The sequence below is a fragment of the Phalacrocorax carbo genome, chromosome 8, assembly GCF_963921805.1.
Source record: "Phalacrocorax carbo chromosome 8, bPhaCar2.1, whole genome shotgun sequence".
Lineage (NCBI taxonomy): Eukaryota > Metazoa > Chordata > Aves > Suliformes > Phalacrocoracidae > Phalacrocorax > Phalacrocorax carbo.
Window position 1 is genome coordinate 45,947,366 of NC_087520.1, and position 242,493 is coordinate 46,189,858.

The following is a 242,493-nucleotide window of genomic DNA, read 5'->3' on the forward strand; positions in this document are numbered from 1 at the left end:
AAAGTCAGTCCGTCAGTGCAGCGTGGGTCAGCTCGTCCCAGCACGGGCGTGCTCGCTTGGGCGGGCACAGGCGCCGGCGTGCGCCCGCAGCCGCTGTACCCCCGTCTCCTGCCCGCGCGCAGGCGCCCCCCTCGCCCCCCTCTCCCGCTCGGGGGCCGGCGGCTGTGCGCGGGTCGCTGCCTGCTGGCCCCCGGTGCTCTGCAGCGCGTGCAAGTGACAGTTCTTCTCTTGCTTATTCAAACTGTCTTCGTGTTCGCACCCTCCCAAAGTGCCGACTTCTTCGAGCCAAACCCAGGAAGGTTTGGCGATACTCCCTAAACCGGCCCAAAAGGCTCATCGGGTGGTCCTGAGGGACAGGGCTGGACCCGTCCTGGCTGCTGGCGCGAGCGCGGCTGCCCGGCGAGTGCAGTTTGGTACGGTGTCACCCCAGAATAGTGTTTTCCTTGTCCGAAGCTAACGGAGAGGCTCCGGGAGCAGCCGGGGCTGGGCTGGCGGCGCCCGCTCTGTGGGGCTGGGCTGGCGGCACAGCAGCAGCTCTCCCCGAGGGCTGTTCCCTGGCCCGGGAGGTTCGTTTGCGTCACGCTCCGGTGCGGCTGTGCCCGGGGGAGACCGCCCTGGGGCTCACGGGGCCGAGCCGCAGTGGACGGCTCTGGCTGTTGAGATGGAATTACGGCCCCTGCAGTGTTTGCAGCGGGTGAGGGACCGGTGTTCCGTAGGGAAGGTCAGTGCTGAAGGTCGGGGGCGGGCAGCGCGGGGGTCGCAGCAAATGGAGGAGATGAGGCCTCTGAGCAGGATCCTCCTGCGCTAATCACTGTGCCGCAGAGCGGGAGCACAGCTTTGCCCAGAGGCCCGAGCGCTTCCCGAATGGAAGACAGGCCGGATTTGGTTTGATTTGTGCGTAGGAATAGGTGTCGTGAGCGGCACGGTGTTGTGCTGCGGTTAGCGTACGTACAGGAACAGCCCGTGTCCCCCTGGGAAGCTCTACTCATGAGCCGTATGGTTTCCATCAGAGCGTTCCTCTGTCTGTTTCTGATTTAAAGTGGAGCTTTGACTAAACCTGATCAATATTTTGCATGCCATGCGTGAAGAACCAGATGTTGGAAGTTTCCTATCGTTGAGAAGGGAGGGGGCGAGCACCCCCCATGACTTGCGGAGATCAATGTTCTCTGACAGAACTTGGTTAGTTTTCCTAGGAACAATATATTCCTTTGATTTTCAACTTGATTTGTCTTCTAACGAGGCTCTGGTTTAATACTTTGAATTTGTTTTCTGTGATACGGATAAATTCTCACAAGGGGAAAACTTAACAGTATGATGGACAATAACTACACTTGTCCAGTGTTTCATCACTTCCAGCAACTCACAGCTAGTACTTGCTCGTCCGTGATGTTGTCTTATTCTGGCCGGCTCCTTTCCTCCGTTGGAAGACTGACATGAATGAGAGGTAGGCGTGCGGTGTCGCGCCGTGTCCGGGGTGGACTTGGTGGTGTTGACACCCTCAGGCCTTGACTCCTCCAGCACGACACGCAGGAGGAGCTGACCCAAGCACAAGGGATGTTTGAACACGCATGGAGCGGAAGCAAAAGAGGAGCAGAAAATAAGACGTGTTTATTAAACTGTTCAAAACAAATGTTTTCCTAAAATCCCCGTTTAAATGAGAGCAGTACAGGCTGCGCCTCTGGTTCCCACAGAGACCATGCCCTTAATATTTCCTTGAACCCGTGACCAGATTTTTCTCTAATTGCTCACTAGGGGTTTCCTCTGCCGTCTCGCAGAAGCTGCTGCTGAGCCTGTTGGCACTTTCTGAGCTTGAACCCGGTGTTTGCAGGACGGGGGCTTCCCCGGTGCGCCTCTCGCCCGACAGGAGAAGGGGCTCACCGAGCGCCTCCTGGAGCCAGGCCCCCCGCCTGCAGACGGGGCGGCAGGGAGGCTTTATCGCGGGGCTCACACCTGAGCAGGGCAGAGCAAGGCTGGCTAAGCCGGGCCGTGCGAGCCAGGCGCGTGGCGCTTGAGACTGGCTTGCTAACCTTAGCTTTTTATGTCTTAAGCCATTTCTCTTTTTCTGGCTCAGGAAGAGGGTAATGCTTTTAAACAATAGAAATGAGAGTAAGAAGTTCTTATGAGGGAAAACAGCAAAAAAATCTTTTGAGGGCACCAGTGGGATTAGTGCCCTAGTGGATTCTTCAAATATTACAGTGAATTTAATTAAATACATTGTGATCCCAAAAGAGGCTAGTCTAATTAGCCAGATCTAGAATACATTTATTCTCTTCCCTCGCCCTTCCAATCAGAAGCCTCAGCATCAGCTCCTATCCTATTTTTAATCATTCCTAGACTCAGAGGGCTCTCCTTCCTCCGTGTTAGCGAAGCACACAGCACCGGGTAATATGTGTCTTTAATCTTATCTTAGCTGTAACTGAGATAATACACGTCAGAATTTTTACCAGAAAGACCTGGCTGCACGTAGGCAATATTTTTGATTGACAAACCTTGAGATCGCATCCAAATCACCTTAGTTTTGTTATGTGCCTTGGGTGTGGCGTGGCGAGGAAGGACTTTCCTGAGAGGACCCAGAAGACAAAAAGAGGTCTTGAGGTTGGGTGGTAGGAGCTGGCACGGATTATCGCTTAGCTGAAATGTAGGTGGGTGGTGGAAACGTCAAATGTCCTTCACTGAGGAGTTTTCCGTGTCATTGGACTTCGGTATTCATTTTTGCTCTACCTGTGATAAGCCCCTGCTGTGGGGACTGGGGAGGTTACTGTGAGCTCTCAGCCCTGCCGCTGCCCAGGCTGAACGGAGAGCGGCCGTGCCGTGGCAGCTGACGTGGCTCTAAGCAGTGAATTCTCCCCTCTGGTTTTATGAACTAATTGTCGCATCTTTGGGATCCATGACATAAAATAGCTCTTCGTTTCCCTAGCGGCATGGACCTCTGTGCCAGACGATTGATAGATTTTGTCAAATAATCAAGGTATAATACTCTCAAATTAGCTATATTGGTGCCGATAGCACAGCTTCAGAGGGCGACAAGATTTTTTTTTTCCAAGTGCTAACCTCTTGCGGTGATACCCAGCTGCATGTTCACCGTTGGCTTTTCAGTCTGGATCGCTGTCAGGGCCGTCTTCCAGGCCAGGCTGCTGCTCTCCTCCAGGTCCGAGGCAGTCAAACCTAGATGCCAGGGAACAGAGCGCTGGATGATGAATAGGATGGCGCACGCTCCGCGCTCCGCTTCCATACGCCGTTTCCAGGACCTCTCGATCTAATGGGTTCATTGTGTTCTCGGATTGCTTTGGTTTTATTCTTCTTAGTTTTCAATAAGAATTTATCAAATTTAATTTTATCTGTTTGACATGAAGTTGGATCCCCTCCCAGGATAAGCTTTAAATACGAAAGAATTAGCCATGCACAGGTCGTGAATAGTTGTTGATGTTGGATCTGCTGTTTTCTTTCGCTGAAGGAGATGATTTTGCCCATCTCGATTTTTGCTTCTGTGCTCATTTCAGTGTGTTATGTTTTCCTTGCGTCTAAGCAGGAGAGTGCACGGTGCCTTGAGAATAAACAGGCTTGATCTTACCGTGTCTTTGTCAAAATGTGGTTTCTTACTTAACTCCCGGGCGGCTTTTAGCAATTTACAGTGGACTAACCCAGGGAGACTGGAGACGATACAGGAAATTCACATCTCTCTACTTTGTTCTTCACAGCACCTTCAGCATCACGAGAGCGGGGTTGAGGGTGAAAGCTGCTATTATCACTGTGTCCTCTGCACCTACTCCACCAAGGCCAAGCTGAACCTCATCCAGCACGTGCGCTCCATGAAGCACCAGCGGAGTGAAAGCCTCCGTAAGCTGCAGCGCCTCCAGAAAGGGCTCCCTGAAGAAGAGGAAGACCTGGGACAGATCTTCACCATCCGCAAGTGTCCAGCTGCCGAGGCCGGTGAGTGCTGCCTCCCTTGCATGAACAGGGTCGGGCTCTTGGCTCCTCTGCGTCACAGGATCTGACTAGCGGCGTCAGACCCTCCGTGCAGTTTTGCGTCCAGTTTCGTGACTTGCTTCTTTCTCTTCCCTGCTGTGGGGATGCCGCTTATCGCTTAACCACTAGTACGTTCTGGGAGCGCCGGCTGCCCCGAGGTAGGACAAGACCTCTGTTGTACCTGCAGCGTCCAGCATAGCTCTGCCTCACGGGGCTCGTGGGTGCTGGCTCTGGAGCAGCAAATGCTTACGCGCGTGCTTCGTTTTGTACTTGTAAGTGGCCCTCTCTGTGCCAGTGGGGCTGAACGCAAGTTTGACGCTCAGAAGTGTGTATGTTTGTTCCAGGTAGTGCCTTAAACTGTGGAATACTGTGTGAGCGTCTAACGATGCCATCACATTTGGAGTGTACTCTGCTTTTTGTAGATATTTTGCAATGCGTCAAGTGATGTCCTGAGTGCCAGTGCAAACCGGTCCCTGCTTCTTCATTGATTTCCAGTATTTCGGCCTCGTCAGATCGTGAGGAGGAGCTGGTTGAGAGGGGTGGGCAGGAGAAGGGGCAAGTCTTTGTCTGCTTTCCATGTCTCCTCTTGACAAGGTGGATAAAGCGAAGGGCTCGCATGGAGCATTTGCTCATACAGAAAGGCCAGATAATAGGAAAGGGATTGAAGCTGTGAGTCTAGCGAGAGAAAACATGCATCAAAGGGGACAGTTAGGCTGGGTGAAACAAAAATTGCATTTTGGTTAATCATTTAAAGGGTTAAGAAGTTTTTTCTGTTAGGAAAAAACAAGATCTCATTAAGTCCTCTTCGAGAGGAGGAGAGCCTGCCCACGTCATCTGGTACATGTGCTGTCAGGGATGTGAGGATGCTGGAGCTGGGGGATGCCAGCGAGAGCCTTCACAACCCTCATCTTGGCTTCAGCCAGGACGTTCCTCCATGGCTGCTGTTGAAAAGACTAAATCGTACAGAAAAGTGCTCAGAGGAACTGGCATTCTGCAATTAATGCACATAGAGACAAGGAAAGTGATCTTAGCTTAAGAGCGTTGAGAAAGGAAAAGCAGCACCAGCTGGAGGATACATGTGGGTCTTAGAAATGTCCCTTGAATTAAGACCGGGTTTGTGTTGCTGTTAGGCATGTTAGCAGCAAGGATCTGAAATACTGGCGGAACACCCGAAAAGTAAAAGAGGAGATTTATTCATTAAGAGTTAAATTCAGTCTCGTGGAAAAAAGTGACCGCTCTGTGAACTTGGCAGCCCAGTGGAGTCGAGGGCATGGAATATGCTTTCCCAAAGGTCACGGTGACAGTGAAAGCGTGCTGTAGCTGCCGCACCATCCCGCAGGGGACAGCAGCTCTTACAGCCGTTCCGCTTCTCTGCGATGCTGTGCTGGAGAAAAACATTCAGGTTTCCAAAGGATGTGTTGACCAGCTGGCTTCTGAGTTTCCGTAAAAGCAAAAAGAACAGAGAGGAGAAACCATCTGTGCCCTTTTGTGATATATAGAACAATCTCAGAAATCTTTGTTTACTTTAGAAATTTTTGTTTACTTTGTCTTTTATTTTAGAAGAAGCCATCTTTCCTTGTACGTCCGCCAGGATTATGATGGTGCAGGTACTGAGAGTGCAGAAGTTGACTAGCTGAGAGGGAAAAGGATTTGTTGACCATTTTAAAAAATGTAATTTTTTTTAACTAAAAGACTTGACAAGTCACCAAAAGGAAATCTCCGTTTTAAAGTATTTTACTTTTTCAAATGGCTGGAAATCATTTCCTTTCAGCTTGTTGGCCCCTCAACAAAAACTGACAGCAAACAAAGCACCAAGAATTTATCATATTTTATTTCAAAGATTAAAAATACAAGTAAGAATAAGACTCTAGAATGAAAAGGAGGGGAACTTCTGATCTGTTTTGCAGGTTGCTTTGACCTGAGATGCTTCATGTCAAACACTCCCCCAGCCCATCGCTGAGCGAGGCTGCCAGGGACGCCTCGCCGGTGCGCTGGCGGCCACAGGCACGAGGCACTGGTCCGGTCTCCCCGCGGTGACGGGAGCTGGATTTGGGTGGGAAGCTGCCGTACCCCCGTGCGGGAGAACGGGGGCTTTCGTCTCCCGTTTATTCTGATGCCGTTACGGTATCAGGATGTCAGCTGGCGTGTAAGCGGGGCGGCCCCTGGCCCCAGGCCAGCGCCTGCGCTGAGCTCCGGGCTGGGCTCAGGACGTATCCTGAGGGACGGCGAGTTGGGATGCCGCGAGCCGGAGCTGGGCAGCCCCGGCGGATGCCGGGGGGTGCCCGGGCTGGTGCCCCCGCTCCCGGGCGTCAGGGCGGGCTGGGGCACCAGCCGGCATGCAGGGCTGTCCTCGTGGCGGGCAAGGGCAGCCCCTCGCAGGGCGCCACGGTCATTCGTTTCCCAGCTTTGGTTTATTCAGTGTAATTTCTTCATGTGTAAAAAGATCTGCCTTGAACAGGCAGGTCCTTCCCTTTTTCTGTGACGTTTAAACTTCCAGTGTTATCAAATGTTGCTGTTATTTATTATTTAGCTGGCTGTTGTTATTCCTCTGTAGTTTTGGGTGTCAGACGTGTAGCAGGGATACGCACGTACCTAGGCTTAAGTTCATGCTTCTGATGCGTATGTTTTTTCTTGGTTTTGAACTTTGCTGCTGTGTGTGGCTGCCAGAGCGGGTCAGGAGAGCCGTGCGCGCTGCTCGGTGAGGTTTCGCCGACGGTCCCTGCCAGCACGGTGCTGCCAGCCCGGGCAGCGCTCTTCCTCCGTGGCAGGCCTGCGCGTGGGGTTTGCAGAGCACTCTCTGCATTTCTTCCTCCTGTATAATACGACGTCTTCTCTGCTGTAACCCCGTTTGGTTTTTACTGTATTTTTCTGAGGGCGAGGTGGCCTTTCCTCACTGCCTTTTGCTGAGGGCCTCTGGTGACAACGGATAACACAAGAAAGTCTTCCCTGTGCTTCAAACACCTTGAGCAGAAAGTGCTTTTCTGATCTGTGACATGTCTCTGTCAGGGGGCCCGAAGGGATAGTGACTTCTCTGCTGTTTGTTCTGATGCTGCTGTTACTCCCTGGTAATCATCGCTGTGATTCCCTCTCCCCTTCTAGTTAATTTCATTTGTTTTGCATTTGGTTTCCCTACAAATACACCCTCGGCTTGCATTTTTTTCCAAAGTGAGTCCCCTTTTGTCATCACTGCTCTTTCTGAGGACTCTTAAAACATTTCAGTCCTCGCAGCTTTTTCTACCTTCTGCAAAACTCCTCCCTAGGAGGGTGGCCCAGCCCTGGCTGCGCAGGGAGGGTGTGGGGTCCCTGTCCTGGGAGATGCTCGAAACCTGATGGGCAAGGGCAAGGATGAGGCCCTGAGCGGGACCTTGACTAGCGCCTGTCTTGTCTCCCTGTAGAACTGCACGTGCTCAGGGCAGGGCTGAGCTGGCAGAAAACCATTCCCTTCTTGTGCTGGTCTGTTTTCTTGCTGGTCTGGCTGGCCAGCTGCTGGTTTGCCTCAGCAGGAGGGTGAAACATCATACCTCTCCTTGCTCTTTGGTCTGGTGTGCTGTGGCCAAGAGCAAACTGGCATGAGGGATCACATTGTAAGGGGTCCCGAGTTTCCAGGGGATGGTGGGGTCCAGCCGGCTGCTGCTGCTTCCAGAGCAGACCCCTGGGCCAGCCGTGACCCAAGGTGACGGGCCAGCACACGGCAGCCACGGTTGCTTCTGCTGCTGCTGGAGACCTTCGTGGCTCTGCTAGAAATGCTGAAAGATCCTTTGTCACCTTTTTCTTTCCCTAACTTCATCCAGTTTGTGCCAATCTCCTCACCCACAGCTTTATATAAAACTGCTGCTTGCAGTTTTATGTTACAGAAAGGTAGCTCAGCCCTCATACCGTAGCCTGGCGTTGAGCGGGACCGCGCAGACCGGGTGAGCGGAGGTGCCCTGTTCCCCTTCCCGCGCCGTCCTGTTTGCTCTGCGGCAGAGAGCAGGTGCCGGGGTTAAACGCCGTGCCTGCCTGTGTACGTGCACTCGCTGCTGTGTGCAAGCATGTGGCGAAAAGCATTGCTGTCTCTGGGGCAGCGCGTAGATATTTGCTTGTGTAGATGCATCTCAATCTGTTGGAAGAGAGTGTCTGATCATACCTTAATTAGTCCTCTAACAATCTACAAAGGTCAGTGCCAATTGCCTGTTCATTTACATTTGTAATCGTGACGGTTCTTGATTGCACATTAGTTGCAACTCATTCCCTCCCGCCCCGCAGAAAACACATGCCGCAGCCTAAGCAACAGCCTTGTAGACACAAGGACCTTTGTCTCTGCTTGTGCCAGCAGCACAGCCTTCACTGAAACTTTTGTGTCTTTTATGGAAGAGAGTTTTAGAAGCTGCACTCCACTTCCAGTAAAGGGATGATGAAGTCGTTGGCAGAGAAATTATATGGACATCAGGCAAGAAATCCAATCCTCCTTGAACTGGATAATTAAAGACAATTAAACTTTTCTGCTTGCTCTGAGAAGTGTGCTAATTATGCAGGAGACAGGGAAGTGGGCCCAGGCTGGACGTTTGGCTGTTTTGTTGATAAGAAAGAATAGAGCTTTGGGGGTGGGGGTTTATCTTCCTCTGTGGGGTATTTTTGGACACCTATTGCTGTCCTATCTGGGCTGCTGCTGCTGCAGATGTCAGCCCCTTGCTGCAGAAGCATCTGTATAGCGTTATCCATAAGCTAATTGATTTTTAATGATGGGGGTTTAGAGGTGAAAAAAAACCAAACCCATAATAAAAACCAAAACGTTCTCAAGATGTAGGGATGGATGCACTTATGACTCATTAGATAATTATAGAAATAAGAGTGAAACAAACTGCACCAAATTTTCATCCTGGCTTTGAAAGCGTTTCCTTCTAGAGGGGATCGAGTACAGGCAGCCCGTTTTATAACTCCGTCAGCGTGCATGGAGTCGCGGCTCCGGAGCGGGACTGCTGCTTTGCCCCAGCGCGTGTTGCACAGGGACCTGCGCAGCCCCTGCTCGCCCTGTTGCATCGCTCTTCGCACGCCATCCGCACGGGTGTGGATGTGTTACGGCCCCAGCTGCTGAGCCTGTTTCTCTTCAGGCAAGTGGTGTTCATAATTAATCTGTTTCCAACCTTACCTGTTTCTCCTGACTCCTCCTGTTTTCCATCTCCGCCTGCTCTCCCGTTCTGCAGCCGTCCTCCCATGGGAGGAGCAGAGGGGTTTCCCCCACCCTTCCCACTGTGTAGGACAGAAGTCCATCAGGTGTCCATCAGGTGTCCGCGTTCCTCACCTGCACCAGAGTCCTGGGCGTCCCTGGCTTGGGGCTGCTGCTTCGCGCAGCTGCGTGGGTCAGGGGCTGCTGCACTCCTCGCGTCAGAAAGTCCTGTTGCTTGCGCTAAGCTTGGCCCGCGCCGCGGTCCCTCAGGCAGAAGCACTTCGTGCTTGGGCTCCGCAGGAGAATGACTAGATCCAGAAGGGTCAGGTGGAGCTGAGGCAAAAGACCACCTAGAGCTTTATGATGCCCAGGAGCTTTATTTTGATCATCCTCTCCAGGAGTCCTGAATTCGTTGACATCCTTGAAGGGAGACAGAGGTTTTAGCAGACGTAAACGCACGGCCAGTTTGCGTGGCCAAGGAGTTGTGTCGGTACGAGCAAGCTGCGCGGTGCCCCGTGGCTGGAGCGGAGGTTCTGGCCCTCGGGCACAAGAGCTGAGCCTGAGACCACCCCGCGTTGTCCAAGGAGGGAGCAGAGCAAGGAAAAGGTGTGCGCCTTTCTCCTCCTTTTCCAAGGCAGTTTGAGTACTGCAGTCTGGAGATAATCTGTGGGGCTGTTGAGAATGCTTTTGAAAAAAAAACAAGAGCAAAAAATGTGGCAAGTGAGCCCAAAAAAGTCAAATGTGTTGATCTTTAGAGTTGTGCTGGAGGCCATTACAGAGCTTTGTGGGATGAATAAGATGACTTGTGGAAAAGTCATGTAATATTTAGTGGGAAATGCTGACCATTTCTCAACTCTGTGAGTCATACTATAGACTATTTTACAAAGCTTTGTATCCTGACTGTGAAAATCTGTAGGAAGGTTAAAAATAAAGTAAAATAATATCTTCTATCCAGTGCGGCTCTAGAATGTTTTTCTTAGCACCATGTACTTCTGGAGAACCTCTTTGTCCTTCTGGAGATGGGAGTGTACCCCTGAGACCAGGCTAAGCCAGCCAGAGATACCGCTCGTAGTTTTTGAAGCATTATTTTGCTGGACACGTACCGCAAGGGGATGCCACGGTCTCCCCGCTGCACCGCAGAGAACCCGTCCCCTGTGGTGGACATACTCTTTCAGCAATGCCGCTAACCTCTGCCAGATCCTTAGCAGCCATCTTCCGCCAGCACACAAAGTCATTGTTGGGGCCCTCGCGTGTGAGGAGTGAGGGCAGGCTCTCTGGAAGCCGTTGCTAAACTCGGTCAAGCGCAGTCAAAAGCCCTTTTGTTTGGGCAGGAAAGGGGCTGGAGCGGGTGTCAGCAGGAGGACCGCTGCCTGCCCGCCTTCCTGTGCCCGGCCTTGCTGGAGCATCCGTGCTGCTCACTCTGCCAGCAAACGGTGAGGGACCACCCGCTCTCCCCGCTCCAGACAGGTTGATTGTAATTACTCAGAGGAATGCTTTTACTGTAAAGCTCTGTTCTGGGAACCCCTTGAAAGCTGCCGGCTCCCCGTGCTCCCTGGGAGGAGGGCATACCCTGCGGCTCCCGCTTTTCCCCTCTCTCTGTCCCCCGGGCAGAGGCGGATGCACTGTCTATCCACATCTTGTGTTTCGGTATTCGACCTGTTGAAGGGTTGCAAACCATAGACTGAAACCAGGATGTGAATTTTTAATGAAACCAAGTATGTAAACAGAACTGAGGTATAGCTGGAGCGGTTGCCAGATGAGAAAACCCCATGTGGTTCAAAAATAGTAGTTACCAAGCTCCGCTTGGCTCTGCCTGTGGTGCTTGCAGACAGCTGGATGCACATATGGTGCTCGCACCTCTGTTTTCACTCTGAGTCATATGAAACACTTTGCTAATGTTCCTCTTTCTTAAAAGCAGTTTTGTAGCCGCACCAGGGATGCGAAGGCATCGCCGTCAGGAGAGGTGATGGTAAATGGGAACGGAAGCAAGTTCCCACGTGATGGGGAGCAGATTTGTTCATGAAACACTCCGGATGTGGTTTGCAGTGCGAAAAGGTTTCTCTTGAGCAGAAGGGAGGCTTGCTGTCAGCCACGTTTGTCAGTTTAAATTTGTGACTTGGAAGTCCCGCAGTGTGCATTATCTTCTCCCCAGAGGTGGAGGCGTTGCTTTCTGAATGCCCCTCTCTCCAGCCCAGGCTCTCCAGTTCCTCCCTTCCCTTGGTGGCCGTGCCCTAGACCTAGGCACTGTGATCAGGCCGACTGTAAAATGAAGTGAAACGACTGGTGGAGAAAGGGGAAGGGGGTCTTCCACAGAGATCTCCTGTGAGGGGATCCGTCCGGTTGTTTTCCCACCTTGAAGAGTGGGTAGCCATGCAAGGCATTTCTCATGCACAGTCATCAAGCATGGACTAATTATTAGTACAATCTGTTACAACTGGGGCATGAGACCCGCCTTTGGAGTGGGTTTTTCGTCATGGCAGGCTCTGTACTTCCAGTGGAACTTTGAGACTTTTGAAATGAAAACGGGTAATGCCAAATGGTATTTCTCCCTGCTCGAAATAACTCAAATTTATTAAGACCTGATGTCCTCCACTTGTCTCAATTAAAGAAAATGTGGTCATTGCTAATGCTGGAGAAACATGCATGTTGCTGTCCTACATCTGATAGAGGTAATGGAGGGTTTCAGAAAGGAATAATTAGTTTGCTTTTGTAAGCCTCTCTCCACTTTTCCAAGGGACTTAATTGCACACAACAATTAAAAACTTCCCAAAGCAGATTATTTGTACAGTGTCTGCAGGAGCACAGCGTACAGAGTTTGTACTGCAGCGTCTACCAAGCAGCCACCGCTCTGGCTCTGCGGGCAGCGCACAGGTTTATCTGGCTGGAACATGTGGCCCTTGCAGAGGGCTAGGGCAGAGCAGCGTGTGAGGTGCACGCTGAGGGATTTGGTGTAAAATTCCCACCTGGTGCAAGCAAGAGTTCCACCGCGATATTCTTGCATGCCATGTCCTCCCATTGCCCCTGCCTCTCGTGGCTGGGGAAGCTCCTCCGGCCTTGCGCTGCTGCCAGTCACCCTCTCCTCCTCAAAACGAGATTCCTTCCTCTGGTGTTCAGCAGCTAACCTCGTTTCACATGCTTCCCTTTGCCATTTCCAGGCTTGTCCTTGATTGACACATTTAATAATCTGCCAACCCAAATGACAATCTGAGCTCCTGTGTGCAAACATCAAATGCTGCCCAGCTTCATTAGTTTCTTGCAGGCTTTTTACCTCTCTCTCGCTCCCTGCAACCCAATATTGTCTTTTCCCAATATGTTATCTGTAGCCCCCTGAAGGCAGCAGCCTGCTCGGTCTTTGTTTCCGAAGTGTTGCATGTAAATCCAGCCAAATCATCGGTAGGTGAATCGCCAAAGAGGTGCCCGGGGCAGGCTGGAGCCGCCCAGCCGCAGCAGGTACCTGAGCAGGGGCTGGGGGCCTGGTCGCACGCACCCAGCCCTGCCGGGGGCTGTTTCCTACAGCCGGGGGTGTGCAGCAGCTTTGCTGGCTGAAGGGGAAATCCGTTTCTGTCGTCTCATCCTCAGACATAGGGAGCAAGACAAGCTATTGTCCTGTTCTGAGAAAACATTCACCCACGGTGCAATAACATACGTGAAATAGCAACAAAGGGGAAAACAGCTCTTGGCGATATGTATGTTAAGCCGATTAAACTTGCAGTTCCCCTTCACTGCAGCATTTCTGATCTCTCTGCCAACCCCACCAAATACCCCCACATGCAGGATTATTGTCTTGTTCTCCAGGATCTCACGTCATGTGTGTTCATTTAAAGCAGGACAGCTTGTTGCTCGTCCCTTTGTTGTTCTGCTGAACCTTGGAATTTTTTCATCTTTTTGTGGACTTGAACAGCTTACGGACCTTTTACCTTTCCAGCCAGCTCCTGATGGGGGCCGTGGTATTTCTGCGCAGGGTCTGCTCTGGAGGGTGTCCAGAGGTTGGGTGCGGAGCCAGCTCTGTCCTTCGTGGCTGGACAGAGAGACAGGTGGAAACTTCTGGTTCTGCTTTAGTTTCATATTGCTTTAATGGTTATCAAAATCCAGCAAACGTCCGTCTCGCAGCCGTGGGTCAGGGTCGCTGTACACAGCTCCTCTGGAAGGCCTGAAGGTGTGAGGAGAGCCACATGCTTTCAGAAACTCAGGGGACTTCTAAGTCCGCCTAAGGGGACTTCTCTGTCCCAGTATGATTCTGTAGCACAGGTTGTGACTGTTCCCTCCTTGCATCCTTTCCCCTGCCCAAATTTTAGAGAACTCTATTCCCGTCCCAGCAGCATCCTTCTGTCTTTGTGCATGTGGGACACCAGGGGACTGTTGAGGTCTGGCCTCACAGAATGCACGGATAAAGTTGGTTCCCCTTTAATATCTGGCAGAGGCATATTTCCTTTGTTATTTATTTTTTGGGGGTTGGTTTTGAGTTGAAAGTAAAAAGCAGTTGTGCCTTAGCTCTGTTTTGACCAACCAGCAGTGAATAGATAATCTCAAAAGGATATGAAAGGTTTAATCATTTTAATTTTGTTTTTATTAATGTTTATCGTGACTTTTTTCATGTGCCCCTGGTAAAGCGGGGGGGTAACAGAAATCTACACAAACCCCCAAGCATTCACTTAATGAAACTCTCTAATGGGAGGCGCCTGGCGGGAAGGAAGTGGTTAGATAGCTGGGCTGGGGAAGGCAGACCAAAGGCATGCTGTAATATCGCTGAAACGTGGCAGGAATCTCATAAACTCCCCATCTAGCTCCAGCAGACACTTGTCACTGGGAGCTCATGGCTTTCATTAAGCAGAAAGAGAGGAAGCTCTGACGGCTGACTTGTTCCAGAATGTTTTTCTTGTTCAGCTGCATCTTAAAGCCCTTTCCACTTAAGAAAAGTGAAGGGGAAAACATCACCAGATGCTGTAGTAAAACACTGGGAAGCTCCTGGTCCCTCTCCTACTCGGCTTTTTTCTCCCCATCAAAACAAACTCCGGAGCCAGACAGAAGCCAGGTTGCCAGCGCGCAGCGCCTCTCCTGAGCTCAAGCAGCTGCTCTTCCCTTTGGGACCGACGAGCTGCATCCCTGTCCCTGCGGCCTCCCCTTGGTGCCGAGTTTGGTCACCAAAAGCTCTGCTGCCGGCGCCAGCTGCGCCTTCTGCTTCTCTTCCCTGTTTCTCTTTTCCCTGCTCTCCCTTCCAGTTTTAGAATAGGGAACTCTTCTCTTGAGGACCTCATCGTGGTTGTGGCAGTGGTGCAGGTTAAATTCAAGGCTGAAGGGCTCTCCCTTTTTGGGGCAAATCAGTAGTCTTGAAGATGTTGCAGGCTGAACAGCAGCAGATACTGCAGCCCTGTCTCAAGATGTGTTGGAGAAGGCTTAGCTGTCCGTGGGAGTGACTCAGGATTCATATTAGCGGCAAATTCAGCTCATGTTTAGAGTCTCATCAGCACAATCGCGCCGCTTACGTCCAAACCTCGCCCTTGCTCAGGTGCTGTGTCTGACGGAGCCCCCGCTTTGACATTCTGGTGCTAATAGGAAAAAGAAACCTTCCAAAAAACTTAGGCATGTGCTCCAGCGACTGTCCCTCCGCTGTCAGTCCTGATTTATGATATTCATCTCCATAGTATTGCATGGTAGCAGCTCTCATCCAGTCTTTCCTACAGGTTTGACTGTTCTAGTGATTGCTGCACTACTGTTTTCTCCCTTTCTACACTACTGGGCTTCAAATGAAATACATCTGGAATGATCATGCCTTCTTCTGCGTTAACAGGTTAATGAATGTAGAGAGCTGCCTTACTTGCATGCTTTTGTTGGTGTATTAGCTCCGAGTCTCTTTCCTGTTCTGCTGTTGACCTGAGCTGAAAGGGGCTGGGGCCCCAGCACGGAGAATTGCCGATACCTCGATACCTTCTGCCTACTAATTGCCCAATAACACATGAGGGGGGCGACAGTGGCAGAAAGAAGAGTTCAGTCCTGTTAAACTGGGCGCAGGCTTTGTGTTCAAATGCAACGAGGATGTTTAACTTGTTTGTAAGTAAACAGTGGAATAGGGTGAGGAGGGGCCGTGAGAGGGAACACTGCCTGCCAGGCTTCATGCTCAAGCGCTTGCCGAGGAGCTGCTGCACGGCAAGGTCCATCACCTGGGCCTGGCAGCTGCTGGTTCCTGGGCGTAGGTACTGGCACAGAACGGGAACTCTGCTTCAAACCGGCTGCCTCGCCGGGCACAACAGAACGAACCTCCAGCCTGGTCCATCAGCGCGGCTCATGCTTCGTGGGTTTTGCCCTGCTCCTCGTGCGGAGGCGCAGCCGTGCCCCGCTGCAGCACCCCGCTGTCCTGCCGGGCACGGCGGCCACGCAGACCTTCCCCAATACGCCACCGGCCCGGCCGTGCGGCCCCAGCCCTGCCAGGAGGAGAGGTGGGAAATGTAAGCAGGACCCCAGCCTGCCGGGTGGTACTTCAGGGTTTGCTGCAGCTGACGGAGCTCCACCCACACTTAATCTTGGTACCCCTGGGGTGGGCAGCCTGGGGTCTCGCCTAACGACTCCTGGAGGGCTTGGGAGTGCGCTGCTCTGCCGGGTCGTCTCCACTTGGTCACAGGGCTCGTCCTTAAGGAGCATCAGACCGTTTCCCTGGGGTGGCGTTTGGCTCGGCCGCGCGCTGGGCCTTGTGTCACGGCAGCACCCCTGGGAGGTGGCGGGGTTTCCAGGGGTCCCTTCCGCGCGGCTCTTTCCTGCCCAACTGCACGTGCCATCAGTAATGAGCCTTGCTGGCCGATTTCTGCCACGGGGGACAAAAATGAAAGTTGTGCCTGAAGCCACGTGCCTTCTCCAGGCTTGTGAGCGTGTTCCTGACTGCTGCTGTTCAGGGTCGGGCGCGGGGCTGACTCTGCCACGCGAACACCAGGAGGGTGATGCGACAGCACCAGTCCTGGCCAAGGACTGCAGTTTCCCTTCTGCAGGAAGCATCAGCAGGGTGCCAGGAGGTGGTGGGCAAGAGCTTGCCAGCTCAGGGGGGCCCAGACCTGCCTCTGAAGGTCTCACCCCGTAGCTGATAACTCATACGGTCCGGTTTGGCTGGATGCTCCTAGGCAGAAATGCCGAGCTTGTTCTCCTTCTACAGTTCCATTGCAGTGTAAGAACAGGGAAAGAGGATGTGGGATGGTTTGTGTTGTCGAGAGGTATATACACAGACTGGATGGAGTCTCCCTCACTGTAGCTGTAATTCCGTATTTTTCCCTTTCTCCTGAAACTGTTTTGCTTTTTATATAAAAAAGTTCTCTTAAAAGGATGCCTGAGCCAGTCTTAACATAGCGCTCTCCCTGGGACTGGCTGAGGCAGTACCAGGCGTCCTAGGCTGTGATAGTGCACCCTGGAGAATCCACACTTTCTGCAAAAGTGGAAACGACGTGGTTTGGATGGATGCAAAGGATGCTTTTATGGAACTGTTTTGTTCCTCACACAGGACATTTACACTGGATTTCTGGTCTCCAGCTCCATCTTTTCATCAGAGAGGAAATTGCAGGACAAGATCCCTTCATACCTCCTCCTGTGGTGTTTTTTCACCGCTGGGTGTAGCAGAATCTGCCTGTGTTTTCTGAGATGGACAGAGTCACACGGGCTTCTTGCTGTCAGGGAGAACTCCTGTCCAGATGTTTAATGCAAATAGTAATGGAAAGGTCACTGCATGAGCCTATGGAGGATGTAAGTCAGGGGCCAGAAGCAACCTCTGGGCCTTCGGTTAGCAAAGACACTAAGAACACATTAGCTTTGTCCTTGATGTTTTAAACATTTTTGACCTACAGATTATAAAAATGTTGCTAATTTGTTTCAGCAGTTCTCAGAGATGTTAAAAAATGGGACTGAAACTCCAGAAATCTGGACAACTTTACAGTTCTGACATGGATCGATAGAACTAAGTTACTTGTCGATTTAGGGTTTCACCCACGGAACAAGAAGAATATCTGCTTACTTTTCAAGGTGGTTGTGAAACTGAATTCCTTGGCACTTGCTATGTGCTTTCCAATCCTTGCAAGAGAGAGGTGGAGTTGCTTCTCATGGTCTTTCTTTCAGGTCTTCAGAGACAGAAAATTGTCCTTCCACGTGCCAAACCGGCAAGGAGAGTACTCTCAGCCATAGCACTTCTGGCTGCAACCAGAGCAGGCTTCTCTCACAACTGGTCAGCCGAATCCGCTCCAAAGAGAGCAAAGCAAGCATGGGAGAGCTTTTCCAGAGCTTACACACTCCGACCTGTAGCATCAGCATGCTAACGTGCCATCCTGTTTGGAAGGTGAATGTGAAGCTGGTTGCTACTGAATGTGCTGATTTTGCGTTGCAGTGTAGGCTTCATTGCCCTGTACAAGAGAACCATTTGTTTATAAAAGCTGATGCAAATCCGCAGGGTCATGTCAGTGCTGGAAGAGAACGTCCTGCACCTTTCCTCCCTTCAGGGAATATCCCTGCAGAGCATCAATTCCTTTCCTGTTTGTTTCTGACTTTTCCCTGTCCTGATTCTCTCATACTTCATTCTGCTGCAGGAGCACATGTCTAATGGTCTTGATCTAACTGGCAGGACTGGAGAAGGAGAGCGTCTGACCTAAACGAAGAAGTGCTTTGAGATCTTTGTTCAGAGGAGGCATTATGAAAACGGGAAGTATTCTCATCCTGCAGCTCATTTGTTCGGATTATAGACTTAATTGCAAGAGATACAGAGCTTGGTTTCTGAAATTGATTTTGTTTTTCTTTAAGAGCCATAGGCAAAATGAGATTGTGTGTGTTATCAGTGGGATGATTTGTGAAACAAGGTTTTACAGCAGCTGGCACAGGGCTAGAAGTAACCTCTGGCCTGACCCACTCCAGCATTTTCACTGCCTTTAAGTGTACTTCGACGTGCACGTCAGGAGAACGCTCTCCTGTGTGCTTGCTAGTGGTCCGGTACTTGCCTGTATTTCTCCAATATACTTGCTTCTTTTTCCTTCCGTAAGGCCTATTGATCCTCTGGTGATGGTGTTAAACTCCTCAGAACTGCCTAAGAAGGAGCTACCACATGCATTTATTTTTTCACTAAAAACTTGAGATTGTTTAATAACTTGTCTGCCAACGCCAATGTCTTGCTCTAGCTGCTTCAGAAGGAAATTTGGGGACCTGTAAACAAATAATAACCTACCTCAAATAAAGGTCTCATCCTTATTCCTACTAAAACTTAGTTCATGCCCTTAAGCAAGAGGGTTTCTATTTTTTCCAAATAGGCAGTTTGCGTTTCTAAGTTGTGCATCTTGATGCCCTTGCCATACATTTTGTTTTGACCTCAATGATTTCTTGAGGCCACGAGTTCCAGAGGTTAATTGGGAGCTGTATGAGAAAGTATTATCCGTATTTGCTTCAAATTTGCATTTTTTTTCCATGTTCATTGACAGTCCTCCAGAGACCGGAGGGCGAGAGGAGCGGTGTTCGTCCAGCTCCCTTGACCCAACCTTCATTTGGATGCTCCTGTCAAAGCCACCTTACTTCTTTTCAGACGAAGCAGCCCTAATCTTCTCCTTTTCTGTGTGGATACCTCTTCCTACCCCTCTTGTCACCCTTTTCATTCATCTGTGGCCGCTTCATTAAATAAATGACAGTGTTTAATTTTTTTGTCCTGTTCCACACGTGTCCTGACGTGTTGTTCCGGTCCCGTACCGGGTGTCGGATGTAGGTTTCCTGGGGCCTGCCTGCAGGGATGTCCTGGCCCTTTCCAAAGCTGGCACGAGGCACCGCGTACATCCCCACGTAACGCCCTCCCTGGTCCTGCGCTGGACCCCAAGCCCTTAAATCTCATCTTTCTTCTGGAATGGTGCGTGCGGGGCCCCCGCGCCGCCCCTGCTATCGCTCACCCCCGGCTCAAAGGGACAGAAAGTGGGGATGGACTGAGCGTGACTTGCAAGCGTTTTTCTTTGCTTTTCTGATTTGCTGGTATTCATGCAGGGCAGACGCTTCTGCTCCTTTTCTGGGAACTACTCTCTCATTTGGTTACCAATTAAGCTGAAGCGTTCTGGCCTTTTCCATCCTCCTTTTTATTGTTATGAAGGGTGAATTAGGGCTTGGTGTTTAGGATTGTTCTCTGGCCTCCGCTGCTACTTTGCTGCCTCCTTTGTGGCAAAACAATGGCATTAATTTTGGCCTTTGCAGGCAGGCAGGCAATCTGGCAGCGCACAGTGCCTGTCCGTTCCACTTCACTTGTGCAGCCACCTCTCCTTTCCACATCACCTACTCACTTTTCTCCTCCTATTCTTTTTTTTTCCTCCCCTTTTGTGCATGCATGTGTGTGTGTGTGGTGTGGAGGATTGCTCGGAGTTTATTTTGTTCCAGTCTGGAAGGGGTTAGAGGTCGCAGCCTGGATGCCGAGCAGAGGGAAGCAGGCATGTGGGCAGCACAGAGTGAGCAGACCTTTCCCTGCTGTGCCTGGTTCCCTGAGCCGGCACCTCGCCAGCCGTCGTGGGTCTGGTTCGGGGAGTGGGAGATGGGTCGTGCACCCCTTACCCTTCACCAGATGGTCGCTATTCCCTGGTCTGAGGCGGCGTGGTGAGAAGGCAGTGGCGTGGGCAGGACGGAGAGCTGCTGGTCAGGGGACGGAGGGATGCCGCAGTGCCCTGTGGCAGCAGGGGCGCAGGTGGGAGCGGCGGAGGGTGCTGGCACAGACCTGTCGTGGACCCCAAGTACATGGCGGGGCTGGAGCGGGGCCGCGGCCGGCGGCAGAGGAGGGAGCCTCCTCTGCTGTGCCCCCAAAAGCAGCAGGAGCCCTGGGCCACCTCAGCTCAGAGAGGTCCCCGCGGGTGGCCGTGGGCTGGGTGCGGGCACCGGGCGCCGTCTGTGCCCTCCCAGCACCCTGCGGGCCCCTGCCCCTGGGCGTCGCTTCCAGCTGGCCTTTGCCTAAAGTCACGAAGGTGGTTGAAGAAGAGGGTGGCTGCCAGGTGTCGGGTGTGCTCGCGCCGGGTCCTGGAGGCACGTGGCCGCTGCTGGCTCTGCTCTTGGATCTCTCTTTTCCCACTGATTGATGGCAAGGGAGGACGTGTGTGCGAGGCCAGGAGCACAGCAGCAGCTCCCCGGGGTCACTGAGCACCTGCTCCCCACCATGCCATCCTCTTCCTCCCAGCTGTGCACTTGGGGAGGACAGGGGACCCCTCGCTTTCCCTGCTTGAGGGGTGGAAGCAATCCCAACCAGCCAGCCCAGACCTCCAGGTGACAACCCCCACCACAAGCGCATGAATAGGTTGTGGTGGTGACTGACTCACCTCCCTGGAGGTTTTTGGTCAGCGTTAAGCCCTCTGTTTACACTTGTGTTACTGTTGTGCCGGCCACTGAGCGTGCCACCCCCTGCCCCACGGCTGCTCAGCGGGTGCAGTCCCCAGGGCTGCGGCGCCAGGGACGGGGCTGGTTTTGGACCATCTTGCCCAAGCAGGCAGCACTGGTGAAAGGGAAGGAAGGAAAAGAGGTTTCACCAGAATCACTAGGATTCTTCTAAAATGGCAGAAATCGGAAAATGCTGAAAAGGCAGGAAACATCCATACATCAAGGATGTGCTATTTGAAAGAAGGCGGTGAGGTTTCGCAGTGTCTGTCGCGGGCATAGAGTGTCAAGCCCTCCAAAACTGGGTACCATTAGAGAGGAAGGATTACGAGGTAGGACAAGGAAGAAAATCTACTTCTAGCCCCAAAAGGTAATGAATACAAAATAACAGGCATGTTAAGCACCCATCAGATGGAAGGCTGCTCCCAAGGGTGCAAGACTCACAAAAGAAAAAGGATGGCCGGATTAAGATCAAATGGAAGAGCACAATGCTTTTCAAAAGTTAAGAAGGATGGTTCTGAAATGAGCAGGGTGATTAGTTCCTGTTTCATTTCTTAAAGCAGGTGGGACGATAGCTCCGTGTGCTCTCAGGGAGCTGCAGTGAGGAGGAGGAGTGCGGTACTGGGGCCAGCGTGCCCACAGGGGAGAAGCTGGGTCTCGCTGGAGAGCTTACGGAGCTGACTAGGGACACGCACAAATCTGACAACGCCTGAGAGTCCGGAATGTGGAGTGGAAGTCCCACGCCCTTAATGCCGGCAGTGCTCCTGTCGAGTTGGGTCACAGCTCACGGGGAAGTGCTGACCCTGTGGCGGTCTGAGGTCTGGATCCCTTTTTTGCTTTCTTTTACATAATGTAAAAAAGACCAGAGGAGTTGGAAGCCGTTGCCCGCAGCCCGTTGTTGTGTCAGGCAGTGCTTTCCCTGGCTCTGCGCAGAGCAGCAGTTCCAGCTCGATACGGCCAGCGAAGTGATGAAAGGAGGGTGTTCTCCACGGCCTGGCCTCCAGCCCCGGCACGCGCCCGAGTGCCTCTCGCTGCCGCTGGGCTCCTGCCGGCGCGCTGGCAGACCTGCTCGCCAGGTCCCGCGGCTGCTTCCAGCCCTTGGGCGAGCTGCTTTGGGCTCAGCCCTTCCTCTCTTCGCTGAGGTGTCTGCACAAGGCGGCTCTGGCGGGCTGGCCCGTGGCCGCCCTTGGACCCCGGCTGAGCCTCCTTCTGGTCTGAAGGAGCGTGGCAGGCGCGGTGGCTGCCTGGCGTCGGGCGAGCCTGCCCGCCGCCGTCCGGGAGGCAGCCGCCGACCGCGCCGACGAAGCGCGCGCACAGTCAACAGTTTCCTTTCTTCTGCACAAATTGGCAAGGACTAACCTTGTCATATCTAGTGCAGCGCTAACGGGCGCCTGCCTCCGAGGGGTAATCATGCAGGCATAAATTCGGAAAGTTGCTAAGCTATGAGCAGTCTTATGAGCATTAAAAGTGTCCTTTTTGCCAGAAAGGTCATTCATAACTTGGCTGCGCCACTGATGTACAGTCAGTGATATTGATTGATTAATGTATAAAAAGCACCAAATCCATTTGCTTCTATGAAAGAGAATAAAGTGCAGTCGACTCTCTCTTTATTTTCACCTCATCCTTTTGTTTGAAGGACGTTTTTTTTTTCTCTTTTTGTTTTGCCAGCTAGGTTTAAGGGGGTTACAAAAAGCCAGTTTCTGCCAAGTAATGCGTTCACAAAGGGAACATTGATTCACATCAGTGTCGCTTGAATTACCCTTAAAGGTTTGCCAAGGAGTTGTTCTTATATTAACCTTCTGTTCATCAAAGACAAAATAAATAAATAAGTCATAAAATCAGCTTCACTGCCCGCGCTGGAGTTGGATGCAAAACAGGAATTTCTTCTCTTAGGAATTTTGTGCACCCAGGTGCACCATCCAGGTGCTGCTGCTCAGCCCCTCTCCCCCATGCTTTAGGCCTTTTCCTTCCCGCAAAGCTGCTTCCCCCTGACCCCCCCCCCCCGGCCAGCCCCGCTTCTCCCCTCTCCCGGTGTGGGTGCTGTCCCTCTTCCCGGGGCAGCGGGACAGGCTCGGGGGCTGCCCCGCGGCACCTCCAGCACCTCTCGGGCGGCACAGGGTGGGAATTCACTCCCGTGCAGAGACCGGTTCTGAGCCGCTCCGCGCGCGCCGCCCGTGAGCCCTGGCCCCGGGCACGGCTGGGCGGGCGCTGGAGCGCTGGTGGGGCCCTGCCGGCACCAGGGCAAGGGTTCAGGCTCGGCGGAGCGTCCCTGTGGCCGCCCGGGTGCCGGGGCCGCGCTCACCCCCAGGACACGGCCTGATGTGCGCGTGCAGTACGTGCTCTGGTCTGGACAAATGTCGATGTTTCCAGGGGAGGGGGATTCCTACAAAGGGGTGGGTGTTTTCTGAAGGATTTTGCATAAATATTCGATTTAATCATTGCAAGCTTAACTGGAACGATTTCTACACAGAAGGATAGCCTTGTGGCAACTCGGGATGTTCTTCCCTGTCTACTTTTGGCATTCTTCTAATTCACCATAAGTCCTAATTGTTTTTCTGGGCTTCTTTGGCCACTGGTAATTAATTATATGTTGTTCTTGTTTCCTTCCGGTTAATTCTGAAGTGGGCGACATGCCTGTGCCCGTGGAGCTTTGTGCGACAGCGTCTCGCCTTCGTATCTCCAGGGTGCGTCTGCACTGTCCGTCCCAAACGCAGTAAGGGTGTTGCAGTTCTCTGTTCCTTTCGGGACGCTGAACGTGAGTCCGAGTGGTTGCTGGTCTCTGCAGCGGGAGCTGTGCTGCTTTTTCTTAGTGGTGTTTAACAAAACTTATGTGTTTTTGCTTGGTCCCTGTTCCAAAACGCATGAAAGACCATTCTGTTTTTCTCCGGATTGGTGTCATTTCTCTCGAGCAGGGAGTTTCCTTGGCTTTGTTCTGCGCGTTGGGCAGCTGTGCACATCACCGTCGTCCATAAACAGAAAGCTCAGCTATCAGCCCCGCTTGGAAACGCCTCTGCGTGAGCTGTCCCCACCTGGCTGTCACGACAGACAGCCTCCCCAGCGTGTGACCGTCGTGACAGCCCCCAGGTTCCGTATGTCGTTTCAGATAACCTGAGCTGCTCGGCCGCGAGCAGCGCAGAAGCCCGTGGCCTCCCTCGACTCCCGGCGCGCCGCTGGAGCAGCGGAGGGACTCAGCTCCCGGGTCCGCAGTCGCGTCAGACCCCGGGTCCTGCCGAGGGCTGTGGAAGCGCAGCGCCGGCGCTGCAGCACGAGGCGCGAGTGCCTGTGCCCACGTGCGGTGGCTGGCGGGGCTGGAGGCGGTGTGGGGTGGTGCTCCGCGCTAGCCCTGGGTAACCGAGGTGCGCCAACCTCCGCCGCGCTGCCCACGTGTTTCAGTTGTGCGCCAACTGCCCGTTGTAAAAGCGATCATCGCTTTTATTTCAGTGTCTCTTGACCGTGGACTAATGACGGTGGTAACCCTGCAAACTCTTGAGGGCGTATGCTTTGGTGGACACCAAAAACGGCAGAGAGAGCCGGAGCGCCATAGGGTGTTCTCCCCACGCACGGATCTCTGTCTCCGTGTTTGCTTGTGTGGTGTAAGTGCTGTGGTGAGCCTCGGACCTTGTGCTGCCGGTGTAACGTCCCCGAGAAGCAAACCCCTCGAACCCCAGCCTGCCGCCCGGCACAGCTGACAGCAGGGGTTGGCACCTTGCATCCCCAGGAAAAGCCTTTTTCCCGTGGCTGCTGCAAAACCCAAAAGGAGAATCATCTTATTTTTTAATCTTTTTCTCAGATTGTGGGAGAACGGCAGAGCGCCGAGGCCCCCTCCCCCTCCGGCGAGGCGGTAGGGATTGGATCAGACGATACAGAGTGAGCATGCTGAGAGTGAATCCATTTTCTCTCCTCCATCTCCCCAGAATAAATTAGAATTTGCCTGATTTAATAAAATGGCTTCATCTCTCTGCCATCTTTTCCATCTCCCATGCGTTTCATCCCCACCCCCACTGCAAAATAATAGATCTCGGCTGTATGGCGTCCTGTTATAGGCTGGCGATTTAACATGTAGGGTACGTATGGAAGCGTCTGCATGCACAGCCTGCGAAAGGGTCCGGCCACTGAAAGTGCACAGAATTTGTCCCTGTATCTCAATTTCCTTATTGTCAACTGTGATAGTTATAATTGCTGTCGAGGTCAGTGTAATTTACTGTCCATCTGTCATTAACGTGACCTCACGGGTGGATGTGACTGCCATGCAGATATTGTTTGGGGACTGGGAGTGGTTAGTGATAGAAATTTTACAGCACAGATTTGCCCCAGCCACTTTTCTCTTTAATTGGCACATATTTGTCTATGCATGGAGTGGAACTGTAGCTCTTTGCCGCAGACTGAGAGGAGGGGTTATTGTTAGAATTTAGATGGTTTCACTACAGCTGAACCTTTTTCTCTCACTTGAATCTGGTGTTTTAATTTCTGTTTCCTAGGTTGATTTTTTCCTTTCCGTTCTGACACTAATTATGCCAGGCGCATTGGGAGCGGTTGCTGCTGAGAGGTACCCAGCTAAGTGTTAAGAAAGGTTTTAAAAACAGACTGAACTCTTTCTTAATGAGGCTCAATCGTGCTCTCCTCCGGGTGGTTTTGTTTTGCTGATCTGTCAGTTTTTCGAGGATTTAATTGCACTTTTTTCATATTAGTCTTTGAAATGGGGCTAAGCAGCTTTCTGTAAAATAAAATATAAAAAAGGAGAGATGTTACTGGCTTCCCTATTTTCTTTCTTTGCTTTCATCACTCTAGGATCATCATCTGCCGCTGACTCCTGGGACCCAACAGTAGTAAAGAACAAAATTTATGAGAGCAGCAAACGAAATGGCAGGCTAGACCACTATGGCGGCTCCAAAATTGTAAACCCTTGCCGGCAATCTTCTTTGCCTCCCTGCTCCTCAGTCTGGCTCCTGTCGTGTCGCTGCTCATGCTAATCCTAGACTTTCCAAACGTTTATTTTGGAGGAAGAAGCAGGAGGCAAAGGAGGGACGAGGAGCGCTGAAGTGGCTTGTCCGGCATAGGTCATTTCCTGCAGAAATGACACAAAAATGATTCAGAACCGAGCACTGCCGTCAAGCTCCGGAACAGTCGGAGGCTCCCAGGGCAGCGGAGGTTGGCAGGGACCTCTGGAGGTCGCCTAGTCCAACCCCCGGCTCAAAGCCGGGCCAGCTACAGCGGTTGGCCAGGACCGGCTCCGCTGGGGTCTGAGTATCTCCCACAGGTGGAGACTCCCAGCCCCGGTGAGCCCGCTCCAGTGCTCAGCCCCTCAAGAGCCGCGAGTCCAGGGGAAGGGGTGCAAAGTAGCTGACGTCAGGACGGGAAGGAGCAGGAGAGAGGAGGCGGATGTATCCGTGATGCTGTTGTCTTTATGGCATACAAAACCATGTTTGAAGCAATCAGCATGGAATTCTTAATTGCTTCACTTACTTCTGCTCTCCTCGTGGGACAGATTGTACAAATGCAGGAGCTGCCAGGACCCTCGCGTTAGCGCGCTGTCCCTGCTGAACGCACTATTTTTAACTAGCGCTTTGTTTTGCAAAGATGCACAAAGCTGCTGCCTTTTTTTTCCCAAGGATGCTAATAAACAGCAGAGGCAGTAAGAGCTTTCTGATCCGCCTGGCAGTGACTCTGCTTTCTTAGCCTGCAATGCATTCTTCCTTCTCTTTGCAGTTACAGTTCCTTGTTTCCACTTTCTCTTCCTTTCTTTTAGCTTTGGTTCTCTCCCTCCGTCTTTCTTTTTTTCATGTTTATCCCTTAAATATTTAAGAGTCTCTTTTCTTTCTTCTAGTCTCAGCCTAACAAAAATCCCATTTTCCTTTCTTCGTTCAGATCTGTGCCTTCCTTCGCCTTTTAGTTTCCAGCACGCCTCTCATGAGGATGTAAAATCCAAGAACCAGATCTTTGAGATTTCAAAATAAAATAAAAGTAAACTCTGCTTTAAAAACACTTTAGCAGGAAAGCCAGGCTAATTGTAAATCAATGAGTCTTAAAATGCAGCATTGATCTCCAGTTAGAAGTTTGAAGGGGAAAGCAGCAATTACTGCACTGAAGGTAGATTTTTTTCTCTTAGTAAGTTCTGGGCAGAAGGAAGGCTCATTAGGGCAGCACTTCGGAATCTGAGTAATTAGTTTAAAAAGTACTTTTGTGGTGTTATTCCCATGGCTAGAAATTATCGGAGTCTTCACAGATTTATAGTTCAGCTCTGATAAGGTTTGATTTATTATTGTGCTTGGCGGGGAAGATCCTTCCGACAAAATCACCTGGGTAAAGATACAGAGCGGGGATTTGTCCGGGAAGGATTGCCGTGGGCACGCAGGGCTACCGCACGCCTGCGGGCCGCGCCGGCGGTGAGCGGAGCTGCCGGCCTGGCAGGCTGCATCGCGCCCCTCGTGCCCCGCCGGCGCTGCCCCCGGCACTGCCGCGGCGGGTGGACAGGCTTCGCGCAGCACAACCGCACCGTGCCCGCAGCAAGCGGCTCCTGCACGTCTCCTGTTCGGGCAGCTGCGGGCGCAGGTTCTGTTTCTTGACTTGCCGCGACTCCTCTGTGGCTGCTCGTCGTCCTCGTGCTTCCCTGCCGCCGTGACCACGTCTCAGGCGGCCCCGTGCCGCTGCGCCCGCAGTCCTGCCCGCCCGGCGTGCAGCCTGCCCGCGGCCCTGCTGCGGGCAGCGCAGGCAGGGTGCTGGGCTGCGCAGGCGGGAGCGTGGGGCGCCGGGGACCCTGCGAGAGATGTGCTGCGGCGCTGTGAGCTGTCGCCCAGCCGTGTCCCCAGAGCCGCAGAGGCTCCGGGACAGCCGGAGCAGGTCAGGGGTGTGTGTGCAGCTGGCCTGAGAGGGGCCGGGAGGTGCAGAACCAGGGAGAGAGGAAAGCCCCCAGCCGGCAGCTACAAGCTCACCGGCTGCCAGGGCGAGTGCCCATGTAAACCCTGGCGGTGAGAAGGCGGTTCGCATGTGCCCTTTTAAAGCTTGTAGGTTTATATTTTTTTCCAAATTCTTTTGTTAGACTTAGCAATTATATCTCTAGATATTCTCATTAACCTTAATTATCTAATCCCTTTTGTGAATATTGCTGAATTCTTGGCCACAGCAACATCCTGTGACAGTGATTTCCACAATCTAATTACCCAGTCTAATTCTATAGAAAAAAGCGTTTGTTTCACCTGCGAGGTCCTGCGGATCCATTAGCCGCTGGGTTTCCTGCCTTTCCAGCTGCACAGGCAGAACCGAGGAGGTCAGCAGCTGGGGAGAGGAACGGAGGTCGGGAGCATTTAGCGGCATGCCGATGTTTCCATCTGGCTGCCGGAACGTTACCAGGCTTACTGCTACAGTGCAAATGCTGCTCCGATGGAAGACAAAACCTACTGCGGCCAGGCAGTTGATGTGGCGGATCTTCGAGCGCCCTGTTATCCTCTCCGGCAGCAAGCTGACATCCAAGTGCATCACCATCCTCCTGGGCTACAGGATCCCATCATGTGGTGGGCACACAGGATATCCCCTGGCCGTCCAGTCGCGTCAGCTGGAAATCAAAGCAGCTGGATGCTGAAATCAGCTACGATCACTACTAGGCATGGCCTCTCACAGGCAGAGAAAAACTAAACCCAAGTACGATGGGGTTTGAGCTTTCCGAACATGTTCTGCTGTTGAAATCTGTTTGGCCAATAGGCCAATGGAAAACAGAGAGTACACAGTCTCTGTACGTCAGAGTAGGGTCTCTTACTCCTTGTGAACATCATTTGCCTCCTCTCCAGTTAACTGGAAGTCCCTTCTTCTTGCTCATAGGAGAAATGGCTCAGAAAATACCTCTGTCATCTTCAGACCACTACCAGTTTTGTGCTCTTTTATCGGGTTGGCCCCTTTGCCACCTTTCTGAGGAAAGCAGGGCTGATCCCTTCAGTTTCCGTCTGGGGGAGGTTTAGGTCCTGCGTTCATCATATGCCTCTCTCCCCCCGCAGACCTGGGCAAGGGGGGGCGTGTTTTCTTACCCCCAGTACTGCGTGTATCATTGCAGCCAAGACTGCCAAACTCATGCAAGAACGTGTAACATCCTCCATCTCTTTCCCAGCGTCAGCTAATTCTGCCCTTGAGCAGCGCAAGTCCTGCTCTCCTTTTCCAGGTTGGGGCTGACAAAACGGACGCAGGCGCCGGCTGGGATGCGGATGCCTGCAGACCCGTGTGACAGGACCGCGTAAAGATGCGGAACGGTCCAGGTTCACTCTGGAAGGTGGGGTAGGGCAGAAATATTAAGGGCTTATTGTTCTCTGACAAAACCGTGCTAATTGTGGGGAACTGACCTTGTAATTTAAATGAATCCATGTGCAGGGAGGCTTTCTGGTGCGGCTCTTGAGCCCCTGTCTGTCCTTCGGGAGCGGGTTCATACTCCTGCCCGTCTTTCTGATGTGTTAAATTGGGGTAGTCGTACAGTCTGACTTCTTAATCTGACACCTCTAGTTGTCCTACTTGCGTAACTCGATAAGTATTTTTACGGAAATGATTTAGTTTGCAGTGACTGTTATAGATCTGATTCTGCAACGGGAGGAAAGGGGAAGGTCTCTGGAGGCAGAAAACCCTTGTGTGGCAGAAAGCCTGCTGGGAAGTCAGCTCAAGAAGAATTAGAAACCCTTTAAATAAATGCTTACTTGACATGACTCTGTCTTCCACAGTCTAACAAGCAGGGAAGCGAATGGCAGCCGCTGGCCAGAAATTGATTGCATTAATTGATATGCCAATAAGAGAGCTTGTTACATCCGCCATTGGTTAGGAGGCCGGCTAACAAGTCCCACTGATCAATGGAACCAATAAAGATTTCATCCATTAATGAGCAACATGGTAATTAATGTTATCCATAAACCAATTAGCCCGGGTAGCTAATGTGCTGGTTAGCACAGTGAGTGGCAGAGCGCGGGTGCGTGCAGACCGGCCATCCGGTGCGAAGAGGGCATCGCCTCTCCGGTGCGACCGTGGCGTTGAGAGACGCAAACTGCTCCCTCTGGGCCTCCGGAGAGGAGGAAAGTTGCGAGGGTGTCTGATGGGATGGGTCCCTTTTCCTGGGAAGGGAACGCATTTGTATAGATTGATGAGGCAATTTCAGTGACTTTCTTTTTGTTTAACCTGTGTGTAGTATGTATGAGGATCTTCCGACATGTTTTCTGGACACGTGCAGGTTTATGCAGCTTGCGTCCAGGTGGCGGAACGCAGCGTGGGGTTCCCTGCTCCGTGCCGCTGGAAAGCTGCTTGCGCGCTCCGCCCAGACCCTGAGCGCTCCCGTCCAGCTTGCGGGAGCCGTTGCGCGCCCGGCTGCCTTACGCTTTCTCCACACCACCTGTATTCATAATTGCGTCAGTGCACAAAACACAGTGCGTATGTTGAAGGCTGTCGTCGAGAACTACTTGCAGCAGGGTTGCCTCGAGCTGCTGACCGCCAGCGGTGTGTCTGCATCGCTGCTGCTGGCGCTGGTGACGTGGCCCCGTCTGCGGCAGCGGAGCGGCGGCGTGAGCGGGGTTCCAGCAGCCGCTGCCAGCAGCTCGGGCGTCCCCTTCGGCGGCCGGGGGGCAGCAGCAGCCTGGGCTGCCTCGTCAGGAAAGGGGCATGACTTGTTATCCGACAAAACTCCTCCGGCCAGGGGTTTTTGAGGGCGGCCCTGCCTGCGGTGCTGCCTTCGGTAGCTCAGAGGTTGCGAGGTGCTGACCTGGGTGCAGGGAAGCACAACACCTGCGACAGGGGGCTGCGGGTGCGAGAGGGGCCTCAGGAGGCTGGGTGGGCGCTGGCCCCTCTCCAGGAGGCAGCGGTGTCCGGGGCGTCCGGAGGGATCTGGGCAGGAGGTGCAGGAGCAGCCTCAGAGGCGCTGGGCAGCATCAGTCCCACTATTCCGCTGTGGAGTTACCTTGCATTGTTAGATATTGACCCTGGGAGACCCCTTGTGGATTCCCTAATTGAAAATTAATACCAGATCAATGCCATGGGCAATTTGCATATTGATCATAAACAACTTCGAAGGCACCAAGTGTGTGTTGGATCAATAGAGCTCTTGAGCAGGCTGCAGTGGGAGAGCATCCCCCCGCGCCGCGCTCTGGGGGAGGTTAATGCTTGGGAAGTTCGGTAACGGCTTTGTGCCGCGGTGGTGGCGGCGGCGGCCACACGGGCGATGCCAGGGCGGGGGCAGCTGGTGCCACACTGGGGTCGTAGCATCACGTTAACAGCCTTTTGCTATGGTTCACTTTGGAAGGGGAACTGGGGGAAAGTGCTTTTGTTTATTTGTTTATTTGAAACCAAACAACCGAAGCCCCAGGGCAGCGGACAGCGGAGCTGCCGTGCCTCGCGGGCACCCGGGCCTGGGGGAGCTCGCAACCGGAGTCGACTCTGTCCCTCCATCCCTCCTCTCCTGTGATGTGCAGCCTGTTGTGCTTATTTTAAATATTGGCTTCCAAAAGCAGGAGTGTTATTTTTCTGGGGACACCAGGAGGAGATCTCATCAGTGATTTTTTTCCCCGGCACCTCTGTCCTATATTTGCTTTTTGAGGGCAATATTTAGATTCCTTCTCTGTCTTCTTGGGACATTCACGGTTATTTCAAAATGGTTTGGGGTTGAAGGGAACAAATATTTCTCATCAACCGCCAATAAAAAAAACCAAAACTTTCATCTGAAAGTACATAAAGCACCCTTGGAAGCCTTTACAGAGGGGCACGCCTGGGCAGCAGAGATGAAGCGCATGGACGGGCGCTGCTTCGTCTGCCCGCTCCTGAGCATGTGTGCCGGTGGTGTAGGGCGGAGGCGATGCCTCAGACCCCGCAGGGAAACGGCGCCTGAATTGGCCATAAACCCGGAGGCGCCCACGGTCCGGGAGCGGAGGGGAGGGCTGGGAACCCGCTTCCCAAAGTTGCCGCTGGCTTTCAGAGCAGCGCCGGCCGCTTGCGCGCAGCCGGCGGCTCCGGGAAGTCGCTGTGCATCTGATTAGCGCATTACGGAGCTTTCATTGACTCGGCTGCGCTGAGCTGATGAACTGAGACTGGGGACAAGCGCTCGTAATTGAGAGAAATAAATTCTTATCACAGGCCTCTGCTGGAGCCGCCACCTGTGCGTGCGCCTTGGTCCAGGTTTCAGGAGCGTTTCGAATCCCAGGAGCACCCGGCACGCCCTCGTTAGCGTTTGAGGAGGCCGAGCACGGAGACTGCAGGCACCGAGGAGCGTCCCAGGGTGACCGAAAGGCTCCATCCTCCCAGCCCACTGGCCATGACCAACCCAGTGCTGCCCAACCGCTTGGCCACAGGCCGGGCAGCTTGTGAGCCAGAGTACCTTCAGCGTCTCCTTAGGGGCTGCTCCGTGCTCTTCCCTTTTCCTTAGTCCTCTGTGTTTGACTCAGGAGTTAAAGCAGCCGTTTAGCATCCCCCATCTTTATCTTAGATTTGATGGCGAGTGAAAGAGCCGTCCCTGATGTGTGACAGGGGACATGGGCATCAGAGGGCAAAGTGTTCTGTCTTGCTGCAAAAAAATTAAGGATTAATATATAGTTTCTTTGAAAAGAAACCCATCTTCTGTTTTAAATGAAAACAAAAGAAAAAGTCCAGGGGTCAGCAGGGCTCTGCAGTTCGGAGGCGGTGTGGGGACATGACGGGTAGCCCTCCCTGCCTGCCACAGAGAAGCCGTGTTCAGCTTTCCTTGGCTGTTAGCAGCCCCCATAATTTTGCCCGTTCCTCTGGGCTCCAGAGCAGGCTGCCTCCGTTAATGCAGCGCCGGTGGTGGGGAGGTGAATGGAAAGGCTTCACTTGACATTCTCTGACCTCCCTGGTACAGCTGAACACCGGAGAGCCAGGGCTGAGATTGCAGTCGCTTTCAATTATTTGAAGGCAAGAGAGGTGGAGAAAAAGGGCCTATTGGCTCCAGGAGGCTGAAATCTTCTGCTGCTGAAAGCTTGTTAGTACAAGGGGAAAAGCAATTACTGACATTCTGCCAGTGCCACTAACCCAAACCCGGGGAAGGGGCAGCTCAGCTCTAGGACGTGGCCATCTCTGCCTTGGTGGGTGTTGTGGGGCTCCTCACGTGTGTCCTCCAGGGCTGTAGAGCTGTGAGTTTTCTGGATCTCTGCTGCCTGTTCCCATCAGCAGGTGCTCGCTGTGCATTCGAGAGCTGGCAGATGTTACCTACTCCCTCTTCTGCTCCAACCCAAACCGTGTGTGGTGTCAGCGCTCTGCCTGTGGCTGAACGGGGGCTGCTGCAGGGGGACAGCAGAGGAGTAAAGGCCTGGAGGGGACGGCTCGCTGGCTGTCGACTGGCAGGGCTGAAAACAAAGCTCTTGCGTTTGAGAGGCGGCCTCGCTGCCGTGGCCTCTGTCCTTCCGCAGAGAGGTGAGACCGCAGCCATCCGCGTCGAGAAGCTTCGGTACGGCAGCTGCCTATCAGGCTGATTTTTATGTCTGGTTAACCCATGGAGGGAGCGCACTTTTGGTGACCAAAGTGTCGAGAACCCCTTAGCTGGCTGGACCAGTGTTGTCTATCTAGGCCTGCTGGGTATATCTGCTCTGTCCTTCTTAGGGGTCCCCGGGGACGCTCCTCAACTCTTTGCTTTAAGCCCCTTGAAAGCCCATGAGGCTCTGCAGAAATGTCTTCGGCAAGCACCAGCTGCATGTCTCCCCTCTGCAGCACAGTTGCACTTTGTCTTCTTCAGCAGAAAGTAGCCCCTTTTGTTGCCTGTTCCCGGTGGCCCGCGCAGCCCTGCTCACTCCCTCCTGCGCTTCCATGACCTGCTCTGCCTCACGGGCAGCAGCACATCCCGGGGTGATACTCTGTTATTTTCTATTATACATATTATTTATGGCCATTTATGATTTCCCACGTTCATACATATTGTTAGTTCCTAGAAATAAGCTCCAGGAGGAGCCCGGCAACACGGCACTGCAGCCGACATTACTGCGATCTAGTCAAGGATGAACTGACCAGACCTCATCCTTCAGACCCGTTTGGACTCGCTCCATGTGTAAACCATCCGCAAAGACGTTTTCTTAGAACAGTTGATCCTTTTTTCCCATTCTTCATAACAAAAATCTTCCCTCACGGGACAAGGAGTGCCAATCTGCCGCGGACCCCCACACCACAGCTGCCAAGCTGCGAGCCGGTCGTGCTCCCCTGCTGCCGCGTCTGCCCCACCAGCCTCCCTTAGCTGTCCTTTGTCTGTGCCGGTACCTTATGGTGCGATGTGTTGCAAGAATATTCTAATTGTCCCTAAACCAGGGCACTATAATTATGGCTTTCCTAAGTTTTTAGCTGTGCTTAAAAGAACTCCAAACATGCTGAGGTTGGGAAATGCTTGGGGAGGGGGAGAAAGAGGGTCAGCAGCACATTAATTAACTTTTCCTTGGAGCAATATCATGGAGAGTGGGAACAGAGTAGGAGTTGTGTATTAAAGAAAAAAACTAACCAGAAAAGGGACATTTTAGTGTTTAAGTATGGTTTATGATGATGTTACAGGGCAGAGTTAAGGTTGTTGGGAGCACTCCTGTGCACATCCAACCCCTAAGGCTAAGCGTGAATTAATTATAGCTCTTTTTTGTTGTAGTTACAGTGTCCTCGAGATGTACCTCGTCCCAGAGTTGCTGAAGTTGGCTCTAACTTCAGCTTGGCTTTAGCGCTGGTTTTGTTTGTGAATCTAAAAAGGTCCTCTGGAGTGAGGTCATTCATACTCAGCACAAAGCACCTCCACTTCGGCCGCCTCGCTCCGCTCACGTTGCCGGCTGAGGGCGTGCGGATGCGTCGCGCCGGCGTGTTTTCTGAAAGGTGACGTTCCTGAAGCGCCTTGGCCCCTCTGGAGGCGCACGCTTGCGCCGGCGCGGTTGCAGCAGGTCACCAAAGGCGCTTCCCCGCGCGGCCGAGCCTGGCCCAGGCGGTGCTGTGCCGCGGAGTTTGCGGGGAGCCTGGGACAGGTCGGCGCCGCTGTCGGCGTCCTGTTGCGCCTCTAAAAACGCACCGTTTTCTGCTTCAGGTGGTTCACTGTGTGTTTTTAGCAGAGGGAAACTGAGCCGGGGCGGGGGCGTCAGCCGGGGAGGAGGTGCAAGGAGGGAGGTGAGCGGGCGGAGAGGAGGCGTGAGGCCATGGAGGACGAGAAGCAGGTGTGGGGCAGGGCTGCCTGTGGGGAGCAGACCACTCCGGAGGGGCGAGCACCCATGAGAACGGCGCAGCGTTGACGTAGCGGCTCTGGGCTGGCTGGGGAGGTGCCAGGGAGAAGCCGTCCCGAGGCTCCCTGGCAGCGCCGGGGGTGTCTGGTCCCAGTAAGGACACCCGCGGGGTGGCCGGTCGTCTGCACCGGGCCAGGGCCCATTCGCAGAACTCGGGCTGGGCGCCCCGACGGCCTTTGCTGCGCTCCTGCCTTGTCCCCTCTGGCACCCCATCTCCTCCAGCCTCTTCCTCCCCGCCGCGCCCCTTGGTCTCCTGACCCGCCTCCTGCGGGGCTCCGCGTCGGAGGCCGCGCTGTCCTCTCCCTGCAGACCTGAAGCTGGAGATGGGTTTTCTTTTGTTTTGCTGTTTGATCTGTGTTTGTGTTTTTGCATGAGTCTCCTTTCCAGCTGATTCCAGTTTGGAGCTAGGTTAAACTGTTCAAAATACTGTTTAAAAGAAAAAAAGAAAGGAACTTGTCAAGATGCATTTGTTAGATCACGTTTAAAATGAAATAGAATTGAAGGTAGTTTTTGTCCAAAGGGGGGGGGGGGGGCTGAAAAGCCGTCAAGCCGCAGGAGAAAGCCCCTCCTTTGTTGTCCTCCTGACATTGAAGTGTAATTTTTCATGGTTATTTGGACTGGAAAATGGGGAGAAAGGGAGAGATGGGCTTGCGATTATTTCCCATAAATGACAACACAATCACATCACGCTCCACTACAAACATGCTCAAGGAATTTGCCTTTTTTTTTACATTTCATGTGTGAAAATAACAGCAACCTTTCTAGTTCTGCTGAAATTCAAGGGGGCAAATCCCCGTTGGGTTCCATTGACTTAAAATTTAGCCCAGTTCACCAAAAAAATGGACAGCCTTGTCACCAGGGACAGGGAGAGGTTGGTGCCGTCTCGGGGAAGAGGTTCTTGGACGCCTGGCTCTTTGCGTGGAGACACCGCATCCTCCCGAGGTGTCTCTAGTGACGGCCTCGGTGCTGCCCAGCCCCTGGGAAGGCGCGTGAGGAGCCGGCACCGTGAGGAGCCCTGGGCACACGTAACGGGCTGCCCGGATCCCCAGCTCCATCTCCCTTTGCCAGATAAGCCCGGCCCTTGGTCAGCAGCTGCGAGGTGGGACCAGCTCGTAGCTGCCTTGCTCGTGCAGAGCCGTTTCCTGAGGATGCTGTTTTCTGTGGGCAAGGCTCTGCCCAGCTTCCCAGGGAGGTGACGGTCTGCAGAGCAGTCGGGGCCTTTCCCGTGCTCGTTCCCTGCACATCTGAGATCCGACCCGCTAAAGCAGATGGGGCTCCTGCGCCCGTAAAGCTGACGGCAGTGTCTGCATGCTGCCGCACAGACAGGCTTCTGCGTTCTGCTTGCTGTCCTACTCCTCTCTTTCTTTAAAAAAAGGCAGTGGCAGGTTTCACCGTCACTGCTTCTACTTTTTTAAGACAGAAGTTGTTTTTTCTTCTAATATCTGGTTTTGATATTGTTAATCTCTTCCCTAGTGCTGCTGCCTTCTTACACCAAAAGCACAAAGCCAAAGGTTTCATGATTTTATCAGTCCTCCCCACCCGCCCCTTGACCGCGGGCACTTCTCAGCCGTGTGGGGCCCAGAAGTTGGGGCCTCTGGCCAGAGCTGGTAAATCAGATAAAGTGACCGGATGCAAAAATAATAACCGTATTAGTAAAAGCATTCATATTTAAGAAGAAAAGATGATAATGCCTGGCAGAGGGTCACCTCATTTCTGCTGAGAAAGAAGCTTGTCTGGGAGATAACCAGAGAAATGGATGCTGTCATAGGATTTTCAGATCTGTTCAGGGAAACGGCAAAAATTCCCAAATTTTTTCTTTGGAGCTGGAGGCAGAAAATAGAAGCTAGAAGCTCACAAACAGTTCTTTTGCTCTTGAATTTCTTGTTTTATTTTTCTGAATGCTTGCCTCTGTAGTTAACTGCACAAAAGCCAGATAAACTTCCCCTGCCTCGAGCAGATAGGCAACTGAGGATGGCTTTATCAGCTGGGGGCACATTCACAGTCAGCATTTTCTTTTTTGTCAATGAAAGCAGCAGCACAGATGTGCTCTGACCACGCTCTGAAACGGGGCCACCTCGGAAATAAGTGTCATTAATCCAAGATACGTGTAAGATTGTTATTGTTTTTCTGCAGCCGTTTGTCAGATGATAGGACTCCCCACCAGCCTTTCCATCAGGGATGGAGCTCCACAGCATTCCTCTTGTAACCTGTGCCTGGTGCTTTCTTTTCACTGCTTGAAGTCCTGCTTTTCTTTCAGGAAAATGATAGGAATAAACAAGTTTACATAGATTAATCCAGTTAGGAGCTAGCACAGAGTGTATTTATGCATGTATATGCATCCTGAATCTGAGCTGCAAGGGCGGCGACTGCCTGGTAGCCAAGGTTACCTTAGGAGACGTGCCCAGATGAGCTGGAGCTGGGCGAGAAATACAAGATGGCAAAAAACCCTCTGAAAATGGATTTACCTACATTTCCATGTGGATGGATTGTCTCATCTTCAAATGCAAATCATCAGCAGGTCAGGGAGAGGTGGAAAACATATTTTTTTTGTTGGGCTGCTCACAAACAAACAGTGGGATTGTTTCCAGGGTGTTGCTCTGCGTCCTGACCCTTGCCAGCTTCTCTTCTTCCACAGAACTGTTCCAAGGCTGTGTTCTCACTCAGGTTTCAGCGAGTTGAAGGGCAGGCAGTGGCGGGGTTTGCCATCGCTCCGTGCCATTGTGGGCCACCGACAGCTTCGGCAGCGCACGTGGCTGCTCACCTGCAGCCGTGTGCGCTAAACACGTCTCCTGGCAGAGCGAGTGTTTACAGATGCGAGCGGGGGAGAAAAAAACAAAAGGCAAGCCGCTGTTTGCTCCTCTGGCTTGGGAAGCTTTGCGTGCCCTGAACAAGAACCGTGCTGCTCGCTGGCTGTGGGACTGGAGCCCAGCAGCACTCGCGACCACCGCCGAGAGTTCAGAGACCCCACAGCCTTTTGAGCCGCCCGGTGGGAGCGGGGATGTAGACGTGCGCTGCTGCTGCAGCAGAGGTTTGGCTGCGGCCGGGGGTAGTGCCCTGCCTCCGGCAGCGGCTTCTGCGGGGCGCCCGGGAAGGGCGCCTGCCCTGCGCCGGGGGGAGGCGCCGCCTCGCGCGTGGAGCTGCAGCAGCCGCAGGTCGGCCAGGCGCCGGGGGAGCGGGCGTCCTCCCGCGCCAGGGCGCCCGCTGCTCTCACACCTCCTTCCCGGGCTCTGCGTTTGCTCCGTCCCCACGGCCGAGCGCGCCCGGCCCATGGGCATGGTGCAAGGTGGGACCACCCTCCCCCTGCCTCTCTCCCGTCGGGGTGCGCAGGGGGTGAGCCACCCTTTCTGAGCCACCATCGTAAACCCATGTGGGTGTAGTTTTGGGGACAACTGAGCAAAAGCCGCTGTTAGGACAAGCAGCACCAGGCCATGCCCAGTGGCCCTGGCACAGCTCGGGGGCAGGTGAGCTCCTCGGGGGCTTGCCGGGCTCCGGGAGGGTGTCGGGCCCCCGTGGAGCACCTGAAGCTCTTCCTGCCTCCGTAAGGACCCAGGCCACAGCACATCTCCTCCCAGGACCCCAGGACCTCGCATTTAAACTAGTTTAAAGCAGTTGAACTTCTGAAACACGCTGGGCGGTGTGACCCCGGCGTCGGCGGGGGAAGCTGCCCCTCGGCAGCTGGCAGCTTGCGGGGAGCCGGCGCGGCGGTGCCGGCACGCGTGTCTGTGCATGTGCAGCCGTGCAGCTGACTGCACCCGGGCCATCGCTGTCACCTCTCCTGACAGTGTCAGCTTGCAGAAGTCAGCCAGGTCTCAATCCTGTCTTTCTACAGCCTTTTTTGGCTACTTATCCTGAAAAGGGGAGCATTAGGGATTCTTTTTGTTTCAAAGGAGAGGCCCTGTGTACAATTAAAACTTGTTTCTGGTAAACCTCATTCCAGGAAAGATGAGCTTTTAACAAAAGGCTTTTGACAGCTGCAGGGTATTTCATTTTTTTAATGCCGAATGAAAAATCAATACATTTTTCTAGGTTATACATATTCAGAACAGGCTTGATATTTCCATTATAATGGAAAATGGGTGTCTGCACATCTCGCCTGTCAGGGCTGCACCACCGCATTTTCCAAGCCACTGCTAAATATTTCAAACCTGATTTGATTGTGGTTCATGACAGCTAATGTTTCTCAGCTCTTGAGCCTGCCGGAGGGTGGGGAGGCAAGCGCACGCTCTTTCTCTCCCATCCGCCACCCTTGAAATGCCCCTTATCCCTTCGGATAAGAGATCTGGGTTCATTAAGGAACCTCCAGCTGAGAGGAGGAGAGGTGAGAGGTCTTGCGCGGTTCACGTGGGCCTGGATCCAGTCGAGGTTTGCCGACTTCTCCAACCCGCAAACTTTCTGGGTTTTGAGAGGGGCAGGAATGCAGCGATGTGGTCCTGTGCGACGGCGTGTGGGCACTCGGGCACGTTTCCAGTGAGTAACTGAGGCGGAGATTCCCTGAAATCTGCAGATGTCAGACACTCATGATTTTCCAGACTCCCCCCCCCACTGCACCCTGTGAATGTTTTAATTTTAAATTAAAAGGAAATGCCAAGGTCTAAAATGATTTATTCATGAAGAAAAGACTCTTCCTAGGATTTTGCGTGGGGCAGATTGCATTCGGTGGAAGAGCAGGCACCTTGGGCTGCAGGTGCCCCGCAGTTACGCTTGCTCACTCTTGGTATTGATCTGAACCCCAGCAGTTGGGAAATTCCTTTAAGAAAATTTATTAATAAAGCATCACGGCCTCGTGGGTGGCTCTCCGGCACAGCGACCCGTGGGCAGGCCGTGTCGTTTGTGTTTCGGTGGGACACGACCCCCTCCATGCGAATCCCACAGCAACAGCTCTTGCACCTGCCCTGGCGAGCTCCCCGCAGAGGGTGAAGCCCACCCGCCCTTCGCGAGCTCATAGACCCTGCGTAGGTGGAGTTTCTGGAAACCAACGGCACCAGTCTAGCACCTCCATCCTCTGGGTGTGGGCTGCAGTAGCCTCTCTGCCCTTCCAGAGCCCATTACTGAGGTTCCCAGGTCGGGAGTCAACCCCCATCGCCCCTTACAGGACATCCTCTGTGGCACATCTCCACGCCTCTGGGTTCAGCGCCCCGCCACGCTCTCCCAAAGCCCTGGGCAGAGTCCTTGGCCCGCAGGGACGCCCAGCATACTGCTGAGATACTGCAGGGACTTCTCGCTGCCCTGACTGGGACGCTTCTGAGGATGTACGGTTTTAAGCTGAGTACCTTTTTAACTACAAAACGACTGGTGGCGTTTTTATCAATCGCCTTAAGGAAACCACAGTAAGCCGAGAGGGGGATGAGTCCTAACAAACGGCGCGTACGGCCTCGGGGAGGTATGGTCAGACAGAAACAAAAGGGTCACGGTGGTTTGGAAATAAATTCCCTACATCTTGCTGACCCTCATCCAGCCTTCGGGAGCTGGTCGCACGAGGTCGTCTTCACACTCAGCTGCGGGTCTGTCCTGCGGGGCTCTGCGGATGTCGAGTGAAAGACAGCGGTCAGCTCCGCCCGAGCGCAGCGTGGGAACAACGTGACGCCAGCCTTCGCAGGCAATTAAAGTGGAAGATCAAGAGCTCCTTGTTGTGTGTGCAGCGGATCGAGGAGAAAAGCAGACCTTTCCCTACCAGAGGTGATGCTGCCCTTGTCCTCTCGGAAGGACGGCCCAAAGAAACGCAGGCGGGTGGATGGTTGGGTGCCATTCGCGCGTGCCTTTGCTACCCAGGCCTGCCGTCACGCCCTGGAGCTGCCACCGCGGCTCAGCAGCCGCAGAGCTGTCACCGGCGAGCTTGGGTGCAGACCTTTCGGGAACAGGAGCTCTGCTGCGTTTTATTTTCAGTGTTGGAGGATCTCATTGTTAGAAGCTGGGTCAGATCACATGCTCGTGCCCTGCGTGCAGCCTGTTGGAGGCTGGTTCCCAGCAGTTCAAAGCCCTCTGCAGTGCATGCAGCAGCTGAGTGGTATGGCTGAGCACGCCCTCCCGACCATCCCTGGGGTCAGCCGGAGCACCGAGGCAAGCTAGGCTGAGCCTAGTGAGCAGAGTCGCATCCGCCCTTCCAAAAAACTCTGCTGGGAGAGGATCGCGAGGAAGCCAGGAGTTAACGCTTCCCCTTCCCCGAGTGTCCGCGCCAGGCGGCTGCGTCCCAAGGTCCGTGGGTGCAGGGAGCTCCCAGGGCGTGCCGGGGAGAGGAGCAGGACCATTGCCCTCGGCAAAGGCCCCGGGAGCGAGGAGCCAAGTAAGGACGGTACCAGGGGCTTTCCCAGCTGATTTGAAGCCTCCTTGGGCAGATGCGTCTTGTTCTCCGCTCCCTTCCCATGCTGCCTTAAAAAAACATTCTTCAGAAAAAAATCAGCCCAGACTAGCGGGGGGAGGAGAGGGTTTGAAGCACGCATATGCTTTTTGCAGCCCGCCTGCCCAGCACAGCGGCGTTTGAGCCAAGGAGGCAGATCTTGGCCTCAGAGAGAAGCCGTTTCCAGGGCCGAGGCTCGGTGGGTGCTTGGTGCAAGGGTCTGCAGGGGCTCTCCCGGGCTGGCGGTGGGACGGGCTGCGCCTGCGAGCAGCTGCAGGCGCGGCGGGGCAGGAGGATTTGCTGTTTGTAGCCTTGTTTTTTAATCATTTTCTACCGTTATTGGTATTCATAGCTCACATTTTTCCGGTTACTGTCAGCCTGGGCTTTCATCCATTTTAAAGAGCTATTTTTTCCCTTGTTGATGATGATGATGGTATAAAGACAGATGGTGTAACTGCTTATGAATGTCCTATTTTATTCCCCTCGAACCAGACAGTGCACTTGAAGACGTGTATTATTTCCACATGCTCAGGTTAGAGCCCAGACAGCGTCTGAGCCGGGCAGCCAGCTCGCCCTTCCTCTTCCTCCCATGCCGATGCTGACACCTCCGGGTAGCCGCCGGGAGTGCCGGCACGCCGGCCACCCTTTGTTGTTCACCCAGCCTGGGCTGGGGGGTCTGGTGGGGTCAGGGGCCAGCGCCTGCTCCCGAGCCCAGCAGCCATGGGGGCTGCCCGTGGGGGGAGGCCATGGGGCTGCCATGGGGGCCATGGGCAGGCCATGGGGGCCATCGGGAGCAGCCGTGGGGGTCCATGGGGGGCAGCCGTGGGGGCTATGGGGGTGGGGCCATGGCGGGGGGGCCACGGCCAGCCCCCCGCCCGCCTCTGCCAGCACAGGCTGGCCAGAGGGCCCGGGCAGTCGGCGCCGAGGCAGAGCGAGCTGGGTGTCCAGAGAGAGGTTAACATGAAGACTTGAAGAAAATAACAGAAACCCCATAATGAAGGGGTTTGATAAAACCGGCTGAAGCCTGCTAGGTGTCTCACCTGCACGGCAGCGTTTTGAAGGCAGCAAGGTGGTTTGAGGGCTGGGGGCGGTTTGTTGGTTTTTCCCCCAGGGTGGGGGAAAAAATCAGAATTTTGATTCTGATTTGATTCTGAAGCGTGGATCCAGCTGGGGAGTTCACAGCCTTTCTCTCCAGCAATCTTGACCGCTCGTCTCACAAGGCAGACTGCTCATCTCACCCCTGCGTCAGTAATTTGTGTCTTCCCACATGTTAGGTGCCCTTGCCTAGCGATACCACCCATCACACCTCTTACTCTGGGGTCCTGTTTTCCCAGGCGAAGACCACTGGGATCCCTGCAGCTCTCAAGGGTTTCCAGCTTTTGAAAGAGTGAGAGATGGGTAGAGAATAAATCACAGTGCTTCCACTTAATATCAGTGCTGATCTCTGGATGCTTTTACAAGTTCCTCCCTGATTTAAGTTGTCACATTCTCAAAGGGCACTGCTGAGTATCTGCAGTCTCCTAATATATATTTTTAATCCTGATTTCTATCCCTGTCTTTGTTAGGGGGAGGATGGGGGGGGTGGTGCTTTAACTGGTTAGGTAGTTCAGATAAAACCTCAGGATAGCCTAGGATTTACCGTGGCCAGATAATGCAAGTTAAAATTATGAACTATCCTGCCTAAAAGAGGATATAATGGCTTAAAAGTATCCTTCCTTCCCAGTGATGTAGCCCCCGTCAATTATACGGGGGCTGTCGAGCTGCACACGCTGTACATAAATACCCAAGATACTAGATGATAACGCAGCTGTTACACCCTGGTGTAAGAGGTCTGGCAGCCGCAGCTGTCTTGCTCCCAGGGTCCCACCTGACGAGGGTGCCCCTGCGTGGAGCCGCACCGCGCCGTGTCGACACGCTCCGTGCCGCCGGCCTCGGCACGCCGGTGCTTTGGTTAACAGGTGGGGCAGTGGCGCTTTGTGTTTTGTTCTGAGCTTTCAGCGCTTCGCTTCACTGAGTATTCTTTATCCTACATGCTTTTGCACCTGTGTGATACTGCCTGTGTGCTCAGGCTCTTCCTGCGACTGGGATGAAAATAAGACACCCAGCAGCTTCCTCCCGTGCCTCGTGTCAGGGCCACGTCCACAGAAGACGGTGTGCTCCTTCCTTTGTCTGAGCAGGAGGGAGTGGCGGTGTCTGTGCGGTGAGCTTGGGGGTCTCGGTGACCAGGGTCAGTACTGCGCGGTGCCATTGAGTCTGAAGAGCTTGAGATGAGGATGAGGAAGAAGGCTGAGGCTGAAGGCACTGGAGGCTCCAGTCAGTCCCTGGCACTTCTCTAATCCATGGCATGGTTGGGTAGAACCTTCTCATACCAGGCAAATGTTTTACTGTACGTTACACTGCAGGGGACATCAGTAGTTGTAAGTGGTAGAAGTAGGTGAGAGTCTTCATTTCATCTTCATCTCTCACTTTTCTCCTCTGTGGTTTCTCTCTTGACCAGCTAGCAGGTAGTCGTTGGGAGAACACCGGGTGATGCTGATGCCTGCCGCTCAACGCTTGTGCTTCGGGGTTGGCTGATGCTCAGTGGCAGTTCCTTGCTCTTCTGTTTTGACTTTCATTTTCATGTTACACTTTCTGCTTCTCTTGTTCCAGAAGAATCCATTGAAGATGCGGAAGGGCCCAATGAAACAGCCGGTGATGCTGAAGAGCCTGCCAAGGAGCAAGAGGGTGGAGGGGACAAGGACCAGAGTAAATGGACAGGTGGGTTTTGGTTCCTCTTTTCCTTTAAATCCAGGACAGGGAAGTGGGAGGTTGCAAAGCAGCGGCCTGCAAAACTCTTTCCTTAAATGACCATGCCATGCAGCACTGTCAGCGTGACCTGTCATCCTCTGTGGAGTCTTCACGCGTGTTTCGTGACACAGTAGTGTATTTTGAGCCGTGGTCGGTCATGCGTCCCCACTCCCAGCCCCAGGCTCGCACTGGGGCAGTGGGTCAGAGCTCCCCTGGGCACATGATGCTGGACCTGACCTGGCAGTGGGAATCAGCAGCTGGGAGGGGAGGAGGGAGAAGGGGACTGCCCCTTCTGGCAGCAGCCAGCACTTAGGGTGGATTAGGCATATCATGAAACCCCACCCTATGTTGTTAAGTCTTGAGAGACTGTTAGCCTGCTTTTTGATCGTGGTCCTGGCTCTGGTAGCAAGATGTTGACACAGAAAGGCAGAGCAGAGAGGCAGACCCTGTGCTTGTGCTCTGTTAACTGCCGGAGCTGTGACATCCTGAAACTGAGACTGCAGATGCGCAACGATACTTACGTTGTTGCAGTGGAATCTGAAAGGTTTCTCTCTGCAAAATCCTTAGATGGATTAATTATGAAGGTATTAGGTTATACTCTGTCTTTCCCAGAAGATGGTTGCTATCTTGCAGAGGTGAGTGGGAGGAATCTTTTAAATATTCCTTGCCTTTGAGCAGAAAACAGCTGCAAGATTGTCCTCCTCTGGAGAGGGCCGCCCTCCTCAGCTGGCACTTGCTGACCACTTCAGTGTACGTGTGGAAACGGAGGTGCTGGGGGTGGTTCTCATTTTCCTTGACCCAGGACGGAGCGGTTCTGACTCCCCGTTTCTTTTCTGCATGGTAGCCCGGTCAGTTTGCAGACTTGGGGTTGCTTGGTACGATGCCTCTCTCCGTCTGCACAGAGACCCTTCTTCCAGACAGCCTTCTCCTGCCGCGTTTGTGGTTGCCTCTTAGTGAGCCACAGCCGAAGAGATATTTTGGCTTACACAGTCTTCAGAAGGGTGAAATGTGGTCTTTCGCCTCAATAGTGAGTTTTAATCTCAGCCATTTGAAGATGTGGCCCAACTGGCGAAGAAAGCAAGCTGTGCTTTAATGCTTGTGGAAGCTCACGTTGTCAGCCTAGACTGCACTCACCGAGGTTGCTCTGTATGTTGTTCCCCATCACAGACCCATTCTTTAACCCAGAGATGCAGATTTTGCTTGGCTGTAGGTGTTTTTTAGTCCCCTGTTGCATGGGACTTTGTGATCCTAAGCAAAAGCACACTACATTAAGTGTCACTGAAAGATGTAAGTACTGTATATTTACTAAATCTCTTAAAGGGTAAGCAGGGCCTTTTGTCCAGACCTGAAGCACTTACAAAAGCTGATCTATGAGAAAAGATTATTTTTATATGTTAAAACATGTAAGGAAAAATTAAGAACCTACTTTTTAAACCCTTTACTAGCCAGAAACTCTAAGTTTGTGTGGCTTTATTTCTTCACCCTGCCGGTGAAATTCCTAACCCGTTTTTGGTGTCTGTCAGTCAAACAGCAGATAAGAAATGGACAGCTTCTTTGAGTCGTCAAAGGGGAACGCAGAGGATGTATGTAAGCCCCCAGAGCTCTGGACAAGCCTTGTCCAGAGCCACTGCAAGGCTGAAAAGTACAGCCTCAGCAAGATGTATACACGTGCTGTTGTTGAATTCAGGTCCTGCTTTCAAACGTGTAACAACAATACCCCTGAACTTTAAAGCAAAAAAAATGTTATCCACTATTTACATACCGTGGACATGCAAAACAGGTACCACGCCTCGGCCTTGTATTGTTCCTGCTTCCAAGCTCCCTTGAGGAACAGGGCTATGTTGCCATGTCCTTCTGGACCTCAGACGTGGAAAGGAACGGAAACTAGGTGAGGTTATTCATGACAACCACAGAAGAGCAGTGTCTGCGTGTACAGGAATATCAAAACTCCACGGTACAAACTGAGGCGTAACCGGGGAGGGGAACGGGCAGTATCAAGAAAACACTTGCTGTTAAGAGAAGACTGCAAGAAGAGAGCTGGTCTGCAGCTCAGCCCAGTGGGGAGGCTATCAACCACGATGTCAAGAAAGCTGAAGAGCATAAAGCCTTCTTTGCGTTCATCTTCACTAAACAGACGGACTGCGTGAGAGCCCGGAGCAGCGTGTGTCAGCGGCGCTGGGGGAGAGCTCGTCCTCCAACTGAGAAGGAACAGGCTGCAAAGTGCCCCGTTCAGCTAAACCTTGGCGCATCCGTGACCTGCTGCTTCATACCCGGGTGTTATGAGAAAGGGACTGACGCACCCTCAGAGCCGTCAGCCGCCGCCTCTTGCGAATTTGCAGAAAACGGGGGAGGTGCCGCGCGGGGACAGCCATGGTGCTTATCTTTGGCTAGAGGAGTCGCTGGGGACCGGCACACCTGCCAGCTCCGTGTGCCCCAGGTTTCCCTGGGAATTGACCAAACAACTGTTTGTCAGTACTGACGGGAATACAATGAGATGAGTAGCAGGCGACACGGATTTGTCAAGAGCAAATCATGGCAACACGACCCAATTTCCTTCTGTGTGAAGAAGGTCTTGTTTGCAGTCGGTGTCTCATATCTTCTCCTTAGGAAGACTTTTGACGCTGCTTTTCAGGACAGTCTCAAAACAAAGCTCAAGCATTATGATGTAGGTGAAAATATTCTGGAACGGGTGCATTTCTGCAGTGCTGGAAAGCTTCCTGTGGAAGATTGTGTCCCTTTCTGAGCTCAAGAAAGTTGAGGAGCAATTTCAGAAAGCCCAAACAGCGCGAACGACCTGGAAGAGAGCATGGTCTGCCTAGTGTCTGCTGTGAGGAGAAAATGGGATGAGTGGACTTAGTTCACCCAAAGAGAGAAGACCAAAGGAGAGGACAAGATAAGTCTTGTTGTGCGTAAAATGCTTCTGAAAGGAAGGAAATAATTTGTTCTCCATGTTCAGGCTATAGACAACAAGAAGTAATGGGCTTAAATTGAAGGGAGGAAGACTGAGGTTAGATAATAAATAAAAAAATCTATCTCCTGGTACAGCCTGTAAAGCAGTGGAGTAGATTTTCTGGGAAGGTTCCTCAGAGATCTTTCCAGAAGATTAGACAAGCTGCTGTCAGGAATGAAGATGGCACAGTTTATCCTGCTTTGGATGGACCATCTGACCTTCGGAGGTGCCTCTGAGCCCTGCCATTCTGTGAAAGCAGGAGATAGGTAAGAAAGAAGTGCAGGCTCAAAGCCAATAAATAGTGTGTTGAAGTAAAGGTTGATAGACCTGTTTTCTGTTCATCATGCTGCAGTCTGATCGTTACGTTCCTTAGCAATTTACTCGTCTTTTGTGCCTCAGTTTCTTAACTGCGCACTGGGTGATTATTTCTTCCACTTTCTTAAAGATTTGTGAGACCTCTAACGAAATGTCGAGTATGTCTGCCGAGCTCCCTCCGCACAGACGCGCGAGTGATGAGTCAGGGTTGTTTGACGGCTCCACGGTACGCGCATCCACGTGGCAGGCTGCACCGGTGCCGGTGTTAGCGCTGAAAGGAAAAACCTCTCCGCTTTCATTGTAAATTTGACAAAATGTCTCAGCTGCAAAGTGAATTTATCGATTTGGGGATTTTATTTATTTTAAAACAGAATAATTTTAAGCAGAAACATTTCTTTAGGTAATACTTTTCATTAAAGTATACATGTGGAAAACGCCATCCCAAAGAAGGATTCGTTTTACCTTGATTTTCTCATACATCTTTGTGGCTCCTAAAAGGTTTCTGGAAAGCGGCAGTGCCGCCTGCTTTCGGCAACGCTTGCGCTGCCTGCGTTCCCTCAGCTCCCAGCCGGCAGCGGTGCTTCGCAGGCACTAACGCTGTTGTGTGACCCCTGAAATACTGCGTGGAGAGAAAAGGGCTGGCGTTCCCTGTCTGGTGATGGGACCTCTTCGCTTCCTCCTCCTCTCCCGGGCAGCGGGACTGAGCAGCTCCCAGGCGCCGTTCGGTGCAGCCCCTCGCACCGCAGCTGCCTCTGCCCTGCCTGCTTCCCTCGTTCTGCTCCAGAGCCTTCCACCTCCGGCCGGAGAAGAGAGATGCTCTTTGCCTGATGGTTGAGCTTTAGAAATTATCTCATCATGACTAACGTGAGATTTATCGCAAGCAAAGCAGCAAGGAGGAAAGAAATCATGGCTATTCACGACTCCATTTTTAAGGCAGAATGTAAATGATTAATATTTGACGCATTGGTTTCCAGCTAAAGCCTGAATCAGACCAGGGTAGATCAGTCCGAGACTTTTGAGTTACGGGGTGGGGCTTATATGCATTTTCTGACTAGAGAGAAGCACTTCGTCTGCAGTGACCCAGCTATGAAAGAGACTTTCTTAATGCACTGTTAGTTGTATAGATATAGAATATCAGATTTTTTTTTCCACAAAAACAAGAAACAAACTCTACTTAAAATATAGATTGAAATGAAATATTTCTAGAGGACTAGCCTGAAGGGCTTTTATTTTTTTTAATGATTTTTTTTTTTTTAAATCCATGATGCTCACCTAACACAGAGCAATTAGTGCAATGGAGCATCCCTGATTCGAATCCGTGGTAGATTGCTATTAAAGGAGGTATTAATGGGCTGCCGAGAGCTGGGAAATTGTTGCAGAAAAGTGTGTTTATGGAGTATGGTGCTGGCAGGCATGATTTCAATCGGATTTGACATGTTTAACATAAATGTATACTGCACAGCTTCTGCAGTTTATGAATAATTCCTACAGGCCCACTGCCTTTCTAATTACTGAAATTGAAAAAAACAGGTCAGGCACATCCTGACGGAAATCTATTACTGCCCCTCCCCCCACTGCCGCTTTTTTCTGGTTTTTTTTTTAATATATGGCATTTGTTGAGCACTTAATGGCTGGGATGTTCTGTGGACCAGAGTAAAGATGAGGGCGAGGGTGGGCTGGAAGGAAGGGCACGGGGGTTGAGACCCAGGCTCTCAACCCCGCTTCTGTGTGAAGGCAGCCTAGGAGAGGGGATGGGAAGGCTTTTCGAAGCACAGAAGGCTCCGGGCGCCAGCTCAAGCCCAGGAAGGGCCGGGCCGGGTGCCTCCGTGCCGCAGCCCGCCAGGGAGGCCGGGCTCAGAGCGGGGCGCCCGCCCGGCTGCCGAGCAGCGTCCGCAGGTGCCGCCTTTCTGGTCTCTGCGGGGCGACGGGGAGGCGATGGCGCGGCGGTGGCTCTGCCAGGGCCCCGAAGGCCCGTCGGCCCTTCCCCGGGACAGGCCGTGGCCTCCTCCCCGGGCTGTGTGCGCTGGCTGGAGCCGGCCGGCCGCGGGCACTGCTGCGAGCCGCGGCCCCGGAGCATCCCCGGCCAGCCCCAGCGCCGCGCCCTGGCCCGGCTCTGCCAGGCTCGCCCGTTCCTGGCCCGCTCTGCTCCAGCAGGGCTGTTGAGCCCAGCCGTGTGCACAGCTTCATCATTTTTCTGACTCTTTCTTGAGCTTTCTTCTCCTGTTTATACATAGTGAAGTATGGCTACTTAAAAAATAAGAAGCAGCAAAATTACCCTGGCCCAAGTGGAACAATTTTTGACTTTGAGCTGGGACAAACGGTCCTGCACGGCCCCAAACCGGAGCCAGCCCTCCCTGCCTGCACGGCTCCATGCCAGCTCTCGGCCGCCTTGCCAGTTGCTGGTCTTGAAAGCACGTGCATGTCATGTTCACCACAGTACAACCAGTCCCTCCCTCCCCGGCAGTGCTAACACACGCTAAACCCGCCCGTGCGGCCGCCGCCGCGTTCCAGGACGCCCGGGCGCGCAGAGGGGCCGTCCCGGCGGCACTGCGGGGTGACGTGCTTCGCTGCTCTCCGAAGCTGCTGTGCGGCAGCAGAGCCTGTCCCCGGCGGCTGCTTTGCTGTTTTCAGATACTTTTCACGCAGTGGTCTTCGGCGAGTGGGTCTCTGCCGACCCCTCCACTCGCTGCGTTTGCCCTTTCCTCACCGGCAGTGTCTGCTCGCCAGGTAGCTGCGTGCTGCCCAGCACTGGTGGTGATCCCTTCTTGCTGGTTTTAAGGAGTTAGCAGAATTACTGGCTTTTAGACCATCTTCCAAGCTCAACACATTGTTTTAATAAATCAGTTGATATGGACTGTCATGGTAGGTTAGTTGAAATATTTATACAATTGAATAGGAGAGCAGTATTCACACAGATTGACAGCTGGCTCAAGAACCATATGAAATAGGTAAATATAGAAGATTGTTGCTTGTTTCTTTTCGCTTTGTAATTAAAAAAACCCTGATTTTCCATGGTTCTAAAGCTATAATCTTAGACACCATTGCTGGAAGAAAAAGTGCAGTGCTTTAGGGTACCACTCTACAAACGTGGGTCGTGCTGGGCACAAGATGGGATGATTTTCTACATACCCCATCGTCCCTTCTGCCCGGCACAGGTCTGCATTTAACTCAGAGGGGCAAAGAGGGAGCTGTTGCCTCCAGGGCATTGAAGCCTAAGCTTCAGTCCAGGCCATTTCTTTCGGGTTCGTTTGCTGGAGTGTTTTGCTGCTCGTGTGCCAAGGTCAGCTACTGCTGCAGTCGCGGCCACGTCCGTGTCCATGAGCACCCGGACCCTCATCCCAGCGTGCCGTCACGGCAGGGCCGCCTGCGGCCGCGCTGCCCACCAGCTCTCCTGCTCCCTGGGTCAGGGTTGGGATTCTCATAACCTTTGGGGCTGATCCGTAACCGCGCCGCTGCTCCGGTACCTCTCGCCCAGCCCGCACGGGTCGTTGTCTCTCCCCCGGCACCTTCGCTCTTGGCTCGGAGCGCGGCACCGCGTTAGGGCGCTGCGCAGGGAGCAGTGCGACTCCCGGCAGCTCCCAGGGCCTCCTCCGGGAGCCGACAGGAGATGCGCTGATCCGCCGAGCCATGGGGGAGATCTGTGGTGCTCGTGACAGCGAGCAAAGCGCTGCCTCCACGTGCTCCTTGTGCTGCCTGGCATCTCTCCGCAACGTTTTCTGGGTGCCCTGTGCTCGTACAGAGCGTGGCTGAAAAGTCTGGTCATGGCTGGGGCTTCTGGGTACTGTAATATGAATATTTAATAGTAATTCAGTTGTTCATACTCACTGCAGGCTGGAAGGTATGACACAGCATTAGAAAAACAAATTATTTTAGTATTTTCAGGGGCACATTGTTGAAAGGCAGCAATAAAGGTCTGGGTAGAAAAGCGTGCTTGCAAATCTCTGTGTATTTACTTCTATCATGCGATCATGTTATTTATCAAATACAGAGTTGAAAAAAATACTATAGAGCAACAGGCGATATACAGGCCTGTTAGTATGGCTACAACGTCCTATTAGAGCAAATGGTACCTTCAGGGAATAAGGAACATAAACAGACGGTGTTTCAGAAGAAAACATTCGACCATATATTATTAAGACACGAGGCAACAAACGGGCAGCGCTGTAGCAGCGTTGCACGCCCAGGTGCCCTTTCGGGGCAGCCTGAGCGGGGCTCTGGCTGCTTTTGTGTCACCGCAGCCTCTCGACGGGGTAACCTTCTCAGTTATTCCGGCTGTTTTTGTACAAACTGTGTGTTTCTGCGGGATAGCAACTGTCTGCCCGGGAGGCTGAGACGGAAACTTTGTGCGCTGTTACTCTGAGCTGCCGTTAACGGAACCGCGCAGGTGGGTCTGGGCCCCAGGGCCTGGCCTTGCCCGTCCCCTGTGGCGAAGGCTATGTGAGCATGAAAACGGATCAAACGGTTCATTCCCATCTCAGGATTTCAGGAGGAAAACTGCCGCCGTTTTAAGGATGCTCTTCTAGGAGACCTGTGCAGGGGTGACAGCAGCCATCGAGGGCTTTCCCAGCCGCAGGGCTGTGCAGGCACGGCAGGCAGGTCGGTCTGGTCCAGGGGCTCGTGATGCTGAGTAATTGCTCCAAGAAAACATCAGGGGAGGTTTGAGGAGGGAGGCACCACCAAATAGGGAATTTTATTTTCCATCAGGCAGTGAAAACACAGTTCCCTGGTCCCACAGAAAACTTTTTCCCAGGCCAGCTGCTGAACTTAGTAGGAAGGGATTTTTTTTCAGTAGGCTGGGGGCAGGGAGGGTGTTGTTTTGAAATCAATGGAGATAGCAGAAACCCCACTGTAAATTTCTAGGGCAAGTGGCAAGCTGGTTTACGGAATGCAGGGAGATGAGAACCTCTGGCTTACGGAAAGCAGCATGAATTAATAATCATTTAATTGGCTTCTCCATTATGTTGCTGGGTTGGGAGATGGAAGTTTAGATGAAGGGGCTGTCAGTGGTACTTTAGCTGAAAGAATCTGATGGCTGGGAGGCGGGGTGGCGACTCCCTCCCCACCAGGATGGAGAGCAGGCAGCTTTGGGGACCCTTGCCCATTTTGCCTCTGGACCTAGCAAAGGAAGGGATCCCCGCTTCCAAGGAAGCGTCCCATCTCACCTCTGAAATAACGCCTGGGAGGATTTCTCCTCCTCCTCTGAAAAGCATAAGCTGCCAAGGAAGAGCGAGAAGACAAGCAGGTCTCCGAGAAGTGCTGTGGCGGGTCAGCACGGCTGCAGCAGCAGCACCGCCCCATTGCACTGGGCTTTCAGGTACATTTGTTGAGAAACGCCCATTTTTCTGTAAGTTTGGCAAATCTGAACTAAATCCATTTAAAGAGTCAAAATAATAAAAATACTAATGGATACACAGTCATGCATCCTAATTTAAACCCAGATTCCTTCTTCATTTCTGCAAGACCCCTACCTCTAGAGTGTGGTCTTGGACGTGGTTAGGGCGCAGGCGTTGTGCTCCGCTTTCGCTGGTGCTGCGGTGCCGGTCGGGGCCGAGGCCCTGTTGACATTTTTGGCCGAGGACATTTTGCCCTATCCACTCTGCGCAGACGTGAAGGTCCTTGCCGGAGAGCTCTGCAGGCAGGCGCCGAGCTGCGCGTCCTCGTTTTCTCCAGGCAGAAGAGAGTTCTTAATTCCTCTGATCTGTGATGTGGACTGAATGTGTCACTTCGTGTGTTTGGCTGTTTATCAACAGTAAACTTGGGTCTTGGTGTTAAATTCCCACTTGAGCTGTCAACGCGAAAAATAATACTTAGAACAAATATTCAGTACGCATTTTTCAAACTCTGCAACAAACCAGTTATTCTGGGGTCTGGACAACCATTAATAATTCTGGGTTTGAAGGATTAAAGTTATGGGTTGGATCACGTGCATTTAATAAAATTGGGCATTTTAGAGCTGGTAAGTAAAAGTGAACTTTAATTACCTTTTACTTTTCCCTAATTCTAAGCAGGCTGCTTTCCAGTAGAAAGGAAATAAGAAAATATGCTGTTTTGACCCCAGAGGTTACAGCTAGCGTTCCGCAGCCACGGGGTAGTTGGCAGGTGGGTTGCTGAATTTAGTCACTGCATCTGAAAACGCCACATGGGTGAGCTGCTAGAAGTGGTGCACAGTGAAGTCGGTGGCGGAGGGTGAGGACCTGGGGCTCCCCGCGCCTCGTGCCTCGCTGTGCCAGTGCAGATCCCACCACCTGCGGGGTTGCCACGGGTTTTGTAAGCATCCAGAGCTCACCTGCGCTTATTAATGCAATTCTGTAGGTATTTCGTGATTCTCACTCTGTTGCCAAAACTGAAAGCCTTGTCATCCTTTATCTGGAAAGGTGACCCATATACGTGAGCAGAGGTTTCTCCAGTCGTCCCTTCTCCTCCCTCGCATCCCCAGCCCCCCTTGCAGGCTGGCAGTGCCGGTATGGCTCTTGGCAGTGCTTGTCGGTAGCTTTGCAGAGCAGATGACATCCAAAGGTTTGAAGCGGCAGTTGTCCGATACAGAGCCCGGAGAGACCCTGCTTGGGCCACGCAGGAGGCCCAGTCGCCGTCCGGGGCAGAGGAGAATAAGGGGACCCGAAGTTGTGGCTGGTGTTGTCGTCCCAGCCCGGTGCAGGGCTGGAGCAGAGCTCGCATGGCTGCGTGACCGTGCTGGCAGACCTGGGGTCTGCGGATGCTGGTCCTGATGTCTGACTGCCTGATTGGGGCTGACACTTCAATGTCCGAGGTCACACTGAGGAGTGGACAGTGTCAACAGCAATTAGTCTCCTTTATTGGGCCACTCACATCACACAAGGCTCGGGCAGGGCACTTTAAGGCAGGGTGGTCCTCCGCCTGCCACGGTGCTGGCTCTTGGTGGTGGTCTCTGCCTCCCCAAACCCACCAGGAGGGACCACAGGTGGGTCCAGGGTGGTACCATGTTTCTCATGCTCCAAGCACATTTTATTACTAGGAAGTAAGAAAGGCCAGCTTTGGTCCTGCAGACATCTTTAATGGCTTTCCAGTTCTGAACCCCAGGGAGAGTCTTGGGTTCAGCCAGGGGATCGGCCGGGGCAGCAGCCCGTCGTTCTGCACAGGGGGCAGAGCAGGATCTGCGTTGGTGCACTCGGCAGACTTGGTTTACACAAAGAAGCTCTAGGTTTGGATGTTTTAATGGGGTTGGCAGCACAGTGGGGTCCTGTGGTTTTGGTTTCAGATAATACTGGACTTACATCCATGCATGGAGGCTGTGTAACCAGCCAGGGCTGGAATAGCAGGCGTGCGGCAGGGCAGTGCTATGGGGAAGGAAATCGCCTCTAAGGCGGCTTTGGTGTGGCCAAGTCTACCAGGAGAAATTTAGTAGCACCAGAGCTCTTCTGATCCCTGCCTCCCTCTGGCAGTGTTGTAATCTGTTTGCAAACACCTGTTTTCCCTCTCTTGGAAGTTATTTTGCCTCTATTTAGCTGAATGCTTAGAGGTGGGGTCTGGCAGGGAAGGCAGTTAGAAATGGGGATTGTATTTCATACTGTGATGTGGTACCTTTCGAAATACCGCTCGTGTCAGTGAATGGAAGGATCTTTGAGAAGGAAGCATTTTACCTGGGTCTTACTCTGGCGGCATCTTCTGAAACAAGGAGCGGATACCAGCAGGTTCACAAAGAGAATAAGAGACAAGGGGAAGAGTATGGGGGCACCGGTCTAAGAATGCTACAGTGCCTTGTTAATCGGCAGCCGATCCATCATATTAAATATCCAGCTGTCATATATTACCTTTCAAGTGAAAATGAATAACTCCCATTAAGGGCGAAATGGGTTTGAAGTCGATTCGAGACAGATTAAAGTACTGTTATGAATGTGTGTTCGGGGAGGAGGAGACGGGGGCTGTGTATAATATACTTGTCCTTACAGTTTTTAAATAATAGATGTCCCACAAATTTATGTACTGCAGGCTGCCAGGGTTCGGGGGAGGGGTAAAGGTCAGGGATGCGCTTCTCGGAGTGCCTCAACTTGCAGCGTGTTTTGCTGTTGACTTCTGGGCGCATTTGCCGCCTTCTGTTTTGCTGAAATAAAGTTGCCTTTCGTCGGCTTGGTACAGCGTGAGATTGCCCGGGTCCCGTCCCAGCACTGGCTGCAGGCTGGTCCTGCTGGTGGCCTGCCACCGTGGCTTTGGTGGGACCATTTGCTGGGAAGTACCCCGGATGCTGTTCCCCGAGGTGCCGTCCTGGCAGCGTGCTGCAGCGTCCAGCACAGCATGCAAGTCAGCTGGGTTGCAGCTTCCAGCGTCTCGAGGCAAGCGTGTTCCAGAGTGTTCGTATGCAGAGTGTGAGTTCTGCTTTGTTGAGTCAGTCCAATGCTCGTGGAGACGAGACACTGGTCTTCATGTCTGACAAAGCATTTGTGTGTCCTACGTACACGGGACAAGACTCTCCTGCACCTAACAGGTTGTAAGCAGCCCTCAGAAATAGCTGAGATTTCTCTGCTTCTAACTATAAACGACACAGTTCCCGTACTGTGGAAGACAATCAAGAATAAACTCTTTTTTTGGCCAGGTGTGCGTTGTAGGACATAAGTTAGTCCAGAAACTCATCATCCTCCAACGTCTTGGTATGTGTTACAAGAAACAGTTGCAAAGTAAATGGGAATACTGACTTTGTCCAACTTAAGCCTCTTTGACCACGTCCTGATACCAGTCTCTTTTTGTTGCAGCACCAGCCAGCCAGGCAGAGAAGGAGCTGACAGAGCCTCCAGCATCCTCTAAACGAATCTCATTTCCCAGCAGCTCTGAGTCGCCTCTCTCCTTTAAATGGTCAAAAACTTCAGAGGAGAACAAATCAGAGCAGGTAAGGAAGAAGAACCCAGCTTTTTGTGCATCTGCAAGCAGGTAATTTGTTTCATATGTGCCAAAAGCAAAGAACAAAATAGGAGAAAGGATGAAAGGCGATAACTGGTGGTAGGAGAAGGCATCAAATTATTAGAGTCTAGCTGTAAGGAAAGAGGAAGGCAGCAGCTGTAACAATTGCATGATTCATTTGTCTTGCTCTGCAGATGTATCAGTGTCCATATTGCAAGTACAGTAACACAGACGTGAATCGGCTGCGGGTGCATGCCATGACCCAGCACTCAGTGCAGCCCATGCTCCGCTGCCCACTCTGCCAGGACATGCTGAACAACAAGATCCATTTGCAGCTGCACCTCACCCATCTGCACAGCGTGTCACCTGACTGCGTCGAGAAACTCATCATGACGGTAAGTGGCTGCGTAGTCAAGCATGTCTGCTGCCGTCCTGGCAAAGACGAAGAGTAAAGGGGTGGCCTGGCCTGCGTGGGCTACCTTTGCTGTGGTGGGCAGCTCCTTCAGCTGTCAGGGCTCTGTCATTTAGGTTTTTCCCACCCCTGCATGCTTTGTCTGCAGAGACTATCTGGTCCGTGCTCGAGCAGTGTGGCCCGTGTTGAGTAATTTCCCTGTGAAGAGATTAGAATAAATACGATTTCCTTTAACCACCGAGGTCATTGCATGGGATCACATTTTGCACAGAAGCTTCTGGGAGATGCAGTAGCTGATGTGCTGTGCTGCTCCTGACGCAGAGAGAAAGTGCTCGTGTGTTGGTGAGCACTTCCCAAGAAGGACAGACAGGGTGATTAAGGTAACATTGCAGGAAATTAGATATCAGGTTTCTGCTTAAAATATGATTTTAAGAACCAGTAGAGTAACTTCCCTTGGCGGTCTCATGTCGTGGAGAGGAGACAGTCCTGTTGTTCTGCCCATGGTCTGCGCTTCGTTCACTTAATGAGGATCATTGTTGTGGTTGTACAAGCTGGGTCTGTTACTTCAGCGAGGAGTTGCTGCATCCAGAATTACAAGGCTTTTGGTGTGCAACAATTCCCTTTTTTCAGAGCAACCTGAACACGCAAGGGATACTGTGCCATTGGCCCGACGGAGGTGGAACCTTATGGGACTGTTGAATACTAGAGCTACTGTTTCACGTGCTGTTTTTAAGATGTTTTGAAATTAAGTATAGGCAGTTAAAATTCTCTGAAGTAGGAAGTTAGCCACTGAGGTGTGGAGTGAAAGTTCGCGAGATAAAGTCAACTCTCTTCACGTAGAGCTCAAAACTTGTAACAACTCCGCTTCTCAAGCCGTTCGTCAAACGTCATCGTGCCTGTGTATGGGTTGTGATTGCTGTTACAATATTCTGATGGGGAGCAGGAACTTCAGATGGCAGACTGTGGTTCAGCACACGCGTGTTTGCACCGGGCTCTTGTTCGGTCCTGCATCCTAGCATGGGAATCCTCCTCCAACACATCTCCAAGGGCTCAAAATTCGTCTAACTCGACAGCTAGTGCTTGGTGAGAAGTAGCAAACTAACAGCGCAGTGTTCAGCTTCTCATTTGTAAGATCTGGGTTTGTGCTCTGGCATGCTTCACCCCAGAGCTGCTGTCCCAGAGTCTCTCTGCTGCCGGTGTGCGCACGGCCGTGTGTGCAGCTGCCAGACCTCTGTGGCAGGACTTGTACGTGCTGCCTCGGCACAGAAATGCTCCTAAAGGCTCACCCCACTCTCCAGCGCTCAGGCTCTTGCTTCACTAAATCACATTTTGAGTCCCAGGATCGTTCCTTCAGAATTCCCTTTTCATAGGTTTCACATGCGTGCGCCTTTCCATTTGCTAGTGTCGGTTTAAGATACAGGGAGAATTAATAAGGCACATATTCAAAAACCCTTCTAAATCACAAATGGGATGTATTGTCAGATTTCTACACTGTTATTTCTTTGCTATAATCTTCAAGGCAAGGTTGTGTCTACATTGAAGAACTTGTCGCCAAGTATTTAAAGTGTTTATTTTGATTCCTGTCAGTTCTTTCTCTTTGTGATCTTTTTTCTTGCACTCCATTTCTGCTTGTTTTCTCCCTTCTTTGCCGATTCCCGACAATGGAGGCGATTAATACTGTGTTTGTCGTAATACTCATGTTCTTTGTCAACTCCCCTCCCGTGACATCATCTGAGCAAGCACATGCAGCCTTGCCCAGCTTTTCCTTTGCAGTTCTCTCGTCTTCTCTTTCTGTCACCCTTCCAGTCCTCTTCTGGCCCCTTCTCCAATGCCTTTATGCTTTTTCTCTTCCCCCGTTGCTTTACCAGCTACCTGTCCTCTCATTTTTCTGCCCTCTCTCTTGGCCCCGTCGGGCTCCGCGGGAGCTGAAGGTGCGTCCTGCGCCCCGGCAGGCTGCAAAGGCTCGCGGTCGCCACTGTTGCAGCCCTGCTCCTGACCACCCGCGAGAACCACATCTGCCCCAAGTAGGCACCGCACTGTTAGACCCATTAAAAATCCAGCCAGGCTGACAGGTCCCAGCACTCTCTGAACAACAAAACATAGAGAGGCAGGGAAGAAAGAGCACCAGCAGGCCGCTAAGGCTGCGAAGCTGGCCATGCCCGCAGGCTCTAGCACGGCGTAGCTCTGCTCTGCCCGACCGCTCGTGCATCTGGGTCAAAGAGCTGTCCCGGCACAAAGTCCTCGGACTCTGCGACCTGCATCCGCCTGATTGATGGTGCTTAAGTGTGTAAATACCTTCTGAGGACTTGAACGAATCTTGTTAGCGGCTAACTGAATTGGTGGAAGACATTTTGACCCTAGAAGAGCAGTGATCAGAAGCTGAGCCCCATTCTTACACCAGCAAGCGTAACCAGTTTGCGAAGGGCATCTGTTGCGCTGATGTGAAATGGTTCATTCCTGAGCTGGGCTCCGGGCAGAGCGCGCAGTCTGGGACAGGCGTGGTTGGGCTGGTCCATCCTCTCGGCCTGAGTGGGTGGACGTCCTCCAAGATACAGGGAGACTGGCACAAGCCGCTCGCCAAGGAGCTCGGGGACACCCCGCAGAGGACGTGGCCAGAGCACCTGCAGTCCTGGGGAGGACAGTGCCCTTAGGCGCGCACAGCCGCTGTGCTGGAGCTGGGGCTCATCCTGCTGCTGCAGAGCGCAGGACGCCTGCTGAGAACCGTGGAGACGGGCTTAGCCATGAACCTCATCCTCTTGCTTCTCTCTGGTTTTTCCAGCTTGCCATTTCCACTGGCGCTGGGCAGCTTTTCCTTTGGTACCCAGAGATGTCTGGGGAGGAAGGTTGGAAGATTGCCTCTTCTGCTTCGAGTCAAGTAGCACACGGGTCAAAAGGTGGTTCTTTTTTTGCTTTCAATGACAGATGTTTTGAGAAACGGTATGACTTATGCATCAAACGTTCCTAATTTTGCTCATTCTAGCTAAGATTCCCGTCTCAGTCTGACGCGTGAATCGGGTCTTGGTGCCACCACGAGGGAATTGCAGTCCAGTAAATGGGAGCCAGGTCCCTTTCGACACAGTGTCTTTGCGCTCGTCGTTTGGAGGAGGCTCCAGTTAATAATACCTTATCAGACGCCTTTCAGGAACCTGCAGTGTCTAATATGTCTGTTGCCATAGTAACGGCTGCTTGCCTGTGCTCAGCATCGCAGCGCTGGCTGTTTCGTGCCCCCTCCTTTCCATATCAGCGAGCAGCCGGGCTGGCTGTCCCATGGGACGCCCGGGGCCTCCCCGCTGGCCCAGGCGCGGGGATGGCGACCGCCGGGGCTGCAGCCACGGGCCGAGGGAGAGGAGCACACGCCGTGTCCCCACGCAGCGTGGGAGCCAGGGGAGCCGCCGTGGGGCAGGGGCTCCCGCCACCCCCAGCCCCTATCGCCTGTGGCTTCGCTTCCATGGGGCTGGTGAACGAATGTGTCCAAGTTCATTTTACGTGGCATTCCAGCCCCTCTAAGCGGGTCTCATCGCCATCTTTCCACATAAGAGCCTCTTTGCTAATCTTGGGCCTGCGCCGCTTCAGCAGAGAGCCCCTTAATGAGGGTGAAGTGCAGTTTGCCTGCACAGTCGATTGACAAGACTGATGGGCTCAAGCCGGGAGAAGGGATGGCTTCCCAAGAGCCTCCAGGAGCGGGGAGCGCTCCCTCCTCCCGCAGCCGGCTTTATCCCTCTGCACATTCCTCTCCCGTCGCTTCTGTTGTCAGTTTTCTCTTCCTCGGTTTAGGGCGTCTTCCCAGTGCTTCTGGCTGTCTTTCCACTTCTTTCTTTTCTCCCTTGCGCTAGGAGTAATTCTTGCCTGTCCCTGCCATCCTCACTTCTCCCTCTTGCTCTCTTTACATTTTTTCCTTCTTTCCTATTGTCTTTTCTTATTGCTCTCTCCCTTCTGCTGTCATTCAATTTTTCTCTCTCCCTCCTTCTCGCCCCCTCTCACTCCCCCCTTTCCCTCTCACTCTGTGTCTCATTCTCCATCTCGGATGAAGGTAATGAAAATAATCGGGCTTCATTAATTCTGAGCCCTGTGAGATGATAGCCATTTGGAGCCATGTTTGCCAATTAGATGGTCTAAATTAGAAGTGACCTTGGTATACTGCCATCGCTTTGCCTCTCTGAGTCTAATGAAGCTTTTCACTCCAGCACCCTCTCTCTCTCTTTGTAATGGAAATTACCTCCTTTGTCTGGTTCGGGAACCTTGCATTGCATGTGTATTTCCCCCTGGTTGCATGGACATAGGGATAGTAATGTATCTCCTCAGACCCTTTCTAGAGATTTTCTTTTCAAAGGCACGCGATTTCAGCGTTTTGGGGCATTTATGGAGGAACTGCATAGACTGTCCACACGTGCGGTCACTGGGTCCGGAGGAAAGTCAGAGCAGACGGATCCAGTGCACAAGGGTTGCTGGCTATTCACGCTATCCAAGATTAATTTTTTGGACGTGCCAAGAATACACTTGTGTCACGCTGCCGGGGCCAGCGCGGGAGGGCTGTTGCAGCTCTGAGCCTCCGGCCCGTGCTGATAAGCAGCTCTGCAGTTCATCATCTGAAAAATCTGGCAGGTCCGGTAGTGGCAGGAGCCACGCTCGTCACTGCTGCAGGTTGTCACCGGTGAGGAGTGGACCCACAGGTGGTTCTCCGGGCCGGTGGCAGGTCTGTAGGTGTCAGGGTGTGTGCGATCTGCTGAGGATACTCGTGGGGTGGAAGTCGGGAGACGCGGCGCGTCAGCCCTTGGGTTTTCCGTAACAGTCACTCACCGCATCACATCGTCTGTAGAAATGGCCCTTGAACTGGGGTGCCCGCACACGTCAGTGGATCTCGTCCTCGTAGAGAAATTTTATCTGCTTACGGGGCTCTGAATTTCGTGTGAAAGGGTGGGTGCTTGGAAGCAGAGAGGCTTGTCCCAACAACCTTCCGTCTTCTAAGGCAGATCCTGATCCACCTATTGGATCCGAATGCCGGGCTGTCAGGAAGAGCGGGTAGGAGCGAAGTGCGATCCTTCCCCACCTCCCGGATTCACTGGGACAGAAGGGTCAAGAGTGACGCAGCTCGAGGGGGCCGTTTGCCGCCTGCGTGACCACGTTGCTCTGGAGAGCAGCCCGGGGAGCCCCGGGCGTCGGGGCAGCGGGGGACGGGCGCGCTCGGGGCTGGGCGCAGAGGTGGGTCTGGTGTTGCAGGGAGCGGCGTTTCCCAGCGGCCGGCTTGGCTGGTGGCTGTGGGCCAGAAGGTCGCGCTGCAGCTGCGAGGGGGATACGTTCAATGTCAGACAGAGCAAAGCGCGTTACGTACCGAAGAAGGAATGGGCGAAGGCAAATCACATTTGTCGGGCTTACATCTGTAGGGTTGTTTTTTTAATAACGGTTCAAATTGACTGACTTGTTGCCATTGTGAAACAGCTGGTGTTGAAGAGGCATTTAAACAGGGAGACAGACGTGCTGAGCAGAGCTGAGGATGGATGCCAGGATTACGTGCCAGGTATTGCCTGCTCAGGTGAGAGGGAGGTAGAGAGTATTTAACAACCACACACGCTAACACAGGCTGTGCTCAAGATAAACGTGTTCCTCTCTATCACCAGAACAGTTAATGCCGTTTAAATACACCTGAAGTACAAAATGCTGTGTCGTGGAGCGCTGCTCCTTGTTCATCTGTCAGGTGGCCATGGCCTACTAAACCTTCCTGCCCGCTATTTGTTTATATTTAAAGCAGCTGCTACGTGTGAGGCATTTTCTGCACGTACAAGGAAATGGTATATCCCCAGACGGGTTTGCAGTATAAAAGGACAAACAGCTCAGAATTAGCAGTCTGGAATTCAGTGTAAATGCAAAATTATTTGAGATGTGCAGTCTGTTTTCACTATTTTCATCTTTGCTAACTGCTCAGGGTTAGTCCGTGGGGATGAAGCAACAGAGTAGTCCTGCCCTGGAAAATGGCGTAGGAAACGGGCAGCACTTTCCCGAGAAGCCTGAATGGTGCTAAACAGGTAGAGGAATAAACCAGGTCTGGCTGAAGCAAGACCAGCGCCTCGTTTTCAAGGTTTTGCTTCCCAGGGCCAGCCCTGTGTGGCTGTCGGGACTGCCTGCAGCTGCCCTACGTCCATATCCAGAATTTTGTTTCCTGCACTTTTCTCCAAGCTTTTTTCTGTTTGCCTTTTGGGATTTCGTGCCTGTAACAATTTAATGTACCACAGCCTTTTTTTCCTACCCCCCCTCCCCTTTTTTTTCTTTATTGTGGAGGGAGAGGCAGCAGTAGGGTGAGAACTGTGGTTATGGAGATGCAGGTAGATAAAGGTAATTACTTAAACACATATAGGGCAGGACTTATTGGTTTGGAGACCCAGATTAAGATGCAGAGGAGCATGTGAGGTTGATGATTATATTTCGGGGAGAGTTAATTGACGGAAGGTGAAGGCAGACAAAGAACCGCTGCTTACTGCCTTCTTGAATCCCAATCAGGAATTATGATTAAAGACGCGGCGAGACAACAGAGGCCTGATGAATTGGTGTCTTTTTTTTTTCTTTTTTGCCGTCATTCACACTTGATTGACTTCAACCTTTCAAGTGCAAAAGTCTCTCTTTTCCATTATTATTCATAGCCATCTGAGTTTTTCTAATTAAAGTGTATGAAAACAATTACTGATCCGTCGTTCTGAGTGTGGTAGTGGGGATGGCTGCCTTACTGTAATGCGTATAAAAAGCCCACAGTTTTCTATAATGATGTGCAGCTGAGGTGTTAGATAATTTTATTCTTTTTCTACTCTGTTGGGGTTTTTTTTAATTTCTCATGATTTATTTTTCATAATTCCTAAAGATCCTAGGAGAGCGCTCTCCCTGCTGATAAAGCTGAGGGGGACGGCTCCTTCTTGCCTTCCCTCCTTGGTGTCCCTGCTCATCCCCCTCCTCCGAGCCCAGCTACGGGGAATTAACCAGTGACCTTTCACGTCTCCTGACCCACCACCCACAGCCATCAGATGTTCCCGCGTAGAGTAAAAGGTGGAATGAATTCGGTGTGCTCAGCTTCCCTCCTGGTGATTTATCAGTGTCGGCTGCCTTTCCTGCAGACGTCTGTGGGACCCGGCGCTCACCGCCACGCACCGGCCGTCCCGCTGAAGGGTGGGGGCTCGGCATCCCTCCCCGGTGCGGTGCAGGTATCTGCAGCCACCCGTACGCGAACAATTGTTTCTGAAGTTTTTCATGGACTGTTTTTGCTTCCATTCACTTAGTGAAGCCAACGTCTAGTCTGTGTTTGCTTGGATTTGACATGTGTGTAGATAAGGAAGATCTCATGTCCTGCACATGGGTTTACCTTCAGCTGCACTGCAGATTTGCTAATCCCATGCGATTCAGTCAGAGCCTTGTGGTCCTTGACTCTGCAGAAAGCAAGGTACACTGCATGCAGATAGCAGCCTCACTCACTCTTTTCTGAAATCCAAGGTTCAAATGCCCTCTTGGTAACTGACAGAAGGATGGAGAGACTTGTTTTGCCAGGAAACATACATGTCTGGGAGTGTTTATTTATGCCTCGCTTTCCCAGCAGGCAGAGGCTGGGAGCAGAAGCACCACAAGCATTGCAAGCCCGTGGTGGCTTCTGTTCCTTCACGTACCATGGCCCTGGTGAAGGGGAAATGCTCCCTGAGTGTCAGCGGGGTGAAGCATGCAGCTACTCAGAGCTGTAGAGGTGTCTTTGCTTGCCACAGGCACCTAACCAGTGCCGGCAGCCGTGTGCTGGAATACGGCACGGATGGTGATGGCCATGGGGGTCTGTGCTCCCAGTTGCTGCTCTGGGAAGAAGGGCTGTGGGGCAGCTTTTCAGGTGGTGTGAGATACTGACTCTGGACGTTCGGAAGGGCGTTCATTACCCTACATCTGATGCCAACCACATGCAGGTTGCTAGTGAGGTCGTTTGTATGTTCTGTGCGTGACCGGATACACCCAAAGAAACAGTTTTCCAGAAAAAAAGATGAGCGTATGCATGTGACTCTGAAAGAGCATCTCCAGTTGAAGCAAGCAAGCTCTCCGGCTCTTCAAAAATGTTGGTGTTCAAGCACTGTAGTGGTTATGATGGTGCAGGGTCTAGACAACATGTGAAGAGAGGCGAAGGGAACACATTGGTCAGAGCAAGGAAAGGGTTACCAAAAGCTTTTCATTTTGCAGACAATTTGTTGTCTTTTTAGTCTTTCCTTATTCATCCCTTCCTTTGTCACCTCTCTCCTTATTTGTACTTTGCTTTCTCATGCCCCTCCTTCTCCTGCATCGATACACTTTGAAAACAGTGCTGCAATGCTCCCTAGTTCAAGATTACAGTGTACTTTACGAGGTATGATTTAATTAGGGGCCTTATTATGTTTTCAGCAGCTTAAGGTGGGCCTTTCAACTTACCTACCTAATTGGTTGCACAAGAAGTTTCACAGCCCATGACAAAACATTGTCAGTGATCAAAGTCTGAATTCTACATAAAGGAAAAATATTAATAATAAGATTATTCTTCAAGTGTGCACTGCTAATTATGTCCAGAATGTAACTGTAGAAACACTTTTGACTGATGTGAGCTTTGTCTAATAAACATGAGTCTTCAGTGAGCTCTGAAAAGTGACGCCTCTGACTTTACAATACTGGTGTCTAATTTTGCCGCTGAAGATGTTTAAAATATTTTCCTGTGTTTTTCTTCTTCCCACATCCTTCCCTCCTTGTCTCCAGGTGACAACACCTGAGGTGATGATGCCCAGCAGCATGTTTCTCCCAGCAGCCACTCCAGAGAAAGATGGGAACTCTGCTGCAGAGGAGCTGGGGAAGCAGCCTGGTGAGTGCGGGTCAATGAGGGCCACGGGTCCCACCACTCCCCCAGCCCCCAGCACCTGGCATGGACTGTGCCTGGGGCCATCTCCCTTCATCTGTGCCACAACCAGGCTGGTGCCCCGGGTGTCCCCAAGGCAGGGCAGCTCAGAGCTGAGGAGCGGTGATGAGGAGTGCCGCCGCCACCATGGCGATTCACGTGGAAGTGATGTTGAGCCCGTGCAAAGGAGAAGACCAGAAAAGCAGGGGTGGTAGAGGGCTGAGGCAATTGGTAGAGAAATGCCAAAGGTTGCAGCTGCTGGCCACAGACTGTGCTACCACTTCTGCTGCACCTGCTCTGCTGCTGCCGTAGCTCAAGTACAGATGCTGGGCACATAGCTTGGGGAGCTTTGAGCTGCTGCGGTCCCTATCTGCCCCCAGTCTCCTCAGCCTTTGTCATTGCCATGCTATGTTACGAAGGCATGGCTGTAAATCCGTGGCTACTTAGTCCTGGCTTTGACATGTGATGGGAGAGCATCCCAGGAACGTCATTCTGCACGGGCAGAAGTGTCTGATGTCAAACCTCGCAGGGAAGCAATGCTGGTCTTCCTTCTGTGCCCTCCTGGGAGGTCCATAAGGAATATGGGAATTAAGATAGCCATCGTTTCCTTTCAGGCAGACGGCCCCAAGGCAGTGATGCTGGTGGGGCAGCACTAGCACAGCCAGAGTAACTAATGCTGCCCTGGGCAACGGGATACCTTTTTTTGGCCTCTACCCATATCACGCTGTCTTTTCCATCAGCACTGTGCTCGTAGACCCTGGAAAAGTGGCAGTGCTTGTTCCTTCTCCCATCCTCCCTCAAACAGCACCCTTTGAGCTGCTGCCAGCAGGACCTGAATTTCATTCCTGTTGTTTCTAGCCTTGATAGGACCAGGACTAAATACTACGTGCAGTTTGATGAACCTTCTTACTGGAAAATAGGCAGGACATCAAAGAAAAACAGCAAAGACAGACAGGTGGCTGATGGCCTTCACTTAAAAGGAAGAATTAAAGGTGCTAAATGCACTAAGGGAACGTCTGTGTGTGAATAATTTCCAGATATTCAAAGTGGGCAAGAAAGTAAATTGTGTAGGTTTATGCAATGGGCCGTGATGAGGGTAATGGGCTGGTATTAAAATAAATGAATGAAGATAGAGGAGAAATGTTAGAAATACCTATCATCTTGCAGAGAAAAAAACACAGGAATATTAGGGACAAAAAGAGGGTGTTGGTCTGCCCTTGTGCGCTGGTGTAATTTTCAGGTTTGCTCTAATTTTGTTTTCACAGAGATCTCTGAGGACTCAGGAAAGAGTCTGTTGCCATCGGAAGGTGCAGAGCACAGCGGAGATCCCAAGCCCGTTCCGGCTGATCAGAGCACTGCCAGGGAGGACTCCGGCTTCCTCTGCTGGAAGAAGGGCTGCAACCAGGTGTTCAAGAGCTCAGCAGCCCTGCAGACACACTTCAATGAAGTTCATGCGAAGCGGCCTCAACTGCCGGTATCCGATCGCCACGTCTACAAGTACCGTTGTAACCAGTGCAGCCTGGCATTCAAAACCATTGAGAAGCTGCAGCTCCATTCCCAGTACCACGTCATTCGGGCGGCCACGATGTGCTGCCTCTGCCAGCGCAGCTTCCGAACCTTCCAGGCCCTGAAGAAGCACCTGGAAACCAGCCACCTGGAGCTGAGCGAGGCCGACATTCAGCAGCTGTATGGTGGTCTCTTGGTCAACGGGGACCTCCTCGCTATGGGTGATCCTTCTCTTGCAGAAGACCACACTATAATAGTCGAGGAAGATAAGGAGGAGGAGAGCGACTTGGAAGATAAGCAGAGCCCAACAGGTAGCGATTCAGGGTCGGTGCAAGAGGACTCTGGCTCAGAACCAAAAAGGGCCTTACCCTTCAGGAAGGGCCCTAACTTCACTATGGAGAAATTCCTAGATCCGTCTCGCCCTTACAAGTGCACAGTCTGCAAGGAGTCTTTCACACAAAAGAACATTCTCCTGGTCCATTACAATTCAGTTTCTCATCTGCATAAACTGAAAAGAGCCCTCCAAGAGTCTGCTACTGGGCAGCCAGAACCTACCAGCAGCCCAGACAACAAACCTTTCAAGTGTAACACCTGCAACGTGGCCTACAGTCAGAGCTCGACCTTGGAGATCCACATGAGGTCTGTCCTGCACCAAACCAAGGCTCGCGCTGCCAAGCTGGAGGCGGCGGGGGGCAGCAGCAGTAGTAACGGAGCTGGCAACAGCAGCAGCAGCAGTCTCTCTTTGGGTTCATCCACACCAAGCCCAGTGAGCGCTAGCAACAGTAATACTTTTACAACCACCAACACAAGTAATTCAGGCACAACTCCCATTCCCAGCCTGCTCAACCAGGTATCCAACGACAGTGTGGGAATTCCTCCTTTAGGTAACCCTGTAAGCACTAATATCACCTCCCCTTCGGAGCCCAAAGAGGTAAACCGAAAGAAGCTGGCAGACATGATTGCATCCAGGCAGCAGCAGCAGCAGCAGCAGCAGCAGCAGCAGCAACAGCAGCAGCAGCAGCAAGCTCAAACCTTGGCACAGGCACAGGCCCAAGTCCAGGCCCATCTGCAACAAGAACTGCAGCAGCAAGCTGCTCTCCTGCAGTCCCAGCTGTTCAACCCAGCACTTTTGCCGCACTTTCCGATGACCACTGAGACCCTTCTGCAGCTTCAGCAGCAGCAGCATCTTTTGTTTCCTTTCTACATCCCCAGTGCCGAGTTCCAGCTCAATCCAGAAGTTAGTTTGCCTGTCACCAGTGGCGCGTTGACATTGACTGGTACGGGTCCAAGTTTGCTGGAGGACCTGAAGGCTCAAGTTCAGCTCCCTCAACAGAGCCATCCACAGCTCTTACAGCAGCAGCAAGGTCAGCTGTCCTTGTCACAACCTCACTCCGTCCTTATACAGCAGAGCCAGCACCCCGAGAAGAAGAATAAATCTGTAGTGAAGGAGAAAGAAAAAGAAACCCCACGGGAAAGGGAAGGTGCAGAGAGGGGAGACAATAATGTAGCATCTAAGGAGTCTCTGCCTGATAACTTAAAGCCCAAAGAGAAGAAGGACTTTGTACCAGGCAGTAGTTCAGAGCCCTCCTTACTGCCTCCACGTATTGCCTCTGATGCAAGAGGAAATGCCACAAAAGCCTTGCTGGAAAACTTTGGCTTTGAGCTTGTCATTCAGTATAATGAGAACAAGCAGAAGGTGCAGAAGAAAAATGGGAAGACAGAGCAAGGTGAGAACTTGGAAAAGCTTGAGTGTGACACATGCGGCAAGTTCTTTTCAAACATCCTCATCCTGAAGAGCCACCAAGAGCATGTTCACCAACATTACTTTCCCTTCAAGCAGTTAGAGAGATTTGCCAAACAGTACAGAGAACACTACGACAAACTGTACCCGCTACGGCCTCAGACCCCAGAGCCACCGCCACCACCTCCACCGCCCCCACCTCCGCTCCCTCCAGCACCTCCTCAGCCGGCTTCTACTCCTACCATTCCGACTTCTGCCCCACCGATTACCTCTCCTACAATCACACCAGCCCAGCCGTCTGTGCCACTCACCCAGCTCTCCATGCCAATGGAGCTTCCCATCTTTTCACCACTTATGATGCAAACCATGCCACTACAAACTTTACCGGCTCAGCTGCCACCCCAGCTTGGTCCCGTAGACCCTCTGCCTGCTGACTTGGCCCAGTTGTACCAGCACCAGCTCAACCCTAGCCTTCTCCAGCAACAGCAGAACAAGAGGCCACGGACACGGATCACCGACGACCAACTCAGAGTCCTTCGGCAGTATTTTGATATTAACAATTCCCCAAGTGAGGAACAGATCAAAGAGATGGCGGACAAATCTGGATTGCCCCAGAAAGTGATCAAGCACTGGTTCAGAAACACCCTTTTCAAAGAACGCCAGCGCAACAAGGATTCACCGTACAACTTCAGTAACCCTCCCATTACCAGCCTGGAAGAACTGAAGATAGACTCACGGCCTCCTTCTCCAGAACCTCAAAAGCAGGAATACTGGGGAAGCAAGCGGTCCTCCCGGACACGCTTTACTGATTACCAACTCAGAGTCCTGCAGGACTTCTTTGATGCCAATGCTTATCCAAAGGATGATGAATTTGAGCAGCTTTCTAACTTGCTGAACCTCCCAACGCGTGTTATAGTGGTGTGGTTCCAGAATGCCCGTCAAAAAGCTAGGAAAAACTATGAGAATCAGGGAGAAGGCAAAGACGGGGAACGGCGGGAGCTTACAAATGACAGGTATATTAGAACAAGCAACTTGAACTACCAATGCAAAAAGTGCAGTCTAGTCTTTCAGCGCATTTTTGATCTCATTAAACACCAGAAAAAGCTTTGTTACAAAGATGAGGATGAGGATGGACAGGATGATAGCCAGAATGAAGACTCTATGGATGCAATGGAGCTCTTGACTCCAACCAGTTCCTCCTGCAGCACACCAATGCCCTCGCAAGCTTACAGCACACCAACGTCTTCAGCCAATGCAACCTCCTCAGCTTTTCTGCAGCTCACAGCAGAGGCAGATGATTCCTCCACCTATAGTTCTAAAGTAGAAGCTACAGATGAGAAACCAAAGCAGTCTGAACCTCCAAGTACACAGCAAAACCAAACTCAAGAGAAGCAAGTGCAACCAAAGCAAGAGTCTCAGCAGCAACAGGACCAAGGAGAACAAAAGACAAGTTCAGCACACCAAAAGATTTCACAGTTATCCTCCCCCTCTTCATTGCAACAGCCACCTCCCCCTCCTCAGCCCCCTCAGTGCTCCTTGTCACAGTCAAGCCCAAGTCCATCTCAGCTCTCACATCTCTCCCTCAAACCCATTCACACATCCACCCCTCAACAGCTGGCAAACCTACCTCCTCAGCTAATCCCATACCAGTGTGACCAGTGTAAGCTGGCATTTCCTTCCTTTGAGCATTGGCAGGAGCATCAGCAGCTTCATTTTCTGAGCGCGCAGAACCAGTTTATCCACCCCCCATTCCTGGACAGAACGCTGGATATGCCGTTCATGCTTTTTGACCCCAGTAATCCACTGCTTGCGAGCCAGCTGCTATCTGGGACGTTACCACAGATTCCAGCAAGCTCAGCCACTTCACCATCAACTCCAACATCCACAATGAACACACTGAAGAGAAAGCTGGAGGAAAAGGCCAGTGCAAGCCCTGGAGAAAATGACAGTGGGACTGGAGGAGAAGAACCACAAAGGGATAAACGTCTAAGGACAACCATTACCCCAGAGCAGCTGGAAATTCTTTATCAGAAATACTTGCTTGACTCCAACCCAACACGGAAAATGTTGGATCACATTGCACATGAAGTGGGCTTGAAGAAACGCGTAGTGCAAGTTTGGTTTCAGAACACCCGTGCACGGGAAAGGAAGGGGCAGTTCAGAGCAGTAGGGCCCGCCCAAGCCCACCGACGGTGTCCCTTCTGCCGAGCTCTCTTTAAAGCAAAGACAGCCCTTGAAGCGCATATCCGATCCCGTCACTGGCATGAGGCCAAGAGAGCTGGATACAACCTGACGTTGTCTGCTATGCTCTTAGATTGTGATGGGGGACTCCAAATGAAGGGAGACATCTTTGATGGAGCAAGCTTTTCCCACATGCCACCAACTAGCAGTGATGGACAGAGCGTTCCTCTCTCCCCAGTGAACAAGAGCATGGAACTGTCACCTCGAACTCTGCTGAGTCCCTCCTCCATTAAGGTGGAAGGGATAGAAGACTTCGAGAGTCCCTCCATGTCCTCGGTCAATCTGAGCTTTGACCAAACAAAGCTGGACAATGATGACTGCTCTTCTGTCAACACTGCAATCACAGACACTACAACAGGAGATGAAGGGAACGCAGACAACGATAGTGCAACAGGGATTGCAACCGAAACCAAATCCGCATCGGGACCCAGTGAAGGTCTGACAAAAGCTGCCATGATTGCAATGTCTGAATATGAAGATCGGCTGTCTTCTGGCCTGGTCAGCCCAGCTCCCAGCTTTTACAGCAAAGAGTACGATAATGAAGGTACTGTGGACTATAGTGAAACATCCAGCCTTGCAGACCCCTGCTCACCCAGCCCTGGTGCAAGTGGTTCAGCCAGCAAGTCTGGAGAGAGCGGGGACCGGCCCGGACAGAAACGCTTTCGCACTCAGATGACTAATCTCCAGCTAAAAGTTCTTAAGTCATGCTTTAATGACTACAGGACACCTACCATGCTGGAGTGTGAGGTCCTGGGCAATGACATTGGACTGCCAAAGAGAGTTGTTCAGGTCTGGTTCCAGAATGCTAGGGCAAAGGAGAAGAAGTCCAAACTCAGCATGGCCAAGCATTTTGGTATAAACCAAACAAGTTACGAGGGACCCAAAACAGAGTGCACTTTGTGTGGCATCAAGTACAGCGCTCGACTGTCTGTACGTGACCATATCTTCTCTCAACAGCATATCTCCAAAGTTAAAGAAACCATTGGAAGCCAGTTGGATAAGGAAAAGGAGTATTTTGACCCAGCTACTGTACGTCAGTTGATGGCTCAGCAGGAGCTGGACCGGATCAAAAAAGCCAATGAGGTTCTTGGTCTGGCAGCTCAACAGCAGGGCATGTTTGATAACACCCCTCTGCAAGCTCTTAACCTTCCTGCTGCATACCCAGCACTACAGGGCATCCCTCCAGTCTTGCTCCCAGGCCTCAACAGCCCATCCTTACCAGGCTTCACTCCATCCAACACAGGTAGGTATCGATATTATCACGCTGCTCGGAGACACAGCTTAACTTGACACATCTTCAGCACAAGCAGATGTTCCCTTGAGAATGACTGATAATAGGGTACCCAGCCCGTTAGTCACGCATGTTTACTTGACAGTGAATAAGCAATAGGTATTTTATCTTTAATTCCTGAACTCGGGTTTTCTGGCAAAGCCTGAAATAGAGGAAGATCGGGACATGCTGCGTATCTCTGTTCCATTAGCACAGGCTAAAGATTCTGAAGCACCTTCAAGGAAATGGAAAATAGAGGATTTATCAGACAGGAGAGGAAAAGAACTAATGTGCTGGATGCATTGGCCATTATTCCTTTCCTTTTGTTATTAAATTCAGTGTATGTAGTGCCATCCCAAGTTGTCGATAATTCTGAACTGTTTCTAGGGAAAAGTGTGACGCGCCTGGTAGCACTGGTGACAGAAACCTGGTCATCTTTATGTATCGTCCTTATGGGGACCGCCAGGACAAACCCTGATGCAGCTGTGGGTGGTTTTTAAGCAATGGCTGGGCACAACCTTGAAAGCACCTTCTCAACAAACAACTGTGTAGTCAGGGGACAAATCTACTTTGTATTTTAATAAGATTTTTCTTAACAATGCTACATAAAAATGAAATTTGGCATAGTCCTTTGGGTGGCCAAATCGCAGATATTGGGTTTTGTTTTTTGAGGATGCTTCTTTCCCTGTATGTGGTGGATGAGTGGAAGGTATAAGTTGTGTAGCAAACAAGGCAGTGGAAGATACTGCTCAGTAGGCTGGCAGTGACCTAGAAAACTTGATCCAAGGGCCTTATTTCACCCCTGCTTCATCCATGGCATCCCAGAGACATGCCTGTGTCTGAATTGCCACTGAGGACGGAGTAACTGATGTTCTCTAAGAGACTTGCTTTCACTTGGCAGACTTCTCTGTTTACTGCTGATGATCTCTCTTCAAGCTGACTTTCACCAGGGCTGCTCTGCATTTACAGGGGTATCCCAAGAACTGATTCCAGTGTCTTGTCTCAGCAACAGGCCGAGTCTGTCTGAGGCCGGAGAGCCCGTGGCACCGTAACACCTGGTACAGTTACACCATATGCCACTGTGCACCTTTTCTACACTGTGGCAATACGGGTCTACCGCTATTAGACAGTGTCCAGGAACAAAAGCTTTCTCTCATTGTACTGAACTAATTGGCTAATGATGAGTTGTGATCCATGGTGCGACGCCTAAATAGGATCTGAGCATCTTCCTGGATTCTTAATTGGAAACCGGAGTGCTATCAGTCTCCAAAAAGACTTTCTGATGCTTTTATTCAGCAGGCTGACTCTGAAGTTCCTTTTTCAACGGATTAAAAAACTCAGTGCAGGTGCTGCCAGGTAACATGGGTGTACCGTGTTAATAAAATTGACATCATCTTTTGTCATCCGGGAGGTAAATCTTTGGATAAGCAAATCAAAGCCTTAGACAAAAGGGTAGTAGCTGGTGTGAGCAGCTGTATGGAACTTGAACAGCTCATCTGAGATTGGCGGCGGGGACTGGCTGCAGAGCTGCTCAGTGTGAATCACGTCGCCAGCGCCTGAAGTTTGTGTGTGGTTGCAGTGACATTGGGTATGACACCCTTAGAGAGAGCACTAGAGACCCCTGTCTCAGAACAGGCATCTTCCTCTCCCCTCGGAAGTGGCGGTGTTCACCTTTTCTCCGTTACTGCTTGTCTCTGAAGTTTCTTCCATTGAAAAATGAAAAAGAGTTGAATCTCACTATATTTGTTGGGTTCTGGCCTTTCCAAAGATTATCCACTCTCTTGGAGTCAAGATCCCTGTTTCCATGAGGGCTTATGGGGAGATTACTTGTAGCATGGTTGCTGATGTCCGTGTCAGGAGGTCCTATCAGAGAGCAAGAGAAGATCAGCGTAAATTTTTCTGGAATCTGGAAAAGCTTCCTGCTGGGAGTTAGGGCCTCTGGAAGGCTTTTTTGCATAGTTACAGAACTCTTCCCGTGACCCCCAAAGCAAAAGTAAAATCGTTCTTGACTATAGTTGGTCATTGTGATTAAACCATTTTTAAAAACAGTTGCTGTCAGAAATTCTTCTGTTCAGGGCTGCTGTCCATTCCAGCTCCTTGAATCTAGTCCTAGCTTCACGCCTGCAGGGCATCTTTGCACGCCAGGACGTTTTCATGCAATACGTCTGTTCTTAGCAAAGGTCTCGTTTCAGAGGCCAGACTAGGCCAAGAGGATCTCTTTGGCAAATTATATTGTCAGCCTATCACAGGCAGCTCTGTGCTGTTTACTTAGTACCCCGAATTTATAACAATATCTAAAATTACTTTTTTGCACTTCAATCTATATTGTTGCTTTTATTTTCCTCCAAAGGCCGGTATGTGTCCTGGGGAGATGGGGCTACATACTATGAATGTTAAAAGCAATCAGTGACTGCCTAGACAGGACCAAGCTATTTAGAAAGTCAAACAGACTATTTGTGGCCTTTAGATAAAGCTCCAAAGGTCAGGCCATCTCAGCTCAAAGCCTGTCGAAGCAGATAAGGCCGTGCATCCAGGAATGTTATGAATTAGCCGCTGCTCCCGCGCTTGAACCTCTCAGGGACTGTTCAACTAGGGAACATCAGTTTCAATGGCATCTATCCATAATATGCCCTTATCTGAAATCTATAAGGCTGCTGCGTGGGGGCTCACTTCATACCCCTCGTACCTTCACAAATCACTATTGTCTCGATAGCGCGTCAGGAGCAGGTGCAGGCTTCAGAAGGGCTTTGCATCAGCCATCACGGAGTTCTCCCGGCTCTCGGCCGCCCTCCTGCAGGGCTCCTGCGGCAGGCCGGCCCCTGCAGAGCCACGGCGGCGCTGCCTCCCGCCCTCCGCTCGCCAGGCCGGCGCTGGCGCAGGTTTCCGCTGTCCGTGGAGGGCTGCAGCGCCGCGGGCAAAAGCGCTCTTCATGGCGGGGCGCAGCGCGGGCCGGTTTTGGAGAGCGCTGTGCTCCCCTCACCTGCCAGCTACGGCTCAGAGCACGGTGCTGCAAGAAAGCGGTTCCTGCGCTGTCTGTCAAGGGCTATGGATTCCTTCAGGGCTACCCCAGCTTCGCAGGGCATGGCTAAGCGACAGGCTCTTGTAACACAACCGTGCAGGCAGCGGTCTGGGGCTTGGCGTCCAGAAGGCTGAGGAGCACGTGTCTCTTCGCACAGACTTCACGTCTGGAGCTCCCTCCGTCAGCCTCTGCCCCAGGGCCTGCCGTACGCTCTGGCCAACGGCCTGGGTATCGGACTGCCTGCTGGCGGCAGGGATGAGGTGGCTGAGGACGCCTACACTGGTTCCTCGGGATCGATTATGATGATTCAAGACCTCACCAGCATAACAGGGGCAGCTGCAGCTCAGAGCGAGCTGTTGGCCCCAGCCCCTAGCGGTGTTTGGGTCCCCTTTCTACTCCCTTCACAAGGCAAAGTTGCTCTGTAGCAGCTGTATTTTTCTGCCAGGAATCACTGCCTGCCCTGGGCACTGCAGTTTCCCTGCGGGCATGCTTCCTCTTGGAGAAGACTTTAAGCTGCCACCATGCCCCAGATCATCCCCAAAAGGGGCAGTTTCTCCTCTCCTGTCCCACTGGATGCATCGCAGAACGTGTACAACCTAAAATAGAAGTTAACCGTGCCTTTATGGCTGACTCCTAAATCTGCGACCGTTCACACTCAGACCGCCTCTGAGCAGTGACCGCCACAGCTGCAAGGACTCGGGCTTTGCTAATGCAAGGTTTTGTGGCAGGGCTGGATCCTGCAACAGGTTCCCGTCTCCAGAGCCACAAAGCATACGGGGCTGTGGTGGTGGCAGAATGTTAGAGCTTTGCTTCATTTTTATTCTCCCCAAATGGCACTGAGGGACTTCCCAAGCAAAACGTTCCTTTTTAGGAGCACGTTCGCCAACTGCGGTGGACGTTATAACGGGTGTGACTCCAGGAGCCACACTCCTCGTGCCCCCAAGTACTGTCAGCTGCGAGAGCAGAAATTGGCAGCGGGGGACCGTGTTGTTACTGGTTACTCCAGCTGTTGGGAAGATGGGCAGACTTCACATTCCACCATTAATCCACCTCCTTTGTGAGGAAGCATCACGATGCTTTTAATTCCACCCAAAACATGCCATTCTTGCCCTGGGGGGATGTCTGAATACCGCATAAACTCTGAAATTACTCAGAAGCTGCGCACCCAAAGCCTCTTACATTGGAAGGAAGGGAAGGGTTGCATCAGAGGTTTGTGGACTCGTGAACATCAGCCTAATAAGGACAAAATAACTTAGATTTAGCCTCTTCAGTCCTCTTCAGCTGCCATGGCCAGAGCTTTCTAATCTGTGGAGATTTTAACAAGATTGGGAGTATGTAGCGTTACGGCTGTTTGTTGTAGCGCTTTCCTTCTGCTGGAGTCCTTCGGCCAAAAGACCAGTTAGCGCAGACGTAGGAAAAGCGCCTGTCCCTGACATCGGCTGTTAATCGTTCGGGAATTTCAGAGGGGTCAGTGAAACAACAGCTATGCCGAGCGTCCCGGGTGGGTGTCCTCGGCAGAGCCACCACGTTTGGTGCTGCCGGGCAGCGTGGCCGAGCCGGCCACGAGTGACGGGGGCTGACAAGGCACGTCCCCACGGCACGGGGCCTCGGGGAGTGGGGCGAGGAGCGCTGGTCCCAGAGGAAGCGGGAGCGGTGGACGGGCTCTCCGACCCACGCTGCTGCGGCGCGGCAGCTCGGGCTGCCCTGGTGCAGAGGCGATGGGGGCGCAGGGGCGGTTGCGGGGTGGCCTGGGGTCACCCCGCCTTTTGTTTTCTGCCTACCTGGTGCCGAGTGACTCCTCACCTCTCTCTCCTCCCTCTTGCAGCTTTAACTTCTCCCAAACCCAACCTGATGGGCCTGCCCAGCACAAGCGTCCCTTCGCCCGGCCTCCCCACCTCTGGATTACCAAATAAGCAGCCCCCGGCTGCGCTGAGCTCGCCGACCCCGGCACAAGCCACGGCGGCCGTGGCCCCGCAGCAGCCGCCGGCAACAACCCCACAGCCGCAGCCGCAGCCGCAGCAGCCGCCCCCGCCGCAGCGCAAGGAGAAGGAGAGCGAGAAGGCAAAAGAGAAGGAGAAGGCACCCAAGGGGAAGGGGGACCCCCTGCCAGGGCCCAAGAAGGAGAAGGGGGAGGCACCGGCGGGCGCCCTCTCGGCCCCACTGCCTGCCATGGAGTACGCAGTGGAGCCCACCCAGCTCCAGGCGCTGCAGGCCGCCCTGAATTCGGACCCCACCACCTTGCTGACGAGCCAGTTCCTTCCCTACTTCGTCCCCGGCTTTTCCCCCTACTACGCCCCGCAGATCCCTGGCGCCCTGCAGAGCGGGTACCTGCAGCCCATGTACGGGATGGAGGGGCTCTTCCCCTACAGCCCCGCGCTGTCGCAGGCGCTGCTGGGGCTGTCCCCCGGCTCCCTGCTGCAGCAGTACCAGCAATACCAGCAGAGTCTGCAGGAGGCATTGCAGCAGCAGCAGCAGCGGCAGGCGCAGCAGCAGCAGCAGCAGCAGCAGCAGCAGCAGCAGCAGCAGCAGAAAGCGCAGCAGCCCAAAGGAAGCCAAACCCCCGTCCCCGCGGGGGCTGCCACCCCGGACAAAGACCCTGCCAAAGAACCCCCCAAGCAAGAAGAGCAGAAGAACGCACCCCGCGAGGTGTCCCCCCTCCTGCCCAAACCCCAAGAAGAGCCCGAAGCGGAAGGCAAGGGCGCGGACTCCCTCTGCGACCCCTTCATCGTCCCCAAGGTGCAGTACAAGCTGGTTTGCCGCAAGTGCCAGGCGGGCTTCGGCGACCAGGAGGCGGCCAGCGACCACCTGAAGTCCCTCTGCTTCTTCGGCCAGTCCATGGCGAACCTGCAAGAGATGGTGCTTCACGTGCCCACCGGCAGCGGCCAGGGCAGCGGCTCGTACCAGTGCGTGGCGTGCGAGAGCACGGTGTGTGGGGACGAAGCCCTCAGTCAGCATCTCGAGTCAGCCCCGCACAAACACCGAACAATCACAAGAGCAGCAAGAAACGCCAAAGAGCACCCCAGTCTATTACCTCACTCTGCCTGCCCCCCCGACCCCAGCACCGCATCTACCTCGCAGTCGGCCGCTCACTCAAACGACAGCCCCCCGCCCCCCCGGCCCCCCCCGGCTTCCCCCCACGCCTCCAGAAAGCCCTGGCCCCCGGCGGCCCCCCGCGCCCCGCCGGGGAAGCCGCCGCCGCCGCCTTTCCCTCCTCTCTCCTCATCTTCAACGGTTACCTCAAGTTCATGCAGCACCTCAGGGGTTCAGCCCTCGATGCCAACAGACGACTATTCGGAGGAGTCTGACACGGATCTTAGCCAAAAGTCAGATGGACCGGCGAGCCCGGCGGAGGGGCCCCGGGACCCCGGCTGCCCTAAGGACAGTGGTCTAGCTAGCGTAGGAATGGACACCTTCAGATTGTAAGCTTTGAAGATGAACAATGAAAATGAATTTAAATAAAAAAGTTAATAACAAACCAATTTCAAAAATAGACTAACTGCAATTCCAAAGCTTCTAACCAAAAAAAGAAAAAAGAAAAAAGAAAAAGCGTGGGTTGTTTTCCCATATAACGATGCCGGTGGGTTTTACATTTCTTTTTTCCTTTCCTTTTAATAAAATAAAACTTAAAAAAGAAAAAAAAAAATCTGTTACATTTGTCCTTTCGAAGGTACTGTTGGTCTGGGAGACGAAAGCCCGTGCTGCCTCCTTACTGTCTTCGGAGCTTGAGCCCCTTGTATATTGCCCCTTTTCAATAATGCCCCACGTCGATAGCACAGCAGAGGCCGGCATGCACTGTATGGGAAAGCAGCCCACCTTGTTACAGTTTTAAATTTCTTGCTATCTTAGCATTCAGATACCAATGGCTTGCTAAAAGAAAAAAGAAATGTAATGTCTTTTTATTCTCAGGTCAATCGCTCACACTTTGTTCTGTTTTCAGAATCATTGTTTTATATATATATATATAATTTCTTTCGTTTGTTTTGGGGTTTTTGTTTTGTTTCGTTTCATTTTCGTTCCAGAAAAGGATTTTTTTTTCTTTATTTTCTTTCTTTTTTTTTTTTTTTTTTGTTAATTTAAAATGGGCAGAAAGTATTCAAGAGAAAAACAATGTGAACTGCTTTAGCTTTTCGGGGATTTTAAGGGTAGCTTTTCTGCTGAAGCCAATTTCAAGGGGAAAAGTTAAGCACTCCCACTTTTCAGAAAAAAAAAAAAAACCCACACAAAGAGTGTTGAAGACTCGGAGCTTAAAAAAAATAAGTTTTAAAACAACTGACTTTCTGTATTTATGATAGATATGACCATTTTTGGTGTTGAGTAGATTGTTGCATTGGAAATGAACTGAAGCAGTATGGTAGATTTAAAAGAAAAAAACCCTTTTGTGTACATTTAGCTTTTGTATGGTCCAGCTGACGGCTTCTCATTTGATGTTGTCTTGTTCATTCCTAGCCAGATAGATTGCAATCCATTGACTCGCCTAAGCTTTTCTCCCCTTTGTACCTTTACTCCCCATTCCCCCATCCTGTAATCTTCCACTTATGGTCGCTACCTTCATTTCTTAGAGGGTGGTTGCATAATTATTTTATAAAAACTAAAGAAAGAAGTTCAAAGGGTTTTGGGGGGTCAGTAGGATCCCTTGCAGAATATTTTTTGTTGGGGGTTTGAAACTTTTTAAGGCGTATACATACGATTTACCTATGTCTGTTACCCTTGTGCACTTATCTCTTTCTTATTTTCCATTTTTCCTCTTTTTTTTTTCTTCTTGCCCTCTTCTTTTCCTCATTTTGTAAATGCTTCAAAGACTCTGTTCCTAAACTATAAGCATTTGTTTCTGTTTGTGTAATTAGGCTGCACTCTGTTCCTTCTTTTAAAAAAAAGTTTTTGTTACATTTTTTTTTTCTCTAAAGAAAATTTCATGCTTTAAATAAAATCCAAAGACATACCCTTTCACCACTGGTGCAGAATGAGCAAAAAGGATTCTTTTTACTTGAGAATTTGTTTCTGATTTAAACAAACAAGTCTAAGTTTAAATAAAGAATAAAAAAAGTACCCAGGTTGTTATCTGTGCTTCTTCTGCAAGCAGAGAGACAACTCTTAGCGAAAACCCAGCGCACCAAAAGGCAGGTTTCTCTTTCCAAGTGGTCCCCGTGTAGCCGCGTGCGGGCAGGCGAGGCGCCCGCCCGGCCCCGGCGTCCCGCCCCGCTCCGCGCCCCTGCTTGTGGGGGCCCGCGGGCGCCGCACCCGCCTCTTCGGGTGCGGGCTGCCAAAGGAGAGCTTTGTGCTGCTGAAGTGTAGGCGTTGGAGACAACTAGATGCTTGCTGTTCCACTTCCGTAGCCAAATGTCAACAGAAACAATCTCCTTCCCCCCCCCCACCCCCGGCCCCGTTTCCTCTGCCCCGAAAGTGCGAGAGCCTTCTCCCCATCATCTTCATCCTCCTCCTGCTTCAAAAGGGAACTTCGAAGACTGTGAACGCAGGTTCCTCCCGCCGCCTCTGGGCTTCTTCTCCCCGTGCTGAAGCCGCTCGTCGACTCTGCGAGACTGGAGCATTCGAGACGAACGTGGGGTTCATTTTCTAGCGGGATGCTTTTATTTTTATGGATTTTTGTTTTTAGTTCGATGAAAGACTAGATCCTGAACTGTTGTACATATTTCTAACTAGGCTAATGCACAGTGCAAATTCCTTTTTTAATTGTTTTTTAAGTAGACGATACTAAAGCGAGTACCACCTGATATTCCTGCCAGTACCCAGCTGTAGCATAAGGTGTCAAAAACGGAAACAAGTACACAAAAAGCGTTTGCTGTTTTAACAAACTGTTTTCTTTTAACAAAAGTTCTTGTATTTCTCCCCGTGTTTGAGATGAACATTTTTTAAATTCTAAAGTTGTACAGTTTTTGTTTTCCATTATTTTATCTTGTTTGTAATTCTATGAAATATATATATATATATTTTTTGCCATTTAACTGTTGTATGTTACTCTGTCTGTATCATATAGAAATTTTTTTGTTTGTTTTGTTTTTGATTCTCTATGTGATACAAGTTAACAATTTAACACTAGCTTTATCTGTCAAATTCCGCAAGGTCTCTTTTGGAAATCCTTTTGTTTTGTCTCGTTTATGTTTCGGTTTTTTAATTATATTGCTTGGTCATAGTGCAATTTCTCTCTCCTTCTTCCCCCTCCTCCTTCCCACCCACTAAAAGGTTTTATAAATTCATTTCCTTGTATTTTTTCTAAACGTTTCTAGAGACTTTCAGTGCGAGGTTGCCTCCTCCCCTCGCCGCCCGGCTGCCCCGGGGCCAGCGCTGGGACCCGCGCCCCGGCCACCCGTCCCCGCCGGCGGCGCTGGGCTGGGCTGGACCCCCGGCCCACCGGGACCCCCGGCCTCGCGCCCCACAGCCCGCCCGGCCGCCCCGGGGCGCTGCGGGAGCGACGTGGCGCTGGGGAGCCCCCGAGCGAGCCCCGAGCCCACGCGTGGCCTTTCTAACGAGCGTCAGAGCGGGGCCGGGCACGAGGAAAAGATTTTAAACTTGGCATTGAGCAGGTTTCTGTTTTATTTTTAATAAAAAGCTTTTTTAAGTGGTGAAGATGGCCAAAGTTTCATACAATTGAGAATAAAGAGGCGTAAGGGGTGTGTCGGGGCCGCCCACGCCTGGGGGCAGGCGAGGGAGGCGAGGGAGGCGCTGACACAAGCCAGCGCTCGCTGGTCGTGGAAATATATTTTGCTTTAAAAAAAAAAAATAATAATAATAATGAAACTTTTAAATAGAAGCAGAAATTGGGTTGGTTGGTCGGTCGGTCGGTTGGTTTGTCGGCGCTGAGATACTGCCCACTGTGAAACACAAAGCTTTGACTATTTTTTTTTCCGTTCTTATTTTGGGGGGCGAGTTTGGGTAGAACAGAAAGCATAAATGAGGTGAAGAGGGATATGAACAGCCTTTGCAATGTACAAAAAATAGAGCAAGTGAAACCAAAAATGATGTTCTTGGTGTTTTTCTATAATGTAGTCTTGTTAGCTTTTTTTTGTTACTGTAACAATGCTGATCTCGAACTGTACCAAAATACATGGAGACTAACAGAAACAGAAACCACATGGAACTTTCAAATCTTTAAAAAATTTGTCACAAAAGACTTTGTTGTCATAGTTGAGTTGACTGTAGATGGTAATTGAATATACTCCTTTGGAAATATTTCATCACGTATGTTTCCTGCTCATTGTGATACATTAAAAAAAAAAAAATGAGCAAAAGCTCTCGTCTCCGATGTCCCCGCTTGTGCGGTGCAGGGTCTGTCGGGGTGGGTGCGTGCCGTGCGGCTCGGCCCGGCTCGGCGGGACGCGCGCGTCCGCCCGGGCGGCTGCGTCCCCCGCGCCCTCGCGCACCGCCGGCGCACGCGTGTCCGCAGCCCCCCGCCCCACGCGCGGGCTCCGGGCGCCCGCCGGCGTGAGAGCGCCCGGGACGATGCTGCGAATTGGCGTTGCAGTGGAAGTAATGAGCCAAACAGCGCAATTCGTAGTGTGGCTTCGGGATGCGTTGTGTATGAAAAAGACATTATAACTGCATTTAATTTTACTAAATGATTGTGTAAGAAGCCTGGGCGCACTGCTGTAATTAATGGCTAAAGGGGAAGCATGATGATGCCTTCACGGGTTGAGGTCCTCTTCAAACCTGTGGACTAGAAGCGAACTAAAACCGCCATCTGTTTTCTTCTACTAATCAAACCAAAAGGAGACGAAGGTAAGCAAGGTAAGTGGCTGACTCGCTGCTCTTCCCTTTGCTTGCAGTGCCTCTTGAGCAGGGAGGAAAACCCGATGAACTGCTGAGTGTTAAATACACAATTCTCCTACCAAAAATTGCCCCTTGCAGCAGAAACTGCTTGAAATTCATTAATAAGAACCACATCCAAAAGAGAGCCCCGGGGGCTACCATTCATCTGTAATTTATAACTGCAGCAATAAATAATTTAAAAAAAATAAAAAAAAACAACGCAACATTGCAGGTGGGACGAGCGGTCTGTTTAGTATGGGGGTCCTTGGCCGCTCTGCCGCCTCCCTGACAGCGAGGGGCGTCCTCTCCCTCCCCGGGGGGCGGAGGCCGGAGCTCCGCAGAGCCGCCCAGCCGGAGCAGAGGTCGCGGGGAGGAAAGCTGGCAGCGAGCAAGGGCGCGGGAGCGTTCGTTAATTAATCGGGTCAGGCCGTTCACTTGCAGACCCGCAGGTTCAATAATCGGGTTGCTGGTGCACCTTCATGAGGGGGAAAAAAGGAAAAACCAACACTCGTACTGATACAAAAATACATGAATTATGAAATAAAGTGGGTCAAAGTTGCCAAGCCCCCGATGACTCCCGGTGCTCGGCGCAACCCCGCCAGGCCCGCCAGGCCCTGGCCCTCGTGCGCAGCCCTGAAAGAGGCGCTCCTGCTCCGGAGGGCAAGGGCAGGTGCACCCGAGCGCACGCTCAGCTCAGCGCCCCAACCCCCCATGGGCCAGGCTGCCCAGGCCCGTCCCAGGCGCCGCTCTTCTGGCGTGAGCCTAAGCAGGTGGGGATCTGGATTGCCTCTTAGCTGGTTTGGTTGGTTTTTTTTAATGGTGGTGGTGGGGGGAATCATTCTGCTTTTCCTACGGGCGGACGGGACTGTGGCAGTAACAGGGTCACTGGCGCGGCCCTCCCACCAGTGTTTGCACTATGCCGCGTTAATGACTTCAGTGTTGTTGTTAGACCTGCAGTTTTGTAAGTTTATTATGTAACGTTGCTATTTATTCCTGGGTTGAATTCCAGTTTAAAACAGCTACGCTTGAGAAAGCACCTCTCTAATGCTCAGAAAGGTGTAAATGGCTTCTAGTAGCTGCACAAGCTGCAAACTAAAACCCTCTGCGAGAGCCTCTCTGTTCAGAGCAGTGCATCAGCGGAAATTGTGCAAACCTCTGACAGAAATAAAAAGGTTTTTCCATGCTGTGATTCTGGTAAGAGGAGACTGGGAGTGATTTTTAATAACCTTGCATTGCCATCACCTAAAAGACAAGGAAGAGCTTCATCTCCTACTAGTACACTTTTACAGACCAAAAATTGCAAATTTATAAAAATAGAGCAGCATTCAGGTGTGCATTATAGAGGGTAACCTTGCCGATGGATCTGGAACAGAGCTCCCGGCTGGAGGGTGCCCCTGCCCTCGGGTGCAGCCCGCGTGCTGCCGTCATCGTTGCGGCAGGAGCAGGGGCTCAGCTGCCCCAGGGAGGTGGCCCGGGCAGTCCCCGCGTTGCAGCCTGGCGTGCAGGGCCACAGGTCAGCCAGCATGCGCTGACGCCAAGGGAGGAAACGCCGCTGGCCTCCACGTCGTCCCCAGCTGGCTTTTCCGCAGAGGATCCTGCCCAGGTGCGCAGCAGCCCGCCGGCAGCCCGGGCGCAGGGCCGGCGTGGGCACGGGTGCGGAGGCCAGGCGCCCGTGCAAGCCACGTCCCGGCCGGCGGGCAGGGCCCTGCGGCGCTGGGAGGCTGCAGGCAGGCGATGCCTTCGGGAGACGCTCTCCGTCCTGCACCCACTCGCAGTGCACAGCGGCTGCAGGCGGGTCTGTGCAGGGGCTGAGCCGCAGCTGGAATAGATGATCGTTGCCGGTCCCTTCCAACTGAAATCTATTCCATTCTGTTCTAGTCTGCCCTGTTCTAGTCACCCCACACCTGGGCTGCCCAGCCAGGGAGCCCTTCGCCCCCACACCCCCCCTGCAGGCAGCACAGACGGCTCCAGGGGGGCCTGGGGGAGGAGACAGGCATGGCAGTGCCACCGCGCAGCCCAGATGCACAGGTCCGTGCTACCGAGGGTCCCTTTCCCCACCAGCAGCCATGGGTACCAGCTTCCCTCCCTCGCTGCCAGCCCAACGCTGTGGCCAGTGCTGCCAGACCCCCACCACAGGCCCTGGCATCCAGGTGAGGCATCAAGGACTCATTTTTCAATGCCACCAAGTGACAGACGAGCTGATTCGTAAAGGTGTCCGGGGCACGAAGCGGCAGATCACTGGGACTAAAACAAGGCCAAAAGAAACCCCAAAACCTTGGCAGCTGCCAACTTCCAGTACGACCAGTTTTGCTGTGCGCTGCAGGACACCTCCCTGCTGTGGCCACGTTTGCTGCAGGAGACCTGCTGCAGCACAGGGCAAGTTCAGTCCATGAGGTGGCTGGTCCTGCAGCCCCCCCCACGGTCACAGGAGCTCATGGGGAGCTCGGGCCGGGCACAGACCCCCTCTGCTGAGAGCAGCAGCTGCAGCCATGTCTCTGCTGAACAGAGCAGGGTCCCATGTTAATGTCTTTGCTAAATGACATCTGAAGTCTGCTAAGAGAGCCAACTTCTCTAATGCAGACAGATGCTCTCAGAAACTGCCACCAGGCTCAGGCTGTGCCAGCAGTGGTGAAGGGTTAACTCCATCAGTGCTTAAACTACAAATGTGGAGCCCATTCTCTCCTCCAAGCTCGTTAACAATGTACACCTGATGATCTAAAGCACTAGAGAGTCATTTTAATTAACGCTCTGCCAGAGGGGATGTGGTGAAGACACTGATTTCACTCCAATGACTTTCTATTTTGGTATATTGCAGATTCGGTGCATTAGTTCCCCAGGCTGATGTGGTGAGCTAATCCAACTACGGCCGCGTGGGCACTGCCTCCGCTCGGCTCCGCAGGCGGCAGCTCAGCGCTGGCACCATCCGCGGGTCGAGGACGCGGCTCCTCGGCAGGGCAGCGCGGGGCTGGCTCCGGCAGCTCCTCTCCTGGCAGGACCGGGCTGGTCCTCCCCTACTCACCGGCGGGGCGCAGGTGGCAGCGGGTTGCGGCACCGCAGAAACAACAGACAAAGCCCTGCGGCCACGGGGGCCCTTCCACGCGCCCGCCGGGGCCAGGAGCAGGGCCGCTGGGCTGGGGGCACCCCTCCATGCCTGCCGTCCCACCCCGCCGAGGCAGCCACAGCCGCCCCAAGGGAAGGCGCCAGCCCGAGCTGCGGAGGAGCTGCAGCCGACGGTGCTCCGGGTCTCCCGCGGCCTCTGCGGTGATGGAAGAGAGACTTCACACTGCGCCCCAGAGAAAAGATAGCGGTACCTATAAATGGTATTGTGCTGTTGGTTAGATGGTAGCATGATGTTACTTAATTAATGTTTTAATACCCTAGGCATCTTCTGTGCCGTATAATTCATATCGATTCAGCTGTGAGCATGTTCAGTTAAAAAGACTCTCTTTCCTAAGCAAACTTTCAATTATATTGAATTGTCACAGCGAAAAAGGGCCTTTTCTCAGCATGGGGGAGGGGATTCGCTGCCAAACCGCCGCCGGCCGGGCCAGGCACACACGTGCGCGCACATACACAAGAACGGAGCCCACACCCTCCTGCCCTGGTGCTTCCAGCCTCCCCGAGTCACTGGTGCCGACCCCAGAGATGCCGCACTGCTGGGTGTCACCATCCCCAGTCCATGGGGTTTCCAGGCAGAGCAGCCTGTCCCCTCCAGGTGCTGCTGGGCTGCGCTGGTGGATGCTGGCCCCAGCCCCGTGCCACCGCCTGCTGCCAGCCCAGGGTGCCTGGGCGCACGCACTGTGAGAAGCAGCTCTCGCAGCCCCTCGGCAGGGCTGGCCGGGCGCTTGCTGCAGGCAGCAGCCAGTTGCCCCGTGGCGGGGGCTTGTCCTCACCACGCGCAGGGGAGGGCTGCAGACCCCCGGCTGCCCACCATGCATCACGAGGATGAGGGGCTACAGGTCGCTGGGGGCCTTGGTGCTCCCCAGCCAGCCGGCGCTGCTCCAGCCAGCCCACTGCTGTGGCAGGCAGCAGGGCAGGGATTGAAGGATGGGCTGGAGCTTCTGAGAGTTTAAGTTGTGGCTTTGGGGGATCGCTGGTGTTTTTCTGAACTTTTGCTGGTTTGGTCTCTGTGTCCCATTTTGCAGGGCCCTGCATGCCTGGGGCAGGTGGGCTTCCTGGGGACGGTGTCCCCACTTGCTTCCCTCCTTTCCCACAGGTTTCCAAGAGCACCCTTCAACCTGTTCATGTCTTCAGAGGTGGCGGGTCTCGGCTGAAAGTGGGTCGGTGGCAGGGTAAACCCTGCCATGGCACTGGCGGGTTAAGCACACCAGGGGTTGGCAGGAGGTTAAAGCCAAATCAGAATTGACAGAGAATTATTAGCAAGGCAGACACAAGGAAAAGCCCCCCCACTTCCTCCCGTAATCAGGTTAATGTGTGCGTGGAATGCCGAGTGTTTTGGCAAAGCAGTGCCTTTTCTTTTTTAAGCAGAAATTCACTTTCCATTATGTGAAGCTGTATCCCTCCTGCTCCAGCAGCACCTTTGATCAGCGCACGTGGCGGGGGAGAAGGACATGGGACTTGACCAGCCTCACCGCGCGTCCCTTGGCCCTGCTGTGCCCCAGCGAGCGGCAGCTGGAAGGGGTCCCCCCCGTGCCCGTGGCGAGGGAGGGCGCAGGGGACAGACCCCTTCCCCTGGGGCACCCCAATCCCCCAGCACAGTCACAAACCTCGCAGCAATGGGCACACAAGCTGAGCGTCATCAGGCGGATGCGGGCGCTGGCAGGGGGACAGTGGTGTCCCACACAGGAGCCGTGGGACATTAGGGGCCTCGCCCCAACCTTGCAGGGCTTTGTGGTGCTGGGATTCAGCTCTGGGCACGCAGGCAGCCTCTGGAAGGAATCCTGCAAAGGTCTTCTGTGCCAAGGCAGGTTCACCACGCCAGGGCAGGGGGGCTGTGCCAGGGCTGGGGTGGGCTGTGCAACGTGGATGCCGTGCTCAGGGCCAGGTGGCAGTGGGGTTCACTGACACCGCAGGGACTCGTGGTCAGGCCCCAGCTGTGCCTGGGACCCTGCCATGGCAAACAGGACTCCTGGCCGAGTAGCCAGGAACTGCACCACGGACCCACCACCCTCAATAGCACCATGCATGGCAGCACCAGCCCTGAGTGCAGCTCCGGAGCCAGGGATGAGCGTTTGCTCTGCACCTTCGGTGATAGCAGTGAAGGTCATGGCTGAGGGCAGCTCATCCCCTCTCGCCACACCGGTGAGCCCTGCCTGTCTGCGTCCTGCTGCAGTGCTCCCAGGGGCATGGCTCCATCACAGCTGGGTCAGGACCTGCCATGCTGGACCAGGGCGCGCTGGCCCGGCAGCACGGGAGCATGGCTGTGCACGAGGCTGGGTGGCACGAACATCATAGCCCAGCCTTGCTGGGGACCCGCATGTCCCTCCCCTGTGCTGGCTGCCTCCCAGGGTTGCTCTGCTTCTTTGGGCTCCTCCTGCTTTCCAATGGCACCGAGAACAGGGTCCCACAGCAGCCTAGCTGCAAGTTTTTCCACAGTCGCAGTGGCACAGAAGTGTCCCTGGCACAAACCCAGCAGGTTCCAGCAGCCTGCCCACCCAGACTGTGCAAGGCAAAGCAGATCTCAGTGCTCTGCTCCCAGGAAAGCACATGCCCTTCTCAGAGGAATGTGGCTGCAAGGTGGAAGTCTCCTGCGTCCGCATGCTGCCCGCCAGTGCGCTCTGAAGCCCAGGATCTGGCTCCGTACACTCGGCAGTGGTGGCTCTGTGCCTGTGCTGTCGCACCCTGCCCTGCAGGGCCATGGGGAGGGTCAGCAGAGCCAAAGCAGCCCTGGCACATCGGCTGCAGCGATACGTCTGCTCCTCTCCGGGATGGGTCGGGAGAGCAGCTCGGCACATGGCCACCCCTGCCAGCACCACAGAGCTGCACTCATCAGCCTCTGAGGAAGCAGTGCAGGGAGGTGCTGGCAAAAATTTTAAGGGTATATGTTTGCTTTCAGCAACAGAAGAGCACCTTGATGTTCTGGAAGGTTAAAATGTGTCTGCAAGCAGAGAGCCATGGCACATCAACTCAGCCATGTGCGTCGTGGCAGCAGGAAGCTGCCAGCTTTGTCACCAGCCCCTACCACAGCGCTGCAGCCCTTGGGGCCATCCCTCGTCCCCCAGCCCCACTGAGCCTGCCGCCGCCAGGACGGATGGACATGAAGGCTGCTCCCCACACAGGCTATCCTTCTCCTAGTGAGGCTTTATTAAAGATTTCTGACCTTTTTTTTTCTTTTTTTTTAAATAATGAGGCAAAGATAAAAATTCTGTATTTTCATTACTCCCTATTTTCACAGCCCGCTGAACAAAAACACAAAGCGCTTCTCCTGCTGCCCCTTGCTCCCTGGCCCTGCCTCTTTCTCCCATGGAGTTCAAATTAAAGAAAGGCGAAAATTGAAGCTGTTGTACGCAAGGCGATTGCAACATGCATATTTGATTTTTATGATGGATCTAAATTGCTGAATAAGGCCGTGGAACAAAGGGAGACTGCGGCTTCCTGCCCATCACAGACAGCCAGCCACTGCAGAACAAAAGCGCCAGCCATTAGGGGCTCAGCAGGGAGACACATTATATAAATGACTTTGTTTCTCTGCCCCTTCCCCCCCACGGGGTGCTCTGGACGGGGCTGGGGGGCTCCTGATTTGCACATCCCGGGGAGAGCGTGCGGCTGGCGCAGCACGGCTGCGGGGTGCCATGCTGCCCCAGCACACGCGGCGGCCCTGCCAGGGACGGAGGGCCCAACACATCCCACCCGGCTCCTGCCGCCAGCGCGGTGCCGGTGAGCCGGCCTCGCCGGGGCTGCCGGGGCCCTGCTGCGGCCAGGCTGCACCCTGCGGGTCAAAGCAGCCAGGGCTGGGCAGGGGCTGCTCCGCAGAGACCCCTCAGCAGCCGCAACCCTCGCAGGCACGTGGTACCTTGGTGCGGGGCCAAGGCTCTGCCGTCCGCTCCCTTGGTGCCGTGTGGCGATGGGGAACAAGGAGAGGCAGGGCTGCGCCCCTCGCCCTGCTGCCCTCCCGCGCAGCCGCCGCACCACTGCGAGTCCCTGGGTGCCGGTGCTGCTGGTGGCGGGTCCCTGAGTGCCGGTGCTGCCAGTGGTGGGTCCCTGGGTGCCAGTGCTGCCGGTGGCCTTGGTCCCTCGGTGCCAGTGCTGGCCAGCAGCCCTGGGCACACTAAGGGCCACACAGAGCTGTGGGAACTGTAGCTTCATTGGTCCTGGGCTCACCTGGGCAGCGGGACAGCTGTGCCAGCAGCTCGACTTCCATCACACCATGGTGGCCCTGCTGCCATGGGGGACACCCCTCAGGCATTTGGTGGCACATGACTTAATAATGCCTTTTGCAGCCCAGCCCGCAGCGCTGCACGGCAAGTGGCACTCAGGCGACCATGCGAGGACACCTGGGAAGTGCCAGGCAAGACTGCCTTGATAGTCCCACGGGCGTCCTCGCTGTGGGACGCTGTGGGGTGCTGGGCGCTGTGCTGCCCAGCGCGGTGCGCCGGCCGGAGGAGGCGAGGCTGCGCCTGGCGGGCAGGAGGGTTTGCACCCAGCTGGGGAGCTGCTGCTCTGATCTCGCGCTTGCAGAAACCTCCTTTTGTGTTTAGCAAAAGGCATTCGTTACGGAGGCTTCAGGCGGAAGGTCTATGATTCCTCAGTCTGCAGCGGAAGGTACTTGACAAAGGCAGGATCTGGTTAGGATCAGACTGGGTTGGGGAACAGATTCCCTGCTGGTTCCTCAAAGCCACTGCAGAGAAGAGCTGGGTTTGCGGCAGCAGTGCCGCAGGGCTGCATGCAGCTCTCCACGGACACAGGGTCTCTGCATGGGTGGGCGCTGTGTCCTGGCCTGATGTGCTCTGGTGGTCCAGGGACAACCCTCAGCGATGTGCTGGAGTGACGGGCATCACCAAGAAACACCCGTGTCCCCAGCACAGCTGCCAGCTGTCCACAGCCCGTAATGCCGCAGGGGCATGACGGGGCACAAGGCTGCCTTCCTGCCTGTCCTACCCCAGGCGTGAGCCCAGGGATGCCCTAGGACAATCCCAGCTACAGACTGCATGTCATGGCCACCAGCCTGTGGCTCTGCTTGAGCCAAGGTGGATCCAAGGGGTTGCTGTGAATGGCTCCCTGAGCCCTGCGGGCACAGCAGAGGCTGGCCCGTGTCGTGCTGGTGTCCGGGAGGGCTTGGGAACCAGCACTGTCCCACTGCAGGGAAAGAGCTTGGGGCTGGGCTGGCACTGGCCTCTGTCTTGCTGCATGATGTGCTCTGGCTGTGCTATGGGGTGCCGGAGGGCTGCTTGAACTCATCAACTCCTGCTGCAGATGTGACATACTGCTGGAGAAAAGAAAACAACCGCCCAGACTAAAAACATGCTTTCCTCCTCTAATGCATCCCCCAGGTCCTCTGCCCGTCATCTCCCCCTCTGCGCTGCACCAGGGAATTGCATGCTTCAGTAAGAGTGTCCTAATGGATTTCCCCTACCCCCACCCTGTGCTTTCGAGAGTGGGAAGGAAGGGACGCCTGCCACCATGCACGCTGCCTCTGGCTGTGCAGGGCAGCCGGCACTGCTGGAGCTGCTGCCACGGCGGTGGGCACAAAGAGCCCACCGCAGCCCCCGGCGTCCCGCCCCGCACAGCACTGCTCTCCATCGGCTGCTGCGGGCGGATGCGGCCGGAGAGGCTCGTGCCTCGGGTCTGCTGGGACAGCATTGGCGAGACCTGCAGCAAGGGAACACGGGCGGCCTAGGGAAGCTGTCCCAAGTAAAATCCTGGGTCGGCTGGGGAGGAAGTGGGAACATCACTGCCCAGAGGAGTGCGGCTGCAGGGAGCTCTGCTTAGAGTCTGGGAGAAAGCTGGGAGCGGCCTGAGAGCCAGAGGGATGTGTTTAGCTCTTTAAAGTTTGATTTTCATGACCTTTTTTGCTGCTGGCTGCTGCTCCCGCAGTGCCACTCCCAGCACTGGGTCAGGTTGTGCTTTCCCTGCTAAGGAGCTAAACTGAGATGCTGTGTGTAAGAAATGGGAAGTGACAAGATATGACCAAAGCATTGGAAATCAATCCAAACTAAATGTGCTTCTTAACTATAAGTGAACAGTTGAAAACAATCCTCTTTTATAGCCATGGAGATAAATACTCTGTTTTTATTAGGAAAAAATTGCTTTGGACTGAATAAAGTTGTTTGATTAACAAGTCAAAGCAGATGGTTTATTGATGTTTCAGAAAGGAGTTTACAAGGTCTAGTGAAAAAAGAGACCCAGCTCTGAATTAACAAATTACCCTGGTATATGGGACATTGACAGTTCACTGCTAATAGATTTATGGGCTTCTGCTGGGTGTTTCGTCCCCATTTGGTTTATTATGATAAAATATTGGGGCAGGGGTAACCTATAGCCTCATTGCAATATACTGTATCGACCCCTGACCCCAGGAACCTGACAGCAAACCTATATATTAGATTTTTAATTTGTCTTAATCTAACAGGATTGGCTTCCGTGCTGTAATTATTTTCCAAAGGCAATTGTGTGAGTGTGTGAGTGTGTGTGAGAGATGCAGGTGAAGGTGGATCACTTTGTCTCTTGCACTGGACATAGAGTTAAACTGCTGAAGACCTAAGAGATCACAGTAGGAATGATGCAGGAGCATCAATGTCCCATGAAGCAGGACATGACATTGAGAAATAATAAAATTCTCAGGGGCTGTAAATCACTCTCATTAAAAAAATTTACCATGAGGCCCTAGCAACATCTGGAAATATGCACAGATCTTGACTGGAAATGCAGGGACTTGAATAAATCCTGCACCAGAGCTGCTCCTTCTTCTGAAAGTTATTGCAATCGCTTTGCGCCCGCATGCCTGCGGCCACGGCTTTCCACCGGACAGCAGCGTCCTGCAGGCAGCCAGAGGGACCGGTAACCAATGCAGGCAGCTTTGCATCTGTGTTTGAGTGGTTGAGATGTCAAGTCCGATATTTCAGGATTAAAATGCAGAAATTGCATGCTTCTGTGTCGGAGTAGCCGTGTATTAGCTAACAGTTTAGGCATGTGCACTGTCATCTTTCATACTTTGGGGCTAACACTCTGGCTCTAATTATAGGCCAGTCTCAGTGCTCAGAGCAGTTGAATCAGGCCGGCTGTAGGTCCAGCAGTGCTCATTCCTGTGCCTAAGCCCAGGTGACAACCACTGACTCCCAAGAATATGTTCAGGTTTCAAACACCCTCAGCCCAGAGTAACGTGCAGTTAATCGCATGCTACGTCAAAATGTCGGTAGTGAGGAGCAGGGAGACAGTTTCCAAACTCTCCTCCATTTGCTGAAGCAATTACTTCTGAGGACCTTATGTGAAACCTTTACTTGCTCCTCTTCTTTGTTAATTTGCATGCAGCACTTCTGGTGCCAGAGTGTGCTTACCTGAGCTGCCCTCTGTGACGGCTGCTCATGCGGATGAGACAATTAAGGGATGCTGTAGCAAATTTTTGTGCCCAAACAGGGTAGCGGTGGTGCCCAGACTCAGGACCAGAGACACCATGCAAGAGCATGCCCTGGTTTGTGCCTGTTCCCCGTGCTGTGCCCACAAGGCCTGGGGGAGCAGCAGGGCTGACAAGGGGCCCCTAGAAAGAGCCGGGAGGGGAGCGCCGGGGGGAACGCTCCAGAGTCAGGGGCTGTGTTAATTCTCCCCTACCCCCAGCCCTGCTAAGCAATATCTGCATGCATCCGAAGATGACATGGTGATGAATGGGGGACAAATGCGTCTTTTATTGCTTCCACTGCACATATGCGTTTTCTCTCTCTCTCTTTTTTTTAAAGGGACTGTCGGACCGCTGGATACAGGAATTCATATGATTTGTTCTGCAGCCATTTCTCCTTTCTCTCCTGTAATAGGATCTGCAGAAATAATTTAAAGAGCTGAAGGTAATTTAGTGTCTTCTTTACCTCTCTCCCCATACTTCCTATGAGTTCACCAGGTACCCTCTAGATGAACTAATCCTACTGTAAAATATTATTTTTAGGCTTTATTCATCTAATTTATTAACTGTCTGCAGCTTTATTTACCAGGTTCTGGATTAACTCTGAGACCAGTTACTATTCAGAGCTGCTGCTTGCTACACTGCTGTCTTTCATTCTGTTTATCTTTTCTTTGTAGAGGAGGGGCTCGAACATATACAAACTGTCCTGAGGTTTAGCAGATATTCCAGGGAATTGCAGGGCTGTATCTCATCTTCTCTAGTGATTAGTTACTGTCTCACACCTCATAGGAATCACAGCAAACTTTCTTCTACATGCCACTTCTCCCCAGGAAGCAGAAGGAAAATGAAAAGATCATTTTAATAGTTGACATTACAACTTTTAATCTCACCCAAAATGCAGGACTGCTGAAGGGGATGGAGTTGCTCTGATCTACATCAGCTGAGAGCTGGCCCCAAGCACCCGCCCACAATCGTGGCCAGACCCAGCTGACTCTGGGTGGTGGGTTTGGGGCTGTCAGGCTGGATCTTGGTGGAAGAGCTGTAGTGCTGCTGTATGAGCCAGCTGGGGAAGGCAGCAGTATTTCTCCATCCCTTATGAAGGGGTTTGCAATGTTCTAGGGGCTTTTTGGGTGCTCAGGAAAGCTGAGAGTATGGCTGGGGACAAACAGGTAAGTGGTTAGAAGAAGGAAATGGTGTGGAGTCCTTCAAAATAACAATGAGCTGGTTCACTGTAGGCAGGATGGGCAAAGTGGGGCTGTGAGGAGTGGAGCAGTGGTCTTGTGTTTGATTCGCAGAGTTTGGCAGCTCCAGAACTGCCCTCCCCATGCTTACGTGAGGGCCCTGCAGACCCATCCTTTGCTGGGACCCTCTCGTGTGGAAGGACGGCTCAGTGAGCATTGAACTGGCTGAAGCTGGAGTGCTTCCCCGTCGGCGCTGCTGCGCCGGGTGCCTTGGAGTGGTACAACGGGGACAAGAAGCTGAGACACAAGAAGCCACTAAACCTGCAGTGCAAAGGTGTGGTTGCGGTGGGCCGAAACCAAGTGAGCAGACTCCCGAGACACACCTTTTAGGATCTTGGGTTACATCAGCGACAACGATGTACACTTCGGGCTTTGGCCCTGAAGCATAATCAGACCCCCATGGGCCTGGCAGAGGCCTGGGACCTCGCCCCTTCAGGGCAGCGAGTGAGCAGGGCCGCCTGTCCCAGGCACCCCACGCATCCAGCTCTGCAGTGTCCCAGTGGCAATAAAAGCACAGTATTGGCATGAGCACTCCAGTTTTTAAACAGCATCCAGGGAGGCTGCGGGCAGGCTGGACAGAGGGCTGAGGTGTCTCAGGGCCATGGCTTGTGAGGAGCTATTGAGCCCAGCAGGGATTATTGTGCTGAAATATTGCTTGTTAACTAACCCACAGTAACCCTCTGTGTCGATGCTCACAGGGAAATGGGCTGCGGGCGTCATTACTGGGGACTCAGTAGAAACACCTTGTCTTGCCCGGGGCTCGGGCTGTGGTTACCCCAGTTCAGCCGACGTGGAGCAACCACTCCAGTGATGGGAAATTGATTACACTGCCTAATCACGTCAAAGTATCACTTTAGCTGTACAATCAATGTATTCTTAAGAAAACATCTGAGACATTTATAAATACATGCTCTGAATTCACACCGCCTTTGTGGGGTCTTGCAACCTCGGTGGCTATCACTCCTGTGAGCTCCCTTTGCTTCAGCCATGTTTCACGCTTGGCACCCCTCTTGGCTGGCAGCAAGAAGGCTCACTGCCCTGGGAAGCAACCTCTCTGCATGCTGGCGCCCCACGGGACGCGACGGAAGCCTGACCCACGACACGGGCCCTACGTGCTGCCAGAATGCAGGCAATCACACCTGGAAAAAAGAAATCTTTATTCATTAATACTAAGTACTAGTACGTTGTCAGAAACAAAGCATTTTATGTTATTAAGGGGGTTTTTGGTTTGTTTTACCTTTTTTCCCTTTATTGTTTTACCTTCAGAGAGTGGTACCACTGAAACATAGGGGCTGGGGTGGCTGTCGGCATTGAAATGGTTAATGTGGTAGTCTAATTCTAAACTCCTGAGTGCGGTAGCCTATCCTCGCTATTATTCTGTTCTGTTACTTCACCAGTTGTATATTGTCTAATTGTGATTTACTGCATATTTTTCACATAAATTACTTTAATGGACTCTTTGTCTGGGCTACACTGCATGGTAGAGAGTGCTACAAGGTGTCATATGAACAAGGTTATAGAAAAGATTGAAAAGACTACAAACTATTGTGTGAGCTGAGGAATAGCTCATGTTGTAATGATGCAGACATGCAAGGGGCAGAGTTAAGGGCTGTGTGTACAGTCTTGACTTCACAGCATTTCTCATCTTGAGTGTTTAACTGTGCAACCCTGGTATTTTTGTAATGGAGTATTTTCTAATGGAGTTTGAGGGGATTTTGTTCCAAATGAAAACGATTAAGATTCTGGAGCACTACAGATGGCATGGAGGGAGAAGTGCTCCAAGCACGGTCCTTCCTGAGCTGGCTTACGCTCTGCCAGACCTGCGGGTCCTGCCTATATGAGCCAAGTGCTCACTAGACCCTGCCTGAGTGCACACTGCCAGCCTGCAGATCCAGGGCCCTTCTGGCCACCATGCAAGGCAAGCCCGACTGCACGCCTTGCAGTGCTGCATCATCCCTGCTACGGACCCACCATGGTACGGTCCCTGCGGGAAGCGGTCACAGCTGAGAGCACACGTGCCACAGGCTCCACCAGTAACCTCTTAAGGGACTGTGCTCAGCCCCAGCATACCCAGGCACCTTCTCGCAGCTGTGAGTGCAAGTTTGCACATCGAGCACCCTTTAGTGGGGAGGGAATGCACAGGGAGTATGCACAAGGGAGAACACTCCTGGCAGGCAGCCTAGCAGCTGCCAGAGTTTTCTCTCCAACCCCTCCAGCACCCGTGGGAAGCTCCCTGTCCTCATCTCCCTGCTGCCCTGGCCAGAGGTGCCACTGTGGCTGCTAAGCCTTGCAGCTGAGCTCAGTCACGGCATAGTGGATGAGACTGCTTTGGCACCCTGAGCAGGGGGCAGCACTGCTGCTTGAGCTGCTCTTGGGAGACCTCAGGCTTAACACCATTCCCAGCACACACCTCGGGTACAGCCCCGGGACTGTCCAAAGAGGGTTCTGCCTCCAACCTGGGGAGACAGACTGGTGATGGACACAGCTTGGTGTGCTTTTTGTAGCCTGTCAGCACTGCCTCTGCTGTGCTTGAGGTCAGATCAGCTGGTGTCCACACCTGCAAGCTCGTTATGCCTCAGCGAGGGGACATTGTGGCAGTGGAGTCATGCGCTTTGTGGCAAACAGCCAGCATTGTGTATCATCTGATTATTGCCGGCATGTGGATTTGTACTGCTAGCTCACAATTTCATCTGGCAGATTGCTGCGGTTGTTGCAGGACTCTCCCAGAAGAGTGTCTGGCAGGCTGGTAGAGGCGCAGCGCCTGTTGACAACCTGTTGGATGACTCTCTCCAGGAAAGGTAGTTTTGATGCATTGTCCTGGCATCCTGCCACTTCTTCTTGGTCAGGGTCTATTTTATTAACATAGCCAGGACTGTAGGTCTAGGAGGATGAGAGTGGAAGTCTTCTCTCAATTCACTGACTGGAGCAAATCACTTACTGGGAAGCAATTTCAGTTTCAGGCCTTGGCTTGATTCCAAACTATGATGGGTCTTAGTCTATTAGTCACAATAAAATAAACTAGGAGTTGGCCTCTGGCGGGCTTCCTTACACCCTGGCTTGGACACCAAAGATTTGACATCAGGCGCTAGTCTGGCAACAGGCACAATAGAACAGGGCACACCCATGGTGCATTTCTGCAGACTTGGTTGAATTAATGTGTCCTTGAAGGAAAAAGAAAAGGATCTTCCCTGACTGAGGCATTAGCTACATCAACTAGCAGCAGATGTCCCTGACTGTCTTAATCAGCTTAGTAAAAACAGTCTGAATTTCATACCCTCATGAATGGCGAATCAAAGCCAAATTGCATAAAGGCATGTTTTGCTTTTCAGTGTGGATCACTGCTGTGCCTAATTTCAAATTTTTGACCCTTGTACATTTCAGCTGAAGGAATATTAAGAGAAAAAAGTTCTAAATATATTTTTCAATATAGAAAAGTTTCTGGCTAGAAAATTGTTAGAAAGTTATGAGTGAGGGGGAAAAGGGCTGTAGTGAAAATTATTATGAAATATGATTGTAACGACCAGTGCTCAGCAGTGGCCGTAATTGTGCTCTAATCCGTACAGCACTCTGGCTTTCTTGCTGTCTCACTGGATTTCACACTTTAAAATTACATTCTATGCTGGAAAAAGAATCACAAACCGGACTTCCGTTCCCAATTCGATACCACAATGTTACTGCATTCATGCCATCTTGTATTTGAGCAATATACTTGGGTAGAGGAATAGTTTACATTTGCGCTCCTTTATATTTTTCATGTGATGGTCCATTGAACTTGGTTCTTTTGCTTGGCCTTATGATGAGCTAGACAAAAAAAAAAATTTGGAAGTTTCTTCTGTAGCAGGAACTGCCCTGTTATTTCATAAGCATTGTGTATGCCCGAGGCTAGTAGGATTAGTGAAGGATTACTATGCATGCGCGCATAGCTTATAAAGCTGCTTTGATTACAAAGTCCAAAAAAAGGATATTAAACTTTTATTACAAAAATATTTGGTTTTCTTCATTCCTCTTCGAACAGAAGACAAAGTTCCAAGCATTCTGTTGCTTTGCGGTCACACATCAGTTCCAAAGGAGACGGAAGTTAATTTCCATGGCTATTTTTCTTTACTAAGATCACAGCCCAGTGCTTTTGTCTCCCTTAGTTTCCCAGTTCCTTCCTTGCGAGCAGTCCCTGGTCAAGGAAAACTTCATCCTGCTACCAAGGAGCTAAGGTTGGAAGGAACTTCAGCTCTGTTGTCATTATTTATACCTTTAGGATTTCAGTAACTGTGATTCATTCCCTGCTTCTCTAGCAAGAGTGTTGGGACAGCCTTGCAGTTCCTGCCGCCTATGATTTAGCATTTGTTTGTATATTTCTACATTTTTTTCCTTTTTTTGCCTTCAGCAATTGGGTTTTCCATGTGGTCTCATGAACAGAAGTCTGAATCATGCAGGTTTCCCAGCTCCAAACTTGGCTTATGCTTACCTGTGCTAATGCCATCTTTTTCATCCACCTTTCCATTTCTGAAACTGGCTGCTTTTCTTACAAGGGAGAGCAAGCCAACTTCAGCATCTCCTGAATTTGGATGCTTTCCCCTATCTAGAATTAGATCTGTGTATGGCTTAGAGGCAGCAGTAACTCCTTCAACTGCTTGTAATAGACATAAATCAGGTGCCTGCCTTGATAGCTCTGACTTGTTTTATACCTTGTGACACGCATGCTTGTAAGGCGACTCGATGCAGGACGTAGGAGGCTGCTTTCCAGCAGCTGCGCTGAGGAAAGCCACAGCCATGGGACAGTGAAGGACAGTTACTTATCTGCCCTAAGGCACCAAGGTCATTGCCTTTTCTCTCTGTGGCTGCTCTGTGTGACAGAGGAGACGCGAGCCTTGCTGCTGTCCGGGTGGTTGTAGGTATTCAGCTGTGTGTTTCTTTTGCATGCTGCCTAGATCTTCAGTCTTCTTGCCCCAGTGCCTGGCCAAGGTAAGCTCCAGGAGGGGGGTGGAGGGGGGGAAGCCCCTCTTAGTCAGGACAAGACTGGCAGCGGGTAGAGCAGTAGCCTGTAGCAGGCTGGTGAGGCCTGTGGCTCTCTTTAGGGAGAATTGCACCTGTTCTCGACCGCAGTGACGCAGAACGTGGGGCAGTTTTGCTGCTGTCTCTTCTTTCAGGCTCCAAGGTGGGAGTGGCGCCTGGAAGAGCTGCTTTCTTCGGCCATTTCACGGGGCCGCAGGCAGCTTTAATCTCTTTCCCGCAGGACAGCAGGTCACCGTTTGGAGGGATTCCCAAAACCTAAGGCCGTTTCCAAAGCGGCGCAGGGATGGGCTCGCGGAGCCCCGCTAGCCTCCGGGGCAGGCGGCCGGCGGGGCGCGTTGCTCGCCAGATCTGGAGGTGCTGAACGCACAGCGGGGCGGTGCGGGGGCCGGGGGGGCGGGTGGGGGGCGGCCCCCGCAGGGCCCCGCGGCCAGGCCCCGCCGGCCGCCCGCCGGCCCCACGGCAACCCGACGCTCGCCCGCGTCCTCCGAGCTTGTTAAAGCCCCGCCCCTTTCCTCTGCTGTCCAATCGCCGACACGCACGGGAGGAACGGTGAGGCCCTGTTGGGCAATGCTTACGTTAATCAACGCCTATAGGGCTCCACCTCGTGAGGCCTTCCACGTGGGGAGGTGTGCACACGGGGCAGCACCGTCCCCACCCTTGGCTAGCGTTGATTGGCTATCTGGCGCCTCGGGGCGGTGTTTTGCCTCTCCCTCCTCAGGATTGGGCAGGAGCGCTGTCAATACGAGCCGGGGCGGGAGGAAGGCTTGGCGGTCCCGTTCGAACGGCCGGGTGCGCGGGTCGCTGGGAGAGGGGCCGCGGCCACCCACCCCCACCCCTGACGGCGCCGCCGCAGGCCCGGCCCGGCCCGGCCCGGCGAGGCGGGCCCAGGGCGGCCCCCCCCCCCCCCCCCCCCCCGGGCTGGCGGCGCCGCGCGCAGTTTGGAGGGGGTCTGTGGCGGCCGGGCCCCGCCGCTGAGGGGGCGCGAGCGCCCTGTGCCCCGCTCACGGGTCCAGGTAAGGGCTGGCGGACGAGCGCATCCCTCAGCGTTGCCCTCCCCGCTCCCCCGGCCCGGGCGGCCGTGCCGTTCCGGCGAAGGCGCTGCAGTTGCCCCGCCGCGCAGCACCTTGGCGAGGAAGCGGCTCTGCGTTGCCGCGGACCTGGGGAATCCCGCACTTGCCGAACCGTGTCCCAGGTTAATGCCTGGGAGGGCTCCATCGAGCCGAGAAGCTCCCCGAGCTGTTCGTAGGAAAGCGCGGTCTAGCTGCCGGGGCCTCTGGCAGGGACAAAGCTCAGTGGCTGCTGCGGTTATTGCTGCAGCTGTAACTGGCTTTAGCAGCTGGGTGCAAAACTCCTTCTCTAGGCAGGCTGTGCTGCAAAGATGTTGGGAACCGCGACCTGATCTGTTTCCTTGCTGACAAGTGGGATCAAATATATCTATGTAGCTTCTAAGAAATGTATGCCAAACCTGTTATTAAAAGCCTTCAGGGATGGAGATTTAGACTGAAACACCAAGCTGTTAAAAGCTGAAGTGATAAATGAGATGGGTTCCTGTTTATGTTGGCCCTATTTGACCTCCTTAATTCAAGACCTTAGTTTATTTTTACATCGCTGAAGAGACATATAAGTAGAGAGTTGCTTCTACTGAATCAAGCCCTAGAATAAAATTACTCTTATAACTCAGGAAACTAAACGCACAGTTCACTAACTTCTAGCCGCATTCCTTGTGCGTGGAAAGTGCTCCTAGCCCAGCTGGTTGTGTTTAACTGAATTGAAATGAGATGATGTTTGTCTTTAGCATTGGGTAGACCAGGATGCTGTTGAACATAAACTGGTTTTGTTTCTAAATGGAAACTACGATGCAATTGTGTTTTAGAAATGCTTGTGTTCAAGAACGAAAAGTTCACTCCATCCTGAAACCCTGCGTGCCAGGTCAGAGCGCAGCTCCTGGTCCCAGGCGCAGGGGAGCGACTTCAGGGTCTGATTCTTTGTACCCCGGGCACAGGAGCAGCAGCTCTCCTACCCTGCCACAGTGTTTATTTGACAGAATTTACTGTAGGTCAACAAGAAATTAGTTGCTATTGCAAAATGCAATTTTTTTCAGCTGGTATATATTGGATAACCTGGTAGATCATTTGTTTGCTTAAAAAAACCCCAGATGTGTACTTGAATATGTATTTACTCTCTTGACTAGACAACCATGAAAGAGCCGTTCTGATCTCTCTGGTATGTAATACTGAGAAATCAATCCCTATTACCTGAAATTTGCCTAGCTTGCTTCAGAGAGCATTTATATTCCTGTTATATTGCCTTCCAGAAAATATTCCAGTCTTTGTTTTATTTTTATAAGTTTTGTGGCTTAAAACTAGGTAAGAGATCCCAAGTGAGAGGAACTCAAGCCCGCACAGCGGGCAGAGGCTCTGTTACAGGCACTTGCGTGCTGCTGCCATGCTACCCTTCTTCCACGGCTGTCACGGGAGTGTCAGAGCCCCTGTGTCACAGATCTGCAGTCCTCATCTTCAGATGCTACCTGAGATTTTGCAACTTGGCTCTTAAAATAACATTCACCAGCATGTGAATTTGTTATCTGAACACAGCACACTTAGGTTCAGGATGGGTGTGTGTGGCTTGTGTCTCATTCAGGCCAAAATCTAGTCAGAATGACCAGTTAAACCATCTAGCAAAGTCATGCTCTTTGTGGGTGACCTGGTAATTCTCTGGGGAGACCTCTTTGTATCTGACTGTATGTTTAATAATGAATGCAGGGCAGATATAAACACAGTTGGCTTTGTGGTATTCTGTCTGAGATAGTGGCATCTTCTATAGCATAAATTGTTTTGATTGAGTTGAGCTTATGTATGTTTAAAGAGTGTGTAAAGGAAAAAATATTAACTTTGATTTTAAATTCTAGATGTGACTGTTGCGACAGAGAAGACTTACAGCAGGTGTCTCATAACTAGAAGTCATATGGACAACGGCTGCTTTTGTGTTGCACAACTGAATAGGTAAGAAACAAGTAGCCCCTTAAACTTGTCTTAATTCTAATTAATTTCATTCCAGCTTTTGATTTTTAGAGCCTCAATTTTTTTGTCTCCTCTTTCTAGTCAGTTTTCCCTTCTTTGATTTACATTTTGCCTTATGTTTTAATCAGGAATTATTTTTTCATTTGCTTATACTGATGGCTCAGGTACACTTTCAAAAGTAGCTGAGAAGATCTTGATATTATCCATAAGTATATCAGAGAATGAAATAAAGTTCTTTTATTGCTGCCACTGCTATGTTAACATTGATGATTAAATTCCATAAATATTCTCTTACCCTTAATGTGAAAACCTTTGAAGGTGGGTTGACAGAAATAATTCCCTTTCCTGTTGGTATTTGTAACTAAAATAAGGCTATAAAGTGCTGCTGAATGCACCCAGAGTCCATGCTTGCCTTCCATTCAAGCAGAGCAAATGCAATCACCAGTGCCCTTACCCTTTTTGAAGGGCTGGAGCACTTGAAAAGAATTGGATGATTTGTAGACAGATTCTGTCTCAGGCCTCAGAGTGTTAGGAAAGGGCAGGTGGGGATTTTCCCCATTTCTGAAAATCAAAACCATTATGTGCAATTCAACCACTTTTGATTCCTCAGTCAATGCTGATTTGGGGATAACTATGATCACTGGTGAGGAAAACAAAGCAGCAGGTGATAGAATACCACTTGAGCAAGCCAGAATATCCATTGTGTTTATAAGAGGTATTTCTTGGGGGAAAATATATGGGTAATGGTGAAAATAACTCTGGTGGAAGTGATGAGAAGTTCGGTTTAATTTTTGGATCACTTCACCTGTGGGTATTAGGGTGAAGTAGAGCTGGGGAAAATGGAAGAAACTCTGTCTTATTAGAAGCATAAAAACTAGTGACTGTATCTTGGCCAGTGTTCCCGATTTTCCAGTAAGCTGTCTGCTGTACGGAGGTGTATAACCCTAATGGCTTGTTGTATGCCATTAAAAGGTATTGTACACTCATAAAAGAATGACATTTTGATCAATGCTGTTAAAAGAATTACTGTCTTGACACAGAAAAGCTTTCCTGCTGCAAGTTTAAAAATATGCCTTTAAAAGCTTTTTATTGAATACCTTTGCATCCCTCAGAAATGTGCTATTTTGGCACAGGGCTGCTCTGAAGTATTCCATGTTGTAACTTAAATGCAAGACCTTCTGTTTACCATCAGAAGGGAGTGAGGTGAGGCAGGTGTATTCACTTAACTACTGTCATGGGGACAAAATAAAAAGCACCTCGAGCTACTTGTATGTAGTCTAAAAATAAGAAGTCCCCATTTTAGAGAGTCCAAAATCATTTGAAAGCTATTTGTTTTTGTTTTGCCATTGATTCTCTCTGTCCCTCCAGCTTTGTTTGAGTGTCCCTTTGGACTTTGAAGCTGTATATTGATGTTGGAGGGAGGCAGGTGGCAGATAGGAAAACCAAAAATGTCTTCACTGTAGCTGGATCCTGGCTCATAGGCAGGCGGGCTGTGTGGAGACGAAGTCATTCTGGAGGTGTCTGGGTGGTCCTGTTGTGGCAATACTTCTGGTAGCAAAATCTCCCCCTACTGTTATTAAAAGATCTTGTATCAGACCTATTGCTTAATCACAACTGCTGAAGTAATGTTGTTCCTGCCTTGATTGTGGCTAGAATTACAGCTAAACTGCTCAACACAGGTCAGCTGTGGCTGCTGCTGACAACCACTGCCAGGTGGGAAGCTGAGGAACACTGTCAGTGGGCCTCACCACTGATGTCAGCTCTCCATCCCCTGCTCAGAACTCCTAAGACTTCATTACACCTTACTGGTTAAATGCAAGTGTTAAAGCTCTGCTTTGGGAATGGGGAGGCAGGGGTGTAATTCCTTTGCTTTGGTGTGCTCCTTACATGAATTTCATGTGTTCCTTGACTTCTTGTGTTTCAGATCTTCAGTTTACCTGTGTGTGATGCACTAAATACTGTTTTATATAAAGTTGGAGGGGTTAGCTGAAAGAGCATGGTGGGATGCTTTGATATAAAAAGATCCTAGGCAAAGTTTTCTGAGAGTTTTTTCTTCCTCTCCTTTCTATGTATTTATGATCAAAACCAAGAAGTGGATGTTCTGGAGGTATTTGGTATGCTTCATGTCCTGTCATGGGGTTGGCAGCAGCTGGGTGGGATGTAAAAGTGCTGCTAAGCAGGTTTTGTAACAGGTGAGTTAGGTCATAGCATTAAGGGGTATTTCTATATATCAGATTAAAAAAAGCTGTGAAACTTAGTGGTGTTATTTCTTTGCTGAAGAAAGCAAAATGTTTAGTTGTACCATATGTAAGTAGATCCTCTTAAGTACAGCTTTTCAAGATATGAGATTTCTTTCAGGAAAAGGAAATATTAATACTCTGCATTATCTGCAAAGGCAAGGTACAAAAAGAAGAAGCAGGAGAGCTTGAATATATGCTATTAGCATATGAGGATATTACTTGGAGAACTATGATTGGAGTTAAGATGCATACCATCATAACTGCTTCCTAAGTGTCTTTCAGATGCTTGAGTTTTATCCAATTTAACCTTCAAGGAAGGCATGAGAAGCTCAAATACTTCCTTGTCTGTTTCAAGTCAACTTTTAGTAGCTTTCTAGGGGAGGGGTTTGTTTGTTTGTTTAAATATGTGAGTTTATATTGAAGTTCAACTGTAACTTGCAAAGGTGATGTCAAGCGATTTCAAAGCAGTCTTTCCCCACTGTGAGTTTTGTTACAATGGTATGGGAATAAGGTTAATACCAGCAAGAGCAAAGGCTGGCAAGTGGCAGAGAACTTGAATGTGGCAGGTGCCTGGTAACTTGAGAAACTTACTCTGAGGTGCTAACAGTAACTTGAAATATATGAAAGGTCACATGTGTTTTTCTTTTGTTTGCTTGTATCCCGCAACACATAGTTTCCCACCAATGGTTCCAGGTTATTTTCCAATCTTAGGCCAAGATTGAAGCAATTGGCACTTTAGTAGCCTTTGTGTTTAAAAAGAGAAAATATGCTGCAGGCAGTAACTTTTTAGATTATTATTTGCTTATTTCTGAAGTCCTGCTACCTTTGGGAGAAGCTATGCATTCATGCATTAGCACAGTCATTCCATATCCTTTCCCTTTATGGTTTAGGTCAATCCCCAACCCACACAAATAGTATATTCTTTAACTATGTGTTTCCTGTGGTGTGTTTTGGCTTGGGTTTTCTCCTGGGGTTTCAATTTGCATCCAGATGCTATGGAGAAAAGAAGAAGAAATTTGAACCTCACAGCGTAGCCATTCCCCCATGTACTTGCTTGTCTTCAGATGAAGAGGGAGGGCAGAGAGCGCATCAGCCTCATGCTCTTGATTATTGCCGACGCCAGCCTCCAGGTCCTCTCTTGGCTTCCGTACAGCATGTGGCCCTTTCTGCCACCAGCTGTTGTCTGCTGTTTTCTGACTAAGCCTCTCTTGTGTAATTTCAGCTTTGGAGGAAATCTGAAAGTAAAATTACCTCCATAGTCCTATTTACCCACAGTATCTCACTGAAGCTCCCTACAAATGTTTTTCTACAATGACCTTTTAGAATACCTGCTTTCAGGATAGGCTTCTAACCTGTAAGTGTGGCTTAGATATGTTTTCTTACATTTAGCTATATTAAAAACTATGATCTTTGCTTGACTCTTCTTTGCCAGGCAAACTAAATGGCTTTCTGTCAGTGATCCTTGTTTTTTATCACTCTAATCTGTAAATTTGTTCAGTAGTCATTTTGTGCTAGGTTTTCAGGGTATAGACAAAACTGCTGAATAACATAGGGTCAAGCTCTTGAAGGTGGGATAAAAGACAGCATTCTCTTTTGTGTTGCTATTTAATTGGTATAAGCTAGAAACATTTATTTAGTGTTTGGCCTCATCTGCAATTACGTTTTGAGGCCTACCAGTCTCTAGCCTGCTTGATGTGCCATGTTGATTTTGATTTTCTTAATCAAATGTCATTTTGCATCAAGTCAGCTGCCTTACAAAAACCTCCTATATCTGTGTTATTAATTAGCAATACTTATAATTAAAAATCAAGCTAGTCCAAGACTGTATTTTCTGAAAATTCATATCATTAATGCTATGTTAGCTTCTCCATTTCTTTCTAGCTAGAGTCTTGTATTGGCCATTTTGTTCCTTTGAGATCAGTGTCACGCAGACAAGATGATAGACTTGTCTATCTGGAGACTCAAGTCACCAGATTTGAAAAAAAAAAAAAAAATACTGTTGTTGTTCCTGTCTGTCCTCTCAAATACCCCATGTTTTCCAAAGGATACTAAAAATGAACATTAATGTTCCAAACAGCTCTTCAGACAAGCTCTTTTCTTCTAATCACCATGGAAATTGAAACCTAGATCCTAACTCTTTCCCATTTGACCTAGTTCAAGCTACTCACTTAATTTATAAATGTCCTAGCAGAGTCATATGACTTCCTGTGGGACTTCGGCTCGCATTAATCCTTTATCAGTATGATGTTTCCTAGAGGTCCTCTGCTTAATAGGCCAGATCGACAGCATTAAATGGTTGATTTTGACCTTGAAGGCCTTGTCACTGTTTCTGGCATCTGTGGCTAGATGAAGGTGGGATAGAAGCTGAAGGTCTAAATCTTATTGGGTTATTTTAGGTGAATTACATTGCTTTGGTTTAGAACTGAATAATATTTCCATGTTAATCTTTGCAGCTGTGAAATACAGAAATTCAACAAACCTTTACAGCTAAAACCAAATCTATAGAAATTGATCATGCAAGTACAGTATTGTAATCAATCCATCTAGCATAGAGTCTAATTGTTTGATGCCAATATCTAGATCATGTAGTTCTTAGATGTTGGATTGATTAAATTGCTTTAAGAGAACTGGTGGGAGTAGATCTCTGAGTGTAAGAGGAAGGTAATCCACCCACTTTTTTGTATGATGACTTTCAAAATCAAACTTCTGTGGTGTCTTATGTTTATGGCTGACTTCCTGTTGGCATGTATATAAAATGTGATTTTGCTCACTTTATATGCATAAGATGAGTATGAGGAGAATAAAAATGAGAACAATAACTGAAAGCTGTGTGTTATAATAAGAGGAATAAAGGGTGTCATGGAGTAAAATGGTGTCCCTTCATGGAAATATTTGAAAAAACAAACCTGGAAAATAAGATGGGTGATTGATACCTGTGGAATGTCTCTTGGCAATAAACAAATCAATAAAATCATTAAAATAAGATGAGGAAGGTATGTGTTTTATTGCTTGCTGAAATTGAGAAACGCCTTTATACCTGTGAAAAGGGCGTATTCTGAAATCTGGAAAGCTCCTGCTGAGTTTTTCTTATGTTGTACTAAAGTTTTTGAGAAGGGGTAAATGAACCAGTATCTCAAAGTAAGGTTTGCTTTTAAATCTAGAACTTTGATTGCAGTATATTTTCTTGTTATGGGCCTTGGTTGAGGAATGGTATGGATGGGGAGGGTATTGAACAAAAGATCTAGTCCATTACGCTTTCCTTGTATTTTTAGAAATGCAGTTTGTAGGATGTTTTCTTTGTAGCTCAAGTGTTTGGGCCGTAGGGATTTCAAATCTTTCAGAGGAAAAAAAGATAGCTTCAAATTCAGTTCAGAGTCTGATATTTGTTTTATTAGTGGAAATTTTTGTCTCCTGTGTTTTCCCCATTCTAGATAACCTTTTCTTGTCATCTAAGAAATTAATTTCTTTGTTGGAATCATTGCAAGTAAACTTGATAGCAGGAGTGCTGTTATTGAGGCAGCTTACACAGTGATTTGCTAAGTACAGCCTCTTCATATAATGTGAAGCAGAAGTCCATTTATTGACCACTACTGGGATTTCAGGAATCTGTTGAACTACCTGAGGTTTTTTTATCCTTCTCTTATAAAATTCACTATTGAATGCCTTTTTTTTTTTTGGGTACCCTCTTGGAAAGGATTCTCTTTGATATGCAGTTGTACAATAAGAGCAAACAGTACTTGTTTCTGTACTGCAGAGTTTGGCTTTTTAATAAAGTGTATATAGGGTCATTTAATGTGGCTTATGTGACATCAGACCCTTAAAGGTTTTTCCTAAAATACTCTCCCATGCAAGGAGGACAGTGACACTTATCCAGGCTGTGAAAATACTGGCTCTGGGGCTGTGCTGCCAGTCCTTTTCATAGAACGTATTTCAATTAGAGCAAAATGTTACAGAAAATCAGACTCTGTTGTGAGCACAATATTGCTTATGCTACAGTACATCTCCTCTGTAAAATATAATCTGCAACTTTTCTGGAATATGAAGGAAAATATGTAAGTATATAATTTGATTATACAGCAAATAGCACAAACTAATCATCTTGCCTTTTTAAAACTTTCAGCAAATATTCTTCTCCAAGGTGTATGTTAGGAATAAACTATTTGGTCTCTCTCTGGTAATCTGTAAAAACATAGTTTTAAAAATAGAATCCAAGTGAACTGTACAAAGTGGATTATTGATTCTTGGGGATGAAGAGAGAATGCTTTCTGTTAAGTCCTTCTCATTGCTTTAGATTTTATACTAATATCTGGAGGCTTGGGGAGTAGTGGTGTTTGATTAACAGACACTAATGGAGAAATCATCTTCTCTCTAGTTCATCGGCTGGATTTCTGGCCACTATTGCATACAGGATACCAGAGCTGATGTACTTGGGGGTGGCAACGGGAATATTTATAGGTTATGGGATAAGGTAGTAAAGGCCTCAACATTAGGCATATTTATCTTCCTTGAGAGATGTGTAAATTCCTGTGTGATGTCTGACCACAGGATAACACTGCCTGGGACTGAGGGGTCTGTGGCTCAAATGTCCAGAGTGCTACTATAGGCATTGAATTGAAGAGGAGGGTTAAGGCAGAAGAGACCAGTTATTAGAATGGGTTAGATTATTGCAACCAACTAGAGGTGAAGGCATTGTGTTTGGATTCTGACACCCACAACTGTAACATCTGCCAGCCAAATGCTTACATGCGCCAAGCCCGTCCAGTTATGTATTATGGTTAAAAGACTGCATTTTTTTACTATTTATGCAGAAAGTTAGTTAATGAAGGGAACAAAATGAGTATTTTCTAGACTCCTTCCTTATATTTGCCTTAATCTTGTATTTATTTTGGGGAACCATCTTGGTGTTTCTGGTTAACTTGACTGCTGGATTGTGAGAGGTTTTTAGCTGATTTGAAAAGTCCCAGAATGAAACCTTTTTCTCTTGCTTGCAGGTTAGCAAGACTCAGGATTGCAGGAAATTGATATTCAGAAATAGGCTTCTGCCAGGCTCTGTGGTATGATTACCATCCACATGGCCAGTGTATTTTTATTTCCAAAACATTTTTTTGCCTTTAATCTAGGCAGAAACTCTACTCTCTGAAGGTGAAAAGCTGGGATGTCAGTCTGCCTTTGCAACTCAGCTTCGTGTTCAGTATTGAACTTCCGTCTGCATGCTTAGCTGTTCCAGTCAGAGCTCCAAACTCTGTGTTTTTCACTAATGCTTTGTCAGAGAGCTGTCCTCTTCAGAGAGATTGAAATGAGTAATAGTCTTTCGACACTATTGGCAAGTGGCTTTCACGGTCCATGGCGGATCTAATGAACTACAGCTGCCTGGTTGGAAAATCCTGCTTTTGATTGTCTGAAAGGACTCCTGAAGTCTCTACTTGGATTCACTGACTTTCTTAGGATTTTTTTCTCTTAGAGAAGTAGGCAGAGAAAGCAGTCTTGGAAATTCTTCATTATTTACATGCACAAATGTCAGGTTTAGAACATGGTGCTTTTGCACAGGAAAAATTGCAAAGTTGGTACACATCAGAGACCCATGAAAATGGGAAAGACAGCGAAACATGCCCATCTACTGAGGAAAGCAGGTGTATAAATCAACTTCCATGCTCTCAACAAAGATTCCCCAATGAACAGATATTTAATACTTTCATCAGGTTTGATACTGCAGGTGCCTTTTTTGGTAGCTGATATGTGTGCAAACGGAAGAGGTGGTACTATTCAACCAGAATGCAGTACGTGCGGCTGCATCTTCAAAGGCTTGGGATCTATAATTGGGCCAGGCTTTCAAGGAAGCTTGGCAATCAACATGTATCCAGTATGCTGGGTTAGTTTGAAAATTTGGCTATTCTTTTAAGTGTCTTAATGAGAGCTACATTGGTTTTTGTGGGGGGTGTTTTGGTTGTTGGGTAGTTTATTTGGTTTTGGGGTTGTGGGGTGTGTTTGAGAAACCGGTCAAGAATGTGACTATATTTTCCTTGATATCTTTCCTATTCTGTGTGAAAGATGGGACAGGACACAATTTTACAGACCTAACCAAAAAAGCTTGAGGTGAATAGATATTCCCCCCCACCCTTTGCATCCCCATCTAATCATTGTGTTCTGCCTGCCAGCTGAAAAGCGTTTCTTTCAAATTTTGGAAGACAGATTGTAACTTGCAGTACAGTTTGAGTTACACATATTACACTCCAGGTTTATTTTCTGACTAGATGATCATAGCTTCAGTTAACTGGAACTAGACTGGTGTGGATTTTTGCAAACACTAGTAGATGCTGATCCTTATTGTAATGCTGTTCCTTACTATACTTTTTCCCCCTATTTTTTGCTTATTTCTCAGTTTCATATCCACTTTCTATTTGGCTGGAAATCTTCCATTTGGCTACTTACACAACTCTTCTTACTCACTTTGACTTACCTCCTACTTTAGGGACATCAGCTAGCCTAAGGTGTTGTCTTTTTACTTTGGAACTGAAGTTGTAAGTGAGCAGGACCAAATGCTAGCAATATTCTTCTCCAGCCAGTGAGTGACAATGTTAAAAACTGGCATGCTTTAAAAGAGGGAAGACAAAAAAAAAAGTATATTACTAAGACTTCTAGGTACTTGGAGAGGAAATTTGGATGGGAAGTGCTAACAAAATGAACTCATTAGAAATGATGAATCTCGCTTCTAGTGCAGAAAACACTCTTATCTTACTCCCCTGATATTCTTATTTGTAGTGGTTTTGACATGTACGTTATTAAACAAATAATATGACGTACCTCTGGGTAATGTAATGAAGCCATAGTAAATGGCTTGGTGTTTGTGGCTTTCCTTTTCAGCAAGGAAAAACTACAGGGTGACTGCATTTGCAGTTTGGAAGGAGAAATTCTCATCCAGCTGGTGGCTACCGGAAGGCTCCAGTACAGCACAAGTCTGCATGAATTTTTATGCTACTTCTAAGACTTAAATACAAAAGTTAAGTTCCTGATTTGGATATATCAAGTGCCCAAGGGCTGCTTAAGGCTATCATCTGTGCGAAGTCATTCTCATGAAGAATTCTGATGCTGCTGTAACTGGTTGGGAACTATTAGCATGTACAGTCTAAACACACATAGGTATGTGAGTTTTAAAGGTGTATTTTTTACAGCCTGCAATGCCGTACATAACCTGCTATTGGAGATTACTTTTTTGTTGTCCACCTGCTCCCGTTTTCCATGTAGTAGCAGGGGTGTGAGAAGCGGATCTGTCATGTGATTGTAGAATAATTTTGGTGGAAAGGTCCTTTTGGAAGATATTTGATGCAAGCCCCTGCTCAAAGCAGTGCTACGGATGTGATGTTGGGCAGCTCAGGACCTTCCCCCTCCCGCCCCTGGTTCTGAAGTAAGTCCACAGCTGAAGGCTGTACAATCTCCCTGGGCAACCTGATCCACTCTGACCGCAGTCACTGAAGAATGTTTCCTTGTCTGAAGCTGAAATTTCCTTGGCTATAACTTCCTTCCGTTTGCTCTTGCCTGTCTCTGAGCAGTTCTAAGAAGAGCCTGTCTCACACTTCTCTAAGTGCCCATTAGGTAGTTGCAGACAGCAATTAGACTGCCCCATAGCCTCATCTCCTTCAAGCTGAACAGACCCAGTTCTTCTGGCCTCTCCGTATCCTCCGCAGTGGTGAGCACAGGCGGCAGGAGGCCATTGGAAGCATTGCAGCTTGTGCTGCTGAGGGAGCGCTGGAAGGAATCACCTGAGATCTGCAAGCCTCCATCTTTTAGCTCATGGACAGGAGTGCGGGAAGGGAGTCGCTGATGTAGTGGAGCGGTCTTCTGGTCCCTTCAGATGTTCCGCATTGCAGGACGGGGCACCCACTGTGCCCCTGTTGCAGCAGTCCTGTACCTTGAAGGAGCCTGGGTTGATGAATTGCTGGAATTACTACTAGATGCGCTAGGCGTAACCTGGCAGACAGTGCGTTTCTTGCTTACCTGGAAGTGGAAACTAAGAATTTTGTGGTCTCACTGTTAAAAATATAACATCACTGAAACTTGCTGGGGAGAAGAATTGTTCAGTGGAAACGGGTATTAGTTCACAGCATTAAAGCTTGGATCAGTGCAAGCCCTAGCATTGAAGTGGCAACGCTGATGTGGATACGATTGATTTGTGCTATGGTTTTACTATTTTCTGGGTAAAATTTTTAATGCATATAAGTGTCAGGTATATGGTCTCACCTTTCACATTTCCTATCTGAGAAAATAAATTTGTTTCTTGTCCTCCCTCCCCTTTCTTTGCAATCATCTTTTGTCTGCCAAGCCGTTATCCAAAGAGGAAACTGAGCCCAAAATGGTGAGCGAGCAAGAGACTATGCCGTGAAGCTTTTGTGGTTCAGACACCACAATGCAGCTTCTCCACTCTGTCTTTAATTAAACTTGGGTTTTTCTGTTGTTGTAGCTGGAAGCAGTGTGCTGACACAACTCACTCTTGTATAGAACAGATTAAAATGTCAATGTTTTAATGTTCTCATCTGTGGGAAAAAGAAAATAGTTGGTGTTTTATTTATAACTTAAAAAGACTGTACTATGGAAAAGGTTTACTTGTACAAGATGGAAAATCACAATTAAAGATACAGAGTCCCATCTAATATTAAGAGTCTATAAAGGACTGAACAGATGAAATCTCTTCGGGAAATAGGCTATACTGGGGCGTGGCAGTTAAAACAATTACAAATTTACTGTGTCTTTAATTAGTCGCTCCGTTCTGTTTTCTTTGCATTTGGGGCATGGTTTACGTGCATGCATCTCTGAGCTAGCATACAAAACTAGTGAATGTTTTTGAGCAGGAAAAGAATGAAGGTACATGAAAAGAATGGTCAAAAGTCAGTGTTGTCCTTGATGCTGTATGACCTCCTTCTGGAGAAGGAAGCTATATTTCCTAGAGGAGAAATGTTCACAAAAGAATAAAATTAAATTCTGCTCATGTCTTCTGCAGATTTGCTCCCTTGGCAGTTTGAGAAGTGATGATGAAACTGGAGGTGTAGATTATAACTCTGCTGTGCAGGAGATAGCTAAGCTGTTTCTGGGATAGGAGTTGTACAGTGATGCTGTGCAGAAATACGAGCTCAAGCCCTTGGAACAGCTCAGCTCAGCTTTGGACAGAGCCGTTAGCCTGTGCGTTGGGAGCCTTGGTAACCCACCGCCACAATGAGTCTGTTTAGTGGATTAACTGGGGCTTGGTTTTCAGCTTTACTAGTCAAGCCCATTTTGATATTTCAGAATACTATCTCTAGTAGAGAGAGGACAGGAGTCGGATACAGAAGACACCAGGGACTGTTCCCTATCTCAATGATCTATTCATCCTTTTTACTTATGGAAGCGATGGATTTATTGTAGGGTAACCAGGTGAATGCAGAATGTTGTCGTCTGGACTGGGGTTAAGCTGACGGCTGTAATTGCTGACTTTGGAAAAATGCTGCTTCAGAAAGTGCCTCCCAGACCTTATTTAGAGATTTCCTTAATTTGGGCTGTCCTCTGGGTTAACATCTGTGGAATCCGTATTCCTTTGGCAGTTGTCTCCCTTGCATGTAAATTACAGATGCTCACCAATGCCCTTTTGGGCTGCTTTTTTTCTTGAGAAGCAGGGGAAAAAAAGAAGCAAACCATTTTAAACAAGGGAAATAGAGCTTCCACTGAACACTTGTACTAAAAGATGAGTGCTGCATGTCTTTTCCCCTAACTTTCTCTCTCACTTCTTTATTTCAACCCATCTCCTACAGCCTTGCTGCTGTGGGATCAATTTGTTGGCAAGGGTTATTCAAACATTAGCAGAATGCATGTTCTTACTGTTCTTGTTGGGCTTGGGTGCTGAAGCCAACAATAACAGCTCTCGTGTGGGAACTGATGCTGAGTGTTTGAGTCAAACTGTGCTTGGTGGTCTGTACTTTACTGCAGTGAAAAAAATGCGAGGGGTTTCTTTTCCCATAGTGTTCATTTGTGTTCCCGTTGTTCATTGTTTATACAATCACTCTGCCTGTGGACAGTTGAAATAAATACTTTGAATAAATTCTGTGGCTTTCTTCACTTTCAGCTCTCGCTTTGTGTGTGTTTTTTGTGTGTTTGGGGTTTTTCCCTCTATGGCTTGATTTCTCCATCCTCCAATTGTCATAGGTATATGTGTGTGGTTTGTTTTGGTTGGTGGGTTCCCCCCTGCCCCCTGAGGTAAAAACCTGACTGTGGGGACATTTTCCAGGACAATTAAGCTTCAAGAGCAAACACACAGAGCCTCTGGAATGCCCTGGGAGCTGGGGGTTCATGGTCTTCCAGGCTGAGCTGTGCTGAGGCCAGTGACATTGAGAAGATGCTGCAGTCTCAGCCTGGTGCTCCCCTCGCTGAAATCAGACTATGCTTTTCCAGGAAAATGTTTGGCTATTGAAGCATTTAGTGCTGTGCTTTGTAATACCCATCCAAGTATTCGGTAACCACCACAAATTCCTTGCTGGTTTTGCTTTGTTGCTTAAGTGAAAGTCCAGAATGCAGGGATACTTGTGGGAGCTGAATGGTTTGAAGCTTTCTCTAATTTTCCCTATTACCCTTAGGGTACTCTCTGAAAAAATTACCTCTTTGTAGAGTCTTTGGGATATGATGCAGTCCCAGATCAGACATTTCTCTATTAAATAAAAGTATGATAAGCCTAAAAGCATTGAATTTGGTATTTTGAATCTCTAGAGGCCAATCCCAGTGCGTATCTATTTGGGCTAATTTACTGAACTATTTAGTTTCTTCTCCTGCGTAACAACCATTCCACCCCCAGCATTACTGAAGTTAGTTTTGTCTCTCTGGCTGCCAGGAATAACTTTACTTTGCATGGGTAATTAAGTGGATGGAGTAACAGAGGAAAAAAAATTTATTTCCACACAGTGGTAATAATAAATCTGTTACTACTTTTGGCTCTCCATGTTATTACCATAGTTGGGTATGTCTTAATGAGGAAGTGGCTTCCTTTTACTAAGTTCAAATACCAGCAAGGAGCCTGCCTCTTGAACATGGGTGTGTGAGAGTAGAAGGGCAGAGGGTGGGTTTTTTTTAAACTAGGCAGTCATTCCTGAACACAAATAACTTTTTTTTAAACTGCAAGCTGTAAATTTCCAGTCTTTGTGACGAGGTAAAACTTGCGATTTCTGATCATGTCAGAATCAAAGCTTTTTTTGAGATGGAAATATTTCAAACCAAATTTTTTTTCTTTACTTTCTTTTTTAACCTAAGTATTAAAGAATAGTCTTAATATTTGGCTGCTCAGGAATTCTGAAATTGGCCCTTTCCTGCAGCGACATTTGGAGCACCCAGCTCTGTTTTTTCCAAAATGCACAAAATAACTGTATGGGGATGGGACCTGCCGAGCTTACCACAGAAATTGTCTCTTGAGGGAAGGAAAAAACCTGAAGCTCAGATAGGAGGTTACAAGTAGCTCTTGAGTACAATAACTCTTCCTTCTCATGACAGCTTATCTGATACTCTCTTGACCTTTTTCAGAATCCTCCTCCTCCTTTTCCCATTTATTTCCATCACCTATGTTTGCCTCATGTTCTGGAGCCTTGTTTTCTGTTAGCCCAAGGAGGGATGAACTTGCTTTCTTTATAGACTGATCGCACTGCTAGAACTGCTGAGAGCCCTTTTTGTTTGGTTGTGGCTGGGAGGTGAGGGGAGCAGCAGCTCTCAATAACCAGAGGAAGGCAATTTGTCATCTCCTGGTGGCTCGGAGTAAAATGTTTGGACCACATGCAGCTCACCTCTGTGGTGAGGTTGGTCCAACTTGTCAGCTTGTTCCTGATTTGGGGTACCAGAAGATGACCCTTTAGGTAAAACATGGCAGTATGGCTTAGCAGAGTGTAAGTCTGGGACTCCTGTGTGATCTTGGGTGCTTGCCGTCCCTTTTCTGTAAACTAGGGCCGAGCGTTTTGCCAAATATCTGACATCTTGAATTAATGTGCTTGCTAACTTTTGTGTGCATTGCTGCTGTTCTTTTGTGAAAATGTACCAAACAGCAATTTTTTCTAGTCGCCCTTCAGCTGATTCCTGTCATCATCATTGTAGCAGTGAGCCTTGAAGATCCTCAAAAAGGGAAAGTGACATAGTCTAAAGATCAGCTTGAGGACGCCTTGGCATGAAGAGTAGCACAATGGAAAGCTAAAAGCATCTGGGGAAGAAGTGGGCAAACTTCTCTGGTGGTGGTGAAAATAAGAGGGCTTCTTTATCTTTGCTCATGCCTGCTGATGTTTCCTTCTGCCAGTCTAGCCTGTGTCCGACTACTTAATTCCCCCTGTGCCTAATCCACCTCTGCTGTTTCTCTTCCATCATCCTCTCACCATGTCAACCTCCCTACTCTAATCGCTGGCCTGCCTGCTCTTGCGAAAAGTAAGATGCAAAACTGAAGTCAGCTGTATTTAGTACTGTTAAATGGGTGGAGTTTTTTAAAGGGGGGGGAATATGTAACCATAGAATTAGTGTTGCAAAAGTTTAAGGTTTCAAAACCAAATACTGAATTTAGAGCAGAAAAAAGGAAACTGTTCGAAAAAAGGTATTTAACAATTCTTGGTGAAAAGTGCTCTTTGCCAAAAAAATATCATTTTATTGAATCATTCAAGTGTTGGGAGGAGGGGAAAAAAAGAAAAACAAAACTTACAGCAGTCAATGCACATGCTCTGTTTTTGGAAAAAAAAAAAACAACTGACTTTGTTTTGAAGCCTTTCTGTATGAACAATTATTTAACAATCAAAATTTATTTCACTTGTCAAAAACAGTTGGCTTGGCTTTGGTTTTTTTCAGTTTGTTTTCATTTTTTTGGTGTCCTGAATTGAAATTTAAAACTAATTTGCAGTTTTACTCAAACAATGGATAATTTCTTAGCACAATATTGAGCTTATTGATAAAGTCTTAATTCATTCCTTTGTATACATTGTAGTATGGCTTCAGCTAGATTTTTAAAAGGGGTTTGTGACAGAGCAGAGATGAAACATGTTTTTGAGGTTTCTAGCCCAATGCTTTATATATTAGAAAAGCCTTTCATCCCAGTGCTGTAAGCTGAATTAGATAGAAGCCTTGCACAACAACGCCATGTATACGACCAAAGAAAATGCACTGGTGTGGGATAGGGAACCTTGAAGTATTTCTGAACTTTTAATATTTGATTTTGCAACCTTATTGATGTCTTAAAGTGAGTTGCCACTCATTTTTTCAGCGAAAATCAGAAATTTAGGGTTTTGCCATTTTCTCCCTACTGGCGTTTATTCCATTAAGGGTCATGAATAGTGTTTTAACCCAGGCTTTTTCTGACTGAGCTTGTAGGTACAGCTAAATGTAAAAATGTACAGTTAATCTTCTCTGCAGAGTAGCCACAGTGAGATAAAGGTGATGAAGTGAATGTAAAGGACTTCTGTTTTAAATGGCTATTGTTATAAAACTGGAGAACATCTGGAATTGAGACTAATTTGTTTTCTCTGTGATGAACAAAGTAGCGTGGTCTAGGAACTGCAAGATAGGATGCTGAAGTGCATGGATCTGGTGTAGGAGTTTACAGATATGGATAGTTAAGTAAGTCTTCTGCTTGCTGCATTTTTATCTGGCTTTTGATACAGGCTATAGCTAATTTTGCCTAAATGGTGCTTGCTGAAGTGCTTGTGAAAGATGTGAAGGATATTTGAGGTGTGCCAGTGTAAGACGTAAAGGCTACTTGAGACATGCTGAACAATGAGTATCAGTCAGTAAGTAGTCTGCTGTCTTCTACCCCAGCTGGATCATGATGTTTTGATGCCAGCTGCACCTAAAATTGACAAGGGTGGTGCTGATAATGGAAAAGTTATAAGCATAGATTTCTTGGTACCAACTCTGTGCCATCGGTATGTCTAAAACTTATGCTTGCCCTTCCCTAAAAAAGGAGAATAAGAAAAACATTAAATTGATGTGAAATATTGCAAGTCTAAGTATTATTTTTAAACCACGTCCTGGGTGACCATGGAAGGAGGAGATGATTAAAGCTGCAATACAACAGACTGCCTGCCTTAAAGTGAGCTGGGAGGAGAAAGTCAATACCAAGGAATGTTCTGAATACTGAAGGTACATTATTGCACCTGTCTTCAATGTAACACTTACTATTCATGTTAGCTGAAAATAAAAAATAGTTCTAAAAATTTGATAAAAGGAGAGGTAAATCATGGAAGTTACCTTCTTACTGGCTTAAGAAAGCAAATGGGGAAACTAAATTTCAAATGAGGGAATGCATGTGAAAATAGAATTTGCTGAAGGAAAGCAAGATGTCTGCAGCATTCTGGGATGGACAGGGCAGAGTTTGTCAGTCCTCCTGGCCAGCTTTTTAAGCACTTGTGGTCTGAAATGGTCTCATGGAAAACAGGGTGAATCTGTGGACTCAGTCCACAACTGTTCTGGCTAGCAAAACAGAGGCATTCTAGGTGAGGCATACCAAAGAGAATCTTCTTGCTTTAAACATAATATATGCAATTCTTAATTACTTTTAATCTTGTTTCTAGCTCTGTAATTGGAAATCTAACCTTCATAACTCTAATTCTGTATTTTATTTTTAACCATTAGGCTATCTTGTGTCAGATGAGTACAGATAGCAGTGACAAACTTGGGTCACTTGTATCTTTTTGGAGATAATAAATACAAATAAATCTGTAGACACCCCGAGAAGAAACTTGCATCCTGTGATAAAGGGGACTTGTAGCTTGCAAAGTGTTTCATGTCAAGCTGCACAATTCCATCCAAAATCTGATACTACTATGTGCAAGACTGGAGAACACAAATTGGCACCCTTTCTCTAGAGGACAGGCATCACAGGACTACCTTCCAGCTCTGGTCACTCCCTTCAAGTGTCACAACATTTTAGTTGTTGATGTTTTGCAGGTACTGGATGACTTCCAGGCTACAGCTTGCAAGCTAACTCTATATCCTCTAGTCAGTGGAGGATGACTTCTGTTTGTTTTCATGGGCAGAATCTGGCAGTTTCAGACATGTAGAATGGATGCACGGTTAGCTCTAGCTGATCACCTCCCAGTGATGGGGGAAGATAAATGGAAGAGTACACGTGCAGTTTCACAGCTCTTCTGCAGACTGACAGTTTTGTTGCATCTACAGTATCTGCAGCAGATGGACTTGTCCCTCCATGTCTTAACTATTAAATAGAATATGTTGGGGTGCTTAGTCATCTGGTCTGGATGCTTTTTCATGCAGTATTTCTCCTTTTAATGACTGCATCTCTTACAGTGTGTCTTACATGTTAATAGTATTCAGCGTTGCCTCACTGGTGTTGTGAGTTGTCTGGTAAATGCAAGTGTTACTTGGTGACAGGATGAGAACTAGGCAAGCCTGGGATAATGCTGGTACACTGGAAGAAGTTTATACCAGGATCTTGCAGGCAGCAGGGCAAGCTGCTCGTAACATAAGTTCTTAATTTATTTTTTGTTAGTTTTTATTCTGCTTCTGGGTACTTAACAGCTATGGCATGTGTGCTGCTTTCCCATCTGCTCAAAATGAGACAAATGGAATTGTATAGTTGCTTTCGTATGTAGAACCCAGTTCAGTTACTTCAGGACTAGACAATTGAAATGAGCTGTAGATTGACCAACATCTTGAGGCCATCTGAAGAACATCTGGAAACTGAGGCGAAGTCAGAACATGATGGCCCAATTATTTAAGACTTGAATTTGACACACCCTGGTTTTCTTCATGTGAGACTCTAGAGAATACTCCAAACACTACCTTAATGTTTGTTGGAGCATTTGTACGCACCTCTGTCTCTAGCAATCTTGCCTAGGTTTATGCAGGGAAATGGTTGATTTTTTTTTTTTAAATAAAACAAAAATGGTTGCTCCCTTGTCGGTGCCATTCTTCCTGTGTTTTCAGCATTGATCTGACTGTATGGCTGCAAAACCTAGAAAACTGTTAAAATGCTGAACCTAAACAATGCAACAGTACAGAGTCTTTTTCATTTCTCAGTGTATTTATCCATTTACTTGGCTTCCAGGTGGGCTGCAGCATGGTGTCACTGATGTACAAACCCCTAAATATGGAAGACGTCATAAGACACCAGGTTTCAGTCTTTATCAGCCCATCATTATAATTCAGATGTGGGTGTGCTTAAGAGGAGGGATAGGAAATACAGCTAGTAATTCCCTTTTTGTAAGGGCGGAAAAATAGTGAGATTTGGTCCTGCAGTGAAAATGTTATACCTGTGGTTACTTTAGATCCTTAATTATGGCTGAAGTGGTACAAGAGTTAAGGGAGGAGTATTGGAGAACTTGCCTGTTTCCTTCGTTAGGAAGTGGACTCTGTAACACTTCCTAATGAAGGAAACAAGCTATGTGTCAGGGATGTAATTAAAAACGAAAACAACAATCCCCCCCTACAAAATGACAAATGCTTTCTCCCTGAATTACTCTCCAAGAAATTAAAAATAAATACACTTTGATAATACAGGATCTTCCAACTAACCAAACTACCAGTTGGAAAACTTTCCATCATTGATAGATTCTGTCTTTGACAATGAAAAGCAGTTTGTCATTCTTCTTTGTACTTTTCCTGCATAAACCTCTTCTGAAGAAAGGAGCTGCTTGCCAGCAGTGTGCCCAGGTGGCCAAGGAGGCCAACAGCATTCGGGCTTGTGTCTATTCTATATAGTTTTTCCAAAGTGCCTGTTACAGGTGTACCATGTTCTCCCATCTTTGTTACTGCTACTCTTTAAGAATACAGTTTAAAATGTTCTTAATATCTTAATAAAAGGAAAAGGATGCCTTTTTGTTTAAAATCAAAATTCAGAACTGATGCATTTAGGAAAATCAAGACTAAAGCTGGGCAGTACTGTTGCCCCTAGTCTCTCTCTGCACAGGTGAAGAATAGAAGTGTGGCTAGCACTAGCAAGCTTACAGTGTAGACGGGTTTAGCATGTATGTATGACATATCACCAAGTTTAGGGCTAGGGCTCTGAAAATTGGACCACAAGGTCCATCTATGCTCCAGTCTGTCAAGAGGTAGATATGGAGAACAGTGGTAGCAGTCTGAAATGAGTTAAATGTCTCTAAATTTCAGGCTGCAGATGTAGTGTGTCATGTATATTAAACTCTCTTGTAAGAGGGGGTGAAAAGCAAATATGAACTGATAAACTAAACAAATCTCTAAACATTTCCAATAAAATCTACTGTGATGATTTCTGGGGTTTTTTTGAATGGCACAAGAACTACAAGTTCTGCTGGTTTTCTTAGGGTCTACATAAGGTTGTAAAGTAGCGACCAAATGGTGTTTTTTAGAATGGGTGGAGTAAAGATGATAACCCAATGTTTAATGATGTTTGAGCAGTGCAGTGTACCCCTGCAACAAAATTGCACTTAAAGAGTGAGAGAGCTTTATCTTTTTTTCAGTTATGTTTTCAGGAGAAATCCTCTTTAAACTATGAAATAAACCTGTTTAAAAAAGTTACAATGTATATGGCACTAAAAGCAGCTAAAAATCTATATCTGTGTGTAGTTAAAAATGGAGAACAGTCTCTTCATCCTCTCTTTTTCTGATTGTGCATCGTTACAAATTTTGGAACAAAACAGATTTGCAAAACCCTATTTATTCAAGTTAAGTCTGATACTCTTGCTTTTCCGACTTCTCTTCCTCCTTGTAGTAATCATCCAGAGATCACAGGCTGATAATCTGCTGACACTGAGAGAGTCTTCTGTTATTTTTTTTGTACTTTTAACATGTATACATGTAACCTGAGGATTTTTAAAAACCTCTTGACACTGTAGGGTGATTCAGAGAGGACAACAGTAGACAGCTGTGTTCACTTCCTGGATGTTGCAGAATGGACAGGAGAGGCCACAGCTGTGACATAATTGAGTAGTTCTTGATGTCCTGCTTTGACTAGATGTTCCTAGATGATGCTGTCAGAGCAGTTCCTGTAGTATATGCAAATTATGAGGGTCCAAAGGCCAGCTTTAAAAAAGTCTTAATCTAGCTGAAGATGTGGATGCTTGCTGAAGATTGGCTAACTGACCTCAAGATTAATTTCGTTATTCGCTGTAGTTTAATGCTATACAGGGAACAGGCACTTTATCTTTTGATTTAGGGCCGATTCAGACCTAAGCGCCATTTTCTTGAAAGCTTCTGCTCTCTAACAGGCTCATGTCTTGTTGCCAACTAGGCATGCTGACTCTTTTTATAAAAAGCCAATTCTAGATGAGACTTATACCCTGTAGGATGTCCTGAGACTAGGCAGATTCATGTTCTTTGCTGCCATTCGGTGCTATAGAGGAACACAACCTAATTATTTAGAAGCGATGTAGCCTGCAAATCCATTTAACCGTACCATCCTCTTTATGAATCTGGTGATATTTGAAAGGAGACTGCCAACCTTAGGATGAGCGGAGAGAAGTACTTGTGTCAACCCACTGCTAGTGGAGGAAGGGCTGGTCGGTGGCCTCCTGCAAGGGCTCAACCCATGCCAGTCTATGGACCCAACTGAAACCCACCCCAGGGTGTTAAGGGAAGTACTGACATTGTTTCAAGGCCACTGTCCCTAATCTTTGAAAAGAGATGGAGATCAGGGGATTGCTTTCTTCCATCCATCAGGGATAATGACACCCATCTACACAAAGGGCATCCAGGAATCTGCAGGCCCATTAGTCTTACTTCAGTCCCTGGGAAAGTAATGGAATGAGTTGTCTTAGAAACTATTGCAAGCCAAAAGCCAAACGAAGCAGGTGACTGGGAAAAGCCAGCACAGACTTACCAAAGGCAAATCATGCCAGACTGACCTGGTCACCTTCTACAACAAGGTAACGCTTTCTGTTGACGTGAGGAAGAGCGGTGGATATTATTTACCTGTCCTTCAACAAAGTGTTCAACACCGTTTCCCACAGTTTCCTCCTGGCAAAACACAGATTGGATGGGTGGTCTGTGAGATGTGTGGGAAACTAGCTAAGAGGACACACTGAGGGTGCTGATCAAAGGTTTTTATTCAGGCTGGCAGCATTCACAAGTGGGAGTTCCCAGGGATCAATACTGGATCCCATGCTGTTCAGCATCTTCATAAATGACCTGGTTGATGGGATTGAAAACACCCCCACCAAGCTTGCTGATGGCACCAAAGTGGGTAGTGAGGTGGACGTGTCAGAAGGGAGAGTCATCTTACAGAGACCTGGACAGGCTGGAAGAGTGGCCTAGCAAGAACTGTATGGAGTTTAACAATAAGTGCAAAGTCCTGCACCTGGGATGACACAACCAAAGAGCCCAGTACAGGCTGGGATCTGTGTGACTGGAAGCAGCCTTGCTGAAAGGGACTGGGGGTCCTGGTGGACTGCAAACTGCACAAGTCAGCAACATGGTGCCGCAGCAGCAAAGGCAAATCAGATCCTGGCTGCATCTGTGGGGGCATTGCTAGTAGAGACAGACACGATCATCCCACTCTACTCAGTGCTTGTCAGGCCCCACCTGGAGTACTGTGCCCAGTTCTGGTCCCCACAATTCAAGATGTGGGCAGACTGCAGAGGGCACAAAGGAGGGCCACAAAGATGATCAAAGGGCTGAAGAACCTGCCCTACGAAGAAAGACCAAAGGAGTGAGTTAGGTCTTTCCTTCCTGGAGAAGAGAAGGCTCGGGGGGGAGCTCATCACACTTTTCCTGTACTTATAGGGTGGCTACAAAGAGGCTCTCCTCACAAGGAGAGGACAAGGGGCAACAGGTACAAGTTGTACTGGGAGAGGTTTTATCTTAATGTAAGAAAGAAATTTTTTTACCATGAGAAAAATCAATCACTGGAACAACCTCCCCGGGGATGTGGTGAAGTCCCCGTCACTGGAGGTTTTCAATATGCAACTGAACAGTGTGCTAGATAACCTCATTCTAGGTTCCTTTTCCCATGAAAGGTCGGATCAAATGATCTTTTGAGGTCCCTTACAATCTGGGCTATTCTATGATTCTACATAGTCAAAGGACTAATCAGACTGCCTAGATGCTGGTAGAAGATGTATGGAAGCATGTTCATAGGAAGTGGGGGAGGTAAAGAACAGGATCTTCTCATAATTGGAATATGTTTGCCCTCTCCTTTTCATGGTAAAGCAAGTCGGGCCTCTGTGGACTTTCTAAACAAAATGAATTATGGTCTCGAATAGTAATGTGGTATTGCTAATGATTTCACTGCTGACCACAGCTGTTGGCAGTAAGGCTAGCATTGTCATTTCATTTCTGATATATTCTTGAGGCGTTTTGCTTATTAAATTAGTGGACTTTTTTATGTACTGTTCAAACTATAATCTTGAATTAATGAATTTGGGAACATGGATAGTGCAGGTTAAGGTCTGTGAGCTTATGTTCCTTTTTGCTTGTTAAAAATAGTTGTTTAGATGACTTTTCTGTATTAATCCTGAGGCCTGAAATAGTCTGGGTATAAGTGCAAGTAGCCTAGGGGCTTCTTCATACTGTCTGCTTTGCCAAAATGTAAGCCTGAATGGGACAGCGATCTGTACTCTGATACCAATGTTTCCAGTCGTTTGGCCCTAATCTGAATCTAACAGAGTGAATATCTGAGTTAAAGAACAAGGGTTGGAAAAATTTAAGCCATTTGAAGATTTTCTGAGAATCTGTAAGATGATCTTGATTTCCACCCCAGCAGCTCTTTGTGCCTTGCAGTGCTGAAGTAGCACTGTAGTTCAAACTAGGGGTGAAATGTGGTCCATCATCTACTAATGCCCTGGCAAATTCAGGGTGAAGTTAAGCTGTGGAAGATGGGTCATTTGGTTTTGCCTTCTCTTCAGTTATAACAAGGTTACCCTGACTGAAGTCCTAAGGACACAAAAATTTTTAGAAAGACATACTTCTGTCATAGCTGGTCCTGAAGCTGTTTTGAGCGGCAGCGGGTCAGCTGCTAACGCTGCTGGTCTGTAGACTGGGTTCCAGCTAACTTCAGTGGTGATGTTAGTCCTCTAAATCTTTTTCTTAATTGCTTTTTTCTGCAGAAGAATTCCAGCTGAGCACACGCTCTTGCGTCACTGCTGAAGAATTTAGTGTGAGCCTGACTCTCTGCCCTACAAATAAACATGAGATAGATATGCTCAAGCCTAGCAGTGACATGACTCTGAGATACCTCTGTGGTCAGCCATTAGGGTGGTATTCTCCAGAGTGCTGCTCTCCAAAAATAAGCCAACTCAAACAAAATAACTTGATTGATCTGTATAGTCTAGACACTTCTGAAACAAAGACCAGCTTTATGGAGGAACAGTTGGTTAGGCTGCTTGGATAAAATATTCACTATTTTCCGTGTTCCTGGAATTTAGTTTACCTTGTTCTCGGAGAGCCACAAACTAAACTTGTTTGTTTGCAGAAACACTAATTTTCTTTGAATCTTTCCTGTTCCTGAACACACCTTCCTTAGGTCTGTTTCAGAGACAATATAGTAACTACCCTATAGACAAATAACATGGGCATGAGTTGAAAGCAGACTGTTCCTTAGCTATGCTGTTCATGTGTTGAAGACCTTCTTTTTTCCCCTTTTTCCCTCCCCTCCCTCCACTGCTAAAAGGTTGAACTGGAAATACTCATCCTGTTTTTAAAGTGATGTTGCCCACAGAAATGGCAATGAATCACCAAAAAGGAAAATCAAAGCAAAGCCAGCATCTTCTCATGTATTTAGGTTCTAAGCTCCATGGGATCATGGAGGGGTTAACACCTGCAAGGACTGGAAGACGGTCTAATCTGAGGCAGATGTGCCAGACTGGAGAGAGGCTGCGGTGCTGAGCAGCAGTTACAGACCATGGGCTTTGGCTTGACTGAAGTCCTTGTGCCACGTAACCCTGTATTCAGGAAGCAGGAACAGCAGGTCAGCTCTTTGTCTGCAGGGACTTGCACTGACTTTAGAGACCTCTGATGTACCTTGTGATACCTTCTGTGTAGCAGCTGCACTAAAACCTTCCAACTAGTGTTTACAATGCTCAGAAGAGAGGAAAGGGTAATGGATTACTGGCAATAATAACAGCCAACTTTTTATAGTAACTTTTATATAAATGAAGTCCAGCCTGTGGACCTAAGCGATTCTGGTTGCTATGCCTTTAAGTGCTCAGGTAAAATTGCTAACCTCTATCCCGAGACTGCATGCTTTCCTTGGTTCATGCACAGCACAAGAGCTTGGGGTTCGGCAGAACTCAGCTCTTTTTCCAGCGTGGTGTTGCTGTGAGACTGGATGAAGGCTTTGCTACTCCTGGGCCTTCTGTTCACGTGCTGGATAGCACTGGTCGTGATGCACTTGAACCTACCACCTGCTCAGATCAACAGAGTATTTCATTCTGTGACCTTGTGGCTCTCATTTTGCATGTGTAGTGCAAAAATATTTGTGTAGATTTTGGTTTCTTCTCCCTGACTGTAACTGACCTAAGGAAAGAAGACAAAATGTTGAGCAAAATTATTCTTGGTTACATCTGTGCATCTCTACCAATTTTAATTACACAGTTTGAATGAAAATGGGAATGGAACAATTTGCCTTGGGCCTTCACATATACCTAGTATGCTTAGTCACATGCTGAAAAATATTCTTTAACCTAGTCACTAGTTTATATCTTCCCGGTCTGGCTTTTTAAAAGTACAGCATGAAAAATAGGGAATCCTGGCTTTTTTAAGGGGAGTCGTGTGACTTGCAAATACTTGGTTGGTTCTGTTTCTGTCTAACTGTTCTGGGTAAAACTCATTTACTGTTTTTCCTTTTAAACTGTTAGCTGACCTTACATACGAATCCCAGCTGTGCATTAGCATTGCTTGGGGATGTGTTTGTATCTTTTGTCTAAAAATACCCAGCCGGTAGGATTCATGATCCATGAAAGCTAATTGAAACAATTTCTCTTCAAGTTTTGGCAAGCGAAGCATGCATTATAAGCATTAATATCTATAAATTGAATTGTTAATGAATTTAGACACTAATAATGAATGCAATTTTGCAGGCTTAACTAGAAACACTAAAATTATCAGGATCTGGAACAGAATTTTCAATCATTTTTGCTTATTAAATAGCAAAGCTATGCTTTTAATAAGCTAATCATTTTTATTTGACCCCATAGGAGTAGCTCAGCTGATTAGAAACAGGTTTCTAAGTGCAAAACAATGTTGTTTTTCTCTCACTGTTTTAACCACCACAGTGCTGAAATTTCAGACCAGATACTTATCTCCCATTGTGGGTATGGCATGAATGCTTATTCTGCAATTCCTCTGAAGGAATTTACAGAAGAACCTATATATGTCCCATTTAATGGGAGAATACTCTGCGTAGATAAATAGTGTGTGTAATCTGCCAAAACAATTGGAGCTTTCTTGAAAGATTGTTAGTGCACAAAAATACAATATATGAAAGAGACCCCTATTCAGTCTTTGTTATATCCAAAAGTAGAACAGCACTTGTTACAATTCAAAACTCAAGATCAATAAACAGAAATATTATTCCCACCTAATTTAAAATTAGCCTTTAGGATTATTTTATGCAGATGAAGAATATGGTAAGATTCAGAACTATAGCAAGAAAATCTTAAGTTCTGATGTGCTTTTAAAACAGTTTTGTGAAGTATGCAATTTCTACTCACTCTAGTGGCTGGAGACCAGGAGGACACAAGGTGACAGATTATTCTTCAAGTGCCTTAGGTAAAGTTTCTTCTCCCAAAACTGATGCTGGCAGCTCTTGCAGATGGGCTGTCAGACTTTGTGGATCACTGGTGTCTTTTAGGCAAGCAATTTCTTATACCAAAAGATTTAGTAACCCTACACCATTTGTTAAATGAAAAAAATCAAACTTGGTTATCTTGTGAGATAATGGTGAAGAACTGTCTGTGAAACTGTGTAAGGAGATAAAAGGCTGAAGGGGATGTCAAGGATTTATCATTGGATATAGGGCTGGAAAGGACCACGAAAGGCTCCTCCATCAATGGACACCTTATGGGAAATGTATTCCAGTGCTTAATTATCTTTACTATTTGAGAGGGGGGTTTGTCTTTATTTAATCTAAATGTCCCTTATTACAGTTCATACCTACTTCCACTTTTTGTGTTCCATGAACATGGAGAAAGGTTTTAACTCTGTGACAACCTTCTAAATATTTAAAGGCTGTTTCTATGTGTCTCTGCTGCCTAGATAAATGAGCCTGTTCCTTCACTTCAGTGTGGACAGACGTGGGATGGCAGTGAGGTTTACTGACTGACTTAACCATGTGGGCTGCAAGGGAGAAACACTAGCGAGCTTGTTTGGATGAAGTGGTTAGGAAAGAAATATCAGCAGATGGAACTGAACAGTGCAGTTGTTCTAAAATTCTTCACCAAAATACTAATGGGAAAGGAGTGGTGTTCCATAATTTGATTTAAAACTCAATGGGAAATTAATAATAATTTTAAGCAAATATGGAAATACACATTAAACTGCAGAGTACTAAAGCAATAACTCTAGCATATCTATATCATTATTTCATCTGTGTACACTGGAATACTGTGCTACCTTCTCTTATGGTTGTCAGTAGAACCTCTAGGCCCCTCTTCTGACAGAGACTTTGCATGTACTTACGGCTGTTACAGAGAACGTACTGCAAATATCAGATGTGATGGCCTTAATCACACCAATGTTTCTGTAACTCAGGGAGCCTCATCTCAAGGTTAAACATTTTCATCACTGACACGTATGCAAAATAAAATTTCTGACACGATTTGATGGGGGTAAAAAAAATGCCTGTGCCCATCCCCCGTGCTCCCGTGGGATGATATGTTGACAGAAAAAACATCACTTGAGACTTGATCAGCTTAAAGACCACACCCGTGTCACGTTAATTGCACTAAGCACGTGATAGGATGTTGGGTCTGTGGTGGGATTTCTACTGGTTTTTCTTGGGTTTTTAAAATTTATTTGCATAATGGAACTTTTTATAGCAGAGGTTTGACTGACTCCAGGGAGAAGTACATATCCATGCTGCATGGGCAATGCTCACCGTTCTGAATATCTGAAAGTTTCCCAGATCTGTTTAAACTGCTGATGTAGCTACACACAAACTTATTTGGCAGTGTGTCTTGAAGTTTGTTTCCTAATTTATTGGATGGTGAAAAAGGCAGTAAATTTCTTAGGCTGTATCCAAAACTGATTGTTTCTTGAGATTTCAACACTAACAGGGTTGTGGAACAGCCACAAATTATTCTCCTGTATCTCGTGCAGAAAAGCAGGGTTTTTTACATGCTCTGACTTACACACCTTACACCCCCATGCCCCCGTAGCTTTTGGTTTGCTTTCAGGTTTTGCTTGAACTCAAGTTGTTTTTTAATTTCAGTGAGTGTTATTTATTGAGGTAACATCTCTCTCTGATGTGTTGCAGTGTAGAGCAACATTTGGTTTCTCCTTTAAGTATTTGTTTCACCTACAGGGTTTTATTTTAGCCAAAGACAAGTATCATCTCAAACTTACTTCTGCAATTGCAAGACAATGGTTGGGCAGCTGCTCATCCTCTGTTCTAGGTACCCAGAAGAAAATCACTTGCCAAATAAATTATTCTCTTATGGCTTTGGTTTTTTTATTAAAAAAGATGACACTTACCTAGGTCCTTCCTTGCAGGCTGAAGATAGCCTTGCTTGTTGGGCTTGTCCTTGTCCCTTTTACTGTGTCACAGTCCTGAGTCATGTCAGATTGAACTGGAAAATATCCAAGACGGTCTAAAAAGCTGAAAAGTTCCAGTTGGCTTGACATCTAATTTTCCCTTGATACTGAGACAAAGGTAGAAAATAGTGTTAACAATTATTCCGTTTTGAATTTGGAGTAGAGGCTTATGATTTCAAGTCATTAGGTTGAGTTAACACAAAGTATTTGCTTTCCTATCTGGGTAGAATTACTTTTTGTGAGGGTTTGGAGTCTTTAAGGTCAAGGTGGATGGTATGTTGCCTGAATGAAAAATGTGCTGTGTACTCTTCCCGTCTGGTGTTTCTTATCCATAAGATACTCTTCAGGCTTAGAAGCAACTTTCTTCCAGCTCTCAACTGACCTGAGAGGCCTCTCAGATTTGTGCATGTGGGGTTTTTTGCATGGGATGTGGGGGATGATTTTGTTATTTTTATAGGAGGCAGGTAACTGCACATCAGGAGTTGCTCTTTTACAACTGGTTTTCCTTTGCTGAGGATTTAAAATAACAAGTCAGGACCTACCTGTTAGCTGGTGTGTGTTCCTGTACTGTTTCTCTGTGAAAAGTCCATATTCTCAAGATAAATATTAGCATTATCTTCAGTAATTAGCATTGAATTAATCCATTAATGACTACTGTGTTTGGTTTTATTCTTTGCTGTCTTCTACTTTCAAAGATTCCTTTTCCCAAACCAATAGTGGGTGGGGAAAAAAAAAAAAAGTATTGTCAGTGCTACTGTCTGTTGATATTCAGGAGACTAACTGCCCCGAAGTTAATTCCTCCTGTTTAAGTAAACTGCTTCAGCTGCGGCCGTTAGCATTGAGGATATTGGCATTCCTATTTGCTGAACACAGTAGCCTTCTAGGATGACTTTTTTAAAAACAAATTTAGAATGTGTACTTTTCAATAAATTTAACAAATAATCCAGATAAATCTAGGAGGCTGCTAGTGAGTCATATGTAAATTAAACCAAAAATATTTTAATCTTGGAGTAAACATTTATGAAGTGTCTGTGCCAGCCTTTGCAAAGGGACCAAGTTCCCCAAATTAACAAGGAATTAAATTAACCTAAATTAAACTGTAGCATAAGTAATCCTGAAATGTACTGAGCTACTCAACTGTTTCAGAAACAGAATGTTTTGCAATATGGTCCTCATCTCAAAGCAACTATTGGCAGATGTCAGTGATTTATTTCTACAGAAATACAGAATGCTACTACATGGTACACTTGCTGTTGCCCACTTCCAGAGACCAATCCTACAGTCTCTGATGTGCTACTATCACAAGGGTTTTTGACAATTAATCTTGTAACAGTGAGTGTGCTTCTAGGAGGAAGGTTACTCAGCTGGAGCTGTGCTTCTTAGTGGATTTAGATAGAGAGCCTGCATTTTACAAAATCATCTTCAGCTTTATCGCGTCTCTTGCACAGTAACTGAGAGAGTTCAGCAATTCTTACCTAAAATTTGCACTGAGTAGTTGCTTCAAGGGTGGTAAAATATAATTGCTGTCAGTCAGCGTGCTACAATGGCTCTGTGTGCAACCAAGAAAGAACTGAAATAATACTTTAAATATTTTGCCTAGCCATGAATAATAGTGTAAATCAGATAATATATTAAAGCTTTGCAGTCTCTCTTCCTTTGGTTAGAAGGCCAGTTGTGTCAGATGTCCTCCTCCTCCAGAAAAGAAGTTTCTGTAACCCAGAGAAACCTCCACTGAAGTCACTGCACTAACACAGATGTGAGTTAGAGAATACTCAAGCTTCATAGTTAAATATGCAATTGTTTCAGCAGTAAAAAAAAGAACCAAACCACATACCATATTTAAAACAAGTACTAGCGAATGAGGACTGCCTGAGTTGTTTTCTCCTTCTCTCTATAAACAGAAAAATCAATGGTCTTTGTTCTTTTATTAAAGAAAAAAAAATACTTTTTTCCCCCTCACGTGGGAGGGCTAATGGATAATCTGGTCCACAGCACCATTTCAGCCATGAGGGAGGCATCCCTATTTGATCTTTATGAATGAAAATCTTCACCTAGCCTTGCATGACACTGCTGGCATGGGAAGTTCCAGGTTCTGGCACTCCTGATCCATCGCTTTTCTGAGCATTTGTGGAAACCTATGCTGCACTATTTGAGTGTGGTCCCATATAAGGGTGTGATTTGAAAGTCATGGTCTTTTAACTGGCCAAATGGCTGGTGGCCTTGTAGCACATTTTGATTAATTTGCTTGCAAAGGTTAACACCTTTGATGACCACTGATGGGCATCTGAGCCTTTCCAGATTGCTTCTGAGTCACCACCGTAATGAAAACTGAACAATACCTGTGTGGAAAATTAACACTTTTTTTTTCTCCCCTCCTTAGTTTCAGGCTAGCAATCTAAAAACCTTTCCTCTGGTCTCCTGCACATCTTTCTGAAAAAATAAGCATGTCAGATCCTCAGAAATGAGAGGAAATAGGATAACCTTACAACTAAATTGTGATATGGACATGGCTTCTGTCTCATTCCTCAGTATTTTGCTACCTCATGTTTCACTTAGCTCACCTTTCACGTTAACAAAAGAGATGACAGATGTACCAATTTTTTTTTCTGAAATGCATTACTATTTTAGAGCAGCTGTGTCACTTATCTTGCCAAATATTTAGCGGTGCTAAGTAACTGAGGCTTTTCAGTGAGAAAGATGACAAGACTTTTCGTTCTTGCTGCCTAGAATTTAAACAAATGCAAAGAAATTTAATGTATTAAAGAGGAAGAGGAAGTAACTGACTGAGTATATGGTACTGGGAGCTAAATCATTATTACAGCTATGGAGGAATACTGGCCACCAGTCTGGACTGTTGGAGTTGCTTAGATGGCAAGTGTCCAAATTACTAAATGCAACTCTTAAGCTAGTGACCCCGTATTTTATTTGTTAACCTACAATTAATTAACCTAATTAAATAATATTCCTCAACCTGGAATGTTGTTTTCTTAATAACTAAAGACTTTTGCAAGATTAGGGCAGCTCAGAGAAGGGTGCTAAAGATAACTTGGACATAAATCTTCCATGTTTGATTTCTTATTAATTTGATTTTCTGGGACAGTGAGGTGGACTGAAAACTGGCTGAAGTGCCAGGCTCAGATGGTTGTGATCAATGGCACAAAGTCCAGCTGGAGGCACCCCAACCTTAGAGGTGTTCCCCAGGGGTCCATGTTGGGGCCAGTACTGTTTAACATCTTCATTAATGATCTGGACGATGGGACAGAGTGCTCTGTCAGCAAGTTCACAGGTGTGCCAGCTGTTCCTTGCAGTTTTGTGTTGCCAGATGGTTGTGCTGCCATTCACTGGGAGCTCAGCAGGCTGCAGAACTGGGCAGAGAAGAACCTAGTGAAATTCAGCAAAGTGAAAATGCAAGTCCTGCACCTGGGGAGGAACAACCACAGGCATTAGTACAACTAGGGGCTGACTGGCTGGAAAGCAGCTCTGGGGAGAAGGACCAGGGCATCCTGGTGAGCAACAAGCTGACCATGAGCCAGCAATGTGCCCTTGCGGTAAAGAAGGTCAGCAGCAACCTGGGCTGCGTTAGGAGGACTGTTGCCAGCAGGTCCAGGGAGGTGATCCTTCTCCTCTACCGGCACCGGTGAGGCCACACCAGTTCTGGGTTCCTTGGTATGAGAGAGCCACTCAGTTGATTAAGGGCCCGGAGCATCTCTCTAATTGGAGAGGCTAAAGAAGCTGGGATTTTTTAGCTTGGTGAAGAGAAGACTTGGGGTGACCTTATCAATGTCTATTAGAAGGGTATAAAGACGGCACAGCCAGACCCTTTTTGGTGGTGCCTAGTGACAGGACCAAAGGCAATGGGCACAAACTGCAACACAGGAAATTCCATCGAAACATGAGAAAGCCCTTTTTTTCGCTGAAAGGGTGATCACACACTGGAACAGGTTGTGCAGAGAGGTTGTGGAGTCTCCATTCAAAACCCAGCTGGGCATGCTTCTGGGCAGCCTGTTCTAGCTGACCCTGCTTGAGGAAGGGCGTTGGGCTAACCAGTCTTGTGAGATCCCATCCAGCCTCAACTATTTTACAATTCACTGTGTTGATTTACCTTCAACATTGTGAAGTTTCATTGTTGGAGTCTGTCTGCTTTCCTGCTCCCTTCTACTGGGGAGACTGTTTGGTAGAAGTTTTCAAGTGTTCTGTACCTAGACTTCTTCTCAGGTACAACTACTAAAGTTATGCAGTGAATCTGTTGCTTATCATCCACAAAAAAAACCATGCTGTTACTCCACATATAGCCCCATTTATTCTGGCTATCAGCTCACAGCCTTTAAGACGATCAGGATAATCGACTGCATGGACACTGTTCCCTGACTTCTAGGCCCTGTAGATCTCCTCAGCCCTAAAACTGTTGTACTGGAATGTCTCCAAGGTCACTTTCCAAAGACATCATTTGCACTCCTAGAACATTCACAATGAGCAGCACTCTTTTTTCCTCCCAGAGTTCCTCCTGCCTCTTTGGTAACTTAAGTCTTTCTTGGAACAACTGGGATGAATTGTGTAGTTCCTGCACACTCCCTTACAGAAATTCTTTCATAAGGTCATCACCCTTCATCAGCCAAGAGCACATTTCCATCAACATCATGATTATGGAGCTATCCCACCCTTTCTGGTAAACACTTACAGTTTGTAATCCCACTAGGAAGGGATTTTTTTTTAAAGTGGTTTGGGGGTTTTTGGCTGGTGTGGGGTTTTTTGTTGTTGTGTTTGGTTGTTTTATTTTTTTTTTAAAAAAAGGTAGTGTTGAGGAACTCTACATTCCTGTGTTTATTCTTTGCTTTGCATGTCTTAAATTTTGCCACAATCCCCAAGGAAGAGAAACAACTCTAGAATATCATCTTGGGGGGGACCAAACCAAAAAAACCCAAAACAAACAGCTTAACTGTTTTCGATATAATGGATAAGCAGGCATATTTTTTGGCATTGCTTCAATCTCAGTTGGCAAACAATCTAAGACTCATCAGTCTCTTGCTAGCAACCTCCACATTGATTTTGGGTTAGATCATGCATATTCATCAGCAGAATGTACTTAACCCTGAACTACCCTGCAGTCTGGTATCAGTGCCACTGCCATTGAGATCAATGGCTACAGCAGTAATTATGCCCCAAACTCATAGCTTCAGGGCTGTTGTGTGGACTTGGTCCCTTGAAGACTTGTCATTTTAGCCTAGAGCATTTTATGGGTGACTATGGGTGCAGAAGAGGGTGGGCTAGCAAAGGATAAATCCATTAGTTGCATGAGGAAGATGAGTAGGAAATGATCCCACACTGAACACTAATACAAGACCTAGGGAATGTCAAATAAAAGGTGTCAGGTTCAAGATAAACACAAGGAGATGATATTTCATGCTGTATGATTAAGCTGCAGAACCTTTGCAGTTGTGGGTGCTACAAGTTTACATGGGTTCAGCACTGACTAAAAATGATAGAGAAATAATTCATCGGAGACTAATAAATACAAAGATACTTCTTCCTTCCCTTCATTCCATATTCTACCAAGTTCTGCAATCCTGGGTCCAACTTAAGCCTTTGCCTTTTTTTTTCATTTCATTTTATTTGAATTTCATCTAGACCAGAAGATTAACGTGTCTGTGTGTGCTTTTTTTATCAGTACTTCTACTTTTAGGGCTTCTATTTCTATCAGTTTCCACGTTGGATGTCATGAGTGTATTGTGGCTTTCCAGAGGACTATAACCAAGGTTTATCATAACAGCAGCCCTCAATCAAGATTGTTAGAAGCAGTAGCAGCTTTGCAAATAATTACACTCACTATTTATTTTGATAGCAAAATGATTGAAGGCTTCACCTGGAGGCATGCAAGCTGGGTAACAGGCCGTGCGTCACGTTCAGGAGGCTGCCAAGGCGGAACTGCCACAAGGGGAAGGAGGGGTTCACCCATACCTGAGCTGCGTCAGCGGCCTCCTGAAAGGGTGCCTCTGCTCTTCTTGCACTTGCTCAGCACTGTGCCAGCGCAGAAGCATCTGGGCTTTGCAGAGCGAGCCTGTCATCGCTGCCTATCTTTAAAGGTTTCATGACCTGCCTCCTGTTAAGTAAAGTGTGTAGAAAGATACTGCTTGGAGTCACTTCTGCAGTAAATGTACCTACACACAAAAGTTGCAAGGGAAAGGTTCCTTTCAGGTTATACTGTGCCTGTGTACATTTATCTTTGTTCCTCCTCCTTGCCTTCAGAGTTCCAAGTTTTTTTACCAGAGTTTTTTTGGCTGAGTGGAACTGAAAGTTGTTTGATACACTCCATCCAATAAAATCTTTCACTGAGTAAGGGGAGAAGTGCCTGTGTGCGCGCGCTTCAGTGGTACTGTGAGAGCAGGGTTTACTGAGCGCTTGATCGTGGCGTATGATGAATGTGAACAGGTAACAATTGTTTCTGTTCTAATGCAGGAACTAACAGATGACAATTAGTTTACAAAAAGAAAAGGAAATAGTTTTAACAACACCTAATAAAATTTATGGAATTCATGGTAAAGGCCAAAAACATAAATGCATTTTTCTGCAACATTTTCTGTGGCCTGGGATTCAGACAATGAGAAATCATTGTATGAAATGGTAATTCTAAGGAATAGTATTCACAGTTACTAATGCACTGAGATTTTTATCTCATCTTCTGCTGTCCTGCTAAATTTGATTACAACTCAAATTATTCAGGAAGAGAAAATACTGAGCTTGCCCCTCAAACTGAAGAGATGGAAGATAGCTCTAGACAATGCTTTAACAGTTAGAAATGTAAATTTAATAACCTGGGGGCCACAAATAATTGCTGAAGAGAGACCATTGAAAGGGGAGGACCTATTAGTAAGTTGTTTCATGACATTGTTGTCCGCAGCTGCGGCAGAAGTAGATGGGTCTCTGAGCAGGGTTTTGACAAGAGCCCTGTCTTTCACACGAAAATGCAAGCTAAGAAGTCTTGGTAGTTTCTTGATAGTATATTGGCATTATTTTTTCCATTACTCTCTTGTCCCCCCTTCCCTTGAAGTAAAGATGCATTTTTGTTAGAGATTTTTTCGTTTAGCCAATATTAGAATTGACTATATTTTGCAGTCTGTTCTTTATTCTTGATTCAGGACTTACAGTCTGTTCTTCTGCAATGTGGTAATGAGATCTGGGATAATAATGTCAAGCTGTATCTAAACAATTGGATTAAAGGAAGCCCTTGGAATAGGACAAAGGTTGGTGTAACTTACTGGATCACGTGGCCAATTGCTAGCCAATTCCCTAGGGACAAAGTTTTTACTCCTGGCAGAGCTTAGCAGCTAGCTTTCAGCTTCTTTCATGATCAGCATTTTGTAGCCAATGTTTTAAAATGTTTGGAAAATGCAGCATAAGGGAGATTGAAGGCGTTATCTTTAATTGGGCTAACTTAAAAAATTAATATTGAAAAGCTTTCTCCTAGTTTTGTTGTTATTGACCTGATGTTGAGAATAGCTTGTGCTGTTCTGAAGGAGAGGAGGAGGGGAATATATTTTGCTTTTGAGTTTTTGTGCTTTGTTTTTTATTTTATTTTATTTTGGGTCGACAGAAGAGGATGAATTAGTAGACAAAGCTGAGGAAGTAGTCATGGAAAAAATGGGGAAAGGTGCTATAATTTCCTGTAGCTGCTATTACTTTAAAAAAGTCTGAGCGTGAATAGGAAATATTTTTTTAAGCTGTTTCTACTTGTTGGTCTGCCTGTGCCAATTTGTTCATAGATCCAGCTGTGAAAGGATCTGTAGCCAGCTTGCAGATGTTGGCAACAGCATCATCAATTCCCTTTGCCTTGACCCTGGTTTTGAAATATATTCTCTGCCACGACTGCTGTGGAAGCTGAACTCATTGCCACAGGCGTAACATTTGGCTTAAGGAACAAGACTGAGATAATAATAAGCAAGAATGGATATCTATTTGTCAAGTTAAAACTAGGAAAGTCTGAAAGGTGGATGGACCTTTATTTTTTTTTTTTCCTTGGTGAGGTTCTTTTTCTAATCATTGCTAACCATACTTAGAAAGTGACTACCTTATTGAATAGTATTGCAATTCTTTGCTTTGACCTCAAAATATTACTTTGTCATTCTTGCCTTTCTCTCGCCCTTTCTCCTTGGACAATTAATGTTAGACAAGAGTGAGGTAGATTCTTTTCTAGCTTATTCATTAGCAGCACCAGCAATGTTGTTAATTATGTTTTGATTGTAGAGCCTGTATTATGAGTGGCCAGCGAACACAGAATTAGTTTCAGATTTTCATAGCTAGAAGGTGGGAAAATCCTCCTTTGATTTGCAGGCTAAGCAGATTTACTCTGGAGATCACTGAGGCATAATAAACTGCAACTTTGATGCTTTTTCATTATAGCCTTGCTTTCAATACACAGATTTTACTTTGGGAAATAATATAGCCCACTGTATGGAGGATCCTAATCTCTTTTCTTACGTACATCATCTTCCCAGCTTCAGCTGATATATTTTTATATATTTCCTTTTTTTTTTTAATTTTAGAAAACCTTAGTCAAAATGCATTCCTCAGGAATCCTTAACTAGCTTTTTATGTCTTCATATGCTTCAGCATAACCCCTTAGAAGCCTGTGAAAGCCTACAGACCATCACTAGGCAGTACTCAGCAGTGAGCAGAACGGTAGCTGGTTACTTTGAATCTTAAATTACTTCAACCTTTTTTTTACTTTGAAGTTTTGTAATTTATTTAAATTTGCAAAAGTTTGGGTTTTATAATCAGTTAATAAACACTGTAGGTCTCTCTGTGACTGAAAATATTCCATTCATCTGTTAATAAAAATGCCACCACAAGGTCATGAGTATGAGGGAGCGTGGCACTTCAGCCAAATACATTTATCTTAATAATTCTCTTCTCTCACCTTCTCTTACCATCCTAACCTACAGAGGTACCAGTATTTCTGACCAAACTGAAATGAAGATACCCGATTTGTCTGACACTTTATCTGACTTGCTGAATCTTCTGACAGAGTGTTCTACAGAGTCTTCTTCATAGTCTGTATTGCATTTCTTTTATGTTCTTTTGTTCCCTTCCAAGTGCATGTGGGGTTTTTGTTAGTTGGATATGTTCAGCATTGGAAGAGTGTTTCTAATAACCAAATTTTACTCCTGGTGTCTATATTAAACTCCCTCAGGTCTTCCTCATGATTTCTTCTGAAGAAGTCAGTTTACACATGTTCCTTTGGGCTTTTTGCATCAACACTTGATAAGTACTCTGTGTTGATAAAACATGATAGCACATTCTTGAAGAATCCCTGAAAGCACACTGCACACATTTCATTGCGTGAAACAGACAAACCATGTTTAGGATGATCTTAAGCAGGGCAGGCCCTTCTCAGCCCTCATTTCCTTAGCATTTAATGAAAACTTAAAGGTCTGATGAAGAATTTGAGGTGGAACATGATACAATAACTTTTATGCTAAGTTTAAGGCAAAGTGTTGGTATTCATTTTGTCCTTGGTAATTGAAGTTAATTTCTTGGGTTTTTTTTCTCTTCCAAATCTCTATTAGTAGGATCTTTCAAGTAATTGCTCATAATAATAAAATGGCAGTAGAATATTAGCACTAATCTCCTTTGCTGGGATATTTGCGAAGGGGGAGTGAAAAGACAGAAAACTTGCGTGTCAGATCTGCAGGTATGTGTCTGAGCTATGTGGAGTCTGACCAGAGGAAAAGGAGCTGTGTATTAGCTTTGAATATGATTGGTTCTTTAATTCACTGTACTGAGGGCATGTGGGGAAGTTGCACATAACAGGAAATATCAAACTATTAAAAATTCTGATAAATTTCAAGGAACTAAGCAACCTGTGAAATAGAAATAGGTGCAAGAAATATTTAAAAAGAAAACAAACACAAGTAGAGAGAAAAAACAGGTAAGGATTTAAATATATCATAAGCACATCACAACTAATTCATCTGATAAAGGAAGATACGAGACACAAGAAGTGACTGATGTAGCTCAAAGATTCGATGATACAAAGGCGCCTTTACTTGAAATGATGAAAGGAAATAGGGCAAAAATCAGAATATTCAGGATTATTTTCGAGGTAGAGAGAAGGACAGTAATAAAAAAGGCTGAGTAAATTCTGCAGAGAAATAAAAAGAAATAAGAAATGGCTTACAGTTTATACTGGGGGGTGGGTGGAGTAAAGAAATCATTACTGAAAGGAGAGTCAACCAGTAATCTAAAATGGATGAGCTACCGAACTGATTTCATAAATGGGCCTTTACAAAGGGGAAAAAAAAACACAGCAGCAGATAGCCTATTCATAAGTAATGAAGACATTTCAAAATGTGGGATGGTAATAGAATACTTGGAAAAGATGACTATAAATAGAAAACCAGTTCTATGTATAATATGTGTCCTTTATGTTAAAGAAATTAATTTTAGTTTTTTTGCAAAACATTAAGAATTAATTTGGAGGGTAATAAACCGCTGAGATAGCAAGGAATCACAGAATCCATACAAGGCACTATTCTGTTTTGTCTTCCTCCCCTTAGAAAAGACAATCAAGTTAGTGTTACTCAGTAAAATATTGTCAGAGAGATTTATTTTGACTCATTATCTGTGAGGCATATTCACCTAAGAGAACGCCAGTCTCAAACCTCCAAATCTTCTATGAAATTTTTAGTGCTTAAGAGGTGAGGAGATGGGCACAGGAAGGCTTTTCCACTACAGCTGAGTCTCTTTTCTGCCAAGACTGGAGGCAGGAGCACTGAAAGGACTGCTGGATGTCCAATGTCGAGCTGGGAACCGTCTGTTAGCACCCACCTTCCCTAGGTCAGCCTCAGATGTGTCACTAAAAAAGGCAGGGGACTCCACTGGCATAAAACCAATGCGGCGGAGCGGGGGGGTGGGATAGACATAAGGTACCAAGCCACTTTGTGCCTCAAAGGCTGTGAATTCCATGCTGCCTCCTGGGGAACACCTCGCAGGAGATCTTGTTCCACAAATTAGCCAGGAACACCACAAAATGATGGGCTCCTCAAAGTAGAAAGCTGATACACCTGGATGTGTTTCAGTCATCTGTGCATCTCTACTGAAGTGCCTTTTTTTCCTGAGATGGAACTACCTGGATGTTTGTTCTTTTTAGTAAATGTTAATGACTCTAGGTACTTACTTCTTGTTTAAGGCATGTTATTCCTGTTAGTTTGGATCAACTGGGTTGGATTTATTCTGTCAGTGCATCTTCAACAGAATGAAAGTCTACTCAGTCCCAATAATGTAAAACCCACTGAAACTATCAGGTTACTTGCATCGCGTTAAAGAATGAGTTTTGCACTTACAGGAAGAATATTTTAAACACCTAATACAGAGTGGGTGCCACATCAAAAATAAAAAAAAAGGTTCTTACCAATAGCTTCTAATCAAGGATTGTATTGTTTCACATGCACAGATCAGAGAAATAGTGACAGTGTCACAGAATTCTAAATTTCTCAATGATTTTTGTATTAATTTTTGCATGCAAGGTAGCAAAAGTCAAATCAGAAGGAGCTGAATGATGTGAAAAATGAAAATGTGTAAGGTTGAGCTACAAACCTAAGATTTTCCCCATGGTACTATGTAGAGTGCACAGACAGAAAAAAATAAACTTGTGGAATTAGTGCAAAGCACTGGCAGTTAGAAAGATGATGTACCAGTTGCTGTGAGATTAGTAAATGTGGATCCCCGGCAACACCATTTCTAAAATATTTTTTTCTGAGTAAAGCTGTGTTTAAGGGATGGAAGTAATGATTTATGAAGAAATATGAAAAGAGTTAGATATGTTTAACTTGGCAAAATAAATGAAGAGTGTTGTACTTGTCCACAAGCATATGAAAAGCATAAACAGAAACCATAGAGAAGAATTGCTTTGGACAGGGCCTAAGGAATGCAAATGAAATGTATTGTGATCATAATACAAGGAGGAAAATGTATCACAGATATCAGGTATTATCCTCCATTAGCAAGATTTATGAGACCTATCATGATAGGAGTATGAAGAAAATGATGGAAAGTCCATTGACTGAGTCAACCGAAATTGGATTAGAAGATGTAGAACAGTTCAGCCTGGAAAAGGAAATTGTCATATGCCTAACAAACATTTCAGACTATAGTAAATCCATGGCACAACTAAGATGTATTTCAAAGTTTTCCCTCAACTTTGTTGTTGCATAGGTTCTGTCTTGGTGTAAGAAGTCAGGTGTACGGTCGCTGAGCGAGTGTGCCTTGGTCGCACTAAGCACAGGCTTCTCTCTCAACTGAAGTTCCATCTGAATCTTGTAGCAATGAGGCTTTATAAATAATACTACGGTCATATGCTCCTTCACCCAGCGAGCACCCCTAGAACCAATCTGCAGAGAAACTGGGGACAGAGGATCTTGATCTTGCTCTAATTTCCAGCTCCTGGGTACTTGCATGGAGGCCTCCCAGGCTCTCAGGCTCACTTTAGAAGCTCAAGTGTGTTGAGTCTGGTTGCCTGGCACTGCTTCAGAAAACTCTGGCTCTGGTTGTCCGGTGATAAGCCTAAGTGGTAGACTTGGAAGTGGTCCCATTCTTCTTCACCTTCAGCAACTTGCTTTCAGGAGTCAGTTGCTGCCAGAGCTGAAGCAGACTGATGGTTTGGCATCTAGCACCAAGTGTTTCTTTGGCACTGCTCCATATCTTATATCATGCTCAGCACAAGAGAACTTCTGAGTATTTATTGAGCCTCTCTCCACAATTGGCTTCATTGCAGGCTCCTGGGTGAGTACGGTTGTCATAACAGCAGGTCTTATTTAGATTCTTACCTGAGAACGTGGCTGCACTGTTCAACTCCTGGAAACCTTCTGTATGGCAGTGGTTGGTCAGGTTTTGCCCCATTTTAGCTCTTTATGAAGCAATGTTGTCAGTTCTCTTTATCGCATTACAGAGGCTGTATGCTCAGCTTTGAGTAATTTGCCACTTTCCCTTGAGGGAATCAGAGACAACTGCACCTAACTTTTTAGAAGAATTTAGAACGGTTGTCCTTGAAAAGGTCCCTTGTGGATCTAGATCAGTGGTCTCCAAGGTGGGGTGTGCAAGGCAGTCCATTGGAGTACAGGAAGAAAATAGTTTTTGTACAGTTAATGTATTTTTCGAATGTAAACTGGTGTTTATTTCATCTTTAATTTTTTTATTTTCCTTTTTGTATGTGTTTTATGAAGTAAATTATACAGTAGTACATGTGTATAATTTATAAATAAATATACATATATTGGGGTGCATGCTCAACATTTTTTATTGACGGGGTGCACAATCAAAAATGTTTGGAGACCGCTGATATAGATGTTCAGAGAAAGATGAGGATGATGGCCATAGCACAAAGTTGTTCTTCCACAAAGAGCACATGAAGTCTTCCTCGTGTACCCTAAGGTGTATTTTAGCCTTCTCTAAATCTGCAGCTGTTGTGTAGTTAAATAATACAATAAATTCTGCCTTGTCTTCCTGGTTTTCTGTGTGTCTGCTGGTTCCTAGCAATGGATGTGCTGCCGTGCTTGCTGGCAGCCTAGTTTCCTGAATTTATCTGGTATGGCATCTAGGCCTAGTCTGAATGCTCAGGCAACCATAAGTCCCCAGCAAAGGGGATAAAGAGCAGCAGGTTCCATCCAAGGGCTGGCGTTGTGTCTTCAGCCATAGTTGGTAACTACAGCAGAGTCTGTCTAATCGTTCCAAACGTTAATGCACCAGCATGTAGAAGTATGCCTTCATACTCATGGCCACGGGCTTCAGCTGACCTGTTTATAGTGACATTGCCATGGCTCTGGTCAGCATGAGGCCTCCTCAGGAGGTGGAATGTACTAAATAAGGAAAACTGGTATCTGTTTTTGAACTATTGGGTTTCTGATTGGCATCTGCAGTCTGATATTTCTCTGAGGCTAATAACATAGCCAGATCTAGGCAGTTCTTCTTGCACAGTGCAAACGGCATATACCTGTTGCCAAAGCTATGTGCTGCCAGATTTCAAGCCTTCATTCCAAATTAAGATGTTAGAGCTTTCCTTACCTATGATAAGTCATTAAATATCACTCAATTACCCTTGCATTGAGCCTTTTTTTTAAAACTCAAGCTTACTTTACTGAAAGGCATCCTGTCTTGATTTGAAGATATTAAAAGATGAAGAATCCTTCTTCCTTTGATAGGGCAGGGTTTTTTAATGTCTAATCATTCTCACTATAAAACTGTGCCTTATTTCTAATTTAAACTGGTCTGGCTTCAGCTTCCAGCAATTGGTTCTTGTTATGCCTTTCTCAGCTAGATTAAAGAGCCCTTTAGGACCTGGTATTTTCTCCCTTTGAAGGTACTTATACATCGTAATCAAGCCATCTCTTGATCTTTTTAATAAACTAAACAGATTGAGCTCCTTAAGTCTCTTGTTCTGAGGCAGTTATTCCAGTTCTCAAATAATTTTTATGACTCTGCACTGTCTCCAATTTTCCTGTGTCCTTTTAAAAGTGCGGACACCAGAAACAAAGGCACTCAGGAAATTTACAGTCAACTGTGTGTCCATTTTTCCTAAATCCTGTAGATTCTTTTATTTCCGCAGTATGGTTTCCCCGTTCTGTAGACTTTTTTTATTCCTAGCCCCTAGAAACTATGACTGCTAACATAATTTGCTCCAGGTGAGCCAGAAGCACTCCAAGACAGGTAATCTAGCACCAAAAAACCATGATCTTTATCAGAGTTTTTTCCCATTGTAGCTTTAATTGTAATTTGAATTTATTTAATCTGAGAAAAACAAGGGATAAAGTTTATTTTCTGAATATCCTGTTAAAAGTGCCTGTCTTACTTGAGCACAAGCTGTTTAGTTCTGTCACTCATTCTGGAACTCCAGTCTTTTGGAAAGCCTGTGACAGAGAAGTGGTATTTTTACTGGCTCTTTGAAACACCGCCAGTGAAGGAAATAGTGTTAGGTGTCACTGAGAGAGGAAAACAGCTTGAAGAAGCCAGAAGTGTAACTCGGCAACCTTGTATGTCCAGCGCTTTCAGTCTGGAAGTCTGCCCTCTCTTTCCAAGGGAGCCGGTGGTGCTAGCACTGCGTGCTTCTGGAAGGGCTCTCTGCAAGCCTTGTCCATGGCGCCTATCCCGTATACCCACTGAAACCTTCTTGCATGGATATTAGATACAACATTTGTTTTCACTCACTTTTACTTTAAATACAGATGATAAATAATTGCTCCACCTTTTTCTAATGCTTACCGTTGGTTTTTCTTCCCCATCCTTTAGTTCAAGTGTGGAGATGCTCAGTTTGGGAAATTCTGAGCAACAAACAGAGGGAGCCCATAAAAGCACCTGTGAGAAGCAGCGTATCTGGTGTCCTGTTGCTTGTACTCTTTGCTAGGCTGCTGCTTCTGGCCACTGTCAGACCCCAGATACTGGACTGGATGGACCTTTGCTTTGATCTGTGTAACTCTTCTTACGCTTTTTTTACCCTCTTGTATTAACTGTTTTAAATCATTAGTTTTTTGGAACTGGGATCTTTGTGTATTTTACGTTCTAAAATGAGAACAACTTGAGCTGTCTGGCGCCTTCAAAAATTGCTATAAATTTCTTTTTTCTAACTGAGCCTATTCATTTTTGTAGAGGAAAGAGGGGCTTTTGCAGCCCTCCATAAGTGATTTAAGTGACCAAATGGTATTTTAGTTGAGAAATGGTCTTAAGAGATAACAGAGGTGGCGAAACTGGAAGACACAGTTCAGGAACTGCTTACTCTTCTTTAACGAACCCAGAAAGCTGTATTGTTCTGCACAGGGAATGATGCTACCTCTGAGGATTTTCTAAAACTGTCTAGTACTGCTTGTAGGACTCAACTGTTTTCTGGTTTTTTTTCTGCAATGTATTTATGTTTATTAAGGGGATACTGGATGACACCAGATCCCTCCCTCCAAAGAAAAATGAAATCTTCACAGGTGTTGCCTTGGTGAACCATACTGTTTCTGGTGAAATCCGCTCATCCCCTTTTGGTCTCCTTTCCTATCCTGCTCTTGCTATTAATCATAGTTATCTTCTGCTGAGTATGAGAAAACTGGAGGCCTGATTTGGGTTACGTTGTGTTGACAATATTAGGCATTTTTCTGTTTTATCAACCAATGCTTGGCCTCTGAGGTATTTATCCTTGCAATTATCCGCAAGGTAGGCAACAGCTATTCCCCTCATTGTAAGACACGGGGAGGAGAAGCTGAGGTATGGGAAGCTTGAGTAGGTCAGGGCTTGAACTCAGATCTTCTAAATCTGGGGTAATTGTGCCTCCTCTCTGTTCCATCTTTAAAAAATAAAGCACATGTTAGTTCTAAGAATCACTTTCATCTTTACTGTACTGCCTTCAGAAATTTTCAGTCATCCTAGCTGCACTGCAGTTGCCCACTAATAGTTGCACAAAGGCCGTTAGTTGCTTAGGCTCACAGTTATAAAACATCGACGAAAAGAGGAACAATTACAAGTTTAATATTAAAAGAAGCAATTTCATTTCCTTTCTGGAGCCAATGTAATTTTTTAATTACGCAGCGAACGAGGCGCGTTTACCTCGGTTTTAGTTTTGGCCCCAGCCGTTCGGGGAGGCAAGCGGGGTCCGGCCACCCGGGCCCTCACGCCCGCAGCGCGGATCCCGGCCTCCGGCCCCGTAATGCGCTCATGTTCTTTTTCATTTAACTCCCTAAAGGGTTCGCTGTTTTTTAACTGAACTGCACGAAGGAAAGAAGAGCCACTAAAAGCTGCAGGGCCGTGGCCGGGTGGAGGGGGGGGGAGCTGCCAAGTGCCGCCGCGAAGCACGGCGGAGGCGCTGGAGCCCCGCGCCTCGGGCGCCCGCTCCGCTCCCGGCCCCGACTGCAACCTGGAGTTGATCTGCGCCGCTTCCCACAGGAAAGCCTTCGCACCTTGGCGCCTTCGCCGTCCCCTGCCAGCCGCGCTGCCGCCTCCTCGCCCTGGCGGCCTGGGACGGGGCAGCTCGGGCCGCCGCTCCCGCTCCTCCCCTGCCCCCTCGCCGGACCGCAGGGCAGTGCCTCTCCTCTCCCGGGCCGCCCGCGGGACACCCGCCCGCCGCCGGCGCTCCCCGGGCTGCCCCGCGCGGCCGCCTCCGCCTCGGCGGCCCGCCCTGCGGCCCGCGCCGGCGGCGGGGCGGCAGCGCCCCCTGCTGCGCCGCGGCGGCCCCGCGCGGCCGCCGCCCGGCCCCGATCCCCGGGCTCGGGGGACTCGGCCTGCAGCGTGGGCCTCGGTCCCGGCCCTGGGCTCGGGGGGCTCGGGCGGCAGCGTGGGCCGAGGCTCGGGGGCCTCAGGCCCAGCCCCGGGCTTAGGCCGCAGCGTGAGGCCTGGGACCGTGCTCGGGGTCTCGGGTAGCTGCATGGGCCTCGGTGATAACCATGGGCTCGGCGGGCTCAGGCCACAGCATGGGGCCCCGCCCTGCAGCAGCAGCCATGGGTGGTGTTGGGGGCTGTGGGGAGTGGGCGGCAGTGAAAGTAGGTGGGGAAGGGGCGGGAGCCCACCTGCCTCTGCCGGTGCTGCCGAGATGTGGATGGGCTTGTCGCCCGAGCTCTTTGCCCGTAGAGCTGCTGGTGCGGCAGGGCGCTCGCACTACCGGGCGTGTGGTGTGAAGGCGCGTACCTGGCCCTCGCTGCGCTTCATGGTGCGGGTACAGCAGTTGTGTGTGCTGGGGCGGGAACAGCACGCGGTGCTTTGTGCGTAACGACACTCCGGGTGGGTGCCTGAGAAGAGCCTCTTTGCTGACGATTTTTCTGATGTTGGTGAGATCAGCTGGTCGAGGCGCATCTGCTGCCTTGGCCGTGCTAACGTGCTCCTTGCAGAGGCTGCCTGCTGGTGTCACTCGGGGAGGCTGGAGGATTCCCATAGCCCTGGCGCAGGACGGCTGTGGCACACTGCTGGGTTGGTAGTGATTGATGCGTAAAACGCATCAGACAGGAATTTCCATGGGCTTGCCAGCTCCCCGAAGATGCTTTTGAGATGAGCTTCAAGCAGAGGCAACCAAGACCTCTAAAGCTGATTAGGCTCTGTGAGGAAGCACATGGTGTGAAGAGCAGTTGTGTATTTGTGATATTTCAAGCAACCCCTCCGCGCTTGAGCCTCATCTGCCAGGCTCTCCCAGCCAGGGATCTGGCACTGACACACCCAGCGTGGACCGGAGAGGGAACGTTCTTTCTTGCTGCTGCTGCTACAGCACGTGAGGAGGCTGCTGACTGATGCTAGCTACCTGTGCAGGGGAGAAAAGGCTGGAGCTGCCAGAAAAAGCCTGTAAGGGAGAAACCCTTCTACAAATTGGGAAAAGCGTTCTGCTTTGACAGAGTAAAAATAAAACCTGGAATGGGAAAGGAAAGGCATGAAAGAGTTAGTGAAAAAAATATCATGTACAGCTGGGGAGATGATGGTTTTATTGGTATTGCAGGGGGGAGGGAGAAGCTGAGAGGCAGTGAAAACACAATTTGGCCTAAAATTGAATTTCTCTGATAAGGAATTTCAGAAGCGGCTGCCTCATTCACTGTGCAGCCAAATAATCATATGCGCTTTAATAATCTTTATTTTACAGGAGTACGTTGCCAGGGCAACAGAGTGTAAGCAGGAGAACAGCACCTTGCAGATCACAAAGGCAAATCTGCAGAAAGAAATTTCAGCGAGTTTCTCTCTCCCTTTTGCAATGTAATGACGACTTATTTTTCATGCACTGATTTAATAATCTTATTGAAAGATCCTTTCCCTGTTTCTCTTATTCTTGTCTGTCTGAGCGTGGACAATGGCAAAAACCTGGAATTGTCAAGCCCAGTGGGCTAAGCAAACTAACAGATGTAATATGTTTAGCATTTTTATGTAATTACTTTTTATTGCTATTTTACCCCTACCTCTGTTCCTCCCTGGTTAGTTGATGCTTCCTTTCCATTCTGGCCCAATCAGGTGATAGTAAGGGGCTGGGGGAGAGTTAGTAATTGACTGCATTAATCGGAAATTATTAGTTGGATGTATTTTCAAGGGTGGGGGTTGGTTGCAGAAATAGACCTTTTAGGAAGGGATGAATTGAATTATGGTCAATGCAATAATGAAGCCTCTAGGCTGTAAGCTGTAGAGAGGACAGTCATCTTCACAAAGGTTTTAGTGTTATTTATAATGGGCTCTGCTCTCTGGGTGAAAAACAATATGTTGCCCTACTGACATCCACTGGATGTGGGTGTCTCGATTAGCTGGTCTGAAAAACAAGCAGATTTTGTATTATTAAAAATGAAAACTTCTGAAGATCTTCAGTGTTGGTTAGACTGAGAGCAAGAACATCCCTACCAAACCTTTGGCAGGGTGCAGTTTGTTACAAGTCTGTATCTTGTAAACATTTTGCCTCTTGTTCTCTTTCCCAAGGGCCAGAGCTCAGGAAGTCACCGTGGGAAAAGCAATAGTTGTAGGCTGCAGAACAGGCGGCGGGGGGGGGGGAAAGGTTCTGTGAAATTAAGTACAAAACCCGGTTTGTCTCACTGTGGCTGACAAATTCCAAGAAATTAGGAACAAAGGCTGTCACTGAAGCTCAGCTGTTCTGTTGTATTGCAGCTTGGCCAGGTCTCATGCAGGCACCAGGAAGCAGCAGAGCATCTGAATATGTGGTTTTGGTATGCTGACATGGCAAGGCTGTGGAGAGAGACACAGGGATGGGAATGTCATGCTTTGTGTGGTTTGAATTCAGGCGTATGACGTTACTGAAATGAAACCTTTCTTTAGAAAGCAAGTTCTTTAAAAAGTAGTACATAGATGTACGTATTCTGTATCCCATGAAAAAATTAGCATATATAACAGCCAAGCAACATTTTCATTACAGGATTACTTCCTGCCAAATATTACCATTTTTCTCTTAGCATCCACCAAGTTACGCGGAATGTGGGATGTTCCTTGAACTAGGATTTCATAGAGCAGCAAAACTGGTCTGAGGCATATTGCAGAAATTGCTGCAAGAGGGCTTAAGAAGCCTGTGGTTCTTCTGCAGAGAGCAACAGTAGCAGAACACTTGGAGCTGAAGCTGATCAGGCATGGGAACAGTTGCATGCAGGACAGGGGAAAAGTATTCTTAGAGAGTTGGGCAAGTCCTGTAACTTCACTTCATGTATTTTCTTGTGTCTCCAGGTTCAGAATGTTTTCAGTCCTATGGAAGCATTAATAATAAGGTGCTTGGAGTCTCATTATCACTGGTGTCTAATTGGGCATACAGACAAAAACAATCAAGAGTTCTGATGCCCAATTAAAATTCTTTTGTTTTCTTTAAAAACCGGGAGAGTATTTAGACCTTAGACATCAGAGTCAAGTAAGCATATAGCAGTCTAGCTTAAGGTAAAAAGGTACATGATTTCTATTCAAAGACGAGCAACTAATGTTACACTGGCACGCTAAATAAACAAAGTGTAAGGACATTTTACTATCACTAACGTAACTTCAGCTTTATTTTTAAAATATTTGCAGTGCTAATCCTAGACAACATTGTAATACGGGTAATGCTATGATATAAAAATGATCCAACTGTAAGGTTATGCAATAGAATAATGTACATTATATTATATACTGTAGATATATATAATATCTATGTCAGTGTGTATAATTAATCATTCATGGTTTATGAATGCATACGTAGGTTAAGGAACAAAGACAATACATTTAAGGTTGTAATAATAAAAAAAAACCCCACCAAACACTTTTCTGAAGAAACATATCTCAGGTTTCATCTTCCTGCTACTAACCAAAGGAATTAGCAATGATTTAACTGCTGGTAAAGGTTTTACCTTATTAGAAAACTTGATGTCAGAAGTGCGTAATACTAAACGATCTAATTTCTACTATGGAGGTGTATGGTATTTTCTATAGTGATTTTAATAATTCCCCCCCCCCCTTTTTTTTTAACAGAGGCGTCTGATTACTAAAAGAAATATTTACCTAGCTGTATGTTTCTTATGAGTTATAAAAGGGGAAAAAAGGCTTTTGATAAAGCAGAACAGGGTTGATTATTTATAAAACGATTTTTATTTACTCTGGAAGTGCATGAGCACAGTAGCTTAACCAATCATAACTGGGAGCTATCTGAAATAGTAAAGAAAAGCTATTTAAAAATACATGGAGAATTGTGTGCTCTGTGAGATTCTAACATTCTTAGTTGTCTTGACAGGGAGAGGAGGTAAGTATATGAAGAGAAACTTCTGTATGGTAGGAGATTATTTTTACATTTTTGCTTCAAAACTATCACAAAACTTATTGTTTTCCAAAATATGAAGAGTGGATAGTTGAAATAAATTTGTTTCCTGCCTGCTCCCCATCCTTCAGGTTGTACTCATAAAGCTTTTACATGGTGTGTGTGGGTAGGGAGAGGGGATGACCACAAAAGCTTGGGTGCAAGATACCAGCCGCATTTGTCTTTTTTCCTAAAAACCTGGCATCTGCTTCAGCTTGGAATTTTTTTTTTTAATAATAATGTTTCTTTGGGCTCCTTTAATATGGCAGATGAATTTAGATAGACTGTACGCTTTTGGAAACAGGTCTGTTCAGAAAAGGATTGTTTTATTGAGAGAGAGAGAGAGAAACTATGGAGAAAAGTCCTTTTCTGTTTCTACCTTTATATTAGCACTAAAGCTAGGAAATCAGAGAGAAGCCTGTTGTTTTGACAGTGATTGAGGAAAGATCGTACTCTCCTGATGTCTTCAGATATCTGGCGACAAAGTTGCCGTGGTCTGAGGAAAGCCAAGTAGCTTCTGGAAATATCAAATAAGGTTGACAATACAAGATCTATCCATCATCCAGATTTAGATGAAGTCAACTCCCATGCTGCTTTGACTGATGTTTAGGCATTATTTTTTTTTATTTGGTATTAGCTGGTTTCTGTTGGATCCAACAGCTCTTCTCCTCTAAGCTATATCCAAGTAAATCTTCAAAGTTTTTGTCATCTGTGCAGAACCACGTTTCACAGAAACCCTGCACATCACTTCAGTTTAAAATTTATATATAAAATCTAGTAAAAGGAGTCATCTTCTGTGAAGCCTACAGGAAGGTAGCTGACTACAACCAGAGTGGAGCACAAAAAGAACTGTGGGGCAAGGTAGTGAACTGCTACTGGAAAATACTTCTTTTTTTGTTGGCTTAGGAGACTGCATTCTTGACTTCTTAAAGCAATAGTGGCCAGGAAGACTATTTGCTGGAGCTTCCTCTACACTTTTAAATTTTTTTTTTTCCTCTTTTAATCATAGTAAGTTTTAAAATGTGGAAAAATCAAAAGGATGACTATCTGTAAGAATCGATGGGAAGGCCCAAAGCTTGAAGCAAGATGGCAGAATCTGTACTACTTGTAGGTGGAACAGTAGTTATTCACCATTCACAGACCATACCACCACAGTGTCTGCACCGATTTTTCTATTTGCCTCAGAAATGGTAGGATGAAGTTTTGGTAAGAAATTGAAGCCCAGCTGCTTAAATACCCATGATATTTCTAGGACAAAATCTGGGCAATTTACTTTCCCCTTCCTGCTAGTTTGTATTCTGCTGCCTTTTGAAATGGAAACTCTTCTGACCCTATAACCCCTGTGTTACTCTGAATAAAACTCTCTTTAATTGTGTTTTGAAGGAGCATGCAGGGAGCTCCCACACTACTAATCAGCTTTGCTGGTTTGGATATGTATCTCCAGGATTCATGTTGGCAGAATAACTTGATATAATTGCAGCTCTGCATCAGTGATTTAGTGCTTAAGAACTTTAAAGGTACAGGTCTTCATTTCTATCTGCGTATTATTACACTGTGAGACCAGCTCCGGTGTACTCCTGTGTGCCTGGTGTGTTGCGGGAGGACAGGAGCACACACTGCACGCTCTTTGGGGTGACTGGAAGCCGCGCAGTGGTGTTGGAGGCATGCACAACCAGTGCTCACACTGCTGCTCGGCAGGGCATTGCGTTAACATGGTGACACGGTTTTTGGATGAGACCTTTCATACCCTTTTGCTTGCAGTGTGTGGTGTGGAAATTCAGGTGATCTTTATTGTCTAGCTAGAGCCTGGGCTTTGTACTGATCAAAAGTGGGTCTGGCTCCTTTAAATGAATGTTTTTAAGGTAGACCTCTCTTTAAGCTCTTTGAGGGCATTTACAGCTTTGTGTTGAAGCATTGAACAGCTGCCTTCCAGTGCCAAAACTTCCGCAGCTATGACAGGCTGTCCTGCTGAAATATCCCTCCTTATGCTAGGAAGATGGCAGTGAATCAGTTTAAACCCAAGCACTGCAGAAGCTGTCACTTTGGCAGTTACTCATACATTTTACCCCTGTTCCTTACACTGTTTGCCTTCTCGTCTTTCTCAGAAAGCATAAACATTGCTTCAGCTTCCTTACATTTTAGTATAAATGTATCTAACATTGGGGCTTGCCCCAGCCGGAACCTGTAGGCAGTCAGTAAGCAGAGTTGCCTTCAATTTGCAGGCGTTTGCTCTTAGCTCTGCTAATGTGCCTCTGTTTGGCCTTCAGCATTCCAAAAGTAGGAATGCCACTTAACCCGAGTCCTGGCTCCCTGTTACTGTTTGATCAGTAACAGTAATGCAGTAACTGCCTTGGACAAATGACTATACTAAGAACACTCCCAATTGCCCTGTAATAAAACTGCTATCCTCCCTGAAAGCAAAGATGAGGATAGAAAGGGCAAGTATGATTGGAAGGTCAACAAGTTTGAGCACTGACAGAATGAAAGAAACAAATTATAACGCTGAGGATATGATGCTGAAAATGCCCTGTGTCTAATTCTTGGCTTAGCTAGAGCCAAGGTGCGTTAGCTCGAGTGCTTCACTGTCCTAGTTCCTTGGAAGGGGATGCAGAATCTCAGCATCCTTGCAGCCTCTGGGTGACAGATTATTTATACGTTAAACTTCAGTACTAGAGATCATTCACAGAAAGAGATTAGAAGCTACTGAGTATCATGGTGCAAGCCACTGGGTGAAAAGGAAACTCGGCGCTGTGTGCCAGCAAGGTTTCCAGCCTCCTGGCTCCCTTTCCTGGCCTAACGCACATGGTACAGGTCCCGTTGTGCGCTGGTTCATCAAGGCTCAGAGGGCACCTGGCTCTTACTAGACTTGCATCAGAATTTGTCTCTTCATAAAGTGCAAGGAGAAACTTTTTCCAGTGTGCCCTCAAATGAGGTAGGAAAATAAAAACAGTTTACAACTTCTGTTTTCTGTCATCTTGTCTGTTTGTCCCAAAGGGGACAGTCTGGAAGAGCTGGCTGCCTTGCCTCATCCCACTGATACCAGCGCTGGAAGAACAATCTTAAAAAGCTTAAGAAGCTGGCTTGTAGAAGTCCTGTTTTATTTGGTTTTGCTAAACCTTTTACTTGCTGTGGTAAAATAAGGATAAAAGCAAACTTTGGGGAGCTTTTGCCATCTTACATTTTTGCTGACCCTAAGCTCTTTTAAATCATGAGGATTTTTAAAAGGCTATTTGCCTTTTGGATTTTAAACCATTAAGATTCTGATATTTGTAGTTGTAGTGTTGTTTAGTTTTGTCATGTTGTAAACTTACAAATCAATCTGTGTGTCTACACAACGGTCTTGCGTTTCCAGTATGTTTCCGGGACCCGAAGTCTGAACAAAAACTCTGGTGATGCTGCTCTGCTGGATGGTTGTACCTGTGCTTTGAAGGAGCCTTATGGAGTGCCCAAATGTATACCTGAGGAGCAGAGGGGTTGAGTTTCTTTTGGGAAGGGGGGAACGGAGAAAGAGCAGCTGGTGGAAACAGAGGCGTAATGCAAAGATTTGAAAGAGTAGATGTGCTGCCTTGGCTTGCCTCCCCTGTGGGATGCCAGCACCCATGCCTGCCCGATTCACAGCCAGGGATGGTGTCACTGCCCTGTGCATCCTGAGTGAGTGCCGTGGCTGTCAGGGTGCTGGCTCTCCTGGAATGAGCTTCTTGCAGTCTGCTCAGTTGCAGCTGTGTCATTTCTGTAAGTCATTCAGTACTCATTGGAGTAATGGCTTCAACTTGACTGCTTTATGTTCCAGGTACTACTTTGACCCTTGGGCTATAACATCAGCCCAGTGATTATTCAGTTTCTTTTATGAAGTGCCTTAGCGCCAACAGGAAAGAGTGCAAGATATCCCTGTGCAGCCTGATGTTCAGTGTGTTCATCTGGGATGTACGAACATGGCAATACAGGGCTTGGACATATATCTTTTGCTGTCCCGTGGTTTGATAATGCAGGATTTTCTGCAGTAGCAATTAGTGCCGTAACCTCTGGGCTTTTTGTTGTTGTTGACACAGGTAGATAATTTAAAGGCTTGATCTGTTTTGTTTTATTACCCCAAAGCATGCATGAAATACTGTAGTACATACCATCATCTCTCAATGTGAAGTGTCTGAACAAATGAGTTTAAATCAACATGTTTTACAGACTGTAGATTGGGAAGCTTCATGGGGAAAATAATTCCTGCAGAGAAAAGGTCTTAGTGATCAAAGCTTACTCCAGCAGGAACTGTGGAGATCTGTGCAAAGTTGGGTCAGGTGGAGTTTAGACCCGGTTAACCAGCAGTCCCCTTCATGCTGAAAGAGGAGCGCATCCGTGCTTTTGTTTACACATGCAGAGATGGATTTGCATTCTGTCGATGAATACCCGAATCTTAGCCATTATAACAAAGAATTGAGATCCCCTTCTTACTGTCATATTCTTACCACAAAAGTCTAACCCAGGATGTGATTTCCTAACCATCAGAACTGTTGAAGCTGTGTTTCTGTGGCATCGCTCTTAAATCTTTTTGGAATAATTTTTATTCCAGGGTATCCTGTAGACCTTGCTGTCCATTTCAAGAACACCTTCTTAAATGAGGTGCTCACAGATAACTCACTGTTCCTCTTTGGACTATTCCCCCTGCAAGGAGTAGATCTCTTTTGGGGCAGGGTGGAAGCAACTGTTTCTGAAGTCACAGAATCACAGAATGGTTTCGGTTGGAAGGGACATTAAAGATCATCTAGTCCAGCCCCTCTGCCATGGGTAGGGACACCTTTCACTCAGGTTGCTCAAAGCCCCATCCAACCTGTCTTTGAACATTTCCAATGACGGGGCATGCACCACTTGTCTGGGCAGCCTGTTTGAGTGTCTCATCGCCCTCATTTGTCACCATGCTTGGTCTCTTCAAGAGCGGCAGAATTACTCCTGATAATTCATGATACTGAGTTCAGGATACTTTTCCATCAGTTGCAGCTGAAGGGGAGACAGTGCCTGTCAGGGAATTTTGACTATGTGGTATGAAAACCTTGCAGGTCAGTTGGAGAGTAATGTGTTACACGCTTCCCGTTTTGATGCACTAGTCAGGAAGAATGCAAAAGATAAAGAGCAGTGGCAAAGTGTGGTTAGGTGGATCAATAAACCACAGGATGTTTCGGATTCTGGAGCAGTAAGAAACAGTGCGACGATACGTGGGAGGCATTGGAAGGGTTAGTATGCATGGCTGTCTCCCAAAGAGACCAGCACCTGGGGACTGTTCATATGCCTGAACATAGGTACAGAACTGAGAAGTAAAGAAATGGTAGCAGAAAGCCTCAAACCAAATTGGCAAGGCTACAGAAAAGTGGATGGGGGAAGAAAAAGAAATGGGACCAGAGCACATCCTTAAAATTGATTACTGTGAAGTGAGAAGTCTGTCTTTGCTGAGGCTTTCCCCTTTGCTCTACGGGATGACTGAAGTATAAAAGGCTCTCAACATAAAATATTGCATTATTTCCCTCTGCTCTGTTCCTAGATTAACTCTTACTGATGTTCTAACTTTAAAACAGATTTCTCCAGTGAAAGAAAGTGGCAATCCAGTTTTGCATTGGCCAGATTAATGTTCTGGCTGTAGATGGAAGAACATACACTGCTTCCTGTGAAGATAGCAGAGATCCCAATTTGTGACTCATTAAACTGGTGGCCAAGGCTCAGGTCTGATACCTGTAACCAATTGTATTTCCTGAACGTTACCAGCCCTTTCAAGGAGGGAAAAACCATGCGAGGGTGTTCTTTTGCTTTGTGAGAGGTGACTGGTTCTCAGGAGCGTTTACACTTGACAGCCTTTGCGAGTACTGTGGGTGCTTAGGGTAACAGATGACAAACAGTTCAAAGGAGAGGCTCCAGAATTTTGTGACTTTTGCCATAAATTTTAAGAGAAGATAATTTTAGAGTAAAACAAGCTGCCCCTGCATTCAGCTGGGATTCAGAATGACATTGATGCAGTTGCAAAAAGGCCACAAGCTGTTGGAGTGTTGCCTGTGATATGGTTGATGAGTAGCAGCTGAACTGGCAAGACCTCATGAGGAATTTTATCCCTAAAAGCTCTTTAATGAAACCAAAACTTACCAGAACAAAAATCTTCAAGTCCTTTTAAGCAGAGTCCTAGTTAAACTGCTTAGTAGTTTGTGAATTGAGGTGATTGTACTAATTGGATGTTAGACAGAGGGCTGATTGAGTTCGCATCTCATGGTTGGAAATCACGAGCAGTGAAAGCTTAATTCACCGTGCCGTTATCACATCACCTTCTGTTTCTGAAGTCCCTGGCCTTTGTTCACGTTAGACTCAAATTCATGTCTTCACATATAGTGCTTTAAGTAGCCTGGGATCTGGATGCTTCTTTGAAGGCCAAGACGGATGGAAGAATCTGGGCCTCGATACTTGGGAGCTGAGCAGAGCTCTGCTTGGTGTAAGAGTGGTAACTGCCAGGCGTGTTCTCTGAGCAAGTGTCTCCTACTGGCAGTGGGCAGGGAGGAGGTAGAGAGTGTTCCCTGATCACTTCTCTCCTGATACAGCGCTCTGGTCACTCAGGTCATAGGATGTGCCATTCATACCCACTCATCAAGCAGGAGGTTCTCCGAGGGTCTGCCAGGCAAGGTTTCCCAGCGTGTGTGCTTCTTATGCCCATTGCGCTGCAGTCATAAGCAGCAGCCTCCGCTCTGGTTGCAGGCACATCTGCATCCCTTCCATTCTCCCTCTAGAGCAGGGTGGTCCTGTATCTCGTTTTCCTTTGGCTCCCCTACAGTAGACAGATGCAGGTAATTGTATTTTTCATTTTCTGGAGTTCAGCACATTGGCTTACTTGCAGGTGAAGTTGAAAACCGGCTTTGGCAGAACCAAAGCACCAGTTGGCTGATGATGTCTAAGTTTCCTAGTCTGAAAACCAGCCTGTTGCGCTCTTTCTGCACAGCTGCAAAATTGCTCTCTTGTTCTGCTGCCTAGGCAAAGGTGCTCTGAACAGGGCGTTCCTTTCAGCTGGGGCATCAGCTAAAGAAAACACAGCGCTTGGCACAATTGTCTGCTCGCAGTGATTGAAGCAGTGGCCAGCCTGCATCTGGGACATCGCTAGGAGCTGCACTCCTCTAGAAATACCATAGGATTATACTGACCTGAACTATGAAAATCCCAGTTTATTGATACCGGTGGGCAAGGGCCCATTTCCAAATAGTTTGTTGGAGCTGTGCAACCAGCCTCATAACTGGGGCGCTTAGACTGCACTGTCTGCATGGCCACAGACTAACAAAACCCAAGTCATCTTTGCCTCCTCCTGGGGACTCTTTCAGAGAGCATTTGCCATCCATGCCTCCGCCTGTTTGTAATCAGGTGCCAGATGGCTTAAAAACTTGTGTACGCCCCTGTAGATGCTGTTGAACATCATTATCTGCTCAGTAGCCCTACACGTGGTGGCACCTGTAGGATGAAGGGGATTAAATAATAAATTTCAAAGGAGAATGGTTTCCCGTACGTCGCTTTCTTCGTTGGTCCTGATCACAAGGAAATTAGTTCTAAGACAAATCTGCTTTAAAAGATGGGTTTGCTGTTAAGTTTTCACTTCATTTGTCATATGAATTTTCTGTGAACCGAGAAGAGATAAGAAGGTTTTATTTGTGTGTGTTTTATTGGGTTTTTAAAAAAATCTTTTTGTCCATCTTTTCCTTGCTATACTTAGCTCTTCCAGCCGAGGAAATCCACAGTAATTTTCCATAATGCTTTTCACACCACCTTACTTTGACTATTTTGTTTATTGGATTTCTTATTTAAAATCTGTTTCCTTGTGGCTTTCTCTTTAATTTCCTCTTATTTAGCAGGGCTGCATGAAAGTAAGCTGAGTCCCAAAGCTATTCTGCTCTAAGTTCTGGTATTTTATATATATAAAACTTCAGGGTTGATGGCAATGATACCTGGGATTATTTATGGGTTTTCATAAAAAAGAAAGAGGAAAATACAGAATTGCATGGCTTCTCCCTTCCTTTCCCTTTTCCCAACCCCCTCCCCGCAGAGGAGTTTAATTTTAAATGATAAATGTGGAAATTAGAGACCGTCGAGAAAATCCAATTTGGTGAGGAGTTTTAAAAATCCCATAATAAACGCAGAGTGAAATGTATGATTTAATGCGGGGCGCCAATGGCTGCTATTATGTGCTATTAGCAAATCGGGGTTGAGAGTGAATCTTTATCACTTGGTGAGTGCGGGCTAGGCCTGCCTTTGCTTCTGCTATTGATTTGTAGCCGCTTGTCATAATGACATCGGGAAGCAATGAATGGAAGATGTGCTTTTGATAGGATTGAAGGGGTGCAAAGGGGGGAGAAAAAATTCAGCAAGTTTTCTATCTCTTCTGCCTGATTAGATTTTTTTCTTCTTTTAAGAGCTTTCACATTCCAATAAAAATGCTAAATCAGCTCTGAAGCAGAATTGTTAGGGAGTAAATAGCTAGTCACATTTAAAGGAGGAAAAGATCTGACTTTACAGCTCTGACTTTACAGCAGTGGATGAACCTAAAGAATATTTCTGGCTCCACAAAAATCACAGCAGTGGGTGGTGTGAGGGTGGCTGAGAGCTGGGTGAGAGCACCTGCACGGAGGCTCTGCAGGCAGCCAGAACCAGAAAGGCGGTGCGTGCTGATGTGTGCACATGAGGTGGCTCATCAGGATGCACGGGAATTTAATCTCCGAAGTGTCTTTATTTAAGAAGCGGAGCGCATGTTTCTTGATCTCTGAACCAGAAGTGCCTGAAATGAAAAACCCAGACTTTGCCTTATAACAGCAAATAATAAAGGTCTCCCTTGCATCTGGGAAAGGAAGATTTTTGTCACTTTAATCGTAGGCGTTTCTCAGCCAAAACCTATACCAAGGTTCAATAGAAGGTAGTACAATTGCTGCACTGTTTGGAGAATGCAGCGTGCCTCTGTAGGAGGGTTTTCTGGAAGGTAGGCTCTTAGGAAACAAGAGTGGGATTACCTCTGAGCCATGGGTTTGGTGCACATGGTGAATGAGACGAAATCCGTGTATGCTCATGAGGGTATCTGAGTGTGAGTCTACTTGTGGTGGTCCCCATGAATTTGCATTTCTTATCAGTAGATTCATGCCATTTTCATTTCCTGCCTCTCGATCATTCTGCTCTCCCTGGGAAGGGAGCCCTGCATGCGTCCCGAGGAGCAGAGCTCCACTTTGAGTTCCTTGTTATGAAAGTCCATACAAGTCTTCTCTCATTGTTATTGTTAATGTTGTTGTTATTACCCGGTTGGCTGTGCTGAAGAGATGTACGCTGAGTAAGGGTTGTGACTCTGATATGCAGGTCCTCCCTTTTGGCCTAACCAGCCTCAGCTACTCTTATTTATGGAAACCTTCATGGTACAGCCGAATGAACCTGGTTTCCAGGGCTCACTGTCAAGAGTATGAAATGGCAGATTAGAAATCAATGCAGAGAGTCCAAGTGCCTACTTCATCATTCAGCAGAAAGAAATACAGTATTTCTGGTCGGAGCCTTGCACTCATTAAAATCACATCCTTTAAAAAACCCTTTAAATTAAAACAATGATCAGTGAGGATGGGGAGAGTTTCATGCAGAGGGAATTTTCCAAAGGCAGACAGGCTGAAGGCAGCATGCGGATTTAATGTGGTGTTTGCCATACTGCTTACTGGTCTAACTGGGCACCCCTGGAGTGTGCAGTGCTTGTGTTCAGAAAAGTTTGTAATGTAAAGTAACCATAGCACAGCAGTCATGGGAAGCTGAAGATATTTGGATGAGGGAAGAGCAAGACAGACCTGCTGGTGGGAGGTGCAGGCTGTGCATGCTGGGGGTGGCCTCTGACATGAGGCCAGCATCCTCGGGCACATCCCGGCAGGCAGAGGCAAGTCTCCCAGGGAGGGCAGGGGCAGAGCAGGTGGGCTGGGGGGACACAGAGCACAGCAGCAGGCGAGATCGCGGCGGCAGGGTCTGCTGGCCAGCAGCCTGAGACGTCCTGAGCCAGGAGGCAGGAACGGGACAAGGCACCGTCTGGGACAGAGGCGGGCACAGCTATGTTCAGGCCCTATCTTGTCCTCACCAGCTGGCTGTCGGTGGGCAGAGGAGCCTGCCCACAGTGCGAGCACAGATCCCACCACCTCTGAGCACGGATCCAGCTGCACGGTGCCCACCAGCACAGTCTACAGCCTGCCCTCGCAGTAACACTGCTTGGCAGCACTGACTGGGCGAGCTGGCTTCAGGATTGCTCCAAAACAGGGTCTGAGAGCTCCTGGCAGCAGCTAGAGCCCTTGGGCTGTGTGAATATGCTCAGCTGGTCTCAGGCACCCTGCTCACAGGGACCTGCGGGGCACAGGACAAGGTGTGCGCTGCTCTAGCTGGCTCCCTGGCCCGTGATCCTGGGGACCAGGAGATGGAGCCAGCAGAGACTCGGAGCACGCTTCAGAAAGGAATCCAAATTCATAGCACCCACTGGGACGCCAGGCAGGTTGAAGGAGTTTAGACGGATAGCCCGAGGAACAGGCGCTGGGCGATAACTGGGAAGGCTGAAGCTGTGGAGATCATTACAACCAACACCTGAGATCAAAAACCACAAAGTAAAGCTTCTCCAGAATGAATGCCTTTTGGAGAGAGTGCAGAGAAAGAGTAGAAAGAATCCAGAAATTACACAGTTACGGGAAAATTGTGCAGCTCTTTGAGTATGGCATCTTATGATCTAGGTGGCAAGAGGAGTGACAGATGACGTAGCAAGCAAAGATGAATTACATTTGTCATATATGAATTAAGTTGGTGACCAGACTTTCAGCTGCAGAGAATTGCACTTAAAGAAGGGAGCCTATGGAGAGATGTTTATATCCCCAGTGTTTTGTAATAGTTTAGCAAGGTCAGAGTAGGATATGATTACGACATTTCTGATGTCTGACTTGGGGAGAAGGTGTGGGATGGTTCATCTGTTTTTGCTTGTAAGTGGTTGGCTTGTTATTTATGCTTCTGACTTTCCATACAGCAGAAACTTAGTAGCCAGCGTTCTGAAGGTATTAATAATTATTTTTTCTATCTTTCCTACCAGATTCATGCTACTCCATATTTGAAATGGGTATTCGTCCTGATAGGATGGCTCAGTGCCTTTGTGAACTAAGGCATTGAAAGCAGTTTGTGTCTTAAGTAAAGACGGTCTTATTCCACTTGAAAGTAAAGTGTCCCTAATAATTGGATCCACCATTTTGCATTGATTCCAACGAGACCAGTGCCAGAAGCTGTTCATCTTTTGGACATGTGTCTCAGCAATCAAATTCACACTTGTGCAGCACAAGCCTGAGACTGTCAGCAGATGTCTGAAATCTGGCACACCTTCTTGCCACACCTGCAAGCTTTGGTGAAGGTTTTGCTATAAAAACCACTTGTAGCAAGTGTTCCTGTGCTTGTTTCCATTCCTGAAATGGACGCTTGATTTCCAGTGTAAACCTGTTAGGCCTTTCACCCATACATTATCAACAAGATTTGATCCTCAAACCTTCAGATTCCAGTTCAGATTGCTTTTATGTTTATTACCTGAACAAAAGCTGATTTTTCTTCTATATGTAGGGCAGTTACTGGACAGGAACGTGGTGTGTTCATCTATGCTGCAGAGCGGTTTGTTTCAGAGCGGCAGAGTGCTCTCGGTGCAGGATGCCGGGGTGCCTCCGAAGGTGGGAGGGGGGAGTGGCAGTGCTGTGGTCGGCATAACCTGGCACTGCGAGCAGACATGGGTTAATGGGGCTGGTGCTGTTCACGCAGTCGGAGCTCATGCTGGCAGCTGCTAGGAGTGACCTCGTGTAACCTGATTGATTTTAGCCTGGGTGGCTTATCCCAGTCTCTGCCAAAAGAGCCTGGGCTCAGTGCGGATCCTCAAGGTGAGCTGTGAAATGGGCAGAAACACACAGGGCAGCGAGGGGAAGGAGGGGGAGCTGAGCTGGTGTTTGTTCTGCTTTGAAAGCAGCCTGTAGGTAGGGGTGTCGCACACCTCTCACACTGGAAGAATGCTTCAGCTTAGCTGTAGAATGTGTAAAGTTTGAGAACAAGACTTTTTAGCTAAGTGATTAACCACATCCATTACAGGGTGTCTGTCATGATTGTTTCCAGCGAGATTGAGCCACAGGTGTCTGGTCTTGACCTGCAACTTGAGCGGGGGCTCCTGCACTTGCAGTTGCATCAGCCTTGGAGGAACAAGTCTCACCTAAAATGTCCACCACCCTCACTGCAGATGCTCTGCTGTCGGCATTGCCCAGATACCCTGCAGAAGGCAGGAGGAGACAAACAGTATTTTACCCAAACCTTCTATGCTTGCTGCAGTAGAAATAAAAATAAGGGGATTCCATCAAGAACTGACTTGCTTAGAAGTGCTTATGGCATGCTGCATGTCGAACCGTTGCTGCTTCTGCATTGCTGCAAACTTGATTTTCACTTCACATAAAACATACTGTGTACTTGGTCCTTCTTTCTTGTTCAGAGTAAATGAGATGAAGCTGAACCTGTTACTGAGTGTAAGCCTGGTGGAATGGATTTTAGGACAAAATAAATGCTGTTTAAAATATACAATTTTGAATTTGGAGTTGATCTGTGATACTCTCACAGGAAGTCCGTCTTTGGCCTGTGACTGGATTTTACTGAGTTAAGACTACAAACTAATTTTGGGATGAAGGAATTTGTTATTCCACAGTGGAGCGGAGAAGGAGCTATTCCCTACTGGGCTGTGTTTTTTTCTAAATTTTGTTGATGTTCCTGAAGCCTGGGCATATTACAGTAAGAAGTGGCTGAAGAAGTAATGGGCAGAGATTAGAGGAAGCGGTGAAAATGCACAGTGAGTGAGGCTGATGCGTAGACCTTCGATTCATCTTCATGTTGTGTAGTATAATAGGAAATATGCTAAAAGGTATTAAGGTTGCACAATTAACTGCCCAAATATAAACAAATACCTAAGTATGAGAAGCTCCCGCTCAGGCACAATCTCATTACGTGATTCTGCCACTGCCCCATCTAGGGCTGATCTTGCTCCCATTAAAGTTTGTCATTGCCACTCTTTTGCAGTGCTCCAGCTTCCCGTGGAGGCGTCATGCTACATTCAGTAGACAAGTTCTTCATACCCCATTAGGATATTCAATGCAATCTGCTTCCATTTAGAACATGAAATGAACATGTTTGTTTAAAAGCAGCCTCTTCCCCCTCTACACATGTTGAAGCTGCAGTTTAGCCTTCTGCCCTGGCTGGATCCTAGTAGGCTCTACCTGAACGTAAATCCCTTCTCCAGCATCCTACTTTTCTCAAGATATGCCTACTCACTCCAATAATAAAGCTATTGTGAAAAAAGGAGCATTAAAATCTTGCAAAGAACACATACTTATTTTATAAAATTAAGAACTGAATACAAAAAAGTTCATTTTAAATGTTTACGATTTCCCAGCTGAAGATACTAACTGTAGATGTACGAGACATTCTGGATAGTAATGAGAATTTTGCCTGTCACATTGCTAACAGAAGAGGCAGTTTTATGTCATTCTAGGCTTGGCTTTTTTGAATTACACCTTGATTTTTCAGTAAGAATAAGGAAGTTAGATGAGAATTAAGGAAGGGTAACCTTCTGAGCAGCTCTGCCATATCAGTCACTTCTAAAAATAGAAAAAACAGAAGAAATGCCCTGCCTGGTCCATCTAGTCCAGTACTCTTGCTCCAGTGGTGGCAGGTCCTTGAACTCAGCCACCTTCAGCAGCAGATTCCGCCTCGTGTGCACAGCCTTTAGGCCCAGGATATTGGAAGGTGTATCCCTGCAGATTCCCTGAACTTGCTGAGTTCCTGACACTTGTGGTCTGCCAGCCAGTCATTTGTTCTTCCTGCTGAGATGATGATTTTGTGTTATTTTGCTCATTTATAACTTCTTCCACCTTTCCTTGGACTTTTAAAACATACTGAAGAATTGGGGCCCCTAAGTATTTCCATTAAGTGGTTGATAAATACTTGAATTTTACCCAAGTTCTTTGTAATTCCCTTAACCCTTATGTGATAGATCCAGGTCATAAAGAAAGCATATGACAGAGCTCAAAGTAGGATCCAAGCCTTTTGACCTCTAGCAGATGTACAAGACTGACTGTCTTCAAAGGCAATGTGGTGTTTGTTTAGTTATGTGATACAGGAGGAAAATATTTTATTACAGGTTGTTAAAACCAGGCCAGACATAGTTGTGCTACAGTCTCATGTCTGCTTTATCCATTCTCGGATATAAAGCTGTGCTCGATGCCACAAGCTGCTATCCTACTGGAGATAGCTACGTACTTGCCACAGAAATTCAGTGCAAATTCTCGGCGTGTCTTATGCTGCTTTTTTGCTGCAGACAAAATAGAGGGGATTACCACCTGACCTGTTCTTGTTCAAGAGCGTCTGTTGACTATGAATCACAAAGGGTCGGACTCTTTAGGAATCCATCTCACCTCTCAAGAACAAGTAGCTTCAGCATGCTTGTACAAACAGAACAGATTATTTGAATGGGCATGAATGAAACTGTGGGAGCCCTTTCCTAGATGGGAAGTGCTATTTTGGTCCAGTCTTTCGTGATGTTTGATAATAAGATAACAACCTGATTCTTTGCATTTATTTATGAAACTAAACGGAGGCTGGGAATCATCTTTGGAAAGCTTTTGGTGCTAACGCGATGTTGCTTGTGTGATACTTCTAAAAAGGTGAATCAGCAAAAGTACAAAAGGCAGCATGCCAAACTGTGTTCTGTCTTGTCCTGTTGGCTCTTAAGTGCAAATTTTATGATAGCAGTAGAGGAGGCTGATATGACAACAGCTTTCAAATATGAAGAAGCTGCTGCCAAGGGGAAGAGAATAATCTGTTTTCTATGTTTAAGAATTAGTGGCTTAAATAGCAGCTAGGTTAGATCAGCATCCCTGAACCTGAAGTCCGTGGGCCCCTGGGGTTCTTTTGAAAGCCCTCTGGTTGATCTGTCTGTGAGCGTTAGCAGACATGTGCATTCTCCAGTTAAGTGTAACTGTTTATATTGTGAACAGTTTCATATGTAGGTTTTGGTTGTCATCTTCAGGAACAAGGCTGAACATATACTAACAAGTTCCTGAACAACCTGATCTCAATAGACCTGCTTTGAGCAGGGGGTTGGACTAGACAACCTCTGGAGGTCCCTTCCACCCTAAATCGTTCTGTGATTTTCGCATTACGTGTTTCTGGGAGCTCAGAGGCATCTTTCTGCAAGGTGGCGGGAGAGGCCAACTTTGGGCCTTCTCTGACCCTGCTTATTGCGAGGGCATTGGACTAGATGACCTTTAAAGGTCCCTTCCAACCCAAACCCTTCTATGAATCTGATTTGTGTGTTTTGTCTCAAGGGTGGTGGGGTTCTGTAGCCTATGGCATGACTTTGAGCAGTCTGATTCAAGTTGCACTAACTTCTAATGACTAGGTCCCTGTAAGCTGAGACGCATTAATTGTGCTAACCTCTTCCTTTGTTCTGTGGCAAGGGCAAGGTAGCACAAGTCTAGCTTGACCTTGTATGTAGGGCTACATGTGAAATAAACCAAGGATCAAGACAAAAGACATTAGTGGAACCTGGGCATCTTTAGGTTTAAAGAATTGTTTGGGGTAGTAAAGGGCATTTTGGGAGTGTGATTATTTCCATAATAGGCATCGATATAATTCCAATTCCAAAGAAGAACTTTAAATGTAAAGGTTGCAGGGAGAAATTGGCAGATGGCATTTCTTTTCTGGCAGCTAGGTGAGGAGGAGAAGGAAGAATAGTTATTGCACCATCGTCTTTAGTCCTTGACAGGACCGTGCATTACCTGTTGTGTTACGGTTCCCACTGGTCTTGCTGTAGCCAAAAGGAGAGGAAGCTCCACTGTCAATAGATGGGGGCAGCTGAAGCTCAATGTGCTTCATCCCACCTTACGTTTGCGTTCCTTTGCTTTGTATTTCATGAGTCTGGCATAAGCCGGGCCATAGAAACCTCATAAACTACAGTGGCAAGGCGAAACAATGGCATGCCAAACCATAGCATAATTCTGGTAAGACTTTGTCAAGAGACTGAAGCTGTGCTTTACCTGAACTATTTTTTTCCTTCTGTCCCTCTTTTTTATGCTTTTCTTTGGGTTAAAAGGGGGGAGGGGAAAGCAGTCTTTAACAGTAGCTTCTAAAATTGTCTCTCTTCTTTCAGTAAGAACAGGTGATATATCTTGGATAGCTCCTAAAAGCACATTGATCATTTTCAATTTGGAGGCTTTTATATAATAACACAGTGTTTGTTATAGAAGTCAAGTCCGGGGATGTTTATTGAGTTACTCTCTGTTAGAAAAGGGTCTTACAGGTTCTCTGTTATGCTGGGGGTCCAAAGCTCTGTCCCACTGCACACAAACTCCTGTACTCCCCAGCACCAGCTGGGGCTCTGGTTCCAAACATGACCATCTGAAGCTCTGCTCAGAGTTTCTCAAAGTCCTCAGCAGAGATGAGAACTCTCAGAGAATAGTAATATAGGAAAATGATGGGTTATGACATTGGCATAAGTGTAACCTGGTGGGACGAGTCCTGTGACCAGTGTGCCGTGATGGATGGTTGGTTATAGACTCTTCAGGAGGGACAGGCAGGGCAGGCAAGGCGGCGGGTGGCATTGTGTGTAGTGCAGGAGCTGGAATGCACAGAGCTTGCACTTGGCGATGGCACCAATGAGACCCTCTGGGTAAGGATTAAGGGTCAGACAAATAACACGGATGTTGTCGTGGGAGTCTGCTATGGGCCACCCAGCCAGGAGGATGACGTTGATGAGTTATTCTTTAAGGAACTAAGGGATGCATCTAAGTCATCCGCCCTTGTCCTTACGGGGAACTTCAACTTGCCAGATGTCAACTGGGAATACCACACGGCTGGGACAGACAGGTCCGGAAGGTTCCTAAACCACCTGGACAATAACTCCTTGGTTCAGGTACTAAGGGAACCAACCAGGAAGGGTGCCTTCCTCAATTTGTTTCTCATTAACAGAGAGGGTCTAGTTGGTGAAGTGGAGATCGGGGGCTGCCTTGGCCACAGTGACCATGAAACAGTCAAGTTTAAAATCTGTGGTGACAGGAGAAGTGCCAGCAAGACCCTGACTCTGGGCATGAGGAGAGCAGACTCCAGCTCGCTCAGGGAACTGCTTAATAATGTCCCCTGGGGAAAAGCTTTTGGAAGTGCTGGGGTCCATCAGTGCTGGTCGCTTTTTAAGCACCAGCCCTTACGAGCACAGGAACAGGCAATCCCAAAATGCAGGAAGTCAAGCAAGCGAGGCAGAAGGCCAGCCTGGCTGAGCAGGGATCTTCTAGAAGTAAGGTAAAAAAAGAAAGTATGTGGCCAGTGGAAGCAGGGTCAAGCGACATGGGATGACTTCAGAGATGCTGTTCACCACTGGAGGGAAGAAATTTGTACAGCCAAAGCTCAGTTGGAATTGAAGCTGGCCAGTACTGTGAGGAACAATAAAAAGGGCTTTTTAAAATATGTTAATAGCAAAAGGCAGGCCAGAAATAACATTGGTCCGTTACTTGATGAGCATGGTTACCTCACAAACAGGGACATAGACAAAGCAGAGACATGTAATGCTTTCTTCGCCTCACTCTTCAACACTGATGATGGGCTCTGGTTCATGAGGGGAAGGTCCTGCCTAACAAATTTGATTTCCTTCTATGACGCGGTCACCCACCCAGTTGAGCAAGGCAAGCCAGTCGATGTGATCTTTTTGGATTTCAGTAAAGCTTTCAAAACTGTCTCTCTCAGTCTTCTCCTGGGCACAATGTCCAGCACGCAGCTGGATAAACACGTAACGCAGCAGGTGAGCAACTGGCTGATGGGTCAGGCTCAAAGGGTCACAGTAAATGGGGTTACACCGGACTGGTGACAGTCACTAGTGGGGTTCTGCAGGGATCCATCTTGGGACTGGTACTCTTCAATCTCTTCATTAATGACTTGGATGCAGGACTGGAAGAAATGCTAATTAAGTTTGCTGATGTCCCATACTAGCTACTACGAAGCAATTTAACTCTATCCCAGCTGAAACCAGGACACACAAAATGGGGAAGAGTTGCTGACACTCTGGAGGGCAGAGAGGCCCTGCAGAGGGATCTAGACAAACTAGAGAGCTGGGTAATCACCAGCCATAAGAAATTTAACGAAGGCAAGTGTGGGAGTTTACCCCTGGGGCACGGCAGCCCTGGCTGTACAGACAGCCTGGGGAGCGAGAGGCTGGGGAGCAGCTCTGCAGGGACCTGGGGGTTCTGGTCAATGGCAAGTTGAACATGAGCCAACAGCGTGCCCTGGCAGCCCAGAGGGCCAGCCGTGCCCTGGGGGGCATCGAGCCCTGCATCGCAGCCGGGCGAGGCGGGGGATTGTCCCGCTCTGCTCCGCGCTGGGGCGGCCTCGCCCCGAGTGCTGGGTGCAGTTTGGGGTGTCACAGTGTATTAAGGATACAAAGCTACTGGAGAGTGTCCAGAAGAGGGCCATAAAGTTGGGGAAGGGTTTAGAGGGGAAACAGTACGAGGAGCGGCTGAAGTCCCTGGGTTTATTCAGCCTGGAGCAGAGGAGGCCGAGGGCAGCCCTCATGGCGCTCTGCAGCCCCCTCCCAAGGGGAGGAGGAGGGGCAGGCGCCCCTCGACAGGACCTGAGGGGAAGGCAGGAGGATGTGCCAGGGGAGGGTTAGGCTGGGCATTAGGAAAAAGTTATTCCCCCAGAGGGCGGTGGAGCCCTGGCACAGGCTCCCCAGGGAGGCATCACGGCACCAGCCTGGCGATATTCCAGAAACACTTGGCCAAGGCCCTCAGAGACACGGTGGGAATTTGGGGTGCCCTGTGCAGGGACAGGAGCTGGACTCGATGGTCCTTGTGGATCCCTTCCAGCTCAGGACATTCTGTGATTCTATGGGATAAATCAGGAGGTGACTTAATCATGATCCTTTTAACAACATGCAGAAAAATTCCTCTACAGGCAGTTACAAGGCAGCCTGTCCACTGCCAAATGTTGTTTCTAATTCTCTCATTTAAAAAAAGCCCCAACCTATCTTATGTCAAACAGCACAAGTGCCTTGGCAGCAATGCCATCCAAGGACTAATCAGGTGTTGTGGAAAGTAGTCTTGTAGTTGTGCATTTTTCAGGTTAGCTCATTTCTGTCCTCACAAGGTAAACATTTAAGTATTCATGGTCTTTGGTGTAGACACCTTCTTCAGAAACTAAGGGTACAGTTTCTGGAGCTTTTTAAGCCCAGATAACTGACCATGCTAAAAGGGAGAGTCAGATCTTCCCTTCTTCCCTTCTGAGCCTTGACACTTGTTCTTGCCCCTCCCTTGTACTGGCACTGGTGCTCCGTCAGCTGCCCCGTGAGCCAGATCAGAGAGGCAGTCTGGGTGAAAGCTTATGTGGGGTAATGTCATGTGGGAGATGGCAGGACATCCCACTCTTCCTCCTCCTTGGAAGTTATCCTGGCATATTAGATTAAATCCATGGTAAAACTACAGCATGACATTTGGCGAAGGGTGCAGGATGCTCAGTATTCACTGCTATGGGATGGAGGGATGGCAAGGTGGACTCTATTTTCTGTGATCAAGGACTGTGGTGTTAAAGCTAACCGGCAGCATGACAGCCATACATCACATCAGCAAACAGAGCGCTCGCCCCCATGTGCTCTGTTGGGAGGCAATGGTTCTGTGGGACGCGTGCCAGGCACTTCGTGAGCATCCTGTGACCATATATCTGGCCAGGCAGGCAGGAGCGTGTTAAGCCATAGCCTCACTTGCAGGCTTCCGGGATGACAAATATTCCTTAAAGGAGTCCATTAAAGTAAAATAAACCCACCTTAATGTACATAGGGAATGTATATAACAAAAGACATGAAGCACTTGTGTATATTTGCTGTGTTTGAAACCTGAATTTGTGAGAATGGCATAGCATCTACTTTGTATAAGGTACATTCAGAGCTGCTCAGTGGGAGACAGTGTGCCTTGCGACAATTTTTCTCCTGAAATACGTTCATATTCTGAGTTAGGTATGTAAGATACATGACAACAAAGTACTTGTTTTCATGGAGGTGTGATCCAGCTGGTCTGTTGAGCCTTTGGAGCATGCACTTTATGCTGCTCAAGACTAGACTTCTAATCATGAAGACGTAAGAAAGTGTTAGATTTTAGAGGCTGACTGTCCTCTTACTATACTCCCAGGGCACTTTTGCCCTGCATCTCCACAGCCATTGGAGCAGCTGGTCTTTAACAAAGTCTACACAGCTCATTCTCCATTCATGAAGTCCTGGCTCCGAACCATGGATGGCAAGCAGGCTTTCCATGTATTTGTGGCCTGGAAAGATGTACTTGGGAAATTTGCAGCGACTTAGATGTAACCTTTTGAATACCTGTGAGGGAATGCCGTGTTCACTCACTGCCGATCGAAATAGACTAGGCTCAGCATGATGCTGTGTTCACGTGGCAGCTGTCATTAACTCATTCCTAGGGTTTCCTGGCCTGCGTGATGCAGATTACCTGCCTTGCTAATGCTGAGCATCATATAGACATCTGCAAAATGCCTACTGGAGTATCAATAACCACACCTTTAAGTATCACGTCTTTATGATTCAACCTGTACGTATGATGCTTGCTTGAGCACGCATCTATTCAATCTGTGCTTAGCTGGAATTCCTCACCCTCCTTCCTGCAGGTCATAATGCTAGCAAGTGGGAATATGCTAATAAAATGTACAGATGAGTGTGATTCTGCAGTGTTCTCTCTGAATGTTGACACAACTGCCTTGACTTTGCCATCTCTTCCTAGTGTCTTTAGGAGGCAGATGAATGTATGTGGCACCTCGCAGTCCTGGCTCTGAATAATTATTGCCACAGAGGCATGTCCATCCATGTGCCAGACACTTAGTGGTACAAGGCATGTGTCTTGCAAGTATGGCAGCAAATGGGAAGGGCTCTCAAAAAGTCAGGAACTGAAGCAACGAGCTGTGCACACCCTACTCCCAGTGCAGGAGCCCCTTCAGTTGGGATGCAATCTGTCCTGAAATGTTGAAAGCAAAGTTTGTCTCTGTGCTCCTGAAGAGGCAATCTCCTCCTGAGGGAGATCTGCTTGATGGAACTGCTTGTGCGCAAGCAGAGCTTCAGAAACAGAAGTCTTCCATCCCGTTTGCTGGAGCTGGGCAGCATGTGCTCTGTCTGTTAGCAAGGTTATAATGCTTTGTTTACTGAAATGGTGGTGCATAATTGTAAGGACCTTCTCAAACACTTAGAAAGGGATTCAAAGCATGAAGTGTTACTGTCAGATCTGTAGGGTAAGTGGATAAACACGGTGGGAATGTTCTCCATGTCCAGGAACTGGCAACTTTTGTGCAATCAAGGCAGGTGCCAGTGAGGCTTCAAGCAGGGATGTGATGGCAAGAAGAGAGTACAGAAGAAGTACTAGTAACCTGCCCATCCTGCTGGTCTGAAAGTAGGATGGTGTTACTCCATCCACATCTAGGGAGCAGGGAAAGCTGCAGCCATGACCAAAGTGACATAGCTACAGCAGACATGTGGAAGTAAGGAATGAGATCAGCTATAGGTGTCAGCATTAGAAATAGGTGTCAATGTTAAAGTGTGACAGTGGCAGACAAGGAAGGGAGAACAAGAGCTTCAGGTTCAGCAGTGCTTATTTTAAAAGGAGCACAAAACCCACCAAAACACCTGGTTGGAATGAGGAGAGTTGGTAATGGAGAAGGGTCTCTGGAGTTGGGAGTGCTGAAGGGTGCCTGGAGGCAGGGGATAAAGACTGAAGGAGAAAAGATCCAAAGAAGGAATACAGACTTGAAAAGTGTGTCAAATCCTGGGTCAGTGAGTTATGTCATGAATTGATGTGTCCTGATGGCCCAGTGGGGTTAAGGAGATGAGCACCATACTGAAATCTTCAACAAAAGAGATGAGGACAGGTCAAGAACAGACCTTTGTATCCTGCAAACAGCTTGTCTAATAAATACGGGCAACACCCTTGCTACAAGTAACCCTAATTATGTTGCAGCATCTTCAATGATTTTAGGATTGCAGGGGAAGAGAGTGATATCATAATACTTGGTAAAATCACAGGGGTAAATAAATCTATTTGAGGGGTGAAAAATGTTGTGGTGTATGGGTATGGAGAGAGATGAGAGCTTGGACTTCAAGAGGGGAGAATGTAGTATGAAGAAAAGAACGGTGAAGCTCAGCTGATCTTGTCTTGGTTTGGGCATCATGCTTAAGGATTTTTGCAGTGCTCAGTAACCGGTGAAGCTGGTGTAGATAGCAATGGCTCCACCAGCAGAGGAAGAGCAGTATTTGACTGGTTGTAGTGCTCTCTGGGAGATACCGCACTTTCCTGTAGAGACCCCTGAAGATAATAGGCTCTGAGCTCTCGAGAGAGGGACCATTCAAACAGTTCATCTGGAACTAATGGGTTTTGTGCCTTTGATTGGACTGTGCTTTTCTATATACCTCCTGTGTCAGCCTAAGTCTGGTGAGATCCAAACTACGCTGTAATCATTTCCACACAAGACAACAAAGGTTGCTATTTAAACCAAAATTTAGTCTGATATTCCTTCCCTGGTAAATGAGCTTGGATAATTACTGCATTTTAGCAGTTAAAAAAAAAGTATCTGTCTTAATTACATTTCAGAGGATTAAAATCTACCACCTTGTCTAAGTGCAGAAAGAACAGCTGGCAAAATGAGGTTTCTCTCTACATCCTAAATGGAATCTGTCTTCACCAGCCCCAGTTAGTTCTTCACCTGCTTATTCCTATGTTAATTAGAGACAGCCCTTCATAGGGGCTTAATTGGGGAGAAAAAGGAGGCAGCAGCTAGGCTCGTGCTCCTGCCTCTGTGCAGATCCCTCCCCTCCTTGTCTCAGCAGACAACACTTTGGCCTTCTGCCTTGGGAAGATGATAGTCACTGCAGTGTCTCTCTGTGGAATGGATTTGTGATGACTGGGGTTTTTCAAGTGGGTCTAAGTCCTGCTGGCTGGCAGAGAGAGTGAATTCTAAAGGGTCGTGAATGCCTAGACCGCTTGGGAACTTCAGCCATCCCACAAGACTTGAAATTGTGGGAACAGCTACAGGGATCAGCTTTGACATGACCAAAGGTGTCAGCTTATCCTGCATTAGAAATAATGTCTAGGCCTTGGGTTGGCTTCACGAAAAATAAAAAATAATCTGGAGACACTTTCACCTTCACTAGTAATAAAACAGCAGTGCCCCCCAAAATTACTGAGGCTGATGTCTGTATTCGGTTGAAAAATGAGACCTGTCCTTTTCACATAGGAAGAAATGCACTAGTTATTGTCAATCGCAGTTTCCCCCAGTGCCTGCAGACGAAAAGGTGTTCCTGTCCTCGTGGGCTACAATCCATTTATTTGTCTTTTACAGCCTCTGAAAATCTTTGTTGTCCTTTGGAAATGTGCTGCATCTGTGGAGGAGAGGTGCTTTTCTCCAAACTTGAGTCAGGCTCGAGCCCTTGCGTTGCTCCAGAGGGTTGCTCAGAACAGGGAAGCTGGTGCCTGGGGTATCTACGCCTTTTCTTTTGAGGAGGGAAGGAAAGGGCTTTGCAGAGAAAGGAATTTGTCTGAATCGCAAACTATAATTTTGTTCGAAATGGAAGAGTAGATGCAGTGAAAAACTGAAGAGGGAAGTGCCTTGAACTCTTTGAAAATTCCTGAACTTCCTATTAATAGATCTCTGTTTAAAATAATGTGAAAAATTAAATCTCTCTAAGGCATTGAATCATGTGCGTTCCCACGAGTGCTCAGCATGTGTCTGCACTCCACAAATCTCATCAGATACTGTCCCTCCCATATTGGCTCCAGGCTTACATTGCAGCAGGAGCCTTGGTGGGTCCTGCAGCATCTCAGCTTTGGAGATTCATAGCTGGCTTGGTGATTTTATAAAACATTTGTGTTCTCCATACTTTATTAGTCACTGACAGACTCATTGTTTATAACATACTTCTCAGCAAGCTGTTTGCGACTCATCGCCCTGCTTGCTTTATAGTCTATAAATATTTAATTCTTTAATAAACTGCTTATATGTAATATCAAATGACTGATGTACTTCTTTCCCCTTTTCAGCAGTGCTACTATTTGCAAAACAATTCTTTCGTTTCTTTGAATAGCAATATGTTCTATAAATACTTGAATTTCCTTTTTCTAAATAGCAGTTTCTTCAGGGTATTTGGTAAATTGACAAGCAGAGCAGTGGTTCCTGTAGCGTTATAAGAGCTGCCCCTTCCTACAGCCTCTATGGGGAGAATCACTTCAAAATGGTGACAGTTTTGTAATCGGGAAGTGTTTGGGGCGCTGCAGGTGATACTTCACGCCCGTGCCGAAAAGCGGCAGTAGCCTGGACAGGCTGGAACAGTTTGCAGAACCCGTGTGAGAGCGCATGTTGCACAGGGCAGGGTGCCCAGCCTTTCAGTGCGGTATCGTAGAGAGCATCACCGCCTCCTGTGCCTCACCCACGGGCCTGTTGCATAGGTGGCACACTCCGTGCTCATTTTCCCAGCTCTAGTCTCCTTCCTGGCCCTCCTTGGGAGCACCTGTAAAAAGAGTGACTCTGACTAGGCTTTTGGTCCTAAGCTGCTCGACTCCATCTTCCCTGGGGGTTTCTCTTGCCCAGGAGCGGGCAGCATGCTGCACGAGCTCTTCTGGCAGTTCCCAGCCTCTCCTGCCTTTGGCCCCTCTCCTGCATGTCACAGGAGTAGGAACCTTTGAGCAGGAAAATTGCCAGCCAGGTGAGGTCACCACTAAAGCCATTGATCTGGTTTGCGGCCTGCGCCCCATCTTGCTCAGAAAAACCTCCTAGGGTTTGGCAACAAACTCTGGTCAGGGTGGACAGGCTGCCTTGGCCGCACTGAGACCCACGGGCAGGGGAGAAACTGCCCGGCTGTGCTCCGCAGTTAGGGTAGTGCTGGCACAGGAAGGGGGCACCACCTCTGTGCCTCATGCCCTGTCTTTCAGTCCTTATCTCACCCTCCACCTTAGGGCAGATTTGTGTTTAGGCTCCTGCCCGGTTAACCCCTTCCCCTTCCTAATGAGCAAGGCTCATCGCATGCAAAGGCACCTTTCAGGATTGAGGTCCCTGCTGTGCTGCCAGGGCAAAACCAGGTCAGGAGAAGGATTCGATACCTGGGACGATGCCAAGGGCAAGGCACGGCATGTGCATAGCCTTTCTGCGGACTCACTTTGGTTTGGATATTCCATATTCCCCGGCTCCATTTGGTCTTTGGTGGACAGCCTCTGCATTTAAGCTGCTTTGAGGCTGGAGACCAGAAAGATGGGGCAGGGTTGGGTGGCACCTTTTGGGTTGCTGTTCTGCAAGGTCCAGACCATCAGTGCCACTGTTCTGGGGTCAAGAAGCCATCAGGGTGGATGGAGTGGAGGTGATCTACTCAAATCACTCCAGCTGATCGTGGCTGCTCAGTTCCTTACAGCAGACCAGCTTTGGGCTGCTTGCTTGGGTCTACGTTGGTTTTAGCGCAAGTTCCTTTTCATCAGGACGGCAATATGTCTTAGTCATGCCTTTGAGAGTGCTCTGTGGTCAAGGACAGCATATTCACATCTAATTTCTGAGTTAGGTTGACAACTGGGTTATCCCTTGAGCCCAGAATTTTTGCACACTGTTTGAAACTGCGAGCAGAGGGAGCCTGGATTTAGGATTATTGCCCAGGGGCGGTACTGGTGTCCTATTTTTGGTCAGAACTGGCAGTCTGTTGCCTTCTACTCAGTCTCCTGGGTGCCTTTGCAGAAGGGTGTGTGCATGTGCATGACAGGGGTGCATCTGCTGACATGCAGGAAGGAACTGGAGGCGGATGACAGCTAGATGGGCCTGTTCTTAGGAGTTTTTAAGCAGCATTGGGCAGCAGCTTCCCTCTTTGCTACGGGTCACTGCATCCTCTGCACATTGGTCCTTAGACAGATACAGACTAGAGCATAATCCTCCTGCTTGGCGCTCTCAGCGCTCCCTTTGTGATGGGGCCTGCCTAAGGAGACCTGGTACTGCCTGCTTAGAGGTCCACAGCCTCCTTTGGGCAGGTTCTCATGCCACGTCCATGTCAGTGACAAAGGGCATATCTTCAGAGGCACTGGAGCCACCCTACTCTGACAGCTGAGGACCTGCTCAGGAGCATTTCTGGAGCCTCAGGTGAAGTCTGTGCGTGCCCACAGCACGAGAGAAGAGGAGAGCTCCTTTCATAACGGATCCCATCTGCGATAGTCTTTCCTCTCAGTCCTGCCTCTCCCTTTTTGGGTAGAGAAGAGAGCGATGCTCCCTCCCTGGAGAGCAGGTCTGGCTGCTGCTCGAGCCTTACCCACAACCAAGGGTGTGGTAGAGGCTGAGGAGGCTGTGAAGGCAGAGCTGTTCAGGATCGGTGCAGGACAAGCACACAAGGCACAGACCTTCCAAAAGCTGATGTCAAACACAGCTGATGTGAGGATGTTGCTGTTTGCTGCTAGTCCACCGTATCTTACTTTGTCCACGCCTTGCTGGTGTAGGTAGGTGCGAACGCCTGGCCCAGATGAGCATTCTTAGCAGAAAAAAGTAGCCAAGAAGCCCTGTTTCCACACACACATATTTTTGTACTTGTAATATCCAGTGGTACCATTCACTGCTCTGAGAAAAATGGGTGAAGGCAGATCTGGCCAGCTGCTGGCTCTCTGACCCCTCAGCTGTCTCCCTGATGGCACAAGGGGCCAGGAGCTGCTCTGCCCCAGGCCCAGCTGCAGCTGAGCCCCGCGTCCCGCTGTCCCGTGGTGCGGACACAGAGCTGCAGGGCAGGGACCCGCTGGGTGCTGCGTCAGAGCTCTCTCCCTTGGGAGATGCACGCGAGCCTGGCATCAGCCAGTGCCAGTGTCCGAGCGCCAGCGTGCTGCTGTGTTGTCACTCCACCCTCGAGGCAGCCACCGGACCCCTCCTTTGCCATCGAGCTGTGGCGCTTAACACATTCTCCCTCCGATTCCTCTTCTCCTGTCCCCCTCCCACTATACGCTTCACTGAGATTTCAGAATGAAAACCAGGAATCGTCCAGGCATCCAGCTCCCAGTGCTCCGAGTCTCCAGGCATCGAGCATGCTGGGTGCCCTGGCTTAAGTATGAGTAATGATAAATAAGTAAATCACGCAGTGGGCTGTGCTATTCCCTAATGAGCCTGTTTGTCCCAAGCACAGTGCAAAAAACCCTCTTCTCCTTGGCGATAACCTTTCTGCGTATTAACATTATGCATGTATTCATGTGACCTCCTCTGCCTCACCACCACCTCTTCAACTCATTTAAATAAAAATAATTTATGTGGACATTCCTTCAGTCAGGATTTCCCCCCCAATAATATTTCGTTGATGCTGTGCACCCAAATGGGGTCGTTATGCTTTCGCATATCATTAGGGCTTTATAAAGAACAACAGCGACATCTGCATGTGCCGCAGCGCTACAGAGATGGGGGGAAATATACAGAAAACAAACCCCAAATGAGCTCCAAGCTCGTCTGGCTCTGTCTTTCCTCAGTGCCTTCACCACCACCATGGACACAAGTAATTGTACAGTGTAATCACATCACGGCTCATCTGAATATTCATAACCAAGACAAAGACTTGGAGGAGAAGACAAGTGGGGGAGGGAAAGGAGGAGAATTTAAATATAAAACAGCATTTCATTTTGAAGCAAAGTTCTGCATTCAGCTCAAGAGACTGTCTTGATACCAATATTGTCTGTCTGTCTGCTGTTCGACAGCGGTGGGCAGTAGTAGTATCACACATGTAGCCCCCTCCGTGGGGAAAGAAAATAAAGCACAACAACAAACAGCAACAGAACTGCCCCCAGTGAAAGTGATATTTGAAGAGTCGCCAACGGTGGCTAACCAGCTGCTGTTTTTCCAGGAAAGAAACAGTCTATTGAGGGAGCTTTATAAAGACCCCAATTAATATGTTGTGCATGTATAAGATCTACAAAGAGCCCACTGTGTTCCTCCCCCCGCAACCACCACCTTCTCTTCCTGATCAGTGCCAGTGGAGAAGGATCTGAGCTACCAAATAATTGATTAATCACTTCAGCGGTAACAACACCCCTCTCCAAAACAGAGAGAGAAGAAAAACAAACACAAAAAGAGGCAACTGTTTGCTAATTAGTGTGTAAATTACCGCTGGTTCCATCCTTCTTTGTACCTTTAAAAAGAAAAGAAAAGAGTAGAGAAATATAATCCCCATCTTAATGTACATGTTGTCTTCATTTCTTTCGTATTACTCTGATATCCTTTTCTAGTGTTAACCCAGAAGTGTATTGGTTGTCGAAGCTGTGGCTGGCTCTGCCAGTTCGTTCCCCAAAGAGCTCCTACTTCCATTCCACTGGAGCTTATATTCCTTTAAATGTCTAGCGCAGCATCATTTCCCCCTTTCTAATACATCACTCTGCTGGAATTAGAAGAATCCAAGGTTATATCCAACTTCAAAGGTTTCCAAGTCGTCATGATTTTAGTAAAAGTGAAAGACACATCATGGAACAAGTCCCTGGCTTTTGAAGATAGGCATCACAGGGACCTTCCTCCCTCTGTCTCTTCCTCGCTCTCCCTCTCCCCCCAACTTTGTACCTCTCCAGCTCTGAATGTCCCGCGCTAGCGCAGTTTAATGATATGCAAATGAAATATGCATAAAACCATTCTACTGTATGATGATTAAACACTGGAGACATTAACAGCCGACGCTTCACTGTTTGACTATAATAATCTTTCCCGAGCATCCACTTTGATTGCGGAGTTATGGAAACCCATCGCAGTTGGCAGAGAGAGAGTAAGAGAGAGAGAGAAGGAAGGAGAGATGCAGGGACGCATCACCCATCTCTGCATTTATCCCACTCCAGGAGACGTTTCCCCCCCTTTGTACTGCGTTCCTACTGCTGTCTTTTGTAATCCATCCATGCGGTCGCACCAGGGCGATTAACGGGAAAAAAACCCTCTTTTCTCTTAATGTTTCAAAGCTCATTAGCCAAACGATTATTCCTCATTAACAGCGAAAGCTCATTCATTAAAAGAAAAAATATGCCCAAAAGATGCCAGCGCTGTTAATCCCGAGCCCTGTAGCTGGGCTGTAAATCCCATGCTAGTATTTTCCATGCAGAAGGGAAGCGCGCCAATCCACAAAAAAAAAAAACCAAGCAAAAAGAAAACATTTTGTGTGTTTTGTAAAATCCGCAAGAGAGGCAATTAATATTCCCGTTGTATGACTTTATTTTTTTGTCTCTCCCTTTTGTTTCCAGTGCCCTTCCCTGGCTCAGCGCCCGGTGCCAACAGAACACCTTGCAGGATCCTCAGCAGCGCAGACAACGTAAGTAGCCAGCTGTCCCTTGACGCCCTCTTCCAAAAGCCCCAAGCCCTCCGGACCCTGCAGAGCGCCTGTGCGGCTCTTTCCCTCGCTCACCCCTCCGGAGTGCCACCTGGGTTTCACAAGTAACACCTTCCAAATCTCTCTGTCTTCAAGTTTGTGCATGTCTGTGTGGCATCCCTCCTCCTCCTTCACTCCCATAGTGGATCTTGTAAAGGGCTTCAGATCGGCCCCATTCATCTCCCTGGTGATAGCAGTGAATGTAGATAAATCTCTGACTGCCTGCTTGCTGCTGGAGTATGATTTTTATTTTGTCTTCGGTGTATACCTAGGTCAAAAAGTGGGATGTATACTGACGTTGGGTGAGTGTGTGTGTGTGTGTGTCTGTGTCTTTCTCACTCTGTGTCTTTCTCTCTCACCCAAGCACACAAACATACATCTCCCTGCATGTGTGTGCATGTATATTACACGCGTGCACACAAATATATACCCACACACAGACCTATGTGTGTATACACAGAGGTATACACGCATCTCCGTCACGCACACCCCCACGCTCACACATCTAATCTGCAATTATCTGAGGCATTGTGTGCATATGTGTATGTGTGTCCATACGCACACTGTTCTGTGTGCGTATGTGCATACACAGGCATCTCTCGCTACGCCGATAAACATTCCCTCTCCTCCCAGCAGAGGCTGTATGCAGCTGTGATCCTGCCCTATAAGAGCGGTATTCCTTCCTTCCTTCGGCGTGCTATTTGGAGACCTTCGTGCTCCCTTCTCGGAGTCTCTCCCAAGCTGCAGAATTGGCATCTTTCCCTGAGGTTGTCCGAATGGCAAATGGCATCGTCTGTAGCTTGCATTCTTGCAGCTTCTTATGGCATTTCTCTCTCGATGTCGGCTACTCCCTTTTGTTTGTTGTTGACTGGGCTGGGTGTGGTTGGGGTTTTTTTTGGAGTTAATTGTAAACGAACCTGAATGGCAAACACGCCAACAGCTTGCGAAAAAGAAAAAAAGAAAAAAAAAAAAAAAAGCCCCACACAAACGCCTTCTGCTGCGACAGATGCCCATGTTGCCCCTGGCATGGAGAATGGGCACAAGGGGTTTGTTGTTGAGGTTTTCTCTGTTGCTGTTTTTATTGTTCGCATTTCCCTTTTCCCTTTATTTTTAAAGACTCCAAGATGCCGGCCTCGGCTTGGAACGGAGCGGTGTCATGGCGGAGACGACGGCCTTTGTCTCACAGGGTGTGAAAGCATCCGTTGTGCTGGCTCCACTGCGGCAGAATGACGTTTAAAGGGGGGAAAAAGTGCTGAAAGTCCGAGTTGCGCGGCGCTGGCGGGGGAGCCCCCGGCCCCACAGCGGTGTGCGTCCGAGGAAGGGCTTGCAGTGGAGGAGCCTAGTCTGTAATCCTGGCACTCGCGCCTCCGGTTGCTGCCTGCCGTTTGCTCCTGGGGGTCTGGATAATCTCCCTTGGCTTTACCGCACTGTCTGGCCCGCGCACAGGGCCCCCGTAACATATACCCGCTGCCGCGATCGCAGGGAGCTGTGGCGTTGCCACTGAATGGATGGCACTGTGCCAACTCCGCTGCCATCCGCCCTTGCAGCTCTTTTCCTCCCTCCTCCCTCCCGCTCTCCCCTCCTCCTCCTCCTCCTGTCGACTTGACGTTAATTAACACACGGGTTAATTGATTTTAAAAGCTGAAGAATTACAGTTAACTTTTCCCACAGGGTACGGACGCCAGCCGCTTGGCACGGTTCTGCTGCTTGTGCTGGTGCAGGGGGGCAGGGAAGAGCCCGCAGCAAAACCAGCAACTGCGGAGGGATGGACGGACGGTCGTCCGCCTGTTGGAGTGCGGCTGGGGGTGGCTGACGTGCTCCTGCCTCGTCCTCCCGACATGTCACCGCTATATTTTGCTATAAACAATCAAAGCAACCCCTCCCCTCACCTCTCCCACCCACCCTCCTTTCAGAAAAGCGATTTCTCTCAAAGTTTAAGCAGGGAAGCTGTCCCCCCCAAAGGCTTATCACAGCACATAAATGACCAGCCTCTGTGGGGTCTCCCACCGCAGGGCTCCGCACCCCAAGCACCCTGCAACTGCTGAGGTGGGGCATCGGAGCACCGCTGTCTGTTATAGGCTCATCCTGTCTTCCAGGGCTCTTTTTCGTTTCCTTAATTGGCTCAGATATATCGCTTGGGGTGAAGCATCTCAACCAGGGGAAAGTTAGTTCGTTGTAATTACGAGAGAAATAAACCATGTGAGGGCTTTGTTTTTTTGCTTTTGCTCTCCCTCACCCCGATCTCTGCCGCGAGTGAGAGTGACTGACGGTGTGGCTGGGAGGAGACGCAGCGATGCTGGGAACTTGCTGCTTTCACCTTCCTGTGCTTTCATTTTATTTCATTTTGTTTTTTAAAAGCATGAAGCAAGTGAAGCGACGAGAGGAATCCATTATGCAAATCAGGTCACATTTGCATAATGTCTCATGACTGGAATATGCAAATGAGTTGTATAATTTATGAGTGCCAGTGTCTGTCTAAAAGTGTTTCCCAGAATTCATAAAAAGTGAGACGCGGGGAGGGCAGCTGGGCTGGCTGCCCTGCCAGGAGGGCTCTGCGCTTTCTTTTCAAAGTCTTCCTTGAGATCAGCAGCTCAAACGCTCATTAATGAGAAACAAGCGCCCCTTTCCACCCTGTCCCCCTCGGTTTATTTTCCGTCTCTCCCTCTGCCAAGCTCCCACCTGCTCCCTTCGAGCTTCTCCAGGGGGCATTTGGCTGGTGCAGGGGAGCTGGGACTGCGATGGCCGGGCAGTCCCGTGCAGGCTGGCTCAGCCTGGGTCTCGCTCTGGATGTCTCTGGGGCTCTTACCAAGAGCAGAGACCCTGCCTTTCAGGCAAGCGAGCTCCATGGGCACAGTGTGCGTCAGGGAGCTGCGCTGAGACGCTTGCCTCCAACAGGCATGGTGGGATTACTGCTTGTTTGCAGTGTGCTGCATCTAACTTGTGCTCTGAGTCAGAGACCCGCGCCTGACCTTTGGAAGAGCTGCAAGGTCAGTCGGGGGCGGCAGTGCCAGTGGAGACAGACCTTGAGTTTCCTGCCCAGAGCCAGCAGTGTTCAGCTTCAGCACTGAAAAGGTTTCTGGAATATTTGGAAATGCAGGACAGGTATCAAGATTCTTTTTCTTTCCGTTTTTTTTTTTCCCCTTCTCTGCATATTTGGAGATCTTGGAGCACCAGGAGGATGGAGGTAAGCTATTTCACACAGGGACGCCGCTGCTCTGAGCGGTCTGTGCCGGGAGAGGGTAAATAACAACAGGCACTGGCACGTGGAAAGCTGTGGCGTGGCTGTGACTGCGGCGTGGCTCTGGCGCGTGGACCACAGCCTTGCCCGCTCTGGGCAGCGTCCAGCGAGGAGCAGCAGGGTGGGTGAGCCCGGGGGTCGGGGCAGCTCAGCATCAGCCTTCCTCAGCTCTGGGAGGTTCCTGAAAGGGCTTTTGGGCAAGAAAGCGTGATTTGCTTTTCCTGAGAATCTGCTTTTCAATTGTAAAAACCATATGTGTTTCTCTCTTCGGTTTCAAAAAAAAATTTTTTGTGTTAGTTACTGTCTAAACTGATGAATCGCTCACTTGCAATCCATTTCAAAATAATGTGAGTCTTTGTATGGTTTTTTTAGTAGATGCAGGACTTGACTCTGACAGTGGATGTCATACTGAACATCTCCAGTACAAGGAGTAAATTCAAAAATTGTGTTTTTACCTGTTCCTGGTGTGGGAACACAAAAGGACACTCTGCGTTAGGTGACAGGAAGGCGAAACTGCCACACCTTCTGCCTTGGCAGCAAGTGAGAGGCAGCAGCACATCCGGACTCCACAGCGTCTTTTGCTTATGACTGCTCAACTTCGGTACCTTCCTCCTGCGCTGAAGGGAGGCTGTCCCCGTGCTGGTCCTCACCAGTGCGGTTAGCAAAGAGGTAGCTGAGCCTGACCTGGAGCCTGTGCCAGGAAAAGGACTGGATCAGGGCCACCGGGAATAACTGGTGTGTCCGCTGAGGGCAGTGGGAGGCAGGGTGTTTTGTGGGGAGCAGTGGGGCTGCAGCAGCTGGGAGGGGTGAGCTCCATGGGAAAAAGTGGTATGGTAGCCCCAGAGAACACCACGCAGCCGTGGGACCGGTGGCCACGCAGCGTCAGGGCCCTTTTTAACCTCGAGGGGAACCACCCTGCTTTGCTCATCACAAAAGCTCCTGCAAGCTGGAAAGGAGAGGAGAGCATCTGTGTACTTGTTAGGGTGTTTGGTGTAGCATCAGCAGATCCTGCACCGGGACTCGAGCTGGTTCTCCGGCTGGTACCTGTGGTGGGTGGTCTTTCAGGGCTGGCTGGCACCGAGGCCTGGGGTTGTGAGGTGGGAGGAGGACCGCTGTGGCTGTGGAGCAATCTGCAGGCGCTGGAGGGAATTCAGCCTCCGTTTGGGGAGAACACACAGCTCTGTCTGGAGCTCCCCCCTCCATGGACAAGGTGCTGGTCCTGGTGCCCCCTCCCTGCCACTGCTTCTAACCCACATGTCACAAGAATATCAGCAAATGTGGGACAGCAGAAGCAACAGAAGCAACTCCTTTTCTTAGGGTACAGTGCACAGTCAGGTTTCCCTGCTACCTCACTTTCCAAGGCACCAGGCTCCCCGGGACCCCTGTCGTGCCATCCTCCTCTGCCCTTGTGTCCCCAGGGAGAGCTGCCTGCTGGAAGACTCCCTCCCTTCCAGCGGGCAGAGCCTTCTGTCTATGTGTCGCTTGCTGGTGTTTTTAAAGAACCACCAAAACTCATGAACGTTCTCTTGGTTTTGATGCTGCACTGAGGGCTGGTGAATGTCCTGAGCTTTGTATTTAGGGATGAAACAGCTTCTTTGGGGTGGCAGAATAAAAGCTTATCCAGCATATGCACTGAAACTTCCATATCCACCAGACGAGGTTTTCTGGTCTTTGTGGGTCAGGTAACAAGGGGCGGTAGCATGGGGAATCCCTCACACAGTGTCACTCATTTATTGTCTGTGTTTCTGCTGAGGTGGTGTTTTTGTCAGCTGAACAGAGTGTACCTGACAGATCCTTGTTGCTTTTTTCCAGTGTTCTCCTGTGCTTGGCCTCTGTGGTTCGCCAGCTGCGGTGTTGGAAGGATTCCCTGCAGGCCCCTCCTTGAGACTTCCCTGGGCCTTTCTTGGCAGTTCTTGCTTTCCGTACCTCGATGGAGGTAAGCCATCTGAAACACTGACCCAGCAGACTTGTGAGCTGAGGCTTCTCTGCACATGGGGACATCCCCAACAGAGCATAGTTTAGCCAGGTGCCTGCTAACATTACCTGTTGCTGTAATTTCCACCAAGAAGAGTTCCCACATCCAATGTAGGGTCCTTGTTTTAAAGAATCATGTCACCTCTGCACCTTCCATTCCTCAAGTACCAATGCTGGTTTAAGCAATGGGATACAGTAATAGGTAGCCACTGGAACCTCCAGTTCCCTCCTCACCACTCCTGGGTAAGGCACGCAACATCAGGCAATGCTAGCCTGGTTGGGTGTACGCTCCTGAGTTTCCACTCCTACTGGTGTTGAGCTCCATGACGGTGTGGGCTGTTGATGCCAACGTCATGGCCCGCGTTTTGAGCTGCCAGTTTTGTCCCACCCTGTCTCAGTTTTGCACAAGAAGGACGAGGTGCAGGCAGAGGTCTGAGCACTGCTTTCTGAATGGGTCCATGAAGGCACCTGTCTGCCAGCAACAGGCACCAGCCATCAGCATTGCGTTACCAGCCTTGGTACACCTGATGGATGTGCCTGACATTAAGAACAGTTTGTCTGCATGGGGCTTATGGCCTGATGGTTGTAGATAACAACAGTTGTAAGCAAAGTGTGTAAAATCTTTAAATCTTTAACAAATCTCTCATTAATCCCAGCTAAGTAGATTAAAGCTGACTGCAGGCTTTAAAAGGAAGCAAGCTGATCACTTGTAGGACAGAGAAAATATATACAATGAAAAACAGTCAGACAGATAGGCTGTAGTGTGCAGTTCTTTTGTTCCTGGTCTAGATAAAACTAGGATGGCAGTCAGACCACTGGACATGGGTTCAATGGAGCCAACGATTCAATGAGATGAGACCGTACAGCATGATTCTGTACAGCACGATTCAGAAGTATCACAGATGCTACAGGCAGATATTGTCTATGTGCTGCAGACTTGGGAAACGAAGCAGTTCTGTATGAATGGCATCTTCAGAAAAACAAGACAGGAGGCTGAAGGCCCAGATGAAAATCAGGATCCTTCTCAAAGTTCATCCTGACATTAAGGTCCTGAACATCAGAAGGGCCTGTTCATGGCCTCTGGTACTCCCTACAGTGGTCACTGGAACTGGTCTGTATTAGTAGACGTAACCCTGGCAATGAAATGGTTAAATATCTTAGCACGATGAAATTCAGCCAGATACTTACATTTTGCTTCAGTAGCTGAAGGAGTGGATTTTGTAGGATTAGGCTCTTAGCTGGAGCGATTTGGGGTTTCTCTTCCTTAGAACCATGTGTTCCTTTTGTAAACCTGTATTCTGAGGTGTCAAGGCCACAAACATTGCTAGCTGTAGGTGTCACGGGTACAGGTGAAAGCTCCAAAGCAGAGGCCAGGCATATCTTTATCACCTGTCCCTGTTGCAGTTCAGTGCTAGCTCTCAGCTGATGCTCTGCCCTTTGCTCACCTGATTTGCCTGCTCGTACAGCTGTCTGGCTCCTGCTCACCCAGGGCCATAGAGAGTCTGCGGCTCTTTCTCGTGTTTTGTCTCTCCCAGTCCCTTATTTCAGTGGTGCCCCCTTTCTTTGCCAGTTCAGTGATTCTGTTTTCTCTGTATTTGCCTTTGGCTCTTGCCACGGTGCTGTCCCCAGCCCAACAAGGACTAGAAATTTCTGCTCTAGTGTCTATATGTGTGTGTTTCAAAGGCAGCACCATGATGACTGGTGCTAAAAATTGCAGCAGTCCCTCCTGCTTCTGTGGTCATGTCTGAACGGAAGCACTGCTGATGTTCGTTCCTGAAGATTCAGGGTGACAGTCAGGTCAATGGCAGGTTTACTGAGTTTGGTGGTAAGCACGGGAAAACGAGAGATGCAGGATAAATCTTCTGAAGGGACAAATGCTGCTTGACCAGCAAAGCCTGAGCGAGCCTGAGCCCATGAGAGGGAGCTCTTGGCGGTTTCCCCACATCGGCAGGTGGTGTTCTGCTCTTTCAAGAGCAGCTGAAATTTGCGTGTGCTTTGTGAGCAGGGTGGGTGGTCATGTCCCTCTTCTCTGCCTCATCCTGCGAGATGGGCAGAACAGACTTGATACAGGTGATTCAGCCTGGGCCTTCGCGGTGCAGTTAGATCTTCAGTGACAGAAGAAAGCAGCTGGCTGAAGGTTTCAAAGCTGCCATAGCAATCGGTCTCCTAAAACAGCAACACTTTTGGTTTAATAAAGTTGTGCTTTGTCTAATCATGTGGGGAGATGGCTGAAAAACAAGGACAGGAGGGTGCCCTGCTTCTCCCCAGCTCTACCAAAATGATGGGAAATTCCTATTGTCGCTCTCAGGTGATCATAGGATGTTGTACTTAAATGCTGAGATCTGCTCACCTCGCTCCCCAGATAGTCAGCTTCCTCACCCTGCAAACTGCCCAAGGGCGCAATAAGTAGGTTAATGCTTGCTTTAGGGCTAGCCCGAGGGTGAGAGTTCCCTATAGGAACAGCAGAGTTGTGTTTGCTCTGTGTGTGTGCCTGAGTTCATGTACGGGGAAGCCTTCAAGGTGAATGAATACCTACTGCTCCCATGTCATTCTTGTGTGTCCCTTCCTCCTCATTTCTGCCCCAGCAGTGGAAACCTGCATAGCCTTGTGGCCGATTACCCAGCGGTCACTTTGCATAACAGGCCCGCTTATTGTGTTAGTTCTGTGTTCACTGATGCCTTGAGTCGTTCTTTACAATTTGACTCCCATGTTTGGGAGCAAGGGCAAAGAGCAAGGGACAAGGACAGAAAAATAAAAGAAATGCAGAGGGTGGAGATTACATCTCTGGGTATGGTTTGCATGCTGCAAACATGAGCATGCTGCAGCCTGGAGAAACGGCTATTGCTGTGTCTCCTATTTCCAAGGCACAGCCCATGTGCTCTGTTCCCTCACGGTTCTCTGCACTCAGAATCTGGAGAACAAGTCACAGACAGCTGAACATCTTCTGGAAGAGGGTCAAGGCAGCTCGAGGCATCTCTTTGGGGCTTTGAACCGAGGTCGCTCAGGTCAAAGCAGGCAGCACTAATGTAGCTTTCAGTAAACTGATTTCATCTCCTTTGTGTCATCCTCCACCTCCCATTAGGGGAATCCCTCTGCAGTGCTCTCCAGGGCTGAGGAATGGCCCGTATGCCCTGCGTGCACTGCAGCGAGTGCAGCTGCCGGGAGGAGCTACGGGAGAGGCAAACTCAGCTGCCCATCTCAGAGGCTGCTTGCTTGGTTGCTTCGTGCCTTGTGCCTGGAGAGAAGGGCTACCAGCTGCACGAGGCAGAAGCCCCACAGGCCAGACACTTACTGAGATCCAGAAACAAGATCTCTTCTTCATGCTCTGTGTTTGCTCACCACTAGCATCCTGACCCCCTATTTAGACAGGGGGTTACCTAGAGTAGCCTCTTCCATGGTATCTTGTGTTGCTTCATAAAGCCTCTCCTGAAAGAGTGAGATGGGCCTGACTGGCACTGCTTTGAGCCCTTGACCTCTGTGTTCTCCGTGGACCGCTTTTATATCAGGGCAGACTAGCATAGGGAGGAGCAGGTTGTTACATCTTTTTCCCCAGCTGTTTCTTATGAATCTGAATGATGCTCATTTTTAATTTCTGTGAGGACTGTGGCCCTCATGCTGGTGCCTCAGGAGGATGTATGGATATCTCCCTGGACCAGGACTTGCAGCCTGGGTTCAGCTCTCTGCCAGACCAGGCATGGTGAGGCAGACAGGACTAAGATTTTCCTTGGGATGGTGATGTACTATATATTTCAGACTGTTTTGGTTGAGCGAGACTTGTGTGTGATCAGGAGCAGGCCGTTCACTGAAGATCAGAGACTGTTCTGCTGCAAAAAAGGAATGGGACTAGAGATTTAAGCATGTGTGTTCCCATGAGTCTTCTCCATAACCTAGCACACACAGAGCTGATGCCTTGTTGCAGAACCTAGCTCTCAAACACTTTCGGTCTAGCTGCTCAAGCCCTCACTCAACCACCGAGGCCACATCTCAAGTTTCCATTGTACTTTTCCAGTAGTGGTTTCGTTTCTTTTTTACTTCAGCCTTGCTTTACTGGGGCAAATGACAGAGCAACAAGAACTGAGGTTTCAGGTGGTTTTTCAAGTGCAACTTATCTGTTGGTCAAATATTCAACTCAGGTAAGCAAATCACAGCCAGAAAAAGGCAAAAGAAGAGGTACGTTCTGCCCGCTTTCAGGTACCGGGTCTCTGCTCCAAGTGACCTTGAGCTTAGGCAGTCAGTTCAGAGCAGCATAGCTGTTCCCATGCTCAGCTGCTTGATCTGCATATTGAAAGCCCAGTCCTGGAAGAAAGCCTGTGTGATGACACAGTGATGTCACGGGACGTACACTGCCAGCTCCTGAGCGGTGGCGTGTGTGAAGTGGTGGTGTTAGAGCTGGAGATGAGGTTCCCTGATGGGCATCTAGCTGGAGGTAGTCCTAGAGGGAACAAGAAGGTTGTGGTGGGGAAGAGAAGCTCTTGTGGAGGGAGGGAGCTTGGGACAGAGAGGGGAAGCAGAGTGCTGTGCTGTTACAAGTGGGAACGGAGCACTCTTGTTCAAAGCGATGTGAGTAGTCCGTTCTACAGCAGGAGCCAACAGCAGCACTTCTGTCCTGCAAGACTGGATTGTTTCTTTTCTGAAGTGTGCTGGCCTGCACAGCTGTCACACTGGATTGATTCATTCAATATTAACCATTTGCACCCTCAAGTCAGGTCCTTTCATTGTGAGGTTGTGGAAGCCATCAGTGAATACGCTGATGGACGTTTAAATGCAGTAGGTGAGCAGGAAAGGTGCTAACAGAATTCAGACAGGAGCAGCGTGGATTCCGGTGGCACGGGTGGCATGCAGAGCCCAGCACGGCCCGCGGGTGCTCAGACACCACTCTACCATTAACCAGCCAGCTCCACCTGCACGGAAAAGTACCCAGCCAAGTGCAGCAGAAAAAGCTAGACCAAGGCTTCCCACAAAATGTTGAAATGCGTAGTGAATTGTCCTACACTAGAATATTGTCAGACTTTTTAAAATAAAGCAGAGAATGACTCTAAGCACAGGGTGTGAACGTCCACTCGTGCTTCTCAGACATGCATGCAAACACCCAGAAAGTGCCAATATCAACACTTTCGGTAGGTGCAGGTATCTAGGTTGCAGAAATAGGGGCTGCCCAGACCTTCATCCATGCGCAGCAGTTGTCTGCCCCTTCAGAAGAGATTCAAAGAAATCCTGTGGATTTTTCAGTGATTTAGCCTTAGATCTTCTGTTTATATTTGTATAACTAAGAATTTTCTATTTGCTCTGTGGTTTGTTCTTCTTTGATGCTTATCTGAAGCATCATCCATATTTAAACTTGAATTGTCTTTAAAAATGCATTATTTAACTGGTGTGAAATCGTGTCTAAACATTCATATCTTCATTTAAGAGGCATGTATTGATTGATTACCAAATTAAGCTACTCTGAACCCAAATTAAGAGTTTGCACTAGATTTTGCAACAGTTGCATTAAACCTTTTTAAACTGATTTTTAAGTAATGCTGTTTTTACTTTAGACAAGGCTTTGATTTCAGTTCTGCTTTTTTTTCTTCCTAGCTTCTCCCTTTTTCTGCAGTGTCACTGGCACCTTGCTCCTGTTCTGCTCTCCACTTTCCTGACTATCAGTAGCATGTACTTGCAGGTCCTCTCTCCTCCTTCCTTGCAATCTGCGGAGTCTGTTTTTCTCCCCTGCGGAGGGCACAGGGGTTATTAAGGAAATGACAGGTTTACCTGTGTCTCCCAAAGTGCATGATAAGGAAGGCGCTAAGCGGGAGTGACTGCAAAATTCAGGAGCTATTGCTGGGCATCTTTTCCAGCAGCCGCCGTCACTCAGGCAGGCGTGTGTGTGGCTGCCATTGAGGCACGGGGGCTGAAAGCGGGGCGCCCGCAGGCGTCGGGTGTCGGGCTGGCCAGGGCAGGGAGCTCGGGGCAGGGATGGGAGTGCAGCCGAGCTCATTCGGGGGACTTTTGTCACACCTCGCCTATCAGGTTGCCCTCTTTTTCTCTTACTGCCAGACTAATTCCAAAAAAGGAAAACAAACCAAAATATGTTAGTGATTTTGAATTGCAAATCTGGGTGTTCAAAAGGCATGAAATGAGAAATTTAAGGTGCTTACTGCAACATGAATCCATCCATGTTGGACATGAGTAGCATTTCCTATTTCTGCTCAGAGTCCTAAACGCATATCTCAGTTAAAACAGATGTCTGAGCAGCTGTGGCTGGAGAAAAGAGGGTTAGGGGGGAAAACAGGGAGGGGTTTGCTATGTCCGTTATTACGGACTTTGTCTGTAGCAAGGTAAAGTTAAATATGTGCCTAGAACTATATATTCCAAGTTAATTTACTATTTTAATTTTAATGTTTGAAGCTCCTGTGTTTAATTTCTGTGTAAATACTAACTTGTGTTGTCACATAAAGGTAGTATTGACATTTTCCATTAAAATTTTATCTTTTTGGTTGCTTGCCACTTCTTTACCCACTTTAAACCTGGAATTTTCTACATTCATTTTTGTCTTGACATTATTTTTCGTTAATATTTCTGGAAAAAACCAGTTTTGCCAAGAATTATTTTAACAGGAAAAATATACAACTTGTTCAAGATTTTGGGGGGAATTTATAGATTTTTCCTTGAAAAAAAACGAAAGCCTCTGTGCTTCAATGGAAAGATTTCGGTATTCACGCCAGAAATATTTTAGCGGTGTGCTGCACCTTGCCTTTAGAATTAGCCGTAACCGTGACGCTTCTCACCCTCCAGCCCCGCTAGGAGTGCCTGGGATGCTCTCCCAGCCCGGCTGCCCGTGCCCTGTCCCGGTGCGAGCGCGCTAGTCCCACGCCGCGGCCGCATTCCCGAACTGCACAACCCGGCGCGGTGGCGCAAGCTCCCCTCAGCCTCCTCGTGCGTACGCCTGACCCCGCTGCTCGGCGACGGCGTGCTGCGGGCACGCTTACTGCCCTGTGAATGGATCAAAGCGAGGCAAAGATGGTTGCTGTCTGTGGGATTTCTCACCCAGCTGTTGTGGAAGCCTGGAAGTGTTGAAGGAATGACAGGCAGTGGCCTGGGAGTTGTCTCAGTGGGGAACTGCTTTTAGCGACAGGTACGGCCGTGGGTTTGTTATGCTACTGGCGACAGTGGGCGAGCCAGGACTCTCCTAGACAGCTCTAATTGTCCTTACCTTCAAAGTTTTCGGCTTGGAACGTGATTCTATTTCTTTGTAGAATTGCTGAGCGCTCACAGTTTTGCTTGAAATGTACGAAATGCTATAAAGTTGTTAAGGGCTTCACAAATGAGAACTAGACACCTCGCATCAAGCACCTAAAATAAGAGGGCACATCTAGTGCTTGAATCTCTCTCTGCCTCGGTTCTGTGTTTGTAAAGTGTGGACAATAAAACTTTTTCCTCGCAGGGGTGCTGAGCCTAGGTAATGCTCCTGGAGAATTTAGATAATGATAAATGCCATAGAAATTCCCAGAGGGAGATTAATAACAACGTTCTGTGCAAGGTTTGAAAGTGTGCATTAAATGCAAGTTGGAGCCACACACTAAGTTGTGAGAGAGAGAAGGAAATACTGACTGATTGCCTCTTCTGTGCACGTTACCTACCTTGCGAATGAGTAAGTCCAGGACAGTATAGGACCGTTTATTGGAGACCATATCATACGCTTGTACAGAAGGGTCCAGATTATGCTGGCAACCTTAATTCTGTCACATCCAGTGTTCTAATGGTGTCTTGTAGTTGTAGTATTTTTCTAAAATAGTTCTACTGCAGGCACTTTTTTAAAATTAAGGAATCACATCTGTTCTCATGCATGTTTCTGTACTTAGTCTATCTAATGAAAACTGCAAGGGTTAGGCGTTCTTTGAAAGCATTCCTCAATAGTAAATGTTAACGGAGACACCAGAGCATTCTCCTACCTATTAATCTGCAGATAATAGAAGGTCCATTTCTTAAGTACACACAGAAAAGGAGAAGAAGAAATACTGGCTATGACACAAAATGGATTGTCTTCCTCCATGCCCTTGTAACCTAGGGCATGTAGAGCAGGCTGCCAGCCATTGCTTTACAGATTTAAAAGTGCCGGAATCTCTCAGTTCTTTAGCAGGTTGCCTGATGGATTGGTGAGTAATGTACTTGAAGAGTGCATTACTAAGCCCCAGACTAATGGCTAGCTCTTGCCCATGGCTTTTGCTATAGATCATTCATCGTGCTATTCATAAGCTCTCTGCCAGTCTGTGTCTGGCACTTGTGCTGCTGCTGCTGCTAACACCATTTGCCTGATGAATTTTCAGAAGGCGAGTGGAAAACAAGAAGAAAAGAGTGAGTCACAGTTCTCCAGCAGTTCTCCTCATGCTCTTTTGGAGGACATGGTAAAGGATAAGGTGATGGACATGATACTCACTCACCCAGCATTACTGACACAGCAGCCTGTAGAAAACGTCTGGGGTTTCTGTGCACCACAGGGCACCTTCCTATCGCTTTCTGAGGAATTTGTGCCTGGGAACTTTGCTTTCCTAGGAAGACTGATGTTACAGGCCACGGCCAGATAGAAAGGGGAAGAATAGGTGACTGGGCTGCCGAGTATGGCTCTTTGAAAAGGAACTAGTTAGTTTCTGACACGTGCTCTGGTGTGCTAGAAAGAGATGCCTAGATGTAGTTATCAAGATTTGGCTGTTGTGGGAGTTCAGTAAGGTCAATCCAATCTTCACAGCAAAGGCCATCTCCAGGGCTGCTTCTGGGCTGGCTTTGGTGGACAGGGCAGATGTGTTCAGAGATGAACGAGTTGCCCTGCATCCAGTCCCCACCTGGTTTTGCAGGTTTTCCTCTTCCATTGATACTAGTGGGACTGCAGGGATGCTGTCCAGGAGTTGTGGCTCCCTGGTGTAGCTGAGACTAGCTGGACCCCTCGCTGCTCCTTTCACTTGGATCGCTGCACAGCCGTGAGAAAAGAGCAATCCAGTCTACTATTGATTTAAACTGGTGACCCATCCCACTCCCAGTTGTTTGAGTGATCCAGGACCCTTTCTGATTCCCAAGTCCAGTCTGGTAGCTTTGCCAACAGAGAAGGTTTAAGCCTTGCTCTGCTATTCTGTGCTCTTTGGCGTTGTATTTTTTCAAGAAGTTTCTTAAAAATAAACTTCTGCAGTTCTTTATTAACATATTCCTGATGAGCTTATGGAAAGAGTGAAGCCTTCATCCTAAGGAGTTTCCTCTACAGCAGTCATAGTAAAGATTGCTGCTAAAACTAGACAGCAGACCAAAACTGTAAAAACTATGCAGACAAGGAAAGTTCTTCCGTTCCAGTAGTCCTATGGAACTAGAAATAGCCCAAACTGAGCAAGAAACACTCAATTTTCTAATTATTCCATGAGTTAGGAATGCTGTACCTTTTGAGGGGATAGTAGTAATGACATCAATGTACTTGGGGTGCTAGATATTATATTCTTTTAGAGAAAGACCTCTTTTTACCAGGGCTGCTATTCTTTATGTGCTTCAGATAGAGCTTGGGCACCTTTTCAATGCCCCAAGCAGGAAGCAAATTCTGTTTCTTTGTATTATTCACATTAATTCTACAATCAAAAGTCTGAGGGTATTTTGCATACAGAAACAGGTGGAGGATGCGGGGGGTTGCAGACAAAGACAGTGCTGCTAAAAAGGAGTATGCCGTAAAACCAGAAATTCCCAGTGAGTATTGTCAGTTGGTTTATTTGCATGCTCTCTTGGAAGGTGTTTCTGGTAATAAGGCGTCATCGGTCTATTATTTCCCATGACCAATCTTTCTCTTTCTCAATCTGCCTATATAAAACCTTATAGTGGCCTATATTTAACTGGGAATATCCTCTGCTTGTTTCCTATCTTCTAGCTCGAGTTTTCTTTTTTAACAAGCACAACAGCATCCTGCTCTGTCTTCAAAGAGGAAATTAATTCCGTCCGCAAAAGGGTCAAGTGCTAGAAAGTGCATAGCAATGCAGTTTGCATGGCAGGATCCAGGAGATATGATGCTAATAAGATTCTAAGATGAGAACAGCAGACTGGCTCTGGGGATTCAGATGAAGGGTTCTGTAAATTTTAAAAGAAATGGTCTCCAAAAACTAATGATGTCTGCTTTCCAATTCATTAATAATGTGGAGCAGGGAGATGGGAGTGAGGAGCAGGCCATGCTTTGAAATATCAAAATGTAACAGGGAAAAAAACAGTGAGAGCTCATCTCATCGGGGTCATAAAGCTGGGAGAAACAGGCATGCTGCAGGGGAACGTAGTGTCAGTGCCTAGAGGGAAGGAAATTGCACTGTATGTTCTGCTATGTGTAATTTATGCACAGACTCCTCGCCAATGTTGATGTAAAATTTCTACAGTGAAAAAGATGTTGCTGTACTGACAGAGCTTTTTCAGTGTTCTTGTTTAAGGTGACTTACTACACAGGATGTCTGATGGATTTTAAAAACATATCTGAATTGTCTTAGCATATTTACAAATGACTCTTGGTAAACCTTCCCCTTCACCTTTTTGCATTGCATGCACGAAACTGAGTAACAAGAACCTGAACCTTGTTTGTAGTTAATAGTGGAAGAAAACCCCTCAGGCAAAGCCTAATGAACCAAGAGCAATTCTGAGCTTTCCTCTGTAATATCTGGAGAGACTGTGCCTTTCCAAGGGCTGCCTGGACGCATCGTGTGACCTTGCTGCTTTACATCATGAAAATTTCCCATTACTGGTATAGTGTGTGCATGGAGGTGCTATTGTGCAGTTATTATGCTAGAGTCTCCCCTTATTCGTGCAGAGTTTGCAGCTAATAGAAAATGTCTGTGCTTGAGCGGTTTCCAGAGTGAGAAGGTGTGCAGCAGGAGGATTTAGCGCTGACTTTTATTTTGACAAAGCTATTATGATTTGCAGAGTGAGGTTAAGGTTTTCCTCCTATCTTCTCCTTTTATCTGTGTGATATTTTCTCATCTCACCTCCAAACCTCCCGCCAGCAAAGGCTGGTGAGGTTCTGGGGAGCAGCCTGTGCCGCAGAGCTGCACCGCCGTCTGAAGCTCTTTGGAGCCAGCCCAGGGACTGCTGGCGGGGCAGCGCTCGGCCGCAGAGGGCCCAGCCAGGGGCGCAGGGCACGGGCTGGAAGCTGCTGCTGCCGCTTCCTTGGGAACCAGCAGCGGCATGCTCCGGCTGTACCTGCGCGCTCCAGGTGCAGCGAGGGGCGCCTGCCACAGCCCCTGCGCTGCCCCTCTCGTCCCCGGCACTCTGTTTGGTCCGGGCGCTTGACAGAGCATTTTCTAACCCCAGTAAGACTGGTCTCTTGTCTTTGCTGCACTGCGCTGCCCTGAAGCTTTTTTTCTTGTGGCCTGGTTTCACAGTCTGCAGGTCCCATCTGTTTTCTTGAGCCTGCGTCACATTATCTCAGCAGCAAGTCATGCTCAAGACAAGTAATATCTCTTGGGTACAGGAGCAGGGCTTCAAAGCAGTGTTTGGTACGTGGCAGTGTGTGCTTGGGGTACCCTGTCCACTCAGAAGGGTTGTTTTCATGAGGGCTTCTGCTGAGCTGCAGAATCAGGTGGCTCAGCTGAGTGTCTGGGATATGGTGGGTGATTTTCGGGGCACAGCTCATGAAGTCTGGCCAGGAGGCTGGAGCTGAGTTTTGTTTTCTTGCTAAAGCCAGAGCCATAGAGGTGGATGAAGTGGGGCTCTGCGTCATGTCTGCAACATGTTCATGAAGCAGGTTTCTCTTATAGCGTTTATAAATGCTGGGTATTTTTTAATCAGGATACCGTGGCGTCCTCAATATTGACAGGTGTGCCTCAGTTGTCCCTAGGGCAAACCATGAATGCATTGGCACCGACTTCAAAAGCCACAGCCTTCACCTGTGGTTTTTTCTGCATGTTCGTGGTCTCCAGTGAATCAGCCTGACTTTACAGGCGTTCCCATGAACTGCAGGGATGATAGAGCCATGTGTATCAAATCTTCTGCTTTCCTCATATTTGTGTCTCAAATGTTTCCTTGGAGAGCTGGGGAATTTGTTTCCTCGGGAAATCTCAAGATAGATTGATAAGAATTTTCCTGAAGGTTTTCCAGTGAAGTTCCTGCTTGTTATTCAGTTTCTCAGCACAAGGTTACAGACTGACTCGCCTGCAGCCACATAGTTGGTCAGCGGAGCAGGCAAGAGCTCGCAGCTGCTTCAGTGGAGGTACAGTTGTGTGCATCAGGACTGTCTTGTGGCTTCAGTAAAGATGCAAAAAACAGCTGGTACATGGAGGTCTTTTTTGTTCATGTTCTTCACCTGGCCACTTAGCAACCGAGTTGATTCTTGTGTCAATGGTCTTCCAGCAGAAATCATTCTGCTTGGAGCTTGGCAATAGCACCACTGTAGCCACCAGGACCTTGCCATGAGCAGTTATATTTTTAAGGTCTTTGCTTGTGGTGAAAGGGAAATGAGCCAGCATTCCAGAGTAAAATATAAAAATTTCATAAACTCAAATTTCCTGAGTTCTGTGCCCCAGGTAGACTAACTGATGTGTGATGACCACCCAAAAAAGAAGTTTGCATTCCTTTCTGATTTGCCTCAGTTTGCTGCTGACTGCTTTTTTCAAACTTTTATCTGAAAGATTTTAAAAACCCCAGGTTTTGCTGGAGGAGAAAAAAAAAAAGCCAGGAAGTTTTCTCTGTTCAAAACCTAAAGCTTCTGCTCTAATTTGGGAGCCTACTGCTGGACATGTTTTCCAGTCTTCCTGAGTGACCCACATCTGCTGTCCCCATCAAGCTGCAAAAGCCCGCAGAACTGCAAAATGAGACATCTAAATAACTGCAAAATGAGGCATCTGAATTTCTGCAAATCTGTGAATGAGATGTCTTCTATAATCATGGCATCCAGGCTTGAAACAGCCTGTGGAGTACTTTTGAAATACAGTACGAAATGCTAGAAGCCGATGAGCTCTCTGATATTCTGGATGTTGTACTGGAACTTGCTCCCCAAGTGAGAAGCCCAGGTCTTTGTCCCTGTGCTGTGGTTTCCAGTGCTGCACACTAGCTTTGTGCTTGCAGTAACAGTTAAGGTTGCCTGCATTCCTTGAGCTTGCAGAAAAGGTAGACAGAGATATTGCAAATAATACCCGTGATTCTACTGGCCCATAACACCCTGCTTAGGGAGAGCTGCAGTTGTGTTTCTCATCCTGTAGCTACTGTTTGCAGTCTGAAAGCTCTCATGGAAGAATCATCCTCAGCAATCCTGAATAAACCGTCCTGAACATTTTAAAATGGCATCTTTAATTAGAGGAGACATTTCTGAGTTTGTGGTGCTGTCACACCAGTGACATCACCTGTAGTTCTGCCGTAGCACAAACCAGGCTGACTCTGGCTCACACCCTTGCTGAGCTGTCAGAAGAGACGCTCTGCTCTGCGCTTAGGCTTTTGATTTACCTCGGACACGCAAGTTGTTGCAAACGTCAAGGTTAGGGGATCATCAGCTGTTTGCCTCCCCGTAAGAAGAGAGCTTCTGTGCCCTTTTGCTGGGACTTAGCTCTTTGGAGCATGAGACGTTTCAGCAGTTGCCTCAGCTGTACCTACATAGAAAGCAAGTTCTTCCTGCATGGCTTGAGGGTGACAGAAAAGCAGGGCTACAAGGAGCACATGAGGAGCTCCCTGTCCATCCTTATACCCTCAAATGTGGTACTCCTGACAGGTGTGGTGTATGATCTAGTCTTGAAGGCTTCTGAGGATGGAGACCTCACAGACTTGCAGCCAAGACAATGAAATCCAATTCAAACTATGCTTTCCTCAAAAGCTTTTTTCTTAATCATAGAATGTCCTGAGCCAGGAGGGACCCACAGGGACCATCGAGTCCAGCTCCTGTCCCTGCACAGGACACCCCAAATTCACACCGTGTCTCTGAGGGCCTTGTCCAAGCGTTTCTGGAATATCGCCAGGCTGGTGCCGTGATGCCTCCCTGGGGAGCCTGTGCCAGGGCTCCACCACCCTCTGGGGGAAGAACCTCCTAATGCCCAGCCTAACCCTCCCCTGGCACATCTCCCTGCCGTTCCCTCGGGGCCTGGCGTTGGGCACCAGAGGGCAGAGACCAGCCCTGCCCCTCCTCCTCCCCTCGGGAGGGGGCTGCAGAGCGCCATGAGGCTGCCCTCTAACCTCTCACCTAATGTAATTTAAGACCATTACTATTTGTGCTTTTTCTCACTGGCATGGGGATAGGATTACATTTTTGCTGTTTGCAGGAGTCATGTTTTTATTTGTTTGACGAGATGATTCCTCCAGTTGTTCTTTCTTCTAGCTAAATCATTTGAACTCCTTCACTCCTCCCTTAGGCATCACATTTCCAGATCTCAGTTCATTCACACTGTTCACCTCTGCGATTTATCCAGCTGCTCCACTAATCCTTTGAAGTGCAGTTCCCCAAATCGGACACCATGCTTCAGCTGGGGATCAAGCATGTGGATGACTTCACATGTCTTGCAGCCTACGTCCTGTTCATGCATCCAATATAACACCTTCCTTTTATACAACAGTGCAATATCGCTGGCTTGTGTTCATATGGGTCCGCAGTAGTACCAGCCCCATCTCAGTAAGCTCCTACTTAGCAACTGTTGATACTCTGTACATGCAGCAGTGATTCCTGCCTGTGTAGACCTTGCACTCATCTCTATTGAATTTCACTTTATTCTCCCAGCTCATTTCTCCAGTTTATAAGGTTTTAAATCCCATCTTCCAATAATCTTGCAGTTCCACCTAGATTTGTCATTTGCAAGTGTAACTAACATTCTCTTTTCTGTCACCTACACCATTAATAGTCCCCAGCACAAAAAAGAGCAAGCCCTTCAAAGCTCTAGGTACATCCTTCCATTTTGACAATGAATCATTGGTAACTACTCGTGTGATGGGGCTCTTCAACAAGCTTTGTACCTAAGTTACCTGTGTACTTTATCTAATAGTAGTTTTATCTAGATCTTGTTTCTTTAGCTTGCTTAAAAGAAGACTATGTGAGACAGCATCAGAAACTTTTATAAGGTCAAGATACGTGACATCTGTTGCATCTTCTCTATCTACAACCTTTTACCATTTTGTGGAAGGAACTTAGATTAGAGAAGATTTGATCTTGTCAAATCCATGTTGGTTGTTACCCATCCCCTTGTTATCTTTCAGGTGCTTACAAATTGTTTAATTGCAGGTTTTCCAGAAACTGGAGCTAAGCTGATTCTCTGACTTCTTTTTCCTCTACCCCCTTTTTATAGACGGATACTATGTTTGCCATTTGTCAGTCTTCCAGTAGTTTGTGGGGTCTTAAATGCTATTACACTGATTCAGTCAATCTTTTACATACACGACACTGAGATTCCATAGACCCAGATAGGTTGAAAATATCCAACTTATGACTGCCTGTCATACCTGTTTGAGTCTGAAATCCTGCCTCTTTGTCCTTGGTATTAACTGTGATAGCCATCTTTTTGCTGTTGACCTTTCAGATGAGACTGGAATGAGATGCTATGAAAGACTGGTCGTCTTAGCATCACATGTCAATAATTGTACTGTTCTGTGGAGGAGCACACCAACTCTTTTCTTAGTCCTTCGAGTAAATACATACCTGCCACTTTTTATTTCCCTTGTTGGTTGCACCTCATGTTGTATCTTCCTATTTTTTCCCTCTACTTACTCCTGCTTTCATACTTGTCTCTAGAAATTTGATTGTTTCCTGTTTGTGTTTGCAGACACTGTGGAGCTCATGGTTTAGCTGAGTTCATTTCACACGACATTCGTAGCACTTCCTTTGCACAATGCCTTGAACCGGTGCAGTCAACAGCATTCTTCCGAAGAACTGTCCTTCAGTCGCATGAGGCATTATACCAAGTCTTCGTTAAACCCATTCTATTGTATTATTTAGCATGAATTAAGAATTAGAATCAGAAAATCACAGAATACTAGAGGTTGGAAAGGAATTCAGGTGGTCTCCAGTCCAACCTCCTGCTCAAATAGGGCTAACCTCAAAGTTAGATAAGGTTGCTCAGGGTCTTGTTCAGGTGAGTTTTCATCATGAAACCTCCTTAAGGGACTCTGAGATAGTGAGTCAGGTGCAGGAGAAGTGCTTGCTGGAGACCACAGCACAGTCCCAGGGGCAGCACCTCCCTGTCAGACAGTTACTGTCCTGACTTGCTGGGTTCCTCTTTGTACACAGCCTGTCTTTCATCATCTTTTTTCTGGGCTTCCCCTCACTTACATGAGAGTTCATCTGCATGTCAATGAAGAGCGTAGTTATTTTACAGCTTCTGCCCCCCCTTCCTCAGCATCCAGGGCTTTGTAATCCCAACTGATGCTTATGGGAGCTGCAGAGGTCCATCACTTCTGAAAACCAGACCCTGCCCCTGTCACTCCAGAGTGTGCCCAATAACCTGGACTTCATGTGTCATCATCTGATATGCTGGTTGGAGATCAGGGATGCTGCAGTAAGAGGAGATGAGTGGAGGGAGGAACATGTCTACGCCCTTCATATAGTGAGTCAGGATGCAGGAATGTCAGGATGTAGGAGCTGCTTGCTTGTAGATTTCTTGTTTCATCACAAAACCTTGAATTTTCAGCTGAGGAGGGAATTCAGACATCTGCCAGAGGGATTATGTCTTAGCAGTATTCAGCTGTTGCCTTATGATCCTTTTTCCACTCCTTTTCACGCATGCAGTGTCTCCCCAGCAGTTCCTTCTCTAGCACTTCACACCAAGCAGAGCTGATTATTCCTCGTGACGGGTGTAAAAATGCCTGGATCCATGGCAGCCCTACTGCAGAAAGTCTCTTGTGGAGAGGGAGTTCTTGTTTCAGATAACAAGCCAGATTTCTGTGGAAATCTGTACTAGACCGACCTGTCAACAGGCCGACGTGCTGAGGGGTGAGCCATGGGCCAGTCAGCACGTGGATGCTGGCGCCTGTGCTGCTCTTGCAGCTGTATCTGGAGATGGGGGTTTATCCCCTCTCTTTCCCTGTCTCTCAATCCAATCTACTGCAGACACTTTTGAAAATCTAATTACACAACATTTCATACTATGAATTGCTAATATGTGAGAGAGACATCTACAAAGATCTTGATAAATAACAGCGGAATGAAATGCACTGTTTCTTTCTGCTCATAATTCCTGCGCTCTTCTTCCTCCCGCGTTTTCACGTACATCTCAGATTCGCTTTGCTGAGCTGGTTCCTGCTGGTACTGCCCTCCACAAACCTCCCACCACTGTGCAGTGCTTCCTGCACGAGGGAGAGACGTTAGCTCTTCCAGGCAGTGCCGATGCTTTTGTTGGGTCTTTCCTTTGAAGCTTGGTCAAAACTGTCAACTCTCCCAAGCCAGTCCAGGAGAAGAGCGTTACAGGAGCAGGATTACTAGGTGGAGGTAACCAGGGGGAGGAACAACAGGTTTCGCAACAGGACAGCAGTGTCACGGATCCCTCTGGGACAGGAGCCAGCCATCGTACTAGGCTACGCTGAGTCCCAGTGTGGCTTTGCGCGAGACACTGAAACCCTTCTGGAGCTCAGTTTCCCCATTTGAGAGAACAGTGGTAGTTTGTGTGTGCCCCACCGGGCTGGCAGAACTGTGCTCTGCAGCACCCCGACCTTTGGGTCCTCCACCTGGCCACTGGTGTCCAGGGCACCGCTGCTGCTCCGGAGGCCACTGCGGCATGTGCCAGGCACGGCCTGCTTCAGGTGCCCTGCAGAGCCCCGGGAGGCGGATCAGCTGCCAGGCACCAGGGCCCCTTGCGCGGGGCTGAGGCACGGCTCCCCAGAGCGACAGCCGCGCCAGGACCAGCCAGGTGATCCAGCCCCATCTGGGAGTGCGGATACAGCAGCGTCCGTCTCCGTTACAGATCCTAGATAGGCTGTGGATTCCACAGAAGGGCTCTGTTCTTATGACAGATACCCAAAGGCAGATTTTCTTTTAATTAAATATGAAAATCTATAATGCAGTCAGCATGATGCCTCTTGAAATGTTTATTTTTATACCCCATTTATTTGCTTTTGTTCTCAACATATGCTTTCATTATGAGGGAGATTTTTATACTGACCATCTGTGCATTACAAATGAATTTCAGATAGGACTGAAGGACTTGGGAAGCAGGATAGAGGTCAGTTTACTTTTTTAATATCTGAGTGGAAGTGAGTGTCATTTGCAGTTGTGGAATAAACACACCAACTAGTCTTTTTCTTAAAATAATATAAAAATTGCAAAGTTGACATTTTTAAGCTGTTGTCTTTAGGTTTCAGCATTACCATGCCTTTGAGATTAGTGAAGTATTTCATACCTCATATAGTTAATGTTTCACTTTCTATCTCTACACTCAGAAAAAAATATTTATTGTTTCAATAATATTCTGCCTACATTTTAATATTTTTTTTCTGCAGCCAAAGGGCAAAAAACTTTTAATTTCCCCAGCACCAAAGGTGTTGGCATTTATCTGTGTGTTTGTGCGATTGTAACTGTAGTTCTGTACCCAGTCCAGCTTCAAGTCTTGAGAAATGGGTTGGGTATCCCCAGGCAGAGCCCTGTGGATGTCATGAAAAGAAGAAGGGAGCATGCCAAACCCTGGCTGGCGTAGTACCTAGATCTGTGCTTGTCTGCAAGGCAAAGGACTGCTGCTCTCTCCAGCCTTCTCTCTGCTCTACCTGTCCTCTTGGCATGGTTTCAAATGATGAAACGTCCCATGTGCATCTCTGCTGAGCACTCGCTGCTGGTGTGAGCCCCACAGCCTCCGTCTGTAACACACAGTCGTGGAAGACCTCAGTGCCTCTGTGTCCTTGCACAGAAATGGAAAGCACTGCTATCCAGCTCTCCCCCCTCTGCCAAGGAGCAGATTTAGGGGCATCGGTCCTAAATCAGTCCCAGATTTAGTGGAAACTCGGTCTGCTTGCCCAGAGGAGCAGCAGCAGCATGGGCAGGCACAGTGGGGAACCACGGGTCTTGCTATGAGTCCGAGCCCTGCGGAGGGAGCTGTTTGGCAGGAGTGCTGCAGAAGTTTCTTCCCATATGTAGTGACTCCTCCAAACTTTTAATTCCTCTGTGTCTCCCAGCTTTACCCCTTCTTCCTCTTTGCCTTTTTTTTTCTTTTTTCCTTTTCAGCACATTTCTATGCTCCCGGGTCAAGCGTTTGCCCTACGGAAAGAAACAGCTTAACCAAAAATTAGGTTTAGTCAGAGCTTCTCCAGACAGGATGAACAATCACCAAACATTGAACTGGACAAAATGAAAGGCCATTCAAATGGAAACAGAGGGTTACACAGATCTCCCTTAGCAAAGAACTTGATGCTATTTCCACCACTCCACGTGCCACGCTCATTACCGCAGAGACTGTGGCCGAAGCCTGGGCGCCGAGCAGCAGTGCAGCAAGGGCACCATCCTGTAGCATCTCTTCCCTCCAACCCTAGTGCTGATGCTACCGCTGTCAGCGATGTGTCCAGAGGTTGCAGGAGTTTGCAAGGAAAGCTCTCCTCTCTCCTGTACCCCATGCTCAGGACATGCTCACATGCATCAGGCTCTGGGTGTGCCCTGTGTCATTCCTACCCCTCACCAAAGCACGAGTTTGGTGAAGCAGCGGGGGGAGCTTTCCTGACCTCGCAGGCTCACTGGCATAGCTCTGCCTTGAGGCACTGGAGAAGAAACATCCATTCCTGGTGGCTATGAAACCCCATCTCCCCCCACACTGCAGGTGCGTTCCCTGAGCTGAAGGACAGAGCTGACTCTGCTGGGCAGGGGTCCTTGGAGCTCAGCGGTGGGGTGCAGGCTGGGGCAGATGTGCTCTGCCTACTGCAGAGATGTGCAGTCCTTTTGCAAGAACTGCACTAGACTTCTCTCTAACAAAGAGTGTGCCTTTCCTATCCTTTGCCTATCCTTTCCTATGCTATTTGCCTGCGTGGCATCACGCACCCCCTACTAAGCACGTGAGTGCTTGGGCACGTAGGCCCGACCAATAGTGTGTTCTCCCCCATTTCCCACCCAAAGAGAAGCAGGTTTCCCATCTCCTCAGACCGATGCCAGGGTGACTACCTGCTCAGGCTGGATGACATCCTCTCCCCTCAGCTGCTGGCTCGGCACCCACAGCTCCCACGGCACTCCCTTCGCTGTGATTGCAGCCGTATGATCAGGGTTTGCCCCTCCAGGCTCTGCATGGTGCCTTGTAAGGAAACGTGTTCTGTGAGAGGCTGTTCTGCCTGCTGCCCTTCCAGACACGGTGGGCCTGATTTTAGTTTGGATGTCTGTGTGCAGCACTGACACTGGCTGCAGCAGCCTGCACATAGCTTAGGGCATCAGTTGTTTGCGTGCAGGAGACCCAGGAGAGCGTAGCAAGCGCCTCTGCTCTGCAAAATATGTGTATTGTGATTGTCTGCGGTGCCCCGCATCGGTGCCCGTGAGCAGAATGCAATGTGCCTGAGCAGGGGCCCCTGGGGCTCGGGCTCCTTTTAGGCAGCAATTGGCATCTGCCTCTGCAGCGCCAGCGCCCTTCCTCCCGGGGCAGGCGCCGCGCTCCTGCCCGCATGCTGGCGCGGGAGAGGGCTCCGTGAGCTTTGTGCTCCCGCTCTTGGGTTCCTGGCCTGGTGCTGGTATTTTGCAGCTAAGCCGAGTGAGGCAGAGACAATGTGCTCGACCATTCTGTCTGAGGGGAGTTTGGGGAGGGGGAAAAAGGCTGTTAGATCTATCGCTGGCAATTTAGATTCAGAGACATTTCATCTGCAGTTCCCTCAAGTGTTGAATTGAATAAAACCAGCAGCAGCAGTGGAAAAGGAGGTGGGGGAAGGGCTCTGAGCACTCTTGGTTAAACAAAAAGAGACAGGCAGCTCATAAAAAAAAAAAAAAGGATTGCATCCTTGGGCTGAAAATACAGATTCACAAGGAAGAGAGGAGAACGTGTGGCAGAGCCCGCCCGGCAGGCAGGGAGGGCCCTGGGCCGAAGGCTCCCGGTGCTCCCGCAGCCTGAGCAGGTCACAGGATTTACTTCTGAGTTTCATGATTTTCTGTGGGCTTTTTTGAAGCTCCAGTTGTAGAATCGAGCAGGAAGAACACAGTCCCAGGCTTTGTTTGCAGTTTAAAAAAAAATCTACTTCATTTTCCAGTGCTTCAGGAGAGAAGTGCGAAAGTGAAACCCTCAAGGGTCAAAAATTCAGAAGAAAAAGTAACTTAGCACTTATAATTTTGTAAACACTTGCTGTTTGGGACCTGTCTCATGGTTCCCAAATGCAGTCATGGGATGGCAGAACTGTCCTCATCATTAGGTGTTTCCATTCATCAGCCTTTGAGAGGGAGTTGCTGCTGGTTTTTGTTCTGGCCATGCATTGCGTTTGTTTTTCTCTGGTCTGTCTTTCATTCCCCAGGCATCAGGTGAGGACAGCTTTCACAGAGAGCCACTCAGCCCAGCCGAGTTTGAAAGGAGAGTGGCAGTCATTCGAGAGAATTAGATTACAGCAGAGAATTAATTCTTGGGATCTCTGTTGCCTTGTGAGTGTGGTGCCATCCTTTCCATGGCGGTGCTTCTAGTGGCTCATTGAGTCACAGAGGAGCATTGGGTGTCTCAAGGCTGACTGTGACCTTTCCTCATGACACCAGGACACCCCTTGTGACACCGTGATGCTGCCTGCTTTGCCGGCGGTGCGGGTCTCTGCCGGCGGCACCTCTCTTCGCTGCCTCTCTTCCTGGGCACCTTCCGCCCACGGGGCCCAGGCCTCGCACTCGGGTTTCTCTGGGGCGGCACCCTGCAGGTCCCGCTCCGAGACGCAGCCCTTGCACCCGCCGCAGGCCTCTGGCTGCCCAGCACCCTGCCACGATGGCGGCGCCTGCCCCAGCCCAGCCCGTGGAGGGAAGGGCTGCTCTGCAGCGGGAGAGGGCTGGCCTAGCTCCTCCAGACTGCCCAGCCTCCACCTCAGCTTGTGCTCCTCCACAGCCAGGTCTCTTCCCCTCCTACAGGAAGGACAGTTGCTTTTCATCCTACTCAAGCACTTTGTTCCCTCCAAGCAGCCTGGCAGGCTCCCCAAAGCCGCTGGCTCTCCTGTCGTCCTCCAGCAAGCGTTGTGACAGCTGAGGGGGGAGCAGGGCTTCTCTTAAGGTGCCGCCTTACTGTTTCATCAGATGCTGCAGCCATTTAACCCGATGTAGCTGTACAGAAAACCTCTGTGTGGCCAGGCCAGCACGGCACTTTTACAAACACTTACACGGCAGCAGCCACAGCTGGCAGCGCCTATTCAGGCACAAGGCAGGGTTCTAACATGTGTTTACTAACATGTGCTTACTGACACGTCCTAACCCTCTCCTGTTCCCTAGTGTGGACACAGCACGTGGGCAAGACTTGTATGTGATCACAGCCCAGAACGCCCCCGCGTGTGCACGATCTGTGGGCTGCCAGAAGGGCTACATGACTCCAGCCTTTGCTAGCCTTATCTCGTCCATCTCAGGCATAAGGCAGCTGGTGGGGTGCATGGGTTTGTACCTGGGGAACACCCAGGCCTGCCTTGAGTCCCGTTAGGTAACGGTACAATGTCAGGAACTGGTCTGCACCAGCATTTCTAGCAATAGTGGAGAATAACAAGAAGCCTGCTGGTGCATAATCTCAGAGCAGGCACCCGGTGCTCGGGCAGGACTGGTTCACACAGCTCAGGTCACACAGTCACTGGCTTAGATAGGGGGGGAAGGGGCTGGCTGATGCTCCTCAGAAGCTATTTCTTCCAAAAATATGTTCCTGCCTCAGATGGAAAGGTAGGTCTTTTGTTTGTCCCCCTCCCCCCCACCCAATCTTCCTTACTGACCTCCTTGCCCCCTTATAGCACCTTACGTTTTGCACAGCCCTGCTTCAGCCCACGGGCAGATGTGCACGCAGAGAGCACACGCACGCAGCCAGCGTGCTGCGTCGGCCAGAGCGCGCTCCCGGCACAGCGTGCCCATGTGGCGGGACTGCGCGCCGGCATAGCCCCCGGGTGTGAACAGATGCTGGTATGCAGCCTCGGGGAGAAATGGGTGTAGGAAGGCAGGGAGGATGGCATACCTGGAGGCACCTGGCTTGACTCAGCTCTCCATGCTTCACTGAGAGAAGCCGTTTGAATGAACAGCATGTGAAGTCGGTACCCCACAGGTGAAGTCTGGCCAGCACCACCAGGAGTGCAGCTGGGAGCTCAGACTGGTTTCTGAAACCGTGCTGATTGTGACTTGGTCGAGCGCTGTGCTTACATTAAAATGTCCCCTGCCTTTGCTGGTACTCACGCGGAAGTGCATGTGAAATACAAAGGCGAGGACAGGGTGAGGAGTCAGGACTTCTCAGGGCAGGCGCCGATACCTTTCTTTCAAGTCATTTCAGCTGTAAAACAGGGGTCACGATTCTGATCTACGTCACAAGGATTTGGGAGCCTGATTAGCTACAGCCTGTAAAAGACTGAAGAAGTCTTACTGTGAATCTGGGACCAAAGAGTAGAGAATGAGAGAGGCTGTCTTATGGGCATGTATTATGCTGCCCTGATTTTCTCCCTGTGTTATCGATCCAGTGGCTTGCTAAGATACAGCCCTGCCTGCTGTAGTGGTTTAATTCATATTTAAGCATCATTATTTTTCATGTTGCGGTCTTCCCCTGCTTGGGGTGCTCCTCACAGCCCATCCCCAAAAACATCCATTCCTGTCTGTGTTTCATGGCGTGCACTGCTCCCACATGTGTGTGTGTGCACACCAGGGAAATGGAGAGGCAGCTTCAGCTACGCTAAGCAATTAAACTCTGGTAGCTCAGGGATGAGCAGGAGGCCGTGATTTTCTTTTCCTTTGCAGTAATTGCCTCTGCAATCAGCTTTGATCACCCAAGAGCAGAGGAGATGAGTGCTGCAAGTTGACATCAGTGGTTTTAATATATCCATTTACATATACAGGAGCAGTGCAGCATACAGCTTTCCATAGCGCCTCTGACCTGAAACCATCGCCGCTCCATAGACACCTCATTTAATTTAATACTTCACCGCCACTGCGGAAGCCACAGGATGGGGATGGGAGGGGGGATAATCAAGCCCTCACTCTCTTGCTCTCTGTGAATGTCTGTAGAAATGACATGAAAGTAATTGCTTTTGAAAAGCAAAGCAGAAATGGCACAATTGATTCCACTTAAATGAGAAGAGAAGGGGTGGGGGTGGGGATGTTCACCCTAAACATGCCACCTTCTTTCCTGCTGCAAGCAAATCGCTTCGTGGGTCTGTGTGGGGATGAAGGAATGGTGGGCTTGTCTCTGAATGGCACGCAGGGGAAGGAGGCAAGCCCAGACGGGCAGTGCTGCTTTGAGCAGGGTACATCCTCTCAGCTAACTCGGACCCAAAGGCAGAGGCTGCTTCATGAAGCCATATGACATCCCCTATTGTCACAGGCATTTCTGTTGCTGGGGAGCTGGTAGGGAGCCTCACTGCACTGAACATCCTAGAATTATTCTGCGTCCAAAACACACTCATCTGCCTTGCAGCTGGGGAAAGGGTGTGTTTATCCTGCATGCTGGGGAGACATCAGTTCCTCTCCATCTCTCATCCATCTCAGATTAGCCCTGTGGATAAAGCTTTGTGACCCCCACGGCTTTGGAAGCTATCCAGCCTGATGCCTGCTGGTGGATGCCCATCCCTCTGCCAAGGCTGCTGCTCCTTGGAGAACAAGCACCCTAGATGCTTCACTAGTTTGTTCTCTCTTTGTTCTTCACCTTCTCTGCATGGCAGCCAGCTGATCTGTGTCCCAGACTCCAGCCACAGCCAACGTCTGGCTTTGCCGTTTTTCCCAGCTGCCAGGAATCTCCCTGGCTGTTCATCCAGCCTCTACGAGTGGGTAGAGGCAGCTGAGGACTCCTGTGGAAATGTGCCTAGGGCTACGAGAGGGACGTGGCACCTCAGCCCAGGAGCTACGGCTCGAGGCTCGCAGGCTGCTGTGTAGAGCCTGTCAGACCCACGGGCTGGCAGCCTTACGCAGCAGAGAGGGAGAGGGAAGAAAGTGTTTTGCCTGCACCAGGCTGAATGAGGTGGTGCGTGAAAAGTCCTCCATGCCCTAGTGTTTGTTCTGTTCTCTGGCAAATACAGGAGAAGCCACCACACAAGAGTCTTGGGGAATCTTCCTAGACTGGGAAGTCTCAGATACGTTCGTACCAAGGCAAAGCCAAGGATTTGCGGAGCGTCTCTAGTTCTCGGTTCGGCCCGTGCTCACGCTGCAATGGAAGCCGGCTGTCATTGCCAGCAGAGTAAAAGTGACCCTAGAGTCTGGCGGTCCTCTGCCTGACACCGGCGCATGTCCTTTGCTCTTCAGAGCATGCGGTGTTCACTGCTGGCTCCTGCATGCAGCACAAAGATGGGCTCCACTGTTGCAGTGTACAGGCACGTGAGCACATGCACACACGCTCAGATCCACTCAGAATTTAATCGTTTTCTTTTTTTCTTTCGGTGGGCGTTTTGCTGGGCACCTATAACCTTTTTCACTGTGCGTGTGAATGAGTTTTGTGTGTACAGAATATGGCTTGGAGGAATGCAGGCTACTGAGCTAATGACAATGTCTCCGATACATCTTTAATGTAGACATTAATGTCATTTTATGTTAATTACATGCAAATTGATTATTAATGTATTTATTGAATGTTGACAGCTGGGTGACAGGCTTCAGTAAATATGTTTTACTAATCAGTTAGCATTTAATTAATATCAAAATTCTCTCTAGATTTAGTAAGACAGTTAGTGAACATTAATTAGGCCCCTCAGTTGCTGTGTATGTTGCAGGATGTCCACGGTGCTGCTGACAGGGCTCAGCCATGCTCCGCAGCTCTGTGGGGCTCGGGCAGGCAGGTGGGCCTGGCGTGGGCTGGGGACAGAGGCACGGCCAGCAGGACAGACGGACACGTGCCCAGAAGGGAGGTGTTGCTCTTGGGAGAGCCACACACACACAGAACGCAGCGCTGCCCGAGGGCAGACAAGCTGCGGGCAGGAGCAGCGCCGGTGGTGGCCAGGCAGGTCCCGCGCGTGGGTGACACCGCGGTCATGGGAGAGCTGAGGCCGCGCCTGCTCGGTGCAGTGCCATGGGCCCTGCAGCACCAGCTGCGCCGGCCACGAGGGCTTGGGACACTCCTCCTCTCCCAGCGTTTGGCCCATTGTATCCTTCAAGACCAGTGAGCCGCGTCTGTGCCCCGCAGCAGGGCTGCTTGCTCTTGCAGGGGCGAGTTGTGGGACAGGACAGGGCACCAGGTCCAGGCAAGAAGCGTGGGCATGGAGACCTGGGAAGCTCGGTGCCTGTGGGCTCTTGGGACCTCTGCTTCTCCTGTTTCTAGGAGGAGACACACAACCTATACGGGACCTACTGATAGGGGAGAAGAATACACTAGATCTCTGCTAGAAATCTGTTCTTTGTACGTTCTGCCATGTCCGTGCACCTCAGTGCAGAGGCACAGGTACTGCTCTCATCTAGTCTTGAGATATCTGCAGTGTCTGTCCCCTGTGAGTTACCCTGTTAGTGTCATCCAGAAGCTCTGGAGAGCCCCTTTCCCCACAAAACAAGGCTGCTTCCAGTCACTCCCGAGCAGTTAAAGCAGCATGCTCTTCTCGCGGGCAGTGATCACTTTGCTGCACGTAGGACCCTTGGTTACGGCAAGGCATTGCACAGCCTCTGGCCAGCAGCACAAAGGATTTCTTAATGCTGAATTTAAAACACCAAGCAAATCAATTCTGGGGCTATGTGGCCAGTGTTTTCTCTTTCCTCCATGTCGTGAGTGGGGCAGGAGCCACGCAGAGCCTTTGCCCCAGCCCCATGCGTTTGCACCCACTGGCCGAGGCTGCTCTCACCTGTCGGAAGAAGGCGAGCAGCATCCCTGAGATGTCCATTGCAAAGGCACTGGGGTCAGTGGCTGGGGAGCCGCTCCACCGCAGGGCTGCTGCAGCAGCACTGTTAGCTCTAGCAGATCGATACTTTAGTCTTGTCATGCTAATTGCTCCTTGGTTGACATTCATGATCCTTTCCTGCTCCCTCCCTGTGTAAACTATTTACAGCTGGTACGCCAAGAAGTGAAAATGCCGAGCCCTCAAAGGCCACTCTTGTTCAGGCAGGACAAGAGGGGTGGATGACCAAGCTGCAGGGTACCAGAGCTCCCCTTCCCCTTCACTCTGTGGATGGCGGGCACTGGGGAACAGCCTGAAGGGGTCCTTAGTGCAGGGTAGCGGAGCACAGAGCCCCGACACGCAGCCAGATCAGGAGCTGGTTGTTTAGTTATTAGTAAGAATAACTTTGGGTTTTCTCAGTCACAATTTGCTTCCCTCAGCCAGACTGTCTGACACCCCCTCCATGAGCAGAGGAGGCAGGTACCCCGGTGCGGCAGAGTCTCTGCCTTCCCCGAGTTGGACATATCACTGCTGCCGCGGGCGTGCGTGTCAGATCACACCTACCATATTGGCTTCCTGTCCCCAGAACATCAGGTTTTTGCAGCTAATGTGTGCGGGGGGTGTCTCCTCCCGACAATCCCCACCCCCAGCAGCATCAGGCCTGTGCTGTTCGGGGTTTTGTTAAGCCGTTTAGTATTAATTGATTTTTTTTTTTTCCATTTTTTCTTTCTTTCCCTGGGCGGGTCAATAGCTGGATGCTCAAGAGCAGAGGATCTATCAACTGCAGACCAAGCAGAGGGAGAGGCAGGCAGAACTGGAGCAGAAATGCAGCCGGATCCAGCAGCTCAGCCGGGACCTGGAGGCCAGTCACCAGCTGCAGGAGGAAGCTCATAAACAGGTAGGAGAAGATACCAGTCCACTCTGGCTTGGCAGCCCACGCTCGAAAGGGAACTTTATTTAATGCATTGACAACAATAGTGGTAATCTACTGTTCTCGTTTACATAGAAGCATAATGAAGGGCTAAAGATGCAAAAGCAGAGTCTGTCAACTCCCAGTGAGGAGGGGAGAGTCCAGGGTACCGGGGAGACAGCTACAGCTCTGCTGACTGTAAATAGGTGCGGGGATTGCTCTTGATTTGAGGGTGTGACTGCTGTAATGCACAGATGTCCTGGATGTTGCTCCTGCTGCTGACCTCCTCGGAGAGAGGGAACAGTGTGGCCAGCAGAGACGATGCCTCCCAGGACAGCGCTGTCCTAGCTGGTGGGAGCAGTGACGTGTAGTGAGCCAGGGGACAAGGCTTGTTCGGATCTGTTCAGCTATGCTGCTGTGGATGAAATCATCAGTTTGCTCCAGAACATGCAGACAATTAGGGTGGGAGTACCCTCATCACCCTGCGGGCCTGACAGGGGGCCTGCTGGGCAGCACTTGGGCCAGTCCTCTGTGCTGGCTCTGTTTGCTCCTGCCCTGCTACAGCTCCTCTCCTTGATCCCTGTATTTCAGAAGCTGCCAGGAGTCAGAGCATTTGCTCGGACAGCATATTCCTTCTGCATGTGAACCTGGCTCCTCAGCCACAGGGCTATCTGCCTGACGTCCACTCAGGCACCTGTAGTCATGAGTGGATTTTGACCATATGCTGTCATTCAGATCCATACCGCAAACCGAGGTGAAAAGAGCCGATCCTGAAAATCTGTGCAGCTGCTGCTGCTGCACACTGCAGGATTACTTGATTCACCTGCGTTGTCCTCCATGGTACCCACTTCTGTTCTCCTTCAGCACCCCATAAGCCAGAAAATTTATGTCTATTTCAACAACCTGATAGTTAAAAATTTTCAGTGTTCTGGGAGACTAAACCAGGTACTCTTGATATTGGAGTATGAGGTGCCAGCATGCGGGACAGCAGGAGTGAGCTCAGCACAGCTGGTTTGTCTGAGCAGCAGCTCAGAGGGCAGCACTTTAAAATCAGGGCAGGAGCTGTCCCTGTATTATTCAAAGTGGAAACGTTTTGTTTCACTTAATTTGGTGATGATGAATATATTCATATGAATATGAACATATATGAACACTATATATATTGTATCATATATGAGCATGGTGCAATGCTTCTGTTCATTGCGTTTGAAGGAAAATAAAAGAAGATACTGCTCCATTTACCGCCAAGTCATCCATTGTTCTCTGTGTGTGTATGTGTGTGAAGACAGCACAGTGTGTGGGCTGCACTGCATGGTGCGAGCCTGTTTTCCAGTTGCCCACTAGTGAAGGCTGGGTGCGGGAAGTTTGCATGCCTTTGTCTGTGTGCATGAATGGTGGAGGACAGATGACTCTGCGAGTGTGTCAGTGCGTGCCTGCGTTCTGTTCTGCGTGTGTATATGGGTGACCGTGTATTGATTTGTGCAAAGACAGCATGGCAGGGCGGGAATCACGCTTCTGTTTCTTCTTGTAGTTACTGTCTTACTCCCTTCTCATCCATCCATCCATCCATTAATACTGAGTTCAGCTGAGCCTAGGTGCTTGGTTTTGGTGCAAAAATGGCAGATAAAACAGCCTAGCTCTAAACTTTCTCTTACAAAACTCCCAATTAAGGTACTGAACATCAAGCCCTGTTACATAAAAAGGTAACACTATTCTGGGTCAGAACGGTGTCCCACCTAGCTCTGTGTCTGGCAGCAGCTTATGCCTGTGCCCAGGAGAGAGCTCTTTTCCCCTGGGAAAAACAGTGGAAGTTTGTGGCATTGCCCCAAGATGCTCACCCACCTTCTGTGGATGAAGGGGCTTCCTGAGCCCCAGCCAGAGTCTTTGTGTTTGACAGCCCTTGAGGCATTTTCATCCATAACTTGTCAAACGATTTTTGTAACTCAAATATTATCCAGCTTCTGCGATGTCTTGTAGCAGCAAGTTCCACTGCATAGCCACGTGTGGGATGCAGATTCATCTCCTTTTGTTTATTTCGAACCTCTCCCCTGAAAATTTCTGTTGTTTTATTGGAAGAGACCATGAACAGTCATTCCTTAGTCACCTTCCCTGTGACACTTCTGATTTTATAGACCTCTGTCATGTTTCCTTTCCATCATCCTTCTTCCTGACAGAAGGGCCCCAATCTTTTTTTGTTGTTGTTTTTTATTTTCTTTAAGTCAGACACGGTTGCTGATAAATCTCCTGGTTTGGGGGCCCAGGATGCCTGTAGCAGGCTGCACATACCAGAAGCCCTCTGCAAGGAGTGTCAGGTGTAATTTAGCACGGGGAGCATGAGTTATGGTCCTGCCCTTTAAGGAAAGGCTAGCAGCACAGCCCTGCCTGTCAGCTGAGTCCCCCACCTGATCATGAGCTCTCCTGGTGAATGAATCAGGATTTGGCATATCGTTGTTTAATACAGCCCCCATGCTAATGTCTTTTTGAAATGAAACCGAGAAAGCTGTTAACCTCAGTTAGCCAGCTGTCCTCACCGTGACCTGGATAAATCATCATAGCAGGAGCTCTGAAGAACACCCCTCTTACTGCTTTGGAAAACGGAGCTGGAAGGGAAGGACCCTGCTTCCCGCCCATGCCAGGAAGGCTTCTCTGCAGCAAAAGGACTGGTGTGTTCTCATGCCAGGGACCCTGCTGGTGCTCCAGGCTGGGTGTCAGGTCCTCGAGACTTGCAAAGGCTGGAGAGTCCACTGGCATGTTCCCTCCCCTGACCGCCGCCAAGGAGTCATGGCGTTACACTGCAGGTGGGAAAAAGGCAAAGTATTGTATCTGGCAGAGGAGAGGGTGGATTTCCACAGGGGCCTCAGGGACTGGCTCCTTCCGCCACTCGGCCACCGGGCACGTCTCACCATCCAGCCCCTGTTCATGACTGTGTGGTCTTCCATGTTTGTTCCCTTCAGCTGGAGGGTGGACTTTCTCCAGGGCCATCTCCTTCACCACACCTGAAGGCAGCTAGTCTTGAGCTGCCTGCCTCCATGGTGGGAAAGTAAATAAAGAGGACAATTTGGTGGCTACCACAAGGTGATCTAGATCTACTGGAGCAGGACATTTCTCTCCACAAAGCTGTTTTGACTCTGGGAGCTGTTATCTTTATAAAGACCTCATTACTTTACCTGTTCTCACAGGGCGCTCATAGCTGCTGTCTCTGTGTGGCAGTGAGTTCCACCAGACAGGTTTTCTTATGTTGTTTCTGATCTGGGTGTTCTGTTGGGTTTTTCTTCCTCCTACGTGACTGAGGAAAATCACACCACCAGCTGCATGTAAAAACTCCTGGAAAGAGGAACAAAGCCATCTGTTCTTCATGTCCATGAAGGCACACACAAGAACTAATGGGCATAGCCTGCATCAACAGATACTCATGGGGAGGAGAACAAAGCACTTGAACAGACTGCCAGGGGCCTGAGGATTCTGTATCACGGGAGATCTTTATGGACAGATGAAAAAAAGACAAGGCACTTGTAGGTTCCCCTCTCTTAGAAGTGGAAGATGTGCTGCCTTGCTCATATCTTGAAACCCAGCTCTGCCTTCTTCAGAGCCCCACCATAGTCTTCTTCAGTGTACATGTGATATCAACCTGTCATTTCCCAGGCTGATTCCCCTTTCTAGCAAAGTGACTGCACTTGAGTCTTCAATGTGTGCTTGCATCCTACTGTGGTTCACCTGATCTTCACAAGACTTAGTCCCAGCTTTGTGCCTCAGGTGGCATCATATCTCCAGTGGTGCTGGCCGTGCTCCCATGCTGGGTAGCAGCGTTGGTTTGTGGGAGCATTCTTCTACCTCACTGTTATGCTCCTGGAGGCTTGTTCACAGGATAGACTTGCTGGGGAGTACACACTAGTGTCTTCCCATGTAAATTCATCCTTGCGTGTCTTCCTCATTAGTGTCTTCAGCTCTCTTCTCAGGGAACAGGGTTCTTTGTTCTGCGTGCTGTGGCTGGAGGTCTTCATATGCAGAGACTCTCCCTTTCCAACCCTCTGGAGCGACAAGTAAGTGGAGCTGCCTAATCTCTCCTACTGGAGCCTTAGTGCCCACCTGCACATACTGGGCTGGTGACTTGGTGCTCCCTCATGTGTTCCAGAGAAGCCTGCTGTCCAGGATGCTCCTGGGTAAAGATGTGCTCCATAGGTGAGCACAGGCCTCGGTGCAGCTGGCTGAGCACTGGTGCTAGGGCCCTGACCAAAGCAGACAAGGATCCAGCAACAGTGCTGCAGCGAGGGATAGAACGGTACAGCTGAGGGCCTCTGAGCTGCTCCCTTTAGCAATACATCCAGCTATCTGCACTGCTTCAGCTGGAACTGGTAGGTGCCTTGTTCACTGAGCTGCACCCAGGAACTGGCATGTGGAAAGCAAGCTGGATTTTGCCCCTTTTACTACCTACTTATCTGGTCACAGGTTACCCAGTAGCCAGAACATGTGCTTTAACATATGCTGAAAAGAGCAAGCAGAGCCTGGAGGATGTCAGTGGATGATGAAGGCTCTGATACCACCATCTGTATGACATGTGCTGCTGCGCCTCAGGCTTTGGCCTGAGCGCTGCAGTTCCACTCTTGGTGGTAAACATAAGAGTAGATGAGGCAGAGATGGGAACATAGATTTGCTATCAGAACATTTGGATTCAATTTCCATTCTCAATAGAATAGCTATCTGCAGTTTCTTACACGTGCTGCTTTGCAAATGAACTGTGCAGGACATGGCTATCAGTCAGAGACCACCTGGAGAGTAAGGTCATCTTGATGCCATGTAGTCTTGCTGTGCAGAGGCTGGCCCAGGCAACGAGGAGGTCAGGGTCTAACTGGTGGAAAGGTCTCACCTCTGCTCCTTGGTGGCTGTAGGCATCTACTGCCCTTTGCCTACCTTCTGCTGTTTGAGTGCATCATGGACTCCGGCAGCTGGAGAGGCAGAAGTGCCTGGGTATCAGTGGTTGAGCCATCTGCTTTCTTCTCAGTAACCAACGGGGATGCAGTTCCTAGCAAGACGTATGTTGCCTACCCACAGAGCCTCACGGCCCTCTGCTGAGTAGCAACTGTGTTAGTACTAAGCAGCACCCACTTGCGTTACAGGTCCTCAGTGGGAGGGCAGAACGTGCACAGGCGTATACCATACACCGTATACCAGGACACAGAGCAGCTCACACAGCACCGACAGTAGATAGGCAGGGCTGGAAGCTCACAGAGCCATGACAGCCAGTGGGAACTGCGAGTGAAGGTGAACTTTGTTATTTGTGTAGACGCTGGTGAGGAACCCACAGGGTATCTGGGTCTGAGAGCCAGTTCTACAACACAGACGTTAAAGAGGGAATAAAGAAAATAATAGAGCATTGACTAAAATGGTCTGCAAGGCTGATTTCTCTCGATGCAGCCTCTGAAGGAGCAGTCTTTGGGGCTGTGGAGAAATAGGCAGCCTGCAGGCTGTGAGGCTAATGCAGAGCCACAGCTGTTTGTATAGCCGCAGCGCCTTTAAGAGAGACTTGGGAAAACTAGCTTGGATTCCAATGAATATTTACAATTACACTGCTCCAAAGCTGAATCCAATCACAGCACTGCAGTATGCAGGCTTTGTGCATCAAAAGAAAATGAGAGGAAAGCAGGAAAGATGGAGTTGCCTTTGGAGAGACTTATAAACACAGATCTCTCTGCTTGTGGCAGAACTAAAATGCTTTATTTCTGATAGGAGCAATTTATTCTTCAGGCATTTTGCTTGATATTAGAAAGTGCCTGGCTGGTTTTTTGAAGTGAGAGTCTTCAGTAGACGGTCTTTAATTCAGAATGAAAGAAAGGAATGGAAAATGTTGTAGTCCTAATTTTGATATTGTGTTAACAAACTCCAGAAATAGGGGAGCATTTCCAAATTAGAGCTGGGGCCCCTTTCGCTCACTATGTTCTTGTTTAGCATGTGGAAGTGGGCTGGGCAGAGCTACCCTTGTTAAAACCATGCTTCTAACATGGTATTTGGCTGATTACCATGCTCTGCCACTAAACAGGATGATCTGATAGAGAAAGGAAAGGGAAATACTAGCTGAGCATCCATTGCAGCTCAGTATTGGCCTCTTCTTTTTTGAAGTGGAATTTATATTAAAATAATGGTGATGGGGAATCACTGCATGATAAAAAGATGGAGGATTTGTGACTGCTCGATCACTTCAGAGAGCTGTGTGCAGCAGAACTGGAAGTGTGTGACAAAGCAGAGGCACTGCTTGAACTGACAACAGGAACAGCACCGAGTGGGTCACCTCCAGGAGCTGCTCTGGTGGCCTGTCCAATATTGCCCACTGAGCAACTCTTCTACCTGGTACCAAGGAAAAATCATCTTGGATTCTCTGACTTGTACTCCTTGTGTTAGTAGTTGGGAGAGCTGTAGGAAAGGGCTTGGCTAATAGGGAACCCATCTGGATGCTTTAAGAAGACCTACAATGTGTCCCATGAGTTCCATATATTAGGAGCTTTTATGGGACTCTGACATACTGCAGCAGCAGTGGAAGAAGGTAGGTGCAAGAAGGGACAAAAGCTCAGGGCAGGTTGGGGACAATATGGACCTCATAACCAGCAATTTTGCATCTTACTCTGACACTGCATGCACAGGACATCAGTCACCAGTGCTGCCAAAGCATGGTTGCAGCACTGAATGCTGCCTGCTTGCTCTAACATACAGGGGCTGTGAATAACCAGTGGCCTTGGTGGGGTCCTACAGCACCAAAACACCACTGCTCTTAATTAATTACAAATATTTAAGATATGTCCTTGCATTCCACCATGCAGACATTCTCTAGCACCGTGGCAGCATGAGAGCAGAAGCTCTGCGAGAAGTCAGGTTAGGATTTACACTGCAAGAATGTGCAAAATTACTTTGTCACTGTGTGCACTTACAAGCACACCTGACCTGGGAAAGCTACATCTGAAGGCTGGCCTTCTCCATCCCCAGGGCCCCAGCAGGCAGCCCATCTCCACCCCTGAACAGAGGGCAGCATGTTGCTGTTTTCAGACTGTGCTAATCCCTTTGTGTGTTTTGAAGATGATGCTGTTTCCTGGTGCATTTCACCTTGTGGCTGCACAGATCCCTTCTGCGGATGGCAATCTTAAAGGATGCTGATGGGAAATCCCAGGAAGCTGGTCTCTGATCTGAGTCACACTGCTGGTGCAGGGAAGCACTCTGTCACATGCAGGCATGGCACGGGGTGTTCCCTGCAGCTTGGCACATAGTGAAGTCAATAGCCCTCAGCAGGAACTTGCATTCAGTATTATACTGTCTAAGAGGCTTAAAATCGACTGTGAAGTTTCAGTATAGCTAAAAAAAAAAAAAGAAAAAAGCTGTTTTCAGTTTCTCCACTGGTAGCTTGCTCCAGAAGGAGATGGTGCAATTTGGTGATTGATTCTTGGAATCTGGCTAGTGCATCTGCACTGGGGTATCTGGAATCATGTTGTGTAATATGAAAAACAGTCATTCATTTGAAGTTGTCTTCCGGGAACGGCAGCTGCCCAGACAAATTCCACATGAAGATGAGAAATGTGACACAGAGCCCAGTACTGCGTGCAACAGAAATAACAGTGCAGATTTGCACCCACCAGGAAGCCACTGTGATCCATCTCGCTCTCCGCAGCTTATTGTAGGTTCTGATACCAGCTCCTGACAGACGCTGGTTGCTGTGGCCAAAACCAGCACTCCAGCTGACCAAAAGAGGAGCAGCATGCTTGCACAAATCTGGCAAACCCACAGCCCGCTGGAAAACCACGAAGTAGTCGCTAGTGCTAGAATCAGATTAAAGCTCAAAGCAGCAAATGCTGTCGGAGCAGGACGTGGCATAACAATCTATGGGAGCCACTGGCCCAGGAGCCGGAGTGGCTGCGAGGGTCTCCTTTTGCCCATACTGTGTATCTCTTCTTCGAGTTGGCTGGAACGTAACGGAGAACTTCCCGAGCTCAGTGGGGCTGGAGGGCAGACTCAGAGCAACGAGCATGGCAATAGAGACAGCTGAAGTCATGGCTGAGCCAACCCTCATCCTGCTGATGGCAAAGCTCCACCATTATCTTGGAACTCCCAGCTGAGCAGTCCAGGTGTGTGCAAGGGGCCCGCATCAGGTGTGGCCATGCAGCTCAGACCATGCCTTCCAGCGCTCCATCTCCTCACTGCTAGCCTCACATGCTGCGTGGGATACGGCTGAGTGCTCTTCGGGACAGGTCCCATGTTTCCTCTTTCTAAGCCCACGCTGGGCTCCTCTATTTCCACGGTGGGAACTGTGTAGTACGACTCGCACTGGCTGGGACAATTGCACAGGCTCTGCCCTACTCCCTCATCTGACCACGTAGCCCTGAGAAGGTAAGAGACATTGCTGGTGTGGAGAGCTATAGGAGAGTGGAGGAAGGGCTGAGAGTGAGAGCGGAGAGCCAGCAATGCTCCTCCAGATGGAGGAAGAGCTGCTCTGACTGCCAGAGCAACCTCTGCAGGGCTGGGGGATCCTGGGCTGTGATGAGTGCAATATCAGCAGGCAGTACTTGGATGGGTGCCTCTCCCACGGGTACCACGGCAAGCACTTGTAATTTTGTGGCAGCAAAAATTGGTACAATTAGCAATGGCTGTAAACCGGTTTATGTACTCTGAAAAAAACCCAAACTCACTAAACATTAATGGTAAAACACTTCCTAGAAAACTGCCCGTATGCTATCCGCTATGACTGATAACAGTGCATGTGTAAACAGAGCTGTTGCGGCGAACAGCCCTGGGAGCTACCGCAGTTTCTCTGCTAGTGTGTCTTTACGTTCCATCCTTCCTCACTATTGCTTAAGCATCACATCTTGCTCTCTGACCCGCTCCAGAGGACAGAACTCAGAAGCACGCTGGCTGAGACACCCCTCAGTCCGTGCAGGTGAGTGCGTACCTCACAGCTCCATTGCCTGTGCCAAACCAAGGTGCCTCTGGGACCCCTGCATTCCCTTCGGGGAGCAGCAGCAGACCAGCATTGTCTCTCCTGCTTTATGCCCTCTGGAGGCATGCAGCACAATGTGAGGCTGCCTCAGACAGGACCCCATGGTCCCAACCCATCGGGCTGAGCAGGAGCCTGTGTATCACAGATGTGGGAGCACCCGATTTCCCAGCCGGGGCGACAGTGCCTTGCTTCCCTAAGACTCCCCTGGCACGGCTGAGTCTCCTTAGGAGGTCGCTGGGCAGCCCTAATGCCCCAGGGAGCCTTAGCGCTCTGCAAGCCACACTTGGGTGCCGGTTCCTTGGGCCCGCACTGCCACTTGCGCCGAGGGCGGAGGTGCTCCCTGACGCGCACGAGTACAAGCACCATCGACCCAGCTTCAGGGCTCCTCGTGAGAGCCGAGCGCAGGTTTTTGCGCTGAAGTTGGGCAGCTGACATGACAGAAAACTGTTTGCTAGACACCCTGGTGGCTCATCATAGAAAGGGACTGGGACATAGAGGCTTCTGCTGTGATTACCGCCAGCTCTGCCGCTGCTAAGAGTAAGTGTTGTTTAAAAGTGGACTGGTCTATGAAGGCTCACCTGTATTCTGACATGGCAGGGCAGAGGTGGGGTTACTAGCCCACCACTGCAAATTTTTAAGCTAGGTTTTTTGGATACAGCTCCTTAAAAAGGGACAACAGGCTGATACTGAGACAGGACAGGATGTATCAGCATCAGTCCTTGCAAAGGAGCCTGGAGCAGTGAAGGAGAGAAAACTGACTGTGATCAGCTGAAAGCTGTCTAGTTCACTGTCTCATCTCTGCTGTTGTCTCATCTCTGACAGTAGCCAAGGACTGCTCTCTTGGTCAGTGTAAGAAGAGGGTAAAGATACCACGGTGCTGCCCAGAGTACTCTGCCGGCCTCCAGCGATCTGCAGCTCAGAGGCTTCAAAAGCAAAAGTGGGGTCTTGCTTTTAATCAATGTAAGTGGAATTTTTTCTCCCATTAAAATGTTTAATTTCTTTTTGAATGCATATAAACTTTGTAAGCCCACCGTATTCTGTACAAGGCAGCCTGACACAACATATGACATTAAAAAAAAAAAAAAACAAAACTGTTGTTTTGTAGTTGTTACCTGCTAATTTATGGGGTGCTGCTGGTTCTTATATTGAAGGGACAATGGGAAATCATACTGCAGACAACCTCTATATGCCAAACTTGATTTTATAATCCTCTTCAGTCATTTCTTTTCCAGGCTAAAGAGACTATCTACTTTTTCCTCATATGGAAAATATTCTTTGTATTTGATTACCCTTGTTGCTCTTCTCTGAAACCCTTCCAACTCTTATTTTTCTGGAGAGAGGCAGACCAGAGCTGCATATGGTAATCACAATGCAGTTTCCACTACGGATCTATTCAGTGGCATAGCTGTGATCTGCTCTCCATTATTTTCCTAATAATTCTTAACAGTCAGTTTGCCTTTTGGGCTGCTCCTGGGCACTGAGCAAATGTTTCCATAGAACCATCTCTCCATCTATATCTGGTTTTGTCTAGTACAGCCCCAAGCCCTCACTCCTGAGGAGGGAATAGAGCTACAGCAGCTGGGGCTGCAAGTGAAATCTTCTAAGAAAGTGCAAATGCTGCAGAACTTTAGCAGGGTTAAGACCACCTAGCTGTGTCTCATACCTTCAAGATCGGGGACAGCTTCTAAACATCTGGAAAACAAGAAATGATGAGTTAAGATCGGCCTCACTGCACCCCTGTCCTCTTTCAGGCACGTCTACCCTAAAGTACCAGGCCCGCGTAACTCTATGGGAAGAGCTCAGGAGCCTGCTACTCGCTGAAGCAAAACTGAGTGTCAGGTGAGGTAGAACCACTAGAAACAGCCCACGTGCGCCCTGCACTTGGACACGGAGCCTCCTTGGACAAAACACCCACGCCTGCTCAGTGTGGTCACCCTTTCACCCTTGTTGCAAGGATCCCTTCTGAGATCCACCTTCACTTACCACACCAAGCGCAAAGGCCATTGTCATGCAGGCTATAAGACTGCTGACAGCCCGTGTGGCACAGGGACGGGCCCACGCACGCAGCTGACGCAGCCCGCACGGTTCAGTGCTGAAGAGCGGCCAGCTTCATCGCTCAAGAGTTCTGCTGGGTGGCTCCTGCTCAGCACAGGTACACCTAACCAGTGAATGCAGCTGGAGCCCCTGCAGATAAGTGCTGACGTTAAGTCACTATTGAAGAACACAGATAATGGCATGTTCTCTTAGTCCTTCCTTGCGTTTTCTTTCTATAGATTCACAGAGTGAGCAGGAAGGGATCATGCAGTCTGACCTTCTGTACCTGCAGTCAAGAAAATTTTGCCATGTTACTGCTGAATTCAGTAACGTGTTTGACAAAGGCAGCTTCAGAAGGTCATTCAACTGGACTTGAAGACATCAAGAGATGGCAAATGCAGTACTTCCTCTCGTGGCAGTCGATCCCTTTGCACCACTCCTGACTTTCTTTTTTTGTCTGATTATTACTATACAATGTGGCTAATGAAGCTTTCTATACAGCAGCAGTATGGGCTCAACTTTGTTTCTCCTGGTTTTTATGCTGTATCTTTGCTCTATCTTAGAACAGTAATTTGTTTTTGGCCAGAGACGTAAGGTTTAACCATAAGGAGAGGAAGGACATGAGGATTCTCTTTTTCTCCATTTCTGCATTCCCATGCCCGCCACCCTGTGGAGGTTCTCCCTGCGGTCCCCACCAGAGTCTTTGCACTTACCCAGCCCCCTCTGGTCTCCCCTCAACGTCCCTGTTTTCCCTTTTCTCTTCCCACTTGCTGTTGCCATTGCTGCTGGTTCGGGAGGAGGCCCCCAGAGCCGATACTGATGTAGCTGCCCAGACACACCATCCATCTCCCAGCAGCTTTAGTGGCTGTAACTGCAAGAGCCACAGAGGCGGCGTGTTCTGCGACCAGACCTGAGCAGCGCTGCTTTTCCTTCACTCGCTCTTCCCCTTCTTCCAGCAGGATCTCTGCTTTCTGCCGATTTCTAGCTCAAGGTTCCTTATAGAAACGTTTGGCAGCTCCTACGCAGCTTATGTATGTCCTTAACCCACAGAAGCAAGAAGCAGCTTGCAGTAGCAGTGGTGGAAATGGTTGCCATGATGGAGGAAATACAAGCCAGCACGGGGAGGCACTGCCAGCACACGGGTGCTGGGCAGGAGGCAGCCCCGGCAGGCTGGTGCACACCTTCAGGTTTACAGGGCGACTCCTGCGCCTGCCTGTGCCTTCCTCTTATCCTGGGCTGGAGGCATTTAAATCCTGACTAGACACAGCCCTGGGCAGCCTGCTCCAGCTGACCCTACCTGGGCACGGGGGGCTGGACTAGATGATCTCAAGAGGCCCCGGCTCTCTGCTTCTGCGGCACTGGGCCTGTCCCCCCGAGGGAGCTGGACAGGCACAGCAGACAGCGGCCTCTGCGCTCTGGGCAAAGCTCCCAGCATCTGCAGCGTCATGCCAGGCATGAGTCAAGATACCTGGTGTTCAAGCAGCGGGGATGCCAAAGGTTGGCTCGTGTGTGACCGGGCTGGCTGGGCCCCCACACACCCCACCAGTTGCCTCAACATCCCCACCCCACCCTGAGATTTCAAGGGAACAGCGGAGGGTTGGAGGGACAAAGGAGGCACAGGGTGCGTCTGTCTGCTCCAGGATTTGGCTTGGCCTCTCTGCTCATGCTGGAAATGCAGCAGGGCAGGTGCCTACCTATTTTTGCACCTGTAGCTGTTTCCTCCTTCTCTATTCTTTCTTACACATCCAGTTCTTTCTCCCTTCTCTGGAAGGGACCCTCTCCCAAAAGCTGCAATGTTTTTTCAGTATGTTTCAAGCTGAGACCCTGGAAAGGATGATGAGATCACTTTCATTGTACAATGCAAAGCTATGCAAGACTTTCCCGTTTGTTATTTCTCCCCTGTAGACTCTGACCATGCTACTGGTAATTTATGTTTGTCGATATTGCTCACCAGCCAAACATACAGAGCGTGCCCTAGACGGTGCCCAAATGTGATTAGACCAGAGGTACCCGTTTCCTACAAACACAGAGGACTGGAAATTACCACTAGAACTGCAGAGAAATAACCTTTAAGGCTCATTAAAATTCCACGAACGCAAACTCCGCGCCAGTTTTCCCTTTCATGACTCCGGCCGGCCGCCGCTGCCGAGCGGGGACCCCGCCTCGCCCCCCGCGGCTGCCCCCCGGGCTCGGGCCGCGCCGCAGCGGGCGGCACCTGCACGCCCAGCCCCGGGCAGCGCCCGCGGGGGGGGGGGACGGGGCCTCGGGGCGGGGGGCGGGGGGGCGTCCGCGTCTCCGACGGCGCCGGCTCGGGGCTGCCTCGGCCCCGCTCCCTGGGGGCGACCCGCCCGGCCCCGGGCAGCGCCCCGCGCCGAGGAGCGGCACGGCGGGGCCGCGGCCGCAGCCCGGGGCCGCCCGGCACGGCGAGGCGAGGCGAGGCGAGGCGGCGGCGCGGTGGCTCCGGGAGAACAAAGATGCCGGGAGCCGCCCCGCGCGCCGCTGCCGTCCCGGGCGCGAGGCGCCGCCGCGCGGGCCGAGGGCGACCCCTGCCGGGCGGTGCCGGCAGCGCGGCGGGGCGGGGCCGGGACGTGGCGGGATCCGCCCACGCCGGGCCCCGAACCCCCGGCCCGGCCTCCCCCGGCCCGGCCTCCCCCGGCCCGGCCTCCCCCGGCCCGGCCTCCCCCGGCCCGGCCTCCCCCGGCCCGGCCTCCCCCGGCCCGGCCTCCCGCCTCCCAGAGCCTCCCACCCTGGGCTGGGCCTGCTGCTCCCCCCAGCCCCACTCGGCCTCCCGCCGCCTCCTGCCTCTGGCCATCATGCTCAGCGAAGCCTCTCCCAGCCTCCGCCTCCCCCAGCCTCTTGCCTGACTGCTCCCCTAGGGCCTCTCCCTCCTCACCAGCCTCCCATCCCCTCTCGGCTGCCCCTTGCCCTTCCAGCCTCCAACTCACTTCCATGTCCCTTCCAGCCGCCCCACTTCCATCCAGACCTTCCTTTTTGGCCTCTCCCTGCTTTTTGGACTCCCTCTCCTCTCACTTTCTTCTAGTCTCCAGGTTCCCTTCTGCCTCCCTTGAGCTGCTCGCCCCACCATGCCTTCCCAGTCACTCCCATCCCCTTTGTGCCTCCCTTCCCTTTCTGGCCTCCGTATCCCCTCCAGCCACCCCTTTGCCTTTCCTATGCCCCATGCTCTTTTTTGGGGCCTCACACTCTTTTTCAGTTTGATATCTGGTCTCAAGCCTTTTTTAAGGAGTGCTGCTTCCTTTTGCCACCCCCTGCCCCCCCACCCCATTTCATCCTCTGCCTGTTTTTAAGCCTCCCTTTGGCCTTGCCCCACCCTCCCCCATACACACTTTTTTGGCCTCCTCCTGCACACTGATGTCCATGCTTTTCAAGCCTTCCCTTGCAACCTTTTTCTGGCCTCACCACCATTTCTCAGCCTCACGCACCTATTGTGGCCCACTCTGCCACAGACCCCTTCAGGTCCCCCTCCTTTTTGACACCATCCACGCTCTGATCCCCCATATTCTTTTCAACAACCCACTGCCCTCTGGCCACCCACTGCCTTATGGCCACCCTCTACCTACTGGCCTTCTCTTTGCCTTTGGCCTCCCCCTTGTCGCTGGCCTCCTGCTTTTTTTTTTTCAGCCTCTGCTTTTTCTTTTTACCCACAATTCTTTTTCAGCCTCTGCCTGCCCTCTGTCCTCCCACTCATTTTTCAGCCACCACTTTCCTCAGCAGCCTTCATTTTCCCCACCAGCTTTCCCTGCCCTCTAGCTTCCACTTTACTCTTCCCCCTCCACTTTCTTTTCAGCCTCACATTGCCCCCAACCTCATGGTGTCTTTTGGCCGCCACTCACTTTTTCAATCATCTACCTCTCCTTCAGCCTTCCCCAACTTGCACATGCACCTTTCCTCCAGCCTTGGGTGGGAGGAAAAACAGGGAGGAGGCCTAAAAGGGCTGGGTGGAGAACAAGAAAGTAGAGGGTGAAAAGAGGTGATAGCCCAAAAAAGGATATGAGGAAGAAGAAGGGTGATATGCCAAGAAAGTAGAGGTCAAAAGGGAAGGGAGGCTAAACATGGGTAGGTTGTTTAAAAAAGGAAGAGAGAGGTCAAAGAAAGTAGAAGACACAAATGGGTGAGACGCAAATGTAAAACTCACTGCTAAAATGGGTGGGAGACAAAAAATTAAGTAGTGGACAAAAATAGAGTTGGAGGCTGACCAAGGATGAGAGGCCGAAATGGAGTTGGAGGCTGCAGTGGGGGTGGGAGGCCAATCAGAAGTCAGAGGCTGAAGAATTGTGGGAGGTCAAAAAGCAGTGGGAGGCTGACCAAGAGTGGAAGGACAACAAGAGTGTAGAGGCCAGAAAGGGCGAGGAGGCTGACCAAGGGTGTGAGGCTGAAATGGAGTTGGAGGCTGCAGTGCAGGTGGGAGGCCAATCAGAATTCAGAGGCTGAAGAAGTGTGGGAGGCCATAAAGCGGTGGGAGGTCAGCAAGAGTGTAGAGGCCAGAAAGGGCGAGGAGGCTGCCCAAGGGTGTGAGGCAGAAATGGAGTTGGAGGCTGCAGTGCAGGTGGGAGGCCAATCAGAATTCAGAGGCTGAAGAAGTGTGGGAGGCCATAAAGCGGTGGGAGGCCAGCAAGAGTGTAGAGGCCAGAAAGGGCGAGGAGGTTGCTCAAGGCATGAGGCAGAAATGCAGTTGGAGGCTGCAGTGCAGGTGGGAGGCCAGGCAGAAGTGTAGAGTCTGAAGAAGTGTGGGAGGCCAAAAAGGGGTGGGAGGCCAGCAAGAGTGTAGAGGCCAGAAAGGTCAAGGAGGCTGCCCAAGTGTGTGAGGCCGAAATGGAGTTGGAGGCTGCAGTGCAGGTGGGAGGCCAATCAGAAGTCAGAGGCTGAAGAAGTGGTGGAGGCCAAAAAGGGGTGGGAGGCCTAAGAGGGGTGGGAGGCCAGCAAGAGTGTAGAGGCCAGAAAGGGCCACGAGGCTGCCCAAGGGAGTGAGGCCAAAATGGAGTTTGAGGCTGCAGTGGGGGTGGGAGGCCAAGGAGAAGTCAGAGGCTGACCAATGGTAGGAGGCCAGCAAGAGTGTAGAGGCCAGAAAGGGCCACGAGGCTGCCCAAGGGAGTGAGGCCGAAATGGAGTTGGAGGCTGCAGTGGGAGTGCGAGGCCAGGCAGAAGTCAGAGGCTGAAGAAGTGTGGGAGGCCATAAAGCGGTGGGAGGTCAGCAAGAGTGTAGAGGCCAGAAAGGGCGAGGAGGGTGCCCAAGGGTGTGAGGCCAAAATGGGGTTGGAGGCTGCAATGGGGGTGGGAGGCCAATTAGAAGTCAGAGGCTGAAGAAGTGTGGGAGGCCAAAAAGGTGTGGGAGGCTGACCAATGGTGGGAGGCCAGCAAGAGTATAGAGGCCAGAAAGTGTGAGGAGGCTGACCAAAGGTGTGAGTCCAAAAAGGAGTTGGAGACTGCAATGGGGATGGGAGGCCAAGGAAAAGTCAGAGGCTGACCAAGGGTGGGAGGCCAGCAAGAGTGTAGGGGCCAGAAAGGTCAAGGAGGCTGCCCAAGTGTGCAAGGCCAAAATGGAGTTGGAGGCTGCAGTGGGGTGGGAGGCCAATCAGAATTTAGAGGCTGAAGAAGTGTGGGAGGCCATAAAGCGGTGGGAGGTCAGCAAGAGTGTAGAGGCCAGAAAGGGCGAGGAGGCTGCCCAAGGGTGTGAGGCAGAAATGGAGTTGGAGGCTGCAGTGCAGGTGGGAGGCCAATCAGAATTCAGAGGCTGAAGAAGTGTGGGAGGCCAAAAAGGGGTGGGAGGCCAGCAAGAGTGTAGAGGCCAGAAAGGTCAAGGAGGCTGCCCAAGGGTGTGAGGCCGAAATGGAGTTGGAGGCTGCAGTGCAGGTGGGAGGCCAATCAGAATTCAGAGGCTGAAGAAGTGTGGGAGGCCATAAAGCGGTGGGAGGCCTAAGAGGGGTGGGAGGCCAGCAAGAGTGTAGAGGCCAGAAAGGGCCACGAGGCTGCCCAAGGGAGTGAGGCAGAAATGGAGTTGGAGGCTGCAGTGGGGTGGGAGGCCAGGCAGAAGTGTAGAGTCTGAAGAAGTGTGGGAGGCCAAAAAGGTGTGGGAGGCCAAAAAGGGGTGGGAGTCCAACAAGAGTGTAGAGGCCAGAAAGGGCGAGGAGGCTGCCCAAGGGTGTGAGGCCAAAATGGAGTTGGAGGCTGCAGTGGGGTTGGGAGGCCAGGCAGAAGTCAGAGTCTGAAGAAGTGTGGGAGGCCAAAAAGGGGTGGGAGGCCAGCAAGAGTGTAGAGGCCAGAAAGGTCAAGGAGGCTGCCCAAGGGTGTGAGGCCGAAATGGAGTTGGAGGCTGCAGTGCAGGTGGGAGGCCAATCAGAATTCAGAGGCTGAAGAAGTGGTGGAGGCCAAAAAGGGGTGGGAGGCCTAAGAGGGGTGGGAGGCCAGCAAGAGTGTAGAGGCCAGAAAGGGCCACGAGGCTGCCCAAGGGAGTGAGGCAGAAATGGAGTTGGAGGCTGCAGTGGGGTGGGAGGCCAGGCAGAAGTGTAGAGTCTGAAGAAGTGTGGGAGGCCAAAAAGGTGTGGGAGGCCAAAAAGGGGTGGGAGTCCAACAAGAGTGTAGAGGCCAGAAAGGGCGAGGAGGCTGCCCAAGGGTGTGAGGCCTCCCACCCTTTTTCGGCTTTTTCTTTCTTGTCCTCTTACCCCATTTTGGCCATTCTTGTCTGGCTCATTCGGAATTCCTGCTGGGGCTCTCAGGAGTTGGTCAGCGGGGGGCTGGCACAGTGCAGCATGACAACTGCGCTCCATGCGCATGTCACCTTTGTTAAATGTGTCACCAAAATCAATAAGCAATCCTCCAGTGGTGCCACTTTTCAAGGAGCTCTGGACCAACCCTTCCACAGATAATTTCTGTGGGCACTTGTTTTTTTGGACTTTGCACAGACGGTCCCACTGTCAGGAGCCAGCATCAATGGATGGCCATGGAGACGTTGGTACTTCTATTAGCTGTGGTTTCTCACGTTTCTGTCCCTTGAGGTGGAAGAGCTCTAGATGCAAGTTGGTTGTCGCCTGTTTTCGTATCAGACAGTAAACACGTTCCCCATTAAATCCTGCTGGAGAAATACAGCTGTTCCCCAGCAGCTCCTTTTTCCTCTCCCTTGCCTCCAGTCATACTCAGTCTGAGTGCTGACACCACAAATAACCTGGGAAGCCTTCCTGGGTGAGCCGTCATCTCCATGTGGACCAGCGCCGCACAGACCCGCAGCACAGGCGTCCGCGCTGTGGCCCTCTGCGGTGGCCGCCCACCCTGGGGTCCCAGCAGCCCAGGGTGCCTCTGCCGGGGCAGCTGCAGCAGGTGGGTGCTCTGGCTGCCCCCGCGGCGCACGGAGACGAAGCTTGTGTTCCGCACCATGTGTCTGATGGGTGGGAGGGAGCGGCATCTTTCTGGTCTCAGTAAACAAGCATACACACAAAGTACAGCTAAAATATTGCAGAACAGTAAAAAAGCATAAAGCCTCCAAATTGTGGAAAGCCGGGTGCTACCACAGCTGTCACTTTCACCTTTATCAGGTCTTACGCACGTGCTTGCTTTCTGTGGTGGGAGGCGGGGGGTCTCTTTATTTTAAGAATTCTTTTTCAGCTCCGTGGTACAAATGACATCCACAGATCACTGAGGAAGACAGTGGGATTAGACTGGGGTTCCCTTAGTTTTTACTCTTTGTTTTTTCTTTCCCCCCCTTTCTTTTTCCTTCTGCCTCCCCCCCTACTGCTGTAGGCTTAGCATTTACCATCTGATCATGCTCACAAACATTTTTGTTGTATTTGCAAACATTTGTTGCTCAGGAAGGAGTTAGGCCACATGAGAATGTAGTCTGGTTAAGCTAAAAAAAATGTAGCTATTTTTCCTGTGGTTAGAATTATATTTAACACTAATAATTTTTAACATGCAAGTATTTTTCCACTCATTCCATAACTCAGAAATAGTTGAAAGGAGGTTAATCAAACCTCATGTATCTTCATGTAAAAGCTCAGCATGGAAAATTCCCTCTGCAAACCAGAAGTGTTTCAGGAGTTCAGCCTGAGTATGACATGATCGTGTCCATGGGCACCTCAGCCTGCAAACGCTGATGCGCACGTAACCTCAGCTCAGCTGCTACGCCAGAGTAGCCCCTCTGAGCAGGACTGAAAACCTGAATAAAGCGTTCAGCCCAAGGTCTCTCAGTAGTTCTGCAATAGCTTACCCAGAGCCCGGACCACCCCTTTAAGCACAAACCCAGCAATACGCCCCCAGACAAGCCCAGGGATGGGTGTGTCTGGCTCAGCGCACCAAAGGGGGCAGTGAGAACCAGCGTGGTGTCTCCCACCCCACGACAGGACCACCAGAATGGATGTCTGCTTTGGAATCACTAACTGGGTGAACAGAGATGGAAACAAGCTGTCCAAACTTTGTTTTAAATGGCCACTGATGGCACATCTCCTGCAGCATTCAGTTTACTCTGCCAAGAGTTAACTATTAACGCATATGCTTTATTTCCAGTTGTTTGCTTTGTTTTATCTTACAGTCATCAGACTGAGATGTACTTTCACCTGCTAGAGCTAAGAGCCTTCTGTTATCGACTCTGTTCTCCACAAAACCACTTACATACAGATGTGTGCGCAAATTACCCCTCACACTCCTCTCCACTAAACCCCGCACACAGCATCACGTGAGTCTTGCTGGCTGAGGCAGTGCTCGTGGCTTCTCTTGGAGCCCTTCCCAGAGCTCCAACATCCCCCTGCACCAGGAGCGCATGAGCTCCCGCAGCCATCAAGAGACCACAGGCTCCTTGCTGAGATGTGCCTGTCACTAACTCAGCAATCGTGTTGACTCGTCAGCCCACAGCTTCCACCGAGCACCCACAGACCGCTGATTAATCTCCAAGACTGCCCCGTCTGCCACCAAGCCCGTGCTCCCAGGACAGGTCTCTGCACTGCTGGAGCAGTGGCTGTGCTTTGCTCCTGAAAGCAGGATTTCACATTTTGCAGTGACCTGCTGTCATCCATCTGCACCTGGCACACCACTGCATCCAGAGCCTCTGTAGTGGTGGGACACCTCCTTGGCTCTTCCCCCCACCCCTGTGTGTACCAATTTGTCATTAATGATTTAATTGGTCTTTTCTTTGTTTTCTTCCATTTGTTAGGTAAAATACTACTATCCGCTCTGATATAGGTGCCTCACAGTTGCTGGAGGAGTTCACCATCCTCTGTGCTGCTTCGCATGCTCCAAGACCCTGCTCATACTGAAGTGATACCATCTGGGTTTTACTCTAGGCCGGTTTTTCCTTCCCATTTGCTCAGTTGCAGTACGTTGGGGACTGGTACAGAGAGCATGCAGCCCAGGAACCCACGCGGAGAGAGTGAGGCAGTGTTTGGGGTGGGCTAGGGGAAAGCGTGAGCACAAATGTGCAGGCTCACTTTTGGGACAGCAGCAGTTTCTTATGTTAAAAGGTGCTTCCAGTAGAAATACTGCACTGGCAAAAAAAACCCAAAACAAAACCAAACCATTCCATCAGTGGGCTTGACCCACACTGATGCCAGTAGATGTATCTGGTCAAAAGCAGACAGGATTGGCTGGGGGGGGCGGGGGGAGGTATATTATTAGCATACACATTAAATACTGAAATTTAACTGAACTGACATGCAGTGGCTGCACAAAGGCAGCATTCCCTCCATTCTGTGGAGGGGACAATAAAGAAGGGGCTGTCAGAGAAAGGCAGGCAAAAACTCAGGAGGAAACGTCTAAGCTATTAAACAGTTTACATACTTGGAGAGTCCTCCTTTTAAAATACGACCCCCAAACCATCAGCTGTATTATGGAGTTGGACATGTCTAGACAGCATGGAATAAAAAAGCAAAGAAAATAAGGATTTAAAGTCTGCCCTGTCTAGGGAGCTTTCCTATTTTCCATGTGCAAAAGCATGAGCATTGTTTTCTAAAAACTGGCCATTTAGGATGGCTGCTAGGAAATAATATCCAGCCACGGGGGACACCAGCACCAGTTCACTCTGAGGAGCGGAACACCTGAGAGTGCCACACACAGACCCCCTCAGCCAGCAGAGAGCTGCCCGGCGGGTCCATGTGAGAGGGAAGAGGTGGCATTTGCTCCAGTGCCACGTTGCTGGGTCACTCCAGATCTGTTCCTGTTACTCAGCTGATTGCAGGCAGGACTCTTTGACCTGCATTTTTGTTAGCTGTCTGTGTGGATGTTTGCAAACTGCCCCCTCGTGTGCACCATGGCTGACACTGCTGCAGTTGTGGCTGGACGTTTGGCTGCACAAATAGCCGTCGGTGTGTCCAACACACTACTGGTATGTGCAAATACGGCTGCTGCTGCACAAGCTATTTATGCATTCATGTAGTTACAGGCAAGACCTTAACTTATCTCTGCTTCGGCTTCCCCGTGCAAAATGGGGATAATAACACTTGCTCATTTTGCAGAAGGGTTCTGCAGTTCAGTTCATGAATATAAAGCAGTTTGAGAGCCTCTGATGGAAGGTGCTAGAGATGGACAAAGGGGTACTAATGGCACAAAGCTAAGTCCCAAGCACTGGTCTCACCCAGTTGTACTGTGTTTGCTAATCCAAGTGTGTAATCAGCATATACATAGGCGACATGTTGGTTCAGGCTGTGTAATACACAGCAACTTCAAAGCACGCTCTCAATATGAGCTCACGCTTCCCGAAAGGGACAGGTGGTATCTGTGTGCACAGCCACAAAGGACTGGCGATGCGCAGATGAAAATGGAGAGCTGTCTGGTAGTGGGAGCGCAAAATGGGTGTATATCTAAATACGGTCGTGGTGCCGCTCCTTGAAACAGAAAACATGTAAATCTCTCTCTCCCTCCCCACCTCTGCCTGTCAGCTCCTCCAAATGAAGTCCCAGCTTTGTTTTCCTGATTTCCATTTTGTATCCTAAAATATTCACTCCAAGTTCCGCTTGACAGACATCCCTAATCTAATCTCCATGTCTGCTTTCTAATTTTCACAGTCAGGATAAAACAAATTGGCTGGCGTTAATTGCCTGTGCAGCGGCCTGGAGCTTTGAGCCGTGATTTACGAGCTCAGAGCAGGCGCTCTGCAACACATTTTTCTTAATTTATTTTTAATGAGTCTCTCAATTAATTTTCTTGGAAACATCTTAATGATGTTGGAGGCGGGTGTTAATGAGGTTTGTACCAGCGCCTCATTTTGCATATTTTAAAGTACTGAATGGCATCACAAGCAAGCTCCTAGTCCTAAAAAAGAAGAAAGCTTCAGGCTGGAGAAACCCTCCTCAGCTAATAGTGCTGTCTCAGCTTAGGCTTTCAGGCTGTGTGGGGTGTTGGTGACTTTGAACATCGGGAGGCTGAAGCCGGCTGAGCTCGCAGGGCCGGACGGCTCCGGTGGCGCAGGAGGGCCGAGGGGCAGCGCTGGGGCACGGCTGGTGGCAGGGTACTTCTTCACAGACAGGATCAAAGCCTCGACTCAGCGCCTGGCAACGCCGCGGGTCTCCCCGACACCCCTGTGCTGGCGTCCCTGGCAAGGTGGGCGTGCCATCCCCTGCGTCCCCCCGGCCAGACCCTTTGGGTGGGAGCTGCCTGGGGTTGGCGGCCGTGGGGTGCTGCGGGGTGTCTCTGCTGGCTCGCGGGGTCCCCGGCAATGGCTGGTGCATGTGCCGGCAAGAGGCAGCAGCTGGATTGCCTTTGTTTTCTCTCAGCACGTCAGTCTTCATTAAACCAGAGGGGAATGAAAAAGGATTCACTTTTGTCCCAGCCAGAACGTGGCAGCTGTTTAATTTCAATTAACATGGCACTGAAAAGAATAACATTACGGCAGTAATTAAAGTGAGACAACTCCCACCCCCAACACTGCACAGAGCCAGCTCACCCAGCAGAGGGTCCAGTTTGCCCCCCTGCCCCCATTTTCCCAGCGCCAGGTGAGCACGGGCAGGCAGCTGTGGGTTAGGGCTGTCCCACAGGCTCACAAGGAGCTGGAGCAGGGTTGAGCCCTGCCAAGGTAGGCACTACCGACAGCAGCCAGCCCCAGGGCAGCAGGATCAGCGGTACATCAGCTGGAGGTGAGGACAGGTACGGCAGTGGGTCAGATGTGCCCAGGCACAGGCAGCCAACAGTCGCCTCTGGCAACACCAACCCAATGCACAGCCCCACCGTGGCTCCCCTTCTCCAGGAGCAGGTGGCCCGGTCCCCGCAGCACAGCACAGCTCGGTGCAGTGTGGCACAGTGCAGCACAGCGCCGCGTCTTGCACAATGCAACGTGGCATGGCTCAGCACGCATGGCACGTGCGATAACCAGCCTGGCAGTGGGCACAGCCAGGGCTACTGCACACAGTAACAAGGGCAAAGGAGGCGGCAAAGGCTCACGCAAGCAGTGGCTGCAAGTGGACCACAATGCTGCAGGTCTGTGTGCGTACTGCTGCGGGACAGCAGAGCGATGCCAAGCCGTGCCAGGCTGTGCCATCTTGTGCTGGGCAAAGCTGCACCAAGCAGAGCAGCGCAGGCTGCCCCGGCCTCAGACCCAGCATGTTGCTATGTGCAGGGTGCTGCAGGTGAGGGCAACCAGCTTTAATTAAAGCAGCAATAAGGCTGTGACGGAGCACCAAGGCAGAGGATGGCAGCCATGGAGGCTCTGTGCCCTGTCTGCCACTGTCTGGACAAGATTGAAAGCTGCAGGAAAATTTTGTTCCCTTGCACTTGCAGAAATTAGGGCTAAATTCAATTGCGTTCTGCACAGTGGGGGTTAAGTGGCCCTGCTCACAGGACTGTTGGTGCTGCGCCCTGCTCCCACCGCCTGTGGCTGTGACCCGCTGGTAGAGCAGGTCGTCATGGCAACCGATGATTTCTATTATGGTACATCTGCGTTCACCTTCTGGGCCCAGCTTGGCCTTGGAAATTTCCAGTTAAAATACTTACCTGTGAAACTGCACTGAGCATCAGCGAGGGGCGACAGCACAGGGACCCCTGTGGTACAGGCAGCCAGGGCCCGCGGCAGGTGTGTGCCCAGGACATCGCTGTGCAGCCACGCTCAAGGCAGCGCTGGCACCCAGTCACTCGCTCTGCGAGCCCCGGGGCACCCCGGGCTGCTGCAGTGCAGCCCCAGGCAGGGGGCACAGACCAGCCACGCACTGCCCAGAGCTGCTGAGCTGTGGAAGGGCAGCCCCATTTACCCCCGCCCCACCTCAGCAAGCATGCTGGCCTGAGGTGCAAGGCTCACCCAGCGGCCCCCCGGCTTAAGCACTGCAGACCCCATCTCACCAGCCAGCAATCCCATCTGCACCAGCATTTTGCCTTTGTGGACTGGTTTTCATATATCCACACACCGCTGAACGCTTACCTGCACCGAGCTAGCACTGCGTCTCTGTCTGTCTGGTCACCATCTTACATGGTCCTTTGGCAGCTCCGCAAATTGCACCCACGCCTCCCACCCGCTACAGGGCAGGTCTCCTGTGCCCCAGGAGTCGGCTGGAAGCCGCTGCCTGCCAAGACCCAACACTGATTCCTCCTGCCAGCACCAATCCATCCCCTGTGCACTAACTGGTCGTTTTCCTAAAAGTCCTGGGTGAAGGTTTCCTGCAGGGTTGCACAGCAGGATTTCCCTCAGCAAAAGCTGCTTGCCCTCTCCCCAGCAGATTGGTGTTGCAGATGTGCCTGTTGATTTGGGTTTCTGTCAACTCCCCCAGCGGCAGCTGGGCCGACAGCCAGCTCATCTCCATCCTCAGAGCCTCTCCTTGCCCAAGGGCACTGCACTTGCCCCAAGAAGCTTCTGGTGCACACTCGGCTTCCCCTGCAACCAGTGGCCTGCAGCCTTGCCAGGATGTGCCCCTGCGGCGGGTCCCGCCAGCCGTGTCCCACGCGTGGTGTGCAGAGCAGAGGGGCCACACTGCAGAGCCACCCACCCCCCCAGCCGCTGCCATCACACCGCTTGGGCAGCCCCAGGCCCAATTTGTTCACATTTGCTGTAGCGCATGCACACACACACACATACACGGAGACAGAGGATTTGTTTTGGGTTTGAATTTTTTCCGCTATTGATCTGGTGCTTTAAGAGGGGAAAAAAAATCTCCTTGGCTGTCTAAACACTATTGATCTCTGCTGGGAAGCCGCATGGACAGGGAAGGGTGTGGAGAAATTGAAATTTCATTTCCGACGACTTGTTCCTGTTATTTTTACCCTTTTGGACAGGGAGAAACACGGAGCAGCAGCCTCAGCCAACGTGGTCACAGCTCCTCTGAGAGCTTGGCACAGCTATGCGGGGGGCATCTCAGGGAGCTGCAGGCTGGCACAGTGGGAGGCAGCTGTGCCCAGCTGCCCCGGGGGCACGGAACCGAGCATGGTGCTGCTGCCAGCACCACTGGCACCTGCCTCGGGCCCCAGGCCTGCAGCATGCCCTGGGGCCAGCGATGGGCCCAGAGCATGGCACAAGGATGGTGCCAGAGGGGGTAGCACGAGAGAGCAGGTTGCAAGGGCAGTGTGAGGCTGGTGCGGTCCAGCCATGGCATGAGGATGCCACAAGGCTCACCAGGTATGCCAGCGCTGGATATGCCAACGGGGCGGGACTGGGCTTGCAGGGTGTACCAGCACCAGGAGGAGTTCCCCGGTGCACGGGGTCACAGGTTCTGGTTCTGGGCATTGTCTCCGGAACCGGGCCAGGGCATGGGCTGCAGGGCACAGGGCAGACTGTCATGACATGCCAGGGACAGAGCGCGGCCAAGGAGGATCATGCCGCACGGAGGCTGCGGTGAGGGCTGCAGGCAGCAGTGGGGACCATGCTCTGCAGAGAGGGGGCAGGTGCTGCTGGAGGGGAGGGCCATGGGCCCCCGCACAGCTCTGCCATGCCTTTGCAGGGGCCCCAGCCTTGGCATCTCCCACCTGGTGCTCCTGTGGTGGAGAGCTGCAGTGCCAATGCCACAGGACGGTGGGGCTGCCCCGGGCAGGGCTGGGTGACATCCCTGCCTGCCCCTCCCTGGGCCTGAGGGTTGTCTGGGGCCAGCGGGAAAGGCCTGTCCCATGTTGTGGTCTCTCCAGCAGCGAGAGAGTGGCCAAAATGTGGCACGCCCAGGGAGGTTCCTGCACCTCTGGGCCAGCCTGAGAACCCCTGTGGAGGGCTGCGAGGAGCAGAGGCACCATCAGAGCTGAGCAGCTCCATCCAGCTTCAGCAGGATACGGAGACCTGGCAGCCCCAGGTGAGCAGTGCCAACCCCATGCCCACCACAGGCACTGGTCATGTAGCTGCAGGCTGGGGGCTGGGTGGTATTGGAGGTCCTGGCCAGCCCTCACCCGTGCCACCAGACAGCTCGTCTGCCAGAGCTGGAGAAAGCATAAGGGCTTGGGGGTGTCCACTCCTGCTGCAGCTGCCCTGGTCCCACTGCCACCATCTCCCACAGCAGCCACAGCTCACACTGGCATCACTGCAGAGCTGAGTGCCAGCAAGGTTGCAGGCTTGGCTGTTCATGAGCCCAGGGGGACTGTCAGAACACACCCACACGGTGGTGCTGCTTGGGGAGGGGGGGGAGGTCTGCACCCGTCAGGTGTCAACACACTGCACTGCTGCTCTCTGACCAAAACCTGGACTGCCAGCATTGTTATCCAGTTCGAGTGCCTGGCAGGAGCTGCAAAATAGGCTGGCCACAGCAGTGAGCTGGACAGATGTTGTTCATGCTATGTTCTAGGGCCAAAGGCAAGCATCAGTGCTGGAACCATGGCAAGGGAAGGCCCAAGCATGCCAGGACACAAAGCAGCAGGAGCTGGAGCCAGCACAGGTGCTGGCCTCGATACAGTCGCTGCTGCTAGACTTGGACTTCTGCAGGGACACGAACCATGAGCGGCTGGTCCAGCTGCAGCATCAGGAGTGTGCAGTGGAGCAGAAGTACCAGGACTTGGTCTTTCTGATGCAGCAGTACCAGGCAGTGATGGGCAAGGTACTGCTGACAGGCACAATGGCCACAGGTCAGGCTGCATGAGTGCCCTGCCCTTGGCCCTGTTCCCCCCATAGCCATCCCATCACAGAGTAGGCACCATGCCTGCCCAACAGCCCTGCCTGTGCAAACAGTGGGTGACCAGCCTCACCAGGGGTGGGCAGGGGATGTCCTGCCAGCCACATGTGGGACAAGGATTTAGCACTGCACCCTGTATGGAGCAGCCCAGACACAGGACAGACATGACTGGCACGACTCAGTTCACCCAGCTGAGCAGAGCTGGAAAACTGCAGCCCCCAGTGGCCCCGCTGACATCCTGGGCACTATCCCAGGGCTGGTAGCACTGCTGCAGCCCACAACCTCACCAGCAAGCTGGATGCACTGATGCCTACATATGCCCATGCCCTGCCACAGGTCAAGGACTGCAGAGGTGCTTGTCCATGGTGTTCTGCAGACACTGCCACAAGAGGGAGGGCACTGTGGGGGCTGCACAGGGATGAGAGAGCCAGGAGCCAGCAGCCGTCCTGCTTCCTACCTGGCACAGGCCACATCCCTCTGCCACAGGCCCTCCCCAACAGCCTATTGCCCATGGGTCATTCCAAACTAACAGTTTCTCGAGCCCCAGCCTCTCCACAGCAGGGGCACAGGGCCACCCAGGTGCAGGGTACCTGCACCCTGCTGGGTACCCACAGGCCAGTGATGCACCTCTCCACAGGACCAGAAGGATGAGGCAGTGCAGACAGAGGTCACTTCCTATGTGGCCACCCACAGCCATTCTGACACCAGCTACAATAACCAGAAGGAGCGCACAGAGCTGCTCGAGCAGGTCAGTGCCAGCAGCACCACGGCCGGGCGGGAGCCAGCAGACAGCACATGGCTGTGCTGCTCACACAGGTGGTGGCAGACACAGAGATGATGCACTGCAGGCAGAAGAGGGCAGCTGAGGAGCACCGGTACCAGACACAGGACACACAGCTGGGGAGGGCAGCCAAGCAAAGCAGTGCTGAGGAAGGTGGGGTGGGCAAGGAGAGGGGCATTCAGGGCCACAGGGCTGGGACATGCGAGGGCTGGAGCCTGCAGCCAGCACCCTGGGGTTCCACACACTTGGTGGCTCCAGCAGGGAGGCCAGGCCCATCCAGAACTGGAGCCCATGGCTTGCCCTGATGGGAGAGAGCAGCAGCAAGGAGGCATCTGGCACCCATCAGGGTCAGCGCACACGCGGCTGGAGGGTGAGGCAGGAGAGCACCCCAGGAGGCAGCAGGCAGTGCCTCCCCCTCAGTTACTGCACATCCACATGCTACAGCAGCATTCAGTCCATCCTGGTGCAACAATGGGGAAATGGCAAGACCCTGCAGACACCACAGGCTCTCTCTGCTTTTGGGGCATCACTAGTTGCAGAGTTACAGGGCAGGGGACAGAGTTTTCCTGTGCAGTTCTTGGAAGGTGGAGAGGCAGCTGCCCAAACCTGGGGGGAAGCAGCCAGGGAGGCATAAAAGCCACGAGAGCAAGCGTCCCAAAACTGCACTGCAAGGCTGAGCCCTGCTCCACTTCCTACAGAAGCCCTGG

At 49.2% G+C, this 242,493-nt stretch overlaps 1 protein-coding gene and 2 long non-coding RNA genes across 15 annotated transcripts in view; 2 read left to right on the top strand and 1 right to left on the bottom strand.

Annotated features, from left to right (window-relative positions):
- ZFHX3 (zinc finger homeobox 3) overlaps positions 1–81,171 on the top strand; it is a 534,089-nt gene extending 452,918 nt beyond the window's left edge. For 4 of the 5 annotated variants that reach the window (XM_064459844.1, XM_064459843.1, XM_064459846.1 and 1 more), the window contains 7 exons: positions 3,699–3,930; positions 43,631–43,738; positions 55,757–55,890; positions 56,096–56,296; positions 65,047–65,149; positions 66,448–71,913; positions 76,785–81,171. In XM_064459844.1, coding sequence (XP_064315914.1) covers positions 3,699–3,930; positions 43,631–43,738; positions 55,757–55,890; positions 56,096–56,296; positions 65,047–65,149; positions 66,448–71,913; positions 76,785–78,382 — 7,842 coding nt within the window. In that variant the 3' untranslated portion in view covers positions 78,383–81,171. The remainder of the gene's footprint in view (positions 1–3,698; positions 3,931–43,630; positions 43,739–55,756; positions 55,891–56,095; positions 56,297–65,046; positions 65,150–66,447; positions 71,914–76,784) is intronic. The other variant, XM_064459847.1, reaches the window with a different exon arrangement.
- Positions 81,172–100,239: 19,068 nt separating this feature from the next.
- Positions 100,240–225,507, top strand: LOC135314850 (uncharacterized). Of its 9 annotated transcripts, XR_010374333.1 has the most exons (10): positions 100,240–100,494; positions 102,390–102,483; positions 180,930–180,997; positions 181,691–181,821; positions 182,171–182,241; positions 182,726–186,228; positions 213,841–213,987; positions 223,793–223,930; positions 224,722–225,122; positions 225,244–225,507. It is a non-coding gene; the product is annotated as an uncharacterized LOC135314850 (long non-coding RNA). The 9 variants fall into 9 exon arrangements; XR_010374330.1 differs by having other exon boundaries at positions 181,691–185,027; positions 186,105–186,228; XR_010374332.1 differs by having other exon boundaries at positions 181,691–184,238; positions 186,105–186,228.
- LOC135314851 (uncharacterized) lies at positions 219,683–231,960 on the bottom strand. The gene is made up of 3 exons (XR_010374335.1): positions 231,682–231,960; positions 224,634–224,662; positions 219,683–222,355 (listed from the first exon to the last, which is right to left on the bottom strand). It is a non-coding gene; the product is annotated as an uncharacterized LOC135314851 (long non-coding RNA).
- Positions 231,961–242,493: the final 10,533 nt, after the last annotated feature.